Genomic DNA, 288,358 nt, shown 5'->3' with positions numbered 1-288,358 from the left:
AAGCCTGTCCATGGAGCTTCCATTCAAAGAACCTCCGATACACTTCCAAGGAGCCCCATTCCTTGACATGCTGCTTGAAAACTAGCACAACAGACCACCTGCAGCCCTGCCTCTGCTCTCTTTGGGGTCCAAGGCTCACCTTGGTGTCGTCAGCAGTCTCTTCACCGGTATCAGTTTCATCATAAAGGTCAGACTCCTCAGAAGCTATCGGGACATGTATGGTCAGGTTGGGGTTGTTAATGAAGTTCATATGGTCCAGTTCATCAATGAATGCCTCTTTTTTGGCTATACCATCCATGTATTCTGATTTGGAGTCCTGGCCTGTGTCTACATGGTTGAGGACAAAGTTCTCCTTCTTGCTGTCCTCCTGATCCTCAGCTGGTGGCTCTGACTTTGCCTTCAACTCCCTGTGAAGTAGGAGGAGGACATGTTTCTTTACATAGTCAATCCCCCGTGTGATCCTGCCAATCGCAATCTGCAAGTTGTTCATCTCGCCGTCTTCATCAGATCCTGCCAGGCTATCAGCGCTGAAGGAGCTCAGCAGCAAAGCTAAGAACAGGTTGAGGACCTGAGGAGACAAAAGAAAACACCATCTCAAAGGTCAGGATCCTGCTTTTAGCAGCTTCAAAACGACCCCTCTCCCACCAACCCAGAAAGAGAGAAGCCATCAGCTTAGGTTTAAATTCATATGACACACATAGGAAAATACCACCCAATTAGTAGAGATCAATAACAGGCATGATTGCTAATACTGTTGGAGATGGAGTTGCAGTGCATCGACCTTTTTGCACCAACTATCCTAATGACCACTAGGGGCACTGGGAGCAGAGGTAGCTAGTGAGGGTCTCCTTACCTGTCCCTGCTGGCCTCTGCTCTATGATCCCTGCTTTGACTCCTCAGGTACTTCCTGTAGTGAGTCAGTCCTCTTCCTTTCCTCCTAGAGAGAAGATGGAAACATCTCTCTCTCTCCCTACCTATTCATTATGTAGCTGATAGATAGGATAAGTCTTTCCTATCTCAAATGTACTTCAATAAATCTCTAGTTCTTTGCGACCCAATGGCTGGAAATGCGTTCCTTTTTTATATGAAAATGTAAGCTTCTCAGGATGCAGTATTTTACATTCAGTTACAAACTCTGCTTTTTATTTATGCAGAACATGGTGAGAAAACTAGTGTCAGAAGTGTGATGTGGCCAGGAAGGATAGAGGAATTCAGCAAAGATGTTCCAAGGAGTTGGCTGCTGCAGAAAGATGAACACTGAGCTGACCCGTTAGCCATCTAGCCCTCTCCTCAGAGGCATCCTTATCCCTGGACTTCCGGGCCAAAGTCCAGGGCCTCCACACTCCCTGGGAGCTTCCAAATCTGAGTGGGAGAGGGCTGCAAGCAAGCCATGGCCACTATTGTCCCAAAAACTTAGGTGGGTGACACGCAGCAGGCGATCTCCCACAAAAATGAGTGGCAATGCTGCTCCTAATTACCATTACAGCTTACTTATCTGATCATGGGGTGGGGAGTCATTAGAGGTGACTAACTGGTAGCAGCAGCTGCTCCTAGCTGCCATTGCTGGCAAAGGCAATACTAATAACAGCGTATTACAAATAGTAATAATAGGAATTAGGAGGAGCAGAGTTTCCTTCTTGCTAGCTATTGCTCCTGTGCTTTCTTATACAAACATATGTTAACATATGAAAGTGCTGTATTTGGGTCACACCCAGTGTTCCCTGTAAGAGGGACTCCCAGATGTTGTTGACTACAATTCCCAGAATCCCCAGCTGCAATGGCCTTTGGCTAAGGATTATGGGAGTTGTTGTCAACAACACCTGGGAATCCCTGTTAGAGGGAGCACTGGTCACACAAAGGGTCCACCTACACTGACTGGCAGCAGCTTTCCAGGGCTTCAGGCAGGGATCTTTCCCAGACCAATCTCGGCTAGGGTTTGAAACTGGGACCTGCTGCATGCAAAGTATGCAGCTAAGGCCTGTCCCATGGTGGGTGAGCCAGTGCTGGCGGCAACACCCTTCTTGTACGTGCAACCAATGGCAAAAGGGAAAGGGGTGGGAGAGCCCAGCCGTGCCAAGGGGCTCTTTGCCACAGCCACTGTTCAGAGTGGCAGCGGTGGTTGCAGTTGCAGGCAGGGCAGGGGTTGGCAGAAGGCGCTCCTGGGGGCTCCTCAGCCTGCAAAGGCCAAGCCTTGAGGCTGAAGCTCTTTCTCAGCTCTGCAACCTGAGAGGGCAAGGACTGAACGAGGGACCATCTACATGCCAAGTTGGTGCTCTGTTGCTGAGATATGCCTCCATGCCCCCAATTGGCACAGAGTCCTGGTGGATGGTGAGTCCTGATATTTGCTATTCATATTTACTCCAGAAAACTATGAAGCACAATTTTCCCCCAAGGCACTTAAAGTAAAATGTGTTGTCAAGTCGGTGTCGACTCCTGGTGCCCACAGAGCCCTGTGGTTTTCTTTGGTAGAATACAGGAGGGGTTTACCATTGCCATCTCCCACGCAGTATGAGATGATGCCTTTCAGCATCTTCCGATATCGCTGCTGCCCGATATAGGAGTATCTGGGAAACATACCAGTGGGGATTCGAACCGGCAACCTCTGGCTTGCTAGTCAACCCCTTCTCAGAGGGCTTTTGACAGAGCCACACAGACAATGCAGGGATGATCGAAGAAGCCAGCAATCAACATTGAAGAATGGGATAGAGGAGGATCAGGAGGTAGAGGTCTTGGTTTTGACCTTTAAAGCCCAATAAGACATGGGGTCGGGGTATCTGTCAGTCCACATTCACTCATATAAATCTGCCAGGGCCCTTTGTTCAGCATCTTGGGCTCTGCTCACGGCCCCGCTGCTGCTTGAGAGCTAATTGATGGGGACTAGAGGCAGGGCCTTTTGGGTAGTGGCCCCTCAGATTTGGAATGCCCGCTCCCAAGAGGTTTACCATGCTCCCTCCCTCAGGGTTGTTAAAAAGCATCTGAAAATTCATCTTTTTGGAGAGACAGTTTAATGTTTTATCTACAGCTACATCTGGAGATATTTTAACTTTCAACTTTTAAATCTGGTTTTAACTGGTTCCTGCTTGTAGTTATTTTACTTTTATTAGGGCTCTATTATTTTATTATATTAATTGTTTTTATCATGTGCGTTTTAAACATCATTTTTGTGAGCTGCCTCAAGCAATATTGCACTGGAGGGGTGGGACAGAAATATATTAAATAAATAAATAAATAAATAAATAAATAAATAAGGCGCAAGTAGGGGAGACGAGGATAGATCATATATCACAGAACTCAAAACTGAAGAAGGAAAGGGACACAGCCTGATAAAGGAGTGTGGAGAAAAACATGTTGCCATTTCTCAGCAGCACTTGGGGTCACCTAAGGAAATGGATGGCAGACAAAATAAGGCAGACAAAATAAGGCAGACAAAATAAGATATTTCTTCATCCCACAGTGCCTAATTAGCTTACTGAATCTGCTGCCACAAGCTATGGGCTTAAGACAAATTTATGGAGCATAGATCTACTAGTTGCGATTAGCTATGCTGGCGAAGTAGAACCTCCATGTTCAGTTACAGTATATTACTGAATACCAGTTCATAAGAACATAAGAACAGCCCTGCTGGATCAGGCCCAAGGCCTATCAAGTCCAGGATCCTGTTTCACACAGTGGCCCACCAGATGCCTCTGGGAAGACCACAGGCAAGAGGTGGGCAGAGGCAGCAGCAGCGGCAGTAGCAGCAGCAGTAGCAGCAAGGGAGGGCTATTGTATCCGTGCCCTGAAGCATCTGGCTGACCACTGTTGGAAACAGGATGGTGGGCTACATCCTGGACCTTGGTCTCCTCCAATAAGGCGGCCCTTATCAGGTAGGAGAGGCCAAAAGTGGGGTCTGTGTTCAGCCCAAACCAAAGGTCCACCCTTCTTGCCCCCAGCCTGGCCCTCTTCATGGCAGGCACCGGCAGGACTGGCATGTACAGTAACATCAGCAAGAAAGTGGAATGCATTTGCTGTGAAAAGCCGACCTCCTGCCCACTCACAGCTGTTGGTGTTTGTGCCTCTCCCTTGCCAGGAGCACATTTGAGACTTGCTGATATTCAAGGTCATGGCTATTTGCACATGGCTCATGCCTCATGACTTAACAAGGACCTTTATATAAACCCCCTCAGTTTCCTTGCCCCTCTTGGATGCTTCTCCAAAGTGCCCAAAGAGCTGTTGCTGCCATTGCCACTCATAACCCTAAAGATTACTCAAGTCGGTTACTTCCTCCACAAAGTGGCTTCCGTTCTTTTCCTCATAATAACTTGAAACGGAAATGCCCAAAGTGACATTAATAGAAAAAGGGTGGCCTGCTCAGGGGACTCCCAAAATACACCAAGTGCTGAGGCCAGACTGCAAAATTCTAAAACTGTGAGGTGCTGCAGAGGAGATAACAGGGAGGAGCTGAAGCCAGGCTGGAAGTCACATGCATTGACCTAGAAAGCCTTTTGCTTCCTGCCAGATGTGTGCAGCTGTGATTCAGCAGGGATGGGGAGGTATTCTGCTCAGAGGCATTCTTGTTATCTGAGGAATATACTTGTCAGTTTGTTTATTTATTTATAAGAGTTATATGCCTCCATTCTTCATAAATGAATTCATGGCGGCTTACAACAAAATTCATTAAAAAACAGATTCAATGGAATGTGTTGGGGAGGCTGAACTGTAGTGGGGAAGGATGATCCATCCTTACCCCCAGTACAGCTCCTGTACTCAACAGTACAGTTGAGCAGCTCCCAGGGCTGCTCAACTTCGGCCCTCCTGCAGATGTTGGCCTACAATTCCCATAATCCCTGGCAATTGGCCACTGTGGCTGGGGATTATGGGAGTTGTAGTCCAAAAACAGCTCATGGGCCAAAGTTGAGCAGGTCTGTGACACTGTTGTCAGCAGCACTTGAAGGAGGATGAGGCACTGCATCTCTGTGAGCATCACACACACACACACACACACACACACACACACACACACACAGGCCTCCTTATCTGTTGATCATACTCATAATGGCCCTTTCAGTATGCATGCACATCTTAAAGCAGGGTCTCCCATCCTTGGGTTTCCAGATGTTGGACTACAACTCCCATCATCCCAAGCCACAACAGCCTTTCACCCATTGTGGCTGCCAATAATGGGAATTGTTGTTCAATAACATCTGGGGACCAACAGTTGAGAAACTCTATTCTAAAGGATGGGGGGATTCACAGCCCCAGGGAACTGAAGGACCAGAGTGCCAGGAGCTTTGGCACTGGGGCCGAAATCCTGCAGCCAGTCTGCTTATATAGTATTCTGACCCCCCACTCCTAGAACAAAAAGGAGATGGCTTAGTTCAAAGAGTAAGAGAGCTAGCAGGAGGAATTAGAAGTCCCTTCAGTTGCTACTCAAAAAGTAGCCATTCCAGACACCAGGTCTCTCCCAGATTAACCTGCATTAGCCTTCCTCTGTTGTCAACAATATTTGTGAAGCTTCCTTTTTCTGGAGATTTACCTTTCCTGGACATTACAACTAAAGATGGATAACATCTCCCCATCGCTGGCAACTTTTAAAAAGGCACTGAAGACACATTTATTCACACAGGCTTTCAATTCGATTTATGGTTTAAATTTTTTAATGCTGGTTTTAAATGACTTTCATGGTAACGTTTTTAATGTTTAAATGATGGTAATCGTTTAATTTGATTTAGTTTTGATCTTAACTGTTAAATTGATTTTAATTGTTTTTATTTGTTGTAAACCGCCCTGAGCCATTCTGGAGGGATGGTACATAAATCAAATCAAATCAAATCAAATCATCAATCAACAAATCTAGATAGATAGATAGATAGATAGATAGATAAAATAGCACTATAAAATATGTGAAATCTCTGTGCAATTCAGCCCTCCTCATATCTAAACATTTCTTCCCACCACCAAGGCACACAGAGCCCAGCCTGCCCAGGCCAAGACCTGCTGGCACCCGAGAGAGCTTGGTGAGCTGCTGCTCCTCCCACGCTCCAACACCCATCGTATGCAGAGCGCGTCATGGAGGAATCTAACTTCCTTCCACCATTCACATGAACCGTTCTCCTCCTCTCCACAAGAGAAATCCCATTCCTCATGGCATGAGGAATCTCCCTCCCTCCCACCAGGACCCTTTTCCTTCTCCTCCCCCATACAACCCAGATCACATCCCTCCAAACACACAGCCCCTTCCCATAGCGCACAGAGCGCGCCGTGGAAGAATTTCCTGCCTGCTCTGCTTGCACCTTCCCCCACTCCCTGCCCTGTCCTTTCTTTCCCACCCACCCCTTCCCTGTAGCCTCTTCCCCCATTTCCCTCTGGTGGTGGAACTACTGCCACTGCTCCTTTCCCCAGTCCCTGGTTTCCAGCTCTCCTTGCAAGGAACCGAGAACAGGAAGTGTGTGGACTCATGGGGACATTAGCAGCAGCCGAGCAGGGCAAAAGGAGGAAAGGTGGCTGGGATGGTGGCAGGGCATTGCCTTGCCTCATCCAATCTACTGCTTGAGGCCACCACTTCATCAGGCCTCAGTGGTGGGCTGGCCCTAGAACCCACCCTGGAGCCTGGCCTGAACCCTTGAGCTAAGGAGGGTTGGGGGGAACATAGGAAGCTGCCATATACTGAGTAAGACCATTGGTCCATCTAGCTCAGTATTGTCTTCACAGACTGGCAGCGGCTTCTCCAAGGTTGCAGGCAGGAATCTCTCTCAGCCCTATCTTGGAGAAACCAGGGAGGGAACTTGGAACCTAGATGCTCTTCTCAGAGCAGTTCCATCCCCTGAGGGAAATATCTTACAGTGCTCACACTTCTAGTCTCCCTTTCATATGCAACCAGGACAGACCCTGCTTAGCTAAGGGGACAAGTCATGCTTGCTACCACAAGACCAGCTCTCCTCTCCTAAAAAGCTTCAAGGGGGCACCCGGATTTGAACCAGGGACCTCTTGATCTGCAGTCAAATGCTCTACCACTGAGCTATACCCCCTTTTCGGTTATCTAAGTGCAGCCAATGGATTCAGATGCCCTCTCACCACTGCCCATGGGTTCCTGGGATTGCAGGGACAATATTTTCTGCAATAAGAGGTGCTCAGGCAAGAATCACTGGGGAAATTGTGCTTTTTGCCCTGGAAGCACTTTTCCCTAATGCAATGTGCACGGACAGGCTAAGGTTATGCAGTTATGTGAAATAAGCACTCTGTATGCACTCAGAGGTGCTCCCTTATATCCTAACTTCATATAAACTCAGCCTCAGCCCAGGTCACCTCGTTCAATGACCGTGAACAACTCCCCTACACATATCATTTTCCAAGTAGATTCCTAGAAGATTATAAAGGACCCTTGCCAAGCATCCAACCCTCAGAGGCCCCACCACCAGGAATGCAGGCTCCCTTTTAAACTCCCCAATTCTGCTTTAAAAGAGTGGCTGATGGTTGCAGATGAAGGGGCTAGGAAGGGCTCACACTTCCACAAACATAGTCCCCAGCAGAATTTTCTTTTTTTAATGCAGAATGCAGCAGTGGATATTGCAAATCAGCTGAAGAAGGTTCATATTGAGGACTGGAGAAAAGAAGGGCCTTCTAACTCTTTCCATTTCCCTTCTGGGAGGTTTTCTGCTTTAAAAAATCACCCCGCCAGCTCCCCCCCCCCCGTGATGGAGTACTGAAGGAAGGAAATGTGGAACACAAGGTGGGGAAATAAATTTCAGCTGGAAAGAAGAAAACACATCCTTACTGGGTGAGGGGAGGGGGATGCTGGACATCAGAACTAATGGCACTGATTAATTTCTAACGTAAGAGGTATTGGGGTCACATTTGCCTGGGATGCTAGTCATCTTTCCTAGAAGCTCCTTATAACATACATATATACACAGTGTCTCATAAACACAGTGGCGAGAGAGGAGCACTCTAAGAAACATCATCTTTTTTATCATTCCAAACTGGAAACAGATTCCAGAGCGGTGGCTCCAGAGTAACTCTGCAATAAGTTTCCCACTGAAGTTCATTCAACAGGAGCTGCAGCCCTGGCTTTCTGATGAGCATACTTGTATGATACAAGTCTCCAACCAGGGGCGTAACTATAATCGGGCAAGGGGGGACAGTTGTCTGAGGGCATGTCTTTCTCTAGTACCATTAAATGACTTGCATTGTCCACAATTTACAAAACCTTTTTAAAAATAATTTAGGATGTTATTCTATTGTGGCACATAGGTGTATATGTGTGTGTGTGTGTGTGTGTGTGTGTGTGTGTGTGTGTGTGTGTGTGTGTGCGCGCACACACACACACACACACATACACACACACACACAAATATATATGAAATTTTACTATGCTTTTTGTTACCACTACTCAGCCTCATTTAAGATTTCTTTACTTCATGAGCTGAGCTTCAGTGAGGGGGGCCCATTTTACAATCTTGTCTATGGGCCCACTCCAACCTTGCTACGCCCGTCTCCAACACGTGTTTGTCTCATCCATAATTCACACTGCTAGGTATACACCTAAAAGCCACAGTTAGCTGAGCACATCACCCTTGACAAATGCTTACCAGTTTCTTCCTATAGGCTGGTTCACACATTACAAATAAGCTGGTAGCAATTTGTCAAGGGTGGTTCAAAGCATCTTTCACAACTGGGGGGTTATGTGCTCCGAAAACTGTAGGAAGAATGCTGTCTGAGGCCAGAACTACACATTACAGAGAATGTAGCTTCCACCCAAAGCAAAGGCCCCAGGCCTCCTCCTTCCCCTCCCACCTGTAATGTGTGATGAAACCAATCACATTCATCATGCTCCACTTCTCCACATCCCACAAGCGGGTGCCAGTGAAGTGTAACAGGAGTGGTGAAGAAACATCAAACACAACTGCATCATGTCCTCCTCTCCCTTTGACATGCACTACCTGTCAATGGCTGAGGAGGAGACAGTGGGACCACAAGTAATGCCTAGTTTCCACCTTAGAATAAAGAAAAGAAACACAGCTGAAGTGTGGGGGGAAATAAATGATCAGAGAGCAGTGTAGTATAAGCGGCTAGAACATTTGTCCGGAGGTAGGAAATCCAAGTTTGTGTTCTTACTTGGCCAAAATGCTCACTGAAGACTGCATGCCAAGGGGAGGGGAAAGCAGATGAAAAGGATTTAATGCAGCCCCTGCACTAAACAAACAGATTTAATGTAGAATCTCTTTCCAATAGCAGGTCTGAGTCCTGAAATCTATTCAGATTCCATACACACATAAATGTGTGTTTTAATCCACACACATGGATTAAAAGGACTAGGATTCCTGGGCCAATGACATGGCTTCCAGAAAGACTGCAGTTCCAGGAGAATAAATATTCAAAAATTCTCTTGGTGCCGTAACCACTTTGCAAGAGAAGACTAAAGTCAAGAAAAACGCTTAGTCAAGAAAAGGCTGAAGTGACACACAGTCCTGAGCTGTCGATACCAATTGGGTGGCAGGGCCATGATGCAATTGCTTGGAATTGCATCACATCCCTGTGATGCAAGCCTGATTTGCCTGCCACTGGATGTCTCCCCAATGGACATGTTTATTTTGAAACCAGAACTGCCAATTAGAGTACGTTGGAACCAGGACCCCTTTGGCAAGGAGGCCCTTCACATTGTTCCCTCCATATTAGGACAAATAACTCACCACCAGGTTCCCGATGACCATAACCATCATGAAGACAGTGAGGCAGAGGGGCTGTCCGGCCACTTCCATGCAGTCCCACATAGTCTCAATCCACTCCCCACAGAGGATGCGAAAGATGATGAGAAAGGAATGGAAGAAGTCGTGCATGTGCCAGCGTGGCAACTCGCAGTCACTGGAAATCTTGCAGACGCACTCCTTGTAGCTCTTCCCAAACAGCTGCATACCCACCACAGCAAAGATGAAGACAACGATGGCCAGCACTAGGGTGAGGTTGCCCAGAGCACCCACCGAGTTGCCAATGATCTTGATCAGCATGTTGAGGGTTGGCCAGGATTTGGCAAGCTTGAAAACCCTCATCTGAAAGAGGAAGAAGAATTGTGCTTAGTCTGTGGAACTCTTTGCCATTAGCTACAGGATTCAGGTCTGAATGCTTAGGGCATATTTGGCTGGTCAAGATCCAGAGGCTATCACCATGGGTGTTCATCCTGAAAAAATAAACCTACAGTGCCGACAGTGTAACCCTTCTGGAAGAAGAAAGTCCTGGGTGTTTCAACCACAGCCCTTTGCTTGTCTATCCTGGGTTTCTCTATCATCTAAGAGAGATAACCCAGCTAGCTATATAACAGCACATTCCTTTATGAACAAGGGCAGACAAAGTCTAGATATGGCCTGAGATTTCACCAGATATTTCCCATATACTCCTAAGCTTCTCTGTAAAACTACAAGGGCTGGAAACATTTTATTTTTTTTAAGATAGCTGAGATTCCTAGGAGGTCAAAATTGCACAGAAATGCTAGAATATGTCCAGCCCCAGTTGTTGCTATGGGCACCTACTTATCCATCTCCAAAGTGCTAACACTGTATCTGAGTTGTGGTGGCACATGTCAAGGGGCACTCCTCGCAGAAGTCCAGGCTCTCAGGATGCCTATGGCACTGGTTGGTTCACTGTACAAGCTGAGCGTGTATTCTAATCTCCTCTGCAATGCTCCAGGAAGGCCAGGGACACCTTCCTTGTTTACATGGGAATACCCTTACCCCATTCTACCCAAGGGGGGTGGGGACATCTTGACCCACCCCTGGTGCCTTTCTAGGTGCTGAACAAATAAGCTGCTGCAGGAGCCCTTTCCATGAAGGCTTAAAGAATCATGTCACCTACCAGACGGAAGGAACGGAGCACAGATAGACCCTGGACATTGGCAAGGCCAAGCTCAACCAAGCTGAGGGTGACGATGATGCTGTCAAAGATGTTCCATCCCTGCTGGAAGTACTCATAGGGATCTAGAGCAATCAGTTTCAGCACCATTTCAGCTGTGAATATCCCAGTGAAGACCTGCAGAGAAAAGTGCAATGAGCAGCCAGATAAATTACAGCAGTAACAAATGGTGTGTGCCCGTGGAGGGGCAAGATTCTAAAGCAAATGCTCTTCATGTGTCATTTGCTGACAATAATTCTAATGTCTATTCTCTCAGGCCACATTTCTTTACAATATTTATGATTCTGGATACTGTTGGTTTAGTTTTAATTTTAAGAAATACACTCCCTTCCCTTGTGCATAAGGATACCATACATCCTCATTTCCCCTGGACATGTCCGTATTTCCACAAAAAAAGGAAGGGCGGTATGGCCTGCCCCCACAGGAGAGTCACCTGGAAGATCTGGCTTCCTCAAGCCAGGGCTACCAGTTCCCAGAGGCCAAGGCTGCCACTGCAAGATAGAAAGCTGGCAAGTAAACCTGGCCACCTTTGCATGAGTGGCCAGGGCTACCCACTGCAGCAGGAGGCCCTAAGTGGATCTGGCCTCTGTTCTTCAGCAGCCAGGTCTACTGGGTGGGCAGGCCACCTCCCCTCCTGAAATAATGGGTGGACCTGACTGCCCAGCTCTCCGGAGGCCAGGTCTATGGCTGTCACTGGCTCACTCAAGTCAAGAGGTAGAGCAGGCCTCCATCACTCCAGCAGCCAGGTCTTGTCTACTGCCACCACTGTCGCTGCCCCATGCAAGTCCATTGGTAGGCCTGGCCTCTGTACTTAAATCATTTCCCTTTTATCTGCCTGAATTTTTACCACCAAGCCTGCCACACACAGTCCTCTCTTCCACTTCTGCCACCAGCTCCCTCAGTTTGTTTTCTCAATTCCTTCCCACAGTGCAGGTATAGGAAGACTTTTTTCTTTGATGCAAATGCAATGGACTAAGGAAAAGAACTGCCTTAATCTGTAGCTTCAGTTAAAGGTACTTTGCTCACCCAGTTTAACTACTAAAATATGAACTGTCACCAATTCCATTCCTACTTGATCAGAGCTGGTGAAGAAAATCTGATCCACAGGAAAATATAGCAGTATATGGATATTTTTATTATTATCTATACAATTATTTCTCTTAGATGTACCTGTCGCCAATCCCATGCGTGGCAGCACTCGCGGGAGTTCGGAGAGCTGCTGGATAGTGAAGGGGATGATAGTGATGGGGATGGGCAGCCGGCCGGAAGGCCGGTAGTTAACGGCAGTGGAGGGTGGCCTAACGACGGTGCCGGACGGCGGGAGAGCAAGGAGGCGACGGCAGTGGAGGCGGGCAGGGAGGAGGTGGTGGAGGCAGGTGGGGAGTGGGAGGAAACTGCGGCGGAGGTGGGCGGGTGAGGAGGAGGAAAGAAACAGTGCAGGGGGCAGGTGACCAGGCCGGAGAAAGCTGTGATGACGGGTGGAGGGGTGGGAAACGGGTGGGGTGGTGGGAAATGGCCAGGTGGGGAGAAGTAGAGGAGCAGACGTTCTGCACCAGCCCAGCTAGTTGTTGTTGTTATTATTATTAATAATAATATAATACTGCTTAATAATTATAATATAACATTATAAGCACTCATCTCCCCTTCACACTTTAAGGTGTTCACAGCAGTCAACACCTCTACACGAAGCAAATGTATATGCACATAAAGTAGCGATCAGCCTTCAGTTTTCTCTTCTGCAAGCGAAAACTGGAGAATTTTTCAGATTAAAATAAGATTAAAAATTTTCTCAGATTAAACGAGAAAAGATAAAAGTCACTCATGGAAGTAAAGGCATCTTGTTCAGATCATGAATCCTTAAACATCAAAACTCCGAAGAAGCCTTTATATTCTTAACTCCTTAGTCCTCTTCCCTTAAAGAAGTTAAACCTAAGAAGTTAAACCTAAGAATATCATGCATATTCTTGTTCTGTATATCTGTAAACTCCACAGAGAAGGAACCTGCCTTTTGCTTCTGTTACCTCTGAACTAGTGCCATGTACATCAGTGACATTATGTAAATAACAATAACATTACGCCTTTGTGTCTGGATGCTCTTCTATCCCTTCCAGACTTGTTGGCATGTTAATAATTTGACATACTTTCAGGAGCCTGGCAAACACCATCAGGGGCATGTTTGCTTTGGGTCAGATTTCATTCAGGGAATATAAGGAGATTAATAGGACAAAGCCTGTCACCGCATTTCCTAAGCTGTTGGAAATTGGCTGCAGATCCAGCTTTAGAAACATAGTGGATATACTCTAGGTGTGAAGTTTCCCTAAGGAAGTTGTCAAATGTCAATGCAAAACCCTAAGCACAAAGAGTCTGATAAGTTATTAAATGTATTGATTTTTATATTTTTTAAAAAGAGTTTTAGAAGCTAATATAGTCAGTCTAGCATCTAACTAGGATTCATGAAACCTTGGATAGACCCTTATACAAACTGAATTCAAACCAAACCTCCGGTCCGTGAACTGGTTCATTAGAACTGGCGGGGCAGTTCGGTTCATGCACTTGAACTGTGTCGACCCGGTACGGGATGTTTGTGAAGGGAAATTTGGTAAAGATTCCCCTTTACAAGCATCGAAGATCCCTAGGAAGTGCCATGGGGTTGAAAAGGGCAAGCATGTGGTGGGGGGGGGAGGCAGGAGGTCACCTTACCCGTGGGGTGGCTTCACAGTTTTGCTTTTGAGTATATCTCCTGGGGTTTTTTTTTCATTATTGCTGCTTTTAACTTTCAACATTTTAATTTTTCATTTTTTTGTTATGTTATATGATTGCCTTTGAATTTGGTTGTGAGTCACTTTGAGATTTTGTCTGACTGAAAAGTCAGTACATAAAGATTCTTAAATAAAATAAATAATTAGAAATAATCTGCAGGCAAATTATCTTAACTGGTCCACCATCCCTGCATTGTTTTGGGGTCTCTGTTAAATTTAAAAACTACGAGATAATGATCCATAACAAGAGGAGTTATTTTCACATATATAACATATGTGATGTTTTATATGCCATATATTCCCCCATATTCACATTATCATTCTCCTGACTTGAACAAAAAACACTGAAGAAGAGTGTGTACTGCCAAATGTGTAGGGCCAGACATAAACTGCTAGGTCTTTGAATCTACTTGTGAGAAATGTTACTACTTGTGAGCTTCCCAGAGGGATCTGACTGGCCTCAATCTGAGTACAGGGAAGAGGGACTATTTCTTTCTTCCAGCATGGCAACTATTATATTTTTATGGGACCAGCGTTCACCCTTGTTTTTGCAAGCCTCTTATGACCAAACCAAAGAATGAAGAGCAGAGGGCATGCATTGGCCTACCAGGTTGCCCACAGACAATACATGGTTGAATTCCTCGGTCATTGGATAGTGTTCCATGGCCATGAAGACAGTGTTGAGGACAATGCAGATGGTGATCCCCAAATCAACAAAGGGGTCCATGACAATGATCTTGAGAATTTTTTTTAACTTCACCCACAGTGGGCAACAGTTCCATATGAGGACTGCATGGGCAAACTTGTACCACCACGGCGGGCACTTCTGGTGCGCCTCTTCCAATTCTGAAAGCAAAAAATCAAGAAAGATCCATACCATACAAATCACTTTCACTAAAAGGAAGTCAGACATTATTAAGCCTGCCAACTTTTATCAATAAATCAGTGAGATCAATCAACTGAAGCTTTATGTGCCAATTAAAATTTCTCCCCACAATGAAAGGCATCAACCACCATCACTGATGCAGAACATTTGGAAGGCCAGCCATTGTGGGGCTACACAGACACACTAGATTGCTTCTCTCTGTACTAAATTTCATAAAACAGCAATTCAAAAGATGACTTTTCCTTTCAGATTGTATCCAAAGCTAGAAGATATTTGCATCTCAGAGGGAAGCCACTGTGGTTTTCCTTCTCGCAAGAAGGGTCATTGAAGCTGGCAGTGCTCAAGCCAAGGCCAGGACAGTTCTCAGGTTCACATCAATTCATTTTATAGTGACTTAAATTATTAGATATTATTGTGTTCATGCAAGATTATCAGGTGTTAACTGCTTATGAATAGGTTTTTAGATGGACAGCTCCACTGAAACCTGATTCCCTATTACTAGCCCTGCCTCCTCCCACTCTGAGGGTTCAGGAACAGCACTGGATATTGCTACCACTAGTAAAACTTGAGTAATAAGTGTATGTGGGGAGTTGTTTCAACATTCTGCCATTATAAAACCTGAACAGTCTACGGGACATAAAACTGAAGCCCGGGTCTGCCTGCCCACTTGCAGACATGAACTAGATGACAAGAGACACCACTCCTCCAAATCTGGTGTAGATCTGATGTAAAATGGCTGAGATACATTAGTTTAAAAATGATCCCTTAAACTCTAGAAAACTGATTGCTATGCTTTTTTGCCATCAGATAACATATTTTATAATTTGTTTTAATGTCCCTTTAAACATTATTTAAAATTCAGATATATGGAGCTTTTTCAGATGGTGACTTTACCGCGACATTACTTTGGAGGATGGATGTGCGTTCACATATCAGCCAGATTTACCACAAAGTCCGTGAGATATTTCAGAGAGTACTCCACACACGATTTGGGTTTTCCCCTCCATACTGGAAACTAGCCCAATTTATGTCCAGGGTAAAAAAAAAATTATGTTCCAAGCTTGCAGTAAAGCCTCAAAGTAAACCTGGAGTAAAGCCTGCTGACTGAAAAGCCACATGGTAAAGCATAATCCTGTGTTGGTTGGGGGGGCGGGGGGAGATCCAATATTTCCTGAGTTATTAGCTTCTGAAGTCTCCATAATAACAGGAAAAATCAACTAAGGGCACTCTGTCGATTTTGCCCAATGAGGGTTCTGAAGCCAGGGCTGTGAGGGGCAAGTCCTGGCAAGTTGTAGAGAGTGGCTTCCTGGAGCACTCCGGCACGTTTATACCTAAACAAGTGTTCCCTTCCCCTTCCTTTTCCTTGATGGCTCCCCACCCCACCACTGCTGAGATGATGGCAAAGTGGCATTGGGCCTTGAGAGGGCTTGCAGAGTGGGGTGAGGTGGCAAATTGACTTAATATGTATCCCTCCCCAGCCCAATTTCTGCCAGGAGGTATCCCTCCCCATCCCAATCTCGAGCTGAAAAACCGAGACAGAGTGTAGGTGCATGGTGCCTCATTTCTAAAGCAGGATAATATGTGAGACTGCACAAAGTCTTTACAGCTTACATGGCATGGAAGTTGAGATGAGCACCTTAATTTGCCATTCCCCTGCTTCTTAAGGCACGAGAGAAAACTGAAAGCATCTTAACTCTCATCTCAAACTGAAGGTTTTTGGATGATTGAATACACTCCGCACTACGGTTGCCAACTGCCCTGCATTACACGACATGTCCCTATTTCCAGGGGAGAAATGCTCATCCCATTCGGGACTCAATTTCTCCCGCATTTTGACCTTTTTAAAAAAAACAAAACTTTCAATGCTGCCACTGTGCCACAGCGGCACAGCAGGGATGGCGGTGAGAGCTCCACCCGCCTCCTAAACTATGACAGATGAGGGCGGATGGCGGGGGGCGCTGGGGAGGCAGGAGGGAGAGACAGGGGTAAAGCAGCACTTACATAGCACTTACATTTATATACCGCTCTATAGCCGGAGCTCTCTAAGCGGTTTACAATGATTTAGCATATTGCCCCCCAACATTCTGGGTACTCATTTTACCGACCTCGGAAGGATGGAAGGCTGAGTCAACCTTGAGCCCCTGGTCAGGATTGAACTTGTAACCTTCTGGTTACAGGGCGGCAGTTTTACCACTGCGCCACCAGGGGCTCTTTAAAACAGCTACTCACTCACGCCTGCCTTCCTACCAAATGAGGCAGATCGGGCCGATTTCAGGCCTCTGAGCACATGTAAGCAGAAGCTTGAAATCATCCTGATCTGCCTCATTTGGGAGGAAGGTGAGCATGAATGAGGAGTTGTTTTGCCACTATCTCTCCCTCCTGCGTCCAGCGCACCTGCCCAACCTCATCTGTCGTAGTTTGGGAGGTGGGCGGAGCTCTCACCACACCACACCCACCCACTGAGCCGCCGCTGCATAGCACCAGCCACCATGGCACCACAGGTAAGTGCAGCTGGCAGCTGCACCCCTGCCACATGGGGCCAAGTCCCTCCCCTAAGTGCTGTCCCCGACTCTCCCCCTACTTGTGTCCCAAATTTGGCCAATGTAATGATGGCAACCCTACTCCCCATTATCACTTAGTTCAGACCAGTTCACTATAGATGTAGATGTAGATACAGATATATGAATGAGAAACATGATTATCTTTTCAAAAAATCCACCCAAAATCAAATTCCTCCCAAAGTCAAGAGGGAACTTACCTTCCAAGGTGTTGGAGACTATACTGAGTGCACTTTCTGCTCTTTTCTGCATGCCTGTTACATCTTGGTTCCCCACATGCAAGTGATTCTGGTCAGACTTCTCATGCTCCTCCCCTGGATCTGACTACAATAGAAAAACAAGATCCAGGGTTACAGAATCCAGTAATGACAATAATCATTATTATTAGAGGGCAACCAAGACGATCAGGGGCCTGGAGCACCTTCCTTATGAGGCAAGGCTATAGCATATGGGGCTTTTTTGTATTTATTCTTTATTATTTCTTTTTAGAAAAGAGGCAACTATGAGGAGACATGCTAGAGGTTTATAAAATTATGTACGGAGTAGAGAAAGTGGACAGCAAGATATTTTTCTCCCTGTCTCACAACACTAGAACAAGGGGTCATCCCATGAAACAGTTTACCAGAAAATATAGGACCATCAGAAGGAAACACTTTTTCACATAGGGCATAATTAATCTATGGAATTCTGCCACAGGATATAGTAATGGCCACTAGCTTGGATGGCTTTAAAAGGGGCTTAGACAAATTCATGGAGGACAGGTCTATCAATGGCTAATAGTCTGGTGGCTATAAGCCACCTCAAAACTCTACATACCAGTTAAAAAGGAGCAACAGCAGGAGAGAGGGCATGCTCTCATCTCTTGCCTGTGGGCTTCTCAGAGACATCTGGTGGGCTAATGTGGGGGACAGGAAGTTGGACTAGATAAGCATTGGACCTGATCCAGCAGGGCTGTTCTTATGTTCTTTATCACCTAATTATGTTGCTAAAACAGCAAGGCTAATTCCAATCCTTGTAGGTATCAGGACTGAAGCCTATAGTGGGTCTTGAACTGAGGACCTGCTGGAAATCCTTGAATCAGGAAGAGATTCAGCCTGTGCACCACCACACTGTTCTGGAAGGAGCTGCATGGTAATCAGCCACACCAACCAAGAAAGGTTCTTACCACTAATGGGCCATAGCAGGTCAAATGATAATCATTGACCTCTGTAAAAGCTTCTGTGTCAAAGCTTGCTCACTGTTTTGGGCATCTAGGAGATCTGTTCTTGCTGGCTACAGATCCCCTTCCCCAACTGCACAGGAGTAAGGGCAAGGGATCCTTCCCTCCCCTGGTGGCCACATACTGCTCACTCACATGCCCAAGTCTTACTCTACCCTCACCCCCTCTCTGGTTTCCATGAGCAGCAGTGGGGTGCGCGGGAGAACAGAACTCATGCCATGGATGGAGCTCAGTTCAGTGGGCCTCTCAAACATTTGTGGGCTCTGACCATCCGGAGTCAGCTATGTCACTTTATCATACCACTGACCAATGGCATCAAGTTCTAGGCCAAAGTATCAGAAAGCATCTAAGCTCAACCTCCTGTACGAAGACATGTTATAGCCTACAGCAACATAAGGCCAAGCTTATCGTCAAGTGTGCCATGAACTAAACCCACAGAATACAAGACAGTGCTGCTCTAGTGAACACTACAGTACCTATGCAGTCTTGGTGTGGTTTTGTCTCTAGTCTACTGAGCTTAGCTAGATGGCAACAGCCACTAACGTAATATGGGAGAAGCAGGCAGGAGTGGATGGCTGACTGTATGCCATGGTAAGGTCCTCCGGCTCCAGTCCAGGAGTGCTATAGACTCCTGCTGCATGTGTCACTTGTGGAACCAGTGCCACAGGTTGGTGCCTGTGGCTTACAGCTAAGCATCTCCTGTCAAACTTTTTCTAGGACATCTCCTCAAGGCAACTTGCACCAGTACTAAACTGCTCCCTTCTCAGGGAGCGACTGGAAAGACAGATGGTGTGACTGTCATTTTGCTCTTGAACTAGGACCTCCCTAGGAACCACCCTTGAATTATTCCTCCCCCATGAGCAACATACCTCATCCACTGTGGCTGACCGCTCCAGCACCAAGCGCGGGATGACCCGACCATTGCAGTCTTTTGGTGCATCTTGATCACTCTGCACCTCTTGGTCAGACTCCCCTTTCTTCTTCTCCTCCACCATAATACTGTCTACAGAGCTGTAGTTTGCAGCCTGGTCTTGAAGCTGCAGATAAACCAGAGGACTGGGTTGGAAGCACCTCTTTTGACAGTGCCCAACTGAGAAATATCTCTCTCAAGCCAACAGGACTGGTGGACCATCTTATTGTTTTAGATTGAACCAATGTCTGAACTTGCTTCCCTGCCTCTCCTCCACTGCATCTGGAATCGAGGCACATCAAGGGCTGTTTAAATGATCTTGGCATCATTGGCCATGCCTTCCTAGAGTGCAGGAAATGCACCTTCTTTTCACAGTTGTTGAAATGGCAACTTACTCACATTTCTGAGAATCTTGAACTTTTATATCTGGGTGGGGGGCAGTGCGTGTGCACATGAAAAAACTGTTTTTACATACTCACTCACTCACAAACACACCTGTGGTTCCAATCCAGATTGAGTGACCCATATGTGCTGCTTAACAAAGAAAAACAATCACTCTGCTTTAAGCACATTCAATAAAGAGGAGAAAGGGAAATCCCACCGTGACTACAAAACAACATTAGTACCGGTACCCCAAGGGGTACCGGTACTAATGTTGTTTTGGAGGCTGATGAAGCTTTGTGGGCGAAACGGCACATATCCGGAAGAGCCGTTCGACTATGATTCATGAACGACATTGATTCATGAAGTTTGTTTTTCTCCACAAGGACATGCAGTGGGCTTTATCTCTGATCCAGGTCAGCTTATTTATGGAAGCATGCTCAACGGGTTCTTTGCTATCAGCATGTTTGTGATTTTACACCTTCATTTCTGTGCAGATGGTATTCAGCATTTCGCCATTGAGGACGTTCACACCTTTTTTTGAGACCACGTCTGACGCAGTCCTTTTGTCATCTGCCGCTTCCATTTTGATACTTGACTTTGCCTATTTCATCCTGCAGCCCAATTTTTGCCTGGCTCAGTTACACCTCCTTCCTTAACTTTTGACTGGTTTTGCACATGCTATTATCTATGCATTCTGCATTGTGAGAAGGCATTACTGTCATTGCACATGTTATTACTTATGTATTCTGCATTGTGGTTGGTTTGAGTATTACTGCATACATTATTATTTTTTTTTCTTGTGGAATTATTTAGTTTAGACTTATGATTTTTGTTTATTAATGTTATGGATTATTTATTACTGGCTTATTATTTCTGAATATACATTTCCAGTGTTTATCTATATTTTCAGTGTTTGGTCATCATTATCTGCATTTTTTTGTTTTGTAGTCACGGTGGGATTTCCCTTTCTCCTCTTTATTGTTTGTCTCATTCTGTGACTGCCCCTTTCCATTGTTTTAAGCACATTCAAAGCATCTAGTGTGTCAGAGCTAAAATGCGCATTATTTTAAGCATGTGCTTAAAGCAGAGTGTTTCCTTTGTTAAGCAGCACATATGGGTCACCCAATCTGGATTGGAATCACAAAGAGAAAGGGGGCTTGGTCCCTACTGTGGTCCAGATCCAGACTAGCTCCCTGCAGCTGACCAGGAGGAAAGCTCCAATTGACACCAATTGACTTTTCCCTCTGATCAAATAGCAGCCACAAAGGGGCCCATCTGGATTGACATCATGGCAGGGGGAAAGATTAAAAACCCCTCCCACCATGATTCCAGTCTGAATTGGGCCCCTTGAACATTCTGTTTAACAAAGAAAAACCAAGCACACAGCTGCATTGGATATGCATAAAGTAATTATCTTCCTTGATTGTCACATACGGCCATTGTCTCAAACTGAAATGACATGTTGGAAGAAACTTAACATTATTTAGCATTTCTATACCACTTTAGAGTGTTCAAAGAGCTTCACATACCATATTTTGGCCATCCTTAACAACAGCCCTGCTAGGTAGGTCAATACTTTTATTTCTGTTAACTTAATTTTTTTTTTTAAAAAAAGGTTATTTAAAACAGAAACCGTAAAAGAAAATAAAGTAGAAAATCGTGCTCGTGCGCACGCACGCACACAGAGCCATAAATAATGGCTCTGTGTATCCAACACAGAGAGGTAACAGGGCTCAGTAAGATAATACAACCAGCCAATGCCATTTCTAGGCACATCAGTGGAGGGCCACCATCCACAGTGGATAGGAAGTAGTACAATTTAATGTTGAAATGTATTTGGTGGTTTAGCTACTTTCTTTTATCTGAGGCTGTATCTTATTTAGAATGAAAGTGTTGTAGGCCAGCATGGTTTTCTCAGTATTGCAGATAGGAGGCAGGGTACAGCTTGCTCGCCACCTGCCAGTCAGTTTACAGCTTACAGTTTACAGTTTACAAGTTTATGAGACTTGAACAGGGTACAGTCTGGTTCATAGTCCAGTAGAAGCTGCTACATACTCCAAGGCTGCTTAGTGTGTGATAGGGTAGAGGCTAAGCAAATGAGCCCCTCTTTCGAATCTTGCCTCTGCCCTGAATTAAGCAGCCTTAAGCAAACCCTTTTCAGCTTCAGTCCCGCATCTACAATATGAGGATAAATAATACTGACCTACCTTACTTTGATAAGTATATGAAGAAGTGCTTGAAACACTCTAAGCACTTTTGCTAGTCATAGAATGTAATAAAGAATCAATATATAAATGACAACAATGAATATTTATATATCGCTTTTCAACAAAAGGACATATATAAATGTTATGTATTATGGCTGATACAAAACATAAGCCAACTGGAGATGAAACATAGCTGTCAAGAACTGATAAGGCTGCCCCCCACCCCATTATTTGTGTGGTCCCCTATTATTTCTATTTAACATAGCCATAGCTTTCCACTTTTATTAGCTGAGTATTGACACCTTGACAGTGGCACCCCACATTTCAATATCAAGATAAGTGTGAGAAACCTAAATGTAAACATGCACAAAAAATGCATTGCAAGTGTACAAACATGTGAAATGGGATGACACGTATGCATGTAATCATATGCATATCTTGTTAATTCATTCACCTCTAAAAGGCTTAGATTGTAAGCCTGCTGGCAGTGTTAGCTCTTTTTTAGTTCAATCACTGTCAGCGCTGAGTCCTTGAAATGTTTTATGAATTATTATTATCTATATACTCATTTCTCTTAGACGTGCCGTTCCATCGGAAATCACATGCGTGGCGGAACTCTCGCAAGAGTTCTGGACACGAGGGCAGCAAGCAGTTTGGGCGGGCCGTGGAGCCCAGCACAGAGAGGGAGGAGGGGTGGGGGGCCCAAGCAAGGAAGTGTGAGGGGCAAAAGCACTGACTAAGACTAAGCCAAACAGGAATAACAGCATATAACAGCAATAGGGCAGTAGCACCAGGTCATTGGGCCAAGCCTGGAACACAGCGACCTCTGCACTAACTTTGTCCGCCTGCCAGAATAAATCACAAAAGATCCATGATTAATGGGGTGACTGCTCTCTGCTGTGCAGTTATGAGTGCTGAAAAACATCGCAACCACAGCAGGCTGCCAGGTGAGCGCACAGCCAAGCAGCAAGTGGAGCAGGGGGAGGAAAGGCCTAGCAAAGTCTCCCGATGGGAGACCAAAGGCTAAGTGCACTACCTCACAGATGCTCTGTGCGGGGTCAGCGAGTCTGTATTATTAATTCTCCTGGGTGCACCTTAGAATGTGCGTTCCAGCACCCAGCTGATTGGCTGGGCGGTGGAGGCACCTGATTGGCTGTGGCGCACCCAGGAGGATTGGTTGCCACCACCACGGCAGGCCCGGCCGCAGAGGCAAGCGGCGGGCCCAGCTGCAGAGTTGAGGCAGCGGTGGGTCCAGCTGCGGAGTTGAGGCGGTGGGCCCGGCCACGGAGTTGGGCGGGAGAAGGAGGGAGGGCAAGAGAGAGGAGGGAGGGAACATAGGAACATAGGAAGCTGCCATATACTGAGTCAGACCCTTGGTCGATCTAGCTCAGTATTGTCTTCAGACTGGCAGCGGCTTCTCCAAGGTTGCAGGCAGGAATCTCTCTCAGCCCTATCTCGAGAAGCCAGGGAGGGAACTTGAAACCTTCTGCTTCAGGGAGGGCAAGAGAGTGGGGCGGGAGGGAGGGGAGAACAGCTGGCCCCAAAGAGGGCACAGATGCTCTGTGCGGGTTGGCTAGTTAATTATTATTACTGCTGCTACTACTACTACAAAAAGTCCATTAATCACTCTTGATATTTGATTTGAGAATCTCTGCTGCATTTCTCTGTTATGGAGGTAAGGTGGGTAAGGAGGTAATCACCTTGCCTTCCAAATAATTGGAGGTAATCACCAAATAATTGGAGGTAATCACTTTGCCTTCCAAATAATAAAGGCTACCTTGGGTATCCTCAGAAAAGTGTAGTTTGGTGAGCCATGTGCCCAGCTGCAGCAGAGAAAAAGCTATAAGGAGAAACTGAAGTCTCAACAGTTTGCCACTGAATGGGTTGCTCAGGAAATATCTGTGTGGACCAGGAACAAGCTCATTCTTCCACAGGATAAAACACTTTATCAGAACCAGTCCAGAGTCCTGCAAGTCTTGAACCATTTATGGAATTTGCAGCAACCCCCAAGGCCAGAGAAGATATCCACTGTCTAGAAATAGAAAATCCACTTCCGAGTGCTTGGAGATTAGAAGCACAAGGCCACAATATTAAGGCATCAGTCTGCATCTGCCTTTATAATGAGGACACTGCTTGTTTGCCCAGCCCAAAAATTAGATTTGGAAGGGTGGCTCAGGGACAGGAAGCAGAAGCAGCCGGCCAAGCAAGAAGCCCTTACAAACACCAGCATGTATGCCTTCCTCTGTCAAATTTTTTTGAGAACAGGAGGACACTCAAGGTCAGAAGGGAGGTTAGCACAACATGCTGGGTTCAAAAAAGACCAAGGAGATGTAAGTCAGGCCACTGGACATCCATCACTTTGAATCCACCTAAGAGAAATTTTAACAGCAAGGACAGGCACACGACAAAACACTTATTCACACAACCAGCATGTGGCTGCCACAGGTTCCAGCCCATTTGTGGCAAGACAGAGGTTTCTATGAATGAATACCGCATGTATCTGCTTTGACAAGTTACCACAAGATAACTTTCTGGAGGCTATTGGCAAAGAAGGAGAGCAACCATGGCCAGCTCACTGATGAGGCTGGATGAGGCAGTCACCTCAGGTAGTGGAGTTGGCAGAGGCAGCAGATTGCCTGCAAGCTGCTCCATTGGCCTGCTACCTGACTCTGGGCTGTAGCTATAATTGAGCAGATAGGTTCAAAGAACCCGGGGGCCCCCGCTCCAGAGGGCCCTCCAGCTCCACCCCCCAGGGAGAGGGGCAAACACAGGCCCCCTCTCCCTCAGCTATGCCCCTGACCTCACTCAAAGCTTACCTAGCAGCATACCAGCTAGCACCACTATTTTCTTCCTCCTCAGCTCCCGCCTCTGGCATTTTCAAAAGATAAAATGGAAAGGAGTGGAAGAAAGTGTGGCGGAGGAGAGGAGAGTCCCTTCCCAGCCTGGCATTCGACTCCGACTCCTCCACACTTCCTTCCACATTAGCTTTTGAAAATGCCAGAGGTGAGAGCAGGGCGGCGGGGGCCGCAATAGCAATGCAGGTACCACCAGGCCACCGTGTGTGTGGGGGGAAAGGGGAAGTGTAGGTTTGAGAATGGATGAGGGTGGCAGAGAGGAAGAGTGGAGCACAGTCTCTATCGACAGGGAAATGGGGAGGAGAAGAGCCAGATGAGGAGTAGAAGGCTAGAGGGGGGTTGGATTGGCCAGCCACAAGAACAACCACCAAGCCCCCTCCTATTTGGAATTCTAACTGCCATCAAGCAAACTGGGTGGGCCCAACCTCCAGTCCCCATACTATAGGGGTCCCCTATACTGCCTGGCGCAGTGGGGAAATGACTTGACTAGCAAGCCAGAGGTTGCCAGTTCGAATTCCCGCTGGTATGTTTCCCAGACTATGGGAAACACCTATATTGGGCAGCAGCTATATAGGAAGATGCTGAAAGGCATCATCTCATACTCCACGGGGGGAGGCAATGGTAAACCCGTCCTGTATTCTACCAAAGACAACCACGGGGCTCTGTGGGCGCCAGGAGTCGACACCGACTCTACGGCACACTTTTCCTTTAAGTACATGTACAGGAATCGACTGCATGCTCTTCCCATTTATTCCTGCTTCAACTTTCCTGCCTTTGTTGTTTCCTCCTCTGTTCTCTCCCTATTATTAATATTAGATTGTGAGCCCACTGGGGCAGGGAGCCATATCTTCTCATTACTTGCAAAGTGCCATGGACACTGATGGTGCAATATATGTAAATAAATAAGTACAAAAATAAATAAGTAAAAGTAAATAGTAAATAAGTAAAAGTAAAAGTAAATAAATAAGTACAAAAATAGATAAATAATAATTTAGTCTTCTAAATTAAATATTATTTACTTCTCTGAAATAAGTCTTTCCCTTGAAGAATACCCCTCAAAAACTGGAAGCGCATTGAGTTATTCGGTACATTCCTGTTTGCTGGCCTTGTTTTTCCTTGACCTTTTCCTTTACCAGTTGCAGGGGAGCAACAGCAGGAGAGAAAGCATGCCACACACTCCTGCCTGTGGGCTTCTCAGAGGCAACTGGTGGGCCACTGTGTGAAACAGGATGCTGGACTAGATAGGCCTTGGGCCTGATCCAACAGGGCTGCTCTTATGCCCCCTGGACTGGATGTTATCTCCTTGCTAGACTACATCACCACAAGTGCAGCCTTTTGAGCATCTGCAGTGGCATGCCAAAGCCAACTCATGTTGGCTATGATGGAAACACATACACAGCCACTTCACCACGGGCGGATGCAGCTAGAATTCAACACAGGCTGAATGAGAATCACAGCTGCCAAGGTGTTATGGATCAGCTGCTCAAGAGTATATATTCATGCACATGAGAGGGAAGACGGGAAGGAAGGGAAGGGGGAGACAGAGGATTGTAGGCTGGAGACCATTTTTTCAGAGTGTGCAAGGTGGTGTGGAAAAAGGATAGCTGCTTGTGTTAAAATACACTCATTACATCTGATCCAACAGGTTTTACACATTTTAAAAACCTGTAGGACATAACTGGCCAGAGATGATTGACTGCTTCCATTATCTTTGAAACGCAACGAAGTGTGTGTTGGTGGGGGAAGGACAATTTTCAGGGTTGTTGGGAGGAAGGACACTTTCTATATCTGTTCAGTGTAAGCAGCTCCATGTGGCTTGCTTCAGGAAGTGAAAAGAGAGTCTTGCTGACACTGAAGTATATTTCTGCTGTCAGTAAACAAGGCCAGGAGGCTGAGGGGCTGTGTCACAGCTCAGGAATGGAGTAGCAAACTGCTGGCTCACAACTTCATGCTGAAGACTCCAAGGCATCCAGAGTGGAATTTTCCTTATATACATGGACAGCTATCCTATCCTTTGCTGAGGGCATAGAAGAATTTACAACCAAAATTGTAAAACAATCTCAAAACCTACTCCCTTCACCCCCCCCCACTCCTCTTAATTTTTACCATGGTTGTTTTGACTAATTATGCATATATGTTTCCCCCTGCATGCCTAATCGCAACCTCAGAGGGCCAGTTTGGACTGAGGCCACAATGCAGGGGGAAGGGCAGGACTGCCAGGTGCTGTGGCCCCAATCCAGATTGGGTATGTGCGCGTGCGCACACACGCACACACCCCACAATCGCTTTTTCTAAAAGAAAATATATCAGGAGATGCATTCACACATTTCCAACATTATGTTTAGTTTAGGGCTTGTTCACTTATGTTTGATTTTTAAAAAGAAAATAGCACACAAAGTGGCAGCAGTCCAGAGTCCAGACTGGGACTATGGGAAAGGGAAAGGGTTAAAGCCACTCTCCCCCATGCTGTCGTCCTGATTTAGATCAGGCACTTGCATAGTTTGAAAAACAAGCATGGTAGGCTCAGAGTTAAACCACATGTGATATTACATGGGGCTTTCCCAGACAGGCCTTCCAGCTCTTGGAGTATCCGATGAGTGAAGCCACTTCGAAGTACACTCACAGCATTAAGGAAGCAGCTCCTCCCCTCTGCTCTTGGGGCGTTGTTTTTGTGTGTGCGCACATTCCCATTGTTTGCCTCTGTGTTTCCTTCTAGCCAATGGCATTGGCTTCCCAGATATGGATGCCTCCCTTTTTCCAAGCACATATGTGGTGTGCTTTACAGCAGTTTGTTTGTAAAATCTCTTTTTGAACCAGCAAAAACCTTAAGCAATCAGACTAATATTGTTCAAAAACGTTAACTGGAGCATAAGCAGAGGTTTTGTAACTATAAATTTCAAAGAGCTTGCTTAAAATTAGTTTTTCCATTTAGGCAAGGCAGTTTCTATCTGCATTTCTAAAGCGTGCTTTACTCCTGTCATGTTAATGATCAGGGGTGAAGAAATGTTGGCTCAGTTTATCAGCCAGACAAAATATTTTACTCATCAGGCTGTCTTGGTACATTGCTCATCAGGACTTTTTTCACTCATTGGGCATCATTTTTCACTCGTCACAAACTAATAAACTAGTGGATTTCTGCAGCCCTGTTAATGATTATGTAAAGACTCTACATGAGTGCCTCTGCTTGGTGTATTGAGAAAACATGCTGAAAAACAGGATTTTTTAAACCCAGAAAAACATCAGGACAAGCTCGAATTTGGAAAGGAAAGCCTGATTTGTGTGTGGGGTGCTTTCAAAGATCTCGCATGGACTTCAGGATAAATCTGGCTGGTGTGTGAATGCAAATACTCCCTTCTGGCAGAGATTCATGGTAACCTTCCTGTCTGGGATAGCTCATGCATTATCTAGATAAGGTTCCATGGGAAAGGGCGTCTTTCGTCTGTTAAATTAAGACCTCCTCCTAGTCCAGCATGCCCTTTGCAGCAATGCAAGCAAGCTCAGTGTAATCAGCTCAGCTCAGCAGAGTCCTCTACTTGAGACCTTATTGGAGCTATTAGCCAATCCATGAGCAAAGAAAATTTTCTCTCTTCCTTCCAACATGTCGTGGAATTTAGGAAGAACCTAAATTCAGGCACAGCCCTAATGCTCCTGTTGAGCTCTGCTTCCCAGCCAAGACCTACAGAGCACTCCCACATGTTGAGCGCTACTGTAGGTCTCGGCTGGGAAGCAGATGTCAGAAGGAGATGAGGGCTGTGCCTGAATTTAGGTTCTTCCAATTAATCTGAGCTAGGAAAGAGGAATATAAAAAGTTGTACCAAGTCAACTCCTGCAGGAAAACAACATGGGGGGAGAGGAAGAGAGATGATATTATTTCTGCTCACTGGGCTTTGCTGAGCTGATGGAGTTCTATTCTCAATCCCACTCCCTTGCGTCAATGGTCCTCACTAAGGTGCCTGGAAAGCAAAGGCTGAAAAGTAACACCAAATAATCAACCAATGTTGTTTAACATCTACATGAAACCACTGGAAGAGATCATCAGGAGATTTGGTGCAGGGTGTTATCAGTACGCTGATGACACTCAAATCTTTTTCTCCACATCAGCATCATCAGGAGAAAGCATAACTTCCCCAAATGCCTGCCTGGAGGCAGTGATGAGCTGGATGAGAGGTAACAAGCTGAGACTGAATCTAGATAAGATGGAGGTACTTATTGTGCACAGTCAGAACTCGGGAGATGATTTTGATCTGCCAGTTCTGGATGGGGTCATGCTTCCCCAGGAGGAACAGGTACACAGTCTGCGGGTGCTTCTGGACACAAACCTCTCCCTGGTGTCCCAGGTTGAGGCAGTGACCAGAGGTGCCTTTTATCAGCCTCAGCCGATACGCCAGCTGCATCAATTTCTTGAGACAAATGACCTCAGAACAGTAGTACATCTGCTGGTCACCTCCAGACTTGATAACTGTAATACGCTCTATATGGGGCTGCCTTTGTACGTAGTCCAGAAACTGCAGTTAGTCCAGAATGCGGCAGCCAGGTTGGTCTCTGGGTCATCTCGGAGAGACAATATCACTTATATCTTAAAAGATCTACACTGGTTGCTGATATGTTTCCGGGAAAAATACAAGGTTTTGGTTATAAACTATAAAGCCCTAAACAACTTGGGCCCTGGGTATTTAAGAGAATGCCTTCTTCACTATGAACCACACTGCCCATTGAGATCATCTGAAGAGGTTCGTCTGCAGTTGCCACCAGCTGGTCTGGTGGCTTCTCAGGAACGGGCCTTCTCCATTGCTGCCCCAAGGCTTTGGAACACACTTCCTGCTGAAATAAGAGCCTCCCCATCTCTTACAACTTTTAAAAAGGCAGTCAAGATGCATTTGTTCACCCAGGCTTTTAATCAGATATTGTTTTAATTGTGTTTTTAATAGTTCTAATGTTTTAAATTTTAAATTGTTGTTATGTTTTAATGTTTTTATGTGTTTTTATTGTTTTGTTGTAAACCTCCCAGAAACTTGCATTTTGGGCGGTATACAACTATGTTAAATAACAACAACAACAACAACTAGTGACCAGGCAAGACAATGGACAAGAAATTCTCTCTGAGTAATCCTGAATCGTATGGAAACTATGCTATTTCTGTTCCTAGTGTTGGATAGACTTTACTGTGATTTTGTTGTGATGGTCTTTTCTAGGCTGCTTTGAAATATTGTTTTGGCTTTAAAGTGGGAATACATTTTTAAATACATAATATATTTCAGTTTCCTATAGCTGCTTTTACAAAACTGCCTTTGTCATGTAGCTTGGCCCTCATTCTTCCAAACGCATTAACCTATGCTCCAGATTTTTGGCATCTGGGATAAAGCTAGTCATATGCTTGTGTTTTAATACTTCTTATAGTTTCATAAGAATGCTTTATATGATGATTTATATGTGTTTCAACTATATTGCTACAGCCATGTTCTCCTGCTGCACAAGTTTTTCCCTGCACTTGGCGGGGTCCGGTAATTGATGGGCCACTGAAATTCCTTTTGTCCAAGAAGCCAGATAGGAATGTCACATCCACCTGTCTAGTGGGGGTTTGAAAAGTTGGAGTTTGGACTCTGATCTGAGAAAAAGGAATGCCTGCTAAGAAACCTGAAAAGGGGACAGTTTTGAAGGGCAGCAGTGCTTGGAGACAGGCATTCCACTGAAACAATTACTACCTTACCTGTGTGCTTGCCTACATACTGTAACTACCTGCTCAGCATGGACATTTGTAAATAAACAGACTGTAGCAAAGGCACAATAAGTTTCCAATGCACACTCTCTATTATGTGTCCATAAGACACCTAATAGTAATCGTTACCACAACCTTGTGTAACCAGGCTGCCTTGAACCACATCAGGAAGGGGCAGGGGTGTAGCTAGGGATGACCCGGCGGCCCCTTGGAGTGAAGAAGATAATGAAGAAAATGGGGGGTGGGGTGGAGTTGGTGGGCCCTCGAGAGCTGGGGGCCACAGGTTCTTTGAACCCATCTGCTCAACTATAACTGCACCCCTGGGAAGGGGAACTATAGAACAGTATTCATACATCCAGAACTTTGATGTCTTATGTCTTTCCACTAAGTTCTTGGGACAGAAACAATCAGGACATTAGCTTTCAACAACAGGCTTCCTTATTTAGCACAGTTAACCAGGAGCATTTCCAGATGGGCTTTGAGCTCGGAATGGAGGGTGTGTGTTTGCACATTGGCCAGTTTTGCTCCGAAGTCTATGCACTATATTGGGGAGCACTTCACACACGATTTGGGTTTTTCATTGTGCGTTAGAGCCTAGCCTGATTTATGTCCAGGGTAAAAATCCACTTTTTGTGTTGGGTTTTTTGGACAAATTCAAACTTGCAGTAAAGCCTGCTGTCTGGGGAAGCTCCAGGAGAACTCTACACACTCAGTAGACCAAGACAGAAAACCAAGACAAGCTCCAACCACACAGTTCTGAAGAGAACAAAGAAGGGCTGTACACATTCTTAAAGAGACAGTACCCATATGCCACAGAAGCTATCAGAATTGGAAGAAGCAGAATACAAACAACAAGCTACCAACCAGCTTCTGTTGCTCTTCCTGATGCTTTTTCAGTTGCTCCATCATCTGTTGGAATTCCGCTTCCTTCTCCTGCTCCTCCAACATGGTTGCATCATTCTGCTCCGCATAGGCCATCGCTACGACAGCCAGGATCAAGTTGATGAGGTAGAAAGAGCCCAAGAATATGATCAAAATGAAAAAAATCATGTATGTTTTCCCAGCGGCTCGCAGGGTCTGTGGGAAGAAGAAGAATCTCCTATCATCGTTTTGACCTGGAAACGTTGCTCTCCAATCCCCAATAGTGTCTTTGGTTATTCGGTAGTAAGATGGAAGCCCTCTAAGCATGCTCAAGGGCACTGTTGTGTGCTGCTACAACACACATTTCTTGATATATGAAAACATGCTTCTGGAGCGGAGGGCCAGACTAAGGTATTGGAGATCCGTAATTAGATCTTCCACTTATTAAATGTTTTATTAAAAAACAACTAAAGGGTGGGGGAGGGAAAATCAGGAGCATGGCAATGGAGTGGGGCAGATTAACCCTTTCCTTCCTTGCTGTTTTCCCAGTGAAAATTGCTTCCTTGGCAAAGCTGTTATTGGTCCCATTAGGGAACATTTATAACCATATATTTTCCCTAACACGGCAAATTGCAGCTTGTAGGGGAGCAATTTTCAATGGGAAAATGGCATGAGGAAAAGAAATGCATCCCCTTCCCTCACAAAACTACAACCCTGATATGAATTCCTCCTACAGCTGCTTTTTAACAAAGATTTAAAAAGATGAAACATCTATTCAAGGACCTCCAATTTCTCATCTAATTTGGCCCTCTTATCTGTGAGGCAAGTGCAACCTTGCATATGCTCAGAGGCATTTATGATCATGACCAAAAGTCTGGCATTGAAGAACAGGAGGTTTTAGTGGGCATCCACTCTCCAGTTTACCAGGGATGAATACTTCTAACCCACTGGCAATCAAGATACCCGGTACCAGACAGGTCAACTCCCTGGAGCTTTCCTTTGCACTGTGGTTTGGGGAAAGGTAGGGAACAGCAAAACGTATTTTCTGAATTGTGGGAGAGACCTCTCACTGTTTCTTTTCTTCTCCATACCTCAGCACAGAAGGCCCTGTCACTCTTCCAAGTCTTCTGCATATGCCACAAGATATAGAAGAGGAGAGGGTTGCTGGGTCTAGTAAGCCAAGCCAACATTTATAGTGTCCTGGACTGAGGGTTTCTAGAGGTGGGGCCTGGCTTGAATTAAGGCCCAATTTTTCTCCTCTAAAATATAACATTTTGACAAAAGGGCTCTCTGAAGTGAAAATGTTGCTCTCCTGGTGAACAGATTAGAACAGTCACCTTGAAGTTTTTCACACAGGGCTTTCAAAGCCAATTAACTCGCATCCCCTCCGAAATGGAGGGGGTGCCTTCATATTTTTATTATTTATTCATTTATTTAATTTCTATATTGGCCATATTTACATATCAGCCATATTTATATATCGGCCAGAATTACCCTGAAGTCCCTGCGAGTCATCGGGGAGTAGATCGCACACAATTGGGGGATTTTCACTTTGCTTTAGAGCGTAGCCCGATTTATACCCGGGGTAAAAAAGTCCACTATTTGTGTTGGGTTTGGGGGATAACTTTGAGTTCACAGTAAAAAAAAACCAGTAAACTCGTGGCAAAGCCTGCTGTGTGTAAAAGTCCCTGGTGAACAGATTAGCACTTGAACACTACTATAATGGGACTTTTTATCAAACTTTCTACCTGCAGGAACCCATTCTACCCATTGACAGTTCATGTCAGCTAACTCCTACTTACCTATCACAGAATCCCTGCACATTGCAGAGGGTTCTGGGAATAGGGGAGTGTTTTGAGGTGCACACTCAGTTCATGTCAGAATGCTGGCCAGGCTGTTAGATCCATCATTTCACCATGTAAACTAAGAAGGCACCTTAGAACATACCCAGAACTCAGCTGGGGCTGTACAGTGCAGGGACAGAATGATAGTGGAGGTCAAGCTGACTTCCTGAGAAGCTTGACCAGTATTACTCTATTACTGTCTACTGCTCTATTACTCCAGTTAATCAATGGAATCCTCTGCCACAGGATGTGGTGATGGCCACTAGCTTGGATAGCTTTAAAAGGGGCTTAGACAAATTCATGGAGGCCAGGTCTTTCAGTGGCTACTAGTCTGGTGGCTATAGGACACCTCCAGGCTCAGAGGCAAGATGCCTCTAAATACAGGTGGACCCCATTATCTGCCGGAGTTCTGTACCCACAGATTTCCGTGGATAATGCGGCATTGGGGCAATGGGAATTGTGGGGTTAGGTTCCTGCATGGGAGTCCAAAAAACAGAAAAATATTAGAAAGAAAATGCCATACTGTGCTCCGCGGATCTCTATCTGTCCAGCAATGCCCCCCCCCAACAGTCAATTTGTCCAATTTTCCACCAAAAACACAGGGGGAAATCCTGTCCCTCCCCCCAACAAAAGAGCCACAAAATGGCTCCTTTAAGCAAATAGGAACAGTAGATACACAAGTATTAACCCTTTCTGTACCTGTGTGTGCCGAGGTCAGGTGCCTATTTTTGGACTATGGATACGCGGAACCACAAATAGTGGTGCTGCGTATAGTGAGCTGCACCTGTATCTGTTGCAGGAGAGCAATAGCAGGAGAGAGGGCATGCCCTCTCTCTCATCCCTGTGAGCTTCTCAGAGGCATCTGGTGGGCCACTGTGTCAAACAGGGTGCTGGACTAGATAAGCCTTGGGCCTGATCCAGCAGGGCATGTACTTATGTACTGTTCTTTCAAATTACCTATGTTCAGCCTCAAGGAAAAATTATTCTGTAACTGGAAAAGAAGAATGAAAATTAAAATGTTTGTCCATTTTTTTGTTGGTTCTGTGATCATGAGCCTTTTCAGATGGCAATAAACTGCAGGTTGTTCAAAGCTTTCACAAATGTCCCAGGCACAATTTACTCCTAGTATACATGCTGCTGCAAGCTTCTGCCCTATGTTCTAGCCCAATCTTATCCTCTGTACATGTGCTGAGCAGGAATCTCACATGATTTTCACAGCAATGGCTGCTGGCCAGCTCTTGCAATTCAAGAAGAACCCACCTTTTCATTACTGCTATTGTGGCAAGTTCTTCTCAGAAAGTAGGAGCCAGGCAGCAGATGGTGCTGCAAAAATCATGGGAGGTGGTCCCTGCTCGGCATGTGCACAGTGAACAATATTGTGGTGTTTACGGTTAATCCATTCCTTGATCCAGGCCAGCTTCTGAATAAAATAAAAAAGTGGTTTACTTACTTTTATTTGAATAGTGGAGTAGAGGCATGGCCAACAAACAGCCAGCAGCAAGAGCACTAAAAGCAAACTGCACTTGTAAATAATATATATTTCAACAAACCATTAGTATTCCTGATTTTATTCCACTGCCTTGTCCTTGCATGTCACAACTCTTTCCTCAGGATTCTACAAAGATCATGATAGGAAGTTAAATCATTCTTGGAACTTCTGTGAAAACTGTGAACATCCCACAGTTTACTGCCATCTGGAAATGTCCCGTTTCTTAAGCTTGTTCCAGGATCCAGGCTTACTAGGAATGTGGACATTTTTGGGCAAGTACAAGGACAGTGTTCTTCACACTGTCTACCTGCAGGAACTCCCCACCCCACCCTGGCATCAATCCATCTTCCAAGGACTCTCTGAGCATTGGAGATGTTAGTAATGGGGAAGGATATGATGGTGCACACTCTGTTCCTGTGACATATTGATAAGACCTATTGGGTTTCACTGTCATCACCTACCTGGTCCCTAAAACACACCCAACCCGCCCCTGCAACTCTAGAGTGTAGGGGAAGATTGGTGGTGGGCACAGTATCTTTCACAAAAATCTTGTCTGTCATTACTGCTCTTCTCCCTGAGGGCCCTCACAGAATGAGCTTTTAAGGAACTCCAAGGTTCCTCAGAACGTAGGGCTGAAAATGCAAACTCGACCTACCAGTTGGAAGAGGTTTTCCCAGTAGTCCTGAGTCATAAGGCGGAAGAGTGCGAGGAAGGCCCAGCTGAAGGTGTCATAGTTTGTATAGCCATAGTTTGGGTTGCGGCCAGCTTTCATGCAGGTGAACCCTTCTGGGCACTGCCTACCAAGAAGGTCAAGAAGAAAAAGAGGATGTCAGCAATACACCATATGCAAAGCCATAAAGAGTCCCTAAATCTAAGGAAGAGTGCAGGCACTAGGTGTCTAATTCCACACTCCCGCAGGAACATCATGTAGACAAGGAATCATCATCATAGATCTGTCAGTTTTTTCTCTTTTCTTGCGTCGTGGCAATTCAACACACACAACTTTTCCCAGCACAGCATTCTGGTACCCTGTTGCTCCAGATTACATCTGGGTTCTGTTCCAGTTAATTCTGTTCACTGAAGAGAAAAGTTCCTCTTCACCTTACATATGGACAGATTTCAAGTTCATGTAAATATAGAGGGGAAGGGCCACTGGGAGACATATCCCCTCCCCAATCGCAACCCCCTTCCCTCCTCAAAGGAGAGCCCACAGTTGTCGGGACAGACCTCACTCACCCAGCATCAGAACTGTTTCCACAGAGCAAAGCATCAAGGGCGCCATCCAGGAAATAAAAATTGGCTTCACAAACAAGAAAAAGCAAATGTGAGAAAGTCTGTACCTTGGAACAATGGTAAAATTACTTGAAAAGAGCTATTATATGTGTTGAACTGGATATGCTATAGGAGACCTGTCATGATCTCAAGCACAGGAAGGTTAAAGTCAAAACCAGCCATGGGGAGTGGAATTTAATCCTTCTGACCCCTGGTGTTTTCTCAATATAATTTGCCACCCCAACACTATTTATCCATGTCAACTTCATCAGAAAACGCCTAACGTCCCTAAATTCTGGATGATCTCCAATTAGGAATTGACAGAGGGAGTGTGACTCTGTTGATCCTAACTTCCCTAAATGCCTGATTGGAGGCAGTAATGGGCTGGATGAGGGAGAACAAACTGAGGCTGAATCCAGGCAAGATGGAGGTACTCATTGTGGGAGGTTTAGACTGACTGACTGACTGACTGACTTATTTATTTGATATACCGCCTAGTATAAAAATCTCTAGGCAGGTTACAAAATTAAAACATACAATATAACACGTTTAAAATTCTAAGATCTAAACCACTCAGGAAGTGGTTTAGATCTGCCTGTTCTGGACGGGGTTGCACTCTGCCAGCAAGAGCAGGTATGTAGTCTGGGAGTACTTCTGGACCCAAACCTTTCCCTGATTTCTCAAGTTGAAGCAGTGGCCAGGAGTGCTTTCTATCAGCTTCAGCTGATTCGCCAGCTACATCCATTTCTGGAGATAAACAACCTTAAAACAATGGTGCATATGCTTGTAACATCCAGACTTTACTGCAATGCGCTCTATGTTGGGCTGCCTTTGTATGTAGTTGGGAAACTGCAGTTAGTACAGAATGCAGCAGCCAGGTTGGTCTCCGGGCTTGCCCGAAGATATCATATTACACCCATTTTAAAAGAACTATACTGGCTGCCAATAAGTTTCCAGGCAAAATACAAAGTGATGGTCATTACCTATAAAGCCCTTAGTAGCTTGGGTCCAAGGTATTTAAGAGAACGCCTTCTTCTTCATCAACCCTGCTGCCTATTAAGATCATATAAGGAGGTTGAGTTGGTGGCAACTCGAAACCAGGCCTTTTCTAGATTTGCCCCCGGGACTCTGTAACATGCTTCCTAATGAAATTAGAGTTTCCCCTTCTCTGAAGGTTTTTAAGAAGGACCTGAAAACACACTTGTTCAGTCAGGCTTTTAGTTTATAGTTTTAAAGCTCCGGGTATTAGCATTTTTATCTGTATTTGAAAAATGTTTTAATTGTGTCAGTCTTTTAATGGTTTTTTAGATTGTGCAATGCCCAGGGACTTTTTTGTATGGGGCGATATAGAAATGTAAGAAATAATTTAAAAAAAAACACTGGCGTTTGCCTGTAGGAGAAACCATACAGGTACTGTACTATTTGCCTGCTCCCCAAGGGCTTTAATCCCAATTCAATGGGGGTGGAGTGGGGCTGCTTTTAATATTTTTAAAGCTAGAGAGTTTGACAATGGATCTTCTGCATCTTATCTAGCAGTACCAGTTAATGAGAACCAGTGTGATGTACCTGCTAGAGGGTTGGGCTTCAATCAGTGAGACCTGGATTCCAGTCCTTACGCAACCATGAAGCTTCCTGGATAACCTTAGATAAATCACCATCTCTTTGCCTAACCTACCTCACAGATCTGATCAGAGGATTAAATGGGGCAACCACCTATGTATGGCAACTTGAGCAGTACATTAAAAGTGTCAAAATTCTGGTTAGAATAGCATTTGTAAAATTAAAAATACAGAATTTGTAATTGTAATTTTGTATACTTGTAAATCTGCACACCTTATACTCTGAAGCACAATGAAACATCTATTTTTCTACCAACATGTGTTAGGAAGCTGGTATGTGTGTGTGAATCCCTCAAATGAATCTCTATAGGGGAAAACATTCATATCATCTGCTGTTAACTCAAACACAATATTTTTAATGGCGATAGTTCACGTTTAGCTGAGAGACATCAAATGATGAGGGGTGCACATGCATGGATGAACAAGCCATAATTGGGAAGGAACCATAGCCCAATGACAGTGAACAGGCAAACCTCGCTACTCACGAGGGTTCCGTTCCTTGCCTACTACCCACAAGTAACGAAACCACAAGAAATGAGACATTATGCCTATGGAGAAAGGGGAGTTTGGTTCCTGGATTGATTTAAAGGGGGGGGGAACGTCTTTAAAAGGTGGGGAAAAACAAAACTACTGTACAGTGCCCCATGGGGTCTTCTTGTGTCCTCCATGTTCCCAACAATGCCCCCAAACCATGAAATACCCACCAAAACAGTAAAGAGAGGGCAAAAATGGGCAAAAAACCCCAGCAACTGTACCATGCTCTCCAGGGTCTCCTTGTGTCCAGCAATGCCCCCCAAGCAGCGAAATGCCCCCTCCCCCAAAAAAAGACTGCAAAAAGATCGCTGGAAAAAATACCTTTTTTTTAAAAAAATGAGCTCATGCTTACATAGACACGCATACAAAATGGCAGCAGGAAGTGATGTCGGAGTTACTCCAGTGTTCTAGGAACTATGGATACATGGGTTTTAACCCTTTAGTATCCATGGATAATGAAATAGGGTGTCATTTAGACCAGGGATTCTCAACGTTGGGTCCCCAGGTGTTTTTGGACTTCAACTCCCATAATCCCCAACCAAAGACCACTGGGGCTGGGGATTATGGGAGTTGAAGTCCAATAACATCTGGGGACCCAACGTTGAGAATCCCTGATTTAGACACTGTGGATATGCAAAAATGTGGATGGCAAGTCCGTGAATAGCAACGTTTCCCTCTATATGCTTTATATATAGCAGATCTCAGGTTCAATTCCTGGCACCTTAAGCCAAAAGAAATTCAAGGCTGGGAAACATTTCTCCCTGTCTGAGAGAAAAGTAGACAAACTAGGATTGATGGAACAATGACCTTATGCCAGGGGTTCTCAAAATTGGGTCTCCAGATAGTGTTGGACTTCAGGTCCCATAATCCCCAGGCAGAATAGCCCTGTGGCTTAGGATTATGGGAGCTGGTCTAACAACATTTGGAGGCCCAAGTTTGAGAACCTCTGCCTTAAGTAGTATAAGGCAGTTATGTAGTCAAAAAGTGGTAGTGTTATCCTTTGGATCTGAGAAGCTCATTCAACAAATAGCAGCTAGTCAAAGGACATAACAAACATTAGAAATGCTTTTGAAAAATAGTCCTACCTTCATCATTTATGTACTGCTCATAGTCAAAGGTTCCATTGCTATGCAGAGTGGTGTTCCCAAAGGGGATAGTCTCATTGCCATACAGCGTGACATTGTCAAAGAGATCACTATCCAGCCCAAAGGCAGCTCCTTGCAGTGTTTCATTGGCAATCGGCCACCGAACGCACTTTTGCCGCAGGTTACCCATGAAGAGTTGCAGACCAATGAGGGCAAAGACAGCCAAACAGAAGACTGTGAGAATCATGACATCAGAGAGCTTCTTCACTGACTGGATCAATGCACCCACAATTGTTTTCAGTCCTGGTTGAAGGCAGGGAGACAAACAGGCACTAATGTTCATTAGAGAACATAAGATGGGTCTTCTGGCAATTTTTATAACGTACATCAACAGTTCTTAAAGCAGTAGATTCCTGGCTGGTAACATTTTAAATAGGGGCCATATTTTGTACTGAACAAAAAAAGGAATGATCAACATTAGCTCTAGCAGTTGATCCACTCCTCTATCTTTATTTTAGGGAGGTGCACATCAATTCAAATTTGAATTGATTCAACGTGAATCTGGGTGATTCGAGTAATTTGAATTCAAATTGAATTATGCCGATTTTCAGAGTTTGATTCAAATTCCGTTTGAGAGCAATTTGGCACCTTTTAAAAACCATTCAGGCCCCTTGATTAGTTTTTAAAAGGCACCAAAACAGGGCTGAATTGATTTGAATTCAATTCAAATTGAATTTTCAGACCAGATTCTAATTTCATTTTAATCCAAAATGAATTTTTGGAATTTGATTCAAATTAGAAACAAATCAAAAAAATTCCTTTCATGCACATCTCTACTTTGTTTAAGATAATCCTAACCTGCTTCCCACTGCTCAAATTGACATTAATACTGCATGAGCTGGAGGAAAAGGGAAAGGCCTCTTTATCGCCTTTCTCCTCAGTTTGAACAGTGACAGAACCTCTAGACAGCTTTCTCCTTACACAATGCACCTCAGCAGTTTGATATACCGTGTTTCCCCGAAAATAAGACAGTGTCTTATATTAATTTTAGCCCAAAAAAATGCACTAGGGCAATTAGCGGTACATCAGAAATTACTGCTAGGTCTTACTTTCGGGGTAGGTCTTACTTTCGGGGAAACAGGGTACACTCACCAACACAAGCAAAATGGAGCAAGCAGTTGAGGTTTTTATTTTAAGCACTCTTCAGAAAGAAATTCTGAAACCATTAAAAAGGCATTTCAAATCTGGAATTTAAATTCTGAAACTATGGAGCTTGTTCCTTCAAATTTGAATTTGTGCAAATTATGAATTTACAGCTTTGCTGTATGCCATCAGTATCTCTTTTCTCTCTGGAAAACTAGAGATCTAATTTGGTTACACTTTCTGCACTTATCTTGTTAATAATGGCAACTGACAACTTTTTGGCATAACACAAATTAAGGGCTTTGAGGCCTTTCCACATGGCCTGGATGGAGTATCAATTGTAAACCCCAGAAGCCTGACTCTGACTGGTAAGATCAGCCAAACCTGGAGGAAAGTCTCCACTCCCAAACAATACCACCCCCACAACCCACCTGGAATGACCGTGATGGTTTTAAGCGCTCGAAGAACACGGAACGTCCGTAGAGCAGATACATTACCCAAGTCAACAAACTCTGTGACATAACTAGAAAAGTGGGGAAGAGAGAGAGCTGTGAATTAACGCAGGCAATTTACAGAAGCAGAAATTAGGACTGAACATGCCAGAGAGATACAACCCTGGAGATTAAGACAGTACTTGGAATTTAGACTAACAAGATGCTGGGATGTCCAGGGTAACATTTATGTGGTAAATTACCTTTGAGGGGGAAACACATAAAGGCATGTGGTGTCTCTGCAAGTATCTCTTTAATTTACAAATGTACAAGCTGAGCATGTATGAAAGGGGAAGAGCAACAAGCACACAAACTGTACTAGGTTCAGCAGCAATCCAGTCTCCTTAAATGTAAAAACCTAGTCAAATGTATAGTTGGTACTGGTAGTTGCCCATATGGCCTCCACACATCTTCCCAGTATCATTTAATTGAAGGAAAATATGCTGTGATGTCATCACACTCAGGGTATCTCCACCACCTGCAAGTGACAGCCAATAAATCGGAGTGGGGGCAGGAAAAAAACTTAATGTGATCGTGTCACATCATGAGTTTCTTTTATTAGACGTTACCAGGGAGACACACAGAGGATATGAGGGTTTGTCCCTGTAACAGCTAAATTAGGCCTTCAGTCGTCTCTGTATCCACAACACAATAACACCCAAATCAACCTGCCTCAATACAGCTCCCCAAGAGACAGCTCATTGCCTTTCGCCACTTGAGGCAAGTCACATATTGCCCTGTTCCCCCCCCCAGCTCTGCCCCCTGGGCAAGCCCAGCATTGACACCACACCACCCCCTCCATTGGCACTGCCAGGCAGAGGCTGGCACTGACACCATCCCTCTTTCTCCCCTGCTGATCTCACTTTCCGAGGCACGCTCTGTTCTTCAGCCAGTGCCACTGCTTGCCTTTGCAGGCAGTGTACACCCAGCCTTGCCAGTCCATCTGTCTCTCACTACCACTGCTGCGTCACCCCTCCAGCACCAGTCCCTGCTGCCTCTCTCCCCTCCAACACCAAACAGCTTCACTTTGTTCCCTCCCAAAATGGAGGAGACAAAGTAGACAAGTTTGGTGCTGGAAAGACAGTGGAAGAGAGAGAGAGAGATGATCGCTGGTGCAGCAGTAACAGTGAGAGACAGGGGCAGGTGAAGCTGCATCCACGCTGCCTGCTCCAACAAGCATTGGTACCAGCCAGAGAATAGAGAGTACCCCAGCAGGTGAGGTTGGCAAGGAAGAAGAGGGGAAGTGTCAATTCCAGCACAAGGAGCAAGGGTGCAGAAGAGGGAGGTGAGGCCAGCAAGGAGGAACAGAGATGCACAAAGGCGAGGCAGCGGAGAGGAGACAAGACAGGCTCAGCAGGCAAGTGGGGTGGTGCCCATGAAAACTGCCGCTTTGTGACACACTCACCGCCTGAGGCTGTTGCCTCACATGGCCTCATGGGAGAACCACCACTGAGCTCCCCTTACACAGAATCTGCTAGGCCAGACTGATTGCAGTCCCTCCCCTAGCTATGACTCAATATACATTCCAAGACACTTTCTGGCTTTAGGCAAGAGTAGCCAGATTGCTGAATGACCACAAACCTATTGCTCACCAGAGGTACCAGGAGGGGGTCTGCACGTGAATACTTACATTCGTTTACAGGGTGCCAGGTTACAAAACTGACTCAGTGCATATCTATCCAAGCCTAACTTTTCAGAGGGAGGTGGTGGATCAGGAGTGTAGTTTCAGTTAGGGATGTGCATGAACATCCTGTGTTCATGTGCATGAACATCCTTGTGCAGCCATAGGCAGGGTGGGGAGCTGTTCCCTTTAAAAGCAGGTAAGCAGCTCCTTACCTGCTCTGCTGCCAGCCCACTTCTTTTCTGGGTGTGGCGCTCGCTCCACAAAAGGCCGCGTGTGGCTGAGGCGCTGTTCTCTGCAGCCTGCGTGCGGCATCGGCACACACATGGCCGGCCTTTTGTGGAGTGAGCCCTGCACCCAGAAAATCAGTGGGGTGGCAGTGGAACAGGTAAGGAGCTGCTTATCTGCTTTTTAAGTGAACCACTCCCCACCCCGCCAAACCAGTTCAAATGTCGGAACCCAAGCCAGTTCAGCACTTCTCTAAGGAGGCACTGAACCGACTCATGCACACCCCTAGTTTCAGTGCTTGCTATCTCCACAGTGTACATGCATTAAAAAACTCTCTGGTTCCCCATTGTTGGTTTCCCATCCTGCTTCCTTTGTCGATTGCAACATACGCCATGACGATGACACTGAAATCCAGCCAATTCCATGGATCTCGCAGGAATGTAAAGCTATCGATGCAGAATCCTCGAGAGAATATTTTGATCAAAGACTCAAAGGTATATATGCCAGTAAAGGTGTATCTGTGGAAAGGAATGGTTCAGAGGGTAAAGAAAGCCATAATTAATCACAAAATTAAAAGGTTAATGTTAAAAATTAAAGGTCAAGATGCAATATTTTCTATAGAGAATCCACATGAGGTTGTGAAATCATTGCATTCCAATTTATTATAAATTATCCTCCCATGTTACATTAGATCTGATCTGTGATGGGGTTTTTTTTGGCAATAAAACACAATTGTAGTACCAGCCTGTCCCATGAACACAGGCAAAGCACTAGTAAGACTTTTCAGGGCTCTTCTGCACTTAATTCAACACGTCCTGCTTGCTTCTTCAGTTCATTTTATTGCTTCCACTTGAGCAGGGCAGTGGAATTAGTGATATTAATATCCTGTTAATTGACCCATGACTACTCCAATATTAGTATATGTTCCTGCTGGGAGGGCAGTTTTAATTACCAATTTCAATAATTTTTTTCCCTTTTTTAAAGAACATAGCAAAATAGCACTATAAAAAATAAAGCAGAAGAACTAGAGTTGAATGTTGCTGAGGGACTGCTGGAACTGAAATTAAAATGGAGGTCCCGCTCAGCACATAATGAAGTGCTCTATTGACCAAGATCCTCCTAGAATGTCTACTCACAAGTAGATTCAATTTAGCAAAGATCCTTTCCAAAACTAATTGAAAGCTTCTGTTTGCAAGTTCAGCCAGTCTTATTGCTTCCCTGTTCAGCACGATTGGAGAATTTGTGCTTAATTTGCCCCTTAATTAGTCCATTTTTATTCCCACAGGTGTGTGTGTTAAATTAGGAGTTTATTTCCATATGCATATACTTTTCTTTCTATCTATCATAACAAAATAGTGCTATTCCAAATGCTGACTAAATAAGAAGCAGTAAAAAGCATCTCAGCACTAATTCACCCAGACATGCTGAACAGGGAAACAGGACTGGGGAGGGGGTAGAGTGCTTGCTGGGTGCTGCTGTTTGTTTGTCTGTCATCAAACTTGAACCTGCTCCTGCTGTGTTTCTATTCCCCAAATATATCTATTGGGGAGGCTTCTGAGGTAGCACCTTGGTGTGCACCTCGGGGTTGCGCTAAATGTGACACTAAGCATGACATTAAATATTGCACTTAGCATCGCACTTGGAGGCACTGGAGCCAAAGGAGTGATACATCTTAGATCCACCTCATGGAAAACTGAAGCTCCGGGAACAGCTGCAGGAGCAATACAGGAGAGAAGAAACTTCAGTTGCCTGATGCCTTGTAACTTGTGTCCTCCTGATCTGGGAAGGAAGAACCCACAATTTGTCCTAGAGGACTTCCCTTTGTAAGTTTCTGCTTGGGGGATTGAGGGAGTGAAGAGCCAGTTGTGTCCCTTTCTGGAGAAGGCAGATCTGGCCTTGATTACCCATGCTTTAGTCATGTCGCGGCTGGATTACTGTGAAGCACTTTATTTGGGCATACTAGTTCAGCAATTGAGTTTTATAGCAAAATAAACAGTCAAACATCAGGTCTGAAATCACACTGGATAACAGCACAGAAAGGACTGTGACACAATGATTGTAAAACATCATATGGATTCCCCATAAAAAAACAAATTCACTAATTAGCAGGCAATTCATCACTAATCCAATGCCCAGGCAGGAAGCAATATAACGGAACAACTCTGCAATCAACGGATTTTTAATTAATGTTGCAGGGGACCTTTGCTGAATGACTTATGGATAAATGTTATAGGAAGATTTTGACATGGGGAAGGGCACCAGTGTTCCTTCTAAAGTATGTTCATGTGCATGCACTAACATGTTTTTTTAATGTCCGCTTAATTTTAGATCCTGCTCAGGTTGAATCAGGAAGGCCTCACTCTGAATGCATGTAAGCACACCGCACACTGCCTTGATACTGCCACCCAGAACAAAACTCATTCCACACACAGATTAAAAAAATTAGAGGGAGCACTGAAAGGCATTATTTGATAATACTAGTATTTTTAAGCCCGTTATAATAACGGGCGCTAGCCTTTTTACCCCCCTTTATGTGTTCTTCATCTCTTTTTCCTGTCTGTGTGTGTGTGTGTGTGTATTTGTTTGTCTCTCCTGTCCCACCCTCCCTCCTGCCCCACACTCTGGCCTTTCTTCCTCCCCCTCCCACCCCGCTCGCACCCTCCCCTTCCTGTCAGCCTCCTGCCCCAGTCCCTCCTGCCACCCCACTCCCTCTTGCCCTTCCCTTCCCCCTCCCCCTGCCTAACTCCCTCTTGCCCTTTCCCCTCCTCCTGCCCCACTTCCTCTTGCCCTCCCCCCTGCCCCACTCCCTCTTGCCCTCTCCCCTCCCATGCCCCACTCCCTCTTGCCCCTCCACCCTGACCCACTCCCTCTTGGCCCTCCCTCTTCCCCCCTGCCCCACTCCTTCTTGGCCTCCCCCCTCCCCCACTCCCTATTGCCCTCCTCCCTGCCCCATTCCCTCTTGCCCTCCCCCTCCCCCCTGACCCACTCCCTCTTGGCCCACTCCCTCCTGCCCTCCCCCACTCCCTCTTGCCCCTCCACCCTGACCCATCCCCTCTTGGCCCTCCCTCCTCCTCCCTGCCCCACTCCCTCTTGCCCTCCCCACTCCCCCCACCCCCTATTGCCCCCCTCCCTGCCCCAGTCCCTCTTGCCCTCCCCCTCCAACCCTCCCTCTTGCCCTCCCCGCTCCCCCCCTCCCCCACGCCCTCCCCCCTTCCCCCTCTCCCCTACCCAGAAGAGTCTTGCGCTCCACCCCCCACCCGGCAACTTTACTCATTGTTTTGAATGCGAAGGAGAAAGGAGCTCGCAAGCAGAGCTCCTTTCTCGGCCAAGCCTCTTCCCGGACTGTTGCATTGGGTGTAAAGGACGCCTATTGCATCCATAGTGGCAGTCTGGGCAGTGTCTTTGCTGAGAGAGGAGCTCTTTTTGTGAGCTCCTTTTTCCTCGCTTGTCTGGGTTGGTTCTTCTTCGGGTAAGGAGGTCTTGGACAGCTGGGTGGGCGGTTGGCGGTGGCGGAGGCATTTTCCTGGGCCATGTTGGCCCTTGTTCATGTGTGGGGGAGTGGGGAAGGTGGGATTGGGCTCCTGGGAGGGCGGTTGGCGGCAGCTGCCGCAGTGGCATTTTCCTGGGCCATGTTGGCCCTTGTTCATGTGGGGGAGGTGCAGGGAAGTTGGGCTCTAGTGCGGGGAAGTTGGGCCCCAAAGTTCCCCCCCCGCCCGGCGGCGGCGCCAGGCCTCAGCGGCGGCTCTGCCACCACCTCGGCCAGCTTCCCCCGCTGCCTCCTCCCCCCGCCCGGCTTCGGCGGTGCGGCCAGACCGCGGCCATGGCTCCGCCACCGCCTTGGCCGCACCACGTCCTCTGGCCTCGGTCAGTGTCCCCCGCCGCCGCTTACCCGGCTTCTTCAGGGCGGCCGCTTCTGGCCGCCCAGGATGGCCGCTGGGTGCTGGCGGTCGTGTCTCCCTGGCTCTGTTCTGGGCATGCGCTTTGCGCATGCCCAGAACAGGCCAGGCACGGACGGACACCAAGCATTTTATTAGAGAGGATAATGCTACATTAAGGCCCCCAGTGTGGAAGCAACCCAAACAATTTGAAGCAAGAGAATCTATCCTTCTAACTAAATTTATAATTTGCTTGAGACCCACTCCAGGGTCTTAATCAAGTCAAATTTTTGACCTATTGCCTGTGTTTAAGTTGATGAAACTGGGAGATTGAACTCAGAGATCTTCTCCATACAAGCTGTAGGCTTTCTTGCAAAAAGGAAAGGTTTCAGGTTACTGAACTGAGTGTGAACCTATGTAGGGGGCATCTAAGGGAGAAGACAGATACAACATGCATAGCAGGACAGGGGCCAATAAAAGCCCCCTCGCTCTATTCGGTCCAAAAGTACTCTTTCTTCTCCAGGGGCCAAAAAACAGGTTTGTAAGTTTGCCGTATATATGCCCACTGTGCATGGTGCTGATTTGCTGGTGCCTCATGCTGTCAGAGACAGACTCCTCCCCCATCCCCAGAGCAGTTTTGCACTAGATTCTTATTTTTTAACCAATGTGATGAGTAAACAGATAAATTTATTCATCACATAATTATCTTATGTGTTTTTGATGGAAACATAACTATGGAGTATTTTTTAAGTTTAAAGAGAGATGGAGAGCCCACCTGAAGCATGGGGGGGGTGACTGTAATGACTGAACCACGGTGGGTTCCGTTCACTGGTATGCACACACAGCTCTCATTTCTGTTGCAAAGCTAAGCTCAGCCCACAACTGAGGGATACACTGTGAGCTCTCTTTCATATTATATCTGTCTTCACCTGAGAAGCATTTGCAGAGCACCTCAAGGGAAGATTCAGGAAAGACTTTAAGCCCTGGAACAAAAACCCTGCACTCCCATCTTCTTCTCATGCTAGCTGAGTCACAACACTCTTTCATGGGGAGTTTGTAATCACATCAAGAGCAGATGTTTTGATAAAGGGCAAAGTGATTATTGTTGCTGCAAGCTTTTAGATCACACAGGTTTCCTTATCGGGGCATCCATCCATCCATTTGAACTAAGACTGCCTGCCCTTGCTCCCCTGCGATTCCTTTCCTCCCTGAACCTCAACCTATAAGGATCAAGCTGAGAATCAGCAGAGGGGATGGGAAAGGAAGTTAAAAACAACACTTACTCTACATCCTTGGCCCACACTGGAGGGTCACTCATGGTCATGAAGAAACAGTTGGCTAAGATTGTTATCATGATGAACATGCTGAATAATTTGAAACAAAGTCAAGGAAATACATCAGGCCTCCTTCAAAATTCTCAAGACAAACCCATTTGGGTAAACCCAGGACAACATCAACCCTGCTCGTGGCTGGCACCATGGCCAGGTTCCAAAGGACTACAACACAACTAGTTAAGCAAAGCCCATGGAGACTCTGCATTGTGTTTGTTGAAAAGTGTGAAGGGTTGAGATTAGGTCCTCCATTTTGTGTTCGGTTGTATGTTTTCAAATGGCAGCTTGAGGTCAAAAGGCTAGGAAATTCATTACATCCAGAGGTGAAAAGGTTAGCCCAGCAGGGCCGGATTAAGCTAGTGCAGGGCCTGTAGCATATGTTATAAAGGGGCCCTAAAGTAAGCATGACAAGAAATTTCCAAAGCCAATGGACAGGCTATTTCCTTCGGGCTGCTGCAAGCCCCGGCTTTTTGCCATTTGGAGCACTGCCTGGGCAGAAAAGCGAACTTTCCCTTCAACAGGAATGAGTGAAGCTGTGAGGACTGGGTGACCAGTGAGCACTAAGACCGCAACGGCTCTTTTCCTGCCTAGGGTGGATTGCAGAAGCAGAGAGGAGGAGAGATCTCCAGACAGGAGAGGAGGTTATAGGAATAGGAGAAAAGCTTGCAAACATTTAGTGTGGGGCCCTCAAAAATGCGGGGCCCGTAGCAAATGCTACATTTGCTACTAGGTTAATCCGGCTCTGCCCAGGAAACAGAAACCAAGAATGCAAAATCTGCCCTCATGACTGGCTACTTTAGGAGGGGGAGTAGTTTTAGAGTATAAGGCACAGTTTAGAAAAGGGTTTTGATAGAAAGGAGAAAGCCAGAGGAAGAAGAATCAGAAGTAATGCAGTAAGAAGAAAATTGCTGTAGGCTTGAGAGATTGGTGAGACTGGCTGTTTTAGAGACACAGTTTTTGAAAGATTAGGTGGATGAGTTTATCTAGCTTTGCTTATTATCCTTTGCTCATATGTCCCCCTTCCCCAATAAAATATTCAGGGGGGGGGATTGTTCCCCAGCCCAACCGTACAACTTTACACTTATATTGGGAGGAGAGCTGGTCTTGTGGTAGCAAGCATGAATTGTCCCCTTTGCTAAGCAGGGTCCACCTTGGTTACATATGAATGGGAGACTATATGTGTGAGCACTAAGGTATTCCTTAGGGAATGGAACTAGGGATGTGCGAACCGGTTCGGATCCGAACCGGTTCGGGTCCGAACCGGTTCGGGTCTGAACCGGTTCCGGTTCGGAGGTTCGGATCGAACTGAACCACCCCTGGTTCGGTTCGAATCCGAACCGAACTGGGGGTGGTTCGTTTCGAACCGGTTCGGACCGGTTTGGATCGGTTCGGAAAGCTGAAAATTGGTCAGATGGTAGCTGGCACCCAGGGGTACCTGTCACCCAAACCCCAAAGCAATCGGACATTCGTACGATTTTTTATGAATTTTTGAAAAATATTTTTATTTTTCTCTCATAGGATATAATGGGACCCGAACCAGGCCATTATTTCTTATTGTGGAGCACTCATGGGTGCCAACAACCATGCAAACCCTGAAGCAATCAGACACCCCTATGATTTTTTATGAATATTTGAAATATTTTTAATTATTTTTCTCATTGAGTATAATGGGACCCGAACCAGTCCATATCCCCTGTTGTGGAGGACCTAGGAGCACAAAAGCAGGGTGGGTGGTAGACAGGCATGGGTGCCTACCACCCAAAAAATCTCAAGGCAATTGGACACTCCTCTGATTATTGGTGAATTGTTAAGTGTTTTTGAATTCCTCATAGAGAATAATTAGGATTGCAGCAAATGTATAGCTTCACGTCGGGGGGGAAGGGGTATCGTAGAGTGCAGTGTGGTGGGTGGTAGTTCCTAGGGTGGGCAAGGAAGCTATCAGAATTATTTGAAAGGAATTGGGCAAAGAGGTGATTTTTAAGTGATTTTTGAAGTTTACGCGTCTTTAAGGTTTTTCCTCATAATAAGTTATAATGGAGCTTTCAGCAGCCCTATAAGTGCACATGGGGGTGCTGGGGTGGCCCAGAGCAAGTGGTGGTGTAGTGCACATAGGGTGCCAACCACCCCCATGGGTTTCTAACCCATGGGGTACAGGGATCTCTGGTAGGGGCACCCCCATGGGTACAGGGTTCTCTTGTTTCTGAGGTATTGAGTGTGGATTCTATGATAGCAAATGAGATTTTCAATGAGACACCATCAATCCACTCTAATATGCTATCATAGAATCCACACTCCGCCTCCTGCTTCTTCTCTGTGTGTGTGCTTAGTAGGGGTGTGCAATTTGGGATTTCGGGTGATTTGGCTCGGACCCGAACCGAATCACCCCTGTTCTGTTTTGTGCCCGAATCTGGGTCACCCGAATCACCCTTGATTTGGTTCGGATTCGGATTTAATCCGAATCCGAATCCGAATCGATTCGGGGGGGTAAAAAGGGGCCCAGGGGCAAAATTTTGGGGTGGGGTGGTAGTGCCCAATGGGTAGAGTCTACCACCCCAATTTCAGGGGGATTGGGCAAAGGGCTGATTTTTGGTGAATTTTTAAAGTTTTAGTGACTTTGGGGCAGTTCGGGGGCATAGCATGGGATCTGGGCAAAAGGAGTGGGGTGGGGTGGGGTGGTAGTGCCTAATGGGTGCAGGCTACCACCCCAATTTCAGGGGGATTGGGCAGAGGGCTGATTTTTTGAGAATTTTTGAAGTCTGGGTGTCTTTGGGGCAGATTGGGGGCAGAAAGTGGATCTGCCCCAAAGGAGTGGGGTGGGCTGGTAGATAGTGCCTAATGGGTGGAGGCTACCACCCATCCCCAATTTAAGAGTGATTGGGCAGAGGGGTGAATTATGGTGAATTTATTTGTATGAGGTTTGTCTTCATAAGGTGAAGTGTGCTAAATTGATTACTTCCTCATATTATTCATAGTAAAGGAAAGTGTGAAAAAGTGAAAGTGGGGTCATGAGAGTTGTTTAATTGAAAAATATCTCATTTGCTATGATAGAATGAGAATTCACACCTTTTCTATTCACCATAATTCACCCCTCTGCCCAATCACTCTTAAATTGGGGATGGGTGGTAGCCTCCACCCATTAGGCACTATCTACCAGCCCACCCCACTCCTTTGGGGCAGATCCACTTTCTGCCCCCAATCTGCCCCAAAGACAGCCAAACTTCAAAAATTCTCAAAAAATCAGCCCTCTGCCCAATCCCCCTGAAATTGGGGTGGTAGCCTCCACCCATTAGGCACTACCATCCCACCCCACTATTTTGGGGCAGATCCACTTTCTGCCCCCAAACTGCCCCAAAGTCACTAAAACTTCAAAAATTCTCAAAAAATCAGCCCTTTGTCCAAACCCCCTGAAATTGGGGTGGTAGCCTCCACCCATTAGGCACTACCACCACACCCCACTATTCTGCCCTAGCCCCCACTTTCTGCCCCAATATGCCCCAATCTGCTTCAAAGACATGAAATTTTCAGAAATTTACCAAAAATCAGCCCTTTGCCCAATCCCCCTAAAATTGGGGTGGTAGCCTGCACCCATTAGGCACTACCACCCCACCCCACTCCTTTTGCCCAGATCCCATGCTATGCCCCCGAACTGCCCCAAAGTCACTAAAACTTCAAAAAATCGCCAAAAATCAGAGGAAGGTCCAATCGACTTGAAATTTGGGTGGCAGGTAGAACACAAGGTCCCCTTTCAAACCAGCTATTTTTTGAGATCCGAACCGGTTAGGTTCGGATCCGAACCGGTTCGGATCCGAACCGAACCGGGGGGTGGTTCGGCAAAACCAAAACCGAACCACCCTGGTCCGGTTTGGACCCGGTTCGGATCCGAACCGAACCGGGAGAACCGGTTTTATGCACATCCCTAAATGGAACTGCTCTGGGAAGAGCATCTGAGGTTCCAAGTTCCCTCCCTGGCATTTCCAAGATAGGGCTGAGAGAGACTCCTGACTGCATCCTTGGAGAAGGTGCTGCCTAATACTGAACTAGATGGACCTATGGTCTGACTCAGTATATGGCAGCTTCCTATGTTCCAATGTACTTGCCATCCTATTCTACCTTTGCTGTTGGTGGAGACTGAAAGATTGTGGGCAGTTGGGTGGAATAAAAATTTCCAAAGAATAGAGACTGCCACTTTGTGATAGTCTTAGAAAGAACTTGGCTCCTTTGCAAGTTGTTAAACCAGGGCTGGTAGAGAACTCAGTCCTTAGCTCCTTTGCCAGCAAGTTCAATCTAAACTAGAGTTTACATACACAGTACATAAATCTTTAACTCTGCTGTTCAGACTCATAACATTACAACATGAAACATTTTGACACTGTTCTCTCTTTTATGATACATTTAGGGATATGCCCTCAATGAAGGGGCAGGGATTTGAAGGGAGGGGAAGGAACTTAACCCAAATTGTTATGGATTTTTAAAAAATTGACAAATGTTGGCAGTTATGTTTCTTCATTTGCACTTCATTCACCAAAAGGTACACAGAGACAACTCTAAGTGACATTTTTTGCACAACCTGAAACAGAATTGCTGAGTCAGCAGCTCCCCCTATCTTGTCCTCCAGAAATATACCCACACAAAAAAAACACCTGCCCCACTAAGCAGAAACAAAACATGTCTAGCTCAAGCAGCAGGAAGGATATGAATGTATAAGCACTTTAATGGCGCAATTCCGGAGAGGATGGAAAGGTCCCAACATATAGAGTGCAGGAGTGGCACTGAACCGGAAAATGGTCTTTCCTTTGTTGAGGATGATGTAAGTCTGAGGAAAGGAAGGAAGGAAGGAAGATGTAAAACCATGGTAAATTTAAAATTATAATCTACATCACACTGGAAGCCAATTATGATAGGTTCCTAGGCTCCCACAAGCCTTGCAATTTTGTTAGGGAGCTGAGAATCCTCTATTTGCAACTGGCAACCGGGCTTAATGGACAATTGGTCTGGCTGAGAAAAATACAGTTCTTTCTGTCTATACAAAAAGATAGTTGGGCCAAACCAAACATGTTGGGGGAGGTTCATCATTGGATCCAGGCATCACTTGTGCAGAAGTGGAGGCTTTGAGAGAAAGGAATTTAACCCTTCCACTTAACACTATCTCCGCAGTCTATATATCTTACCACCACGAAAGACCTGCTAATATCTCCTTGGAGGGGGGAGGTGCTGATCTGTGAGTTAAACCCCCCTGACCCTGAAGCTCCTTTTAAATTTAATTGGGAGATCCAGTCACAGATCTCCAATGGCTAGGGTTGCCAACCCTCCAGGCTTGTCTTTCCCTCCAGGAAAAGGCATCAGTCTCCAGGTGACTGTTGAAAGCAATCCTGGGGATTTTAATAGCTTAATGATGTGAAAAATACTGGGAAAATATTGTGGGGAGGGGGGATTTTGAAGGAATAGCTTCAGGCAGAATTGGCAAACCTACTCATGACATGTCTGATTTGGCTCTTGCTCATTGAATGTTTGATTAAATGCTGTCAAGTCTGTGTCGACTCTTAGCGACCACATAGATAGATTCTCTCCAGGGTGATCTGTCTTCAACTTAGCCTTTAAGGTCTCTCAGTGGTGCATTCATTGCTGTCATAGTCGAGTCCATCTGCCTTGCAGCTGGTCGTCCTCTTCTTCTCTTTGCTTCAACTTTCCCAGCATTATGGACTTCTCAAGGGATCTGGGTTTTTGCATAGTGTGTCCAAAGTATGAGCCTGGTCATTTGTGCCTTGAGTGAGAATTCTGGATTGATTTGTTCTATGATCCATTTGTTTGTTTTCCTGGCTGTCCATGGTACCTTTAAAAGTCTTCTCCTGCACCAAAGTTCAAAAGTGTCAATACTTGATGCTTTCAATACTTGAGTTATGGGGATATCAAAATAAAGGCACTTCCACAAACAGAAAACTGAAACTTTGTATCTGAGTGGTCCGACATAGCCTGTTTAGTACAGGTCTGACAAATTATACTGGTTTTTCATTGTGCATTGGAGCTTAGCCTGATTTATGTCTGGAGTAAAAAAATTCCACTTTTTGCATCGTTTTTTTGGGTTGGCTAATAGTTTCACTCTAAGATACTCCTCTCCTGCTTTTAAGCCTGCTGTTTGGGAATGCTCCTGTCACAGAGTGGTGGCTTGTGAGAGTTCCATTCTGCCTTCACACATTTGATGAACTTGATGTTTGAGGGGGCAGGAGGACAATTCTCACATCTGCAAACGGGACAAGCCCTACTAGCTTGAGATTTCCCTTCTCATATGCTTCAACAGTCCAAGCTGGACTGGGGAACGGTGTGTTTGCCATGAATGCCTGACTCGTATCTATGCTTACAGAATTCCAAGTATATTTACTATTATATAAGATAGTCAAAACACCTTCTGGTTTAAGACCAGAGTTAAGACTATCTCATTTTAGCTCAAGCCCCACAAAGCCTGGAAATTGGAATCTAAAGCTGATGCCTTAACATACATGCCACATGATCAGTAATAATGTACGTCACAAATTGTGCTTGCTTAAAACTTGCCTTCAATGGGCAAGCTGGGGAACCTTTGCTGGTATCAAGCATTCCATTCTACCCATGTTCAGCTGGGCCTCAAAGATCAAGGGAAAGCGTGGGTGCATAGAGGGTAATTTGTAAGCGAGCACAATTTGTGACATTGCACATGGTTACTGATCATGTGGCATGTCTGTTCAGGCATCTTTAGGTTCCAATTTCCTGGCTTTGTGGCGCTTGAGCCCAAATATGACAACGATGAATATTTAAAATGTTTACAATAAGATAGGCTTAACTCTCGTCTTAAACCAGCAAGTTTTTTTTAAAAACTATCTGATATTTCATAGATTTCTAAAACGGTTGTAGTATGTTCTGCAATATAGTATAGTCTTCCAGTCATCATTGTGATATACTACAGTAGCCCTCTTCCGGCATTACAAACAAAGCAGCGTTTAAAACAGGGCTGGAAGTCCCACCTGGCCCCAACACTCACCCACTCTCAGGTGCTGGTTACAGAAACACCAGTGCTCATCTGAAGAGACGAACAATGTATCAGTGAATGCGGTCATTTCGATTATCAGGAGGCTAGCATGCCTCAGGTTTAATGAATATGGCATTCATTTCTTCAGACAAGCACTGGTATCTGTGACCGGTGCCCTAGATAAGGGATGTGCATGAACCGATGCTTGGCCGGTTTGGCAGTGGGGAGGGGGTTACCTTTAAGGAGCAGCGAGGGTGCTTATCCTGCTGCATTTCCCCCACCGGCGCTGTCTGCAAAACTGCTGGTGCGGGGCAGCATACCTCCTTGCATTTGCAATAGAATCCACTAGGTGGCTCTCTCTGCCAATGTCAGAGGACTGGCAAACGTATTCCGGCTTCATTGTCAAACCAGCCATGTTCTGTATAACTTTGCTAGGTGCTTTCTCATACAGGGGCTTTACTCCGAATCTCCTGTGGAAGGGAGGCTGTGTGTTCTCACTACAGCCAGATTCCCGCTGAGGTCAGTTCAATGTCCTTGGAAGCACCCCACACACTAATCAGGCGTTTCCTACTGGATTTAACCTCATCCCGGTTTATATCCAAGTTTTTAAAATGCTGGTTTTCAGCAAAGTTTCCTGGAAAATCTGATGCAAAGCGCTGGCATCAGTCTTACCATTTACATGATAAGATCAAGTCATGCCTATGGAATCCAAATATAAAGAGCTGAAAACCCAGTTCTCAAGCTTTTTGCTCTTTGAAAGTTTTTGGAGGGGGGAGATCTGGGAGGAGGATTTGCAGTCTTTTGCAGAAATGTGCATTTCCTTGCATGCCAACCAAGCTGGGATGAGGCTGCAAAAGCAGAGGCGATGCTGTAAGAGGGCTGACACATGCTGGGTACTTCCACGTAGGGCTCTAATCTGCGTTGGATGATCCTGAGCATTATTTTGCAAACATGTGAAATTAAGGATATTGTGTGATGGTTTGCACAATCTGTTAAGTCTCCTTTCTTTGGTATGGGTATGTAGACGGACCTCTTCCCATCCTTTGGCCACTATGTTGTTCTCCAAATTTGCTGGCATAGTTTGGTTAGAGCTTTGACTGATTCTTCTTCTGTTGCCTGCCATATTTCTGTAGCTATTCCATTGATTCTTGTAGCCTTCCGACTTGGTAATGACCGGAGGGCTAACCTAACTTCATCTTCCCATACTAGAGATTTTTGCAAGTAGGGAATATCTTCTAGAGCAGGGATTCCCAGCTCCAGTGGCCTTTGGTTGGGGATTATGGAAGTTGAAGTCCAATAACATCTGGGGACTCAACATTGAGAATCCCTGTTCTAGAGTATCTTGTATGTTGACGTCTCTGCTGTACAGATTTTTAGTATACTCCTTCCATCTCTGTTTGATCTTCTCTGAATCACTTACTATCTGTGTTTTGTCATCCCTTAACATACCAATTCAAGGTTGGGACCTCCTTCTGAGTTGAGAGATCTTTTGGAAAACTTGCCTTGTTTTTCCGTGTCTATTTCAATCCTCAAGGTCTTTACAGATTTCATTGTAGTACTGCTCCTCGTCTCTTCTAACAGCTTTCTGAAATTCCCTATTAAGTTCCTTCATGAGGTCTTTATCTTTCTTGACTTTGGCTTCTCTCCTCTTCTTGGCAATTTCCACCATCTGTTCTGACATCCATTTTGCTTTCTTCCATTTCTTGGTCTTTGGCAGTCCTTTTTCACATTTGTCCTTAACAACATCTTTGATTTCATTCCACAGTTCCTCTGGTTCCCTATCAATGAGGTTCAGAACTTCAAAGTGGTTCCAGATGTTCTCCTTGAAAATTGTGGGTACATTCTCAAGATCATATCATTGAAGCTGGATAGCTTTGTTTTCCTGCTTTATCTTGACTTGGAACTTGCACATCAGCAGTTCGTGATCTGTTCCACAATCAGCCCCCAGCCACGTCTTTGCTGTTATAACTGAGCTCTTCCACCTCCTTGCACCAATAATGTAATCAGTTTGATTTCTATGTACTCCATCTGGTGATGTCCATGTGTATAGGCGCCGCTTTGGTTGTTTAAAGAATGTGTTAGAATGTGTTAGCAATGAAGAGATCATTGGCTTGGCATAAACTAAAAGTCATTCTCCTGCTACATTTCTGTTTCCTACGTCATGCAGTCCGACTGTGTTTTGCTCCTTACATTTTCCAACTTTGGCATTCCAGTCTCCACCCACCAGCATCACATTTTGCTTGCATGTTCTGTCAATTTCAGACTGAACTTGAGCATAAAACTCATCAACTTCCTCTTCTTCTGCATCAGTCATTGGGGCATAAACTTGAAGAACTGTTATGTTAAAGGGTTGTCCAGGAAATCTAATTGATATTAGTTGGTCACTTACCACACTGTACCCAAGTACTGTCATTGCTATATCCTTCCTGACTATGAAAGCAACACCGTTCCTTCTTTGGTTTTTGTGTCCCGAGTAGTAAATGGTATGGTTTTCTGACTGAAAGTGTCCAATTCCAGTCCATTTTAATTCACTGATGCCCAAGATGTCAATCTGTAGTTGATTCATTTCATCTTTCACTATGTCAAGCTTTCCCATATTCATGCTTCTTACATTCCCCGTTCCCATTGCAATTCTGTCTTTGCAGCTTTGGATTTTCTTTTCCTGCATAGCAACATCAGCGGCTAGACATCAAAAAGGCTTTAGTCTAACCTCATCATAAACACCATCGGTACTCTGAGAGATCCTCAGTAGCATGTTGAGTAACATCCAACCTGAGGGGCCCATCATCCGGCACTGCACCAGCAATCATCCATTTTGTCTATCCATGTGGTTTTCTTGGTAAAATACAGGAATGGTTTACCATTGCCTTCTCCCACACAGTATGAAATGATGCCTTTGTCGTTGTCACTGAAGTGATTGTCCGCCTCCAGCACCTTCCTATAACTCTGCTGCCCAATATAGGTGCCTGCTTGCTTTAGTGGGCAGCTGGGATGACCTTCACGCTTTGGGTGACCTTACTGGGAGTATACCTCCCAGCGTACTTCACTCATCCCTCCCAGGAACACGCCCCACCACCACCACCACAATGAGGCAGCATAGCAGGAGTTGGGGCGGGGGTAGGAAGACTTTAATGGCTTTAATAGACTTAATGGGGTAGGGAGAGTTTAATAGCTTTTGAACCACTGCTTCAGACTTCATTAAACCAAAAGATTGCCTTCCTGGACAAGCTTGAACACATTATATCAGTCATCTTCAACAACGTTTGAAAGAAGGATATGATATGCTTGGATAGCATTTGGGCAAAAAAGGGCCAAAGAGCCGATTTTCAGCACATTTTAACTTGCTGTAGCTGCAGCAAATATCAGATCTCTTTGAAATTAGGCATATTTGTGGCATAATCAAGTAGATTATGCATACCAAAATTATTAGCTCAAGAGTTGCCATATTTATAAGCCATAGAATTCTAAGGTTTATAATGGTAGAACTTTTTTTCTCCCCTACTTGCCTTAACCAAATAGGGACTTTCATGCCCCTTTACTTTCAAACACTAGAGGAAAGCCTTGCACCAAACACACTTGAAGCTGCCTCATAGTGACTCAGAATATGTTTCTGATTGCCCAGTTTTGTCTTCTCTGACTGGCAGTGGTTCTCCACTGTCTTGGAGAAGGGGCTTTTCCCAGCTCTACTGTCAGAGATCCTTTTATCTAGAGATCCGAGGATTTGAACCTGAAGCCTTCTATACACTAGACAGAGCTCCTTGTCCCATGTATAATGGCACTGCTAAGTGTCCTTTACTCATAAGAACTGCCCTGCTGGATCAGGCCCAAAGCCTATCTAGTCCAGCATCCTGTTTAAAGCAGTTGCCCTCCAGATGCCTCTGGGGAGCCCACTGGCAAGAAGTGAGAGCATGCCCTCTATCTTCCTATCCCTCCCCTGCAACTGGTATTGAGAGGCATCGTGCCTCTGAGGCTGCAGGTGACCCATAGCTACCAGACTAGTAGTCATTGATAGACCTGCCCTCCATGAATTTGTCTAAGCCCCTTTTAAAGTCACCCTTGCTAGTGGCCATCATCACATGCCATGGCAAATAATTCCATAGATTAATTATGTGCTGTGTGAAAAAGTATTTGTTTTTGTTGGTCCTAAATATCCTGACCTTCAGTTTTATGGGATGACCCCTGGTTCTAGTGTGATGAGAGAGGAAGCAAAATTTATCTCTGTCCACTCTCTCCACTCCATGCATAAATGTATACATGACAGTCTCCCTTTAGTCGCCTCTTTTCCAAACTACAGAGCCCCTGGTGTTATAGTCCCTTTGCCTCATAAGGAAGGTGCTCCAGGATCATCTTGGTTACCCTCTTCTGCATCTTTTCCAGTTCTACAATATCCTTCTTAAGATACAGTGACCAGAACTGTACACAGTACTTCAGATGTGGCCACACCATAGATTTGTATAAGGGCATTATAATGTGTATACCGTATTCCATACCCTATGCTGCTCAACTTGAGCCCTATTCAGATATTATGTTGTATGAGTGCATAAATGTCTTTCTGTAAATGACTTTTTAACATGTATCCATGTTAAAAGTGAACCTGGGTACAGGCCTCTCAAATGCATGGGGCAGATATGCTGCTTTATCTGTGTATGCTGCTTTACCTGTGTGCACATAACATGTGGCTACCTGTACGTATGTACAGATCTGAAGCTGTGTATACAGTACACTCCTTGTACAAGTGCTGAACATAGTGTGTGAATAGGGCATTATGAACCTTGATCTGATGAACCTGGAAACTGCCTACAGTTCAGCCTGAGGAACTCATTTGAGAAACAGTCTGGTATACATGCCGAAGTGCTTTGGAGACATAATGCTTAACTAGACTGGCCCAGTGAGTCTAGATTGTCTTAGGTATGCTACCAATGGAGCATACACCAATGTCTTACATATGCTACCAATGGAGCTCTTCATATGCTACCAGTTGAGCTCTTTGGATCATGGCCTTTCATTTTAAGCCTGTCTTGCTTCAGTTTCCTGAGTGGTTCTCTAAGGTACCAGGGGGTAGAGATGTGCACGGAACTGGTTCAGAGACCCTTTATGGGACTCTGAACCCGTCCGAAGAACCAGCAGTTCTGCCAGTTCGATGGTGGAGGGTGTCTAGCTTTAAGAGTGGGGGAGGGTTAGGGTTAAAGACTTCCGGTCATATCCGGTCATATCATATCGCATCAGATACTTCCAGTCATATCCGGAAAACGGGGGCAATGGGGCGGCAGGGAGGTACACTGCCGCCCTGATGGACATTTTTAAAAATGCATGCTGGCAGGGGGAAAGTGGCGGGAGGGGTAAGTGCACCCTCCCCCGCTCTTAAAGCAGCACCCCCGTCGCCTTCAAGCCTCCCTGCCACCGTTCCATGCACATCCCTACCAGGGGGTGCCTTCAGTTCTGGCAGTGGGACTCCCAGGTACCTTCTTCTCTGCATCATTGTGGCCTACCCTCTCCTTTGCCTCAGTGCTATCACTGCTGATGGCCAAAGAGTGGCACTGCCATTCTTTGGCAATTCCCTGTTGATCCCACTTCAACAGAGATCCGATGACCCAGGGAGAGGGCCCAATCATGTTCCACCGGGTCCTAACCAATCCGGACTCTGGCTTGGCTCATCAGTCTGAGCGGTGTTACTTGGCTAAACTGGGAGATGCTCTCAGACTTTCCACCCCACGGAACCTGCTTCTCCACTTTACTATCTGCTTTTCTCCAGGCTGCCAGTCCTGATAGGTTGATTATTTCTAGCCATGCTAACAAGACAATGAAGTGTTTTGTTGCCCTAATGGCACCATTTTCTATGTATATATTTACCAAGTAAAAAGTCCATCTTTGTTTTCTGTTAGTGGTTGTTTGTTTTTAAAGAGAGAATGAGCCAATTAGTTTTTAAGGGGCAACCTGGCTCAAAATTACTAATAAAAGAAAAAGTACATCACACTTAATTGGATTCAGTAAATAGAAATTATCCAAAGTTATTTGGGGCATTCAGCTTGATCCCAAGTGACCTTAACTGGTCAAGAAAACCAAGCCAGCCCTGAGGAACGGGTCGTCTATGGTACAAGAACACCTCATGCTGTGGCTGGGTTCTTCTCTTTCTTCTTCCTACCCTACTCTTCCCACTTACTTTCTGATCACGGTAGAAGGGGTCCAAGTCTTCCAGTGGCACCCCGATGTGTTCTGGAAGAGGGTCCCCATAGATAAGGGGGAGGCCTTTCCCTTGTTCCAGGTCACTGCGGGGCTTGGGCGCATGTTCTTCATCAACAACTTCCTCATGTTCGTGCTTCAACTTCCTGGCCTCCTTCTCAGCCTCCTTCTCTGCAATCCGTTTCTCTATCTCTGCCAGAGACTCACGGGTGAATTGGCGCAGGCAGTCTGGACCAGGTATGTATGGCGGGGCTGCCATCTTTGCATTCTGCTCCTGGACCACTTCTGCCTCGCCTTACTTTGATGAAAAGGCTGCAAGAACAAGGAGAAAAGATGGTTTCGTTTTGTACCAGACTGGCCATGCTCCACTATAAGCCTAATTATGTGATGACTTTGAGTGGATTCAGACAACCATGCCATTTAAAAGCATACCACATGAGAGGTACCAGACAGGGCGGCTCCCCTATGCACTGTGGGGCAGTGGCTACAAGCTCCTCGCTGTGGGTCTCACCCCACCTGTCAGCTGCTGCCACTCCACCCCATCCACTGCTGCCCTCCCGAGATTTTTCCTCTCTTTCCCCTCACCAATCCCATCACCTGGGCCAGAGGCGGGTGCTGATGCTGACCCTCTTCCCCCTTATCAGCCTCACTTTCTGGGCCACACTCTGTTCTCCAGCCCATGCCACTGCTTGCTGTTTCCAGCTTCCAGATGCTTCTAGGCAGCTGCATCCAGCTTCACTCATTAGCTTGCCTGTTTCTCCTCACCACTGCCACTGCTTCAACGTCTCTCTCCCCATGCCACCCCACCCACATCAGGCTTGCCTGTTTTGCCCCCTTCACAGATGGCGGGGGGCAAAGCTGGAGGCAGCTGATTGGTTGTTTCAGTGCCGTCAAGTCAGTGTCGATTCTAATAGCAAGTAGCAGCACAATCCAGAGGAAAGAACTTGCCCTGCAAGATGAGGCCAGCAAGGAGAAGCGTGGGCGGTGTCACTGTCAGGCTCCGGCCTGCGGGTTGAGGTTTGCTTAAAACAACAACAACAAGCACTGAGCCAGCACTGTACCAAGAACTACATGGAAAGTTGGTCATGCCCTACTTGTAGGAATCCAGGAAGGATCTGGTTGGCCATTGTGGGAAACAGAAAGCTGGACTAGATGGACTTTTGGTCCATTGATGCCACTTCCTTAACTCCAGGCCAATCTCCAGGAGACTATTGAAAGCAATTCTGGAAATTTTAATGGCTTGATAATGTGAAAAATTGTGTGTGTGTGTGTGTGTGTGTGTGTGTGTGTGTGTGTGTGTGTGTGTGTGTGTGTGAGAAAAACCATATCTAGGGATAGCTCAGTCAGTGTTAGCAACCCTAGATCCAGCAGGGCTATTTATTTATGACAGATTTATTATTATTATTATTATTATTACATTTATATCCCACTCTTCCTCCAAGGAGCCCAGAGTGGTGTACTACATACTTGAGTTTCTCTTTCACAACAACCCTGTGAAGTAGGCTAGGCTGAGAGAGAAGTGACTGGCCCAGAGTCACCCAGCTAGTTTCATGACTGAATGGGGATTTGAATTCGGGTCTCCCAGGTCCTAGTCCAGCACTCTAACCACTACACCACGCTGGCTCTCATTATATCCTGCTCTTCATTCAAACTCAGAGTGGCTTACAAATAAAACATAAAAGCACAATCAAAACCTTCTTATGGTGTTGGTGGGGAGTGGGGAAGAGAAGGGAACATCTCGGTCTTGCCAAAGTAACAGGGCCAATGGTTCCTGTGCTTTCAGGCAATAGAACTGTCAGCAGTACAGCATCACAAGACAAGAAGTGCTGGCCAGTTGCCTCAGTAACGGGTGCCTTCCCTCTCCCCTCCCCCTCCATTCAGAGGCACTCTTATTCCTGCACTTCCGGGCTGTCGTCCAGGGCCTCCACACACCCTGGAGGCCCCCAAATCCTCTTTAGTCTGTCCCAGGTGGTGTGGTCACTGCGCTGCCAGCCCATGCTGTGCCAGGCAGCCAAGCATGACTGTGACCTGTGCTGGATGGCCAAGAGTGACCTCTGCTTTAGAGATAGAGGGGGGAGTGGGGAAAGAAATATGTGGGATGGGAATATGTTGAGTTGCATGTTGAAATGTTTCTGCTAATGCATATTTGCATAAATATACCTGTTGTAAATTCGTACATTCAATTGCTGTTTGTGCCCTCAAGAACCCACGTGTTAACAGGCGCGGAGCCAGCCGAACAGTGGCCTGTGTCTGGCCCCACCTGGCAACCCCTCTATTGATGCCCTGTGCATGTGATGTCACATACACAAGGGCATGGTTGGGGTTCCGGAGAGCCCCGAGCAAGCTCTTCCTGCATCCATTTCAGGCAGCGCTTGCTGCCTGACCACATTTATTTCTATTTCTGACAGCATTTATTTCTCGCTGGAGGGAGAGAAAGGGAAATAAAGGCTGTCAGGCAGCAAACGCTGCATGAAATGGATGGGTGAAGCGCTCACTTGGGCTCTCTGGAGCCCGAGTGTCGGGTGGGAGAGAGCTTGCTTGGAGCTCTCTGGAGCCTGAGCCACGCCCCTGTGCATATGATGTTATGTTCATGGGGGCTTTCAGTGGCCTTTTTCATTGGTGGCCCAGGTTCTTTGAACCCATTCGCACAATGGTGGCTCCGCCCTTCCATGTTAAAAATACTGCATGTCATGGGGTGTGGGGGGTGTAGGGGAATGATGCTTAACTTGCAGTGGTAGGGGGAGGGCTCCAAAGGCCTTTAAGTCCACACTCCAGAATGACCTAGGTTCATCTCTGCTTCCATTCAGGAGGACAATGAGCATACTTCCTATGCCTTCCAGTGTCACCAAAGCTGAGGGTACAGAAAAGCCCCTCACTAACAGTTTGAATGGAGGCAGGGGAGGGACACATCTCTTTTGCCTGGATGTGTTCTCTCTGCCACCCGACATCCATCTCCACTCAATGGGCAAACACATTCACCCCCTGTTGAGCCTGTGGGGAGGGGAGTGTCCAAAAGTGGGTGGCCACTCTTTGTGGGAAGATAAAATGTCTGTGAAAAGTCCCCCTCCTTCCATTTTGGCTCAGCTCTTGATTAATATATTATAGAAATTGAATAAATAAATAAATATTTGGGGCTTTTTAAGTTAGGGGGGAAAGACAACTGAGAAGGGACATTGTAGGAGTTTATAAATGTATGCATGGTACAAAGAAAGTAAATAGAGAAGAATTTTTCTCCCTCTCTCATAACTTGAGGTCATCCAATGAAATGGATAGGCAAGGCAGAGGTTCAGACATACAAAAGAAAGTGGCCAACATGATGTGCAACACAACACTCACATTGCCCATTGTTTGGCACTGCTACACACACGCAGGCCTGGCAGAGCTGTGCAAGCAAGCAACAGCATAACTACTTAAAATTGCATATCCACAGTTGTGCAGTACTACTTCCATGGGGAATAATAGAAGTAGCTCTGTGCAGCTGCAAGTGTGTCAATTTAAGTAGGTGCGCAACTGCCCACTTGGGGCAACATCGGCATTGTGTTGTGCATCATATCAACCAATATTTCCTCACACAGTGTAGACACTTGCTGGAGAGAAAAAGGTTTGACCAATAATATGGCATCCTACCCATCTATGCACAAAATATATTATACAAGCCGACCCCGCACAGAGCATCTGTGTGCTCTTTGGGGCCAGCTACCTCTCTCTCTACACCCCCCCGTCTCCGGCGGGGCCGAGTGCGGCGGCGGCTGCCAGTGGGCCAAGTCCCATGGCTGCCCCGCTAGCGGGCCGAGTCCTGCCGCCGCCACCGTGCTGCCGGGCCAGGCCACCCCCGCCGCTGCTGCACCACCACCACCACACTGTTGGGCCGCCTCACATCTGCGACCGGGCTGGGGCCCACCGCCGCGGCCTGGCCCGCTACCCCCACCTCACATCTGCGGCCTGGCCCGCCGCAGCGGCAATCAGCTGGGCTGCCGGGACTCACGTTCGAAAGGCACACCCAGGAGAATTATATATCTAGATGTAAATATACGATATGTACAAAATGTATATATGGAAGCTGTTAAAAATTAAAACCGTGATCTCTCCAGTAGGAACTATACATAGAAATGTATAGGAACTATACATAGAAATAAAAATATTTCTATACATAGAAATATATGGAAATATCCATAGCTTCCCAATAATTTTTTGGGGGGGTAGGGTGGGATTCATCACATATTTGTACAGCATCTAGCAATTTTAGGAGTTTATTATTATAAATTAATAATAAAATGGTACATGGGAGGAAGTGGGGGGTGGGTTGAGCTAATTGCCACTAATCACATCAGCCAATAAATTACTGAGAGTTAGTGCTGCCACCGTCCTTACAAAAAATGACAAATCAAAATAACATTTACATCAGGCAGGATGGAGAGCAGACCCCAAAAAATTCTCATGTAAAAAATACTAGTGTCTAGAAATTGATGTCCCTGCCTCAGGAGTGAGGAATGAAATTAGCCCTTTTCAGGCATTATCCTAAGAATCACTGTAGGTGCATACAGCAGCGTGCAAATGGGTCAGAGGTCCCGCCCCTGACCTGTCAGTCACTCTTGCACCCCACCACCCCCACTTAGAGCAGGGTTTGTGTGAGATGGGAAGTGCCCTAACCGTGATGGTGGAGGCTTCTGTGACTGTGAAGCTGGGGCAATCCAGCCTCACAGTCACAGAAGGACCATTACAGATAGGGCACTTCAACATTTTGGAGGCAGAACTTGCACCGCTATACATGGCTACAGCGTCAGCAGCACTTTAAGAGAACATCTGAAGAGGGCTGTAATATTAACGTGCAGCATGTATATGGTATGTTTCAAAAGTTCAACACAAGTATCTCAGTATCCTTCCAAACAGTCCTCTAAAACAGGCCTATGGTGAATGTATTATTATAATGCTGTATTATAATGGTGAATATGCTGTATTATTATGGTGACAGCCAACAGCCTGGATGGCTTTAAGAGGGGTTTGGATGACTTCATGGAGGAGAGGTCTCTTCATGGAGTGCTATAGGCCACCTCCAGCCTCAAAGGCAGGATGCGTCTGAGTACGGGTTGCAGGAGAGTAACAGCAGGAGAGAGGGCATGCCCTCAACTCCTGCCTGAAGGCTTCCAGCGGCATCTGGTGGGTCACTGTGTGAAACAGGATGCTGGACTAGATGGGCCTTGGGCCTGATCCAGCGGGGCTGTTCTTATGTTCTCATATTTGCAGATGTGAGACTGAGGTAGGATAAACAGTGGTTTTCCTAAGACAACCTATGGAGTTTATAGCTGAGCTTAGAACCAGGGACCTCACAGCTCACATGCTTAGCTACTATGCTACCCCAGTTCTCATGCAGACTGTGCACAGGAATAAGTAACTGCTTTTCTTTTGTGCAATAAAACATCATTCACGAAGGGATCTCAGCCTCAGTCCCCTATTAATAAAATGAAAATAACAGTGACCTACTTCACAGGGATGGTGGAAAGGTGAACTCAGTAAAGGCCATAAATATCTTTGAATACGTAAAAGCCATATATTCATTTCTTTAAATTTTTTATCAATCATCTTTCTACTTTCTCAAGCACCCAAGCAATCTAGAAAGCACAAAGAGTCTAGAATACGTTGTAGCAAGGGTTGGAAGCAACAGTGTAAGGGACCTAATTGTCCCTCCTTTGGATTTGCCAAAGTTGGCCACTATCACAGCAACTCCCAACGGGATCCAGTCTCCCACGTGCAGCCTTCAGTGCAGTTTTCAGCTTGACTGTTTCTTCAGCTGCCGTGGGCCATCACAGAAGGAGTTGGATTTCAGCAACAAGATGACTCAGGCCATTCCTCTCAAGGAAGAGGAGGGAGGGACGGAGGGAGGAAGAAGCACTTATGATGGAAGCCAGGCTGAGGCCCACCGTCACGCCCCTGCTTGCCACATCTGCCACACACACAGCACAGGCCTCTCCTTTGCTCACATTCCATCCAACATCCTTCCCCATGCAGGTGCTCACTGACCTCTACTCTGTGGACTGAAATCCACTGGGCCAATTACAAATTAATCTCTCCTCCTGGCTAGATTAGCTGCTAATTAAATTGATTCCACCACGATCAGAAACCTCCTGGGCTCAGACAGTGCCCCATCCACAACTGGCCTCCATTTCTAGCCTTTAGATATACAGGAGTCACCTTGTTCAATCCCACACCCATCAGCAAACAGGATCAAGCACAGAGAGCTGCATATACAGACACTGAGAAAAATGAAATCCATAAGAGCATATGACTGGGGAGAGGAGCAGAGAGGGAGGCTGTTCTTCATATTTGGATTCTTCAGGATTCTAGAAGGTGTCCTGGTTCCTCCTTCCCCCACTAGGTCCAGATGATAACACCTCGGGGGGGAAATACCAGCCATATCCTGTGGGAAAGCTCACTCACTTGTGTCTCCAGGGGCATACATTTGTCTGCTTATGGCATACTGTGGTCTGGATTAGATAGGGCTGGGGAGTGGATGGTGATCACTTGTAGAAGGAAGCTGGACTAAAACTGTTCTTTTAAAAAAAATCCTAACTTTACATATACTCTGATGCGGTCTGCTCTAGCAGTGACTAATTAAGAAAGAGAGGTTGGTCAAATGAAACATTCAACTCAGTATGCAGCAGCTGTTGAAAAAGGAGAGCTATGTTAGGGATTTATATGGAAAGGGCTGAAAATAAAACTGATAGTATTGGAATGCCCTTATACAAAATGATCGAGCAGCCACACTTAGAAAACTATGTACAGTTCTAATGGCAACATCTCGAACAAGTTGTTCTGGTAAGAACTAATCTGCCTACTTTCCTTTCACTATAATCCTAATTGATAATTACCATTCTCACAAGTTAGCCCATTTCAGCCTTCATCGTTCACATGTCTGCCATATTGAATTGGGGTGGATGAGATGATTACAAGCTACACCATTGAGGTGTCCCTATGTGTCACTTACTACAACTGTACCAAATTTGGTTCAAATTGGTTAGGCGATCCACAAGTTAGCCCACTTGTGCCCCAACTGCTCACACATCCACCATCTTGAATCAGGGTAGATGACATAATCACAAACCATGCCCTTGAGCCGTCCCTATGTGTTCCTACAGCAGTATCAAATTTTGTTCAGATTGGTTCAGCGGATCACAAGTTGGCCCACTTGCACTTCAAACATTCATGCATCCACCATCTTGAACATCATTACAAAATATGCCATTAAGGTGTCCCTATGTGTCACTCACTACAACTGTACCAAATTTGGTTAATTCATTTAGTGGGTCCACAAATTAGCCCATTTGCACCTCAAATGTCGATGTGTCAGCAATCTTGAATTGGGGTGAATGACATCATCACAAATGACATTGTTGAGGTGTCCCTGTGTGTCCCTAAGACATATTGGTCCCAGCATTGTGAAGGTGATAGGGGGAGGGGACACACACACGGACTCACACAATGCCAGGTGATCTCATAAGCTTACTTTCCTTAAGGAAAGTAGGCTAAAAAGGCAACCACAGGGAGATCATAGAGGTTTATAAAACCATGCACAGTATGGAGGAAGTTTTTCTCCCTTCTTGTAACACCTCAAGAGATTGAAGTATCTCCATATAGATACCTTTAAAAAATGAGATAACTAAACTGATAGGAAGGAGGTTCCGCATAGACAAGGGAAAGTATTTATTCACATAACACATAACTCATTTTGCTACATGGACTGTGGTGATGGCTGCTCACTTAGATGGATTTAAAAGAGGCCTAAAAACAAATCCATGGAGGAGAGTCCATCACTATTACCTATCATTGCACTGAAGAACCTCCATGTTCAAAAGCAGTATAACCCTGAATACTAGTTGCTGTGGAGAGCAACAGCAGGGAAGCTATTGTTTTCATCACCTATTTGTGGACTTCCCAGTGGTTGGCCACTGTGAGAAATTGCATACTAGACTTGATGGACCTTTGGAGCACTTCTGTTCTAGCTCTATGTTTTTATAGAATTCCCATTCAGACTGTTTCAAGCATGTCTGTCCAACCATTTCTTGAAAACTACCAACTGGTCAATTCTCATCTCTGTTTACTTGAGGAATTTTTGGACATTTCTTTTGATCAGCATGGGTGATAAGATTCATGCTGAACGGACTTCTGAAAGATTGTGTGTGACTGTTTCCCCAGAGGGGTTCTTACCTATGGGCCTGTTCCAATGAACAAAACCCTCTACAATAGGGATGTGTGCCTGAATCATTTCGGCTCCCTGCAGCCAAAACGTTTTGGTATGGGGCAAAGGGGTTCCCTTAAGAGGAGGCAGGCAGGTCCTACCTGCGAGCCTCCATCACCCCATTGCGGCGCTGTACTCTATAAAGGTTTGCCATGAAAGCAGCAGCCTGTGCTGATGTCTCCTTTAAGGCTCCCGCCGCAGCGACAGGATACTGCTCCCAGCATCCCTTGCATGGCATCGGCAGGCAAATGGCATCGACACATGCATCAACACCATTGCGATGGGGCACAGAGGCTTGCAGGAGAGGCAGGTAGGACCTGCCTGCCTCCTCTTTAGGGAACCCCTCCCCACCCTCTAGGATGTCCCCAAAGTATTTTGTGCACATCCCTGCTCTACAATGGATAATGTAGTACGTGTAACAGGGCAATTCCGATGAACACCCCTCACATGCAATTAGAGGATGTGCCAGAAATGCATCAGCGCATCCTTTAGCGACATTGGGATAGGCATGTTCTCACCGTGGCCCTGACATTATTGCATGTAGGGGTCCATGTGCATCTGAACTAGCCCTATACCATTTTTAAAGCAATATTTTGATTGTTATCTTTTTAAAGGAATATATATATATATATATATATATATATATATATATATATATATATATATATATACACACACACACACACACACACACACACCAAACAGCACACACACCTCCGACTGGATGTAATGGACATGAAATCAGTAGAAGCATCACCATTCAAAAGTCAGTTCTCTAGATCAAACTTAACGTGCCGGAATTTGGGCAGAATGGATCCATGCTATGCTGAGTCTGATGGGTCTCTAGGGTCTTCAAATTCATAACATAACACATGTACTCATCTACTGCCTGCCTGCTTTGGAATATAAGGGGACAGGAAAGGTTAAAATGCGACTTGGGCATGCTGTGAGACAGCCATAGAGAAGCTAGGGGAATCAATGGGATCAGAAAGTCAGAACCAGTGTTCCCTCTAACAAGGATTCCCAGATTGTTGTGGACTACAACTCCCATAATACCAAGCATAAGAACATAAGAAAAGCCCTGCTGGTTCAGGCTCAAGGCCCATCTAGTCAAGCAATCTGTTTCACACAGCGACCCACCAGATGCCGCTGGAAGCCTATGGGCAGGAGTTGATGGCTTGCCCTCCCTCCTGCTGTTACTCCCCTGAAACTGGTACTCAGAGGCATCCTGCCTTTGAGGCTGGAGGTGGCCTACAGCCCTCCAACTAGTAGCCAATGATAGACATCTCCTCCATGAAGTTATCCAAACCCCTCTTAAAGCCATCCAGGCTGTTGGCTGTCACCACATCTTGTGGCAGAGAATTCCACAAGTTGATTATGCGTTTTGTGAAAAAGTACTTCCATTTGTTGGTCCTAAATTTCCTGGCAATCAATTTCATGGGATGAGCCCTGGTTCTAATGTTATGTGAGAGGGAGAAGAATTTTTCTCTATCCATTTTCTCCACACCATGCATGATTTTATAGACCTCTATCATATCTCCCCGCAGTCGGTTTTTTTCTAAACTAAATAGCCCCCAGTGTTGTAGCCTTGCCTCATAAGAAAGGTGCTCTAGGCCCCTGATCATCTTGGTTGCCCTCTTCTGCACCCTTTCCAGTTCTACAATGTCCTTTTTTAGATGTCGTGACCAGAAATGTACGCAGTACTCCAGGTGTGGCCACACCAAAGTTTTGTATAAGGGCATTATAATATTAGCAGTTTTATTTTCAGTCCCCTTCCTAATGATCCCAGCATGGAATTGGCCTTTTTCACAACTGCCACACATTGAGTCGACACTTTCAATGAGCTGTCCCAAAATCCCTCTCATGGTCAGTCACCGACAGCTCAGATCCCATCAACGTATACTAGAAGTTGGGGGTTTTCGTCCCAATGTGCATCACTTTACACTTGCCAACACTGGACCCCATTTGCCATTTTGTCACCCACTCATCCAGTCTGGAGAGATCCTTCTGGAGCTCTTCACAATTGGTTTTGGAATTCACTATCCAAAAGAGTTTGGTATCGTCTGCAAATTTGGCCACCTCACTGCTTACCCCTTCTTCTAGATCATTTATGAAGAAATTAAAAAGCACTGGTCCCAGTACAGATCCCTGAGGGACCACACTTCTTACTTCCCTCCATTGTGAAAAGCCATTGCAGCTGGGGATTCTGGGAGTTGTAGTCAACAACATCTGGGAATCCCTGTTAGAGGGAACACTGGTCAGAACAAAAAAGCAGTCTGCTGAAATGGCAATAAGAAGGGGGGGCCCTGAGAAAGTCCCTCTCCTGGGAGGTCAGGTAGCCCAAGGGTACAGAGGGGAAAGATTAAAGAGCAACCCCTCTCTTACATTTCTTTGGGGGGGGGAGACACTCTTTGGGATAATGATATGGGTTATTAGGTTTGGAAGATCGAATTGAATTGTTTATTTCGATCGTTGATCAGAATTCCCAATAAAGAAAAGCAAAAGAAAAATATCACTGTAAATCCATAATTCAGTTAAAGATTTAACTAATAGTAATATCACAATTAAAACTATACATTAAACTGATACGAGCTTCCGGTGGACTTTCCAAGCTTTTAAACAAAACATGGCAACATTTAAAGAAATTTTATCAGATATATCAGTTAAAAGCAAATTAAGATATAAATTATCTGAATGGCCTGGAAATTCTTTTATGAGGGGTAACGAATAGAAATCTCGAATGTCCCTATAAAAATTACAATATAGAAGTTTAGTTTGGAAGATCAGTAAAGTGAGGGGGGACTCCTCAAATGCTTAGGAGGAATCTGCACCCCTGCAGTCCATCTTCATTGGCATTTCTGCAGATTGTTAACAGCCTTTTGTTCTGCCATGCTTTTGATTTGGTTGGATTTGCTCCCTTTATGGTTTTCTGCCTTGTGGTTTAGGATTCTTGGCTGCTAACTCTTGGTTCATTGTTTTTGTTTCTTTTAAAGATGTTTTGATTTGGTGATTTCTTGATCAACTGTATGTTGTTTTAACTGATTTTGCCATGAGGTGTCTTGGGGGCTTGTTAGGGCCTCAAGGCAGGATACAAATATATGTAGTAAATTAATCAATCAGCAGGCCCAACCCCTGCCCGAAACACAGGATATCCTATTTCATAACTGCTTTCAACGTTCCATGGTTGACCCTTTCAACATTGCGTGACTAACATTGAAGGATAGAAGCCAGCAGGCAGCAGCCTTCTTTGAACCTATTTTAAATACATACTGGAAAGATTGTTCTGATAAGAGTCATTGTGGCTAAAGTGGGTTTTTCAAGGCAAATACATAAATAAATGAAGTTAGACACAGCCCACAAACACTTCTAGGTTGTGCGGCAATGGCCATGTTCGTATTCTCTCTCAGATAGCTGAACTGTTGGCTTTCAGTCTTGTCAATTGTTTCGACCTGAGTCATTCTGCTCTTCCTTCAGCTTTTGCTATTTACAGTCAGGTCTTGGAAGCCTCTCTGTTCCATGCAGCTCCTTAGCTGAAGTTGGGATATACTTATTTACCTCCAAATATTGGCTAGCTAGAGTCTTGTGGCAACTCGCCCCACTCTCTCCATCTCAGCCAGGTTTTCCTGGCCTTAATTGGATCCAGACTTCAAGCTGCTCCCTTTCAGAGACAGGGATCACCTCTGGAAAACCACATCAATAGCCTTAAGATGTTTCCCAATGCCAACATAACAACAGATTTAAATTCTTATCATTAGCATTAATGGTTATAATTGACTGTGAATGATCTAGCTTCTTTTCTCAGGCGGGGCCTTTAATTACATGTCCCCTCTCAATATTTTGTTTCTTTATTACAAAATAATGCAGGGTTTTTTTGCAATTAAAAGGTAAGGACACAAAATACTGAAAGAAAGCCAGAAATTCACACACACACTCACTCACTCACTCATAGGAACTGACTAATCAAGGGGCAATTCCTCAGTATTGCTGCACTGAACAGGAAACACTTTGAGGCAGCGACAGCTCCTTCATGAGGGAAAGTGAGGAAACTGCCTCGGGTGGCACCTCCACAAGGGGTGGTGAGTACAGGAATCCAGCCCTGCCCCCCATCTCCCCAGGCGTCAGCTCATCGGTCTGCTGTCCCACTGCCTTTCTCCATCACTGCTGTGATGTGTTTTAAGCTTCAGGTTGGGCAGCAAGTTCTCTTTTAACCATCCAACCTGAAGCTCAAAATGTGTCCTAGCAGAGATGAGGAACAGCGGGGGTGGGGGGTGCATGAGAGGGTAGTGCTGCCCTTTGGATCTCCCATGGGGATGTGCTATAAGCTTCAGTTTGGGTGGTGAAAAAAGAGGCTACCAAATGAAGCTTAATACAGTTAAGAAGTGGGGAAGGGTGGGTATATGTGCGAGAGGTCAGCCCTGCCCTCTCATGCACTCCTGACCATTCCCATCCCGGCAGAGATGCATTTTTTAAGCTTCAAATTGGGTGGTGAACTCTCTCTTCGCCACCCAAGCTGAAGCTTAAACCATGTCCCCACCAGTGTGAAACCACTGGGAGAGATCATCAGGAGATTTGGTGCAGGGTGTTATCAGTATGCTGGTGACACCCAAATCTTTTTCTCTATGTCAACATCATCAAGAGAAGACATAACCTTCATAAATGCCTGCCTGGAGGTGGTGATTAGGGGTGTGCATAAAACCAGCTGGCCGGGTTCGGTTCGAGTCTGGACCAGACTCAAACCTGACCGGACCAGTTCGATCCGGCACCCCTTCGAATCCCCCCCCCACGGTCCGGTTCAGTCCGGGGGCTGTTCGTGAATTTTTAAAATTATTATTGTTAATTACCTTCAGCCCCTTCGAGGGGCTTCCTATAGGCCACGGGGGGGGGGGGGTGTCCACGAAGGTTCCCCTCCCCCCACCAGCCTCTCACATCACCACCACGGGCCATTCGGAGCCTCCATAGATTGGTGCAGCGGCCATATTGGAGGCTGCTGCGCATGCACAAATGGCCTCTGTGAGGCCTGGCATGGCCCAGGGCCTCACAGAGACCATTTGCACATGCGCGGCGGCCATTTTTGGGCCACCGCACATGCACCAATGGTTTCTGTGAGGCCCTGGGCCATTCCAGGCCTCACTGAAGCCATTTGCGAATACACGGCAGCCTCCAAAATGGCCACCGCACAGATCTACAGAGGCCCGAATGGGCCAGAAAAGAGACTCTGGATGGGCCATGAGAGGCTGGGGGCAGGAGGGGGAAACCTCACAGACACACACACCCTTGGCCTACAGGAAGCCCCCCAAAGGGGCTGAAGTTAAAGAAATTTTTTTTAAAAATTAAAAATTGCAGACTTGCACAGAGGTTGGTACCAGTCCGGACAGAACCGGGAGGGGTTCAGTTCGACCCCAAACCACCGAACCGAACCACCGAACCCCCTAGTTCTGCACATCCCTAGTGGTGATCGGCTGGATGAGGGATAACAAGCTGAGACTGAATCCAGATAAGACGGAGGTACTTATTGTGCAGGGTTGGAACTCGGGAGATGATTTTGATCTGCCAGTTCTGGATGGGGTCACACTTCCCCAGAAGCAACAGGTACGTAGTCTGGGGGTGCTTCTGGATGCAAACTTCTCCCTGGTATCCCAGGCTGAGGCAGTGGCCAGAAGTGCCTTCTATCAGCTTTGTTTGATACACCAGCTGCGTTAATTTCATGAGATAAATGACCTCAGAACAGTAGTACATCTGCTGGTCACCTCCAGACTTGACTACTGCAATGCGCTCTGTGTGAGGCTTCCTTTGTACATAGTCTGGCAACTGCAGTTGGTCCAGAATGCGGCAGCCAGGTTGGTATCTGGGTCATCTCGGAGAGACCATATCACTTCTATCTTAAAAGATCTACACTGGCTGCCGATAGGTTTCTGGGCAAAATACAAGGTCTTGGTTATAATCTATAAAACCCTAAACAACTTAGGCCAAGGGTATTTAAGAGAATGACTTCTTCACTATGAGCCCCACCACCCATTGAGATAATCAGGAGAGGTTCGTCTGCCGAGGTTTGGCTTCTTTGGTGGCTATTCAGGGATGGGCCTTCTCCGTTGCTGCCCCAAGGCTTTGCAACACGATCCTTGCTGAAATAAGAGCTCCCCATCTCTTACAACTTTTTAAAAGGTGGTCACGACACATTTGTTCACCCAGGCTTTTAATTAGATACTGTTTTAATAGTTTGATGGTTTTTAATAGTTGTAATGTTATCTTAAATCTTAAATTATTGTAATGTTTTAACCTTTTTACTTGTTGTATTGTTTTGTTGTAAACTGCCCAGAGACTTGCATTTTCGGTGGTATACAAATATGTTAAATACATAAATAAAATATGTGGGGAAGGTAAGATGCTCTAGATTTCCCCACTGCCCACCCGCAAGCCCACTCATGGGGTCGTGAGAAAGGGATCATGGTCTGCTTTGCTCAACTAGGTCTGAAACATGACTTGCTATTCTCACTATGGGTAGTGTGGCTTTTCCTCGTCACTGTATAACTACAACCAGGCAGGTCCTGGTTGCCTAGTTATCCAGGGTAAAGCTGGTCGAAATGTGAATGCACACCCTGCATTCTGGAGGAGATGTGAACTAAGAGCTGGGTGTGAAAAACACCCAGGCATAACTCATGTTAAACACTGGCTTCAGTTGAAGCTTGGAAACACAGATTTCACCCACCCCTAAAATTGTCCCTGTAAGTAACCCAATGCCACTTGGCTGAATCAATTTCCTTTTGTGGTTTTGATGGCAGACATTATTCCTTCAAACTTCCTGTTCTGTAACCTGCACAGAGAACTTCCCTCCGCTTTCTGGGATTAAGTGACGCCACGAAGGAAGCCGGCTTTGCTGCTTAGCTGCTGAGAATTTTATCCTGAAGGTGAAACAAGAGCCTGTATTAAAATGCTCATCCGGAACACTAGTTTTAAAAGCAACAGTGGGGTATAACCCAGCTGGTCTTGATGTCTCCTGCTTTTAGAACAAATTGTACTCAGATGTGTACATGACAGAAGAAAATTAAGACTGCAATCCTTAAAATGCTTACTTGGGAAGTAAACTGTACTGATACCCATGAGACTTACTTCTGAGTAAGTGGGCATAGAACTTGACAAAGACAGATTTCTTCCCATCCTTTTCACCCCAATTTCTCACACCTAGCAAATCTCAGTTATTAAATCTGAAACCAAATGCAAACTATGACAAACTGTCCTTTCTGAAAATTACTAGGAATCTGGGGGCAAACCAATGTTATACAACAACACACACACACACACACACACACACACCACTGATAATCTGTTGTGATGGCTGTCAGATAGAACACAACCATTAGTGAAATGCTTGTCATTATATGTTGTGAGCAGAGGTGCTCTTACCCCTGGACTTTCAGGCTGAAGTCCAGGGCCTCCACAGCCCATGGGGGCCCCTAAATCCTCTTTAGTCTGTCCCAGGTGGTGTGGTCACCCAGATGAACTTTATTTATTTATTTGATTGATTGATTGATTGATTTCTAATTATTTATGATGCTTAATTTGCAGGAGAGGAGGCAGGCATGGAGAGTGGCTGGTAGTGGCCCGTGTCCAGCTACCACAGCCCCCTGGCCCCAACCCCCACATCTGACATCAGATGCAGGGGCATGGTCTCCCTTGCGGCCCCGTTTGGAAGGGAGATCAGCCTCACTGCATGGGCAGAAAGGCCAGGGGTGGCTCTCCCTGCCTTTAAAAAGCAGGGAGATTCACTCCGGCCATTAGGCGTGTGTCCGAACCGGTCCGGCGGCCATTCTATAGAATGGCCGAACTGCCGGACCGGTTCTGCCCTGGTTGGTCCGGTCCGGGTGGGGGGGTATTGCTTTAAGGGCGGGGAGGGCTTGTTTACCCCTCCCGCGCCTCTTTGCCCCCGCCAGTGGCCGTAATTTACTGTAAAATTGGGGCGCTGGAAACCAGCCGCCCCAGCCGCCGCCGCTTCCGCCGCCCCCCCCCGCGAGCAAATTAGAGGGGAAAAAGGCTACTGCCTACAAGGAAGGGCTACTGCCGCCCTGCCGCCGCCACCCGCCACCCCCCCACGAGTGCTCACCAAGTTAGAAGACTTTAGAGAGGAGCTCGCGAACAGAGCTCCTCTCTTATCGAAGCCTCCGGCCCAACTGGGGCCTTGGGCGCGTGCGCACGCGCGCTAGAGCTCTTCTTCCACTAGAGCTTTTGCCGGAGGCCCGGTCTACCCGCCGGGAGGAAGCTGGGTAGACCGGGCCTCCGGCAAAAGCTCTAGTGGAAGAAGAGCTCTAGCGCACGTGCGCACGCGCCCAAGGCCCCAGTTGGGCCGGAGGCTTCGATAAGAGAGGAGCTCTGTTCGCGAGCTCCTCTCTAAAGTCTTCTAACTTGGTGAGCACTCGTGGGGGGGGTGGCGGGTGGCGGCGGCAGGGCGGCAGTAGCCCTTCCTTGTAGGCAGTAGCCTTTTTCCCCTCTAATTTGCTCGCGGGGGGGGGCGGCGGAAGCGGCGGCGGCTGGGGCGGCTGGTTTCCAGCGCCCCAATTTTACAGTAAATTACGGCCACTGGCGGGGGCAAAGAGGCGCGGGAGGGGTAAACAAGCCCTCCCCGCCCTAAAAGATAGGCTCCCCTTTGGTGCTGGTCCGGACTGCTCCGGACCATGCACATCACTACCGGCCATGCTGCCAACTCAGCCAAGGCCAATTTTGGTCCCAAACAGGGCTGCGGGGCCCTGTTTGGGAGCAAAATAATGTCCTCCACGTCTGATGTTGGGGCGTGTGGGGCCGTGAGGCACAGCACCTGGGGGCGGTGGCCCAGGTTCTTTGAACCCGTTCACCCAATGGTGGCTCCACCCCTGGAGGGGGACATCCAAAGGCCTTTAGGTCCAGGCTGGATACAGGCCCCATCAAATGCAGGAAACTTTTAGGAAGTGTACTACTGTACGTTATTGAACACAGTGTCAACAGCAAGTATATACTGTATACAGACTGTGAGGCTATTCGCAAAATGGGAAGAAATCTGATTAGCAGAGGCTAGCCTGATTTCCTCCCATCGTGAGAACCACCAGGCTCGTAGCCGAGCCCGGTGGTTCTTAAGTGGGTCACCCGCTTAAATAGCCCAGCAGTAAAACCAGGTTTGCAGAGCGAGCACTCCGCAAACCCAGTTTTTCTGATCGTGAGTTGCTGTGGCGTAGCTCCATGCCACAGCTACTCATGAGGAGACACACACACACACACACCCCGCCAGGAGGCTGAAAAGCACCCTCCCGGCTCGCAGGTCTCTCCAGCATGCCCTGCACGCTCGCGCAGGGCATGCTGGAGCTTCTGGGGGCCACACGGCCCCCAAACTCCCCAGCCCAGTCGTGTGGGCGGCCACTGCAGCTGCCCAGAGCAGAGTGTCTGCTTGTGTGCGGGGAGAGCAGGCTAAGCCGTAATTACGGTTTAATTTTCCCAATAGGATGGGCCTATAACTTCCACTCCTGCCATTGGTGGCTCCAGTAATATCAGGGAAGAGCTCTCCCACCCCCTTCCCCTTCTCAATTATAACCCAGGATGCAGCCATCAGCACTTACCGGTAGCTCCGCCCTGCAAGTTGAACCCAGATAATGGTCTGAAAGTCGTATGACACTGTTAGAGCTTCAACTTTTTATATCCCTGCTCCTGTGCCTTTTCACTGCAGCTTGATCTGCAGCAAGTGATAAATGCCTACGATACGTCACAAAAAGCTTCAGCTGCTGTTTTTTGTAGATCAAGCTGCTGTCGGCGCACTAGCAATCCATAGTTGGCAACCAGACTTTAGGCCATTCTGCAGGTTCTGTCACATTCTATGTTAACATATTTGCATGTGTTTTTTTTTTTTTTTTTAACCGTCTAAGAAACTATCTGAGAATAGATAGAGAGCTACGTTGCTTCCAGAGCAGGAAGGGAGAGAAGAGAGAAGCACTGAGGCAATGAACGGCTGCACAGACACTGGTGTCCCTAAAGAGAGTTCATTCAATAGGGTTGCCACCTTTTCTACTAGCTTCAGTCATGTGCCTCTAACAGTAGTTTGATGTGTAGGCATTATCACTTGATAATGTTTATCTCCATGTTGTGAAAAGCTTCATCTTCTGATACCTGCATATCAAGTTGTTGGTAAAAGCACAGGAGCAGGCCAGGCCAGGCATTTCTTCTTCTTCTGTCCGATTGGCCCATGCATCACTACCCCTATTTAGATTATGTTTGCCCTTTCTCACGATCGCGTTGGAGGGCTGGCTAGCAGGGAAGGCTGCGCAAGCCTGCCTTCCCTGCAGACGATCTCTGAGCACCGTCTGGGAGCACGGATCGCATGCCCAGATGGCCTGCCACTGCTCCAGGCAGCGCAGAGGCACGGGGTCTGGGACACATCATTCCAGCCCCTGGAAATCCCACAATGCACCACAGAAATGGTCAGTGCATTGTGAGGATCTCCCCAGCGACAGGCAGGAGCCCGTCAGTGCTTCAGCCAGTGCTAACACACGGTCAGGTAAATGGAGTTAAAGGAGCACTCACTCCCTTAACCTCCTTTAAGAGCCCAGCTTCTTAGCCCGGTTTGCTGCCAAGGAGCTGCAGGGAACCGGTTGGCTCACGGTGGTTCCCATAGGCAGCCAAGCTCGGGCTTCGCTGCCCTAGCCCAGTCCTGGCTGCTCGTGAGAACAGCCTCATTCTGTTGTTTGAGTCTACAGATGCCTATACTACTACTATGAATATTTATATACCGCTCTTCAACCAAAGTTCACAAAGAGGTTTACAAAGAAAAATACATAAATAAAATGGTCCCCTGTCCCCAAAGGGCTCAAAATCTCAAAAGAAACATAAGGCAGATACCAGCAACAGAAACTAGAGGGATGCTGTGCTGGGGCTGGATGGGACCAGTTTCTCTCCACCTGCTAAATATAAGAGAATCGCCACTTTAAAAGGTGTCCCTTTGCTCAGTTAGCAGTCGTACATGTTGTACACATGTACTATATACTTGTACATGTTTTTCTGTGAATGAGTATTATTTATTGTTATTATTTATTATTTAACATATTTTTATACTGCCCACAATGTACGTCTCTGGGCGGTTTACAACAAAACAAAAAGTAAAACATTAGTTAAAACTAAAACAAAAAGTTTAAAACATTACAACAATTTTAAATTTTTAAAACATTATTTAAAAACAGTATTAAAACCATTAAAAGAATATTAGTTAAAAGCCTGGGTGAACAGATGTGTCTTTAAAGACTTTTAAAAAGCTATCAGAGATGGGGAGGCTCTTATTTCACTAGGGAGTGCATTCCAAAGCCTCAGGGCAGCAACAGAGAAGGCCCGTCCCTGAGTGGCCACCAGATGATCCGGTGGCAAATGCAGACGGGCCTCTCCAGATGATCTCAGTGGGCGATGGGGTTCATGACAAAGAAGACGTTCTCTTAAATACCCAGGGACCAAGCTGTTTAGGGCTTTGTAGGTTATAACCAACACCTTGTATTTTGCCCGGAAACATATCGGGCAAATATGTTTGCCTGATAATAAGATTGAACTTGTGTTCATTTAAAAAGTAGACCTGGATACAGGTTCCTCAAGTGCATGATACAAATAGGAAGAGTACTGCTGTATGGTGTTCAACATAACATGCCAATCAGAACATGTATACACTGTACACTCATACAAGACTTCAACATTATGTCTGAATAGGACTAGTGCATGTGCTGTGGTGGTTCAATCAGATTAGGACCAGTGAGACCAGAGTTCAAATCCCCAGTCAACATTGAAGCTTACTGGGTGATCTTGGGTCAACCATTCTCTCTTAGCCTAACCTACCTCACAAAGTTATCATGGGGATAAAATGCGGGGGACCATATACTCCGAATTCCTTGGAGGAAGAATGGGATAAGAATGCAATAATAAGGTTTGGCACACTAGAATCCCTATGTGATAAGGCAGGATGTTTCAACCTCTTTCAGCAAGTGTACCCCTTCTGTCTGAAACCTTCAGATCAGGTAACTCATAGAGATTTTCATTTAGATTTGACAAATGTAAATGTTACAGTTAAGAGACAGGTTATTACAGTCATTGGCTGGCTTACCTCCAAACTAAACTACTTATGGGTACTCCCATTGAATAGGAAAAGCAAACTTGTCCCATTAATTTCCATAGCAAGAAAATGCCCATCTCCTCTCCCAGAGCATACAGAAGCCAAGACAAATCCCCTGATCAGGAGGCAATTAGCTGCATCTGAATCAGTAGTCAGTGAGTTGAAGGAATGGGAGGAGTCCACTGACTCAGGAGGTGGCGTTGAGTGGTGGGGAGCAGATATGCACTTGTGTTCCGCCATTTTAAAGGTGCAGGAGATGTGTTAAAAATCACCCTTCAAATCGCAATTCATGCACATCCCTAGGATCTTTACAACTCATCTGGATACCTAATATTTTCTTTTTAGCAGCAGTGGGATAAAAAGAAAGAAACAATGGACTGTAACAGCCTAGGATATCATTAGACAACTACTGGTAATTTTCAACAGCAGCCACCACCAAGGCTGAAGGTACTGAGGCCAGATCGGGGCCCCAGTTTGGACAGTTGCCTTTCCCTATTCTAGGGCCACCAGCAAAAACTCCTTCTGTACCTCATTTCCTTGCCTCTTCCTCTGATTTTGTAGGCTTACCGCAGTGGCTTCTAATACTAAACCAAGAATACATTATCCTTTGTACATTACACAGGAATGTGGGCTTCTCAGAAGCATCTGGTGGGCCACTGTATGAAACAGGATGATCCTACAGGGCTGTACTTCTGAAGCATGGTTGCACACAAGGGAGGGTCCCCGTGGAGGTGGTGTTATGCTTTGTTATAACCACCTGTCCTGTTGTGCACAGTGAAGAGATTACCATCTCATCTCACTGGGCTTTCATATAATGTTATAGTTAACAATCTTTGCTTAATGTACATTAGCCTGATTCAGACATTATGCTGTACGAGTGTATAGATGTCTGTACACTTGTACATGTGTTTGTGTGAATGACTGTACCTGTATTCATTTCACCAGTGAACTGGGAAACAAGCCCTTCAAATACATGGTACAAATCGGAAGTGTACTGCTGTACTTAAGTTCAACATAACATGACTGTACCTGTGTACAGATTTGTACCTGTGTACACTGTACATTCGTATGAGTGTTGAACATAATGTGTGAATGGGCTATTGATGACCAGCTGTTGTTCTCAGAACCTGGAGTGTAAGTCACACGCTCCTCTCAGGGCAGAAACTAAGGGTCAATCTACATATTACTCTGACAAGTATTTATATACTGCTTTTCATCAAACGTGTTTAAAGCAGTTTACATAGAAAAATAATAATAAATACATAAGATAGTTTCCGTTCCCAAAATGGCTCACAATCTGTGCTGGGGTAAGTTGCTCTCCCCCTGCTAAATATAAGGTAATCCCACTTTAAATGATGCCTTTTTGCACAGTTAGTAGGGGTAAGCAATTTCTTTACCCTAAATAAATTGCTTTCCATAATTAGTTTCTAATTTCTGAGTTACATGGCTACCAATTAAAAATATTTCCCTGGTTGTCTGACAGGAAGAGCAATCTAAAGAAAAGTCAGAAGCAAGTCAGGAAGTAGGGGCCCTCAAGGAGGAATCAAGACACCACCCCAAGGTCTTTTTTCTTCTCTGTCTTTCCAGAAACTATTAGGAGATGTGGGATGGACTGGTTTGTTATTCGAGTGGAATCTGAAACCGAGATATCTAATCCAGCATCAAAGCCAATCCTTATTTCTTATGAAACAAAAATATGCCAGTCATTTAAGTCCTGGTGTTGTTCATAATGAATATTCTGTTAACTCGACTTTTAATACATGCCTGTTACATAAGTTAATGTACTCTCAGCATGGAGGAGGAACGAGGGGTAAGGTCGCTGCCTCTCCCTTCCCCCTCATATCCTTTTACCGCAGTGAGCGAGTGGGGGGGGGGCGGAATTGGCCTGCACTGCGATGAAAATGAGAAAGACACACCTAAAAATGTGGCTGCTCCACCTAAAAGGGAAGGCTATGCTAGCTACACCACCAGCATCAATTGGCCCTAAAGTAGTACCTGAAATTTGCTAGGTGCTGCACAAAACATACTAAATGATGCAGTCCTTGCCTAGAGGGCTTCTAAACTACAGTAGAAGGACAGGTCAAGGGATGCAAGGTGGGGAGATGCCAGGGAGTTGAGCAAAGGGCAGGGACATAGGGACATAGGAAGCTGCCATATACCAAGTCAGACCATTGATCCATCTAGCTCAGTATTGTCTACACCAAGGCTGCTCAGCTTTGACCTTCCTGAAGACGTTGGGCTACAACTCCCATAATGCTTGACTATAGGCCACTGTGGCTGGGGATTATGGGAGTTGTAGTCCAAAAACAGCTTGTAGGCCAAGGTCGAGCAGCCCTTGTCTACACAGACTGGCAGCGGCTTCTCCAAGGTTGCAGGCAGGAGTCTCTCTCAGCCCTATCTTGGAGATGCTGCCAGGGAGGAAACTTGGAACCTTCTGCTCTTCCCAGAGCGGCTCCATTCCCTGAGGGGAATATCTTACAGTGCTCACGCATGTAATCTCTCATTCAAATGCAAACCAGGGCAAACCCTGCTTAACAAAGGAGACCATTCATGCTTGCTACCACAAGACCAGCTCTCCAGCATTGCCCCGTGTTTAAAAGTCTGTATTTGATGGAGGCTCGTGCCTTTTAAGAGCTGCATGACAGGCAGAAACGCCGATCCTGAAGTACATCTTTTCCCCTCCCCTGCACTGCATTGCCAAGCTGAGGGAAAGCTGTGGCTGTCGGTTTTTGCCCGTCATGCAGCTCTTAAAAGCTCAGGGCCTCTGTCCATAAAAATGTGTCAGCCCTAAATCCAGATAAAGCTTGGGCCTAAGAAGTGGATCTTGAAATGAGGGCTGAAGGAGGAGAGGAGGCACTGGGGAAATAAGACCCCTAATTATAATCCTAGCCTGCTTTCTTTGAAAGCAGCTGTCTGTCAAGCTGAAGTATCAGAGGGCAAACAAGTACTCAGCAAAAGCTCTTTGCAATGCATCTTCAATTGCATAAGGTGCCAAGAGGAAATTCCCTTCCAAGGCAAACAGCAGCCCCAGCCCCCCGCCCCACCCCGCCCCGCCCCCCTCCAACTGGATTGTTCTTTGCAGGGACAAGATCCCCCTCTTCTGATGCAAGTCCGGTCTCAATGAGGACCCTGCATAATTGCTATTTACTTTTTTTTTTTTAACCAAGTGCACAGGCCCCAGTCACACAGTCATCATATTGCCTAGATCCCTATTCAGACATTATGTTCAACACTCCTACAATCTGTGTACAGTGTATACAGGTACAAATAACCTTATTCACACATTATGCTGAATGCAGGTCCAGCAGTACACCTATCTGTAGCCTGCATTTCAGGGGGCCTGTACCCAGATTTATTGATTGATTGATCAGCTCAGGTACAGTACAATCATTCACACAAAAACTTGAACAAGCATAAAAACATCTGAATGCTGGTACAACATAATGTCTGAACAGGGTTGAAGTTGGCCCTCAGGCTCGGGCCGAAAAAGTAGATCTTGAAATGTGGCTTCAAGAAGGAGAAGAGGCAGCAGGGATATAACACCCCCATGATAATCTTAGCCTTCTTTCTTTGAAGGCAGCTTGTCAAGCAGAAGGATCAGAGGGCAAATGAGCATTTAGAACAAGCCATTTACAGTGTAGCTTCAGCTGTATAATTATTTATCTTGCAAATAAGAACTAACTAGCTCCTTCCTGGTTTCCTAGTTTATACGATCAGAAGAACCCTTCATCAGCCCCAGTTTTACATTCCACATTCAGCACACAAACTGTGTCTTTTCACTCATCACCATTAAATCTGTCTCTGCATTTCCTACATGTGCAACTCAAGGTAAAATTGACATTAACTAGAATATATATTTGGAAGCAGCCGTTTCCCACTTTGGATCAGGCAGTAACAACTCCCACAAGGCTGAGAAAGGGGTGGGGAGGGTAGATCTGGACTGTTTAATAGTGAAATCCCCAACATCCAGAACTGTGCATTATATCCAGAAGGTTATAATGCTTTCTAAACTATAGAAACAATATCTCATGGATGAATCTATACCAGGCCTGCTCAAATGTAGCCTCCCAGCTGTTTTTGGACTATAACTCCCATAATCCCTAGCCACAATGTCCAGTAGCCAGAGGTTATGGGAGTTGTAGGCCAACATCTGCAGGAGGGCCGCAGTTGAACAGCCCTGATCTATACTATAGATTTAAACTTGTTTAATGGTCATTAGCTCTCCCCTAAGAAACCTTGGGAACTTTAGTCCTGTCTGGTGATCTCTAACAGAGAGAATTCTCAGCACCTCACCCAACCACCATACCCAGGATTATTTGAGGGAAGCCATGACAGCTATAGTAGTTGGGATGGCCCTTTCATGAGGCGAGGTGAGGCAGATGTCTCAGGCAGTGGATTATTGGGATGCCGGCAGAGTGGCAAGATGCTGCTGACAATGGGGCAACTCTTCAGGACCCCTCTGACCAGCTTTGCCAGGAGCACAGGCAGTAGAGAGAAGGTTGCTCTCCTGTCCTTCCACCCCTTGCAATATTTGCACGAAGTATGAGCACCACTTTCAGAGCTCGCAAGCGTCAGTTCTAGAAGTGGACTGTCCCCAACCAGGGACATGGGACAAGGCATTTGGCACCTTGCCTCAGGTGCCTCAATACCTTGGGCTGCCCACTGGTATAAATGTGGGCTTGTTTGGACAATATGTCCAACCCACTCTGCCTCATTTTGTGATTGGGGACATGGTGTGCATATTCTGCCCATCTTCCTGGTACCTTTCATAATCGTGTGTGTGTGTGTGAGCCTGAACCACCCCCTCACACACAACTTAAATATTAAATTAAGGTAATATTTAGACAAACCACATTCCCATGTGACTATGCAAAGTGGAACTGCATGCTGGGAAGCAGTCACATGTACTCATGTTCCTAATCACGTAGTGGGTGGAGCTGGTCAAATGTATTGTCCTGTCCAACCCCTGTAATATTGCTATAGCCACTCTTCTTGGACATAAAGCACAAGGCATTTGAGTGGGACATAATAAGAAACATAGCTCGCCAGCCTTAGAACCCATTTCCTGTGCCCTAAAATGTACTTAGTAATAACAGAGTGCTTCTGACCACATGCAGAGTAAGAGAGTGCCTCTGATCATATACAGAGTACCATTTCTTCCCACTGACAACCATGATGAGGCTCCAGGTATGCCTGATTAAAATAACACAAGGATGAGAGGGTTTGATTTTCACATGAGCTCCAGGCCCAGCACCTCTGATTTCAGGAAGTAAAGACTGCAGCTGGTATTTTTTCTAGCTCGGAAGGATCTTGTGTAGACCAAATTATTTTTCATCATGGAGACCCACAGGACACAAAGGGAACTCCCTGCCTGAAGCCAACCAGCACACCCTAATTTCTAACAAGACAGCCAAATGTTTTTTACAAAGATCTCTATTGCTGCTCTGTGGCAACCCACCTCATCCCAAACACAGCAAGCTAGCAGTAGAAAACCTAGTTGGTCAAAGAACATAATAAATTATTGATGGGTTGAAGTAGAAAACCTGTATGCTGCAGAACAAGTGGATCCAAAGAAAATATATCTAGATGACTCAAGCCAGCCAGCCAAGCAACAAGAAAGAAGCAGGAAAGTACAATCACTATCTAGTTTAACCTGGGAAACATTCCTTCTGAATCCCATATGTATCGATAAAGTAGATCCTGGTGATCAACACAGCACATCCACTGGTGTGTATTGGGGTACACTTCCCCAGTAACGATGTCTCTAGCTGTAGCAATCCCTGAATGGAGGATGCCATTGCCAGGTAAACATTAGCAGGTAACCTTTCAGTCATGCTAAGCTTCTTGTGTGAACCACAAGACTGAAACAAATAAAAATAATTAGCTTCTTTCATCATCCCCTGGACATTTGCCACATTGCAGGTAGCTCATTCCTCCCTATCATGCACAGATCCAACCTGTCTTCTCTTTTCTCCCCCCCCCCCGCCCCCTTGGTTCAGTCCCGGGGAAGCTTGCATTAGAGGCTCCACTTCAAGTGTAGCATGTCCTTGCATGGCATATCATGGACACTGAGCTCTTGTGCAACACATCGAAACTATATCGCTCCTCTAACAGCCAGCCAAGGGGGAGGGTTCAGACATGTCATATGCTCCACCATCGGACAGTAGAAAATAAGCTCACCAATTCTACTTTAAGTACGTTTGGCGTTCCCAATATGATTAGGAGCCAATACAAAAGTGGTTTAGGTGGTCAGGTTCGCCGATCAATTTCCAAGATATCAGTGGGACCAGAAGAAGAACCAGCATTGCCTTACAAGTCAGAAAACACACTTTTATATCTTGAGAACATCCATTTGCACTTCTCTTTTAAGGGCTTCCAGCTGATCTTTGTCCCTGTACCAGAATCTATTTCTGCTGCTAGGCTTCAACCCTTCAAAATGTGAAGGAAACAACAAACAGGAAAGTGTCTCTGAGCATGGGCAGAGTACCTTTCCCTCAACATAATTGCAGTAACCACTGCTGGGCAAAAACTTTATCTGGGCTTAGTGGAGCAGTGCTTTCAGGTCAAGAGTGTGCTATGTCCAAAAAGGACTAAACTTCAGTACCTCTCCTTTTAGTAACTGTGCGTTGCCACAGATGGATTCCAACTTTCAGAGGACATTTCCCACTCCCCAGAAGTTCCCCAGCAGTTCAGAGTCCTTTCATGTAACCCCCTGTGTGGCCAGGCCTGGGTTTATATTTAGAGTGATAGACGAAAGTGGAGAGAGCTGGGCTGCTGGGGGGCATTTCTGGTTTTAAAGCCAAGATTCTAGTCGTCCTCTGGAGCACGGAGAAGACAGACTCTCGGCCCATCTCACCTTACAGCCGTGCCCCTCTTGTAAGTCTTTCGCAGACTCTTTGCAGCTCCCATCCTAGCTGTGTCACACAACTCTCAGTCACACAGTCCCTCCTGTCGTTTATGGCCCCGTGTACAAAACCCCACCACTACACACACACACACACACACACACAATTGTCCCTCAACACTGTCCCCCTCACTCACCCTCCTCTATCCTTGCATGTTTTCTTAACAGGACCAACAGGGACCTGAAGGAAGCTGGAGGGGAGGGAAGCATACAACCAAACACTCGTTTCGTCAAAGATGTCAGCATAACAGGAGCACCAGCACATAACTCTCCACAGGTCCGTCAAAGCAAGACAGGAATAACCAGCAATGCGAGAGAATTTGGGATGTTAATTCACTGGCCCTACCCTAGTGAGGGGGAAAGAGCAAAGACATTTCTGAGGCAAAATGGTTTTGCCAGGCAGCAGCTGGGAGTTTCATCGCCTACTTACTGTTTGATGGAGAGAGCAATATCCCAAAGAAAGGCCCTTTTTAGGGTCCAAATTTTCACTCCCCTCAGACCTCCCGAGTGTGGGAGCCTCAGGCCGGGCTGCTGCCTGTTGGCAGAACAGCTGCTGCTGCCGTCAGATGGTCAGGCTGAAACCTGAGGACCGAGGGTTCTTCAGGTAGCATCATCCTCTCTCAGCTTTGGCACTCACCCTTCTGGGCAGCTGGTCAAGTGTCAGACGGTTCCTGCAACCCTGCAGCTCCATCTCGTAGTGCAGGGTGGATGGTACAACCATCTGAGAATGCACAGAAAAAGGAATATCCACATGTTCTGTGCTCGGCCCCATAGCAGTGGGGTCCTTACAAACACTTGGGCATTCTGGAGTTTTGACCCTCACCAAATATAATATACAGCCTCCAGTCTCCATCTCTACCCTTGAGTCCATCTGTTATATGAGGTCACTGGGCAAGATTATTCCACACTAGGGCTCTTTAGCACCACTGAGGCTTTGGTATTCTGCAATCAGGTGGAATTAAAATTGTGGTTCCACATGGTACTTGATAGGTACATAGGAAACTGCCATATACTGAGTCAGACCATTGGTCTATCTAGCTCAGTATTGTCTTCACAGACTGGGAGCAGCTTCTCCAAGGTTGCAGGCAGGAATCTCTCTCAGCTCTATCTTGGAAAAGCCAGGGAGGGAACTTGGAACCTTCTGCTCTTCCCAGAGCGGCTCCATCCCCTGAAGGGAATATCTTGCCGTGCTCACACATCGAGTCTCCCATTCAGATGCAACCAGGGCAGACCCTGTTTGGGGACAAGTCATGCTTGCTACCACAAGACCAGCTGTCCTCTCTATATAGTGCTCTGTTCCTCATAACAAGCCTGCAATGCCCACCTCCCATCAGCAAGATCCTAATATATGTTTACTCAAAAGTAAGTCCCATTCAACAAAGGTCCCATTTCTCCCAGTTACTACGAATACAAATACAGATATGATTAATATTTATATGCTACTAGCCCATTAATGAGTAGTCTACTCTTTTTGCCCCTCTCTTTTAAAGCAACTTCTGCTCCTTGGCTACTGGCCCTTTAATTAATTGTTGCCTTTAATCATGGCCAAAGCATCCCTGAAATGGCCCATTAATTGGTTCACACATTCCCTGCCAACAGGCCTTTTAATTTCTCATTTTGTCTTTGCTACCAGAGCAGTTGTTGATGATAATGACAATGGTGATGATGATCACCACCACCGTTGAGTGAGTAGCCTGGAAGCAGAAACTATCTTAAAATAAACGGGCAAGGAAGAAATTACTAATTAAAGATGCCAGAAGAGACTTCACTAATGTTTTGCCAGTCTACAGTATTGGGAGTAAAATGTAACTGGCTCTTGTGAGCTAATGGTAGGTACTAGGTAGGTCAGGGGTGTAGCAAGGTTGGAGTGGCCCCAGAGATAAGATTTTAAAATGCCTTCCCCCCACTGAAGTTCAGCTCATGAAGTAAAGAAATCTTAAATGAGGCTGAATAGTGGTAACAAAAAGCAGAGTAAAATTTAAAATTTATATAAAACCTATGTGCCACAATAGAAGTCAGTCATCCTTTATTGCGGTCATAGACCAGTACTTAGTAAAACATACATACTTACAAAAAACTCAGCATAATAAATCAAACAGATCCACAATAGAACATCATCCTAAATTATTTTTTTTAAGGTTTTGTAAATTGTGGACGATGCAAGTCATTTAATAGTACTAGAGAAAGACATGCTGTTCTGGTAGCTCCAGGTCTTAACACTCACATCAATTTTGGAGGATGAATACAAATGAAGAAAGCCCAGGCGGATGCATGGCTGGGGGAGTCAGTCATGTGACTTGCCTCTGGGGGCCCCCCCAAGGCAGTGGGCCCCCAGACAACTGTCTCCTCTTGCGCTATTATAGTTACGCCACTGAGGTAGGTACTGCCTAGTCCTGGAGCCTCGAGCTGAAAATGTCCTGCAACCTTCTCATTTCCTCTTACAGCTCAATCCCAACTGAGCATCTGGAACCTATCCTTCTAGGCCACTCCATGGCAAATCTCTACCCAGCTAGTTTGTCCTGTTTCTCCCTATTGCCAGACTAGATATGAAGGACGTTTCCATGTCCAAACTGGCAAACAAATTTCACAGGAAGGAAGAATTAACTGGGGAAAGCCTAGCGCAACTGAGCGGTGCAAAACTGGGTATGATATGAACTTCTGGCCTATTCAATTTTATTGGGAGCCCTAAGGTTCCCCTGAGCATCACAGTAATTGAGTAGCATTATCCCTGTCTTACAAGGTGGAGTGGGGAAGCTGAGGCTGAGAAACGGTGACTTGCTTAAAGACACCTAAAGACATCTGCTGAAGGTGAAAATTGAACTGAGAACAGTGATGCTCTGACATCCGGACTTTGGGGCTGAAATCCAGGGCCTCCACACCCTCTGGGGCTCCCCAAATCCTCTTTAGTCTCTCCTGGGTGGTGTGGTTGCCAGTGGCCTGTACTGTGCCAGGCAGTCGTGAGCGATGATGACCTGTCCTGGGTGCTGTAGTGGGGAGTGGGGACAGAGAGGGGAGTGGGGAAAGAAATATGTGGGATGGGAAGGGGGATGATGATGCTTAACTTGTGGTGGGGAGGCGGCTCCAAAGGCCTTTAGGTCCAGGCTCCAAAATTACTGAAGTGCCTCTCTGACTGAGAACTGCCTCGCTCACATTCTCTTAACCACTATGATACCCTACCTCGGATCTTCCAAGGATGAGGATATAAAACTGGACAAACGTTGACTGGCCAAACATGAAGTCAATAAAACATTGTTGGGGTTAACTCACATGGCCCCTTTGGTCCTGCTGTGATATACCAGACTGTTTTGAGATTGAAAAGAAAAGAAAAGAAAAGAAACCCAAGCCTGGAGGTTTTTCACACATGGCTCTGTGCCTGGTATCTGAAGAGCGAATCTGCTTCACAGCAGATTTGTGGCATTTTAATTTGAGGGATTAGATAGACCATTCGCATAGCCATCAGCACCTCCATCTATACCTTTGGAGAAAGCAGAAGCCCCAGAGTTTGGTTTTTTTTCCAAAAGTTGCTGGAAATAGAGGATTTTTTTACCCGGACATAACTTGGGCTAAGCCAGAATTCGCAGCCTCCCTTCGGAGAAAAACAAAGCCCTGTCTGCCTGGTCCCTGATAACCCACAGGGAGGTGGGGTTAAATCCAGCAAATATGTGGACTGGCACACTCCAATCAGGAGTGGATTCGGTGGGAAAGCCCTGTCTGTAAAACTTCCAGGAGTTTCAAGCAGCAGACTACTATGCCTATCTGCAAGCTTATCTACTCAGAAGTAAGCACCCAGGGCTGGCATTAGGGGTCAGTATAACTGAGCAGCTGCTGAGAGTCCCGAGCCCTGAAGCTCCATCTTGTGGTGCAAAGTGGATAGTACAACCACCCAAGAACGCACTAAACAGGCATATTCACAAGGTCTGCATCTGTGCTTAGTCCAATAGCAAGTGGAAGCTGCCACCTCCGGCCCCCACCCACCCCTACCCCGTGGCCTTTGTCTCATGGCTTGAACGAGGATTCTGCACATCCCTCATACAACAAAAATGAACTTTCCCATTCAACTTTGTTCCGATGCTCCAGAAATGCCAATTACACATAGTAAATACATAGTATATGTCTTGTCCTGTGAATTCTCCATTAACTTTAAAGTAAAGTAAAGTGTGCCATTGAGTTGATGTCGACTCCTGATGACCACAGAGCCCTGTGGTTGTCTTTGGTAGAATACAGGGGGGGTTCCCATTGCCATCTCCTGCGCAGAATGAGATGATACCTTTCAGCATCTTCCTATATCGCTGCTGCCCGATATAGGTGTTACATACTAGCAGGGATTCAAACTGGCAACCTCTGGCTTGCTAGTCAAGTCATTTCCCCAGTTAATGACCCTGCAGCTCTTAATAACTGGCATGAAACACACCAGCCAGGACTAGCAGGCCAAGATATGTTTTCAGTTCTGTTAGTTGGATTTGCTTCCATTTGAATATAGGAAGCTGCTGTCCATCTACAGCAGTGTTGTCTGTTCTGATTGGCAGTGGCTCTCCAGGACTTGAGGCAACATTCTGATTCCTCCCTCAGTTCATGATGGTTCCTGCCCCTCTCTCTCAAGGTCACCGATTGCAAGGGAGGGAGTTGCTTCACTCAGTACCTCCTCCTGCCAGACTAAACTCTTGCTCTGGCCTCTCACTGGTGGACCCAGAACCCACCTTAGTACCATCCACTTCATCACTGATCTGGGCATCCCTAAATACCTCTATTTCCCCACACATCCCTTCAAAGGCCTTCCACTTCCTCCTCCGTTTCCTATCTCCATTCCGGGCCTTCCCGGATGAACCTCCCTGCCCACCCTCCTTTTGCTGTTTCCCAAGCCTAGCTGCTCATATCCCAGGACCATCTCAGGAGTAAGGAGCCCCGCCTCATCACCATTGTGCACGTGAGCTACTACAGCTTCCTCCCATCACTTGACCATCACCATTCTCTCCAGCCAGTCCGTGCAGCATGTCAGGACATCGCACCTTTCCAACATCTCCCAATGTTGCTTCCCCTTTCTGGGTGAGTAAGGCCCAGGGTGCAGTGTGAGGGACTGACAGTGTTTCTGATTGTTCCACACACTATCCCTGTGTGCTCACACATGATATATGCATTGAGTCAGTGATAAACTGGCTTTAGAGCACATTTTGCCACTTCTGTTTGTCATGTAACCCATTATCTCGGTACCTTCATGTTGGAGATGAACTTCCAGTGCATCGACCTTTTGCACCAACTGTCCTAATGACCACTAGGGGCATTGGGAGTAGAGACAGTGAGTCAGGGTCTCCCTATCTGTCCCTACTCTATGACCCCTGAACTGACTCGGCAGCGCTTCCTGTGCTGAGTCACAATCCTTCCTTTCCTCCTAGAGAGCAGATGGAAACATCTCTCTCTCTCCTTACCTATCCACTATGTAGTCCTTTAGATTAGAGATAGGTCTTTCCTATCTAAGTGTATTTAACCAATAAATATTTAGTGTTTAGTCATACAAGGATCTCCATGTGTTTTCTCTAAACAGCTACAATATCCAAACCATTCTCTGCTACCCACTCTGTAACTGTAGTGTGTGCTCATTCCTTAGTGCTCTGCTGTTTTACCTATTGTGGGTAAAAATCAACAACCTCTAACACTTCACTGGCAGGCGAGTGAGGTTCAGCAGACTGCTCAGTGCCACACACCCCACCTCTCCATCTTCTTGCTATCTCCACCTGGAATCAAGCTCCAATCCCCTCCTTCTGTGCTGTATCCCATTAAGAGAAAGAGGAAAGGACCAGAGATGTACTGTGGGTGGTACTGTGGATGAACTGAAGCTGACATTTTGTAGTTGCTGCTGTTGTGATCCCGTTGGCTTTATTCTGCTGGCTAAAACCCCCTCTTCTGTGCAATGTAGTCAGATGTTTCTGAATGATTTACTTGTTCCGAATATTAAATTTGGCATGGCGGATTTCATCTTGCCAAACTCTGCAGTCCCTCAGGCTATGAGCCCTTTCTCACGATGAGTGAGAAAGGGCTCAAGGAAGAGCAGGGAAGAAGGCTGCTAGCACTTACCTCCCCACAGATGATCCCTCTGTCTTTGCTGGGCAGGCAGATCGCCTGCCTAAATAATTGCCAGTTGCACCCAACAGCACAGAAGGTCAGGAGCTGGGAAGCATCACCCCATCCCCGAAACACCCATAAGGCACCATGCATTGTGGGAATTCCCCCGATGCCGGCCAGTAGCCCCACAGTCTCCCAGCCCCAGTGCTGGCAGACGAGCAGGAAAATGGGGTTACAGGAGTGCTTGCTCTCTTAACCTTGTTTTGGAGGCAAGCTCCAGAGGTGGGTTTGCTGCTGCCGGGAGCCAAGTGGCTCCTGGTGGTTCTCATGTGCTGGCAAAATCGGGCTGGGCTTCCTTAGCCAGGTTTTGCCTGTGCATGAGAGCAGCCTCTCTGTTTCAGACACTATCATCTTACAAGGTCAACTGAGCTTGCAAGGGAAAGCAAATCTGAAGTTTCTAAAGAGAAACATTCCAAATAGCTCTCATTCCAAATAGCTTAAAATGGCCATGGGATAGAAACCACCTCACCATAGAAAGCCCATCCATTTCTGGGTGGCTTTCTCCCAACTGACTTACAATGGGAATGGAAGAGATTCCACCCCACCATAGAAAGCCCATTAATTTCCAGAGTGGTTTTCCTCCCAATTGATTTACAAAGGGAATGGGAGAGATTCCCCTCCACCATAGAAAGGCATACCCGTGGCTAATCCCATGCGTGGCAGCTCTTGCAAAAGTTTGGAGAACTGCTGGATAGGATATCGATGGGGAGAGGCAGGGGGAAGAAAATGGTGGTGGCAGCCAGCCAGCTGGCACGGGCCCAGGAGTTAGAGACTGCGGCTGGCCAGGAAAACGACAGCGCTGCAGCCGGGCAGAGAAGGCAGGGGCAGGCAGGCGGGCAGGGGGAGGAAGGAGGGAAGGAAACAGCGGCAGAGGTGGGCAACCAGGCGGGGAAACGGCGGTGCTAGTGTTTACCGGCAGGCGGGAGGGGGGAGAAGGCAGGGGCGGGCAGGTGGGCAAAAACGGCTGCAACGGCTGGGAGGGTGGAGGAAGGAAATGGCAGCGGGGGCAGGCGGCTGGGCGGGGAGAACTAGAGGCACAGATGCTCTGCGCCCAGCCCAGCTCGTTTTTATTAATATCATAAATATCATAATTGGTGAGGGGTCCTACCCGTGGATATATCATGTACCAGAGTGCAAGTGAGAGTTTGACAACAAGAGCATAGCTGGGACTGCAGTGGTTTGCTTGTTTCCGCACCTGGGCTGGGAATCTACTCCAAAATCTGAATGAGGGTTAAAGATTCATTTATTCACGCAGGGTTTTTTTAAAACTAGAATTGTGGTTTTAAGTTGTTTTAATGTTTTAATTTCTGTTTTAATTTGTTTCATGTTGTTGTGAATGCCCAGAGATGTACATTTGGGGCAGTGTACAAATATAATAAATATATAAATAATATAATAATATAAATAATATAATAAATAAATAAATATGCTAAATCATTGTAAACCGCTTAGAGAGCTCCGGCTATAGAGCGGTATATAAATGTAAGTGCTATTGCTGTTGCTATTGCTATTGCTATAAATAGACTGCTCATTCCTATGATGCTGACCCAGACCACCCTGGACTGGTCTAGGCTGCCCATATCTATGGCTCATACTGAGAGCACTGGCCTACTCCACCCATGTTTAGGGTTCTGGCTGGTATTAGCCTCGGCTGCCCATGCTTTGGCCTAAGCTGCTGATATCTATGACTCTGACCTAGGTTGCCCATACCTAAGCCAGAGCCTTAGATATGGGTGGACAAAGCTAGACCCCTAGGCCAGCATTCTAGGTGTTAGTTCATTCTTCTCTGATGGCCTAGGCCAGTGTCCTAAGGATGGATGGCCTAAGCCTGCTGTTTATACCCTGTTTGGCCATACAAATGGCCTCTTAAGCCCTCTTCAGACATTATGAGCTTCAGACATTATGAGCTGGTTAGATCCAGGTTGCAGCTCACGGATTGGCCGCAAATCCCACGATCATGCTTACGGTGCCGCCGCCCCTCAGACTAACAGCACCATATGCCTGATCATTGGTGCAAGGGGATGACTGACAGCAGGGCAGTGGGACTTCCTCCCCACTTTTGTCTGCTGTAACTGTGAGCGCCCAGGGCACTCATAACTTCTAAAGAGGGCTTTAGTGTCCCCAAAGGAAAGATGGCATTTACTGCTGGCCCAGAATGGCAAGGATAACTCATCAGCCTGTCCCTTAAACACAAGCCCACAGTTCCTTGCTTCTAACTTTGCATGTTGACAGTTTCCTGTCAGATCACATGAAAACACGTGTAACAATCCCCCAATAGCATTTTTTCCCTTTAAGGGAAAGCAGCTTTGAGATATTATATTTGGCCTGCAGATTGACAAGTGGTAGAAGCTAACACATGACCCTCTGCCCTTTTTTATAGCAAAATTATGTTAATGATACATTTTTAGTCATTTTTAATTATTACTTTCTTTATTTGAGTTATTTTACAACTACTACACAAAATAAGAAAAAGCAAACAGAACTATTACAATCAATCGTGTTCGTTAACTATACTCCTCTGCCCCCTCTCCCCTGTTAGGTTTTAATCAGGAATGCTGCCAGCCTGGGATTTAAAGAAAAGAATGTATATATTAATTCATTCAACAAAACCGAAAAAGAAAAGATGGCCATCATACATTTCTTAGCACTTCCTCTTTCCCAGTTTAATGTTTCTAGGAACACTGGGAACTAACTGGAAAACCAGCAGTTAATTCCAAAATAAGAGATCCTGAGGCTGAAGCCTCTCTGGAAAACCACACCCTCTGTCCTAGAAGCCCCAGTCCTTAGTCCCAGGTGAAAATGGGCTGGTTATGCTACCCCACTACTGATTTTTTAAAAAAAAAAGACGCTCCCTTCTTTCATCCGTTACAGAGCTCTGCCCCTCCCCTCTTATTCAGAGTTTTCAGAATCAAACCCTGGTAAAATCTAGATCACATTATAAATTTAGCTCCTAAAGATAATAAAAATGCTTTAAGTCTTTTTAATTGGACTTTGGTTATATAGCTGACATGTGCTTTTTCATCTTTGCCTACTGTAAGCTTGCAAAGTAGCTTGAGCTGTGCTGCAAATTAATGATGTTAGTTTTGCAAACTTGCAGAGGAACTGAGCTGATTGCCAAGTATTTGACACTGATCTAGCCAGCTGAGCTCTTGGGAGCTTTCCAGATTACATGCTGCAACATACTCGCAACGCGTCCGCAAAGGGACCGTCCATATTGCCCGTGTCTCCACATCAGTGTCGCTGCGTTGTCAGAAGGGTGCTGTCCGCATTGGAAAGCTTATTTTAAAGTTGACAGTATTGTTTAGGAAACCTGTGTGATCATTACAGCACAGAGTGAAGTACTAGTTACAATACAATACTGAGCAGAGGTGCTCTTACCTCTGGACTTTGGAGCTGAAGTCCAGGGCCTCCACACCCCCTGAGGGCCCCCAAATAGACTTTAATCTGTCCTGGGTGGTGTGGTTTGTGCCCTCAAGAACCAACATGTGAAAAATGATGCTTAACTTGCTACGGGAGGAGGGGACCTCCAAAGGCGTTTAGGTCCAGGCTCTAAAATTATCTATGTGCACCTCAGGTACTGAGTGATACAGAGTAGAGGTGCTTAAATCATCCACTCACATTTGTGAATTGGGGAGACAGGCTACCAAGTCAAGAAGCATGATATCCAAGGCTGAGCCCCAGCTCTCCTTGTTTTAGGAATTAATTACTGGAAGAGGAAAAGACTGAACCTTATGCTAAAGGAGTCATTTGGCTTGGCTCCAGTTCCCTTTGCACAGGGTGTATATCCAGTAGGAATGCGATATTTTCCCACCAACCATCAACCACTGAATAACAGGTGAAATTCAGCAGGGGCCATTTCCTCATCCCTTCACACACTTACTTGGGAGTAAACCCCATTGAACACAGTGGGAGTTACTTCTGAGAAAATATGCACAGGCTTGAGCTGCACAATAAGCAAAATAAGCTTTGTCAGAAAGAAACTGCAAGACTAAACCCAAGTCCTTCAAAGAGCTAACCTCCCTTAAAAGAGACAATGATAATACAAATCAAAGCAGAACCCATTGCAAGGGCTCTTCACTTCTTCAAATGGATTAGGTTAAGCAAAACACTTAGTTCAAATTGCTATTTCAAGCTAGATGTCCTTGGAACACCTCAGTTCCCCTGCAAGTTAATTGGGACTAACAAACTTTGCAAGAGCTCAGGCACAAGTCAACAACAATTAGAGTTGAGCAACAACAACAAAACTGCTTTTCAGTTGTAAAATATGGCAGCTGGATGCATCGCAGTGTTTTTCCTTGTTGTATACGTTAGGATTAACAGAATTCTATAGGAATTCAATCTTAAAATATTGGCCCTTGATGGCTGGGGTTTCTGGGGTCAACAGAAGTGTTTGAGGTGTGTGTTTCAAACACACGTCAAACACAGTCTCTTCTACACGCAGCAAATATTGACAGCTATCAGTCTCTTCTACAGGCAGCAAATATTGGCAGTTATGTGCGCAGCGTAGCAGGGAACACAAAACAAGAAGGCCTGGCAGCCAGTGGATGGCCCAGAATTGTCCCTTCGATTGACTGGAACCCTGCTTGCCCAGCCTTCAACATTCAGCATGTGCAATGAAGGTACGACGTGTATCTACAAGAATGCCCTGAAGGGGCATCTGAGTTTGTCTTTGGGCACATCACAATATACAGATGCTGCTCCCTGCCCAGAGATATGTACATACAACCCCATGCACAACAGAAATCACAGTTCTAGGTGCCCACAGGCTGGAGAGTGCTGGGAGATGACAAGGGTCCGAGGCAAGCGCAGTGCAAAGTGGGCTCCCTCCAGGGTTGTGCTCTTCGTTGTGGTGCAGCCTTCGCTCCTCCTCTTCCTCACTGCTCTGCCTTGAAGCTCTTAGGAGCCTTGATCCTTGCTACTGTGCGAATGTTAAAAAAGGGTTCAAGTTGCCCATTGCACCAAGATCAACAGCTTGTTTGTACACGCATTCATGCTAACTTCAAACACACACACACACACATGAACACACATCCTACACTTACAAAGGCCCATGTGCACATACACGCTTTGCACACCATTCGTGATTCAGCGGGCAGCCTACCTCCAAACTGTCAGCCCAAATAACTTCACAACAGATATATCCAAATAATTCCCAGGTTCAGAATCTTTCAGCCCAACAAAACCTTGTGTGTAACCTGAAAGCTTGTCTGTTCCTAATGTGAACAAACATTGGTCCCATAAGAAAATTCACCTTACCTGTTTTGTATTTCAGTTTGCCAACAGCCAGTCCTCAATGGGGACAAAAGGAAGAAGAAATCCCTGTGCCATTCCTCATGTAACCTCATGGGCAGTGAGGGAAAGAGTGGCAGCAAAGTTAAGGGGCAAGAAGGAATTCATTGGGGTCAGTTTGGTCCTTTAAGATTTGCTTTGCTGCCCACTGCCCAAATTGCTGGGTTTATAGTTTTTTAATCTGTGGTGCTCAAGTGGGAAAGCAAGGGCGTAGCTAGGGAAAAGTGGCCTGCATAGAGAGTGGTGGAGCTGGAGGGCCCTCAGCAGCCGGGGGCCCAGCTTCTTTGAACACTTTTGCTCAATTAAAACTACACCCCTTTGGGAAAGGAAGTGGGGGGAGGAAGATAAGGGGGTGTACAGGGAGATGGGGTAAACATGGAGTTCATGAAATGCTTTTGTCTGAAAACATATCTGACAGGATTCCCTCACCACTGTCAGCTTCTGCAACCTGAGCAAAATTACAGTATGGAAAACCCTGAGTTGGCAAGAAATCTGCACCCAAGTCCAGAGCTGAACTAGAGACCAGTTTTTCCTCCACACACACCTAACTAACAAATCTGTTGTGAACCGCCCTGAGCCATTTTTGGAAGGGTGGTATATAAATTAATTAATTAATTAATTAATTAATTAATTAAAATAAAATAACTGGTCTAGAGGTGACCAAACAATGCATTTGGCCACCTTATAGTTTCAATCAAAATCCTTTTTCCTTGGATGGGTAAAATGGCTAAATTCGGATTTAAATTGTAATCGTCCAGGAGAGTAAATCTCCCATTTGGCTGATGACCAGGTTGGGCTTGTCTGTATCAGTCCTCAACCAGTTTATCTAGCTTAGCTAAAGTCATAGTAATTGGGAGACTAATCTGCATAGCTCTGAGAGGGCCAATTTCAGTGCCAGACAATTGCTACAGTTATTATTTGATATTTTTAAAAGCAACAAATGGTCTTTTAAAAATACATCTCTTTTTAGCAATTTAACCTTGAGCATTCGAGAGCAGGGATTTGGACCCATTACAAAATACCTCCCACACCATACAGAAATCTGAAAAGATACCACTTGGGAAAGTTGGTAGGTGGATGCTCCTGCGTTTGAGCAGGAAGTGGAATTACCTTCTGGGCAAAAGACTGACTTGTCTCAGGACCAAAACAGATGAAATGCTGGGAGATCTGTGATCAGAACTCCTGCAATTTTTTTTTAAGCAGGTGTCCTCCTGAATCAGATTGAGAAGGTAGCATTGGGGGAAGGAGACTTAGACCCTTTCCCTCTGCATAATTTTCCCAATATAAATTGCCCATAGCCTGAAAAGGCTCTTTTGTACTATGTGGGAAAACATACAGGTACCTGTATAGTGCCTGTATGTTTTCATATACAGAGCAAATAACAGCTTTGGAGGTAGAGGTGATTTTGATCAGGAAAATGGTGCAGGTCAAAGGGGTAAAAACCCTTTCTCTCAGTGACACATCCCTTATCCAATTCACTCCCTCCAACTTAAAAAAAAAAAGTGGGTGATCCAATCATGGACCTCCCAGCATCTAATTTATTATAGCCCTCCTATGTAGTTCTCTCACAGAGGTGGTAAAGCTATGTCTTGGCCCTACCGCTTGGGACTGCACCTGACTGAATCTTCCTTCATGCAAACATGTTTTCTGTTAAGAGAAACTAGCATGGGGAGGATACCAGCATGGGGAGGATAGCCTTCTCCCTCACTTGCTAGTTTCTGGTGTGCAAAGGTGTGCTTGTGTGTGGGGGGGGGCATTCAGTCATATGAACTTCACATGCAGTATGAAGTGGTACAGACCAGACACAGTGTTACCACCTCAGTGAGGACCAGGTCTTAGATCCTTCCAGCTCTATAAGTCTATTCCTTGTTGTCGCCAGTTGATTAGCAGCCTTGTCTGAAGGTGTGAGAACTCTTTGTAAGAAAAAATTTAAGTAACTTATAGTACCTACCTTAAGTTGCTATTTTATTCCTTTAAAAATTATTTATATTAATTTTGGGCTAAATTTGTATCCGAAAGAGTTAGATTTACTGCCCTCTCTGTTTATCACAATAAATGGGGATGAATCTGAGAAGTCAGATGCTACACAGTTGCAGTAGAAGGTTGCTTTAGGATAATCAGAGGTTTCCAACCCTGGGTCCCCAGATATTGTCAGAATACAACTCCCATCATACTTTGGCCATTGTGGCTGAGAATGATGGAAGTTCGAGTCCAAAAACGTCTGGAGACCCACACTTGGGAGCCCCAGGGATAGGTTATTGTTTCCCAACCTTCTGAAAGGTGAGGCATACTTTTTTTCTGAATTAAAATGAGAGCATACTTCTCTCCTACACCTAAACATATTTACTTTCAGATTGTGGAAAATTCCAGCCAGCAAAGGAAACCCCCGCCACCCACACTTCCATGTTTCTGTGTGAATCACTGATCAGAATGTTCATCTTCACTGGAATAAGGCTAAAGCTATAACTCTCAAACCGAGAGTCACGAGATAATTGCTAATACGCTGCATGAAATAAACAAATTAAATAAGGACAAAATGTCTTGGGCTGAGGTTGTTCTCAGACTTACTATTTGAGGGTTGAAGCAGACATGATGTATTTCTTGACTTTGAAAAACAAAACTTAAAACAAATGGGGTCTGACTTGGGTCGTTGGTTTTGATTGGAGCAGTGGCACTGGAGAAGTGTGTGTGTAACTCTTCCCCTGTAGTGTTTGCCTTAACTAAACTGCTATTTAGGTCAGGCACCCCACCTCAGAAGCTGCTATTTATTCTGCTGGGGGCGGGCGGGATACAGCTAATTGTATCATGGCTGTATTCCCCCCAACCCTGGCGGGGCTAATGGCAACGCCTGAGAGAAGATTTATATCAGGAAAACAGCACTGGGGAGAAAGGTCCACCACCTCTTCCCCAGTGCCAGTCAAAACTGAAGCTTCCCTGTGGCTATCTTAGCTTTTTATTATTATTATCTTGTCAGAAAATCCAACCATATCTCTCATGCAACATGTCTATTTTGGCCCTGAGCCCCTTTAACTGGCAATACCAAAGACTGAGCCAGAAACCTTCTGTATTCAAAGCATATGGTCTATCACTGAACTGTAGCCCTTCCCATCAAACAACCAGTTTTCCTCACTACTGGAAAGATTGGACTCTTATTGAAAGATATCCACCAAGTCCTGTTCAATGCTTAATTTAGGGAGAGAAAGAGAGAGGATGGGCCAAACTTCATGTGACACAGAAGACCACACGTAGTTTGATTGGATCTTCTAGTGGCTTGTATAGACCTAAAAGCAAGTGTGGGGTGAATTGGATTGGGGCTGCAGAATGAAGGGTGGTGGGGGATGCACTTTCCCCACACCATTTCCTTGACTTAACTGTCTCCTTAAAAGCAGCCGCTAGTGGCAAAAGGGGGTTAAGACGGGTACAATATCAGGGGTGGTGTCAGGAGTCAATCATGTCAGGCCCTGCACAGTGGCCAACTTGGTTGAGAACCTGGGTGACGGGCAGCAGCAGTTGGAAGCATTTAATGGAGGCCATGTTGGCTCCGCCCATCTTAGGCCTAGAAATGGGCACACTGAAGTGCCGTTTTTAAAAAAAGGCTCGCTTGAAGCACTCCATACTGCTGCTGCCCAAGTTAATCTCCCTCAGACCCCTGTGGGAGCTTACCTGGGTGGAAAGGTACTCACAGGGGTCCACAGCACTGCTGCCCTGCCACTCTATCATTGGGGCAGGAGCCCCATATGTCCCCAGAGGGCCCATTGCAAGGCTATGCCCCAGGGGCCCTCACAACCTGATACTGCGTTTGGCCCTGAGACAGAGCGAGAGAAACGCCTGCCTAGAAGCCACCGTCTTGTCTATGGAAATCCCTTAATCTCAAATGACTGAAGGGTGGGGATAGGATTACTTACTGCTGAAGTCATGAATCTGCACAGGTTCAGAGACAACCTCTGCTCCAAACAACTTGCACGTGCAAAGAAAATCGTTTCCAAGAGAACCTGGTTTGAGTCTCAGATTATTATGATGTCCTCTATGAAAATGCATGTTCTTGTACGAGCAAGTCTATATAAGGTGACATAGCTATGAGTATGTATAGTTTGTTCCTGCTACCTGCATTAGGATTAAGTAGTCAGAGTAACTGCTTTTCGTACATGAGTATGAATCACTACAAAGAAGAAGAAAAGTAATGTCAGACATGTCTGCAGATTACCTTTTGAATAGGAATCCATGGGTCATCGATTTGTTTTTGCATTTGTATTTGTTTTTGCATTTTCTAGGCAGGATTCCTCATAAATTCTTGGGGCTTAGAATATGCATTATGTCAGTAAAGCCATGCGATAAGAAGCTATTTCTAGCCTCTAAAATCTCAGCTGTCTTGAAGGATTAAAGTCATCCAGCCCTGTTCTGATATTGGGAATTATATCACATGGGCCTTTTCCAAGATTAGCCTGTGAATTTTTATCCTGATGTACAAATACTTATAATGTATAGGAAGGGGAAACTTCTATAAAACCTTATGCTCGGAAGACTGGGACAGGGAAAGGATGTGCAGCATGGTCCCACGCCTCTTTGTGCTCATTTGAAGCTTTAAATTGGGCCTGTTTACAACACTGCCTCTCAACATCTGTAGCTGCCATCAGTAACTACCTTTTGTGCCCACTCCCCAAACCTAGGATGGTGAACTCATGTATTTAGGGCTGTGGGCAGCACAGTGAAAATTTGAATCTATCTCGATTGGACAGGGTTTGGGGGCAGGGCCAGACTGGGGGCACTGAGAGGGCAGTGGAATGTATGTGGGGAGGGTGCCGGGTTTTGAGCAGAATGGGTACTTAAGGGTGGGAGTCGTTAATTAAGGGTGGGCACAGGGGCACCCTGTGGGTGGGGTGCACTGGGAATATGCCCTGTCACTCTGTGGGCCAGTCCAAGCCTGTTTGGGGGACTGGTGTGAAAAGGAAGGGTATAAACTGGCTAATACTCGTCATTTCTTCACTCCCAACAACTTTGCAAGCAGTGGCCAGAAATCTGCAATTTCTTGTCTCACAGGTGTGGCTAGGTTTGTAGATATTTTAAAAAACACAAAAACAAAACTATACCTCACACACCCAGGAGCAGTTTTGTGCTGCTGCAGTATGCAGCTCTTCAGGAAAAGAAAGGATGGAGACTATCAGTGCGCCTGGTGCACATGAAAAACCATAGAAGATAACATGGCCCAGTGGAGTCCTCCCCCTCCCCCCCCCACCCCATAATAGACTCCGATGCTCCATCTCCTCCAAGGGGATGTGGCAAGTTTGTCTTCCAGGCACAGAAGCTGAGGAGAGGAGCATTTCTATGCCCCCGTGTTGTGTGGCTTTTTGGTGGATCCAACATGGTACATTCCTTGGTGGGATTAGCAAAGTGAGGCACATATGTAGACCTGTGAGAGTGAAAGTAGCATCCCTTTTCCAGTCTTTTCCCCCAGGAAAGGTTGCAAGGAGACGGCACGGTGCACATGGCAAGGTACAAAAAGGCTTGTGGCCATCCATGGGGATCTGTTCCCACAGTGCGAGGCAGTGCAGCGCCAGTTGCCCCCCAAAGGAGGGTATCTCTCCTGCTCACGTCCATCCAGGAGACAATGGAAGACTTGGTGGCTTGGGTTGTTGGTTATTTGCTGAGCAGGAAGAGGAAAGGAGGGCACATTTACCTTCCTCCCCACCCAATGGCAGGAATACAGACTCAGCAGCACAAAAGGTCAGGGCTATGAGTTGGGGCTAAGCCCCTCCCGACCTGTAACACAGAAGCAAGGGGGCAGTTTAGTGGCAGTGCATAGCGATAAAGGGATGCAAGATGGAAGGTGGTTGTGATTATACCCTGGCATGCTTAAAAGAGCCACATCTGCCCCTTCCCACATCTGTTGGTATGTTGTTTGACTCATCTGCAGCTCTTTGTTCTCCAGAACTACCTTTCTGCTTGCTGCACACTGGAATCTGCATTGTCATAATCATTTGTTTGGTGTAAAGGATGATGGAATGGAACAGTTAGACTTGCTGGCCTTGCTAAGTGCACCACCACACCATTCAGCACCTTGTACCCTTGGGCATTGTCATGTTGGACACCAAAGAGTCAGTGCTGTGGGCCTCTTCTATGTGACTTGGGTGCCTGTGAAAATGTTGTTAATGTGTGACAGAAGACTGAAGTGAACCTTATTTGACTTGAATGCCCATTCAGGTCCATGTAGGATTTACATTTGGGTTACAGATACAGGAAACCAAAAAATAGTTATAATTATAGGTATATTTATTATAAATATTAAATATATTATTTAGGAAAAATATGAAAACCCAGGGTTTAAACTAAGTAAGAGAAACTTAATGGATGATGCAGAGTAGGAGTGGGGACTTGCCGAGACTGTATGACAAGATTAGCCATTCTTGGCCCCCAATGCTCATTGATGTGGGACACTTCAAATGATTAATGCATGCAAGGAACCCTCAGGGTTTTCCTTGATCTGAAAGTGGTGGGAAATGCAAGCAGACAATCCTCTCTTGCTGCCTCTTGCCTGCTGTGGAAAATAGTAATGGTGATACTATAGGGGACACTGAGTTCTTTGCTGGTCTTAGGGCCCTGGCCCAACCAGTGCCCAACCAGTCTTGCCAGTCACCCATCCCCAGTCAGGGCAAGGGGACTGTCAGGTGGTTGTTCTACCATGAGCAATAGTTGCCATTTTATATATCCAAGCCAATGTTCCCATTGGTGGTGGAAAGAGGGAGAAATTGTAAGCTGTAAAAAAAGGGCCCTGTAGTTTGTTGAAACAACTGCAATTTATTTGCTCCTACTACCGGTCCAATGTGGCATTTCTAGGAGAGGCAAGGAACTATTCTAAAATTATCTGTACAGGGTTGCTATAGCTAGTCTATATTAAACAGAATAAAAACTTCTCCAGGAAATTCTTCATGATTCATATTTCCTTCCAAAATGCAAATTTATTTCTCCTAATTTATTTATGTTTCCTTTGGAAATATTAGCAGTTATAGTTGGATTTAGAAAAATAGGATACAATGTGCTGGATTTAAGACTGTCACCTTTCTCCCTTACTTTGTTCCATACAAATTAAATAATGAACTATGTATGATAGTTAAATGTGCCATCATTATCCTGACTTTGAAAAAACACAGCAGCGGTGCAGTGTGTGAGTGTGTATGTCTTGGTCATCTTTATTTATGTATTATTTATTTGTCTATGTAAACTGCTTTGAGAACTTTGGTTGAAGAGCGGTATATAAATATCCGTAGTAGTGCTGGTGGTGCAGGGGGAGGAAGGTTTAACTCTGCCCCTTGTATCACTGCAAAGTCAGCCCCCCCACTAAAGCTGCTATTGGTGCCAATAGCAGTTTCCCTCCCAGGACAAATAACAGTTTGGGGGTGATGTTTGTTGGGCAAACAGCATGGTGAGAAAGGTTCCCTCTCTGCACCACAGTCCCAATCTGGATTGGGCCTCCCTGCAGTGGCTATTTTTACTTTTGAAGGTGGAACTACAATGGTGCATTTAACAAACCGGGTAGTTCCAGGGATGGCCCAAGGTATTGCTGTGCCTGAGGCAAGGAGCCAACTGCTGCCTTGCCCAATCGCCTGAGGTGTGGGGAGGGCTAGGAGCAGCCTCCTTTCAAAACTGGCCCTTGCAAGTTTTGATACATGGGTGGTGAGGAGACAAGAGTCTCCTTGCAAATCTTGAAAGAGTCAGATGGGTCCCAGAGAGCTGCTGTGATGACAGTGGCAGGGGGCCTTTTGCCTCCCGGCTGGGGCCCCAATAACCTGCCACCTGAGGCAACTGCCTGACCTTGCCTCATGAAAGGACTACTTCTGGGAGTTTGGCCCAAACTAAGTGGTGCTTTTTCTGCCTGCCTAATGTGTGTGTGTGCCATATTGCTGCTGTTTTGATATTTTTGAATGTCATCAGATTCATCTTTAAAAGCACCCTGTAAAAAACTGAATTTCAGATACAGTTTAGGCCAATCTTAGTTTCAGACCACACACAGATTTTTGTATCTGTGCATTTTCGCTGTGCAGCTGGCACAAAGCTCCTACTTGGGAACCTCACTTCTGTGCTGGTCTACGCTGAGTTTTAAAACTGTTGAAAATGTTAGTAGTTTTAGCAGAGAGATATTGTGCAGCAAGACAAAAACACAACTGTAACTCAAAAGTGTGACAGTGCACTTAGGGAGTGCAGGAAATTATGTATTGAAGAATCCTTGTTCATATAATCAAAAAGTGGTGAAGGGTACAATCTGATTTCCAGTTTCCTTTCTCACACACAAGGGGATGAAAATGCAGATTATATTGGAATCCCTAAATGGCCAGAGACCCTGGTACCTCAGGGAATGGCCACCTTCCATAAATTCCTTTCCACCTGCTCTGATCAGGATTTGTCATAAGGTCACCTCCCTTTTTTCTTCCTGACAGGGCTTCACCAGCAGGCAGAAATTCAGCAAGTGCAGGTTCTCCTCTCCACATTTCTAATTTTTGCCTGACATAGGAGCCCTGAAAGGAGGGGGAGACCCTCCTCCTGGCAGGTGGCAGCACCTATCCAATACCCATATGAGAAAAATGGTCTACTGAAAATGCAAACAAGGCACCACACTGTGATTTAGGTCCCTAAAAAACAGACATGGAAGCTCACAATTTCCCGGGAAAGATATCCTCTGAACTAGAAGCCCTGCCCTCTAATGTAATATGTAGGGAGCACTTTTTATATTGTGAGGGAAATTTATTTATTGTATTGTTAAGACTTATATACCGCCTTCCATAAAATTATCCCAAGGCGGTTTCAGTGAACTCTGTATGTGCTCAGAGGCACTTTTTAAACTGTTTTTATACATTTCAAGGCTGAAGTCTAGCAATGGAAACAATAATATTATCACAACTTAGAAAAGGATGTGTTTTTTAAGGTTTTCTTTTTCAGAACATGCTAACTTGCAGTTGTATCATGAGATGGTTTAAAAAACAACACCCTGGATTATGTGAATTCCTTGTTTTACCTAAAAGAGATTTGTGTGAATCAACTCTAACAGGGTCCCCAACTGCAGAGGACAATTCCTACCCTCACCCAACACTTGGCTCTTTTGAACTTCCAAGGAACAGCGAAGCCATGAAATGGGAGGAATGCTGAGGAGGTGGTCAGGTTGCAAAATATGCACTAGACAAATAGCAGCAGGTAAGCATGATGGGGAATGGAATAGCATACACTGGGACAGAGCTCCTTTCCCCAGTTCAGCATGGTATCATGTTTAAAGCAATGCTCGTCTTCAGTAAAGGGGATCCTGAGTGACTTGTTCACATAGTAGAAATAATATGCCGATTCCAAAGATGGCCTTTAGGACTTAGGAACATAGGAAACTGCCATAAACTGAGTCAGACCATTGGTCTATCAAGCTCAGTATTGTCTTCACAGACTGGCAGCGGCTTCTCCAAGGTTGCAGGCAGGAATCTCTCTCATCAGCCCTATCTTGGAGATGCTGCCAGGGAGGGAACTTGGAACCTTCTGCTCTTCCCAGAGCGGCTTCATCCCCTGAGGGGAATATCTTACAGTGCTCACATATCAAGTCTCCCATTCATATACAACCAGGGCAGACCCTGCTTAGCTATGGGGACAAGTCATGCTTGCTACCACAAGACCAGCTCTCTCAGTTTGCCCACTGTTTTGGTGGTATTTTAAAATGGTTTTTAAAAGTGCCTTATAGACCTGGTAGAAAATGTTTGTGGCTGTCACCACCAAATGTGGTAATACATTGATATTACTTAAGGCCTAGTTCAGACAAGTTGCAAACTCTACAAATGGATCCTCACATCATCAAATGCTCCTCCACAGCCAAAAAAACCCTTCTATGCATGTGGTCCTGCACAACGTGAAGGATTCTAGTGCAGGGATTTTAAAAAGAAGAAGAGCTCTCAATCACGAGTCCCCACTAGGGATGTGCACGGAGCCAGCAACCGCCAGTTTGCAGGTGGGGGGGATAGCTTTATTATTTATTTATTTATTAACATTTCTATCCCGCTCTTCCTCCAAGGAGCCCAGAGCGGTGTACTACATAGTTAAGTTTTTCCTCACAACAACCCTGTGAAGTAGGTTAGGCTGAGAGAGAAGTGACTGGCCCAGAGTCACCCAGCTAGCATCATGGCTGAATGGGGATTTGAACTCAGGTCTCCCCGGTCCTAGTCCAGCACTCTAACCACTACGCCACGCTGGCTCTTAAAGAACTGGGGAGGATGCTCCCCCACTCCTTTCACCCACCGGTGCTGTGCTTTAAAACAGCCATGCGGGGCGGCAGCTTACCTCCTTGCCGCCCTGGTGTGTGGCAGACTGGAAGTACCCAGAAGTGCCTGGTGCGCATGCGTGCACGTGACATGTGCGAGTGCAACATGCACACACGCACCAATCAGTTCGGTTCTGCCACACACCAGGACAGCAAGGAGGTACGCTGCTACCCTGCGGGACCATTTTAAAGCACAGCACCTGTGGGGAATATGCAGCAGGCGTGGGGAGAACACCCTTCCCGGTCCTTAAAACTATTCTCCCCGCCCCCACCTTCGAACCAGCCAAACCTCCAGACTTTCAAACCAGTTCGGAGGTCCATGAAAGAGCCTCTGAACCGGTCCGTGCACATCTCTAGTCCCCACTTGCTGTCTAAAGTGGTAAAACAGACTTACCACTTCGTCTGTGTGTGAGAACTTGGGTTATTTCAGTCTCATTCCAACTTCAGCACTAATTCTGGTGGGAGATGTAGAGTCTCATCCACAGGACATTCAAGGATGCAAGTTCTTAGCGCCATCTACTGACTATCCATTAAAAAGCCATGAAGTTTTTCACATCTGGCTTTTAGTTTGCATCTCCTCTGGAATGGAGGGTGTGCATTCACATATCGGCCAAATTCACCCTGAAGTCCCTGTTAGCTATCAGGAGCAGTTCACACACAATTTGGGTTTTTTATTGGACATTAAGAGTGTAGACTGATCTATATCCGTGGTAAAAAAAAATCCACTTTTTGCATCAGTTTTGGGGGGCAACTTCAGACTTCCAGCAAAGCCTCGCAGAAAACCCACAGTAAAGCCTGCTGACTTGGAAAGCACCAAGTTTTTTTCAATTTAAAATAAAACTGGCATTGAAAAACACAAAACTTTTTCAGAGATTGTCACAGATCCCTCCAGTGGCTGTTGCTGGTGTTTATCTTAAGTTACGTTTTAGATTGCGAGCCCTTTGGGGACAGGAGGCAATCTTTATTTATTTATTCTTATTTCTCTATGTAAACCACTTGGGAACTTTTGTTGAAAAGCAATTTATACATGTCCATAGTAGTAGTTTGTCAGCAGATGGCACTACGAATTGACATGATATCCTAATTACATCTCCCGTCAGAATTTGTGCTGAAGTTGGAATGTCACTGCCTGTATCCTTGTGTTTAGGTACTACTCACCAAGTAATAATACTGATGGGCTAATGTGATGAAAGCCCTCGTGGCTGGGCCTGAAGGGACATTTCTTTGTGCTGGGTGGGTGTATGAGTAATTTCTAGCAGCAAACAAGTGAGGCTGTTTAGACCCTTTCCTTATGACCATGTGTTCAGGCTGGGGGAACCAAGAAGCCTCCTTCACTGGTAATATGGTGACTGACTTATGTGTAATGTTAGCCCTATTCACATGTTATGCTCAACACATGTACAGTGATACATTTCCTATCTGTATCCTGCATTCAAGGGGGACTTTGCCCAAGTCCACTTTTTAAATGAACACAAGCATAGTCATTCATACAAATCCACCTGTATGCATGTCTGAAGTGGGCCTTGGAGGGGCAGAAGGCTCCACAAGCTCGTGTGAATGTGCTCTCACTTAGTGAAAGCTGATCATTTCTTTGTGAAGTTGAGCACACTTCACTGTAAAGACTGGCTCTTGCCCTGAGAAGACATTCAAAACAAAACAGTCTCACAGTGAAACGTTATGCAGTAAAATCCTCTTACGTGGACTTTACTGTGTCGATAATTGAGCCTCAGACTGGGGGAAATGAACGAGAGCAGGCTTGATGCCATACTGGATGGTCAAAACCTTAGAATTCCAGGAGGAGACCCTCTCCTGCCGTTTGCTTATTTCCCAAACACCCCCTCCCCCAATCGCCACAGCCAAGGCCTGAAGAAATGGAGAACCAAGCGCTGCTGATGTTGGCATTGATGGATGCCTGGGAAGAAGCGAAGGCATAGATGAGATCCCCCTTGCTGGAGGGTGGCGGGTGCGCAGCGGGGGGCCATCCACAGGAGCAGGATCCAGCCCTGCTGCCACAAGATCATTGCAAGCAGAGCGGGCAGGGTGAAGGCGATGAGGAGGGTGGAATGGAGGTGGTGGGTGACTGGGGGGTGGGGAGGATGGGGGAGGATGCTACACCCTCTGCTGAGCTGGGTCGTACCTTCCTCTGCGAATGTTCCTTTGCAAGCCGAGGAGAGAGAAGGAAAGAGAGAGGGGGAGGGGAGTTAGCAGGTGACACCGGCCGGGTACCTCTTGCCGTAACTGCCTCCAGTCTTCGTGCCACATGCCATGGTCGGCAATGCAAAACCCAGCCACGCATGCAACATCTCCTTACCATCCAGGACAGCGTTTCTGCAGAGAGGTCCTACCACCACCATCCTTGGGCAGGGTTAGATCACATCACTCCTGCTAGGACTTTGAAAGGATGCCAGGAGGGTGCCTAGGAGGAGGAGCATTTTCACCTAGGCCTCCTCTCCTTCATGCTCTCCATGGAACAGGGGCCTCAAGTGCTTAGTCTACATATGGCCTGGATCTCTAGAGGGAACATCAGGTCAGAGTTTTCATTTAAATAAAACAGTTTCTGGTCCAAGCAGTTTATGAACAGCCGAAACTTGTAGAAACTAGAGGAAACTTGATGAAAGCTGCCAATAGTTTGGTGGGAGGGGATCTTCCACCCAGTAAAGGTTTCGTGTTTTCCTGATGGCCCTGTTTGTGTTCCTGGGCCTCTGCCACTTTGCACCTATTGCTTTCTCCCCACTCCACCCACCCTCATCCTAGCAGTTTCTGGCTAACCTTCTGCAACAGATGGCAAAAACAAATTGGAAAGGAAATAATCCAATGTCGCAACCAGCCCTCCCCCTTAAAGTGCAGTTTGATAATCTCATGGCAGTATTAGCAATTTGTAAAGCCTCCAAAACAACAGAATTCCAAATGCCTGTTACTTAAGTAATGGGGGTGGAGGTGAGATTTGAAGATGTTTGTCATTTCCAAGAAGAACATCGCAGGCAGCTGTCTTTGGTAGACATCTTAGAGCCTAGAGCACCTTCTCCCCCCTTCTATTCCCAAAGTCTCTGCCTCCTATCAGCGTCCAGGACAGCAGTGTGGCTGGGTCGGATGGGTCGTACTTTCCAGTGCAGTAGTGTCGACAGGCACATACAATACTAGCAATGAATTCTGTGGGAGGGGGAGCTTCCTGTATTTCATGTCATGCCTTCAGGATTTGCCGAGAGGATGGCACCTGCTACGTATTTCATGACTGTATTGCCCCCCACCCCTCCCCACCCCCATGCCAAGATTCCCCATTGCCCACCCTCCCCTTAGAGGCAGGTTTTGATTCATGCGGCTGTCATTTCACACGCTCCCTCTCCATCCATGCAAGTGTCAGTCCATGCAGAACATCACAAGAAGGGTCCAGTAAGGGACAGAGAGAAATAATGCGCCTCCTCCAAGCCCTCCGGAACCCTGCTTTTGCCTCCCTCCAAACAACAACACCTATAGATAAGCCCATCTTTATATAAACCGGTATCAAAAAGCCCCTCGATCCCAAGTGGAACCCACAGCCTGCTGAACTCCCACACCTTCACCCCTGTAATGGGAAGCCAGGACACCTGAGGTGGAAGCCCACTTCATTGAGTGAGAGAGATACTGACAATGGGGGAAAGGGGGACAAAGCCCCCAACTCAAAGCAATGCAGGTTGCAGTTAGAAACATGGCATGGGCGGAGGGGGTCTTGCTTGAACTCGAATATGCCAGCGGAACAGATTCCTAGAAAGCAGGGGGGGTGTTGTCATGACTTTGCTTTCAAACAGAGGCCGAGGCTTGGATTCAGAAGGGGGACGCTCTGCAAGTCCTGGACAGCCCCAGGGGCTGGTGGTATGGGCTGCAGAGGGGCCAGGCACAGACCCTGACACCAGGCCAGTCAGCCAGAGCCCCTCTCAGATAAATCCCTTTGAGCCAGAATCCCCTGGGAAAGCATCTCTGGGCTTCACATTCCAAAGGAGCCACTTCTTTTGCCCACCCACCCCCCAAGAAGACCTTCCAACCTTCTCCACCCCCTATCTGATGAAGTGCAGTGATGGAGTACAAAACTCCAGACACAAAGACTGCCCCGTTAAAATCTTGATCCACCTCAGAATGAGTGGAGACCAGGAGAGATCGCTGGGTTAATAGTGGCTCAGCTGGGTTGAAGAACTTCTTGGAGCAAGTTGTCTGCCTGCAGCTGTCCAAGGTCCTGGTGCTCTAGAGCAGGGATTCTCAATGTTGGGTCCTCAGATGTTCTTGGACTTCAACTCCCATAATTCCCAAGCAAAAGCCACTGGGGCTGGGGATTATGGAAGCTGAAGTCCAATAACATCTGGGGACCCAACGTTGAGAATCCTTGCTCTAGAGCAGGGGTTCCCAACCTGCGGTACTCCAGATGATGATGGGAGTTGTAGTTCAGCAACATCTGGAGTACCACAGGTTGGCAACCCCTCCTCTAGACCAGGGGTTCTCAATGTTGGGTCCCCAGTTGTTATTGAACTTCAGCTCCCATAATCCCCAACCAAAGGCCACTGACAATAACATCTGAGGACCCAACGTTGAGAATCCCTGCTCTTGACCAATTCTACCTGCTACCTTGCCTGGTTGCCCATGGCTTTTCTTGCTCTGTGGGCTTCCACTTATGGTCAGGATAGGCCAGTAATAAGTACCCTCCCAACCGCTACCTCTCAATCACGTACAAACCATACATTCAGGGGCAAGGTGAGGGGGCAACACATGGAGAGCCTGTTCCAGTTACTTACAAGCCAGCAGAAATGGCACAGGAAGGCAAACGACCTGTACGCCAAAGTTGCAATAGTACCAACAAACCTCTGCAGCAGTGAGTACCTGTCAATGAGGTACTTACTGCTGAGCTTCCTGGTTTCCTGCCATTGTTGCTAATCCCATTTGAAAGTGCCCTAAGGCCCAATATATGTACTATTTCTCCACATGGCATCACCACAAGGCAATTTTAATACATCATTAATACATGGTGAACTTCCTGTTCTGGTGTACTCACATGTGGCAAGAGCTGGAATTTACCACAACAGAACAAAACTTGAGTTTCCCACATTCCCTGAGTCATGGTAAATATGGGCTCTCATCACCAGAGGGTGCCTGTAGTCTGCATAGCATGCACCATGCAAAATTGCTGGGGGGTTGAGTAAATCAGACAAGTGAGCTTAAAAGCAGACTTGTGGCGAGCCCCAAAGTGTTGACTGCAGTGGCCATACCTGGGCAGGTGGTAGCAGAGCCGGGACCAAAATGCCTCCAAATACCGAATCCTTCAAAGGCTTGGTGCCTTCCACCACCTTTCCTAAACTCTCAGCCCATTTTTCAACTGCAGCCAACCCCTATCCATCTGAGGGTGGATACAGACTACCAACTGGTGCCCCATTTGCATCAAAGCAAATACATCGAGTGCCAACTTACCTTTGCCAACCCTGCTGACCCCGGTGGTTATTTCCTGTGACTATTGAGAAGGTCCAGGCCCTTTGGGGGGGAAAGTCCTAGCTAGGCTTGCCGTTAATCCCCAATTCTCCCTTTCCTGCTAAAGGTTCTGTAGAGAACTGGTGACAGAGCCTCAAACCATCAAATATCTCTCAGCCTCTGATCCAGGCACAACGCTTGGCCATCCCAGAGAGGCCTCAAGAATCCCTTCCCTCTGCGACCATAGAAACAATCTAGGAAGTGGCCTGTTACATGACAACTTCAATAGTCACCAGAAAACCATGGTTGTATGAATCCACCCTGAGCGGGGGCGGGGGAACCCTACAGAAGCTGGCATTGGGAGTGAGTGGGCCATGCCCCGGCTCCACCCCCTCTTCCCCAGAAGTGCAGGTGCCCAAGTGGCTGACTGCAAAGGGGGGGCTGGTGCAGAGCATGCGAGAGAGCCTCCAGGCAGCACAGCGGAAGGGCATGGCAATTTGGGAGGCACAGCATGCGTGTGTCGACGCTGCTTACTTAAATCCCCATCCGGTGCCACCGAGGACGATAGCAGCCACCAGGATGGCTCCAGCGATGGAGCCGATAATGATGTTGGTGCCACTGGGACCTGCAGAGGAAGGGTGGACAGAGACATGTAAGGGGTGGCCCAACCGCAAGAGAGCTCGATTGACAGTGCAATGGGTGGAGCCGATCTGAGAATGAGAGATAAGCCCAGCCTGTTTTGTGTGTGTGTGTGTGTGTGTGTGTGTGTGTGTGTGTGTGTGTAAGAGAGAGTCTTATTCCGACAATAACACAATGGATTTGTGAACTCAGAGCTTCAAAGTGCTTGTTAAGACTGGCAATCAGAAGAATGGATTGCATTTAAACAGTCTCCCAGAAATAGGAAGAAGGGAACCTTTCTGTGTTCAAAACAGGATGTGATCACCTGATGGAAGTCATCCTGTGAGATGTACTCAGGTTTCCCCAATGCCATAAGACAGTGATCTTATTTTTCAGGCAGGGGCCACTTTTTTAAAAGTTTTAAAGGGGGGGAGAAACCACACACCTTCAGTGTGAGAGCCATTTCCCATTACTCTGACCTCCGCTTTTCCCAGTTCCAGGGAGCCTTTTAAGAGAGATTGGACCCTGTTAAGCCCCAGCAATGTCTATGAAGGCATGCCCCGAGCACTGGTAAATGGAATATTGTTCAGTGCCCAAACAGATCTATGGGGAAAGCACTGGGGAAGGCTGCACTTCCTAGCACTCTGTGCGTGCCTTCTAAGATGGCACTGGGGCTCAAGAGGACTCCCATTCCCTTAAAGGAGCTCCAGGGTGCTGGCAAAACGGAGCACGGCATGGTGGGGATAGCTGCCTCCGTGCGGTGCCAGGTGGGCTGCATGGAGTATTCCGCTTCAGCCAAAGCTTCACACCAGCCTAAACACACCGGCCTAAGGGTTGCTGCCCGCTTGACAAGGTCATCTGAGGGGGCTCTGCTCCAGGTGCCTACAATGAAGGAGGCCCGTCTGTCATGCACTCGGGACAGGGCCTTCTCTGTTGTTGCCCCCAGACTTTGGAATGCTCTCCCAGTGGCCATTCACTCCTCAGACTCCATCACAGTTTCTAGAAAGCGTCTTAAATCTTGGCTTTTCACCCAGGCTTTTACATGACCATTTCTATGCTGCTTCTATGTGTTTTTATTCTTGTGTCTATGTGTTTTTATGCTTGTATTTTATAGTTTTTAAATGAGATTTGTTTTATATTTTTAGCTTAATATTTTAATTGTCATTTTTATTGTATGTTTTTTAACTTTTGTAAACCGCCTTGGGGTTGTTTTTAATGAAAGGCGGTATAGAAATTCAACAATAAACAAATAAAATAAAATTAAAATAAAATAATCAACAATTGGCCAAGGAGCCACAGTTAGGATTGACAGGAGCCCCCAATGACCTCTGGGCCTTGCAATGAAGAACACTGAGACTGCTATGAGGCTTTGGTTCTCCTTCCTGAGGAAGAACAGGGACTGTCATAACTGAGACAGGGCATTGAGGAGCTGGCAACAGGCTGGAGAAAGGACTGGAGGATCTTTTTTTTATTTCTATCCTGCTCTTCCTCCAAGGAGCCCAGAGCTGTGCACTACATACTCACCACAACCCTGTGAAGTAGGTTGGCTGAGAGAGAAGTGACTGGCCCAGAGTCTTCACTGACCAAGGGTCTCTTCTGGACCCAATAAGAACCACTATGTGGCTGGTGGGGGGACCCCAAAGATCAATTCTGGGAATCTGGATTTCCTGCTGCAGAATCTGCTTTGTAATTATTATTATTATTATTTTACATTTTATATCCCGCTCTTCCTCCAAGGAGCCCAGAGCAGTGTACTACATACTTGAGTTTCTCTTTCACAACAACCCTGTGAAGTAGGTTAGGCTGAGAGAGAAGTGACTGGCCCAGAGTCACCCAGCTGGTCTCATGGCTGAATGGGGATTTGAACTCAGGTCTCCCCGGTACTAGTCCAGCACTCTAACCACTACACCCCGCCCGTAATGCAGTGAAATGAGGACCAGGCTAGCATCAAGAGCCTCTCATCCTGCCAACTTACCCTTGTACTTCTCTGGCTCCCCTGTGGGCTTAGATTCTGGGATAGGATCGTAGACGCTGCAGTCTTTGCCCGTCCAGTCAGGATAGCAGATGCACTGGCCCTCGTTGCTGCAGACCTGGAACCAACAAAGAGTCTGCATGTGGTAGTCCCTGCAGGCACTCCTAGCATGACTTTTCAGAATCCCCCAAGTGGCCACTTTTTTCTAGCCTTTTCTTTTCCGGAGAGTCGTAGTATATTTCCATCATGATTCACACCTGCCAACTTCAGGAAATCCAAAAGAAGGCTCCTTTGTTACCCCCCAAATCTCCAACCCTGGTCCCTAAGGCGTAGCCAATGAGGGAAACAAGCCAAGAAAGCAAGACTAGATGGCTCAACATTTGCATTCATGCAGATCTTATTCCCAAACATATGCTAAAAGCAAAAGGCTCAACTGAAACACAAGGCAGGAAACAAATCCATTTGGAAGTTTACCCCATGGTCAAAGCAGATCTGGCCACCCCAGCTGCCGGGGCAAGTACTGAAGTTAAAGGCAGACACAGGAAGGCATTTGTGATCAAGACACAGCATGTTGGGCCCACAGGGTGTCCCATCTTCCACGTAGCTCAGATCTGTGCCATCCACAAGCTGTACATGGCCACCTCTGTGAGAGAGAGAAAGAGATCCATATGAAATTGCCCAAATGCATAGACAAGAAAAGGCTCCTTCATTATGTCAAAAGGGGAAAAGACCAAGTGGCGAGGAGCCCCCCATCACTTTTTCTGGCAATTCCCTAAGCCACATCTCATTATATGCTTTAAAAAACATTTTGTTGAAAAGCAGCATGTAAATATTTGTCGTATCCATAATGTAGGGGTTCACAATCATTTTAAATCAAGTATACCCCTTCCATTGCAAACCTTCAGTTCAGGTATCCCATAGAGATTGTGTGTGTGTGTGCGCGCACACACACACACACACACACACTTTAAATGTTACAGTTATGACTGTAACTGGACATGTTAGCTTCTGGTTGGTGAACCTCAGATGGGGAACAAATAGCGTGGGGAGCAGGAGTGCTCTGAGTACCCTTTGGGAGCCCTTTAAGTACCTCTGGGGTACTAGTACCCCCTGTTGGGAAACCCTACTTTAAGGGACACCCAGCACCCACACAAAACCTGTGGTGATGTGCCTGCAGGACTGTGCCAACCAAACTAGCCTAAGGATAGGAAAGGGGCAGCTGAGGCTCAGGCCAAATGTTATGTTGGGACATGCATGACTGATCTTTTCTTTAATGGAAATGCAGTCATAGGGGGCTGTCAATTTGCTCACAGCTATAAATAGCTAATTGGAGGAATGCTCTTTTAGCCATCAGAAGCAAGCATCAGTCAGCCAAGTTTAGAAATGAATAATTACCATACAGCATAAATCTGAATCTCAGAAACATTGGTGATAGTAAGTTGATACAAAGAAGTTGAAATTCTAAAGATTTAGAATTGCTCCTTCCCTTTTGTAAGCACATTAATTAAAATTAAACTGTTCCTTCCCTTTTGTAAGCACATTAATTAACATTCTATTACATATATTTAATTGCTTGAACTTACCTATCTGTGTAATCTATGCAAAATGACTTTGCCCGTTCAATAACAGGCTTCCCCCGCTTGTTTGTTTGTTAATTAATGAATTATACATTGCGGGAGGAGGAATATCTTTAGGAGAGACCAAGATCTGACTTAACTGTAGCAGGGAGAATCTGCAGGCCTGTTTAGTAATGCTTCTCCATTACCCACAAACCTCTCAGGGCCAAACTAATTAGACACAGAGGTTGTACACTTGACCCCTGTTCTCGGAGCCACTCCTGGCTTCCCCTACATGATTGGGGCTGCACCCACAGACAAGCGCCACTGTGCTGAGCAGTGAGGCAGCATGGAGGCCGTGGGGGGGGACACCCAGCCTGCAGGAACCCCCTTAACCCTGGCTAAAGGCCGGAGTAAAAAGTTGGGTTGGGCGGGCAGGCAGGCAGCACCAGGGTTGGGCTCGATCCTGGCGCTGCACACAAGCAGCCCAATCCAACTGGGTTAGGCAAAGACCCTGTAAAATAGCTTCAGAGGGGCCCGGTCTGAATCAGAACCAGAGTCCGGAGGCAGGGGATATTTGTTGCTTTTTCTCCATGCCATTTTTCTGTCAAAAATCTCCCCACCACCACCACCACCACCACCCACCAGACCTGCTGCTCTGGGCCTCCTGGATGTCTGGTTTGGCTCTCAAGTTCTTCAGCAAGTTGGCATGAGCTGGAGTCGAGACCTAGAGCGCAAGGCCCCACCTACCTGCAGTCCACGTAACGCTTTTGGTGGTAGAAGGTCATGGTGGTGATTTCACCAAGAAGTTCACCAACGCTTGGAGAACCTGTCACATTGGCGCAGAGGAGGTATCCGCACAACACATCCCTGTATGGAGTGGGAAAAGAGAGAGGAGAGATTATAGGCCAGTTCACTCTGGCCACTTGCCTCTGTAGTGCCATGCAGTACAATGTAGGAAGGAAAGGCAGTGCATTATGGGAACGGGAGAAATCTCATATTACTCACTGCTTGATGCATGGCACCCAGCGGTTCCCCTCACGTCCACAGTTCCCTCGCTCAGTGCCTTCAACATTCAGCTTCTCATAGCAAAACCTTTCAGCTGAAGCTTGGTTCCAACGAGGAAAGAGAGGGAATAAGGGCATGTCCAAATGACATAATATACACAGATTCCACGCACACCTTGAGACCAGCAAGCATTAAATTCCCTGATGAGCTATGAATTTATTCAAACAGCTGCTTATAATGATCTCTGGTGAGCAGGAAGACAAACAGAGATCTTGCCTGGTTGGGCTTCCCTGAGACCAAGGGTCTTTCCAGATGGTGGTTTATTCCAACATGACTGCTGAGTCTTATGGGTGCTTTTGTGGGTGGTCCAGATTACTTTTGTACATCCCATACCTCGGTTGTACATCTCCAACCTTGGTTGCACAATCTGCCTGCCAATCCATGAAACACACATATGTTTTCTTCACTCCATTTATCCTACCTTGATAATGGAAGAGAAAAAACTTCCACAAGGAGGGAAAGGTATAGCCGGACTACAGAGTACAGAGGAGTGGTTTCCTACATACTGTAGGTGGTGGTGCATGGGAGGATTAGCTCCCAAGGGTATCTCCCTGCATGCCCCCTCATTTCTGAGTGTATTTTTCTTTTGTACACTCTCACTTTTTCAGTGAGTGAATGAGTGATTTTCAGCCAAGGCCAATTTGATCATTATTATGATGTTTTGGGGCCCATTTATTTATTTTATCCCCCCCCCCTTTTCTTTCTTTCTTTTCTTTTTTCTTTTCTTTTCTCTTTCTTCCTTTTTTGGCAACTGTGTTCTTCCTGGTGTGTGAGCTTTGTTTGGGGTTTTTTGTTTGTTTGTTTGTTTGTTTGTTTGGTATCCTTTAGGAAAGAAGGCTTCTCCTCCTGTCCCTCCCCAGCCACCTCTCTCTTTTTCCATTTCCCTCCAAATGATTGCTGCTGCACTTGATTAAAAGTTGCAACCAGGAGACACTCGAATCCACACCAAAGGGGCATTAACAACTGTTTCAGTGTTCACAGCAGTACCAGCCATAGCCACAGTCTCTGTCTCAACAACAGAATATCGATGCATGTTTACTTGGAAGTCAGTCCCATTAAGTGAAATAGGACCTACTCTCAGGAAAGTGTATAGAATTTCAGCCAAATTATTTCAGACAATTGGGCAGGAGGGAAGGGGAACAATTTAGTGTAATTTCAGAAAGTGATTTATTAAACAGGATTTTCAGGAAATGATTAAAAGAACAAGGAGATCCTGAGAACCACATTCAAGCACGGCTCTACCATCCCAAATTCCAGAGCAGTCTTGACAGAAGTGGCAGAGATGGCAGGCAGAGGAAAAGCTAGAGAAGTTTGGTAAACTGGAAGTGCACAACAAATGTTAAATTAAAAAAAAAAACTTCAGCGGGAGGGGCCCCAATCCACTATGTCCCCCAAAGTTTTGCCCTGGTGCATACAGAAAATAATGTGATGAGCTACTGTAAAAACTGCTAGGTATGGACACCTTGCTATTAACTCCCCATGCAGTTCATTGAACAAGCCCACACACGCTCATGCAAAAAACTCTCCATCTGCAAATACTCCAAACATTCCCCTCAAAGAACCTGCTCCCCCCAAAAAACCCCTCTGCAATGAGGGGTGTCATTCTACCATTAGACAGCAGGTGGTGCTAGTTCCCTGGAATATTTGGGAAGAAGACCCATTCAATTTCTTTATTATGGTGACACTGGAAAGCCCTCGGTTGACCCAGCTTTTTGGAAGATGAATTTTACTTTTTTTCAAAGCCCAACACAGGTGAATATACAGACAACCACAGGTGTTTTGTTTTTTTTAAACCTTTTATATTCCTTATCCAAATAAATAACTTCTGCACTAAAAAAAGAAAAAAGTGTTCAAAATATTGCCATCAAAATATCACAGTGCAACAATATCACAACAAAGCATTTGCAAGCAGGTTGAGGAGGGTTAGATTTACATCTAGGAACTTGGGAGCCAAAATTTCAGAACTGAGTGATCTAGATTAATGAAGGATTGACTATGATGCTCTATTTTGGTGCCTTTGTTGTGGCCAACTGAAGCCAGCAGGATACTTTTCATACCCACTCCCTCCCAACTTCCAAGGGAAGGGGCGGCAGAATCTGCCACTGCTACAGGCAAGAGGCTGGGTTGCATGGAGATATGCCCCAATGAAATGTTCCATTGAGATGACTGATCACTCCATTTGAGCCAGAAGGCAAATGTATCCAAGTAGGCTTATCTAGTGACCCCAGGTATTGAGGACTTTTTGTTTGTATCTTGTCTGTTGACATTTGAAGGGTTTTCTTTTGTGTTTCACTCATAAGCACATGGCTTACCTCAACAGCTTGATTAATTCAGAGCTTACGTGTCATTGGGTGATGTACTTGCTTTTTGCTTGTTGCAAGCTGTAGTCTGGACTGCAAATGTCAAACTAGGCAAGAGTGGCCTATGCTGGTAAATGCTCTGCACTAAGCAGGGAGCTGGATTAGGTTCTTCCCACCACACGATTCTGTTGGAATCCTCTCTACAAAGCTATATTTCAAGGCAGGGCCAATTGTAGTGAGCATCCAACTTGAACAACTGAAACTATTAATTGCAGATTAAGCCAATGGGAATGGCATTTAGCTGTGATGGAGGCAGGGACTACATTATTTATTAACTAGTATTTGTAAGCCCATTTTAATAACGGGCTCTAGTGGGCAGTGGGTGCCCTCCCATCCCTCTCTCACCCTCCCCTCCCTGTCAGTCTCCTGCCCCACTCCCTCTTGCCCTTTCCCCTCCCCCCTGCCCACTCTTGCCCTTCCCCCTCCCCCTCCTCACATCACATCCACTCACTTGGTCCCCGAGTCCGCTGCTCAGACGCAGGTTCCTTCCTTTCTCCTCCTGCTCCCTCAGTCTCTGGCGGGGCTCCTGCTTTGTTTTTGCGGCCAGCCACCATCCAGGCAGAGGGGCAGGAGCAACCAAAATCTAGTATCTGGTAGCCTTCCCGCCCCGTGAGAGTCCGACTGCAATGGGGCGATCCGATTCCGAGGTCTCTCTCTGTCCCTCGTGCCCGCCCCCCCCACCTGGCCATGCCATTCAGCCACCACCTTCTCACTCATGAAACCCTCCTAAAAAAAAGTGCACCCCCGAGAAGGTTTAAGCCGGCTTGGCGGCTTCCTCCGTGTGGTGACGTGGGCCGGGGCTGTGGAGGTCTTGTGTGGGTAAGGAGGTCTCGGCAGCTGGGAGGGCGGGCGGGCAGGCGGTCGGCAGCGGCAGCCGCGGGGGCAATTACATGGGCCGATTTGGCCCTTAATCATGGGGGGGTTCATAAAGGAGGACTCAGGGAACTGGGAGGGCGGGCGGGCGGGCGGGCGGCGGCAATTACATGGGCCGATTTGGCCCTTATTCTTGGGCAACATGGCCACCCGTGTCTGGGCGGCCGTATCTTTTTCAGCCGATCTGGGCATGCGCTCCGTGCATGCCCAGAACAGCCCAAAAAGACACGGGCAGCACGGCCGCACACTGAAGGCTTTTATGGTATAGGATAACAATCATCATCATCATCTTTGAAATTTTGCAGAGTCCTTTCCTCCCTGTTCTCAGCTTGTAGATGGAGAAATCAGAAACAAACACACATTCAGAGAGAGGTTAGCTGGGCATCACTGAGCGATAGGCCTATGGAAGATGAGCTTTGAAGACAATCCACCTTTGAAAGGGGAAAAGGCTGATAAAAGCACTGCTGTCCCCTTATTGGTGATTTGTTGGTGTTGAACCCTCATTAATTTTTCTGCCTTCGGCATGGCCACAGGATCATGAAGCACAGGTCTAGAGCCTTCAGGTCAATGGTCAAACAATCCATGCCCTCCTCCTTCCTACACCCTCCACACCACCGCCTTCTCTCCCACCTGCTGTAGCAAATAGGAATCTAGCTGCACCCAACTGCAGGTGAGAGAGCAATATGCCAAGTGCCTGCATATCAAGATGAGCTGCAACCCTGCTGCTAACATTCTCCCTGCCTAGCAGCTTCTGAAGCGACAGACAGAGCTTCCAGGTCTGGAACTAGCAACCCCATCTCCAGCTCAGAGGTGGAGACACCATTGCGCAGTAGGGTTCAAAGAACCTGGGCTGCCAATCAAAGGGGCCGTGGCCCTGGCTCTGGAGAAGCCATGCAAACTCTCCAGAGCTCATTTCCAGCCAGCATTTGTTGGTTGGCTGCATTTATTTCCCTTATAAATGCACCCATCCAGCAAACGCTGGCTAGAAATGAGATCTGGAGGGCTGGGACAGGCCCTCTAGCTATCAGGCCACACCCCTTTTACATGTGACATCACGCGCACAGGCATCACTGGCACTCACAGCAGGGCCACCAGTGGGAGGAACATGGGCTGCAATTCTGCTGGCTACACCACCGCTCCTGGTGCCACCATGTCCTATCGATGGATGTTTATGGAAACGTGGTATCATATTTTCTAAAGCCTCATTATAATATTCCCAGTACATCCAAGGGTGAATTATTCTTAATTATGATTATTATCAACATTTATGTCCTGCTTTTCCTCCAAGGAGCCCATGGTTATGTTAATTCTCACAGCAACCCTGTGTGGTAGGCTAGGCTGAGAGATATGTGACTGGTCCAGAGTCACCCAGTGTGTTTCATGGCTGAATGGGGATTTGAACTCAGGTCTCCCTGGTCCTAGTCCAACACTCTAACCATTACACCACACCCACTACTTACCACGGTCCCACAATGCTTTGCACTGGCGGTCCCTGGTTTTACAGTGGCCTCCATAACACCGGCCCTGCAGAGCAGAAAGTGAGAGTTATTAGAAGATCTTAAGACCCTGACTAATTGTATGTGTTTATGGAAAAACAGAAAACCCAAATGTATGGGAGTCTGGTGGTCCATGTTCCCTCTTACAGGGATTCCCAGATGTTGTTGACTACAACTCCCAGAATCCACAGCTGCCATGGCTTTTGCTTAGGGATTATGGGAGCTGTAGTCAACAACATCTGGAAATCCCTGTTAGAGGGAACACTGCTGGGGGTACAGGCTTAGTGCTCCTGATCTCTGCAGTATTAGGACTGCATTAAGTACTCTACAGAGCAGGGGCCTGGTTAAATTGGGAGCCTGGTAGCAGCTTGATTAAATTGGAATTTTCTCAAGATTTTCCTTGCTATCTAATACTAATAAACTAGGAAAGAATCAACTTATTGCCCTTTGGTCTCCTTCCCTTGTTATTATTGGATAGGCACTGCTTGAGCTGGTGGGGAAACTGAGTCAGGAAACTCCGTACCTCTGGTCTTTCACCTGAGCAATCCTCTTTGTGCGCTTGGTCAGGGCCAAAGATACGAAGGATCTGGGATACTAAGTTTCAGAAACACCTTTCAAAGACAAGTAGGTCATTCCATCTGCTCAGTGGTGGGATGAGAACTCGCCCAGCAGATTATCTATTCCTCCTTACTTTCCCTAAACATAGATGGGCCTTCTCATGGGCCTGTATGAATGCCCTCCCTTCGGAACTTTTGGCTGGTAGATATAGTAGAATTCCAACTGAGCAGAGATATCGCCCCTGTAACTCTGATGAGATTGAGTCAGTTGCACATATGCTCCTCCAGTGTGTCTTTTATAATAGATCATGGGCGTAGGTTAATTGACCCTCTTTTACATAATCTGCCAGGTTGATCGGACGAATTCTGCATCAGATATTTGCTAATAGATGCGAATTCATCTATCACACACACAGTTGCAAAATTCTGTTGTTCTGCAATACGTTTTTGTTGCTCTCTGCTAGCAAATGAGCCTTTCTGGAAGGGCGGTATAAAAATTGAATAAATAAATAAATAAAACAAATAATGGTTAGATCCCATGTAGAGTTATGTTATTAATATATCTATGTTTAAAATTGTATAGTCTTTTAGTTGTTGTGATATTGGTCAAAGACAATAATAAAGACTGACTGACAGCAAGGTGCCGTTCACATTTCTGATGCCTTATTTTGGATTTTATCTTTGCGTTATAGTGCTACTATGTTGCATGTGCAACATTTGATGCCACCACCACCCCTTTGAGATTCTGGGGGTTGTTTTCAATACGATACTGCCAAGCCGAAGCATTTTACTGTTGTTGTAGCATGTAATTTGGAAAGCGCCCAGAAGGGCTTGGGCCAGACCTGTCTATAGGAGTTGCTTAGATGATAAGATTTTATCAAGGATGGCTTTTCCTAGTGCTGAAGTGACAGGAAAAGTTGCCTGGGTGCTTACCAGATTACATGCTACAACCGCAGTAAAATGCTTCAGCTTGGCAGGATTGTATTGAAAACGATCCCCAGAATCTCAAACTCCTACAATGGGGAAAGGTGTTACAACACAGGAAATATGGAAGCACACTTAGCAGATCCGTGGTGACACTGTTGTAGGGTTTAATCTGGAAAGCACCCTGGAGGAATTCCCACCTGCTATGCAACACTTAAAGGTGCAGGGGCCTTCTCCAAGTATAGACTTGGCACAAAACTGTGCCTTTTTGTTGATCTATATATAGTGGGTGGGATGTCCCCCGTTGCTTTTTACTGTATTGATGCTGGATCCTACCTGGATCCTGCTGCAGTGCTCAGGAACTCTTGAGTATGTTCCCTGTTTACCAGATTATAGGATCAGAACTGAAGACAAAATAACCGTGTGTGCACGTATATACTTGTTGCTGGTGTGACCATGCAGGAGACTGAATATGAAGCTGAGACATCAACACTTACCTGCTCATTGTCACAAAAGTAGCCATCCTGCTTGTGCACATTGGGTGGACACTAGAAGGAGAAGCACACACACACACACAGGATTGCACAAGAGAAAGGGAAGGAAATGTTATATTAGACAGGACAAGCTCCCCCCACAGCTCTGATAAAGAACCGCAGCCAGCTTTCCACTCACCTAGGATTAGGGGTTGAGACATCCAGGTCAGAGAGAGGGTCTTCCAGTTAGACTTTGGCTCAGGCAATTCTCATTTTAAAAATTAAAGCCCTGGATATGCACATCTGCCGAACCCCAACCTATCTGCCATAGGACACAGGAGCCACCAACATGATCTAGCTCAGACCACCGCAACAGATGCAATGTGGGGCAGCCTTTGAAGATTTCTTGGAAACCTTCAGCGACTACAAAATGTAGCTGCTACGCTACTAACTAGGGCTGGCTATAAAAAAGGTGCTTAGCATTCTTTATAGAATGTGCTTAAACAACTATGCTGGTTGTCAGTCTGTTTCCAGGCACAATTCAAAGTGATGGACACCTTTATAGCCCTAAATGGCTTTGGGTCAAGTACTCCAAGGGCCACCTTCCACCACATTAGTCTGGCCAAACCTCATATTCATTTTCAGAGGCTCCTCCTCTGAGTCCTCCTGCTCTCTGAAGTTAGGTGGGCTTTATTTCTGTGTTTATTTCTGTGAACCACCTAGAGCCTTTGGAGTCAGGCAGAATTAATAATTGACAATAAAATTCAGCCATCCCAGGTCCTTGGGAAGGACTCGATGTCTGGATAAAACAAACCAGTCAATAACACCTGTCTGACTGTGTAAACAAGAAATAATAAATATAGCCCTCTGCAGAGAAGTGCTCTTGGCACCAATTTTGATTTCCTTTGGGAATCAGGTGAATACTTTTTTTCTGTTTGCCCAGGATTTCCAGCACATTGTGAAGCTGGTCTAAACAGTTTGTTTCTTTGTTCTGCTGGGTTCTATCATTCTATTGTACTTCCTTGCTTTTGTAGTTTTAACAGTAAAACATTTGCATTTGTACTTAACAGAAGGGCGCAGCATACAACTTTGGAGTGTTTCTCCCCATAACCAGGTATCTGATTGACAGCTCTCCCATCTTACCTGACTGGAGTCACCAGTGCAGGTTTCTGGAATGTCACATTCATTCACAGCATCCCGGCAGGCCACGCCCCGCGGCTCGTACTGCAGGATGGGACATGGGAGAGAATACAGGGGCAGGTTAATATTGGCTGATGAAGGAAGGGGCTGGGTAGAATGAATCCTCTTTCTGCTGCTCCCTCTCCATGTGCTAATGTTGATTGTGAGGAGCAACCAGGGGCCTCAGTCTAGTCCCACTTTCCCTCCTTCACCACTTCAATGTAGACAGCAATAAGAAGAAGAGAAATACTCCATTGTATTGGCGACAGCATGGCTTGCTGCCATCTGTGTTCCTGGCCCTGGCTTGCTTTCCTCCTTTTTAAAATTTTTAATTCTGCAAGAAGATAAGTTTATAGAAGGCATACAGTGGCAATTCTATGGAACTCTATGGAACCTAGTGGCTGGGAAAAGAGCTAGGCAGCTTCAGACAGGTGCCCATTGAATGCTTCCTCCCTAGAACCCATGAACATATCTAGAACGGGATCTGTTCCACACTATGTCACATGTTGGGGCTCATTCCCAGAAGAGTTAATACATTATTGTATTTGGGCGATGGTGATACAGAGCCTGGATAACACAGTGCTCTAGTGAAGATATCAAAGAAAAATGTACACCCCTTGAATGGTCTGTGAGCATCTCATGCTGCCAAGTTCCTGAAGCAAACCAGGTGTGGACATCATAAGGGACCAGCGTTCCCTGTAACAGGGATTCCCAGATGTTGTTGACGACAACTCCCATAATCCCCAGCAAAGGCCATTACAGGTGGGATACTAGGAGTTGTAGTCAACAACATCTGGGAAATTTGTTACAGGGCACACTGTCAGGGATCCCCATGTAAGAGTAGGATTGAAGTATATTATTTTATTTATATATATATATATATATATATATATATATATATATATATATATATATATACACATACATATACATACACATACACACACACACACACACACACACACACACACACACACACACGTAGCTGACTGCTACCCCCTTCTACTGCTGGGTGCTCACCACTCACTTGGACACAGGCACAAAGGGTTAAGGGTTGCAATCTCGTGCTTTCCCAGCAAAGGCTGGCAGCCGGCTAGTGAGCTAAGAAGGAGGCAGGGGAGTGAGTGAATGGCAGTAGGGCTGCCTTCAACCTCGCTATGTTTTCTGGTCTTGAACCTCGCTATGTGCCTGTGGTGGGCATTGATCATGTGATGCAAAAACATGGGCATCGAATGGTCAATGCCCATTGTGCTTTGGCCTATCTGCGGTTTAGTTTCTAGAGGCAGCAGGGCATATGCACAGCTGACTGTCCTCACTGCATGGCAGGCAGCAAAGATAATTCATGTAAAATTGGTGCCAAATGCTTGGAGTGGGGCCAATGCCAATGGAGGATACCCAATTCCCGATCCTAGACTGGTCCCGCCTATTTACCTTGCACCCTCGACAGCACAACCCATCACTGCACATGGCGTCATGAGTAAGTGTGCATTTCTTGCAGCAGTTTCCACCACCTTTGGAGCATTCCTTCAAGAGGGTGAAGCAGAGAGAAGAAGGGAGAAAGAGAGAACAAGCAGGTGAAATTTTGCAGAGCTGGAAGAAATTCAACAACCAGAGGTAGCACTGAGCTATGGCTCCATTCTCCTAATATAATCCAACATTTCTCCCACTCTCCCTGTTGTATGGTCTTGCTTTTGAAAATGGATCCTGAAGTACTCCTGCTTGCCAATACACTATGACACATCCTTAGGCATGCATGAAGCAGAACCCAATATTGGGTGACAGTGCAACGTCATTCCCAGGTCTCTACCAACCCCATGTCAAGCCACTGTGGCTGTTTCAGCCTTGCTTATTGCTTACCGCCAAGGATCCACAGTCACATTCTTCTCCTGCCTCCACAAATCCGTTGCCACATTCAGGGGGGTCAAGGAGCTGTGAAAATTGTGGGGCAAGCGGAAGATTGTAAGAACATCAGGGGTTCCAAGCCATTTGTTCACTTTTCAGCATATGGAAGTACAGCTTTAAACTTTAACCCACCCCAGTTTAAAAGTAACTCAACTCACAGATTCCCCCAGTTGGTTGGTTTTAAAGTTCGTTTGCCAGGAAAGGAGACCAGAGATTTGCAGACGACTGCCACCTGCACTTACAAAAGGGTATAATATCTCCAGATGGGAAGGCTGTGCGTAGTGAGTTAATCAGAGCTGCCTCTTTGTTTATTTGCAGTATTTTAGAAACTGCCAGGTGTGCAGATGAATGGAGACTGGTCTCCAGCTTCAGGATAGATGCCAATGGATAGTACCCTAGCGTCTCAGGGCACTGGTGCTGAAGCTCTTTTGCAGTCCTGATTACAAAAGTACGTGAATCTCTGAAACAGAAGAGGATAGTGGGACCTTGCTCTGTTCCTGGTGCCAAGGCGATGAAGACTACCCAGGTGGAGTCACAGACCTAATTCTCACTGAGGTGGGAATCCTGTGTTTGGGCTGTGGGGAACGAACATGAGCTAATGTTTTTCTATATACAAACATTCTTTGCACAGAGAAAGCAAGCAGATCAAGGAGAAGCCTAGCTTAGAGGATTCTAAGCTAGGCCTCTCCTTGACTTGCTTGCTATCTATGTCTAGAAAGTCCTCTGTATGCAGGGAATTTTTTGTTACCTCCATGAGAAGCATTCTACCATATAGATCTCCACCTGCAGTCTGAAACGGTACAGGTTAGACAACAGTTTGCCAGCCACAGTAAGAACTAGGCCTACTAAGCTGAGATTCTTCTTGAGGTCAGCACAATGGAAAGCACCTCCTCAAGAATCACTAGCACCTTTCAGTCATTGCAAAGTAGCTAGTTACCCGCCAGGAAGTCACATAAAACACTCTGGGTGCAAGTATCAGAAAGGACCTTGAGCCAGAAGATCTTGTTGCACTGGAAGTTTCCATGCCAGCCACAACAACATAGTGATCAAGTGACAAATTTACAAATCAGGTCTTCCCAGGCCAGTGAGATGCCACCAGTAGCAACTGCACCCACCAGTAGCAACTGCACCCAACTTGTCCTTGAACTTATGAACCACTCTAGTGATCAAAGGGAAGAACGAAAAGACATAACTAGTCTTAGCCAAGCACATGACAAAACATCTCTTCCCATGGCTTCCTGTCATCTCCGTCAGGCATAGGATTACTCTACTTGATGGCTGGAGGACAAGGCAGAAAGGTTCCACTTCTCAGTGTTTGAGGTGTCTGGTTATCTGCTGGAACTCAAGTGGATTTAACAGTCACTTTGTCTCATTCAGAGTCTGACGACTCAGCCAGTCCAAAATGATGCTTCCTGTGCTACACTTGAAGAGATTCCCGATTCCCCTCTGCCCAAAAGAGCATCTTGCTGACGTCTTTGTGGAGCTCTGTGGAGCACATCCCCTGCCTCCCTGTTTACGAAGGGTGGTTTCAGAGTTTGGATGGAACCTCAGTTGAAGCCGGGTTCTAAACCTGGAAGAAGTCAATCTCTCTCGTAGTGCATTTTATTGATTGATTGTTCAATTTCTATACCGCCTTTCATAAGGTATCCCAAGGTGTTTTACAAGAGTTAAAATACAATAAAACTCCACAAAAATCAACGTAAAATCAGTTAGACAGTAAAAACCATAAAACTCTAAAAAGCAACCACCACTAAAAAGACAAGCAGAAGCAGGAGAGCTGAGAGACGTGGCAGCCCCTAAGGGGTAGAAACTTGAACAAATAAAAAGGCCTTTAGTTTTTGTTTTTGTTTAAAGTAGCCACAGATGTCAAAGCGCAGACATTCACTGGGAGAGCGTTCCAGAGCCTGGGGGCAACAACAGAGACGTCTCTGTCCTGCAGGCACAACAATTTAGCCTCTCTCAACGTCAGCACACAGAGCAAAGGCCCCTCTGACAAACTTGTTGGGAGGGCAGAAACCCTTGGGAGCAGATGGTCCTTCAGGTATCCAGGACCCAAACCATTAAGGGCTTTAAAGGTAATAACCAGCACCTTGAATTGGATCCAGAAACAAATTGGCAGCCAGTGCAGCTCTTTCAAAATAGGTATAATATGCTCCAAGCAAGCAGTTCTAGGGAGAACCCTGGCAGCTGCCTTCTGCACCAACTGAAGTTTCCAAATATTCTTCAAGGGCAGCCCCACGTAGAGCACACTGCAGTAATCCAGCCATGATGTGACTAAGGCATGGGTAACCATGGCCAGATCTGCCTTCTCAAGAAAGGGACGCAGCTGACACACTAGACAAAGTTGTACAAAGGCATCCCTGGCCATCGCCTCCACCTGAGAATCCAAGAGCAGAGCCCAGCCCATCAACACCCCCAAGCAGTGCACCTGCTCTTTCAAGAGGAGTGCGACCCCATCCAGAGTTAGTTGAATCACCCTATCCCGATTGGCTTTTCTACTGACCAGCAGCACCTCTGTCTCATTTGGATTTAACCTCAGTTTAATCCTGCAGGCTTCCATCCCTGTGCAAGTGGCTACTTCCTTTGTAGGTTAAGATATATCAAGATTGGTGTGTTTGGACATTGCGACCACTCTTGATTTATTTCAGTCTATTTGCTTCAGAGAACCAAGAACTGAACCTCACTTCAACCCTTGGGTTCAGATCTCAGGTTAGGACAAGCTGAGATTGGTTTGTTTGGACATTAAGAACATAAGAACATAAGAACAGCCCTGCTGGATCAGGCCCAAGGCCCATCTAGTCCAGCATCCTGTTTCACACAGTGGCCCACCAGATGCCGCTGGAAGCCTACAGCAGGAGCTGAGGGCATGCCCTCTCTCCTGCCATTTCTCCCCCACAACTGGTACTCAGAAGCATCCTGCCTTTTAGGCTGGAGGAGACCTATAGCCCTCCGACTAGTAGCCGATGATAGACCTCTCCTCCATGAAGTTATCCAAACCCCTCTTAAAGCCACCTAGGTTGTTGGCTGTCACCACATCTTGGGCAGAGAATTCCACAAGTTGATTATGGGTTGTGTGAAAAAGTACTTCCGTTTGTTGGTCCAAGATTTCCTGGCAATCAATTTCATGGGATGAGCCCTGGTTCTAGTGTTATCTGAGAGGGAGAAGAATTTCTCTCTATCCACTTTCTCCACTCCATGCATGATTTTATAGACCTCTATCATGTCTCTCCACAGTTATCTTTTTTCTAAACTAAATAGCCCCAGGTGTTGTAGCCTTGCCTCATAAGAAAGGTGCTCTAGGCCCCTGATCATCTTGGTTGCCCTCTTCTGCACCTTTTCCAGTTCTACAATGTCCTTTTTTAGATGTCGTGACCAGAACTGTATGCAGTACTCCAGGTGTGGCCGCACCATCGCATTGTATAAGGGCATTAAAATATTTTCAATCCCCTTCCCAATGATTCCTAGCATGGAATTGGCCTTTTTCACAGCTGCTGCATATTGAGTAAACACTTTCAATGAGGTGTCCACCACGACCCCAAGATCCCTCTCTTGGTCAGTCACCGACAGCTCAGATCCCATCAGTGTATACTTGAAGTTGAGGGGTTTTATCCCATTGTTCATCACTTTACACTTGCCAGCACTGAACCATATTTGCCATTTTGTCACCCACTCACCCAGTTTGGAGAGATCCTTTTAGAGCTCCTCACAAACTGGATCACCTTGATCCACACACTTGTTGACACTCTCAAAGAACTCGAAAAGGTTTGTGAGGCAAGATATACCTTTGCAGAAGCCATGCTGGTTCTCCCCCAGCAGGGCCTATTGTTCTATGTGCTTTACAATTTTATCCTTGAGGATGCTTTCCATCAATTTGCCTGGAACAGATGTTAAGCTAACCAGCATTGTGATCCATCTCAGCATATCCTAGCCTAGAAAGTAAGTAGGCACTTGAGTGGTGATGGGAGTGGGGAGCGTGTGCTTCCAAGACTGAGGGAGGTCATGTGGAGCTCGGCTTCAACCAAGGTTCCGCATGACATCTGAACCCACCCTGTAGACTTTATTGTCCATGTATTCATGATGTGTTGATCCCTGATATGTTAAACAACAAGAGCAGTTTAATGGCCTTCAGTTCTAGTCACTTGATGCTCTTGAGACATTGCTTTATTGAACAGGTCTTCTGAAGACCTGCTCCTCACCCAAACGGACTTCCATCTATTGTGATGAAAACCCTCTTGGAGGGGAATGGGGGGCAGGATTCCTGGAAGGCTTTCCTTCCTGGAACTACTGAATTGCTAGCATGGCATAATGGGGAAATGCAAGGAGCCTGTGCCAAGACTTTGCCACATCCTTTAGGAAAGGACAGAGATATCTTTGTAGCAGCCAGGCACTGAACCGAAACCACTGTGCCACTTCCTGGCAGAACATCATCATGCCCAGCAACTGATCTTCTGTCATTAGATCCATATGTTCCTGCTGAACTATTTTTGGAAAGAGCTGGAAAACCCTGGCTTATCTCCCAGGGGGCAGAAACATTTTGTACAAACTCATGTTCAGAATGACTCCTAGATATTCCATTCCAACCTCTGAGCTGGCAAGAGCATACTCTTGTCCCAGCTTACTTCAGATATGTGGTTCTCCAGGCACTGCAGCATCTGGTTCACTGTGGCTATATCCTGACTATTTCCATAATGTTCCTTGTTCTGAAGCAAGATGCCAGGATCTTCATGAAGGTTCCATAGGCTGAGGAAAGTCCAAACAGCAAAGCCTGGTACTGATAAGGTTTGTGGTTGTCAACAAATTTGGGGAACTGCTAGCGGTTTGACCAAACTGGAACATGGAGGTACACCTGTTTCGAAAAGAATGATTTCATTTCCCCCTTCTAAATGGCTGCAGCAACGAAGCAAAGGGTTTCCACTTGTGGCTGGGAAGAGGGGCAATTGCAGTGAACAGACTGCCCTATGGTCACCAGGGAAGAAGGACAAAATAATTGACTTTTGGAAAGCTTCCCTATCTGGTTGTAGGGAATAAGCATTGCCTCTAGGCAGACAACCAAGTGAATGGCTTCTGGGCTTACCTTCAAGGGCTTGTTAAAGAGACAGCTTCCCCCACCTTTGGCCAGGAACCGACTGTACTCATCAGTGCTGCAGCGCGAGAACTTCCGTGGCAGGTAATATCTGTGGGGCAGAGAAGAGAGCCATGGAAGAACTCTCCATTTTAAAGGCCAATGGCATGCTAGGGAAGGATTCCAGGGTGGGCGGGAAGGAGAAGAGTGTGCAGTGTCAAGATCTTAGTGGATCAGTGGGGACATCCTTCCAAATGGCATTAGGCATGAGGACCTTGAATTTGGCATTGGTTTTCAAATGATGGATCAGAGCTCACAATTGGAGTGTACACTGACCCAAGGTGGGTTCCACTAATGGCACTCCTGCATTTTTTTTTCTTTTTAAGTTGTTTGTTTAAGAGACAGAGGTGGTGAGGGGAAAACATTAACAGAGAGAGAGAGGGTGACCAGATGCAAAAGAGGGTAGCTGGGCTTCTGTACTTTTGTGTAGAAGAGAGAATCTAAGCAGGAGCAACTTTTCTCACCAATTGCATGATATGTGGCAGTTGCCAAAGTTTCCTATAATTATATGCAATCATTAAAGGTGCAGGAGACCTGTCCTTCTCTGACTCCACCCATACATGACTAAGGAGAAGAAAGATGGAGAGATGGCAATAAAGCATGAGAAGAGGGTCCCATCTTGCAAGTGTGGACTACATGCTACTCCTAAGTAATGAAAGCCTGAGGAGACTACTTTAGAAAGTATTCCCAACTTGAAAATGCAGAAAGGAGTCCTTTTAGCCCTGCCCCCTACTCGCCATCTCTCTGTGTCCTTCACTCACCCAGTGTCCTCCATGATACAGCCCAGCCAAGAGTCAGGACAGCGGCAATCCCCTGCAGAGAGACAGGTAGGTGGAAGGAAGATGGAAATGCTTTGTGAAGGAACTGGGGTCTGCGGTTGTGTTTTCTGTGACCCTCTATCCCCACTTTGCACTCTGGGCCGCCAAACTCTGTAATCATTCACGCAAAGTAAACCTCAGAATAATAGAATCCTAGAACTGTATTCCCAGAAGTCATCTCTATACAATCCTCTTTCCTAAGACAATTTATCCCATACCTAACTTAAGTTAGGAATCTCTAGCAAGGTCTTCCTGCATTTACTTTAGCCAAGATTATCTTTTGTTAGCCTGCAAAGAAGCTGAGCTGTACTACAAGTGAAAACCGATTTGTCTGCCTAACAGGCAAGCCATCAGTACTTTTCTATGATCTAACAAGCTCATCTCTTGGACAGCTCACCATAATAGCCAAGGCAAAAATCAAGAGATCAGATCTGCTCTGCTTTAAAACAGTGTGTCTCCAAGGTCGATTCCACACTAGAGTTCTTTAGTATTGCTGAGACACTGCTTTTCTGCCCTCAGCTAGAACGGCAATTGAAACAGAGGCTCCACACAGGGCTTAAAAGCCCTTTTGCCATTACAAATCCACAATGTCTGTCCATTTGGGTAAGAGCCTAATATATGCTTACTCAGGTGTAAGCTGCTTTCAGAAAAGATCCCACATCTTGGCTACCACCACTTTACCAGTCAGCACCCTCCCTTCTGAGGTAGAGAAATGCTAGATTGGGGGTGTCATTATTTATTACAGAGGGGTGGAGAAAGAAGAAGGCAGCTAAGGCTGCTGTTGTAGACAGTAAGAACCAAATGTGATTTGAGAGCTCTCTTCTCTTTCCTGAGTGTTGCACCGACCACCACCCCTCCCATTTGCCATGTATAATTCCTCCCACCACCGCCATTTTTTTCACCTGGAGAGCCAGAGTGAAGCAGTCACTTCCCACTTCAACTACTGACCCCTTCCCATCCTGTTGTCCCCTCCCGCCGCCGGCCTCAGACATCACTGCCGTGGCCTATTTGGCCACTTTTTTCGGCCCGTTTGGGCCTCCGTATGTTGGCACAGTGGCCATTTTGTCCGCTGCCACGCATGCGCATGCACAGTGGCCATTTTTTATGTCCAACACACATGTGCAAATGGCCTCTGCGGGGCCCTGGGCCAACATACAAAGGCCCAAACAGACTGAAAAAAGCAGCTGAATAGGCCACGGCAGTGATGAACCTTCACATGCACACACACACACACACACACACACACACACACACACACACACACGGCCTATTGGAAGCCCCCCCCCCGCCGCCCCAAAAGGGGCTAAAAGTTTTTTTAAAACTAATTTTTAAAAAATGTTCATGAAACCCACCCCACCCCCCACAGTCGGTAGGGTTCGGTTCAAGGCCGGACTGAACAGGGGGTGGTTCGGTCCGACCCCGAGCCTTAGAACTGAACCGGTTCGATGTCTAACGTTTGGACATCGAACCGGTTCTCCACATCCCTAGTGCAAAACTCTACAATGAGAAAATACAGCTATTTATTTGCGCCACACATGCAACGTTATAGGACTGTAACGCAGCAATAAAATCCAAAATAAGGCATCGGAAATGTGAACAGCACCTTGCTGACTGTGCAGAGACTGTGATGTCAAAACACAGGTAGTTCAGAAGAACACTTAATGAACACATAGTGACACTATTGTGGTGTCCAATCTGGAAAGTGACCTGGAGACATGTGCAAAATCCTGAGAAGTCTTGCTTCTGAGAAGCTCTGCAGAAAGATTTCCCCTTGCCCCTCCCACTTCTCCAGGCTCTGCTGCAGGAAAAGTCAGAGGAAACCTGGCACGTGCTGAGCCACGGAGAAGCAGCAGCTCAGTGTTGTAAGGACAAGCTCATTCCTCCCCTCGCCCAAACAAGTGCAATGAACAAGAACCGAAAATTAAGGTTTATTGCCACAGATGCAACTTGCCACAATAACTGATTAATGAAAAATTAAAATACTTTTTAAAAGCACATTTTAAGTATAACATAGGAAAACAGTACAATTCAAATACTAGCACTTTGTCAGTCTGCACTGGAAAGGTGAGCACTTCCATTCCAGTAATACACAGAAAAGTTGGTATAAATCAGATCTTGAAAAAGATGAGAGTCCAACTTGAAAAACAATAATATGTGACAGGTTGGCCACGGAAATGAAGGAGAGCAATTCTAGAGTCAGCAGGGACTTTGAAACACAGCAGGCTTTACCGCAAGTAAATTTACTGGGAGGCTTTACTGCAAACTCGAAGTTGTCCCAAAAACCCGACACAATTTGTGAATTTTCTTACCCCAGATATAAATCGGGCTGAACTCTAATGTTCAGTGAAAAACCCAAATTGTGTGTGAACTCCTCCCCGATAACTCGTAGGGACTTTGGGGTAAATCTGGCCGATATGTGAATGCACCCCCTCCATTCCGGAGATGCAAGTTAAAGGGCTTTAAAAGCCCCATGTGAAAAACTTCCAGGTAATGAAAAACCACCCAGTTCAGAAATAGCAACATAGGAAGCTGCCTTATACCAAGTCAGACCACTGGTCCATCTAGCTTAGTATTGGCTTCTCCAAGGTTGCAGGCAGGAGTCTCTCTCAGCCCTATCTTGGAGATGCCAGAGAGGGAACTTTGAACTTTCTGCATGCAAGCAGGCAGGTGCTCTTCCCAGAGCAGCCCCATCCCCTAAGGGGAATATCTTACAGTGCTCACATATGTAGTCCCCCATTCAAATGCAAACCAGGGTAGACCCTGCTTAGCAAAGGGGACAATTCACAGTTGCTACCGCGGCTGCCAGTTCGAATCCCCGCTGGTACTATATTGGGCAGCAGGGATATAGGAAGATGCTGAAAGGCATCATCTCATACTGCGTGGGAGGAGGCAATGGTAAACCCCTCCTGTATTCTACCAAGGAAAACCACAGGGATCTGTGGGCACCAGGAGTCAAAATCGACTTGATGGCACACTTTACCTTACCACAAGACCAGCAAACCTCCCCAAGACCAGCTGACCTCCACTCTCCAAATGAGAGAGTGGACATTCATGTGCATATCCAGCAATTCCATCCTCCTCCTCTGAGCTGCTGGTGACCCCCATTTCAGAGGCTACTGCTGTCCCCCTCTTCCATGTGGCTCAACATGCAGTTACTCACCTGCCGAGGCACGGTGCTTGTTCCACATCATGCCGATGTTCTGCCCCAGAGTCTGTGCCAATGTTACTGCCATCGCTCCCACATTGCCATACTTTGGGAAGGAGGAAAGAGGACATCATGTTAGTGAGTGTATGAGTGTGTAGAGCCATATCTAGCAAGCTAAACTCATGTGGGGACTCCTCTTGTGGGGCAGTGCTTTGAACAGGCTTATAATTGTCCATATTGTTCTCGGTTTCAAACTCACAGGCTTCAGGTGACCAACCTCTTCCTGCCCTACTATGCCCCCACAACCCTCTAAGTAGCCCCCTGTGCCTAGTGGCCTTCTTGACTGTAATGATTATTTTAATACAGTGCCATTAGTATACATTGTGCTTTAGAGACTAACTTAAGCAAACAGAACAGGTCTCTGTGCTGAGAAATATAGAGTCTAGATTTAGACTGGGGTTGGGAAGGGAAGACAAAAAAATGGAGAAGAAAAGGTAAGAAGGGCTGAATATGAAGAAAGGCAGTTATAAAAACACAGCCTTTATTTCAGAGGGGGTGAAGACTGAAAAGCAAAACATGGCACAGAAATGGGGTTTCAAGGAGGGCATCGGTGGATCTGTGATTGAGCCAAGGCCTGCAGTGCACATCTATTAATCTTGTTTGCCCCCTCCCCACCTCTGGAGCTGAACAGGGGTGTAGCTATATTTGAGCAGGTGGGCTCAAAAAACCCAGGCCCCTCAGCTCCAACTCTCCCTATTTTCTTCATTATCTCCCTCACTCAGAGGGGCCACCAGAAAGAGGGGTGAACACAGACCCCCCCTCCCCTAGCTAGCACGAAGGGGGCAGCTCCAAAACCAGGATTTTCCCACACTGTGTGTGTGCTCACGCTTGCTTCCTCTGCTTTCCCAATCAGCCCTCCGAGTCCCACTGACATTCCCTACGTCTCCGCCAATCAGGGAGGCGGATTTTTCGTGCTGGCTTTTGACTGGGGGAGGAGGCGAAGACCTGGGGAATGTTGGTAGGACTTGGAGGGCGGGCTGGCTGGGAAGTGAGTGGAGGACGCAGGGCGCAGAGAGTCGCAGCACTAGAGGATGGGGGAATGTACCCTACCAGTGAGTGTGGAGCGAGCAGGTCACTGCTGGGTAGATCTCCAGGGGAGGAGAGGGGTGGCTGCGCAGTGCGCTTGGACACAGCAATCCCAGCCCCTGTGCAAGTCAGAAGCGGAGCTCTGCTTCTGCTCTGCTCCCAACACTCCTCCGACATGCAATGCTCTGTCCTGCCTGTTCTTTCCTTCCATCCCCTACCTCAAGCCCTGATTCCTCTGCAGGGGCGTAGCAAGGTTGGAGTGGGCCCACAGATGAGATTTTTAAATGCCCCCTCCCCACTGCTTTCCTCTCCTTCTCCTGGCCTGATGTCTCTGCTAACTATCCCAACTAGTTACAAGGTGTAAATAACAGCAGAACCAATTAATACAAGGATTTAAGTCTGATATTTCAAAATAAGTATGCTGCCTGGAAATACATTTCACTGAATACACACACGCACACTTCACAATATATAGTGATATACATTTAATACTATATATTTGTGCTACTTTTAATGCCTAGAATACACTAGAAACACTAGAAGTAAGAGTATTTGTGCAGCTTATCTAGATAGATGCTAAGATATCATGAGCTACTGTAGATAGATGGGGAGCCGGGACGATGATCATGTGACGCCTCTGGGGAGCCCCTCAAGGCAGAGGGCCCCGAGACAAATGTTTCCCCTTGCCCAATTGTAGTTACGCCCCTGCTCATCTGTAGGGTGTTTCATAATTTATTTGTTTCCTTTGCTGTCCCCGGCCAGAGTTTCCCCTTGCTGATTAACCCTGACTGGCCCCAGTGGGTGTGAAGTTGCTGCTCTGGAGTGGGAGGGACGAGCAAGGAGGAGGAAAAGCCCATCGTGGGCTGCCTCTGCTTGGGGTTGGAGACTGTGATGGTTATTGCAGTGGGGTGGGAGCTGAGCAAGGAAGAGAGAGAAAACCAAGCTGCTTCTGCTTGGGGTGTGATGAAGGGAGACACACCCATTGAGGAAGGATCTATGAGGATGCAATTAATTACATCCTTGGTTGGGTCGGGGGTTTTTTGTGGGGGCAAGGGTTGTGGGGAGGAAGCTGAAATCTCTTTAAGAAAAGAAAAAAATGGTGAGCAACCCAGCTTTGATGCTGCAGGTTTTTCCTTTCCAATAGGAGCATGAACATCTTACCCATGTCTACTTGGAAGTAAGCCCATTATACTCGATGGGATTTACTCCAAGGTAAGTGAGTATAGGATTCTAGCCTCAATTAACAAGACATTGAAATGAACAAGATTAGACTCAGAGATCATGGACCTCTGGAAATGCTACAGCTAAAATGGGGATCTGAATTTCCTTTCTTTTCTACAGTAAGTGCCCCCATGCAACCAGGGGCAAAGCCACCATTGAGAGAACAGGTTCAAAGAACCAGGGCCACCATGTCTCGTGCCCTAGATATGCCCCTCGCGTCTGATGTCAGACGCAGGCCCGTTTGGGAGATAAACCGTGTTCCCCGCCACACGTCTGACATCAGACCCGGGAGCATGGCTAACCACTCCCTGCATCTGAGGTCAGATGCTGATGCAGGGTGCATCTGAACACTTGAGAGGTAGTATAGTGTTGTGGTTAGAGTGTCGGGCTAGGATTGAGAATGCCTGGGTTCAGGTCCTTCTCTGACGCGGCCATAAAGCTTACTGGGTAGCCTTAGGCTAGATACTTTCTCTCATCCTAACCTGCCTCACAGAATTGTTGTCAGAATAAAATGGTGGGGGGAGAATCATATACCCTGCCCTTAGCTCCTTAAAGGAAGGGCAGAATATAAATACCCATATATGTGCATATTTAGGACATCTTTAGACTTTGTGGATCTGCATAAGTTGACAAACAGCATTTGGAAATTGTGGGAGAAGGTGGACTTCTGCCTGACTGCCTTGATTACCCCTGAACATGGAGGCTCTGGATATGTTACTGAAGAACAACAGTGGGGAGAAGCCTCTTGCCTTCATGCCATACAAGCGTCTGGAAGCATCTGGCTGCCTGTTGTTGGAAAGGGGATGCTAGATCAGGTAAACATATGGAGTCTGACTCTCTGCAAAACTAGCCTTTGTCCATCTAGCCTTGCATTTTCTACACTGACTGACAGCATCTCTCCAAGGTTTCAGTCAGGAGTCTTTCCCAGTCTTACTTGGAGATGCTGCCAGGCCAGGGATTGAACCTGGGACCTTCTGCTTGTATGCAGATACGCCACCACTAAGTGTGGTAGACACCCAGACAATCCATGTTCTTTTAACTAGTTCCAGTTTTACTTCTGACGTTGCCTTCTGCATCAGTCAGTGCTTCTGCCCGAATATCTCAAGCAGATGCCTACTGCCTGCTGTCCCTGGAGCAGGAGGGGGTTGGAGAAACAACAACACCCTGCCAAAAGGGGGCTCCAAAAATCGGGGGCGGGGAGGTTTTGCACACAGTCCCATCCAGGCCTTGTTACGCCACTGGAGGAGGGATTTAAGGGGATGAGAGAAGTGGCATTAGGTAGGTGCCATGATGCCAAGCAGAATAGTTGGAAGTTAGCAGGAGCTGTTGCTACAGCTCTTATAGCATATATGTTCAGTTTGCAATTCCCCACCTTCAAAGTCCCAGCAAGGAGGCTCACTTTCATGCTCCACTCACCTCATTCACACCTCCGCCTCGGGCAACAGAGCAGATCCCCCCAACGTAAGCTGTACCACTGCGGCTGCTTCTGAAAGTGTGACCACTGGAAGGAGTAAGGAAAGGAAGAGAATACACTAAGCAAAAAGGTAGGCTTGACCAACCAAGACTCCTGAATTCCATTCCCCTCTCAACCACTTACTAGTGTTTCTCTCTTCAGGAGCCCCTGACAGCAAGAGAGGCTGCCAGGAGAATGGCAGCAGCACTCACACAGGGTTAGGGTGAGGAAGAGACCTTCCGTCACTTTTTTGCAGTCTCCCCTCCCCATAAAACAAATGTGGCACAATTATCTCACTGCAGGAGAAAGGAGGCACAGACAATTTTCATAGTAGTCAGTGAGCCGGGTCTCACGATCAGTGAGACCCGGTTTGGGAAGGGAAGCAGGGAGGATGGGCTAAGCCCACTGCACACAAGCAGGGAGGGAGCCCTGGGTGGCCGAATCTGCCGCCCACATGATTGCTGGCTATGTGACGGAGCCGGCGGGGGCTGGGGAGAAGTTCGGGGGCCGTGCAGCCCCCGGAAGCTCCAGTATGCCCTGCGCAAACGCGCAGGGCATGCTGGAAAGACCCCCGGAGCCAGGAGGAGACTTTTCACCTCCCCTCCGGGAGTCTACTCGTGAGTAGCCGCGGCACAGAGCCGCGCTGCAGCTACTCACGATCAGAAAAACCGGGTTTGCGGAGCGCTCACTCCACAAACCCTGTTTAAGGGGAGCGGTACTTAGGTGGTTTAACTGCCGGGAGGCAACCAGGCTCGGCTGTGAGCCCAGTGGCTCCCACGATCATCCGAAACCGGGCTAGGCTCCCCTAGCCCGATTTCGGCTGATTGTGGGAACAGCCTCAGTGTGTGAGCACTTTTATCACCACCTTGAACTAGAAATCCCTACCCTGTCATGTTTAGCACCCCAAATCCCAAGTCTTCCCCAAGACTTCATATATATGCTTTATATGTAAATGTAATTTAAAAGGAGAGATGTTTCGATCTATTTTAGATGGAAAAGACTGAAATACAAACTTGTTAATTTTTGTTTCGTTTCGTTATGGTCTATCTGTAGGTTTTAATCTTTACCTACTACTAGCTGCCATCTTGCCAATAAAAGCTGCTAAAAAAAAGCAGTTCTGGTTATATTCTCAATTGATTTAGCAGGTCATCTCTTTCAAAGCTTATCCTAATTAAATTACAGAGGTTGTAAGCTCTTGCAAGATGTTCTCGTTCGATGGGTTAGTTATTCCACTTCACCTACAAAGAACAGTTCTATCTTATCCTAAATTGGAAATATCTGGACAGAAGGATAATCTACAATACTTGTAGATGAAAGTGGCCACAACCGTGGAGATAGTTGTGGGAGGTTGATTTGCCCCATTACTAGGAGATTCACTAGCAGGTTCCCATTCAAAACTCACGAGAAGAGATGTACAGCATCGCTATGCTCAGGAAGAGCATCCTGGCGGTACTTCATGAACTCACTCAGCGACTCCAGGGAATCTTCATCTACCTGGATCTTGTCTCCCGATGCCCATGTCTCCATGGCGACCAACACAATGCGTGTGTTCAACTGCTCCTTATAGATCTGGCACCAAGAATAGAAAACCGGGGGTGCAAATTCAAGGAGGGCACCACCACCACAATACCTGTGGCATCCTCCCCATTCCCCAGAGCCTCCTATATGAGCTGTACAAACAGAACTCTAGCCTGAAGCAAATATTTGGTATCAAATGCTGGGGACCTATAGAGACCGCATGATATTTGGGTTGCGGAGTTAATCCAATCATATTCAGTACTTGGGGAGGTCTCATAGAATGCTGGGCCCCAAACAAGCTCTTCCCATGGGGCAAAGAATTATTTGCCTCAACAAATTCTCCTCCTTTGGGAATGGGTCAGCTCTCATTGAACTGCATTTCTGGAATGACTTGCAAGATGTTCCATACTCACCACATCAGCAAGGTTCACCACTGACTTTGCAAAGTTACTTGTAAGGACAACGGAGCGCCGCAGCTGCTCAAACTAGAACAGAACAGACACCGAGAAGGATGTTAGAGGAGGGACATTAGCCTTTTCCAGAAGAACCCGAACCCAGAGCAGCCAATCGGGGGTCCCCTTCCTTCACCCCATCTGCTACTCTCTTGCTTTTGGCAGCACCGCTACTGGTCCTGGGGAGGGAGGGGAACATTCTCCAAGGTGAAAAAGAAGCAAAGTCCAAGGTTCGTTCCTCATTAGAACCCCCTAGTTCTGCTGGGGCATTGCTTTTCTGCAATCAACTGGAAGCGGAATTAAAACAGTGATTCCACTTGACTCTTAATAGGACACTCTGTTATCTGACAATACCTACCCTCATGACCAATATCCTTCTAAAATGTTTACTCACAAGTAAGTCCCATTCTTAAGTAAGTTACCCCTGCTAACTTGGCAAAGAGGCACCTTTTACCATGGTGATCCTCTTTATTTAGCAGGGGGAGAGTAACTGGCCCTATCCACCCCCAGCGCAATACCTCCAGTGACTGTTGCTTTAAGATTGTGAGCCCTTTGTAAACCGCCTTGAGCCATTTTTGGAAGGGCGGTATAGAAATCAAATAAATAAATAAATCAACAACAGTTTCCTCCAATGTTAATTAGCAGTTTCCTCCTTGCAGCAACTGCCCGCTTTATCACTCCCTGTTCAGAGCGGCTGAGGGATTATTTATTTAAAAATATTTTTCATCTCAGTTCATCGAAAACACTCCTCAGTGGTTCACAACTAAAGACAAAAGCACAACAATCACCAAGGTACTAAAACAGCAACAACAGAACCTAAAAAACAATTAAACAATAAAGCATTGCAAAATAGTGCCATTTTGCAATAAAAAAATTAGGGGGGAAAGTAATTTGGGGAAATCAGTAACTGACACAGTTTTGCAATATAATAATTGCGGGGAGGGGGGAAGTAATAAGGGGAAATCAGTAACTGAAGCATTCCACCATGGGGAACAGGAATGACTAATTAAGGAACAATTAAGAAGTTATTCATTGGTAACCTTCCTGCTGCTCTGAACAGGAAGCAGTAACAGTCAGGAGGAGGAATCTGTTAATTAGAGACACAGTAGCCCTTATTTGTGTATTTATTTGTCATATTTTTATACCGCCTGATATGTGCTTTGTCAGCCTACACTGAGCGGGCTGGCATGACACTTGTTTCTTAAATGGCAGGGGTGGGGATTACAAATCAGGACGGGCGGTGGGGGGAATGGGAGGACAATACAAGGGCAGGGGACACGTTGGCAGTTATGTTGTCTGGATTCTCTGAAAAAGTGAGTGAACAAAGAATGACAATTCCATATTAAACTGCTAGTGTAGAAGCAAACCTAGAGGCCTCAGCTCAAGCTAATGTGGACTTCGTTATGTTATCTTCCAGCTCAAAAAAAACACAACCCCAACACAGATAAATTTTAGCTTTTCTCTCCTCTATCCTTGAAATCTTTGCCCGTCTGCTACTGCTAACTGATCCCAGATAAAAGGAATGTTATATATATTTTTCAGATCATGTTTCTTCAGATAGTATTTCTATGTGCATGCTAACACATTGTGAGTTAAATATGATATTGGTATATTGCTTGTAAATTATAATCCAGACATCTCATGGTTAGCTTGCAGGATGTCTGCTTGCAAGATCATAGAGCTGAGATAAATAGCAGTTCAGGTTCAAGAAAAGGTTTATTTATTTATTTCTACATTTTTATCCCACTTTTCCTCCAAGGAGCCCAGAGCGGCGTACTACATGCTTAAGTTTCAGCAACCCTGTGAAGTAGGTTAGGCTGAGAGAGAAGTGACTGGCCCAGAGTCACCCAGCTAGTTTCATGGCTGAATGGGGATTTGAACTCAGGTATCCCCAGTCCTAGTCCAGCACTCTAACCACTACACCATACAGGCCCTTTTGTTGTTGTATTTTGCTCTGTGAGTGAAGGTAAGAGTAGATGTACATTTCAACAGTTGCAGAGATGATTTTATAGTGCAACTGCTGTCCCCAAAACACATGAACATTTTTTATCCGGAGGCAAAATCTGAAAATGCTTCTGCAGGTTTTGGGGTAGTTCACTTTAAAGTAGCTTAGGTCCTGAGTACTTAAGAGATCACCTTCTTTGTCATGAACCCTGCTGCCTATTAAGATCATCAGGGAAGGTCCAGCTATGGTTGCCACTGGCTCATCTGGTCCCGACTCAGGCAGGGCCAGGCCTTATCTGTGGTGGCCCCAGGGCTTTGGAATGCACCCCCTATCAAAATAAGAGCTTCTCTGATTGCTTTTTAAAAGACCCTTAAGACACACCTGTTTTCTCAGGCTTTTAATTAAAATTAATTTTAAACTGTTTTATTCTGTGAAATTGTTTTAATTGTTTTACTCTGAGAACCGCTTTTAATTGTTTTAGTCTGTGAAAGTGTTTTGTTTTATTTTTATATTGTAACTTTATTTTTGTACACTGCCTAGAGATGTATCTATCAGGTGGTCTATAAATATGAAAAACAAACAAACCAGGGGAAAGGTGGCTTTGGGCACTTACTGGCTAGCATTTGTGACCAAACATATTTTTTCTTACCAGTCCCAAATCACTTCTGCAATAATAATTAAAATGCTTGTAAATTATGTTGTCATGTTAAAGTGAAGGATACGTATACAAACACATATTAGGGATATGCACAGAACCAGTTCTATGCACTCCTGGGAGGGTGGGGAGGGTCCTTTAAGAGGCAAGGAGGGTGCCTCTTACCTGCCCATCCCTGCCCCACCTCCTTTCCCCCACCAGCGCTCTGCTAAAAAGTGTAGGTGTGCGGCTGCAGCATTCTTCCTTGTAGCCCCATTCAGCCCCACACAGCACACACACACACGTTGGTCATTTGCGTGGTGACACTGAATGGGGCTACAAGGAGGAACGCTGCAGCAACGCACCCAATGGCAGATTACCAAATAGGCAGTATAGGCTGCCGCCTACAGCAGCAAATCTTGGGGGGAAACTTGATTCTCCCCCTCCCTCTTTTTTCAATCTTTAAAAATGTCACTGTGTAGCAGCGGAGGCTCCGCCTGCCTCCTAAACCATCACAGGAGGTGAGGTTTGGCACTGGAGGATGCAGTGGGGAAATGACTCGACTAGCAAGCCAGAGGTTGCTGGTTCGAATCCAGCTGGTATGTTTCCCAGACTATGGGAAACACCTATATCGGGCAGCAGCGACATAGGAAGATGCTGAAAGGCATCATCTCATACTACGTGGGAGATGGCAATGATAAAACCCTCCCGTATTCTACCAAAGACAACCACAGGGCTCTGTGGTCACCAGGAGTCAACATCACCGACTCTACGGCACAACTTTACCTTTGCAAATGCTTGTTTATGCAACTGGTAAAGCCAGGTTCACATTGTCGGTGAAGAACTAACTGCAACCCCTGTTAGAAAGCTACATCTATCTTCAGCCTTAATTAAGGTCTTGTATGGATTTGACCTAGCTACCCGGAGTTGACAAGAATCGTTTTAGTCAGCTTGCCAAGAAGCTGAGATCTGTTTTGCGCAGCTTATGTTAATGATCTTACAAACAAGCTAAGATCTTAAATGGAGTTCTGGTTTGACATAACCACATATGTTTTGCAAGATTAATTTTAATTAGCTTGCAAGTCACTGAGGTAATGTATGAAACAGTACTAATCCATCAAACTCAACTGATAAGACAGTTTGCCTGAATTGTCAGTAACATTTTATAGGAAACCTCAAGAGAGGGCAAGCTGATCATTAACAATACAAAATGTCAGGTCAGTTTGGGACTGGAACAGAGATCAGCCTCCTGCTCTAAGAAACAGAGTTGATAGGTTGACCTATGGTGACAGTAAAATTTACCTACTCTTTTGCTCGCCTCCCTGTAGGCCATTTAAAATGGTTTCACACACCCACCTCCACCTCTCTTCCTAAGTCTAGATCACCAGCACTCACCAGCTGATGATCATTAACCACAATGAGTTCGATGAATTTCGTCTCACTATAGACAGTTCGGTGACCTCGATGAACCTGGGATGGGGAGAAGAGGGCAAAATTATGCAGGTACCACATGGGGTTCTTAGAACTGCCTCCTGTCACCCACAACAGTCACAAATTTTATATACAGGCCTGTGTATATTTTGCTTCCCTCCATCCTCCCACAGTTCTGCACTTTGGAAACTCAATCAGAATACATTATCCAAAGGAAAGAGCAACTTTGGCAAGACTACCCAAATCTTCAGGCCTTTGTTGTATCCTATCCAGTTAACTTTTGCAATTTGGACATTTTCCCCAAGGGAAATCCTGTAGAGAGTGTGAGGGAGGAGTCAGAAAGGAAAAGGGAGGGAAGGAGAAGGAGAAAATGGAGTTGCTGCTGAATAAACCTTTTTTTAAAAAATCCGCATAAGATTTCCTTCTATGTATGAAGGAAGCAGTTATAAAACAGCCTTCTCCCTGGCTCCTGTAGTTAAAAGAGTCAGGCCTATGACAAGCTTAATGTAGCATCTGTTGTGTGAATACTTCTGCAAACCCTTTTTCTATGACAACAATGCCATATTCTATATTAAGCTAAGACAGAGAAGGGAAAATTGCTGCAGATCTGCCATGCTGCTCTTTGCCCTTTTAAAAGAAGCTTTGACTGGAGTAGCACTCTAGTGCAGAGAAGGTGTTGGTGCAACAGCCTCAAAAGAATTGTTTCAAGAAAAGCTGAACATGTGAGAGCCCACAGTGTACAGTATCTCCAGTTCTAAAAGGAGTGCTCCTTATTCAGGGCTGCCCACAGTCAGACTGGTAGAAGAGCCTTACAACTCTCTTTGGAGCTCACAGAGGACACCTTTTTTTTCCCTTTCTCACTCTCCAGCTAACATTTCTCCCTGCTCTTCTGTATAGTGCAAAATAGCTCAGAATTGGACTGTCTACCTAAATGTTAACCTGAGTGCTTGCTTGCTCTGTGTGTGTGTGTGTGTGTGTGTGTGTGTGTGTGTGTGTAGGTAGGTAGGGGGGCTACACAGCATGCGGAGGAGAACTTTATAATCCCATGGAGCACACCCCACAACCCTAATGCTCACCTCCAAGAAACAACTAGCTGGTAGAGTTCAAGCAGGTGTAATATAACCGTATGCTGAACATGGTTACAATGCCCTGCCCTCTGCATCAATGCCCCTCCACATATACAGCAATTGACTGCAGTGACAAATGTCATACCCAGAGAAAGATCATCCTCCCCCTTATTAAGAATGTTGGGCTCCTAGCACCCACAGTGTCTGAAGAGGCTACTGTCCCCCTCCAAGTTCATTTCTTATAAACTGATACCTTTGACATTCCATTGCTCAACTACTCTCAGCCATAGATCTAACTGACTGACTCATACAGTCTGCCCCACTTCTGGTTCCGTGCCATTACTCCTTTTTGTCTTTTTCCTCTGGGCAGCTGCCCACAGGGAACAGAAATCCAGGATTTTAACGTAGCTCTGATTGGGAAGCAGCATGTTTCCCATAGAACCTGCCTGCAAGTTCCTGTATTCAGTATTTTATTTTATTTATTTATTACATTTATATCCCACTCTTCCTCCAAGGAGCTCAGAGGAGTACATGGTTATTTTTATCCTCACAACAACCCTGTGAGGTAGGTTAGGCGGAGAGATGCATGACTGGCCCAGAGTCACCCAGTGAGTTTCATGGTTGACTGGGGATTCAAACTTGGGTCTTCCCTAGTCCTAGTCCAACACTCTAACCACTACGCTATGCTGGCTCTGTGTAAACCCAGAGGTTCACTCTCCAGACAATGAGAAGTGTTAACCTACCCTTTTCTTATCTCCAGTCTCAAAATATTCTGTTTAGGTCCTGGGAGCTCAGAAAATCATTTTAGGATTTTAAATTTTAATGGTATTCTGTAGTCTACAAATGTCTATCCTTCTGCACACCTAGGAAGTCCCTCAAATATATTTAAACCACTACCTTATTGGGGGGTGACATCTCTTTGCTTCAGCAAGCACTCAACCAACCAGATTTAGTATTGGGGGAATTATAATGATCACTCTCTAATAAATAATTCACAAAATGGTAGGCTATGATTGAGGCAGGAAGAGAAAGGACAGTAACCTTGCCAGGGTTGGCCACTTAACATCTATCTATATATTTAATTCTCTTAAACGTACCCATCGCTAATCCCATGTGTGGCAGCTCTTGCGAGAGTTCTCGAGCAAGCTGCCGATTATTATTATTATTATTATTATTATTATTACATTTTATATCCTGCTCTTCCTCCAAGGAGCCCAGAGGTGTGTACTACATACTTAGGTTTCTCCTCACAACAACCCTGTGAAATAGGCTAGGCTGAGAGAGAAGTGACTGGCCCAGAGTCACCCAGCTAGTATCATGGCTGAATGGGGATTTGAACTTGGGTCTCCCCGGTCCTAGTCCAGCACTCTAACCACTACACCACGCTGATTAACAATGGGGAAAGGAGGAGAAGTGGTGTGCCAGGCCTGCTGGCCGCACAGGGGAAGTGGCCGCTGCCAGGCCGGCCGTGCAGGGGAAGCGGTTGCCACCAAGCCAGCAGGCAGCCGCCAAGGAAAAGCAGCCTGGCCACCGAGGGAGAATGGGCTGGGGTGGGGGGAGAACGAAATGGGGCTGGTGGGGGAGAAAGGGGGCTGAAGGAGGGGGGAAAGAAAGAAAGAAAGAAAGAAAGAAAGAAAGAAAGAAAGAAAGAAAGAAAGAAAGAAAGAAAGAAAGAAAGATGGGGGAGGAGAACTAGGGATGCAGATGCTCTGCACCAGATCAGCTAGTTATAGTTAATGCTCCTGTGCTGGAATTGTACAGCATAGGAGTGTGAAATCTCCAGAGTTTACAAAATGGTGTGTGGGCTTGTTGAGCAGGGACTGTGTCACTCATCATTAATCACATCCCAGACAAAACCCAAGAAGGGTTTGTGACACTCACACCACAACATTCCACGCAGCATTTTTCCAGGTATCCTATGCTGCAGTTTGAGCACTGGGGGAAACATGACACTCCTGCAACACAAGCCCATCCTGGGTGGGATGAGTGAAGAAGGCACACACACAAATCACGTGCAACTGAGGAAAAACCAATGAAGAGATTCTATTGCTCCACAAACTGCTTGTGAGGGGAAACTCTTGGATTCCCTGCACCTTGCGAGAGGCAGGGACACACGGCCCGCTGGGGTCGCAAGGCGTTGGCTGTCTGAGCAATCAACCTACCTGCCTTCGACGCCGCAGTTTAGGCAGCCCAGAAGGAATGTTGTAGTTCAGTGCAGCAAATAAGCACCCTGGGTGGGGGGCAAGAAGGGGGCACACATCAGATATGGGGGGAGGGAAAAGAGGGCAGGACTGGAGAAAAAGGGAAACAGGTGCTTAATTCATAGGAAACAGGGTGTTGGGCCTCAAGCCTGCCTGGTGGAAATCAATCCTGTCCTGAGCCAGAAGCACAATGGACTCAGGCATGAGGTCTCAGGAAATTATAAATATGTGCACTACAAGCTTACATCCATTTTATACTACTGTAACTATCATGGCTTCCCCCAAAGAATCTTGGGAATTATTGTTTGGTGAGGTGCTGAGAATTCCGTATCAGAGACCCACAGACTCCCTCACCCACTCATGGAACTACATTTCCTAAAAGAAATGGCTATTAAGCCAGTTTTAAGTCTGTAGTGTACATTTGTCCTCAAAGGCAGGGGGTTCCAGCTATGAACATATCCCATATTATTATGTTAGTGTACTTCTTCCTCCAGGGGATATTGGGTGTTAGGAAACAGAAATCTGGAGATTATCAACATGCAGAATTTGATAGCTCAAATATAACTTCTTAAAAATTAGTCTCTAGAGGCAGGAGGGAAGTTTACCTGGTTGTGTGCAGTCCTGGGCAGTGTGAGATATGGGTGTCCGGTAGATCAGGTGAGGGAGTGGTCCCTGCAGCAGAGAGCAAAAGAAGAGGGTATTTATAACTGTCCAGGCATCTATCCTTTTAAAGAGGAATATGGTATTCCTAATCTTCAGCTACATTCAGACAGTTACTTCTGTTCCATAGCACCTTAAATATGCCCCCCACCCCTCCATCTTGTTCTCACTGAAGGAACAGAAACCAGAAGCACAGACGATGAATCCCCTAAACCAGGAATGCACAACTCAAATCACTCTGAAGGCTACTTTTACAGAGACTTTTCAGCTCTCTAGTCGGGACATAATGAACATGTATTGTGGGCGTGAGGGGAGCAAAATTGTGGTAACAGGGTTTGACTTCTGACCAACATGCACTTGTCTGAAGAAAGCCTCCATGGCATGTATACCAGTGTACATACACAGAGACTTTTTCATGCAATTGGGAATCCTCCCAAAAGCAGGTTCCTGGTTACACAAAGAGGCTTCTACATGTATAGTTTCTCTTCAGACCTTCAAGTGAATGTGTGTAGGTGGGAGAGCAGAGTCTGCCACTGCAATCATGCTCGCTGCATACACACATTCCTACCATCTCATATTAACTGATTGTGCACCCCAGGACATTTCCCAGAATCCTACACTACATGCAGGGAGTTCCTTGGAAGGCAGGCAGGTGTATAAAAGGTTCCCTGATGGTAGGAAATTTGAAAACCACTGGCCCAACTGACAAAACTGAAACTGACTCAAGCAAATGTGAATAGGCAGAACTGTAGACTCCCTTGGTCTAGACTAGATTATCTTACAATGGTCATGGTGGTGTTAACATTATCGTTTTCCATGTTTAGTAGTAAAATGCAACCAACTCACAGCACAATGGGAATGGAAGAGGGGATTCTAGGTCAGAGAGGGTATGACATTCAGGCAGACTGGAGGCCTGATACCTCTCAGTTTATAAAACTAAAGACTCCTGGCATATGCAGCCTGGAAAGAAATGAGGAATGGGGAAAGAAAAAGAGACTGTAACTGTAGAGCAAGAGAGTCCTTCTGGATCCCTCCCCACCCCATCTGTCTGAACAGAAGAGAGCCTAAGGGGTTACAGAAAAGGGAAGCCATATGGAATGAGATATGAGCAACTGACCTTCTCAGCTCAAGAGCTGCTAGGCACTTTCCAGATTACACCCTGCAACGGGGTCACGGCATATCTCTGAAGTGTGCTTCCACACTCCCTGTCTTGTGACACCGTAGTCCCTATGCGGACAGCAGGGTGCCATTCACATTTCCAATGCCTTGTTTCGAATTTAATCGCTGAAATATAGTGCTATAACGTAGTATATCGGGTGTAAAAAAGTTGCTGTTTTATTGGGTTGTTAGTTTTTGAGAGACTGCTCCCCCTACTGGGTGATTTGCTCTTTACGTTTTGAATGTGATTTGCCTGAATGGAAGCATTTTGCCACTGCTGAGCGGCTAATCTGGAAAGCGCCCTTGTCAATCTATGTAACGAGATAGCTTGGGCTCAAGCTTGCTCAAAGTTGTACAGTCATCCCTTGCCAACCGTGGTTTTCCCAATCGTGGTTTTGAGTATCCTGAACTGGGAAATTTTGACTGGTCTTGCCAACTGCGACCTGAGTATTCGTGGTTTGGCAAGATTTTTTAGTGATTTGGGGAGGTTTTCTGCAACCTCTAAGGAGGGGGTTCAGAGGTTCGATCCACTCATTCCACTTTCTGACCTGCCAACTCTTCATGATTTAAAGTGACTTTGAGTGGTTTGGGGGGCGGTTCAAAAGTGCCTTTGAGCTATTTTGTGGAGTTCAAAATTCTCCAGAGGTTCAATTTGCTCACTCCTCTTGCTTATTCTTGGGCGCTTTCCAGATTAACCCTTACCACAGTGTCACCACGGATCTGCTAAGTGTGCTTCCATACTTCTTGTATTGTGACACCGCAGTCCCTGCGCTGACAGCAAGGCGCTGTTCACATTTCCGATGCCTTACTTTGGATTTTATCTTTGAAATTTAGTGCTGCAAGGTTGCAAGTCCATTGCAGAAAAATAGCTGTATTTTCCCGTTGTAGGAGTTTGAGATTCTGGCAATCATTTTTAATTCGATCCTGCCAAGCCAAAGCATTTTACTGCTGTTCTAGGGTGTGATCTGGAAAGGGCCTTGGTGATTTTAAGAAATTCCGGGTGATTTTTGGCAAATCTTTTGGTATTTTTTCTTTAATTTTTCAGTCTTTTCACAACTGCGGTTCCCCTAACCCCATGTTTCCCATTGATTTCAATTGCTCGCCAACTGCAAATTTGCCAAGGACAAAGTTTTGCCGGAATGGAACCCTCACGGTTGACAAGGGATGACTATACCTCATGACTAGTCCTTTTCCAATCAACTCCAATCCCAGATGTGTCAAAACTTTATCCCTTTAGTTGAAATTTTTATTTATTTTATTTTATTTTATTTTTTTCAGGCAGGGCTTACCAGCAGAGCTGAGATGTGCAACTGGTTTTTAATACCAGGGTGCTGAGCTTTCTAATGTGGGAAATTGAAACAGTGATTCTGAACACAAGCAGATTGTTCCTCAGTATTTAAAAACCACAAATGCCTTGTGTAGACAAATTCTAGAAATGCTTATGTGATATGCGCCTGCACATAGAGTTGCTATATTCTGGCTTTCCAAATCCGGGTGCCTAATTTGCATATTATGTTAATTGGCTTGAAAATAATTTTTGAGCAGAATAGTGATGGAACGTTTTGCTCCATAACTCCGCTTCTACAAGGGCTAGAGCTTAGCTTTTTTTTTAAAAAAAAAGAAAGAAATCTGAAATCTGGGCGAATCTGGGTGGGCTAAGCAATCTGAGTGAGATGCTTAAAATTTGGGTGAAACCTGGAATTCCAGGGGGCATGGCAACTCTACCAGCAGAGAGCTTCTGTAGTTATTCAGTACTGAGGGAACAGTCTGTTTATACTGAGTCACTTTCTCCTCCTCAGTCACTACTACTGACATTATAAAGCTCAGCACCTTGGTAATGAAAACCAGCTCTAGACTTCAGCTCTGTTAGTAAGTCCCAGCTCAAATGCTTATTTTTTAAAACTATCACTATGTGTTTTCCTCCAAGCCTTTGCTAAAATACAGCCTTAATGCTATTTTGTCAGACACCACTCCTTTCCCCCAACTTTCCCACCTACCCACATAAGTCCCCGAAATGGCACACAGAGGTAGAGAGGGCTGAATACACGTGTTGCAGTGGATAAGGGGTGAACGTGTGGAGGCTGTGGGCTCTCTAAGGAGGGAAAAGAAAAATGCTATTTGGATCTCCTTCCATTTGCTACCATAGCAACAAGGGTGAAAGAAGGCACCCTGGGAAACTCTTGAACATTGTTCATGCAAAAGGCTGTTTGGAAATGTGCTAGGCCCTGTGGGGAAAAAGAAGATGGTTCAGAGGATGCCTAGGCACCATCCCCTAATCACATATAAAACATCTATAGAAATAATTCTATAGGAACAGATTTCAGATGTGTGTTGATTTGTATTGGACCACTGAAGCTCTGGAGATTTTCAGACAGCTGTTTTCCTCCGTTTGTAGGCATGACTTCATCAGAGAGGCCCACCATATACAGTTGTTGCCTTCTGAAGGAGAGATGTGCTCAACTGAAAGCTATGAAATAACTCACATGAATGTAAATGTTAAAATCAATTTTGTGTGTGTGTGTGTGTGTGTGTGTGTGTGTGTGTGCTGAGAAAGACAAACAAGAATAAAAACTTTTTTTCAGGAAGGGATTTTTTTAAAATTTATTTTTCCCCTGAGAAAATTTACCATATGCCCCTATCCCTATGGGGATTAAACTGGCATCCTTCTCACAGCACTGCCAAGCCAAGAAAGCAGAAATAAAATGCATTTATTATATTTATTTTTCACTCTTCCTCCAAGGACTTCAGGGCAGCAGCATACACTGGGCAATCCCATTTTTTCCTCAGAACAATCCTGTCAGGTAGGTTAAGCTGAAAGAGAATAACTGGCCCAAAGTCACCCAGTAAATTTCATGGCAGAGGAGGGTTGAACCTAGGTTTCTGTACCCTAAATCCACCTATCTGCCTGAGATATCATACTGACCCTCACCATGGAACTAAAACACTTGGACCCCTTACTTGGAACTAAAACAAGTTCCAAGACTCGAGGGGTTTACGGATGAGGAGGATAAACAAAAGGCAAACTAATCCATGCACTATTTCCCTTGGCCTTCCCTTCACCTCTGGGAACGAAACCCAAGCAAGGCGTCTCCGTGGCACTGATGGAATTACAGCCCAGCCCTTACCTCTCGGCGCTTGGGTGAATTGTGAGGTTCCAGAAGGTACGTAGCCTTTCCATCTGAGAAAACACCACTGGGGACAGGTGCAGAAAAACATTGACAGGTTAATTAGTCAGCCATAACTGCCAGACAGACATCCAAGCACCCACCACAAGCTCCTGAAGGACTGGGTTCCTTTGCACGAGTTTGCAAAAGCAGGTTTTATGTCAGGTCAAAGTCTGGGAGGCTCCTATACAAACATATCCTTAGAAATTGCTGGAAAAGTAACATTCCCACATCCTAAGCTGAGCTCCAATTTGGCAGTACACAGCTCAGCCCCAACAATGGCATCCAAATACCCATGGAGTGCAACTTCCCAGACTGACAGTACTAACTTAGCATCCCTGGTTCCGTCATGTGCTTTAGTTCCCTTCCCAACTTTGCTACTCACTGCAGGCCATGGCAGCTGGACAGAGCTGCAAAAGAGTCTGCCTCTCCACGGAGACCGCCCTGATAGTAACAGTGCTCGCCAGCTCCCTGAAACAGAGCATAAATGGAACATGGAGACCATGACGTTTTGCCATACTTTTAAGAGTCCCCTCCTCCTGTCAAGCTCATGTAGTGCAGATTAATTTTTGATGTAACACAAAGACTCTTAAAGGCAGGAATCAGCAACTAGAGGCCCCAAGGCCAAATCCAGCTGCCAAAAAGGCATAATAATCTGGCCACCTGATTGCCAACCCAGAAGCAGAAGAGGTACATGGTGGGAGGGAGTATTTACTGTGGCCAGGATTCTTTGGTAGTCAGATTTGGGAGTGGATAGGAATGGGGTCCCATTCCTTCTCAAAGTGGCCCTCCCTTAAAACTAATTCCTGACTAAGGCCTTAGGGTACGAAGATGCTGGCTAGTTTAAAAAATGGCAGGGGCAGGAGTTTAAACCTGCCTGGATGATGCATTCTGGGAACTTGATCCCTAACTCTAGATGTACAGGCGTGCCGCCCTGCAGTCACTTGGTATGTGAAGGGCACTCTGCACACACTCAGAAGCATTCTCTTTATGATTACTTCACAAATTGTCATGCTTCTCCATGGCACTGGAGACAGGTTCCAGGGCTTAGTTCTGGGAGACTAAACCCTGTAAATAGCATCGAAATGATTATATTGTGTTCTCTACGGCTGGGGTTTTCCACTCTGGTTCTAATGCAGGTTTTGGCTTATGAAGCCTCAAAGGAAGTAGAGGGCACCGTTTCCCCAAAGTAAAGCTAGGAAGCTGCCTCATACGGAGTCAGACCATCAGTCCATCGAGCCCAGGACAATCAGCTCTGACTGGCAGTGGCTCTCCAAGGCCACGGACAGAGGTCCTTCACGGCACATGCAGGATGAGATTCTTTTTAACTGGAGATGACACTATTATGGCCCCTTCTAATATCCCATCACAATCCTTCAGACTTGATGATTCTATTAAGCTGAAGTGGCCTTGTAGGCAATGGAGTCCAACGCCCTGCTTGATGCAAGACATCCAAAGCTAGAACATTCCCAACAGATGGCTAGATGTGATGGGACCACTGTGCGTGTATCTGCTCTGTTCACATGCAAAGTGGGGGTAGATCGACCCAAAAAGGAACACATGGGGGAGGGAAGCAAAACCCATCCCTTCCCCTACTTTACTTCTCTGTCCTTTGCTACTAAGCTGTAGTGGTTTATCTCCGCCCCGGGTTGGCTCCAACAGATGTGAGCAGAGCTCAGTAAGACAAGGTAGAAGAGGAGAACAATCTGCTTTTCATGTAAAGACAGAGTAGACCCCATCTCCATCCCTGCTTTATATGCAAAATGAATCAACATATATGCATAAAATGCATATATAGCTACCACATCTACCTGGGCCCTAAGTTTCAAAAGTGGAGGGGATAATGAAGGAAAGGCTAAGGCAAGAGTAATAGGAAGATTATAAGCACATGCAGTTTACACAGCATTGGTCTCTGACTGTGGACAAAGGGGAGAAGTCTTCACAGATTCTGAGGCTGGGTTTGAAGGGCCAGAGAGAGGACGGAGGGAGTGACACCACAGAGGTCTACTGGGGAGGGAATTTTAGGGACAATGGGCAGCTAGCCAGCAAGAGTGGCCTGAAAGAGTATTTGAGAGAGCACATGATCTTTGGGTGGCAGAAGAGGTGGAGGTGCAAAGGAAATGGATGGGGCATGTCAGAATAGAAGGGGGGAAAGACAGGACCGAGCACCACAATGGAGAGTTTTGAAGGTCAGTTCACTCATTCAAGAACGGGGCACTCTGCACCCTGGTACTGGGGGAAGTAGAAATCACTGGCTAGCCATTCCCCCAGCACCATGACCATGGTCCTCCTCAGCACCTCCGAGTACATCTGTCTGAGGAGGACAGCACTGAACCCCAGGACACTTCAGTCATGTGGTTTAAAATCCTGGGCAGCCAGGGTTCTCAATTATGTGGAAGAAATGTCCCTCAGTTGAGCACTGCCCTCTTTAGCAGACCCCGAACCTGGGGCTGCTGAAGGGTGTGGCTATGGAGCACCTCAAGGATGGAGGGGTGGGGTTAGCAGCACAGTCCTGTCTGCCCCCACCCCCACCCCCCACCCCCAGATTCTAGGTACAGTTGCTGAATTAGTAAATAAAAGGGGCTGGATGACATGACAAGTGAATGATTTGACCACTGAGTCCCGGGAGAGGTGAGAGGGCGGAGGTGTACAGCAACAGAAACGCCAGAAAGAAGAAGTGGCGGCAGCCAAAGGGTGAGCCGGAGTGTGAACCAGAGTTTTAGCTGAGGGGGCTGAGAGGAAGGGGCAGATCTGCATAATGTTCTACTGGAAGAAGTGGCATGACTTGGTGACAGATTGAATGTGGGGATTAAAAGAGATAAATGAATCAAAAAATAAAGCCAAGACTGGATGGTGATGTTGTCAAGGGATACAGATAGCAGTTAAGAACGGGGGATGACACCTTAAATGGAATGTGGGGTGCTGCCAGTTCAACCATGAACTGCATTCAGATGCACATCTTCCAGGATACATATATTGGAGACACATAATTATGAACCAGCACACAGGCTCACGGCTGGGCACTCCTGTTCAAGGGGAGGCATGCCAGCCTGCTCGCTGGCATCTCTCTTCCCTTCCCCGGCTGCGTCTTTCCATGCACCAGTTCACGTGTGTGCCCACCACCACCCTCCTCTGCACAGGCGGGTGTTCAAGGTTGCTGCAGTGCGATAGGCGGGCAGGCAGCAAGCCCCCTCCCTCTCCCTCTCATGTCTATTTATAGAAGACAGCGTGGTTCAGGTTAGCTCAAGCAGGGATGGGGGAAGCCAGAGCTCATTGCAAAGGAGGGGGGGGGAGAAGGGAGGGGGGAGAAGGGGGGGCTCAAAGGATCTGGCTGCAACTGCTTGTGTGTGTGTGTGAGTGTGCGTGACCAACCACTTAGCAAGCACTTAGCATTATTGATGCTCTACTTGTGAGGCTGCCTTTTGCACCAATTCCTGGCTTGCAAGCGGGCTATTTCTGGAGTGCCCATTCATTCTTTTTCAGACTCAGCGTCTGCAATCCGTGGCTTTGCTTTAGCAGCTGCAGACAACAAGAGGCCCTCCTTCCCTCCACAACCTTCCCACCACCCTATCCTGGCAGCCCCTTTCATGCTTCAGGTCATTTTAGAAGAGAGAAATAGCCTGGAGGGACTGCAAACAATGTAAACCAGGGTTTCATGAGCAGTCTGGCCAGCCAAAATAGGTTTAATTTAAAGAGAGGGGGAAGGGGAGTCGTGAGGCTATGGCCTGCCTGGAACTTCTTTGACCTAAAAGCCCAGCTCCACTCCGAACTTAGATTTTAGGAGTTAATTGTGGCTCTCCGTGCATGCTCAGAAAGAGGACAGGGCAAAGCCCTCAAATGCTACACAATATAGCCCATCTCCCCTTACCGTGGTGTGGCTGGCATTTCCGTCCTGTCCAAAATGGCGCTCCACATAATGCGAGGACAGCAGGTGGCTGATGAGAGATGGAGAGGAGGGAAGATGCATGAAGACCACCACTGATGTGTGAGATCACATTCCCACCCTCCCTTTTTTTGTACTGTACTCCTTTCTGACAGAATCATACAGATGAAGGACAAAGAGATTTTCCAGCATGGATTATTGACTGAAGCCTGTGCCACTTCCCTTGTATTCTTCCACTTATTGTCGTCTCCATTCTCTTTTGCTCAGGATGGCTGTTAGTTTTCCTTTCCTAGCTGGCATGTTTGTTGTGTGCATGTGCAACATCATAAGGAAGGACAGAGGCCTAGTTGGGTTCCAGGTGTGTGTGTGCATGTACCTGTCACATTTTCCTTTCTCTAGGTGCCCATCAGACCTCTGACATCCAATGTGCCACCAATGTGCTAGTTCCTATCTAGGCTTCTCTGGCCTGGCCTTTGAACACACATGTCCTTTTAAGGTTCAAGCATGGAGGTTCCTTGGTGAATTGGGGAGGAATTAATCTAACCAATGACCCAAGATTACCTCCTTGGCAACTCTGATTTGGGGCAATAACCAAAAAAACACAACAACCCTCCTCATTCCAGAGGTATGAAAGCTGGTTGGAATTTCTTGCTTGTGATGGAAAGGCCCACAGCAACCCCCTAAAAGCATTGTCTTTGTTATGATTTGGCATGTTCCAGGGTTAAGTCCCAGTACTGAAAATGGGGTTTTCTGGGGCTAAACTCTGTCTCTAATTAATCCCCTAAGCATTGGGACTGCTGGTCTCTGAGGTGAAAGCGGGCACAGGCAAGGGGCGAAATTCAATCACCTGACACTCGGATTAATCACACAATCTCTGGTTACAGCCCAAGACTCATCAGCCACCTCGTCTTACGGGTAACCAGGTTTTAATCTTAATTTACTTGCAGGATGGAGGAGGGAGGACAGAAATGGCTCTGGATGCCCTATTAAATATTCAAGGGCACTCACCTAATAGCAATTTTCAGAGGCACTGCTGTATCAGAGCTGAGAGATGGAAACCATCATCTCCCACAGATACATATATTCAAGCACAGTTGATGACTACTATGAAAAAAGCCAAATATGTGCACAATACTATATGAATCATACAATAAATCAGTGCACATAATCCCAGATGTTCTCACTGTACTGCCATAGAGCAGTTAACATATTTAACAACACAAACGCAGAAAATTAATACACACAGATGTTCATGTAATACACACACAGCCACATGGTATGCTTCTGAGCACATTCTCATACACACAATCTCACCAGCATTCATTCACATTTTGTGTACATGCACATACACACAAACATAGGCTTATATTCCATCATCGTGCATAATCAAATACAATCACATGCATGAACTCCCCATTAACATCAAAAATGCAATCATGCATAGTATTACAATCAGAGTCACTAGCTTTCTTGCATTATTTTACACACACACACACACACCCACAATGACACAATCTCATACTTGTATGTTAGATATTTGTATAATAAAGCCAGCTAGTTTATGTGGTGTGAGGCATAATTTTAAGCAATTTAGCCCTCCAGAATCTGTTTTCATTGACAGAACCCAACTCTGAAATGTGTGATGTCATAAGACTAGCGTGCCTCTGAGCATGTGCAATTACTTTTCCTCACCATTGAGCAGCTACAACCTGCCTGAACTCTTCAGAGATTAAGTGTCAAGGCAGGCCAGTGAAAAGGTACAGGTTCCAGGCAGACTTGATTGTCAGCATCTTTCACTTTAGAAAGCACTGTCTTTTCTTATGTATCTTCTTGCTGCTTCCATTAACATCCAGAATCAATAATACGGTGGTGAGAGAGCGAAATAAAACTACATCGTAATCCACTTCCATTTTTACAACTTTGTAGCTACACAGAGAATACAACCCCAGTCACTTTACTCTAAAATAGCCTCATAAAAATAAATGGGACAGCACTAGTATAAATCTTCAGTGCCCCTTGCCCACTTAATCTCACAATCAGAACCCATGCCCTGTTGCAGAAATATATGCACTCTCCCGTGCACATACAAGACAATCACACCCACATCTTCCTGCACATACCTTGTCATGCTGAATGTAAAATCAGCACATAGATACACATTAACTGCACTTCCCACCTCATCACACTCAGCTGCAGTCATGTAATGAGCACATATGTATATGAATATGTGTGCACACTTATGGCCTTGCACACTCCCACATGAATACTCCCAGTATGCACAACCTCACATGTCCACACATGGCAGGAGGTGAATAGCCCATGAGACTTCTGCATGTCCACACATGGCAGGAGGTGAATAGCCCATGAGACTTCTGCATGTCCACACATGGCAGGAGGTGAGTAACCCATGAGACTTCTGCTGCAGAGACGAGTGGGTGTCCTGGATAATTTGAGTCTGGACTGCTGTTTATTTCATCTCCAGTTTTTAAAAACAAGGTGTTCAGGAAGAAGCCTCCCGGGGATTCACATCCAAAGCTACAGAAATTTAATTAATATACATATATATTTTAAGTCTCCCGTATCCATTCCCTTTGCAACTTCAGATGCAACTTTGCCAGCTCTACAGCTTTCACTCACAAAGTTTCACTGATATTTAAAGAGGCCAATTTCCAAACAGCGGGGTAAAAAGGTTCAGAGTTTGCCTTGGAGCCCAGTGATCTGACCTGAAGGTCCCATCCATAACTTCAAGTATATGGGATTCAGCTGCAGTTACTCAGTGGAAAGAAGCAGGCTTTCTGTACATGATCAGGAGTACTCTTGCCTATATTATTCACATCCAAAAACTCAGACTTGAACATCTCTCTCTCTCTCTCTCTCTCTCTCTCTCTCCATCTATCTAAGCAAGCAAGCAAGCTGCTTGGACCTCACTGACTGACATAAAACTCCCAGACCAAACCACAAAATATAGAAATATGCCATTTTCACAGGTAGGTCCCAAGATTTGCCCAGACTACCAGAAAAATTGAAAATCTGGGGAAAGTTCTTAATTTACTGGAAAATACAGAAAAGCTTTTCCAATTGAAATTATTTATTTATTTATTTGATTTATATACCGCCCTTCCAAAATGGCTCAGGGTGGTTTACAATTAAAACAGAAAACATTAAAAACAATTAAAACAGAGATACAAATATAAATACCAATTTAAAACAACTTAAAAAACAATTAAACTATCAAAACAATTAAAACCCTGAAAACCAGGTATTAAAACAATTAAAACTGATTAAAAACCCTGAAAGGCCAGGCCAAACAGATAGGTTTTAAGGGCTCTCTTGAAGGACAGCAAAGAATCAAGATTACGAATTTCCGCTGGGAGTGCATTCCACAGCCCAGGAGCAGCTACAGAGAAGGCCCGCCTCTGAGTCGTCACCAAACGAACCGGTGACAACTGGAGACGGACCTCCCCAGATGACCTTAACGTGCGGTGGGGATCATGTAAAAGAAGGCGCTCTCTAAGATATCTTGGACCCAAGCCGTTCAGGGATGAGAAATGGATGGTTCAGGGATGGTTCAATGGATGAGAAATGATACCTTCCAACAAACTTTGGCAGTTTTCTCCAGGTACTTTTTGCAGGCCTGATCAACTTTGGCCCCCAGCTGTTTTTGGACTACAGCTCCCATAATCCCTAGTCATAGTACCAATTAGCCAGGGATTATGAGAGTTGTAGGCCAACATCTGCAGGAGGGCCGAAGTTGAGCAGCGCTGTTTTAGAGACAGATAGTCTGGACTTTCATAGAATTATGAAGAAACAAGCAAGCTATATTTTTTCAGTTTTCTACATTTCAATACGGGTCTGATTTCCACAAAAATTGCCTAAGAAACCAAAAAACACCAAAAATATTGCAACACTATTACATCCTCAAAACGAAGCACTTCTACTCATCAGCTAGCAAGGAGTGAAGGGAGAGCATATAGTCATTTTGTGATACAGGAGGAATGCTTGCAAGATGGGGTAGACAATGGGATCCTGTAGTTTTCCCATTGTTATCGATGGACCACTTCCTGGTTAAGGCTGGTCTCACAGTCACATCTGACTCATGCAGGGGTGGTGGCAGGGGCGTAGCAAGGTTGGAGTGGGCCCAGAGACAAGATTTTAAAATCCACCCCACCCCACCACTGAAGCTCAGCTCATGAAGTAAAGAAATCTTAAATAAGGCTGAACAGTGGTAACAAAAAGCATATATATATACACACACACACCACAATAGAACATCATCCTACATTATTTTTTAAAAAGGTTTTGTAAATTGTGGATGATGCAAGTCATTTAATGGTACTAGAGAAAGACATGCTGTTCTGGTAGCTCCAGGTTTTAACACACACATCAGTTTTGGAGGATGAATACAACTGAAGGAAGCCTGGGTGGGTGCACAGCTGGGGGAGTCCATCGTGTGACTTGTCTCTGGGGGGGGGGCCCAAGGCAGTGGGCCCCCAGACAACTGTCTCCCCTTGCCCTATTATAGTTACGCCCCTGGGTGGTGGACCTATTAGAATGGTCCACCCAAGAAGGCTGTTAGATCCAGTAAGATACCAAAGCGCCTTGGAGGGTTTTGGAGTTGGTTCTGCCAGTGATTCTCTCGATGCCCTGATGGATACCTGGAACAGGGAACTTACCAGGGCAGTAGACACGATCTCTCCTATGCATTCTCTCTGACCTGCTTCAAAATTAGCTCCATGGTATGTGGCAGAGCTATGGGAGCTGCGGCAAGGTAGATGTATGGAACGCAAATGGAGGAGGACTCATCTTGAATTTGATAAGACACAGTATAGAGCCTATTTGAAGTCCTATGTCGTGGCAATATGTGCAGCAAAGAAGCAATTTTATTTTGCACGTATTGCATCTGCAAGTTCTTGTCCAGCAAAGCTGTTCTAGATTGTTGGGGTTTAACGCAAACCCATTCTGTCTCAAATCTGTTTCCGAAAACAATGTCTCACTGTGACACATTCAATGAGTTCTTTGCAGATAAAATATCTTGCATTAGGGCTGATCTGGATTCCAATATTTCTGCAGAGCCAGTTAGGAAGGTGTCCAGCAATTCCTCTTGTAAGATTAGATTGGGTCAGTTTCAGTTTGTGATTCCTGAGGATGTGAACAAGCTGCTTGAAGTGGTACGACCTAACACCTGTTCTTTGGATCCTTGCCCAGCATGGCTGATTTCATCTTGCAGGGAGGTTGTTGGAACTAGCCTAGTTGATATCATTAATACCTCACTGAGGGAGGGCAGGATGGCAGGATGCCACCTTGTTTGAAGAAGGCAATGGTTAGATCTCTTCTTAAGAATCCCACTCTGCATCCCCTGGTGATGGATAATTATAGGCCAGTCACCTATCTCCCATGGTTGGATAAGATGATTGAGGTGGATGATCAGCTCCAAGCAGCCTTGGAGGAAACTGATTATCTAGACCCATTGCAAACTGGCTTTAGGGCAGGCTATGGGGTTGAGACGGCCACAGCCTGATAGATGACCTTCACCAAGGACCTGAGAGAGGGAGTGTGACTTTGCTCATTCTTTTGATATCTCAGCAGCTTTCGATACCATCAACCATAGTATCCTTCTGGATCGCCTGAAGAATTTGGAGATAGAAGGCGCTGTTTTACAGTGGTTCCACTCCTATGTCTCAGAGAGATTTCAGATGGTGGCACTTGGAGACAGTTGCTCTTCAGAATGGGAGCTGCTATATGGAGTCCCTCAGGACTCCATTCTGTCACCAATGTTTTTTAACATCTACATGAAACCGCTGGGTGAGGTCATCAGGGGATTTGGTGTTGGGTGTTATCAATATGCTGATGACACCCAAATCTATTTATCCTTGTCATCTATATATCTATATCTATATCTATATCTATATCTATATCTATATCTATATCTATATCTCCTAGGTGTGCCATGGAATGTGCGTCCTGGCAAGCCAACTGATTGGCTGGGGCGCAAGCCAATGGCGGCGGTGGGCCGTCCTGCTGGACCTGGGACTGGCTGGCACTGGAGGAGGCAAGCGGCAGCTGTGGAGGCCAGCGGCAGGCCGCCAAACCAGTACTCAGCCCCGGCTGGCGGGCCCAGCCCAGCAACAGTGGCCGCAAGCCCGGCGGCTGCGGTGAGGCTGCGGTGGGCCTGGCCACGGCTGCGGGCCCGGATACTGGGGCAGAAGGTGGGGAGAGGTGGCCGGCCCCGGGGGAGGGGAGAGAGGAAAAAGGAATGGGGCCAGGGGGGAGTGGGAGGGCAAGAGAGAGTGAGGCAGGAGGGAGGGCAAGAGAGAGTGGGGCAGAGGGGGGAGGGGGAGGGAGGGTGGGAGAGGGGGAGGGCAGGAGAGAAGAGCAGGGGGAGGGGAGGGAGGGCAGGAGAGAGTGGGGCAGGAGGGTGAGAGAGAGCGGTGGTAGGGGGAGGGAGGGCAAGAGAGAGTGGGGAGGGAGGGGAGGGGGCAAGAGTGTGGGGTGGGAGAGAGGGGAAGAGGGGCAAGAGTGTGGGGCAGAAGGGAGGGAGGGGGAGGGGGGCAGGAGTGAGAGGGAAACAGCCAGCCCCAAAGAGTGCACAGATGTTCTGTGCAGGTTGGCTAGTATCAGGAAATTGCATTAGGCCCTTAAATGCCTGCCTACAGGCAGTAATAGGCTGGATGAAGCATAATAAACTGAATCTAAGAAATGGGCTGGATGACGGATAGTAAACTAAATCTAAGCAAAACGGAGGTGCTCATTATTGGGGGTCGTAAACTGCAAGACAGAATAAAACTTCCTCTTCTCGATGAGCTTACACTCCCCCAGAAAGAACAGGTGTGTAGCAAGTGCTCTTGGACCTGAATCTCACCCTGGACTGGTCCCTCATTCTGAGGCTGTGGCTAGAAGCACTTTTTACCAGCTGCGATTGATTCAACAATTCCACCTCTTCCTTGAGAACAATGACCTGAAAACAGTAGTGCACCAGCTGATAACCTCCAGGTTGGATTACTGCAATGTACTCTATGTAGGACTGCCTTTGTACATACAGTAGTTCAGAAACTTCAGTTAGTCCAAAATGCGGCAACCAGGTTGGTCTCTGGGGTATTCCAGAGAGACCACATTATGCCTGTTCTTAAACAGTTGCCCTGGCTGCCGATAAGTTTCCTAGCAAAGTACAAAGTGCTGGTTATCACCTGTAAAGTACTGAATGGCTTGCGTCTGGGGTTACCTGAGAGCGCACAGTTCTCTACAAGATTCCCACTGCTCTCTAAGATCATCAGGAGGGTTCCATCTTCAGGTGCCACTAGTTCATCTGGGGACCACCTGGGATTGGGCCTTCTCAGCTGTCTCTGCTAGGTTGTAGAACATGCTCCCCATGGATATAAGAGGATTATCTTCCTTGGAGTCCTTCAGGAGAGCCTTAGACACCATCTTTTTAGCCTAGCTTTTAATGATATTTGTTTTAATTCAAATGAGATTTAATCTGGTTTTATTTATTTTTTTATTTTTTTGTTTTTGTTTCATTATTTAGGAAGGGTGTATATAAACTTAATTAATTAATTAATTAATTAATTAATTAAAATAAGATGCAAGCCCTTTTACTAGTAACCTAATAATCACTTTGCAGATTCAGATCAAATTCCAACTAGGCCAGCATTCTGCTTCCAGATTTGGGGACAGCTACCCAGATACCTCTGAAAGCACACAAGCAGGTCATAATGGACACGGCTATCCCTTGCTGTTTGCCTCAGCATCCTCTAAGAGGTCAAGCAGCTGTGAACATGGTAGTTCAATTTCACTATCCTGATTAATAAGCTATTGATAGAGCTATCCATCATGGATATTTCTAGCCTAAAAAGGCTAGACATCTAGGCTAGTGGCAGCCGCCACCATTCCTTTCGGCACCATACCTTTTCTATAAGTGAATTATAGATTTTGTGAAGAAATACTCCTTTTTGTCTGTTCGGAACCTGTCAACTTCACTGCATGTCCCTGAGATGTAATATTCTGCTTAAAAACGTTATCTATTTACAGGTTTCACCAATAGCCCTTGATAATTTTAATTCCTCTGTTTTGTTCCTTTTCTATCTATATGATAATCATGTTTGGGACAGGACAGCTAAAACTGAATACAGTATTCTCAGTGTGGCCACACCATAGCTTTATATAATGGGGTTATTATGCTCCCTATTTACATTTTCAATCCCGTTCCTAATACTTCCTGACATTCAGCTTGCCTTTTGCTTGGCTGCCACACTGAGTTGATGTTTACAGCGATCTTTCCACTAGATGGTCCCAATGTCTCTTTCTTGGGTGGAGAGGAGAGCTGGTCTTGTGATAGCATGCATGACTTGTCCCCTCAGCTAAGGAGGGTACACTCTGGTTGCATATGAATGGGAGACTAGAAGTGTGAGCACTATAAGATATTCCCCTTAGGGGACGGAGCCACTCTGGAAAGAGCAGAAGGTCCCATGTTCTCTCCCTGGCATCTCCAAGATAGGGCTGAGAGAGGTTCTTGCCTGCAACCTTGGAGAAGCCGCTGCCAGTCTGTGTAGACAATACTGAGCTAGATGGAGCTACGGTCTGACTCAGTATATGGCAGCTTCCTATGGGTAGGAAGCTGGGGTAGCCAGAGCCAATTTAGGAAATAAATATTGGGGTCATCATGGCACTGGAAAGGGGCTCTTGGGCTAAGCACCAAGCTACAGGATTAGCAAGATCGCATGATCCAGCTCCTGCTGGACTTTCCCACTTCACACTGCAGGTGCAGGGAATCATATATGAACTTCTAATACTAAGCAACTGCATTGGTCTGCCTAACTCAGCACTATCAACTCTGACTGGCTAGCAGAGATCCTTTTAAATTGCTGCAGGCTGAACCTGATACCTTGTACATATAAGCATATGCTCAATGTTCTATCTCAGGTGTCTGCACTGAGCAGGGGGCTGGACAAGATGGCCTACAAGGGCCTCCTTCAGTTCAGTGATCCTATCATTTTGAATGTTTCCCCTCATTAGAACAAAAGCAAAAAGAGAACCTTGCACATGGCAAACCAGCATATCAGGGAGAAGAGTTCTAACGTAGCCTTCTCTGTGACAAGACATACTGATTTTCTGGAGAAGTGAGGTCCCCCACCCCCCACCACCACCTGCCGCCTGTGAGTAGGAACATTGCCATCCCTCATGCATACATTTTAAAGTGATACAAGCCGTATTCAGACACTATGTTATATGAGTTTATAGATTTCTGTTCACAGGTACAGAATGTGAATGCTTATACCTGTGTTCATTTTAAAAGTGTGTCTCGATACAGGCCCTCCAAATGCATGCTACAGATGGGTAGCGTACTGCTTTTCACATGTTATATTGAACACACATGCAGCTCCCACATCCAAACCTGAATGAAAATTACCCCCACAGATAATACTTACTGGTTCAGCTCAAGGTCCAAGATGAAGTCTGAGCCAAAGGCATGGATGAGAAAACTCACCTGGGCCAGGTGCATAACCTATAGGTGATATAAAACAGAAACAGACTGGATTAGAAGGGCACATTCCAATGTCCTTCTTTGGCATTTTCTTTATTTTAAATGTATTGGAGAAATAGTTTTTATATGTGTTATGTGAATTTTGAACGATATGTATTCTTTTCTAAAACATTGTTTACAATGTATAACTGCACTCGATTACATTCATGCCTGGTTACCCTTGCCTTTCCCAGTTATTTCCCCCATTCTTGAAATTTAGATTGTAAGCTCCTTAGGGCATGTATTCTTCCAAGGGCTATGTACCATTGATAGCACTGTAAAAATTAATTTTGTCTCCCCACAACTCACATGACCCTTTCACAGCCTCCTTTATAGTCTGCTTTAATTAACCGAAAACAACCACCATCTCTTACACCTGGAGTGTAAGTAGATAATAGACACAGCACACTCATAATGAAACATGCTTCTTCACAGGGCACTGATCAGGACCGGCCCTAGAATAAATAGTGTGCTGGGCTATTTATTGAGAGCCTTCATTACATTCCCTCCCCCCAGTTAGTTTATCAGGATTGATCAGCTTTGTCAAGTTGTGTGACTTGTGCAGGACTGCAAAAGCTGGTTGTGCAACAATCTACTGTCAGGCCTTCCTAGCAATGCCATGTGTGACTTAGCAATAACCTAGCAATGCCATGTGTGACCTAGCAATAACCATGTGTGACCTCTCAATCATTTCCTTCTTTGCTGCCAGTGCTCCCTTGGGCATTTTTCACACAGCAGGCTTTACCACGAGTTTACTGCGAGGCTTTATTGCGAGTTCGAAGTTGCCCCCCAAAAAACAATGCAAAAAGTGGATGTTTTTTTAACCCTGGATATAAATTGGACTACACTCTAACACACAATGAAAAACCTGAATCATGTGTGACGTGCTCCCCGACAGCTCACAGGGACTTCAGGGTAAATCTGCCCAATATGTGAACGCACACCCTCCATTCTGGAAGAGATGCAAGCAAAAAGCCCTGTGTGAAAAATGTCCTACTCCAGTTCTGAGATTCCACTGAAGTCTCACAGGCCTTCTGCAGCTGCTTCTTTAATCTGTTCCCATCTCCAAGTCTTTCCCTCCATCCTTTTCCCAACCTTGCCCTCTATTTTTTAATTCTAGCTACTAAGCACACCCCACCTGCTTGAGTTGGAGATAAGCAATTTGGTAGCTGAGATGTAGTTAGCAAAGAAGTCAGACATCAGAGTTTTTGCAGCTGTGTTTTATACTTGCCAGGGGCGTATCTAGGGTAGGGCAGGCAGGGCACGTGCCCCAGGTGCCACTTGAAGGGTGGTGCCATTTTTTAAAATTAATTTTTTTAAAAAAATGATCACTGAAATGCCATGCCAGACCTCACAGAGGCCATTTGAGCATGCATGGTGGCCATTTTGTTTTCAGCGGCCATTTTTTAAAAAAACTTATTTTTAAAAATGGCCACCGCACATGCTCAAATGGTCCCTGTGAGGCCCTAGAGGCCAGCGAGGGGAGGAGGAACCTTTGAAGACCCCCCACAGCCTTTAGGAAGCCTCCTGAAGGGGCTACAGGTAATTTTTAAAAATATATATATTATATAAGTCACTGTACACATATTCAGATTGGCACTATGTACAGAGAATCAGGGCTTGTGAATACTGAACTGTAGCTTATGAGCTAAGATTGTATTCATTTGCTCTTAGTTTGCTTCTTGTGTTAAGTGAGTTAAATGTGATGTCTTAATGATATGGCTATTAATGGTGAGTTTGTCTTTGAATCAGTGTGAGATCCTTTGGATTAAGGCCCACTGGGAGTTTCTTGCTCTCCTTCTCTCATTTTAACTCTCTTTCTGAAATACTTGAATATATTCCAAGCAGTGACACAGTTTACTCTGCATATCTTTTAATTATTTTCAGAGTATCTGGGAAAAGTCAAATTCTCCATTTATTTTTAAAACTTATGTAATAGTGATGCTACAATGCATAGTAGAGAATTAGATAGGCACTTCTGTTTAGTTTTCCAAGTACACCTCTACATAGTATTTGTGTATTTCATGAGCCCCAGCATACTGAAATTTGTAGTTTTCCAGCATTTTTTGGTCTGGCTACGTCCACTGCTAAATAGTTTTTGAAATATTAAAAGATTAATGTGGTTGACTTGTATTTTTGAGCTGATATTATTTTAAAGTTATCTGAAAGATGGGTGTCAGATGTATGGACAGGGGGCGCAATTTCAGTACTTGCCCTAGGCGCTATTTTCCCTAGATACGCCTCTGATCCCCAGAGACCTCCTCACCCAAGCCTTGCTCCTGCTCCTCCCCACAGGAGCAGGAGCGGTTGACTGGGCCCTCCCTCACTGGTGACGGGGATGGAGTAAAGGGATGGAGGAGTGACCAAGAGGGGTGAGGGCGGTGGAGGAGGAGGAGCAGGAGTGCGGCTCAGGTGAGGGTGGAGAGATCTCTGAGGTGAGGGGAGCAATCAAGTACTAGTGTGCAGATGCTCTGTGCGGGTTAAGCTGGTATTATATTATTTCATAATATAATATATAATGTATTAGTAACTACCATGTTACTAATAATAACTACAACCTGTAGATTAGAAAATGTAAGTCCCACCATCAACAGGACTGATCAGTTGTTTAAAGAGGCTGCAGGCTTTTATATTCCACTGCCTCTTTCACCAGGGGAAAATAATGAAGGTTCACATTAGAACACAGCCTTTCCTTCTCCTTAGGCCATATATGAAAGTAAACTGATATTCTGACCCCCCTAGAGAATCTGTAGCATTTGTCTGGTGTCTGGATATTTCTCCCCTCAATGGTTGGGATGCGTGCGGACATTCTATGGCAGCAAAGCAGCTAGCTTGGCCAATAGGAGGGTTGAAGGAGGCGCTTGCAGACGGACAGCCAGACAAATGACAGTGGCTGGCATATCCACTAACGGTGCAGAAGCGCTGCATGCAGAATGCCTCTGCAGTGCTTAATCATCCAGAATGCTTCTGTGAGGGCAGAGTGGTGGGTGGGTGGGATAGTCACCAATCTCTCCTTCTTCCAGAAGCACTCTTTATCACATAAAAACATGTCCCTAAGGGTTGCACAACCCACAGGGACATATTTAGGAGAGACTGGTTAATATTGTGCGCACGCACGCTCACACACACACACACACACACACACCTCAGCCAAATTCTGGATTACTAAATGCTGCAGAGGTGTTCTGCACTGCATGCAGTGCCTTCACACCATTAGTGGAGATGTCAGCCATTGTTATCTATACACAGAAAGTTTCCTAACTGTTGAGCATCCTTGAAAGGGATAGCCAAGTGTTCTTACAAGGCAGGGTTTGGCTTCAGAAACTGTTTTAATAGTTCCAGAGATCAGAATGGTGGAGGGGCAGAAGCAGGAAAGGGCTATTGCCCTCTTGCCCTGCTTGTGGGCTTCCCAAAGGCATCCGATTGGCAACTGTGGGAAACAGAATGCTGGACTCAGTGGACCTTTGGTCTGATCCAGCAGGGCTCTTCTTATATGAAATAATACTATTGTGGGTGCCCCCAGAGCGTGTGTGAAGTGCATGATCTGTTAACTAAAAACAACTCACCTCCTCCACTCAGCTCTCAGATTATGGGCTTCCATGTTGGATCATGGCTTGAACCTGCCTGCCCTCCTTAGAGAAAATAAACTGTGGGAGATGATCAACACACACACACACATTCATATCACATCTCATCAGAACTTAAAATTGCTTGGCTTGATGAAACCAAAGGTCCATCTTCAGCATTCTGTTTCCAGACAGCCAGCTGCCTCTGAGGGACCAAAAAATGGCCATGAAGGCTTATTATTTGTCTCCAGGATCTTCCATGTTCAGAGGTATACTGCCTCTGAACATGGAAGGTCTAATTTGGCCATCACAACTAAGAATTGCTTGTAGATCTATCCTCTACAAATCTGACCAATCTCTTTTAAAGCCTTTCACATCTTGTAACAGCAACGTTCATAAGTCAATGTTGCGTTTTCTGAAGTGTTTCCTTCTGTTAGTCCAGAACTTGCTGCCAACACATTTCCTGCATAGGTTTTAAGGCCAAGTCCCAGCACTGAAAGCAGGGTGCCTTCTGTGTGGGAAACATAAGGTTGTTTGGGGCCCAAGGTCAAACAGAGTTGTGTGCTATTGGCAATAAGGCTGGCTACTGGAAGCTGAGTGGGAAGATTAGAGGGTGTGGGAAGAAGGTAGGCAGAAAGCTAACAGCTTCTGGAACCGAGCTCTGGCTCAGAGTAAGCCCTGTTCAGATGCTACAGCAGCAAATTGGGCTAATGCAGTTCTTGGCTGTATAACTGGAGGGGGCAGTTGGGGGAGGAGTGACTGAGGTTTAGCATAAAGGTTATTTGAGCATTAGGTCCGGTTCTGGTTTATCGAGGGTTCTCTTTCTCCTTTCTTTAAGGTTGGGATGGAGAGAGAATTGCAGGGTGGAGTTACAAGAACATTTGAAGGACTGAAAAAGAATATTTCCAGGGAGAGACACAAAGAGCGCGACATATTTAGCTGCAATGTAAAAAAAGACGACTAAAGGGTACGCTTCACAAGGAGAAAATGCACAAGACTTTGGGGAGGATGTAAGACACACTGCCTGGCAGCTGAGACTGAACACAGTCCAATCAAAGGAGCATATTTTAACTCTTTCTTTGGATTGGTTCATGCAGCTGCTATAGTCTCAGATAAGAACATTGTTTCATGCTGAAATTTGTTTACATATTAAAGGCAGGGGCCTGAAATAAGGAAGTGAAGGAACCTTAGCAAAGCCAATAAGCACAACTCTCACCTCATTTTAATCATCTCAGGAGATGCAGTCATGTAAAGAAATAGAAGGGTTTGGATATCTGATGGGCAGAGCAAGGTGGGATGCAGGGCTTCCCACAAACAAACAGTGGCTAGCAAACGGGTCAAGAAAATCAGCAAGGGACATGTGACTGCTTTCCCCACAGAGCTCCTAAGAGAGGGGTCCATCTCTCTTAAAGGGCTCTCCCAGCACTGAGAAATGTGCAGTACTGTGCGGAGTTCAGCACAGTGGGAAATGCCTCTCAAATTGAAGTTTGTTTTGCCAAAGTGGGCCCCTCTAAGTGAAGATCACTGATCTGCACAGTCCCTAAATGCATATACATGCCTAGGCCTTAGGTTGTACGTGCAGTTGGGAACCTGCAAAAAGCAATGTCCTCATTTGTGCAGACAAGCCTATGCATGTACACTTTGTGAGGAGTATGTACTACTTCAGTGAGGAGATCCAGGGATTTCTAACATAAAGTTAGTTAGCACGCTCACTCATAAAACAATTGCTAAAATGGATTTTTGGGATACCAGTGTCAGTTAAAATCGTATAAAACTGATAAAGGTTTTGTTGTGATAGGAAGGATTTGAGGGAGGACTAGGCCTAACTTAGAGGTGAGCAACTGCTGGGAGAGTGGGCCTTTCCTAATAAGGGGGGGAAAGCGCAGGAAAATCAAAACAGAAGGACCAATCCAGAGAATGGGCGGGAACTATACTTACAGACACTGCTGAGGCAGAAACTCAGGTTTGCGCTGGTCAAGAAATGGTTAATAGGGTCTATAAACTGCCTTGTTGTTAATTGCAAATTGTTACTTGCTAGAAGTCATAAATCTCACTGGCCGGAATGCAGAGTGAGAGGCCCTGTTTGGGATCTGGAGATAGCTGGGCGCTAACTATGACACCTTCAAGGACACAGAATCTGGCTAAGGAAAGGAGTGAGATAGTTTGCTTATCAACATGTAGAGAAGAAATGCTCCATTGTACTAGAGGAATGTAGTCTAATTGCAATAATTGTAATAATTGTAATATGACAGTTAAGTGATGCTAACCAATGAAGATTGTATTTACTGAATGTAATTGAGATGGATATAAAAAGCTGGAATCACGATGTAATCTTTATCTCAGGTTGGGAGCGATTCCACTGAGATCAATTGCCTGGCAATTAAATCTGTTTTCTCTCAATTCGCTGGTGTCAATTCTCGCATTCTGAACCCGGGCTAAGGAATTCTGCTACACTGCCACCAGCAGCAAAGGGGAGAAAGCTTTGTTCTGTTTGTTCTGCCCCAAGAGTGCCCTGAGGAAGCAGCTGGCTAAGAAGCTGCTGGGGAAATGGGAGGCCACAGCCTGGAGGCTGTAGACAGCAGGAAGAGCTCTACTTGTGAGTAATAAGATAAGGGACCAGTTCAGTTAGATCCGTGAGGGTAGTTATTTTCCTTTATTGCATTGCTTGAATCTGAATTAGCTGTCATGTGGTAGCAAGCATGAATTGTCCCCATTGCTAAGCAGGGTCCACCCTGGTTTGCATTTGATTGAATGACTACATGTGTGAGCACTGTAAGATATTCCCTTCAGGGGATGAGGCCACTCTGGATAGAGCACCTACCTGCTTGCATGCAGAAGGTTCCAAGTCCCCACCCCCCGCCCGGCATCTCCAAGATAGGACTGAGAGAGACTCCTACTTGCAACCTTGGAGAAGCTGCTGCCAGCCTGTGTAGACCAGGGTTTCTTAACCTTGTGCCCCCAGATGTTGTTGAACTACAACTCCCAGAATCCCCAGTCATGGCCTTTGTGGCTGGGGATTCTGGGAGTTGTAGTCCAACAACATCTGGGGGCACAAGGTTAAGAAACCCTGGTGTGTAGACAATACTGAGCTAGATGGACCAATGGTCTGACTCGGTATAAGGCACCTTCCTATGTTCCAACAATACTGAGCTAGATGGACCAATGGTCTGACTCGGTATAAGGCAGCTTCCTATGTTCCTAATGAACACTCTCTGTCTTACAATCTGTTTTATGAAGAGGCAGTTGTTCTTATTGCATACTCCCCCCCCCCTTTTAATATGATAATAAACCCTTGTTGGTGAAGTGTGCTACTCTTCATTTTGGGTTTGCCTTGGTCTCACACCTCTGGAGGCCTAGGAATGCTCAGTCCCTACTAGGGAGGGTTTCGCCACTTTACCAACGAATCTTATATGGAAAGAATGGTTTGTCCCACATTAAAATAAAGTGGATGAGGCAGCCTACTGTGAATCCCTTACAGACAAGGATTCACCCCCTCCTCCTCTGGTTCTGGTAAGAGCAATGACAGGTTTGTAGTGTAAATTTGCTCAGAAAGAGAATGCCTTTTTATTTTATTTTTTAAATTGTTTTTTGTGCTTTTAGCACAGTCAAGATTCAGAGGTTCTTCTCCCTCTATGATGATGTAGGATTGAACTCTGGCAGCTTCAGCTTGTCATGCTGTGACATTCCCTCTTCTATAGAATTATTAAAAGAGAAAGAAGCCTGCCCTCATTTGTGTCTGACAGATTTAAAACCAAAATCTCCATCAGCTCATTTTTCACCTTCTCCCAACAAATCAGATTGTTGTAAGTGAGTTCATGGGTTGTGAGACTAGGATGGTTGATTCTGCAAACTACTCCTCTGTGTGTGTTTATGTTCTTCCCAAGGCTCTTTGCCTGCTGAGAGTCCATGTACAAATATGATACCCAAAAGATGGATTCTTAGGCCTCTAAATTAAACTTTCCTCTTAAAACCAAAATTAAGGGCCCGGCCCTCATGGCTTTCAAGTGGCCCAAGACTTCAGCATGCCTGAGGGAAGGCACCAAATGATGCCTCCGCTGCCTGCCGTACACTTTCCTCCACCTCTTCCTCCGTGTCTGTGCTGGCAGCAAAAGATGCTGGGTTTGGCCTTGTGGTGGGGGGACACACACACACACCCTCTGCTGTGCCACTGCTTGGCAAAGAATGCTCCAATTCTGCCATGCTATTGGTGTGACAATAATCTGCCGCTTGAGGCAACTGCCTCATATCACCACATGAAAGGCCCAACCCAGCTTAAAAGTATATGGACACTTATTTGAAATGGGGCAGGGCACAGAAAAACTGTTCAGGGCACAGAAAAGTTGAAGTGGACCCTGGGACAAAATTTGAAGATGACTCCCTACTCCTCCCCTTAGCCACCTTCTTTTTCAGAGAGATAGGAAGGGGCGGACAAAGAGCAAACAATTGGGTGTTGGCCAGCCAGAAGCCCCACCCTCAGAGGACCAGGGACATCCCCTCCCCCCCTCCATCTTGTTAAATTATAGTTACACCCCTGGGGCTATTAATCTTTTACAGAATTAGGGACCCCCTTGAAGATCTCAGCTTTCAGAATGAAACAAAAAAGAAATAAACTCCTAGCCCTCATTATGGCACACATAGTGGTAGAATATTTATTTATTTGTTTGTTTGTTTTTATTTTTATTTATTTTACATTTTATATCCCGCTCTTCCTCCAAGGAGCCCAGAGCGGTGTACTACATACTTAGTTTTCTCTTCACAACTAACCCTGTGAAGTAGGTTAGGCTGAGAGAGAAGTGACTGGCCCAGAGTCACCCAGCAAGTATCATGGCTGAATGGGGATTTGAACTCGGGTCTCCCCGGTCCTAGTCCAGCACTCTAACCACTACACCACGAATATGCAGGCAGTGTCAGTCAGAGGCTTTTGTGCAGGGGCGTCTGCACTCAGCATCTATGCTGCTCCTCATGGCCTTGCAGACCCATTCTCCTCATTCTGAATTTCCATTCTCTCTCTTTTACCCTGTGCCACGGAAAAAACAAAAATGAAATAAAGCTACAAACTCTCCAACAGCTGACTTGGTGTAAATTGTAGGGATGTGCATGGAACCGGTCCGGTGCTCCTTTTCTGGAGTGCCGAACCGGTTCCGTAGAGCAGTGTCCGAACCGGATCGAAAGTGCGCATGGGGGGGCAACTTTAAGAGGCAGGGAAGGCACTGCCTACCTGCCAGCCCCCACCCCACAGCTTTTCCACAATGAGCTGGAAGCGGAATTAAGCGTGGTTCTACAAAGCACTTAGTATAGTGCTATATTCTAGCAATGCCAGTCTCCAAGATGCTTTTATAATGTTTACTCAGAAGTCAGTCCCACTTAACAAAGCTCCCCTTCACCATTAATTGGTAGCTTCCCCCTGGCAGCTTCTGCCCCCTCTAATGTTTCTTTTTCAGTGCAGCTGGGAGATTCATGGAGGTCTACCAATGACTACTAGTTTCGATAGCTATAGGCTGTCTCCAGGTCCAGAGGCAGGATGCCTCTGCATACCAGTAGGCCTGTAACCCACCTCAAAATTTGGGCAGTGGGGGTGGAGGATTGCAGAAGTCAGGGGAGGCAGGTTATAAAATGTTCATTGAAAACACAAGTAGATTTTTAAAAACAAAAACAGCACAATTTTAAATAATATCCTGCAATACAGAGTAGGGAATAGTGATAGCAGGTCAACAGATCCTTGTCAACAATTAGTAAAGGCAGTCTTGACTAAAAGCTTCTCTTAAGCACTTTCAGAAAAATAACAGGGAACAGACTGTGTGGATCTCTCTCATAAAAGAGTTCTAGAGCATTGGGGCTAGTATCAAGAAGGCCCTGCTCTTAAGTGAGACCTTAAGAGCAGTCTAGTCTCCAGTAAGAATTAACACAGAGCAAGACTTAATCAGAAAATCTTAAGAACTGGGGAGGCCTATGATGGAAGATGCGATGAACTGCCACTTAGTTAATTAGCTTCTCCCACCCACACACACCCACAGGGTGTGTGTGCATGTTAAATTCCTAGTTTCCTTTCTTTTGGCTTCGCTTCCTTTTTCAACAAAAATGAATGGAAACCAGTTATTAAAGCCACCCCTACCTTCTGTGTTAAGGGGTAAGAAGGCTTAATGGCACCTTAAAGCTTTAGCCGTGCTTTCCAGTCCACACTGGACTGGCTGGCTTTGCAATTGCACTTTACTGCAACACACACAAATGCCAAATTCAGTGGTGGTGGGTGGGGGGGGTTAACAGGACAACAATTCAGAAGACACTGAAAAGCAGTAATTTGGCAACTGTGATTGTATGTGAAAGTGAGTGAATAAAGGATGGCTAAATGGATAATGTGAAAGCAACCTTGGTACATGCTCAGAGGTATTTCCATTTTTATTATTGCTTCATATTTTAAAGGACGGAGATCTGGCCTATAAAATTTTAAGCCCCGTATGTTCTCAAAGGCCGCAGTTGTAAGACGTACAATTTTTTAAAATTGTGCATAGTTATGGCTACCATGCGCTATGCATAGTTAAAGATTTTAACAGAACTCTGCAATTTCCAATCTGACCTCTCTCCCCAGTTGCTTATCTAGCCAATGCAATGATTTAGTTCTGGAGTGAGCAACTGCTGGGAGATGCGTGGGGAGGGAATGAAAATCACAAAGGAGAACCTGTGGTTTTAACCACCTACCTGGTGCAGGCGGCTGTGCCTCACACTCGCTCACACACATTGCACTGCCTACCCTCCTCCCCCCGCCAGCAGCAGCAATTCTACCTTTGCTCCATCGTGGCTGAGTGATTATCTTATTCATTATGGATGAGATCTTCTGCACGCCTCCCATTTAATCTAGCTTAACACTCACATACACCTACAGCATAGAGATTTTAATGGAATCCATTAAAGAGGTTTTGAAGGAGAGGGAGAGGGAAAGGAGTGTGGTTTGCAGGCATTTAGAGATAGATCCTTCTGGACGGGAGACAATGCAGGGAGAGGGTTAACAGCACCTTGCTAAAGTTGCACCACAGGCAGAGGTAATCTCTTGTGCTTCAGTTCCGATGCCAAATTTTGCACAAAAGATGCTTATAAAGACTACATTTGGTGTCATTTTTGAAGACTCTTGAGGATACCATGGACAGCCAGGAAAACAAACAAATGGATCATAAAGCAAATCAATCCAGAATTTTCACTCGAGGCACAAATGACCAGGCTCAAACTATCATATTTCAGACACATTAGGTGAAAACTCAGCTCCCTTGAGAAGTCCATAATGTTGGGAAAAGCTGAAGGAAAGAGAAGAAGAGGACGACCAGCAGCAAGGTGGATGGACTCAGTTACAACAGCAATGAATGCACCACTGAGAGACCTTAAAGGCCAAGCTGAAGACAGATCATCCTGGAAAGAATCTATCTATATGGTCACTAAGAGTTGACACCAACTTAACAGCACTTAATCAATCAATCAATCAATCAATCTTTTTAAAGAATGACTAACATGGCCCTGCCATTGCAGGAAGTGAAGGGTGGAAAAGGAGGCATGACCCACAATGACAAAGGAAGGCATTCCTTTTTCAGGAAAAGGCAGAATGAACCAGGGGACAGATGGCTAGAGCAGAGGGTGGGTGATTGGAATTAAAATTCCAACACAGCTTTGGGTGGCTTTAAACATGCGTGTGCCATTGAGCATCAATGCCCATCTGCTGAAAAATGGGAATAAATATTTTGTATCAAAACCTGCTGGAATTTGAATGAAAAATTATCTGCACGATTGATTTTGCTTCTGCTACTCTCTGGGGAAACACAAGGAGCTAAACAGAGCACTGAAGACCCCAGCCTGGTTAGCCCCACTCTCTGGCTTTGGAGATTTCAGCAGGCATTGCTCACACATCTTTTTAGAGTTCCTCTGAAGGACTAGAAACTTCATTTTTAATGGTGCTTCTTACAAGATTATTTGTATTTACATTTAATCGCACAGATGCTTAAGTGCAAAGCAGACACAGATAATGAAAAGTATGCAGGGAAGTAACCTAGAGAGCAGGAGGCTATTGGTTCGAATCCCAGCTGGTGTGTTTCCCAGACTAAATAGGAAGGTGGTGAAAGGCATCAGCTGCAGGAGGAGGTAATGGTAAAACCCTCCTGTATTCTACCAAGAAAACCACATGGCTTTGTGGTCACCGGGAGTCAACACCGACTCAATGGCACAACTTTCCTTTCTCCCCCTATGTGTGTATATACATAATAGCTTTTCTCTTTAAAATATGCAGGAGTGGCAACTCAGGAAGGATGCACAAAGGGATACAGACAAACAGGGCCAGCCCTACTATTAGGCAAGAGGAAGCAGCCGTCCTAGAATTTTAAAGTTGGAAGAAATCCTGGAGCTCTCAGGGCAGGAAATTGCTGCAGCATCCCTGACAAAGTGAGTCTCCCACTCACTGCATGAGGCAGGCTGTTCCGCTGTCAAGCAGCTCTTACAAGAGGGACAGTCTTCCTAATGTCTAGCTCATCTGCTTCCTTGTAATTTCAACCAATTGATTCTGGCCCTGCCCTCAGGAGCAACAAAGAATAAAGTCAGCTCCATCTTCTATGTGACAGCCCTTCAGATATTTGAAGACAGCTCTTACAGTTACAGAAATCTTCCTTACATCTAGGCTGAATCAACCTCCTTGTGATTTCAACCCATTGGTTCTGGTCCTACCTTCAGAAGCACCAGAGGATCATAGGAAGCTGCCATATACCGAGTCAGACCATTGGTCCATCTCGCTCACTATCGTCTACTCAAATTGGCAGCAGCTTCTCCAAGGTTGCAGGCAGGAAACTCTCTCAGCAGTCCTATCTTGGAGACGCCAGGGAGGGAACTCGGCACCTTCTCTTTCCAGAGCAGCCTCAACCCCTAAGGGGAATATCTTACAATGCTCAGACATGTGGTCTCCCATTCATATGCAACCAGGGCACCCTGCTTAGCAAAGGGGACAAGTCAGGCTTGCTACCACAAGATCAGCTCTCCTCAGAGAACTTCTTCTTCTATGTGACAGCACGTCATATATTTGAAGACGGCAATAGTATCCCCTCTTCATTTTTTTCTTCTCCCAGGTAAAGGTAAAGATACCCAGTTCTTTCCACCGTTCCTCATAGGACTTGGTTTCCAGACCTCTCACCATCTTTGTTGCCCTCCTCTGAACCCATTCCAGTTTTTCTTGCTTAAAATGTGGGGCCCAAAACTGGACACAATAGTCCAAGTGAGATCTGACCAGTGCAGAACAGAATGGAGTGTTTACTTCTCATGCTACCCCTGCTAACTTGGCAAAGAGACACCTTTTAACATGGTGATTCTCTTTATTTAGCAGGAGGAGAGTAATTGGCCCTATCCACCCCCAGTACAGTACCTCCAGTGACCATTGCTGGTGTCTGTCTTATGTTTCTTTTTAGATTGCGAGCCCTTTGGGGACAGGGATCCATCTTATTTATTTGTTATTTCTCTGTGTAAACCACCCTGAGCCATTTTTGGAAGGGCAGAAATCGAATAAATTTTAAAAAATGATCTGGACCAGGGGCGTAACTACTATTAGGCAAGGGGAGGCGGCTGCCTGGGGGCCCCCACGCCACGAGGGGCCCCCCAGAGGCAAGTCACATGACTATATTGTGAAGTGTGTGTATCAGCGAGGGGCCCATCTTAAAATTTTTGTCTCTGGGCCCACTCCAGGCTTGTTACGCCCCTGATCTTCTGTTAATGCAGCCTCCTCAGTCAGCAAATTTTGGTGTACCATTCAAAGACAGCAGCAAACTGCCCTTTAATTAGTTACTTAGAGAATTTTTAGCATCAGTTGTTGGAGACACAATTTAGATTTTCTGCCTCAGACCATTCTTCACACAGACCTGATAAATTACGTACCTCACAGGATTGACTTTAGGAGAAAAAAGAAACTGCTTGTATCTGACCTGAGCCAGACAGACTAATCTATGTACACAGCTCGTAATTGCACATTATTTCTGCGAAATTCAGAGAAATCCCACAGCCTTTAATGTCTGTTGTCTCATACTGACCAAAAATGAACAATGGTTGGAAGGTCCAACTCAGGATGTGGCATTTGGAAAAGCTGTGGTCATTAAAAGTCAGAGTGGGGGTGGATTTGGTCTATAATAGTGCACTTCCTGCCCATGAAAATCTGTTGTAGCTACAACCGCATTTGTAATGATGAAGGGCCAAACTAGACATATGAGATCTGTAATCTGATCTCCCAACAGTTCTGTTTCTAATTAAATATAGTGGCTGACATCCAGACTAATGAAGGGTTTGCGCAACCAATGAAGTTGTGCAAGGAAACTGCACAGCTGCTCAAAATCCCAAAGGTGTACACAACCGATCCCAGTAGTGTGAATGGACAAAGGAAGAGGTTTCTCAGCAGGAAGTATACCACAGGTTGAGCAAGCACAAAGATGTTTGCAGTAACACAACACTAGTTTGGAATGCAAGCTTTGGACGTAGTGCAGTTAGCTAGCACAACAGCCTTGCACTAGTGCAACACATATGCACAAGCACTTTGTTAGTGTGGATGGTGACTGGTAATTAGAGATGTGTGAATCGATTTGGGTACAAATCAATTTGTACCCAAATCTAGCTGATTCGGGAGATTTGGAGACAGAACAAATCACCCCTGTGGTCCATTGGCTAGATTCGGGTCCAAATCGAATCATGCCAGATTCAATCCGAATATATTCGATTTGGATTCCTCCTGATAATTCTCCCAGATCCCCAGCTTTCGTTTAAATAAAACAACAACAACTAAGCTCTAGCCCTTGTAGAAGTGGAGTTATGGAGCAAAATGTGTGGTCATTATTTTTCAAGTGTTTAGATTCTTTGGTGTATAATACCTTTTCCTCAATGAATTCCTATGAGGATTTATTACACACCTTCATTTCTTCTATTCATGTTGACTGTCTTTGGGCAGCGCCAACTGTCAACTGCCATGTGCCAATTACACCCCCTTCCCACCCACAAGGCAGTGGGGTACTACTCAGTTTATGTTCTAGGAATTTTTCTAAGTGTTTAGACATTTTGGTGTCTAAAAAACCTTTCCTCATAATGAATCCCTATGAGGATTCATTACACACCAAAGAGTTTAAACACCTCAAAAATTCCTAAAATATAAACTGAGTACTCTGTGGGTTGGGGGGTAGTTGGCACATGGGATGCCACTAATTTCCCACTCCCACCCTCAAAACAGTGGGGTCAAAATGAACAGAAGAAATTAAGGTGTGTAATGAAGACACCAAATAATCTAAACACTTCAATATTCCTAAAGAATAAACTGAGTACCCCAGTTTGTGTGTGTGTGTGCGGGGGGTGTAGTTGGCACATGGCAGTTGACAGCTGGCACAGTCCAATGACAGTCAAAATGAACAGAAGAAATGAACGTGTGCAATTGATTCTCATAGGGATTCATCATGAGGAAAAGTTATTATACACCAGAGAATCCAAACACTTGAAAAATAGTGACTGCACGTTTTGCTCCATAACTCCACTTCTACAAGGGCTAGAGCTTAGGTGTTGTTTTTTAAATGAAAGCTGGATATCCATGTTAGGATTAGGATAGGGCGACCTTAAATCCCCATTATTTCCTATGGCGGAAATATACAAAATCATTAAAAACTAACAAAAATCATTAAAAGCCTTGAAATTTGGGTGGTAAGTGGCACCCATGGGGACCTACCCATCACCAAAATCTGGTGGTCCTAGGACGTTTATAAGTGATCCGAATCAAATCAAATCCAAATAGAATCTGGAGTGATTCAGGGAGACAGATTTGGACACAAAACAAATCAGGGGTGATTTAATTCAGGTACAAATTGAATCAAAAAATTGATTCGTGCACATCCCTACTGGTAATAGGGATTTCCAAACTGGGCCAGTGTGGCAGTAGAAGGGAGGGGAGGTTTACCTCTGCTCTCTCCATGCCATTTCCCTGATCTAAGTGGCTCCCTGAAGTTACTATTTGGCCTGCTAGGAAAAGCATAGAGATAACATTTTTGTTTTCCACAGAGGGGCTGACAGCAGCTTTAGCAGAAGGGATGGTGGGTGGATTCAGATCAGGGAAATGGTGGGAGAAAGTGTTTTCTCCTCCAGCAGCACTTTCCCTAATCCAATTCAGATTGCACAGCAGCTAATTAAAAAAAGTGGGGGGGAGTCACTGATCTCCTGCATGTTCCATAGTGTTTCCCAAACTGCTGGTTTGCAATGAGAAATTACTGGATTTAAAGCTCTTGTGAGTTCAAAGCATGCAAGGAGGCTCTCCTCTGCGTCTCTGCATGATGGACTGCTTTGACCTTGCCTTCTTTCAATTAGCCCTCTTCGGCGGTGCCTAGTTACCTAGTGCAGGATATCACCTTAGTAATGCATTGGATCAAAATGGTTGTGGGAGAAAGATGTGAGGTGCAAAAACCTCCTGGCAGGGGGACCTCAACTGTGCAAGAAACAGCAGGAGAGCCAGCAGATTGCCAAGGCAACCCAGTGGCTTTCTTCTTCCTGCATTGTGTCCTAGCAGCTCACAGGCACAGTGCAGGTAGTCTTCCTGCACTGTGCTGTGTAAAACTGCACAGCATTGGCGGGGAGAGAGGGAATGGGGCAACTCTCCTCCCCCCACCCCGCCCCTGCTGCTGGGCTAGAAGTTGCAGCACAGAACGGCAAAGCACAGGCTGAAAGAAAGGAGCCACCCAGTTCCCCATCTCCTCCATCCTCTGTTGTACTAGGAATAGTAGGCCCAGCACTGCAGTGGGTTTCCCCCCTTGCTTCATCTCAGCCCTGGGAGGAAAGTTTCCACAAGCACCAATGGGAGCTTCCTTCCTGGGCAGGGCCAGAGAATGGCATGCTGAGGCCTTAACAACGTCAGGCTTAGAAGGCCCATAGCATTTCTAGGAAAAGGGTCAGAAGTCCCACCCTGGCACATCACTCGCCCCACCCCTCCGCCACACGGCTCATCATGGTTACACAGCAGCGTTCATCTGAAGAGGTGAGTGCTATCTGTAATCATGATGGCCACCATTGGTCTAAACTGGGCCATCCTATATAATAAAGTCCCTGGCGTGTCCGTCCGTGTCGCCAAGGCTGGTGTCTGCGTCCGTGTCTCCCTTGGCTGTTCTAGGCATGCGCGGAGCGCACGCCCAGAACACGCCGAGGGAGACACGACCGCAGGCACCAGGCGGCCATGTTGGCCGGTTGGTCGCCCGGCTGCGGGGAGGCCGGAGGTGGCGCCCGTGGGACCGGCCGGGCTGCGGGGAGGGCAGAGGCGGTGGCGGCGGGACCGGCCCTGCCGCGGGGAAAGCCGAGGCAGCGGTGGCGGGTCTGGACCAGCCACGGGGAGGGGAGAAACGGCGGCGGTGGGTCCGGCCCGACCGCAGGAAAGGGAAAGGCGATGGCGGCGGGATCGGACCGGCCGCGGGGAGGGGAACGGCGGCAGTGGCGGGTCCAGCCCGGGCGCAGGAAAGGGAGAGGCGGCGGGTCCGGCCCAGCCGCAGGAAAGGAAGAGACGGCGGCGACGGGACCGGACCCAACCCGGAAGGGAGAGAAACGGCGGCAGCAGGACCGGCCTACTAGCGCCTGTTATTTTAACGGGCTTAAAACTACTAGTGGTGTAATAAAACATCAATATGACAGAGTTATTTCTGCGCACAGATTTATAAACTCAATATGGTAAGTAATTGTGCAGCCATTTAAGTATACTTTTAGCTTATCAGAACGATAATGTCTGCTAAGAGTCTTTTTTCCTCTTTTTTATTCTTCAACCAATTATATAAAACTTGAAATTTAGTCTTTTCTTTTCTTTATATATTCAGAGGCCTTTCATACTGTGAGGCCCCGAAGGTGTAGCTTGCTTAGCCTGTGCCTGAATCCAGCACTGTTCCTGGGGGAAACGGTAGTAGCTAGGTGTGTGTCTGTGTGTGATCTGGATTGAGACCATGGTAGAGGCAAAGAGTTAAAGACAAAACAAAACTTCAGTAGGAACATAGACAGCTGCCTTATAACAAGTCAGACATTTGGTCCATCTAGCTCAGTATTGTCTACACTGACTGACAGCAGGTTCTCCAAGGTTCTCCAATCCATTATGCTCCGAACTCTCAGTGAAGCTTCATGGTAAACCTACGGTAAAGCCAGCTGTCTGAAAAGCCTCCATGCAAAGCAGAAGCTCTTCCACTGAGCTTCAGCCCCTTCCCCTAAGGCAAATATCTTACAACAGACAGCACTCCCTTGTAGGAACATAAGAAGCTGCCATATACTGAGTCAGACCATAGGTCCATCTAGCTCAGTATTGTCTACACAGACTGGCAGCGGCTTCTCCAAGGTTGCAGGCAGAAGTCTCTCTCTCAGCCCTATCTTGGAGGAGACAGGGAGGGAACTTGAAACCTGCTGTTCTCAGAGCAGCTCCATCCCCTGAGAGGGAATATCTTATAGTGCTCACACATTGAGTCTCCCATTCATATGCAACCAGGGTGGACCCTGCTTAGCTACGGGGACAAGCCATGCTTGCTACCACAAGACCAGTTCTCCTCTGTAGAGAACTCTGCATTTGGATGTAGTCACCGATCCAAATGAAAACCATGGCCAACCCAGGCCCTGCATAGCAAAGGGGAGAATTCAAGCTCACTACCACAAGACCGTCTGAACCAGGTCCTCGCTGCTATTGAGAAGAGATAAGTGAAGTACTGGTATGTCAGGGCAAAGCATGTTATTACCTTGTACTTTGGCCCCTACTTTACACATTCTAAGAGTGTAAGAAAGAAGGTTTTTGAGTGTCAGAGTGAAGTGTGCCACCGGTTTTAATTTTTCAAAAGTGGGCCTCAGCTATGAGAAGTGTGGGAAATGTTGAGCTGAGCTCTGTCTGCAGAGTGGGAAGGACTCTCTCCTATGGAAAGGCAAGCTTTTTGGACTGCACCAGGCTTTGCCAGAGGGCCACTTTGCACAGGGAAGGGAGCCAAGGCTCTAAACTCTGTTGCCGGCCTGCCAGCAAGTTCCACGATGGCGGCTGCAGAACCCTTTGCACCCTTCTTTCCCCACCCCATCCCAGGGGGCTGGGCTGCGGGACCTCCAGGTTGCCAGCTGCCAATTCTGAATACAGTTGTTCCAGGTGAGATGATCCCACTTGTTACCAGGAAGCATTCAAATTCAGCAAAGCCAGGCGCTCTTGTTTACCTGACTGTAGATCTCTAGTGCTTTTTCCTCCTCACTACTCAAGGAAGGCCGAGCAAAACACATTTCAGAGAGCAAAAATACTCCAAAACTCATTCTGTAGTCCAGAAACTTGGCTGCCTCATACAACAACAGATTGAGAAAGAGTTTTTTTGAACAGGTTCCATTGAAGGAAGGAGACACTGACAACATCAAGAGACCCAAAGGCAGAGTGGAAACACTGTTCTGCATACATTTTAAATTGGGCGAGCATCCAGAAAGTGAAATATGGATTTTGAGATATAGATTGGTCACAAGCAAACTTGAAATTTGAGAATTTGAGTGAGAATTCCTCTCCCATGCTTCAGCTTTAAGTTCTAGATGGGATATTGATATATCTGACAAACTACAATAAATATAAATCCATTAATGTATCTCCATTCTTTATGAGACAGAAGGATTTGTATTGCTCAAGTGCATTTCCTGGAGTATTTGTTGCAGAGAAATGTTCTGCCTATAACAATCTACCTCTAAAAGCCATGGGGAGTTATGGGATATGCAAAGTTTGCTGGCTTCAAACCAAAAGAGCCTAAGAATGTAAGAAATGCTTTGATGAATCAGATCAAAGACCCATCTAAAGCATTGTGTTTCAAACAATGACCATGTAGATCTCAGTAGGTATGGTGGTTACTGTTCAGAACATAGGAAGCTGCCGTATATTGAGTCAGACCATTGGTCCATCTAGCTCACTATTGTCTACACAGACTGGCAGTGGCTTCTCCAAGGCTGCAGGCAGGAATCTCTCAGCCCTATCTTGAAGAAGCCAGAGAGGGAACTCAAAACTATCTTGTTTCACCAGCATTTGACCATCAGAGACAGACTGTCTCTGAACATGGGGGGTCCTTTAGCCACCATAACTATTTACTAGCTGACCCTGCAAAGAGCATCTGTGTGGTCGTGTACTGAGCCTGTGGCATTCCCCCCCCCAACTCTTGCTCGCTCGCTCGCTCCCCTCCCCAACCCCCTCGCTCGCTCTCCCCCCCCACAACCCTCTTGCTCGGTCTCCCCTCCACAACCCTCTCGCTCGCTCTCCCCCTCACAACACGCTCGCTCGCTCTCTCCCCCCCCACAATCCTCTCACTCACTCTCTCTCCCACACACAACCCTCTCGCTCACTCGCTCTCCTTCTCGCTCGCTCTCTCCCCCACAACCCTCTCGCTCGCTCTCTCTCCCCCACACAACCCTCTCGCTTGCTCTCTCTCCCCCCACAACCCTCTCTCTCTCTCTCCCCACACACAACCCTCTCGCTCGCTCTCTCCCCCTCACAACCCTCTCGCTCGCTCTCTGCCCCCCACAACCGTTACTCGCTCGCTCCCCCCACAACCCTCATTCGCTCTCTCTCCCCCACACAACCCACTCGCTTGCTCTCTCCCCCACAACCCTCTCGCTCGCGCTCTCCCCCCCTCCCATACACACACACCTCTCACTCTCCTGTGTCAGCCTGTCATTGTCCAACTGTCCTTCAGTCTCCATTTCTCCGCCGGCAGGTGTGGCGGGCTGGCAATAGCAATGGCCTCCCTGTCGCCCTCATTTCCTCAAGCTGGCTGCCGTGTTCTGAGGTGGCCAACCACCAACCACCCCCTTCTGCCAAACTCGCTGGTGCTTGTTGATGTCCCCAGTCCCCGAACTCCCTGCTTCATGACCCCAGCCAGCAAGCTCCCTCCCTACGATGGATGTGGTGGGCAGGCAGTAACAAACGGCCTCCCTGCCACCCAACCACTTTCCGCAGTGCACTCAAGCTCCGTGGCGGGTTTTGAGGCGGCCTCAAGCTCCCAGGCATGTTTGGAGGTGGCAAACCGCCAACCGCCCCCTTCTGCCGAATTCTCTGGAACTCTATGTTGCAGCCTTCCACAAAGTCCGTCCCCAGTCCCCAAACTTCCTGCTTCACAACCCCAGCTGGAAAACTCTCTGGCTTTCCGAAGCGGCTGCCTGCACTCCTCTCTGGCTGCTGCCTTCTCGCTTTCTGAACTCTTGCACGCTGTCAGCCAATTGCATCCCCCCCTCTGACAGCCAATCACCTCCTTTCCTCCTCCCCCCTGTCAGCCAATCACCTCCATTCTGCCACGTCCCCACACATGGCCCATCTTAGAGAAATAAGTATATAGATTTATTTGGCACATTTCTGTACTGCCCCATATACAAATCTCCAGGCAGTTTACAATTTAATAGCTATCAATAGATCTGTCCCCCACCATGGGAATTGATCTCTCCTGTGGGTTTTTTTAAAGTCATCTAGGGTGCATGGCATGTGGGAAGGCATATTTAACCCATTCACACCATGCTGCAGTCCCAACAAAAACTGAGCCCCTAAAGCTACTATTAACCCAGGGATGGAAGTTTGTCTTCCAGGGCTAATTGTAGCTTTATTTATTTTTTATTTATTTTTAAATTTATATCCTGCTTTTTCTTCTAAGGAGCCCAGAATTGTGTACATGTTTATGTTTATCATCATAAACCCTGTGAGGTAAGTTAGGCTGAGAGATAATCAACTGGTCCAGAGTCACCCAGTGAGTTTCATGGCGGAATGGGGTTTTGAACTCCTAGTCCAACATTCTAACCACTACACCACACTGGCTTTGGGGGCATAGTTTCTATTTGGACTGCTGCACAGTGTTTCCTCTAACAGGAATTCCCAGATGTTGTTGACTACAACTCCCATAATCCCCAGCCTGCAGCTGGGAATTCTGGAAATTATGGTCAACAACATCTAGGAATCCCTGTTAGAGGGAACACTTTTGTTGAATGGCAGGAAAGGATTAAACACCACCTGCCACAGTCTTAATCTTGACTTCCCTTCTCACAGCTACTGTTTAAATTACAGAGACCAAACATGCTAGGCCAACTATAGGCAGCATCTAGACTAAGCCCCATTGAAATTAATGGGATTTAAGTTAGTCATGACTAACTTGATTCACTTATTTTGGTGGTGCCTAGTCATGACTAACTAATCTCGATGTTGTCCAGTGCATTTAATGTGATATGTAGTTTGGCCCTAAAATAGCAGCCATCATCACAACTTGTGGCAGTAAATTATGTTAAATTATCTGTGTTAATGATGCATTGTCTGAAGTTCAGGCCATAAGGAGGGCCTTGTTGGGTCAGACTGAAGTCCAGCATCCCATTCCCAAAAGTGGTTATCTGGATGCTTCTGGGAAGCCCACAGCAGGACAATCTCTTCCCTCCACCTGCTGCTGGGCAAAATATCTTCCCTCTACCTGCTGCCCACCCGCCCGCACAACTAATGTTCAGGACTGGTTCACACAATAGTTTAAATCTAGGTTTAATTTTTATTTTATTCATTATTTTTATATGTTATATCCCGCTCTTCCTCCAAGGAGTCCAGAGCGATGTACTACATACTTAAGTTTTTCCTCACAACAACCCTGTGAAGTAGGTTAGGCTGAGAGAAAAGTGACTGGCCCAGAGTCACCCAGCAAGTCTCATGGCTGAATGGGGATTTGAACTCGGGTCTCCCAAGTCCTAGTCCAGCACTCTAACCACTACACCACGCTAGCTAATGTAATGTACTGAAATTAGCATGATTGTGTGAACCCATACCAAGGTGATTTATGACCCGAGATGAATGAGATTCCTGCCTTGGTGTGAATTCACACAATTATGCTAGTGAATCAAGAAAAGAAAAAATCATGCAGTCAAGTCAGTGTCGACTCCTGGCAACCACAGAGCCATGTGGTTTTCATGGTATAATACAGGAGGGGTTTACCACTGCCTCCTCCTGTGCAATATAGGACGACGGCTTTCAGCACTTTTCCTATATCACTGCTGCACGATATAGGTGGTTGGGGAACATACCAGCGAGGATTCAAATGAACAACCTCTTGCTCCCTAGGCAAGTCTCTTCCCCACTGCGCCATTAGGTGGCTAGTGTCAGTAAGCCACATTAAACCTAGATTTAATTTATAGATTTATTGTGTGAGCCAGGCCTCAGAAAAATACCACCTCTGGACCTGGAGGGTGTTTGCTTGCTTGTTTTTGGTTTAGACAACTTTTATACAAGCTTTTGCAAGTAATTTCAAAGTGTACTACATTAAGAATTATGAGGATCTATTTAGCTATCATAGCTAATACCCACAGATAGACCTGTCTTCCATATGCAAGTTAGAAAACAGACCCTAAGGGCAAGAAGCAATAGAGACAGGTAAGAACACAGATGATTAAAAGAAAGCTAACAGGGAATAGGTACCTACCCAGGAGGCAACGGAATTGGCATTCAAATATGCAATTGTTAGGCTAAAGTACAGTTTAACCTCCACAAGTGTGAATGAAATCTGACCTAATTCTCTCTAATATATTAATGGAACATCAGCATTCTCCTATCCCCAACAGGGTTCAATCAGTCCATTCCTATAACATGCCATTATTTTAAAATGGAACATTCAAGGTATGCATACCTGCCAACATTCCCCTATTTCCCCATTCACCTGAATGAGAAAATAGGGACATGTTTGCAAGAATGGGTATGCCATGCGAAAAGAACCTAAAGAAGCTATGCGTGCCATAGACAGTTAACCAGGGGAACTCACTGCTATAGGATGTTGCAGAAATCTACAGTATAAGCAGAATGTCTATAATGCTAAGACAACAAGCATTACTTAGTTCTCTTAGCATTACAAGTATCTGTAATGTCTGTAATGCTAAGACAACAACACACACATCTCTGCAACCAATCTCCAATACCAAATTCTGCCCCAAAATCTTACAAACTGAGAGCGAGGAAGTCTAGATTAGATGTCTCATACTTATGGAGCAGCAGCTGTGCATCCTCTAGAACTGATATTTGCCTATGGCCCCCAGTTCTCCCTCTGCACCACTGATGTTTGTTTGGAGGGCAGCAACCTTCATGTGGGTTATGATCTCATCTAAGCTCCCACACACACACCAGCATTGTCACAAGCATTTTTTGAGAGAGAAAGCAGAGGGAAAGAAAATATGGTCATAGAAAGAAGATTGAGGCAGGAAGGGAGAAGGACAGATCTAGACAGACAGAGAGGGTAATGGTAAAAACAATATGCATCCTATTTCAATGACTGTGGTTAAAGGTAGGTCTTGAAACTGGATTGGCTGAAGCCCACTGCCATAGCCAGTTAACTTACCGACCCCCTACTTCTAACTATTCACCCTTCCCTTGTTCTGTGACACAGAAAACCAGGGTAGATATTCTGACGTTAGCATAAATTCAGATTATATTTCCAAATGTATGCTAAGCCAGAAAGCATAACAATCCGGTGTTTCATGTTGCCATGTTTTAAGCCTGAACTGTAGACATACATCTTTGTTATTCTAGTCTGTTTATACATTCTGATCTAGGTCTTGCTTGCTTATCATGCAGGGGGGAAACTAGGGTCTTGCAAGGCCTGCTTAGACAACTATAAAATCAAGCTACATTTTATCTTCATTAAAAAGGAGTACATATGGCAAGGATAAAAAGAGTCTTGCAATTGAGGAGTCTCATTTTGATCTAACCGCTTCCGTTTTCCACAGTTTAATTCCATGTATCTTGCAAAAAACTTGTGAAGTTTGATCTCGTGACCTCAACTCATGCAAAGCTTACCTTAAATTGCCAATAATGGCAAAAGTGAAACTGGCCCAAAACAAATTTCAGAACAATGGCTATTGGAGTGGAAAGAGAGAGCGCTGCCTCAAAGGTTGGTATTCCCCACTCCAAGTAGTGGGGCTGCCAGAGCTGCAACATCCACCCTCTTTCTTGAATACCATTCCATTGTCTCGGCGTGATTTGGAAGTTCACTCTCCTTTTCTTGGGACCCTCGTTAACTGGATCCCCAAAACTGGGATCCCGGCTTTGACCCTCCGTTGAGACCAACAATCCCAAGTGGCCACCCCGATCTCCCTCTTACTTTTGGGCAGGGCAGAGGTGTCCTTTGGGGATGGCCCATGGGGTTCAAGCCCCCCGTGAATGGCTCAGAGCCCCAAATCTCATCAGCCACCTCCTTCTCACCTCTGTCTCCTCCCTAAAAGATGCTGCGTTCTCCATTTCCCACTTCCTCCATTTCCCCTTTCAGTGTAATGATCAAAACTGGGGCTGTAGGTCCGGGATCTTTAAAGTACCCACCGCTGCTTTGGGGGGGACTAGCTGTATCCAGCACCACCATACCCGTTCAGAATGGCTAAATATACGCAGTCAAGTGCATGCAGGTGGGGGGTGCAGAAATTACCAAGCAGCTTCAGGAGATGGTGCCCTAACCACAGCCGACCCCCGGTTGGGGCAAGGGCATCCTCGGTTTGCTAGGCAACTGCAACATGGTCCCTCTTCACTCTCCCTATAGCCAGATGGCAAGGGCAACCGGAGAGCGGGGGGGGGGGGCATGCCAATAAGGGTGCAACGGAGCAGCCTTTCATAGAAGTTACTTCTTGTAGAACTTCCTGGACAAATGCCTGAACTAACAGGCAGGCCAGCTCTGCTGTTTCACTGAACAGCAGCATCCTATTAAAAAGTTGGAAGTAGTCCTTGCCATGCAGCCATTATCAGTGTGTGCATACCATCTGGCTCAACAGAACAGCTTGGAGTCTGCTCTCCCCCTACTTGAATGCTAAGAGCTTTGGCACAATGCCCTGGAAAGAAAAAGGGGGGAAGTGGGGGGGGGACCAAGAGAGCAAGGGTGAAATGGGGGAACAGGTTCCCAAGGTTCACTTACAGGGCTTCCTCCTTTTCCGCCGCCTCCGCCATTGCCAGGTTCTTTTCTCACCCTCGTGTCCAGCTGATGGTTCTGGATTTCTCCCCCGGAACTCTGGTCCACTAGCCTGGTGGGGTAGGTGATTTCTGAAGCACCCCATCTTTTGTGCCAGCTGGCATTCGGGATCCGCCTCCGCAAATCACCAGGTTGCGTGTCTGCCTTAACAAAACCTGCTCCAAGCGGTGGGCGGGAGGGAATAGTGTAATCAGTAATCACAGCACCATACAGGGAAGGAGCCAGGAGTTGAGGAGCAGCAGCACTTATTTTCTGAGAGGAGAAACTGAAGGTATCTCCCTAGAAGCCACACTTTCTGTGCCGGGGGAACCAGGTGGCTGGTTGTGGCCATTCAGTGGTGAAGGGAAACTATTCTGAACATGCTCAGGGGCCCTCTTTTCTGGTGTTTCAGGGTAAGAGCACCAATACTCAAAACAAGTTTGAAGACGACGATACGAATTTGACCATCATTTATATACTGCTTTTCAACAAAAGTTCCCAAAGCGGTTTACATAGATATAAAAAATAAAATGGCTCCCTGTCCCCAAAGGACTCACAATCTCAAAGAGAAACATAAGATAAACACCAGCAACAGCCACTGGAGGGATGATGTGCTGGGGATAGATCGGGCCAGTTGTTCTCCCCCTGCCCTGCTCAGTGAAGAGATTCACCACTTGTTAAAAGGTGCCTCTTTGCTCAGTTAGCAGGGGACAAATTCTGGCTAATTTGAGGGCTAGATTCTGGCGTGTCCTGGCTCAAATCAAGTCCCCGAGGTTACAAGAAGAATTTAACAGGCCTGGCACAAATGCCAGCATGCAGAAGGAATAAAGGAAACACTACCAACAGAGGGGATCAAGGAGTTCCACCGAAGTCTCCTGCGGTGCTACATGTCTCTTATTCTCAGCATCCTCTTACATGCTCCTTCTCATTTCCCAGGGCTTTCTTAGGCCCACCTAGCTTTCCTCTGGGCACGCTCTCTCTGGAGGCTTCTCTAGATCAGTGGTTCAGTTCATTTCTAATTAAGGAGAGGCGCTGGGGCACAATGCAGGTTCACATGCCATGAACCCGAAGCCCTGTCCCACAAGCCTGGATATGCTGGGGTCTGCTATGGTTGCTCAGTGGTGACAGAAGTGCTCTCTGCACATGCCCAGGGACTCTCTCTTGTTTGGCTATCTCACTTGTTTCTAGGCTCAGCCGTGGCATACAAGACATCCTAGGCTGAGTGCTGGTTTATTCCCAAGCATTTTAGTCACGGGATTCTCAGCCTTCTCACCCAGCTCACCCACAGTTCATTCACGCTCCTCTCCCTACCTAGATCCCCTAAAACCATAGACACGTTTGCTGCCCTGAAGCCTGGGAATCGCCAGTCCCTCAACTAGTCACCCCACAGGACCTGGGCCGCCGTTCCCAAGCAAAACTGACAGGGCATTTCCAGCCCTCCACCCCAGCTGTTGCTCCAGCATCTTCACCTTCGGGCTGGGAGGAACTGCAGGAAAATGTGTCTATGCAGCAGAAAAGACTGCAGTCACAGCACTGGTCGAGCTGGTCGGGGGTACTGAAAGCCTGGGAAGGGGGGTGGATTTCTGAAGCAGAGACTTGTGTCTCCAAGGAGCAGATGGCAGCCCACTCACTCGTCCCCACCCAAGAGCGACATTCAGAAAGGCCATGTGGAGGAACTATGCATGCCCTGGAGCAAGGGGCTAGTGGTGGGAAAGGGTGCTTTCAGTCAGCTCCAGGGATGCTCAGGCATTGGAACTCCCCTTCCTTGGCCAGCTCCCTGCTGCCTGTGCCCAGGCTTCCCACTCCATCTGATGTGTGTCCCCCCCCCCACCGCCAAACACACACAACGTGATGCAAGAAGAGCGTGGGGGGGAAAGAAGCAAAGTTGGGGGGGGTCCCAAAGGAATGAGAGGCTCCCTCACCTGAATGACAAAGCAGCAGAGAGAGGAAAGCTGTCAACACCCAATTCTGCAGCGGACAGCTCATAATGCCTTCATAATCGGACCCAGGGTAGGCACCAGCTGGTACGGCATGCACGGAAGACAGCTCTCGGTGCCCTTTCTTCTTTTCCTTTTGCTTTGCATTGAAAGTCTGGGATCCTCACGGGTCCGGTCCTCTCTTTCTCCTGCTCCTTGTTGTTCTTCTTGCCTTCCCTCTTTGGACTGTTGCTGAGGGAGAGGAGGAGGAGGAGGAGGAGAGAAACCAATAAATGAGAGAGGAGAAAAAGAGTGTCTGCTGCAAAGCCAAAATCAAAACCAGGGGTGAGTTGGGCAGGGGCAGGAGAGAGAAGGCAATGTCCCCATCCTGGTTCTACAGTGATGGATATAAAAGCCCAACATGATGGGAGGGAGGGAGATGTGGAGAGTTGCGGTGGGGGGGGGGCGCAAAGGAGAAAAAGAACACGTGAGCTGCAAAGATCCCTCCTCCTGCCTTTTTAGCATGGAAGAGCTCTGTCTCTCTCACTTGTAGGCTCTCCCTCTCTCTCTCTCCCTCCCTCCCTCACACACACCCTGTTTTTCTGTATGGACAGAGATCAGAGCAGGCAGTAGGAAGCAGCAAAGCGGGAAACAACAGGATATGCGTTGCTCAAGCATCTTCTCTGCACATGCACACAGACAAATAAACCAGACCCCCTTTAAACTGGATGCATCATGCCAGAACAAATGTGCTATTCACCATGAAAATATTCCTCATTTATATAATAAGAAACGACTGCCCTGGAAGATTGGACCAAGGGTTGGGTTTGATCTACGTCTGCTGTTTGAATGCCAGAGATTCAGCCCTAGGGCATGCAGGAGAGCAAGAATGTCTCTGAGTACATACAGAGTGACATCATCACTACTGGATAACAATGGTTTGTGCTCCAATCCACCATCTTCACTCAGCACATGCATACATGTGGGTTCAGGGAGCAGGACTGACCCCCACTTAAAAAACATTAGGTTATGTATGGTAAACAGGGAGTCCAAATCCGCTAATCAGGTGTGATCATGTGTGGAGACCATTCCTATAGAGACTAGGACTGGTTAGCAAGCTTGGTAGTATTATCTTATTTATTAACTCATTCATTCATTCATTCAATTTATATAGCACCCTTCCTAAAGTGGTTTAGGGTGTTTTAAATTAAAATTAAAAACACATAATAAAACAGTTAAAATAAAATAAAAATTTAAACCAGATTAAAACTCATTAAAATTAAAACTAGATATCCTTAAAAGCCAGGCTAAAAACATTGGTCTTTAAGGTTCTCCTGAAGGCCTCCAAGGAAGATCATCCTCCTAAATCTGCAGGGAGCACATTCGTATCTGTGTAGCTTCTTCTACAGCATGCAGCATGGCTCATTTACATGAGTCATCAGAAGCAGTAAGTCCTGCAAGTAATTTTTCTGCAAGATACCTGTGTGTGGTATGCTATGGTCAGGATTGTGTGAGCTGATTGGGGGTGCTTGTTGTAAATATATTATTCTGCCTTGCAGCACAGTGTGGGGAAATAGACTTAATGGCCTCTATGACTTTCTGATAAAATATGTGGATTAAATCCACCACCATGCGATATCAGGTCCGGAAGTCTGGCAGTGGAGCGAAGGAGGCGAATGCCATAAACTGAATACAGGTGACTAGGTCCCTCCCTGGTTTGTCCTTTGGTAGTGCCTAATATCTAAAATGCAAGGTGGCCCAGTTTGCACTTTCTGGCAAGTACAGCCTCCACATTCCAGCTGTCTGCAGGACAGGTTACTCAGTGACAAAAGTAAATACACCTTACTCATGCTCAAAGACATTCTTTATAAGTGCAGAATTGAGCTATTGGAGGCAATCTGTATTTTAGGGACCTATCCAGTTCTATTCAGTGAATGGATCTTCCTTCTTAAAGCACCCACTCCAAAGTCTCTGCACTACTACCCACTTCAGGACTTTGAAAAACACAAAACAGGGTTGCAGGCTGAACACTCAAACCCCCTAGGTGCAGTTGGTTATTTACATCCTAAACAAGGGCAAGTATTTTGTTTATGATCACCATGTGTCTTGTGAGGGAAGCAATGCTTTGCCCTTGAAACTGCTGCAAAGGATCCAGAGTTGAGACCAGACCCGCATAACTGGGGCCCACCAAGCCAAATGTAGCTATGCCCTGGCTGCCTGAAACCACAAGAGATTGTCCATCATGTAGCATAGCACACTTGACAAGGTAGATGGTGGGCAGGATGGTGGGTTACAAGTTGCCCAGGCCTGATTTAGAGAGGACAGAACATTTTAAGACCAAAGTCTATTCTTCATATAAGGCAAATCACACTAAACATACAATTGGCCTAGACACATTCATTCACTCATTCATTCATCATATTTTTATACCACCTGATATGTACATCTCTAGTACAAATTTTATGTATGTTTACTTTTTATTTACAAAATGGCAGCCAGCCACATATATGCATGATCTGGATCAGGACTGCAGGACAGGGTGGGGGACATTCTTCTCACCCTGCCCCAGTTGGAACATAGGAAGCTGCCATATACTGAGCCGGACCACTGTCTATCTAACTCAGTATTGTCTTCACAGAGTGGCGGCAGCTTCTCCAAGGTTGCAGGTGGGAATCTCTCTCAGCCCTATCTTGGAGACGAAAAACCCCAACTTCAAGTATATGCTGATGGGATCCGAGCTGTCGGTGACAGACCAAGAGAGGGATCTTGGGGTCGTGGTAGACAGCTCGTTGAAAGTGTCGACTCAATGTGCGGCAGCTGTGAAAAAGGCAAATTCCATGCTAGGGATCATTAGAAAGGGGATTGAAAATAAAACGGCTAACATTATAATGCCCTTATATAAAACTATGGTGCGACCACACTTGGAGTACTGCATACAATTCTGGTCACCACATCTTAAAAAGGACATTGTTGAACTGGAGAAGGTGCAGAAGATGGCAACCAAGATGATCAGGGGCATGGAGCACCTTTCTTATGAGGCAAGACTACAACACCTGGGGCTTTTTAGTTTAGAAAAAAGACGACTGTGGGGAGACATGATAGAGGTCTATAACATCATGCATGGTGTGGAGAAAGTGGAGAGAAATTCTTTTCCCTCTCACACAACACTAGAACCAGGGGTCACTCCATGAAATTGATTGCCAGGAGGTCTAGGACCAACAAACAGAAGTACTTTTTCACACAACGCGTGATCCACTTGTGGAACTCTCTGCCACAGGATGTGGTGACAGCCAACAACCTGGATGGCTTTAAGAGGGGTTTGGATGACTTCATGGAGGAGAGGTCTATCAATGGCTACTAGTCAGAGGGCTGTGGGCCACCTCCAGCATCAAGGGCAGGGTGCCTCTGAGTACCAGTTGCAGGGGAGTAATGGCAGGAGAGAGGTCACGCCCTCAACTCCTGTCTGTAGCTTCCAGCGGCATCTGGTGGGCCACTGTGCGAAACAGGATGCCAGACTAGATGGGCCTTGGGCCTGATCCAGCAGGGCTGTTCTTATGTTCTTATGGGAGGGAATTTGGAGCCTAGATGCTCTTCCCAGAGCGGCAGCTCCACCCCCTGAAGGGAATATCTTCCAGTACTCATACTTCTAGTTTCCCATTTGTATGTAACCAGGGTGGACTCTGCTTAGCTAAGGAGACAAGTCATGCTTGCTCCCACAAGACCAGCTCTCCTCTCCTAAAGCAAGCTGCCTTGCTCTCATGTTAATCCAGGCCATGCAGGCTGGTCATTCATTGGGTTGGGAAACTGGGCAAATGACTGGTCTGCGTGCCTGTGGTTAATGCAGCTGCAGGGTGGGTCAAGGCAAGAGAGAGTGAGGCAGCCAGGGTGGGTTGAGAGGCTGGGAACAATCTGCATCTGGGGCTTGTTTTCCACCCCCTGCCCCACCTGGATAGGCTGCCACTGGCTGGGGAACATGTGAAAAGAGTACCCTTGCCCATGGGTTGTGTATCTTTCCTTCACTGCTACATAAAATCATGCTAGTTATTTAGTGTGAAATTGTCGTGCTTTGTTCTTTAGTTGTTGTTTTTAAACAAAAACTCCACACCATCATTACCAAACCATTTAAGTGTTTTCTGTGTGGTCTTTAAGTTATTTTCCCCACCACTTAAAAATGCAATTGCATTTTTGCATTTGTTCAGAATGGACTGGCAAAGTCCTACTGAGTGTATTCAGCACTACTGTGCCTTTCATTAGAAGTTTCCTCCTTGCAGCTTCTACTCTTGTAATTGTTTCCTGTTCAGCAAAAATACAGCTTTACTGAATTGCCTCTTAACCAATAAGTCCCTTCTCCCTGCAGCAGTGGGGAGGCTTCAGTTACTGGGCTCCTTTATTAAATAGTTTCTAGTTTATTGAGATGTTATGGCCATTATTGTGTGTGTGTATGTGTGTATGCGTATGCGTGTGTGTGTATGCGTGTATGCATGTGCGTGCGTATGTGTGCGTGTAATTAAAACTTTTATATGTGTGTGCGTATAATTAAAACTTTTATACTGCCCTTCCAAAAGGCTCAGGGCTGTTTAAATTAAAACACTATTAAAATCAGTTAATAATTAAAACAAAAATTATAAAAGCATAAAACAATGATTAACAATTAAAAACATAAAAACAACAATTAAATAGAACAATTTAAAAACAAGGTTTAAAAAGGTGAGAAAGCCTGGTTGAAGAGATGTGTTTTCAGAAGTTGTTTAAAAATTGCCAGAGATGGAGAGGCTCGTATCCCAGCAAGGAGTGCATTCCACAATCTCGGGGCAGCAGCCGAGAAGGCCCGTCTCTGTGTAGCCACCAAACGAGTTGGCGGCAACTGGAGACAGACCTCCTCAAGTGACCTCAATGGGCGGTGGGGCTCATAGCGAAGAAGACGCTCTCTTAAATACCCAGGGCCTAAGCCGTTTAGGTGCTATAACTAGCACTTCCACCGTTTAAGTGCTATAACTAGCACTTTGTATTTTGCCCAGAAACCTATTGGCAGCCAGTGTAGCTCCATCAACAGAGGAGCTACATAAAAGGAACTAAATAAAAGTATCATTTGCACTGTATCACTTATCCCCCCCACCCAAGCTATTGAAAGAGCTAAAAAGCAACAATATAACATTTAAAACAGACACACCCCAGAAGGAATTTTTGGTTGCAACAATAGAATAGATGCATGCTTGGGACTTACTCTGGGGAAGTGCTAAACGGATTGTAGCCAAGACATTTTGGATGAAAGAGGGACAATTCAGCATGATTTCAGGAAGTGTTTTGTTAAAGTGGAATTAAAAGAACAAGAAGAAACTGAAAACCACACTCAAACATGGTTTCTCCCATTCCAAGTTCTACAGAAATGCTAGCAGTAGTGTAAATGGAGAGGGGGGAAAATGCTGCAGAAATTCAGTACGCTACGCTGGAAGCCCCACTGGCTGAACAGGTCAGAGCAGGGAGGGTGCAAACTACAGGTGCAACTTGTTATATCTTGCTTGCTACCACAAGACCGGCTCTCCTCATTGTCACCTTGACGGGTTTAGTTTTGATTTGATAACTAGCAGCTATGGCGTGGTGGTTTGTCCAGAGGAAGACTGCAGCATGAGAGAGGGAGAGGGAGACTTTAAATGTTTGCCCCCACCATAGTTCACACTCCCCTCACCCGCTTCTTGCCCTGCCCAGCTAGCTCCCTTCCTCTTGCCTTGCCCCACCACCACGGCTGTAACCTCAGGCATGTGGGCAGCACATTTGCCTGGTTCCCCAACCAGGCAAATATGCAGCGTGCAGGCCTGGAGTTAAAGCCAGGGAGGGGTAGGGTGTTTGGCTGGCAGCCAACCCACTGCGGCAAGAAGTGGGTGAGGGTAGTGCCAACAAGCCACACCTGCAACTCACTTTCTCCCCCCCACCCTGGCTGACACTGCTAGAAGGCTGCAACCACAAAAACAAAGATCCATCTCCTCACTAATAAAGCTTCCCTACTCTATCCATACACAACACAAAGGACAGTAGCAAAGATCACACTGAAGTTGTGCCATCAAGTCAGGGTCGATTCCTGGCACCCAGATTGCCCCATGGCTGTCTTTGGTAGACTATAGGAGGGGTTTACCATTGCCTCCTCCCGCAAAGTATGTGATGATGCCTTTCAGCATCTTCCTATATCGCTGCTGCCCAATATAGGAGTTTCCCATAGTCTGGGAAACATAGCAGTGGGGATTCAAATGGGCAACCTCTAGCTTGCTAGTCAAGGCCATTTCCTTGCTGCGCCATTAGGTGGCTATACAGGTATTGTGGCCTAAATGGCTGGGAGGGCAGGGCAGGGCAGATGCTGGCTCTGCTTCCAGGTTCATATAAACCACACCTTCTAAAGCAGAAAAATCTGGTCCCTGCCCAGTGCGGGGTGGGGGCGCATTTTCACCTCCTGCACATTTTCACAACCTACCCCCACAGGCAAAGACAATCCGTGCAAAATAATCTCTTACCACTGCAACCTCTCATAAAACTATGAACAACGTGCAAAGAGATGTTTTCTCTTTGTTCTCTTAGGATTAATTACACCTGGTATGTGGTGTCAGATATGGTCACCAGTGTTACATTTTAAAGAGGGGCATGGAGACAGGGCAATGGCATCTAGCTAATCAATCAATTAATGGGTCAAACAAACTTTAAAACATTTTTAATATCAGTGCTTACAAATAAATCAGAAGGTAGGAAGTGCCATCTTAATTGACACACTCCCTTTTCTGAAATGTATGCTCCTTTTCTGGACAGTATGGGAGTGAAGACACTGGACAGTTTTGTGTAATTTGCAGAACCGATAAGTATCCCTTCTACTCTCTCCTCCAAATCATGTATGAAAATGTTGCACAGGGCCCAGGACAGAGGCCTGTGGCACTCCACTTGGTTTCAGGTGGAGTGCTGATGTGGAACCAGGAACTGTCATTCCTGATGAGTTATTCCTGATGAGTAATGAGAACCATTCCCCTTCCAGCAGATGTGGAATCAGTAATGAGCGCCATTGGGTACAGCTGTGAATCCACCAAACAGTAGCATCACATAACCCACCTTTTAACAACTGGTCATCAAGAATATAATAGGAGACTTTGTCAAATGCTCTTCTGAAATCAATCTACACTTATCCACAGCATTCCCATGATCTACTAAACTACTTACCCTGTCAAAAATGACAAAGATGAGATTAGTTTGGCATGACTAATTATCATATTATTTTCTAAGTGTTCACTGACACACTGTTTAATAATCTGTTGCAAGATCTTGCCAGGTATCGATCACAGGTTTGTAGATCCCCAGCTCTTATTTTTCTCCCCATAAGGACATTTTATCCTTCCCAGTCTACCAACAAACACTTCACCCTTATAAATTTCCCATGAGTTCTCGAAGATTACAGACACTGGTTCCAAGATCACACCTGCAGGTTCCTTCAGTACCCAGGGATGTAAATCACCTGGACCTGGAGGCTTAAACTCATTGAAGGTAGCTCGGTTTTCTCTTGCCACTTCTTTACCTGGCTATTTTAAGATACATTTGCCTCCTCTTTTCTTTAGTTGTGCACCTTTTACCCAGCAGGGCCACATCTGCCTCTTGGGAGAAGACAGAAGCAAAATAGGCATGAAGTAGCTCTACTTTCTGTCACCCATTACCATTTAACCATCTTCTCGAAGCAGCAGATTCCAACCACTTCTTTGATCTTCCTCTTGCAACAGACATATCTATATAAAGCCCTTTTTGGTGGTTGTTATAGCCCTCACAAGCCTCAACTCATTCTGTCTCTTAGCTTACCTAACACCAGCCCTACAGATTTGAGCCATTCTTCTGTGTAACAGAAGGGTTATATGTCCCTCCTCCCATTTCTTATACATGTCATTTTTGCATCTCAGTTGTCCAGAGAGCTCTCTGTGCATCCAACACCGATTTCTTTGTAGGTTCCATTTTTATTAAAATAGTTTTTTTAAAAAATTTAAACAAGGAAAAAGAAACAAATATGACATCTCACAGTTATCGAATACAGCAACTTGAATTCCACTTCCCCACCATGTCCCCTCTTATTATTTAACTAGTATTTTTAAGCCCGTTAAAATAACGGGCGCTAGTAGGGTTGTTCTCCCTCGCCCGGGCCGGACCCGCCCTCGCTGTCTCTCCCCTCCCTATGGGCAGGCCGGACCTCCCTGTAGACCTCTCCTAGATGTAGGGTTAGCTTCACTCCTGCGCATTTTCACAACCTACCCCCACAGGCAAAGAGCTCCCAGACCGACAATCCGTGCAAAAAATACGCTGGGGCTTCACCTGTTGGACGCCTGCCTGACATACATGCATGCATGCATGCATACTCCCGTTCAAAGTACAGCGCAGCTCTGCCAGGACGAATAAAGGCCCCATTTCGAAAGGGCTGAGCCCCCCCAGCCCCCGCCACCCGGGAAGCCGGTTCCCACCGCGTACCTGAGAGGGCCCGCACCGTACGGCAGAGCCAGGGCCCGCAGCGGAAGCGCCGGGGTGCCCGCCAGAGTGCTGCCATGTTGTACGGCAAAGGCGACGGAGGCCGCCGAGCTGGGCGGGAGGACCCCTACCACACGGCTGCCAGGGCTGCCTGAGCCAGTGCCTGATGGCTGACGCCTGCTCCGCAGCCCCTCGCGAGGGTCGCGTGGAGGTGCCCCCGGTAAATGGGTGAGTGAGAGAGGGAAGAGCCCTGGCGGAGACTGCCACGGGGAGGGGGGGGCAGCCCCATGGGTGGGGCCGGTGGGGGGAGCAAGGGCAGGCTGGCCTCCAACAGGTGCAGCTTGAGTCTATCTGTTCTAGCTCAGGTCTGGTCCCGTCGCCGCTGCCTCTCCTTTCCCTGCGGCCAGGCCGGACCCGCTGCTGCTGCTGTTTTGTACCCGCCGCCGCCTCTTCCCCCCGCCCAGCTTCGGCAGCGCGGCCAGGCCTCGGCCCCGCCACCGCCTCGGCCAGCTTCCCCCGCCGCCTCTTCCCCCTGCCTGGCTTCGCGGCGGCCGCTTCTCCTCAGCCGCCGCTTCTCCTCCTCCTCCTCTAACATGGCCGCCGTGTCTCTGTGGCCGTATCTTTCTCGGACGTTCTGGGCATGCGCTATGCGCATGCCCAGAACGGCCGAGAAAGACATGTGCGCAGAGACACGGGATCACACCTAAGCTTTTTATTATAGAGGATTCTAGTCCAATGACAGTTGAAGGAACATATCTACATAATTAATCAAACATAAAAATTGAAAATATAAAACTTGTGGCCTTGTTACAGAGAAAATACAAATCTCAGATGTGGAGTTAAACCATGTACCAAATTATAGTGTATAAACAGTTCCCACATTAAAACAAATTTGTCTTCTGATTTGTTCTTTATGTATGATGTAATCTTTGCCATTGATGCATATTCCCAAAGCTTAAGTTGCCACTCATCTAATGACGGAATTGAGTTAACTTTCCAATACAAAGCATAAAGAATCCTAGCTGAAGTCATCCATTTTGACTCCATGCAAGAACTATTTACTATTAGTAGTATTTGCTGCCCCAACAGCCACAGTGAGGGTGGGGTGGCAAGGAGGAAGTCCCCCCCTTTTTCCTTCTACAAGCTGCCACACCGGTCAGGGAGGGCTGTGGTGGGGGGGGGAGGGAAAAGTCTCCCCTTTTACTTTAGAATGCCACTGTGTGACTGACTGGGGCAGCAGTGGGGAGGGTGGTGGGGTATGGGGAAAGTTCTCCCTTTTACCTTAAAGCAGCACCACTGTGCAGTAGGGATGCACACAGAACAGAGCGGGGTCCAGTTCAAGGGGGAGATAACATTAAGGGCAGGGGAGGGGGCACTTACACCCCCTGCCGCTCTCTGTAAAACCAGTCTGGCAGGGCGACAGCATACCTCCCTGCTGCCCCGTCTTCTCCTCAGACCGGAAGTGGTCCGAGGACAGACTGGCAGGGAGGTACACTGTCGCCCCACCGGACCAGTTTGACAGAGTGCCGGTGGGAGGAACACAGCAGGGGGGCCAGAGCACCCTCCCCCACCCTTAACGTTATCCCTGCCCCACCTTGAAACCTGGCGAACCATCGGGTGTTTGAACCTGTTCGGAGGCCCGTAAAAAGGGCCGACAAATAGGTTCACACACATCCCTGCTTTGCGGCGGTGAGGGAGAGCTCCTTCCCGCTCCCCTCCTCCCTCCCAAATGAGTGCACACACCCCATCTGTAGTCCATTATAGGCCTTTTTCAGCATGAGAAAAATCTGCCACTCCTCAAATTGTGCTGCTGTAGGCAAGTTTTACTTTGCCTCTTCTTAAATCCAGCAGTGCCGCCAAGTTTCAGTGACACTGAGGTATTTGCATGTCCTGCATTAGGTTCGAGATCCTGTTTGGGGTTTCTATGTGGTTTAAGCTTGTCACAATAGCATATGCATGTATCTCACTGCAGAGTGAGGTACTGTAATTAGTCCAAAGGTTAATCAGGTTGCTTGCCTGTAACGGGTGATCTGAGAGTGGTTCCATACATTCATAAGGACTGGGTTCTGCGCCTGCGCAGACCATACTTTGGATAGAATTCTCTAGCTCCTCGCGACGCCCAACCACCGGCAGCGTGTGGCTGCGGTACTCTTAAACGGTGGTTAGGCGTCCCCTTTCCTCAGTTTCTTGGTGATAAGCCATTCAGTGTGACTGAGGACGACTGGCACTAAGATGTTGAGTAGAGGTAGATATAATGATATAACTCAAAGGCAAGCACCGTAGCTTATTCTTCTCCTTCACCCAAATATGCAGCGGGGATGGACAGGCGGGTCTTATGAATGTAAAATTCCGTGCCAGTCGTAGCTCTCTATTTAGTAATCTCTCTGAGAAGCAAAAGTTTCCCGAAGGCGGTCAACAAGAAACTGAGGAAAGGGGATGCCTAACCGCTGTTTAAGAGTACCGCAGCCACGCGCTGCCGGCGGTTGGGCGTCGCGAGGAGCTAGAGAATTCTATCCGAAGTATGGTCTGCACAGGCGCAGAACCCAGTCCTTAAGGATGTTGGAACCACTATCCAGATCATATGCGCACATATAAGAGTGAGAGAAAGGAAATTGCTCAGATCCCCACAGTCACAGAACGGAAACACACCTTTAAGCAACATGTTCAGAAATAAATTTATTTTCAAAAAGGGGGTAGTAAAATGCTACTAAAAACAAAAAACTCACAAAACACACACCAGGTTCATATGGAGAAATAAGTGCTTACAGAAAGATCAGGAGTATATTGGGAGAAAAATCCAAGTCATTCACTGGCAGATCTTCTACCCCCTCTGTTACAAGGTGCAGAATGTAGATGTGAGAGGAGCTGCTATAGACAAACACTCTCCTTTATCCGGGATTGCAAAGTAACAAAAGTTCAAAGGCAGTTCAAAGAGCCCACCTGGCCATTTCTTTATTGCTGCCCAAGAGCTCTATGCTCGTCTGACCATTCCCCCACTTCCTGGAGGAAGAAGCAGGTGGGGGAAGGATATTGGAAGTGTTAGTGCAGCAAGTGCTTCTTTCTACAACACAAGACTCTTCTCGCTGCTTCTGCCAAGAGGAGATCCATCAGAGAGCAAAGCAAAGTGAAACAGTGGTGGTGGAGGCTGGCAGGCTGAGGGAAGTTTAGAGAAGAGTCTAGCTTGCCCAATTTTCCAGGCAGGCCCCAACTGCAGAAAAGGGAGGCCTCTCCATCTCTGTGCGGCTGTTCCAGCAATCTGGGTTCTCCTTGTGGGCCCAGTTGGGCTCTGGCGTTTGCCAGAGCACAGAGCAGAGGTGGGAGTCATAGCTACTGTCTTGCATGCTGACACTGGCCCCTAGCAGGGCAGCATCAACTGGACACTGGAACTGGAGACGGGAGGCATCTGCCAGCACACACAGAAGTGGCCCATCCCATTCCGATTCTGAGGAAGAGCTCTTTGCTTCAGTAGGAGGATTGGTTCTAGGACAGCGAGGGCGAGGCAGGCCAGGGCTTGGGCCTAGGCCTGGTTGCTGTAGCAACACATCTTGTGTGAGCTCGGAGATGTTCATGCAAGGGGAGCACCGCTGGTCCATAGAGCCTGGCAACTTGGGGGTTAGGTGCTTGTCCACAGGTAAGCCAGACATTTCTCTCAACTCAGTATTAGGACTAAGGAAGTTGCAAGGAGAATGTGTGTCCTGTTTTTCACAGGGGCATACAGCAAACACTTCACTCTGGTCTAGATGCTGCACTGGGATTTGGGAACTACTAATGCCTACAGCAACAAGCTTAGAAGGGCGACAGGGAAGGCCCTCCTCAGGTAGTTGTGGGAAGGCACATGGAGGGCTGGGGGTGCAGAATGGAACTGTGGGCAGGCCAAGATGTCCAGGAACTGTCTGCTTATCACTTAGAGGAGGAAAAGGGCATCCTGCTGCTGTGCCAACATCCTGGCCACCAGGGAGCAAGTTCTTGTCTACCAGCCTCTCATCTGGGGGCTCTTCAAGTAATATTTTCCTCCTTTTGGCCTGCCCATATGAAGCAGAGAGCTTGCGCTTGCGAGGCAGCACAGAGGGCTGTGCTAAGAGCCTCTTCTGCTGGGTGGCAGCACCATGTTCCTCTCCAGTGGATGCCATGGCCTCTGGGCTAGCATTTGCAGCCTCTCTTCCTCCTTTGTCGGGCTCGCGGTTGTCATTAGCGGTTGTCTGGTCAGAGGGCAACTCCAGGGAGTGCAACACAAGTGGCATAGGGGGCTTCAGCATCTTCAGAGGGGGCTTTGTGAGCTGGCCTTGGTCCTCGAGCAAGTGGGTTAAACCCTCCGGGCTGACAGGCTGCTCTACCTCAGCAAACACACAGCACTCCTCTGCTTGACCGGAGGGAGAGACTGTTGCTCCCTCAGCATCCGCCACTTGAAATCCAAAAGGGTCACCATCGTAAGTATCCAGAGATGCCCTGAGAGGAAGGAGGAGGAGGAGATATAAGGCACTTTCAGATGTTCTACATAATATACACTTGATTCTGTTGTAACGTCTACCCTGTAAACACCTCTCATCACAGATTTATTTATTTATTATTTAAAATGTTATGCTGCCCTTCCAAAAGGCTCAAGGCGGTTTACATTAAAACACCACTAAAATCAATTAACAAAACAAAAACTATAAACTACATAAAATAATAATTAATAAAAACATCATAAAACACCAATTAAATAGCCAAAACAAGTTTTAAAAAGCTGAGAAAGCTTGGTTAAAGAAATGCGTTTTCAGTAGTTTCTTGAAAATTGCCAGAGATGGGGAGGATCGTATCTCAGCAGGGAGCGCATTCCACAAACTTGGGGCAGCGACTGAGAAGGCCCATCTCTGTGAGTTGGCAGCAGCTGGAGACAGACCTCCTCAGATGACCTCAATGGGCGGTGGGTCTTGTACTGAAGAAGACGTTCTCTTAAATACCCAGGGCCTAAGCCATTTGTAAGTTATAACTAGCACTTTGTATTTTGCCCGGAAACCTATTGGCAGCCAATGTAGCTCCATCAACAGAGAAGTAACATGGTCTCTCCGAGATGACCCAGAGACCAACCTGGCTGCCGCATTCAGAACCAACTGAAGTTTCCGGACTACGTACAAAGGCAGCCCCACGTAGAGCGCATTACAAAAGTCCAGTCTGGAGGTTACCAACAAATGTACCACTGTTTTGAGGTCATTGATCTCGAGAAACGGGCGCAGCTGGCATATCAGCCAAAGCTGATAGAAAGCCCCTCTGGCCACCGCCTCAAACTGAGAAACCAGGGAGAGGTGTGAATCCAGAAGTACTCCCAGACTGCGAAGCTGTTCCTTTTGGGAAAGCGTGACCCCATCTAGAACAGGCAGATCAAAATCGTCTCTAGAGTTCTGACCCCGCACAATAAGTGTGGGGTCAGATAAGAGGGAGTGGTTTGCCTAAAGCCACCCAATGAGTTTGTGACAGACACAAGTGGGGTGGAACATTTTCCATGTCTAAAGTTTCATTGACTGGCATCTGGACTAGCATTGTGCACATGTAGCAGGGAGAATTCCAGACTATTGCTGTGCTGTCACTTGAGTGAGAGAAGGGGCAACTTTTGCCAGTCTTCCCATCCTTCTCAAGCCCTTTGTGTATCATCAAAATATGTCCTTGAGGGTCATGTAAGGAGGAGGGAGATATGGTGATGGGAGTCCATATGCCCCAGGTGAGGGGGGAAGGAACCAACAATTAATGCCTGCTACTTCTTGCACTCATCTCAACCTGGAGCCCCATGACTGCCACACTAGCTGCCTGTTGGATCTTAAGTGTGTTGCCAGTTAATGACTGGTCAGTTAAAGGGAAATAGTTATTCATGGTTTTGTCTTGAATTTACATGTCAACCTGGCATCACTGAGATGTGGGGGGAGGGCTCCGTCTGCCTTAAGTCCACCAGGTTGCCCAGTGATGCATCAGCCTAGATTCAATGGGCGATGTTGGAGTGGGGACCACAGTCTACTGCACCACCAGCTCCCTTTCCAGGGACTGTCCAGCAAATACCATTAATCCTACAAGAGCTGGTTGTACAATTATTATTGGAAAAGCCTCTTTACATAGGAGGCTGCCTTATCCAGGGTCAGACTATTGATTAATCTAGCTCAGTATTAGGGGCACTGACTGGCAGTGACTCTCCAAGATTTCAGGCTGGAGTCTCCCTCAGCCCTACATGAAGAAGCCAGGGAGTGAACCTGGGACCTTCTGCATAAAAGCATGCCGATGTTTTTCCACCAAGCTATGGCCCCATGCTCCAAGGGGATGCTCCAAGGGAATACAGTACTTCACGGCATTCATATGTAGTCACCCATTCAAATAAGAACCAAGATGGACCCTGCTTAGCCAAGGGGACAATTCATGCTCACTACCACAAGGCCAGCTCTCCTGCCTGATCTGAATAAGTATCACCTTGTCAAATATTACATTTTTGGGCAAGGCATTTGAGCATGTGGTTGTGTCCCAGCTCCAAGTCCTTCTGGATGACACAGATTATGTGGCTCCATTTCATTCTGGCTTTCAATGCGGTTTTGGGACTGAAATTGCCTTGGATACTGTAATGAATGACTTGCACTAGGAAATGGATGGGGAGCATGGCCCTGTTGATTCTCTTGGACTGCCAAGTGGCTTTTGATACCATTGACCATGCCATCTTTCTAAGCCATCTGGCAGGGGAATGGGATAGGAGTGGTGGCCACCATATATAGGCAGCTCCACACATTCCTAGAAGACAGAACCCAAAAGGTGGTATTGTGGGGTTTGTGCTCTGCCCAGGGGCGTAACCACCATTAGGCAAGGGGAGACAGTCATCTTGGGACCCCACTGCCTCGAGGGGTCCCCCAGAGGCACATCACATGACTCCCCACCCGTCCCTGTTGCACCCCCTATGAATTATGTTGAGTCTCTTGGAGATCGTCAGTAGCAGAGAGTAAAAAAACTAGATTCAATGTGAACTAGATATTCAGTGTATTCATAATGGGGGTGTGAGTGCACTATATATTGTGAAGTGTGTTTGTGTATATCAGCGAGTGGCCCATTTTAAAATCTTGTCTCTGGGCCCACTCCAACCTTGCTATGCCCCTGGCTCTGCCTCTTAGTGCTTGGTCTCTGTGCGGGGGAAGATTACTACAAGGTTCCATCTTGCCCCCCTGTTTTTAATATCTACACCAGGCTTCCCCAACCTGAAGCACTCCAGATGTTGCTGAACTACAACCCCCAGCATACCCAGCCACAATAAGTTGTGGCTCGGGGTGCTGGGAGTTGTAGCTCAGCAACATCTGGAGGGTCGCAGGTTGGGGGAAAGCTGATATACACAAAGTACTGGATGGTCCGGAGATTAAGGCTGATGATTCATCTGTATGCTGACAACATCCAACCCTCTCTCATTATCTCCTTATGAGCTTGCTTGCTCTTGGGTAGGCCGTGGAAATGCTGACTGAATGTTTGACATTCATGTTTGTATAGAACAAGCTGAAACCTAATCCAAATAAGACAGAAGTGGTGTATGCTGGAGAGGGGGCGGGTTGAACTGATCTGGAAAGCAGTGGTCAACCTGTACTGGACAGGGGAGGAGAACTGGTCTTGTGACAGTGAGCATGAATTGTCCCCTTTGCTAAGCAGGGTCTGCCTCAGTTTGCATTTTGATAGATGACTACATGAGAGCACTGTAAGATATTTCCTTTGGAGATGGGGCCATAGCTCAGTGGAAGAGCATCTGCATGCAGAAGGTCCCAGGTTCCCTCCCTGGCATCTCCAGGTAGAGCAGGGAGAGACACCTGCCTGAAACTTTAGAAAGCCACTGCCAGTCAGTGTAGACAATATTGAGCTAGATGGACAATGGCAGCTTCCTATGTTCTTCCTAAAATGTCAGGCTTGAAGTTGGGGGTGGCAGTACTACTACATCCATGGCTATATTTAATTTTTTTTTATTGGTGGGGGTGGGGGGGAGAGACCCAGGTAACTGCCTTTTACCAGCTATGGCTGACACACCTACTGTGGCCTTTCTTTGGTCTGACCTATCCACACTTTGGTCACATCCAGATTGGACTACTGACTGCATTCTGCGTGGGGCTGCCCTTGAAGAGCATTCTGAAGCTCCAGTGGGTTAGAATGCTGCAACTTTCAAGGATATTGTGCCAATATTATTTGGTCTGCATTGGATGCCTATTCCCAGGCTCAATTGGTGCTTACCTTTAAAGCCCTAAATGGCTAGCAACCTGAAAGACCATCTTGTCCCATAGGCACCAATCATCATTCGAGGCCCTGCTCCAAATGGCTTTGCTGTCTGAACTGTGAAGGGCAGCTACTAGGAGCAGGACCTTTTCGGTACTAGTAGCACCAGTTATGGAATCCGCTCCCATTGAACATCTGCGTGCACCCGACGCTCTATTCCTTCAGACACTAATTTAGAGGCAAGTTACACATTATATCAAGTGTGTAATTTGCACTTGCATGCTTGGTTCCTCCCCGCACCCCCTTTTGTTTATGCTTTTGCCTGTGCACTGTGTTTTGCTTTGTTTGTTTTGAGTTTTTGTCTTCTGCCTTATTTTTGCAAGCTGCCTTGGTAGACTTTAAAAGGCAGGGTAATCAGGTTTAAACACAAAACACAAAACAGACAAATCACTAACCAAAGCCATCAAATAACTCAAGCAGTGCATAGTATCCTGCTTCTGAACATGCAGTTCCAGACCCATGTTGCTGATCTCCCTCAAAATCCTTTGTTTGAGGCAGTATACAAATCTGATAAATAAAAGAAACATTTTACTTCCCCACCCCAATAGCAGTGAATGGGGAAATAGTGGTGACCCCATTATCTTGAGCAATGTTCCCCAAACAACAATCTACTTTGTCACACAAGGGTCAATAGGCCAGTTCAGACCACATGTGCACCAGTCCCCTCCAAATCACATGGGAGAGGAACATGCACACTCACATCTTCTCTCCACCACACCATTACAGGGAGCGAGGAGGCAGTGCAAATAAACTAGCCCTCACTATGCAATCTAGTCAAGGTACACAGCACAAGGTAGCTTGGATGAACCATCACTCCCCCTTGTGCAATTATGCTGTAGAATGACGGTGTCAGCAGGGGGGAGAAGAGAGGTGAGCACATGTGCTCCTCTCCTTTTGATTTGGGGGACGCACCCTGCAGTGCGGCCCGTGGACGCTGGCAAGTTGCATCCCCCAGAGCAGCCCGTGGAGGCCAACAAGTCTACCTCTGCATAGCTCCACCTTAGGTTCCGTTCCTTAGTCGTGTTCATCGCACAGGAATAAACCCAGCAACACAGTGGACAGCAGCCAGAATCCAGTGATCCTCCATTTCTTTTAAAATGTCAACTAAACCGCCACTGCAATACTTACGAGGGCAGTTCACATGATCACAGTTAGGGTAGGAGAAGCCTCCTACCTTAATTCAGGAGCTGGTGTGCATGCTCCTGTTTGCCAGTGGCCAGTTACCCAAGGTTGGAGGTGCCATCCGGGATCATGTGGGAAACAGCAGCTGGGTCAGAGGTGTCCCTCCCACCCAGCAAACAGGAGCACCCACAGCTCCCGGATTAGGGTAGGGGGCTTCTCCTACCCTAATTCTGATTGTGCGAATTGCCCTAATGCAACAATGACATTAATTAACCACCATCTGACAAAACACTCCTTTCACCCATCCAGAGCCTGCTGCCGTATCTGCTGCTACAACTGTGGCCTTACCACATATCAGCTTCCCGAAAGACCATCAGTCAGGTCTGCCACAATTCCTCTCATCTCACTGCTTGGAACACAAAGTTGGATACTTTAAATTCCTCTCTTTCTCCCTTCAAAACCCACTTGAGTTTTACCTCTGTGGCGAAGAGCAGGAGAATACTTCAAAATCATTGGTCAGCTGGGAGATGATGTGATCCACAAGAGCATAGTGGGACGGATCCAGCGCAAATTCCTTATGCTGCGAGTCTTGAAGGTGCTGTGAAGGCAAGGTGGCTAGGTCAGAGAGCACTAGGCAGTGGGGCGGGGCGGGTTGGGGTGGGGTGAGGAGGCAGAGAGGCTGAGCCTGCAAATGCCACTTACTCTCTTGTGGCTTAGTCTGGAACCCAGACAAAAGGAGAGCAAGTCATCCTGTCCAGGAGCTGGGAAGTCTGCTTTGGTGAGGAGACTGAAGTGGGGCCAGGACTGCCTGCAAACCAGGGAATCTTAAGGATTCACATTAAGAGAGCTACCCAACTGAATCTGGTCATACCAGGGCACAAGCACTGTCAGGTTTCAAACTGCCACCACGAGATTTAGCAACTTGCTCTGTTTGGACAACAAAAGACTGAAGGATTCCAAGGAAGCTACCCGATTCTAGTCTGCAGAGGGGTTAATGTAACCATGAGGAGCTCTCTCTCCCCCTGCCCCTGCATTGATGCAGCACTGGATGCAGCTGCACCTCCGAGGCTCCTGCCCGACAGGACCGAGGATATATTGGTACCTAGGACTGTCTTGATCAGTGCTGTGGGTAATGGCTGCTGGCGCTTCAGAAGACAGAGAGGTGGCTGAAGACAGGGCTTTGGGGCCCAACCCAACACCAACCAGCAAGACCAGAATTAAGCAAAATGGGAGGCATGCATGCAAATATGCACAATGTATACAAAATTGAACTTTTTTTTGGTGCTGAATTTCATGGTTTTTATGGAAAGAAACATCCATGGAGGAAAGCCTGGATCCTCCAAGGCCAGAATGGCCAGGTCCGACTTACCTTTAGCACACGCAACTTAGGATCCATGTTGGCAGCCAAGGAACAGGCGGAGAGTGCCTGAAAATGGGCTTGCTCTCTCAGGGAACGGCACTTACAGGGCAACCTGGCCAGGTTGCCCTTCTTACCGTGTGCAAGTCGATGAAGGCTTCTTTACAACATTCACAGTAGCCTTTCTGCGTTTTGGGCCTGACGCAGCAGAGAGAGTGAGGGCTCAGTTCACTGGGGGACTGTTGGCCTTTAGATGCTCTGCAGAAAGTGGAGCAGGGGAGAAGAAGAGCATGAATTCACAACATTGCATTCCATCCCTTGAGCAAATCCAGCCAGAATACTACTTTGTTATCTGGTCAGTACAAAAGACGAGATTCACTGTTCCACCATGTCCCCCAGCTGGACTCAGAAGGTGGCTGACCTAGTTCCTATCCTGGGTCTCTAAGCAGTGAGCTACCAGTGTTTGCCTGCATGCAATTGGTGTTCCCCTTCTTGCTTGTCCCAGTTCATCTGCTGGCAAAAAGGTGCTTCCTTGCAGGTGGGTGTTGCTCCCCCAGGGAGACTTCCCTTGCTATAGAGTGTGTGTTTTATATATATGCAGAGGGGTGGGGGGGAGCCTTCTCCTTTATGTTATGTGGTCCAAAATTATTAATAGTGAGCATATGTGAGAGACACAGAGTTGTATAAGGAGATATGAAGCCCACCTTGCCGGGTCCCTGCCAGCACTGCTGATGGCCTCTTGCTACCTGCATCACAGTAGCCCATGCCATAGACCAGTGGTTCCCAACCAGGGTTCTTCCATATGTTAGGAACATAGGAAGCTGTCATATACTGAGTCAGACCATTGGTCTATCTAGCTCAGTATCATCTTCACAGACTGGCAGCGGCTTCTCCAAGGTTGCAGGCAGGAATCTCTCTCAGCCCTATCTGGGAGAAGCCAAGGAGGGAACTTGGAACCTTCTGCTCTTCCCAGAGCGGCTTCATCCCCTGAGGGGAATATCTTGCAGTGCTCACACATCAAGTCTCTTGTTCAGTGTTGCTGAACTACAACTCCCAGCATCCTCAGGCACAATATATTGTAGCTGGGGATGCTGGGAGTTGTCGTTCCCAACCAGGGTTCCTCCAGATGTTGCTGAACCACTGCTGCAGAAGGTGCTCTGGCATCCTTGGGCAGGGCAGCCTGTACGTTATGGCGTGGCAATGCCATGGGACAGTTTCCACACTGCTGCTGGTGCTCTGGCTCCTTCTATGCCTGGCCCACATGGGGCATCGTCAGCATATCCCCCCCACCCATGAGTGATGCATGTGGGCAACATGTCAGAGACACACAGGTGGTGGTGATGGTGTCGCTGGCCGGGTCGCATTTTTCCGACCTCCTTTGTGTGTGTGTGTTCCTGTTCTCTCCTTTCATCTTGTGCTGGACTAGTACAGAATCCCATCGATGTTTTGCCAACATCTCCACAACCAAAATGCAGGCACAGAGAGAGCCTAGGATTGCTCAGTTCTTGGCAGAGCTGCTTTCGCCTCCGAGTTCTCCTGCACACTGTGAACAACCCTTACCTCCACTTTTTGCTGGAGGCGGCGGCTTGCGGGGCTTCGAATGGGCTGTGCCTTCTCTGTGACCGGAAACAGAGTTCTGGAAAGCTCTCAAACTGTTGAAGGAAGGGACGGTGTTGCCTAGATAGAGCAAGAAATCTGGATCAGTCCTGGGGAGAAAGACACAGAAGGCAGCATATGCACGTATTCTGCCGGCAGGGCTTCCAGCAAGGAAGGCAGAGAACTAGGAAGGATTTAATCACAGAATCCGGGAACTTGTTTCCATTGCCAAGGCTCAGCCTTGTAGTTCAAGTTCTTTAATGTTAGAGCCACAAGCCCAAACAGAAGAGAAATATTACCGTTATATAACAATAAATTGATTGTATAGAATTAAAACCTGAACTTGAATTTGAACTTGAGCTCAGCCTTGTAATGTACAAAGCAATAACGAGAGAGATCAAGGCCTCCTCAATGAAATATGGAGTGCCTTGCTTTTGCTGCAGAGTAACCTTAATCTCACCCTATACAGCTAGGAACAAAGGAACAGCTTCTAGAGCAGGAGATGGGGCATTAGCCCCCAGCGGCTCTTCTTAAAACAAGAGCACAAAACCCAAGAGATGGGAAATAGCATGGTATGGTTCTTACCGACTCTCATCTTCAATTTTCAGGAACGGTGGTTTTAGCCTTACCACTAAAGAGTGGAAAAAACAAATAGTGATTGGTAGCTCTCGGTTATCAAGAGATGAAAGCAAAAGAAAATATAGCAACCAACACACCCACCCATTTTGGATTAGTGGGGAGGCCGGAAGGAGAGTTGGGGAGCCTGAACCAGGAAAAGTCCTGGTTCTGCCTGGGAGGCCTGTAAAGGTAGTTTGGACTGAGAGAGGGGTGGGGCTGCAGATAATAAGCAGGACAAGAAGTAGCACATTTTGTAGATTGGGAAGGAAGTCCTACCAAGGTCCCTTCCCATTGCAGTAAAGCAAGATGACGCAGAAAGGGTTACGTATTTCCAATCTTTGCTCTTAGCAGTGAGGGTTAGGAAGTTGCATTATGTTGTGCTAATTTATGTTTGCATTGGAAATTTTTAGTATGTGTATGCTACAAACGTGCACCGATTCAACAGTCATACTTGCCTCGGTTCATGTTGATGAAGGAGTTGCTTCACCCACACACCTATATGGTAAAAGCCCTGTTTTCTTGGCATTGGTCACCACCCAAATGACCGTGTTCAAGCTGGAAATGGGATATCCCAACCAAACCATCTCAGGATGGGGATCCCCGATACTTATGTTCAGATTTATGGCTATTAATAACCTGTGTCTGCTTATTTATCTATCTGTACCTCTCCCCCAATCCAGTGTTCATCCCAATTTCTACATGGTTATGTGTGTCTGTGTAGGTAGACAAGTAATTTTTCTTAAAATTACACAGAGGCGGGGAAATTGCTGTTAGGCAGCCAGCTCTGAAAGAAATGGCTGAGCAAGCAGTTGCAGGTGACTGTTGCTTAAACAGTGTGCAACAAGGCGATGATTCTATTAAAACAACAGCCCGCCTCATGGGCAGGCACGATGCCAGCATGGTGCCAGCGCGGCATTGTTAGCAAGTGGGATGCAGTCCAGAGCTGGCAGCTGCAACAGCACATCTCCAGGGAACAGGAGACGGGACTGACCCTCGTCAGCCACACAAAGAGAGGCTGTCCGCAGTTTCAAATGCCAAGGGAACGTTTAGGATTTCCCTGGAATGGGGAGGAGGGCAGAAGGGGTACGGAGAAAATCCCAGGCATGACAAAGCCTATGAGAAATGGCCATCAGAGTTCCATGCCACCAGAACGAAGGAGACAGTCAGTGAAGAGGGCTAGGACTGAACTCCGCCAGATCTTATTGCCCCATCCATCAAGGGATACGCAGAATGGGCAGAAGCAGATTCTATATGAGGATTTCCTTTCTGGGCAGGGGACTGCAGGCAGATAAGAATAGAAGAACAGCCCTCCTGGATCAGCCCCATGGTCTATCAAGTCCAGTATCCTGTTTCACACTGTGGCCCACCAGATGCCTCTGGGAAGCTCACAAGCGGAGGATGAAGGCACGCCCTCTCTCCTGCTGTTGCTCCCCTGTAACTGGTATTCAGAGGCATCCAGCCTCTGAGCCCAGAAGTCGCTTATAGCCATCAGGACTAGTGGCTATTGAAAGACCTGTCCTCCATGTAAGTGTCTAAATGCACTTGAATGGGACGCATCAAATGCAATCTCCAGTTATAGTACATGGTGTGGATGGAAGTGTGCCTTTCAACAGGCGAGGTTATATATCCCAAACTGTAGCCCAAACCCCTACACATACATAACCATGTAGAAACTAGGATGGACACTTTGATATGGGGGAGAGGAACCAGATACGGAAGCAGATACAGGAGAACCTCGTTACTCGCGCGGGTTCCGTTTCTTGCCTACTGTCGAGAGTAACGGAACCGTGAGTAATGATGCATTAGGGCTATGGGGAAAGGGAGGTTAGGTTGCAGGCTGAAGGGGAGGATATTTAAGTGCCTAAACAGTTCTAAAATGGTCCAGAACTTATTGTGACATGCTTTGCGGCCTCCTAATGTGTCGAGGAATGCCCTCCAAATGGCAAAATGCCCCACAAAACCACACACCAAAAAAAAAATCACAGGAAAAAGTCTGGGTTGTTTATTAATGAGCCACAAAATGCCTCCTCCTGTCTTTTCCTGGGCTCTAAGACACATAATGGCAGCAGGAAGTTACCTCCACAATCACCTTCAGCCCTCTAGGAACTGTGGATACATGGGTTTTAACCCCTTCATATCCACGAATACTGAAAAAGGGTGTCTATGAGACACCCTGCAGATACGCAGAACCATGAACAGATGTTTCATAAATAACAAGGTTCTCCTGTACATATTCATTTCTTAATAGCCATAAAGCTGAATACTAAGTATCAGGGATCCCATCCTGAGACTCTTTGGTTGGGATATCCCATTTCCAGCTTCACACGGTCATTTGGGTGGTGACCAATGCCAAGAAAATAGGGGTTTAGGAAACATAGGAAACCATTGGTCTATCTAGCTCAGTATTGTCTTCACAGACTGGCAGCGGGTTCTCCAAGGTTGCAGGCGGGAATCTCTCTCAGCTTTATCTTGGAGAAGCCAGGGAGGGAACTTGAAACCTTCTGCTCTTCCCAGAGCGGTTTCACCATATAGGTGTATATGGTTTCACCATATATGGTTGTATATATATGGTTTCACCATATAGGTGTGTGGGTGAAGGAACTCCCATCAACATGAACTAAGACAAGTATGACTGTTGAATCAGTGCAAGTATGTAGCATACACATCCTAAAAATTTCCAATGAAAAAATAATTAGCACAACATAATGCAAGTTCCTAAACCTCATTGCTAAGAGCAAAGATTGGAAATACGTAACCCTTTCTGCATCATCTTGCTTTACTGCAATGGGAAGGGTCCTTGGCAGGACTTCCTTTCCATTCTACAAAATGTGCTACTTCTTGTCCTGCTTATTATCTGCAGCCCCCTTGTCCAGACTGATCCCCTTTCTCGGCCCAAACTATCTTATAGATCTCCCAGGCAGAACCAGGACTTTTCAGGTCCACACTGGCAAAACTAGAGACCAAAAATAAAAAAAAAGACATTTTGCAATGGAATGCAGTAGAAGGTTGGCGTCTGTACCTCTCTCCTCGGCTTGATACTGATAACAGAAGGGCTGATCATATCTTTGAATAAATACTTGGGAATACCTCAAAGAAAACTAACTGCAACTAGAAATGGTATGCATATGGTAACACACTCTTGGTCAGTTAAATGTAATCAGAGAAACTGCCCCTCAGCCAGAGTAGTTTCCCCTTCCCAACCATGAAGATTTCCTATTTTTGATTGCATATACTAGAGCCTCAACCCCTGAGGACTAGAATCCAGGGATAAAATCACATCCTTAATACAATAGATGTAAAAGGGACATCCCAGATTAACCGAGGTGCAAGACTCTGCATTGCCCTTAGCAAAGTTGATCTCACCAGCCTGAGCCCCTCTCTGTATGCGAAGCAAAGTGAAAACTGTTCAATTCTTTGAGGTGAACCACTCCATTTTGAGGTATAACCCCTCCCCCCAGCTCAGAACTAATGCTTCATTCAGCTTCATACAGTTCACCACCTACGCATCTATCTGTCATTCACAAAACTGTTCCCAGGAATCAAGACTGTGCTGATTCTCTTTACTTTGACCCTTAACCCCAATGCAAAGCCTAGATGGAGTGCGTGTTCCATGGATGAATCCCAGAGATTACCAATTCCGAAAATTTTTGGTCTAAAGAGCCAATTTCACTATTTTTAAGCTGTTGAACATTTTGGGTCTCTCAACACCTCACAAGCCACTAACCTACCTGCCAAGCGAATCTCTAAGTTTGTCATTCCAGCCCAGGAAGGCTAGAGGACAGGTAGATATAGTCCCTGCAATCACCTACTTTAGGATAGGGATTCTTTTTTCTCTCCTTCCATCACTTTTCTGTCTTTTATCAGTGAAGTCAAAGTCCCAAGCCAGGGACCCCTTAATTAGTAAGCTAAGGAGGCACTAAGCCCAGGAGAACTGCCCTCTCACATTCATCTTCTCTTTAACCCTAACCTCCCCCACTCTCTTGAACCAGTGCTAAAACCACGGCAGATGTATCTGGCCAACCTAGATCACAGCTGCAGTGCAATAACTTGCTTTGCCTATGCCCTCTTTTTCCAATCACTTGGTTTCCCCAATTCACTATTCGTCTTGTCAGTTAACGCCCTGCCTGTCTCAGAAGCGATCCCCTCAAAGTCTTGCAAAGCTAGCAATAGCGTTAACCTCGTGGATTTGCTAGGAGTCAGGCACTCCATAACTCTATGGTTACCCCATGCGTTCCAATGTTTATCATTGAATGCATTGCTTTTCTGTATTAATACTCTTGCAAGCGAGTTTAGTTTATCAAATTCCCCGTGTTAATTATTTGGTTTGCTAGTATCACGACCAGAGATTTTACTAATTCCCAATGAGATTGTATACTTTGATTGTTTAATAAATGAATATTTTGCATTAGAAGCTTGTCACCCCTGTTTGCATCGCTCCCACATCTACGCACAGGTTAGCCCTAGCTGCCAAGATCCCATAATAAACATGAATCTTGCCCCCACCATTGTCCCCTCTAAGATGTGTGTGTACAGTCACACTTTTTTTTTATGTCCACTCACTTAATTTTAGATCCCGCTCAGGTTAAATCAGGAAGGTGCCACTCTGAATGCACATGAGCACACACTGCTTTGATATTGACACCCAGAACAAAACTCATTCCGCACACAGAAGAAAAAAAATTAGAGAGAACAATGACCCCCACATGTTGTAAACCACCCAGAGACATAAGTTTGGGTGGTATAAAAATGTTAAATAAACAAATAAAATGTTGTAATGCCCTCCTGCCAGGTTCTTTGAAAAGTTCAGCACTGGAAGTTTTTCTAAGGTCAGAGTCTGTTTCCTTGAGGCAAGAAGCAACTCTCTGGCTTTCTCTCTTTTTAGAAGTAAAGACAAAGCACACACCATCAGGGTATGTAACCAAGTCACAAGCTGGAGTTGGAATACACACAGGACAATGAGAGTCTGCTTGTGACAGTACAGATCTGGAGTCTTCAGGGCGCTTTCCAGACTAGCTGCTCAACAGTAACAAAATGCCTCCTTTCAGGAAAGTCACATTTGAAATGTAAATAGCAGAAGGAGCAGTCTCGCAGAAACCACCCCAAAAACCAGCAACTTTTTAACGCCAGATATACGATGTCCTAGCTCTATATCGCAGCAACTAAATTCTAAACAAGGCACTGGAAATTTGAACAGCACCCTGCTGTCCATGTAGGGACTGTGACGTGTCCCAACTCAGGAAGTATGGAAGCACACTTCCGAGATACGATATGACCCCGTTGCAGGGTCTAGTCTGGAAAGCGCCCAGGACTACTAGTCAAACAGGACATCCACACTCACCTTTTAGAGACTGTAACCCAGAAGCAAGCAACTTCACCTAAACAAAGAACAAACAGTAAAAAAGGGCAAGACATTGAATCTGCAGCATACATGAAGAAAACTGGAAGACATACTCAAGAATGTACACTCGTGTAGCATATCTAAGATTCATGCTGGCTGAGCCTGGGGCACAGACAGTCTGCACAAACAATAGATGATGGCCCAGTGTTGCTGGTCAAGGAATGGACTTGCCGAGAAGGCAATGTGTGGAACCCTGAAATATGGAAGCCATTAACACATTCATGTCCTAGAACTAGAGAGGCCCAAGCCCATGGAAAAGCTGAGCTTTGGACTTTGATCTCTCCAAATTTGATCTGCTTGTCTATTGTTTGTCCTACAGTTATATTGTTCACCAGAAACATCTGCTTGTCAATAGGTAGTAGATAACTCAACACTGTGCAATCAAACAGCTGGAAAGAGCCTCAGGTGTCTCCTAGAGAAACCCCTGGTCTAGAGCAGGATAAAAAAACTGCTCTCAGTTGTGAGCGCTGGGCCTATCAGTGGGAGGCAAACAGAGACATCATTTTAACTATATACAGGTGCTAACCTTTCCTGACAAATTCTGTCGATCAGCCACAAGGAAGAAGCTGTTCATCTGAGAGGGTCAATCAATCCTGAGGATATACCGCCACTCCCCACCCCTTGTGGTAAGACAGGATTCCTTCTATCTAAGTTATGGTACTTCCCCCCATCCTCAGCCCTGCTTTATGAATTCTGCTGGGACCATAAGATTATGAGAGCCACACGGCAGAGCGTCTCCTGCCACTGCCAGCCGCTACCTTGGAAAAATGCTTCTTGGACTCCAACCGTCGTATGCAGGACAGCATGTCTGAGAAGGGAGGGGCACTAAGGATCCAACACTGCATTTTGTCTTCTAGAACAAGGTAGAAGATCAAGAAAAGAAGCACATTCCTACCAAGCAAATCCTCCTTCTATGTACACATGGCAAGAGAGGGGAAGAAGTGGAAAATAAACCAGGTTGCACAGTTACTTCCATTTAATTTAACAAACTCATTGTGAATCCCTATTAGATTTGCCAATGTTTCAAACAGGCACTGTAGCCATGCCCAGCTTGATCTGCAAACATTAGTGGATGACCATGCTCATCTCCCATTGCTGTGAAAAGCTAGAGCTTCACCTGTCAATTTCTGTAGATCAAGCACAGCAACAGAATAGGCTGAAGTTTTTCTGGTCAGTTGGCAATTCTAGTCCAACACATTTCACTCAATACTCATACTGCTTAAACTGGCAAAGGGGTTAAAGTGAGGTCCAAAGAAGTGTATGGACTCAGAGACGGGACTGACACAGAGACGGGACCTTCATTTCAGCATGGTTGATGCCTAACATTTTAGAGGCAAGACTTGCATGCTGTCTCTCCCTGCCCTCAGCTTCTCAGATACTTCTGTCCACCACAGAGATTATGGCTACTGCTACTGAAGGACACGGATGCAAGGGGAGGGAAACTCTGCAAGGAGATCTTCCCTGAGCAGTATATACTCCTGTTATTAATATTGTGTGTATCTCACTCAAAGTTCATCTAGAAGTAGCACACCTCTATGCATATCTATCACAGAAGTACCTAATTGCATCTACTTGTGTTCAATTGGCGGCAGCTTTTGTGGCAAGGAAGAACATCGTTTTTGAACTCTTGCCTCCTGGCTCAGTTAAGGCTAAGATTATCAACTGACCAGGACAAGTGGCTTGCCTCAACACATTGATTTCAATAGTGGCTCCATCTGCAAAAATCAGTTGCTTTTCATAGCCAGGAGTTAAGCATTAACAGCAGCTAATGTCTACAGATCACACTGCTGTTAAAGGCACAGGAGCAAGGCGGCGGCCCCAGCAACTCCAGATATATGAGTGCATGCCATTAAGATGTCCCCTCTTACAAAACTAAATAAATATCTGTATGCCTCTGTGCATGGAGACATGGAACCTGGCTTGGATATACTTAAGGACAAATGGAACCTGGAACTCACACACAAACTGTCACCAGCGCAATGGCAAGATATTTTACGTAGTGTTAAATGTAGCTCAGTGGATCTTAAATTGTGCCTTGTCCAACAGAAGATTATTTTCAAGGCCTACTGGACCCCTCTACACCTTAAGCGATTAAAAAGGGCCTCAAAGAGTAATGGCTGGAGATGCAATAACCACCATGCCAACTTAACACATATGTTCTGGGACTGTCCCATAGTGTGAGGATTCTGGAGGGAGGTTATTACACGTATGAATTTAGTGTTGGATTCATCCCTTGCACTGAAGGATCTGAACGCAGTGCTGGGGTATATCCCAACCGAGTGCGAACTAAAATCAGGGCCTAAACAATGGTTATGGAGAAGCTTACTGGTAGCCAAGAGATTAATACTGCGGCAACGGAAATCTCACACTCTTCCTAGGAGTGAGGAATGGGTGCATGATTTGCTCGAGTTAGCAGCACATGAAAAATGGGCCCTCATAAAGTAAACAGGAGCATAAATGGTCAGAAATCTGCGACAACTTTATTGAACTATTCTGCAATGGTGCATATCTCCTTCTCTCTTCCCAAAAATCTATCCCTTCTTTTCTCACCTCCTCCCAGCCAGCGCAGCGCACAAAAGGCTGGCTAGGGGAGGGAAGGGATGGACAGCAACAGGGAAAGAGGTATGTATAATACAAAATGTCAAAAAACATTAAATTTTTAAAAAGAAAGAAAAGAAATGTGGCAATGCTAATTAAGACCCACAAAGGGGTGTGAGGAAGGAGCTTTCTCCCCCACCCCCAGCAACCCTGCGTACTGATGAAAGCCTTTAGTTTGTTGCTCTGGCCTGCCACCTTCTGGCAAGGTAGAAGCATTGTACTCCTTTACTACAGAGAAGAGAGATTTTGTCCATTTTCTCAGGAGTACTTCCAGGTGCTTATAGCCTATATACACCCCTCCCCCGTGTGCTTCAAAATCGAACTCACACACTCTTGTTCGCACATCTCGGGGGTGAAAACACACAAACTGCAAGTTCTTACAATTCTGACAACAGAACAATCTCAAAAAATCCTTGCTATGAATTTAAGTAAAGCTAAAATCCAAATTTGTTTCAAACTAGCTGGTATGTTATTGCTTCCCTTCTGGGAATCTTATGAACTGTAGTCCTAGGAGGCATACCATGAGTTCTACTGGAGTTGTACTCCCACATGCACCGTTTAGTTCAAGATGAACAATGTGTAAGCAAAGGCACAAGATGAAGCCACAGAAATTAGTTGTCTCACAAGAGGGAATGGTGGGAGGGCAGAGTGAGGCAGAACCTCTGGCAGAGTCGTGCTTCCACTGTCTGGCCAAAGTGCTGCTTTACTCAGGCAGGATCAACCATGCAAACCCATCTGCCCCTGCTCTCATCAGAAAAAGGATACCATCTGTGTGCATAATCTGTACCCCCCACGATCGTGCATTAGCAAGGATGCTGTTGCCACAGGTGCTACCCTGGAGTGGGAGGAAAGCAGAGAACATTCAGGAGGATTGCAGACCACAGCCACTGGAACAGCTCACATGGGGGTGGGGGGAGAAGATGAAGATAATACTATTCAGAAAACAGTTGAGGGAACAAGGGAACATGATTAGTTATCTTGCGATTTCAATCCCACTATCTCAGAAAGGGATCTCCTTCCACCCATCTCTCCCTGGAGTGTCAGAGAGCATCACTTCTAAAGATATAGGGCCTTGGCTAGTGTACAGGTTACCCAGATCACCTTTTGATTAAATGCTTCAAGTTTTCTGCTTCCCCTGCAGCACACTGGCATGGCTGGCTTGCTGAAGTTACCTAGGGAATATCAGACAACTTTCTGCAGTGCACCTACATCCTGGACTGCTTGGGATGCGAGAGGCCTGCCTTCTAAATGAGGGGGTTGGATTAGATGGCCTTTGGACCACATTCCAACCCTATTTTAGTATCCGTACCAATGCTCCATCACACACCAACTAGTATACTGGCTCACCTGACTCCCAATAGCTTTTCGCAAGAACTCCTTCCCACGACTTATCAGGACCTATAAAAGTTGGAGGACAAAGCAAGAGACAGTGTTAGATGGAGAATCTGGTTTTACTGATCCCAGCAATGGAGCTGCAGTGCATCCCACCCCTTCACCACAAGCACCAGCCCCTATCCAGATTCCCTTTCATTTACTTCCTGCCACCATATAAAGCAAACTCCTTCCCACTGCCCCCAAATTAAAGCAGCAGGTTCTGGGCAATTTATGTCCATGTTTAATCAGTTTCAAGTATTTCATTGTAGGTTATTTGGTGCAATTATTTTAAATTAACAGTTTAATTCAAATTTGTCCATGTTATAACAAAGTTATTACGACAAAAAGATGAGGATATAAGACAAAAACAGAAACAAGGAGGATGAAGGGGTTAAGATAATTATTGCTCGGAAATAAACTTGGATTATTAAAACAAACAATTATTGAACTGGAAATAAACTACTTGGGTCACATTTAAGTCATCTTAAGACAGCATAAGAAGAGGAAGGAGGATAGACATTCCTCCTTGCTCCTCTGCCATTTCCACCTGGCAGCTTCTTCAAGGTCCCCTTAAGTATGACCCTTTGTTTTGCTTAAAAGTCAGACATATTGGCTGTGTCACCATAGAGATAGGTCTGAGGCATGATCAAAAGGAGAGCAGGGAACAAACAAAAGAAGAGCCATAGTGAGGTGAACACAGAAGTAGGCGAGAGGCTGGATTGGTCGCCAGGCCCCAAAATTCTCCACTTACTGGTGACCTTAAGAACAGCCTTGCTGGATCAGGCATAAGGCCCATTTACTCCAGGATCCTGTTTCACACAGTGGCCCACCAGATGCCCCTGGGAAGCCCACAAGCAAGAGCTGAGGGCATGCCCTCTCTCCTGTTGTTATTACCTTGCAACTGTTATTGAGAGGCATCCTACCTCTGAGGCTGGAGGTGGCCATTGATAGACCTCACCCATCCTTCATGAATTTATCCAACCCCCTCTTAAAGCCATCCAGGTTGATGGCTGTCACCACACCTTGTGTGAGAGATATGGATGCATGGCATCCATTACTAGATTAATTAAGGCAACAATTTCTTGAGGAGGAGAGAGAAAAGAGCCAGAGTAGTTAAATAAGTTTGCACTAATTACCTATGTGCACTGTTCACATTAGCAAATGTCTTTGTATCAAACTTGGATATTTTTAAAAACAACAACCAGAAGTTGCAGAGAATAGTTGGGACTTGACAAATGGATCTGCAAGTTCAAGGAACAGGATGCTATGAAGAGGGATGGAGAAGTTTTACATCTAGCAAGGGGAACTCCCATCCAGATGGCATCCTCTTAGTAAACATGCAGCAGTAGTAGTGAGGATTAGAAATGTGTAGGCTTGGATTGTTGGTTTAAAGTTAGACAACTGGTTTTTACCATAGCTTGTGGTCAGATCTGGAAGAGAATATGGCTGTGACCTACCTGTATGTTCCACCAAAATGTTATTGTGTAGTGGAAACATTTGCACCCAAGCTGAAGGCAAATGAGAGGCTTTTCTCTCCCGCAGTAGATGATATCCTCCTAGCCAGTCCAAAGATAGGAAGAAATGTTCATCCATCCGATTAAACCTCTACAGCTAATGAGGTTGTATTTCTTGTGTGTGCGCGCGCCTTGTTTATTTTCCTAGGCAATTAAACTGTATCTGGCAAGTCTTCACAAGAGAACAGGAACCTGCCTGCTGCTGGGTGAAGCTGCTGTGGGACAAAGACGGCAGCCATCTTCTGCATGTCTCATTATCCAGCCTCCACTGGGACAAGATGCAGTGAACCCCTACCCTCCTATTCATTCTTGGACTTCAGCCAGTAGTCTTTCCCAGCCTTGCCTGAAAATCATTGTTAATATTGATATGTTGCTTGGGGAGGGGGGAGTTAAAGGCAATTTTAAAAGGTGTGAGAAAATGGTTCTCAGTCGCAAAAGGGCTCAGAATCTTTAAAAAGAAAAACCACAAACACGCACGAAGAAGACACCAGCAACAGCCACTGGAGCGATGCTATGTCGGGCTGAATAGGGATAGTTGCTCTCCTCTCACTAAATATAGGAAAGACACTGCTTTAAAAGTGCTTGCTTGCCTGCCTAAAGTGCCATCAAGTTGGTGTCAACTCTTAGCGACCACATAGATAAATTCTCTCCAGGATGATCCGTCTTCAACTTGGCCTTTAAGGTCTCTCAGTGGTACATTCATTGTTGTCATAATCAAGTCCATCCACCTTGCAGCTGGTCGTCCTCTTCTCTTTCCTTCAACTTTCCCCAGCACTATGGACTTCTCAAGGGAGCTGGGTCTTCTCATAATGTGTCCAAAGTATGATAGTTTGAGCCTGGTCATTTGTGCCTAAAGTGAAAATTCTGGATTGATTTGTTCTATGATCCATTTGTTTGTTTTCCTGGCTGTCCATGGTATCCTCAAGAGTCTTCTCCAGCACCAAAGTTCAAAAGCATCAATACTTTTTCTACCTTGCTTCTTCAAAGTCCAGCTTTCGCATCCATAGAGTATCACAGGAAAAACCATTGTCTGAATGATTATAATCTTTATAGATGTAGATACATCACAGCATCTAAATATCCTTTCCAAGGCCTTCATTGCAACCCTACCAAGTGCTAGTCTGCGGCGTATTTGACTGCTGGATCCTTTATTGTTGATGGTCAATCTTAAGAGGCAGAAGCTATTCACCACTTCAATGTCTTCATTGTCAATTTTGAGGCTGGTTGCTGTACCCGTTGTCATTGGTTTAGTCTTCTTTACATTTAGCCATAGTCCCATTTTTTCCACTGTGTTCCTTGACTTTCATTACTAGAGCTTGCATATCATCCATATTCTCAGCTAATGGAGTGGTGTCATCAGTGTAGCGCAGGTTATTGATGTTTCTTCCTCCAGCTTTAAAACCACGCTCATCTTCTTCCAATCCAGCTTCTCTCAGTATATGTTCAGCATATATATTGAATAAATAAGGAGAAAGTATACAGCCTTGTCTTACTCCTTTGCCGATCTGGAACCAATCTGTTTCACCATGTTCCGCCTGGACTGTGGTTCCTGTCCTGTGTATAGGTTTCTCATGAGAACAATGAGATGTTCTAGGATGCCCATTTCCCCAAGGATAAGCCACAACTTGACATGGTCAATGCAATCGAAGCCTTTTCTGTAGTCAATAAAGCACATATTGACTACTTTTTGATATTCTTTGGCTTTCTCAGTTATCCAGCGTGCATCAGCAAGGATGTCTCTTGTTCCTTGGCCTTTTCTGAAACCAGCTTGAACATTTCCCTTTCCATGTACGTCTCTAATCTGTGTTGGATGATCCTGAGCATTATTTTGCTAGCATGTGAAATTAAGGATATTGTGTGATGGTTTGAGCATTCTGTTAAGTCTCCTTTCTTTGGAATGGGTATGTAGACTGACCTCTTCCAATCTGTTGGCCACCGTGGTGTTCTCTAAATTTGCTGGCATAGTTTGGTTAGAGCTTTGACTAGTTCTTCTTTTGTTGCCTGCCATATTTCTGTAGCTATCCCATCAATTCCTGCAGCCTTCTGACTTGGTAATGACCGGAGTGCTGATCTAACTTCATCTTCCCATATTAGAGGTTCTTCCAAGCAGGGAATATCTTCTAGAGTACCTTGGATGTTGACGTCCCTGCTGTACAGGTTTTCAGTATACTCCTTTCATTTCTGTTTGATCTTCCCTGAATCAGTTACTATCTGCCCTTTGGCATCCCTTAACATACCAATTCAAGGTTGGAACTTCCTTCTGAGTTCAGAGATCTTTTGGAAAACTTGCCTTGTTTTTCCATGTCTATTTCCATCCGCAAGGTCTTTACAGATGTCATTGTAGTACTGCTCCTCGTCTCTTCTAACAGCTTTCTCAGATTCCCTATTAAGTTCCTTCCTGAGGTCTTTCTCTTTCTTGACTTTGGCTTCTCTCCTCTTCTTGGCAACTTCCACCATCTGTTCTGACATCCATTTTGGTTTATTCTGTTTCTTGGTCTTTGGCAGTCTCTTTTTGCATTTGTCCTTAACAACTTCTTAGATTTCATTCCACAGTTCCCCTATCAATGAGGTTCAGAACTTAAAAGCAGTTTCTGATGTTCTCCTTGAAAATGGTGGGTACATTCTCAATATCATATCGTGGAAACTGGATAGCTTTGTTTTTCCGCTTTAGCTTGACTTGGAACTTGCACATAAGCAGTTTGTGATCTGTTCCACAATCAGTCCCTGGCCACATTTTTGCTGTTATAACTGAGCTCTTCCACCTCCCTGCACCAATAATGTAATCAATTTGATTTCTTTATACTCCATCTGAGGATGTCCATTGCTGCTGTCCAACATAGGTGCCTGCTTGCTTTGGCTGGGCAGCTGGGATGACCTTCATGCCTTGGGTGACCCTACTGGGTCCATCTGCCTCCAGCACCTTCCTGTGTCGCTGCTGTCCAATATAGGTGCCTGCTTGCTTTGGCTGGGCAGCTGGGATAACCTTTGCAGCCAAGACCAGATGGCATCTACCCAAGAGTTCTGAAGGAATTCAAACGTGAAATTGCTGATCTCCTAGCAAAAACAAGTAATTTGTCCCTGCAACCAGGCTCTGTACCAGAGGACTGGAAAGTAGCTAATGAAACGCCCATTTCTAAAAATAGATCCAGGGAGAAACTGCAGGCTGATTAGCTTAACTTCTGTGCCGGGTAAATGGATGGAAAGTATACTTAAGGACTAAATTATTAAACATATAGATGAATAGGCCTTGCTGAAGAAGAACCAGAATGGCTTCTGCAAAGGCAAATCTTGCCTCACTAATCTTTTGGAGTTCTCCAAGAGTGTCAACAGGTATGTGGATAAAGGTGATCCGATTGACATAGCATACTTGGACTTCCAAAAAGCTTTTGACAAAGTTCCCCACCAAAGGCTCTTGAGTAAACTTAGCAGTCATGGGATAAGGGGACAGGTTCATGAGTGGATTGGTAACTGGTCAGGAAATGGAAGGTAGGAATAAATGGAAGGTTTTCACAATGGAGGGAAGTAAGAAGTGGAATCCCTCAGAGATCAGTACGGACCAGTGCTCTTTAACTTGTTCGTAAATGATCTAGAAATTGGGGTAACCACTGAAGTGGCCAAATTTGCAGATGACACAACTATTTAGGACGGTACAATCCTCAACAGATTTGGAACAATTCCATAAGGATCTCTGGTAGAGTTGGCAACAAAATGGCAAATGTGGTTCATTGTAAGCAAGTATAAAGTGATGCATATTGGGGCAAAACACCCCAACTTCACATATACACTGATGGGGTCCGAGCTGTCAGTGACTGACCAAGAGAGCGATTTGGGGGTCATGGTGGACAGCTCATTGAAAGTGTCGACTCAATGTGTGGCAGCTATGCTAGGGATCATTAGGAAGGGGATTGAAAATAAAAATGCTAATATTTTACAAATCTATGGTGCAACCACATTTGGAGTACTGCATACAGTTCTGGTCACCATATCTTAAGAAGGACATTGTAGAACTGGAAAAGGTGCAGAAGAGGGCAACCAGGATGATCAGGGGCCTCAAGCACCTTCCTTATGAGACAAGGCTACAGCATCTGGGGCATTTTAGTTTGGAAATGAGGCAAAAAGAATTTGGGAAAAGAGGGAGACATAATAGAGGTGTATAAAATAATGCATGGAGTAGAGAGAGTGGACAGAGAGAAATTTTTCTCCCTCTCTCACAACACTAGAACCAGGGGTCATCCCATGAAACTGAAGGCCGGGAAATTTAGGACCGACAAAAAGAAATATATTTTAATACAGTGCATAATTAATCTATGGAATTATCTGCCAAGGGATGTGGTGATGGCCACTAGCTTGGATGGTTTTTAAAGGCGCTTAGACATGGAGGATAGGACTACCAATGGAGTCAATACTGGTCTGGTGGCTGTGGGCTACCTCCAGCCTCAGAGGCAAGATGTCTCTAAATATTAGTTGCAGGGGAGCAACAGCAGGAGAGAGGGCATGCCCTCACCTCTAGCCTGTGGGCTTCTCAGAGGCATCTGGTGGGCCACTGTGTGAAACAGGATGCTGGACTAGATGGGCCTTGGACCTGATCCAGCAGGGATTCTTCGGTTAATACAGTTGACCTCATTTAGCAGAGCTATCAACCAGTGCTCCCTCTACCAGCAATTCCCAGATGTTGTTGACTACAACTCCCATAATCCCCAAGCAAAAGCCATTGCAGCTAGGGATTCTGGGAGCTGTAGTCAACATCTGGGAATCCCTGTTAGAGGGAACACTGCTATCAATTAATTTTGAAAGCACATAAGACAGTCATTGAATTAGCTGTAGTACAGCAGTAGAATACTCTTTACACTAAAATTATTATGTACTATTTTTAAGAACTTGTCCATCACAAAAAGGGGAATATGGACTTTCCCTTATGTGAGACTTCCAATTCTGATCCAAGACCTTGGAATCTTACAGTATCTGTTGATCTGCGTTCGGGACCTCTGCAACCACTTCCAGGTCCTGCAGAGGGCCATGTTCCAACCTGGGTATCCCTCGATACAGCACTGTTTTGCTTCTCTGCCCACTTTTTCTGTTTGGCCTCTTGGCTACTGGAGACAACATAGGTCACTTCTTTACTCAGAAAACTTTCAACAACCTAGAGAAAGAAACAAAGGAAGCAAAGATTGTTTAATGTCTGTTTGCTGAGAATGGGGATACCAATGACTTTTAAATAAACACTTAAGACCCATTTATTTAAGCTGGCTTTTAACTGAACACTTGACTGTGGAAATGTTTCTGCTAGTTTCATTGTGTTTTATTGAGCTGCTTTTGACTGTCATCTTGGTTCCTCTGCACATGCACACACACTGCCAACATGATTGTATTTTTTGCTTTTATGTTATATTTTAATGTCCACTGCTTTGTGTAAAATATTTTAGAATGGCAGGATTCAAATATTTTAGAACAAGTTTATGTAATTGAGGTGTCCCAATGTGTGCCCCTTCACCCATAGCAAATTTGATTCAAATTGGTTAGGTGGTGCACACGTTAGCCCACTTGCACCTCAAATGTTCATATGTCTGCCAACTTGAATCGGGGTGGTTGACATCATCCTAAACTACACTGTTGAGGTGTCCCTACAACTGTACCCAATTTGGTTCACATTGGTCCAGGCATTTGCGAAGCTGATAGTAAGACACACACAGAATGCAGGGTGATCTCATAAGCTTACTTTCCTTAAGGAAAGTAGGCTAAAAAGGAGGAAGAAGATACAACAGCAAATACAAGACTGTTCAAGAGCAAGACATTCCACCCCTTGCTGTCCATGGTTAAAGTGCTTGTATGCAGAAATAAACACTATACTTATCAACATATTCTTCCTGTGATCAGAATTCTGGGGCACCCGAGAGTTTTGTATTATGGTAGGTAATCTTTATTACGGTCTTTGAGCAGCCAAGTAAACAGAGAAACAATTCAAGCATATATCTACAAACTTGCTTAAGATTACTTAGTATAAGAAGTGCTAAAAGTTAATACTACAATAATAGAACTATAAGCTGAAATATAATAAAACTAAAAGAAAAACATTATTTTTTATTATTATTATTATTATTATTATTATTATTATTATTTTGATTTCTATACCGCCCTTCCAAATACGGCTCAGGGCGGTTTACACAGAGAAATAATAAATAAATAAGATGGCTCCCTGTCCCCGAAGGGCTCACAATCTAAAAAGAAACATAAGATAGACACCAGCAACAGTCACTGGTGGTACTGTGCTGGGGGTGGACAGGGCCAGTTACTCTCCCCCTGCTAAATAAAGAGAATCACCACATTAAAAGGTGCCTCTTTGCCCAGTTAGCAGGGGATTATAATTATAATTATAAAGTGAGCAAAGCAAAAAGAAATTGAATAACTAATGCAATGATGGACCTCATAGAATATTAGTTCTTGTTAAGCTCTGAATGCCCAGAGATGAAAGTTTGGGAGATATATAAGTTAAATAAATAAAATAAAATGGGAGTTTCCCCTATTTAGCCAGAGAATCAATCCTACCATACTCACCCCACCAAGTTGTTTCACACTCTCTGCCAGAAACCTCAAATTCTTGTTACTGGGAGGGAGGTCCAAGTAGAAAGATTTCCCAGCCAAAGGACGGCTCCTGACTGAACTTGCAGCTTTCCATTGCTCCCGAGTTGGTTTGAGTTGACTGTTCAGGTCTTGGCAATCCACTCTAGCTACAAGAGGTATGATATGAAAGTAAGGAAGTCATCTCTTTCAGTGTTACTCTGCAACTATCACGTTCTGCCATGTCTTCACAATTATCCGTGCTGGTGAATTTATACACCCACTTCCACATATTTCATCCTCCAATACTACATCAAGGGACTCAAATGTAATAGGCTGTTGGCTAAGCAATAGCCTCTGTTTGCTCACTAGCATGTTCCTCCCCAAATACACTTCCTGTTGGACAAATGTGAAGTTCCAGAATATTCATGAACAAGGCAGAATCTCTTTTAAAAATATGTAAGTTTCTTGTGTCATTCGAGCATGCCTGTCATGGAGCATTAGCATGCTCTGGTGGTGGGTGAGGACAGGCAGTTTAGGAATTACTGCCAAGGGGCCTTATGGAAGAAAGCAACAGAGAGGAATCTATGAATGATGTTTCATTTTAGAACAAGCTATCAATTCCACCTGCATAGGGAATTCTGTCTTGCCTAGAGATCATGGGTGCATACACTCACTCACCTAGACTTTGCCACTGGCAAAGTTCCCAATCAGCCATGTTGGCAGGGCAAGTTGGGCCAGGTCAACAGAGTCTTCAGCTGAAAATGTCACTTCAAAAAGGCTACAATACAAGCAGAAATAGCAGGATGGAGGCTGCATACTACTGGCAAGTACATTTTATTTATTTATTTGATTTATATATATACCACCTTTCCTAAAATGGCTCAGGGTGGCTTACACTAAAATAAAACACAAAAAACAATTAAAAGCAGATTGAAGTTACAATTAAAACTAGATAACTTTAAAAGCCAGGCTAAAAAGATCAGTCTTTAAGGCTCTCCTGAAGGCCTCCAAGGAAGACAATCCTCTTATACCCACAGGGAACATGTTCCGCAACCCAGGGGCAACATCAGAAAAGGCCCTATCTCTGGTCACCAACACAGCTTCCTAACTGGAGCCAACGTGATGTAGTGGTTAGAGTGCTGGACTAGGGTTAGGGAGACCAGAGTTCAAATCCTCATTCAGCCATAAAACTAGCTGGGTGACTCTAGGCCAGTCACTTCTCTCTCAGCCTAACCTACTTCACAGGGTTGTTATGAAAGAGAAACTTAAGTATGTAGTATACCGCTCTGGGCTCCTTGGAGGAATAGCGGGATATAAATGTAAAATAATAATAATAATAATAGCCACCATTTTCCTCTCAGTCTAGAGGCAAGTTGTTCCAGGGATTTTAAAAACAACAACAGATAATTATTATTCTTGAGACACAGATGAAATAAAGTTTTGTTATAACCAAACCCACAGGATGTTCTCTCATTTATGGTGGGAACAAAAAACAAAAACGCTCCTAACCACAGCTGTGGGGCGGGGGGGGGGGGCGGAGAGAAAGGAGCTGCGATACCTTGAAGAGTACTATATACATATTTCGACATAGACTTTTGAGATACACCCCCGTCTCTTGATCATGTGCACTCAGCAAATATTCAAAGTACTCCCGATTTGCTCAAGTGGAGAGAAACTTCAGGGTTTCTCGGAGAAACCTACAGGGCTTGATTTCGTTTTGAATAGCCGAGAGCTCTAGAACCTTACCACAGCTCCGTAACTCCTGCTTTGTTTTCAAATAAGCAAGCCCAGCCATCGGAAGCAAGTAGACTCCCTAAACAGGCAAGATATCCCTGCATTAAAAGCCTAAAGGGAGCAACTACCTCCCAAGAATGATTCAGCCAACTCTGAATCATGTGTTGTCTTTTCTACACATTCCAACTGCAAAAACTGCCCCTTTCTCACACATCTACAGAGCCTTAGCATCGCAGCCTCCACGCTCTTGGGCAAAGTTGCTGATTAAGGAAAAACATACAATACATAACAGCTAAGAACCGCCAACTCCTTCTACCAAGTCCCCAGCTCTCTTCAGGCAACACTTTAGGCAAAATCACATCAATGAATCGGGTTGCCACCTTTAACGGAAACTATTCCTTCCCCATTCGGATCTCCATGATTACTTCCAATAGTTACCTGGAGATTAATACTGATTCCTGCAGACCAGTCCTGGAGAATTAGCATAGCAATCCTATCCTCGTTTAGGTGATCCAAAGAGCCTAAACTCATAACAATCCACACACGGGAATCTGGGGGCAGGGGAACCGTTTTGCAAGGCGAGACAACTCCTCCACACAACACAACAGAGATACTGGGCAGAAACAAATCTAGTTTACTCAGATCCAGTCCCGGAGAATGCAAGCAACTGCAATTCACCATGCCTTGAGAAATCAAGAGCCTTATTACTCCTCGTACCTTCCTCCTGGCGCCAATTCCGAGCTTAATCTTGCTTCCCTGAAATCGACCCAGAATCAAATTTTACTTTTCTGGTTCCGCTCCCGCGGCGCAGTTTGTAAACTACGGCATCCCGGAAGGTGCAAACTAAGTGAAAAGGGGAAAGGCTTGGGTGGTGGGAAGTTTGCAAAGAAAGTGCAAGGTCTTGGAATGAAAGACATCAAAACTCCTCCTCCACACTCACCAAATGAAGTTAAAGCAATGCTTCGAATCTCCGGAACGCAGACCCGTAACCTCCTTCCCGTGCCAGAGTGGCCACTTGGCAGGGATACTGTGACAGGCAGAAATTCAACAGGTGAAAGTCGTCAGTCTCCCAATCAACGTGCCTTTCATTTCTTTTTCATTAGGGCCACTTCACACAATCCTTTTAGGGCTAAGCTTTGGTGCTGAAAACAGGTTCCCATATTGCAGAACAGTACCCTTCTGCAACTGGGTTGTTACGCAGACATCCATCAGAAACTATAGGCTCATGTGGTGCAAGGGAGAAGTAGTGCACATGCACTGCATGCAGATGGTCCCAGGTTTCGAAGTGGTCCAATACATTTCATTTATTTATTTATTTATTCGATTTTTATACCGCCCTTCCGAAATGGCTCAGGGCGGTTTACAATTAAAACAGAAAACATTAAAACCAATAACAATTAAAACAGAGATATAAATATTAACACCTCATCTCAGATTTATATTTGAGATGAAGGACAATCACACTCACACACACACCCCAGCAGCACATGTTCAGCATATGTTCAGAATTCTCAAGCCTATGCTGCTGAGGCAGCAGTGGAGATCTCCAAGCTCTCAGACAATGTCATCAGAGCAGCCACTGGTGGCATGGGCATTCCTAACTCTTTGGGTGGCATGGGGGAAGTGGGCAAGGCGGGGGAAAGAACAGTGTGCACACCAGCAGGATGAGGAAGGGTGGCATCAGTGGACGGCAGGCTGTTGCCCGTGCTGATGGGGTCTGCCACTTGCTGCCCCCAAACCCATCCCTGTGCCTGCACCTGACTGCCTTTCCTGCCTCATGAAAGGCACACTCCTGCCTGGGATCTCAAAGTAACAGGATTAATTTGAGAAAGACTTCTCTGCCTGAGGCCTTGGGGAGCCAATGTAAGGGGAAAAAGTTCCAATCATATTAGGTAAGGTAGACCAATGTTCTCAGTATAAAGTGGCTTCATGCATACATTCATGTCCTGCCTCCCTCACATTCTCCTTGGCTTCTTTCGCCAACGTGTCACCCTGTCTCCAGAGTTAGGGTTGCCAGTTTTTCAGCCAGCTGCTATGGCTGTGCCTTGAACAGCAGCATAATGTGCATACATTTTGCAGAGAGGGAAACATGCTTAGTTTCATGCAATGAAAAGCATCACCTGCTGATTTATACACATCAGATTGCTGTTAAAGGCCCATTAGTAGGTCAGGCTCATTTTTTCCTGGTCAGGAAGTAGGTGAGGCAGAGCTTCTATGCCTTGTATAAAGGTACGGCAGAAAGAAATTTAATGGATGACGCTTTCCCCATTGCCACAACTCTATGCTTGAAAAATCTGAAGCTGCTGGATTTCTGCCTGTCATGCAGCTATGAAAAGGCAGGAGAGAAGCTTTGCTAGCAATTTAAAAACTAAAGGCAGATGAGAACGTAGGAAGCTGCCATCATAGGTCCATTTAGTTCAGTATTGTCTACAGAGACTGGCAGCGGTTTCTCCAAGTTTGCAGGCAGGAATCTCTCTCAGCCCTATCTTGGAGAACAATTTATGGAGAGATTCTAGAAGTGGGTTTCTTAAAACCTGAAAAACGCTACAAACACCGCACTTCACAGTACTTGTTGCAACCCGGTCACCCTATTGCTCTCTTTAAAGAGAAAAAAGTCCCTTTCCATTTATGGGAAACAAGGTGGCGCTTATACCATCAAGTACTACCACTTAATGCGGCTAAGCCATGGCTCCCAGAGGACCAGCAAGAGTGCCCTAAAATCACCTGCAAACAGAAAGCTAGCGAGCTAGGCAAAACATTCAGGGAAACCCACTCACATTTCTTAAAAGAGTGTGTGGTAGCCAAAAGAGTGTGGCAGGGAGTAAGCAAGCTGTTAGAGTGGCCGGATTTGGAAAAACAGACTTGGGAAGAACTAACCTCGGGTTTGAGCAATAGAACCTCCTTTCAAGGTCCCAGAAAGAAACCTTCAAGGAAACGGGACGGAACAGGTGCCCCCATACTAGGGAATTGGAACGTTCCTCTTCACGTAATCAGGTTAGTAAACTTGTATGTCATTTATGCAATGCTCGTGCATAGGAATAGGGAGGGAAGACGCGACCAAGAGGTTCACGCAGATGAGACAGTAAATCTCTTCTGGAAAAGTTTGTATGGTTATGTGCAAAAAGACAAGAGTATCTCTTCTAAACAGCAATGGGACAAATTGTGGAAATGGACGTCGGACGTAAACACCCCCCCCCCGATTACCTGATGTGCCTTGTAATCCCCCACCCACGAGTTACAGTACTACCTGCATATACTTCATAACTTGTGTGTTTCCAAATCCTTGTGTGTAAATCTTTGTAGATATATCATGTACAAACAACCACTTTGTATATAATTGTGCTTTGGCAACGTACTGTATGCTTTGGTAGTTTGTTGGTTCAATAAAAAAATCTTGTCCTATTTTTTTTTTTAAAATATTGTCCTATCTTGGAGATGCCAGGGAGGGAACTTGGAACCTTCTGCTCTTCCCATAGCGGCTCCATCCCCTGAAGGGAATATCTTACAGTGCTCACACATCAAGTCTCCCATTCATATGCAACCTGGACAGACCCTGCTTAGCTAAGGAGACAAGTCATGCTTGCTACCACAAGATCAGATCTCTTCTCCAAATGTCTGAGGTTAAGGGTAAGTAATCTGTGCTAAGTGATCTGGAGTTTATGCTTTCTAAAGTAGTAATCTGAGTAGAGCCATTTGACTCAGCATAGCTCTGGACAGGCCTGTTTCTCCCCTTTCCTCCTGCATTTCTGAATAATTCAGAATGGATGGAGAAGTGTCAACATTGCAAGGGTTAATGACAGCTCACTTTTAATCTTATTTGTCCATTAATGTCCATCTTATTTTGTCCATCAGGTCAGCTTTGAAAAGCAAGTAGGTTTGTGCTTCCACTCAGGACTACAATTGCAACCTGTACTAGAAACCCTGAAGCAGCCATTAAAAAAAAAAAAATGTGGGGTGAGGGGGATAGGAAGGAACTCTGCAATTCTGTGAAAGGATGTGCTCTAATCTAAACAACTCTTATTCAGGTTTTCTTTCTGCAAATTCTTAGTGGTCTGATCTTTTGCATTTCTACACAGAAGGAAGTCCAGCTGAGCTTACTAAAGTCACAGGGTAGAAAACACAATCATAATGTGCACCAGGAAATTAGGAAAGAAACAATATTGATCATAAGAACACAAAGAGAGCTTTGCAGGATCAGTCTAATTCAGCAGCATCTTGTTTCTAGCAGTCTCCAAAGATTTCTGGGAAGCATATGATATTCAGGTGTTCACTGCCTTTGAATATGGAGGCTCAATTTAGCTATCAGGATTAATAGTTGTGATTAGACTTCTCCTTCAATTTGTATTGTGTTTTATTTAAAGCAATCCAAGTCAATCACCTCCCTTCCATTTCATGTTATAGTGAAATACCATGTTAATTATTCATTGTGGTACTTAATTTTGGTTTTGTTATTTTGTCATTGTTGTTATTTCTATCAGTGTATGCAAATTTTAAAAATGTCAATATATCTTTGGAAAAAGAAGAAGAAACTAGCAGTGGTAGACTGGGTGAAAGTGTATAAAACTAAACTTAATCCAGGTTAAATGCAGTTGATAATGATTTGGGATTCTGGGTCAAACAAAACATGTATGCCAGTGCATGCTATAGAGGTATGCTTCCAACTGGAAATGCCTCTTCTTTGCAAACAAATAGTACAGGGGATAGGTGGGTGACCTCAGTCCCAGTTAGGATGGGAGTGTGCAGAAAAGGCAGGTTTGTTCTTTCCTCTTTTGCCATAGTCCCATCAGAGATCACCTACTGAAGCAGCAGTAGTGAAGTAGCAGAGGAAATTGCCACTTCAGGGACAAATTGTTATTGGGGATGGGATTTTCATTCAGGGGGGAAATGACTGGATCCCGATTATCTCTGGAAATTTCTTCTCCTGTATGAGCCCCATGGCACTTAAGATCTGATAAGGCACTGCTTTGATTTTTCACCTCTATACAAAGGCTGACTTTACTGCACTAGGAGCAGAACCTTCTTTGTTGCAGCCCCATTGTTGTGGAAGTTCCTAGCAAGAGAAATCCATGCAGCCCTGTCCCTGCTAGCTTTCCAAAAACTAGAAACAATGCTTTGCTTTGGTTAGTCTCTGAAGGTTAACTACTTTCTCTTTCTTGCCCCTCGATGGCTTTTGTTGCTCTGCTGGTTTCTTCTTGTTTCCTTCTTGTTGGTTAGTTTCTTTAAAGGAATGTGCTGTTTTATTGTTTTACTGTTTTTTTTAAAAAATTATGTATTTTTGAAATTAATGTAAGGCAGTATATAAATGCCATTAAATAAATATCTTTGTTGAAGAGAAGAGTTGGATTTAAAAATCACTTGAATTGTTGCAGCCTGCCATTAGAATGCAGGGGAGACCAAGATGCAAGGACTTTCTGGGGATTAGTTGATGGAAGGCTGCTGAGTTTTATATATTTATGCGGCCCAATCCTATGAATGCTTACTTGGAAGTTTGTTTATTTATTTAAAACGTGTATAGGCCGTCTTTCCATAAGTTCAAGAAAGCTAGCATTAAATCTCACTAAATTTTACTGTCAGTATATGTACCCTGAGCTCTTGTCTTTGCTGCTACGGTACCTTTTGGGGGATACGAAAGAGCTCAGTGTCAATCACATTATAGAAAAATCCTGGGTTTGTTTTGTGCGCGAGGCGTCACTTCCGCCGAGGGGGCACAACAGCTTTCAAAATGTGTGTCTGGAAGCTCGGCACTATGTCTGAGTTTGTATATAAGTCTATATTCTCACTCGCTCCCCCCCTGCCCCCCGGCAACCTTGCCTTTTTGAGCATGCGCTGCATTGCATTACGCCTTTGGTAAAGGCGAAGTATTTGTTTCCTTTCATACTTTTGTTTCTATGGTTTCCTTTCGCTCCTGCAAATCCTTTGCAATACGCGTGAGCACTCTTCCATATCACGTAGCCGTAGACAAAGAGATAAGGGGAAAGAACAAAACCAAACCAGGACGGCTTATCTGCATTGCCTCTCTGTAGTTAATTTCTGGGTTTATATTGGAAAAGCCATTTTTCACTTTTTCCGGGGGCAGAAGTTGGAGTTACCCATAAAAATCAATGGAGAAACTCAGGGATTTGAACGTAGCTGTAATTTAGCAGAAGCGTGTCTACTGTCTCCCAGGGGTGGGGGAAGTAGTAGCGAAAAGAGAAGAGTCCATGCTCTTTCTAACTTAGGTCTTCTTTCGTGTGAAAAACTTTGTTTCAGATTTTAAACATTTAAAAAAACAAACCCCGCCAATCTCTATACATCAATTATCCCCATATTGACAGTGTACGGTGTGTGTGTAACTAGGCTGCGATTACTGGTTTATGACAGCCAGTGTAGCTGTAATTGATATTGCAGCTTAGAGGTAGGACTGAAGTTTAGTTGGATTTCCAATCAAAAATTCACTTTAAAAATTAACCTCAGGGGGTCAAGCAAAGCAGTAATAGTCCATGTTCTTAGATTGCCCTTCAGACAACTTCCCAGCCCAAATCGAGTGCTGAAATGCATGGCATGAGGAGGTGTTGACCTTTTTAATGCTCCCCCACCACACTTTTCATCAGAAATAAAGCCTGAGCAAAAGAAGGAATTCCTGTGCTTGCTGCTATCATTTAAGGAGAGATGCACGCTGTTACCAGTCACAGCTGTGGTCAAATCCTGGATTTCTCCATTGACATTTATGGTCAGATCTTAGTACCCCCGAGAGGGAAAACAAGGTATTTTAAAACCTGAACTTTAGAACCTGAACATGTGTCTGTCAGTCTAATCTATTCCTATCTCTATGGCACAGGCTTAATTTTATTCGCGCTCTCACTGCGTATGCGCGTCTGGTCCGGCGCTCAATGACTACGCATGCGTGTGCGGAGCATTCGGTGTTATTTGGGACTGGTGACGACCAACATGGCGACGTCCTGCGCGTTTGAGCCGTGGCTGGAGGGGCAGCTGGAGGCGCTGGGTTTAGACTGGGACGTGTACGGCGCCTATGTACGAGGCCTGTTGCGGGAGGCGGAGAACGACGCAGAACGGCTCGAAGGACTAGCGGAGGCGCTGGCGGTGGGGGAACAGGTGAGAGTGACAACCTATTGAAAATTGGCCGCGGTCGGCACTCGTACAAATCTCTCCCGCCCCTTTGCGTTGCAGCACGAGGGGATTGAGTCGCCCTTCTAGGGCTAAGGCTGGAAACTGTTTTCTCCCCCCATATTTGGAGTGATTTTGCTCGTACTGGTTTTATTAAGTGTACTGTCACAATACTAAATCGAAGAGATAATAGCTGTGTCCATCTATTGCACTGCCGCCAGGGCTGTCGTTGGCTTGAATATTTTTTTTAAAATTTTCCATCCCCACCAATAGAAAAACTGTAAGGGCGTAGTGATGTGACAACGAGGACGTTCCTGATTCAAATCTCGCTTCTTCTACGAACTCATTAGGGAGCCTTAGACAAGCTATTGTCTTTCAGCCCACCCTTCTTCTCACATCCTGAATATGGGGTTAAAGATACCTAATTTAGAAGGTAATTGTCAGATTTGCAACAATGTGTATGGATCCTCTAGAGAACACACTAAAACACAATATAAATACCCAGTATTACTGTGCTTGTGACTGACACATGCATTGTGTTGGCAAGAGTTCATTTTTATTAGATGCATGAAACAAACTATCACTTATGAACACTCGCACTACTCTTCATGTGTTGGACTTTAAGGTAGCACAAGATGCTTTATAACTCATCTAGCCTTGGGGTGGGGAAAGCAACAGTCAACCAGTTAATATCCAGGCAGTGGAGTTCAACCCTCTTGCTTGCGCAGTCTTTTTGGATCTCATCTTGAAGCCAGTTTAATGCCACAGTCTTAAGCACAGCTATTTGGAGGTCCCACTAAATTTAGTGGGTTTTACCTCTTAGTAAAATTGTTTGATTGTAGACTAAAAGTGGTGGTTTGTGTGTGTTTTACAGCCTGTTTTCAAAGGCACTTGTGCTAATGATTGTATGTGGCTTAAATTGCACACCTACCTAAGCATGCGGTTATGCTGCTGTAAACAAGACAGTGCCCACTTGAGGTCAGAGTGTCTGGTTGCCCTGAAATTTTGGCTGAAGGTTTATATCCTCAGGACAGCTGTTGAATTATTGTTCCATCTCTCTGCTGATGGCTCTGCCCAGAGAACTTGCCATATTGGGTTGGCACTTGCTCTCCTCCTTCAGTTGGAATATAATTATGCGGTAGCTCTAATAAAGCAAAAACTTTTGAATATATCCTTTCAAGATCTTTCTGCCTTTGCTTGCACATCCTGTTCACCAGATAGCAATAGCACTTAGCAATAGCACTTACATTTATATACCACTGTATAGCCGGAGCTCTCTAAGCGGTTTACAATGATTTAGCATATTGCCCCCAACATTCTGGGTACTCATTTTACCGACCTTGGAAGGATGGAAGGCTGAGTCATCCTTGAGCCCCTGGTCAGGATCGAACTTGTAACCTTCTGGTTACAGGGCAGCAGTTTTTACCACTGCGCCACCAGGGTTTGATCACTTTGACATTCCATATGAAAATGCGTTTCAGCCCGCTGCTTACTAGGGATGTGCACAAACCGGTTTGGCACCTCCTTTAGTAAGCGCCGAACCTGCTTGGGCGCCCCCAGCCAAACCAGTTTGGTGGGGTTGTGGAACTACCTTAGGAAATTGCCATATACTGAGTCAGACCGTTGGTCTATCTAGCTCACTATTGACTTCACAGACTGGCAGCGGCTTCTCCAAGGTTGCAGGCAGGAATCTCTCTCAACCCTATCTTGGAGAAGCCAGGGAGGGAACTTAGAACCTTCTGCTCTTCCCAGAGCGGCTTCATCCCCTGAGGGGAATATCTTGCAGTGCTCACACATCAAGTCTCCCATTCATATGCAACCAGGGCAAGACCCTGCTTAGCTATGGGGACAAGTCATGCTTGCTACCACAAGACCAGCTCTCCTCTCCTGTACCTTAAATACCTTAAACCCTTAAAATGCAGGTCCTCACCTGCTCTGTTGTTGCCCTACTGCTTTTCCGGGCATGTCACTTGTTCTGCCAAAGGCCACATGTGGCTGCAGTGCTGTTCCCTGCAGCCTGTGCACGGCGGTCATATGTGTGCTGATGCCACGTGCAGGGAACAGTGCCAGAGCCACACGCAGCCTTTGGTATTGCAAGCACCACACCTGGAAAAGGACCTTACCTACTTTTTAAGGAAACAATTCCCCGCCCGCACCTGCACACGCCATTTGTGCACATCTCTACTACTTACTTTAGCAGCATCTATGTAGTGAAGTGTCGAAGTGCCTTTACTTGGGTAAGATTGAATGTACTCCCCTCACAGGTTCTGCAGGGAAAATATGATAGGATGGATCCCCCTGTCTTTGAGGGTTTGTCCATGTAATGGACAATGTAATCAGTGTTCTCTCATTTTTTCCATCTGTGTGCAGAATGAATTTTCTGGGTGGCAGTATCAAGGCAGTGTCTGAACACATGCATTTAGAATAGAGCCTTCCTGATTCAACCTGAGCAGGATCTAAAATTAACTGAGCGGACATCAAAAACCGTGTGAGCACGCGCACACAAGCACGCCTTAGAGAGAACACTGAATGTAATCTGTGTAATGGTCAGGAAGTGGAGTTGGTGGAGCATGTTTTGCTGTTCTGCACCTTCTGTACTGAAGCCTGCCCATAATCGATTTATCCTATAGTGACAGCTCTGCCAGGCCGATTTTCTCAATGTTATATTAAATATCTATTAGATAAAGTTCCCAGGATGACTCTAGCTGTTGCTGTAAGAAAGATGAAGCAAGTTGTGAATTAATGCAGATGGCAGAACTATTTTGTGAGTAGGGGTTATTTTGAGACATTTGTTTTGTATTTATGAATTTCATTGTTGGAATGTTCATTTCCATATTTTGTGTTGCGCACATGATTGTTGCTTATCTCCACTTCTGGTCTATTGACAGCAATGAACTGAATTGAACTTACCTAAGCTCAATTGATCACAGTGGGACTTACTTCTGAGTAAACATGCATAGAATTGGGCTATTAGATTCTGAATGCCAGTATTTGTATTTTTAAAAAAGAATGCTTTCTTTTTACAGAATATTCTGTCCATGATACAAATTTAATTCTTTGTCTAGAACAAGGATGACCAATTTTTGTATTGTTCCAGGCCACTCTATTTTCAGGCAGTTTGTGATTTGAGGTGTAATTTGCAGCATAATCTAATCTCCTTGCTGAGCTATCAGGCTCCATAATAAAGCTGGCACCAACTAACATTAAGGGTTATCAGGGATGGCCAACTGGAGGCCAGAAGGACAAATCAGTCTCTTTGCTCAGGCATAACTTTATAAGCAAGTATGTTGCATACTTAAAGTTGCCAAATGTTGTGCTATGGCCTGCAGTATTAGAGGACAGATGGTTAAATTGTACAGTTAATCCTAGGGACACTGTAGGCTATTCACACTTGAAGAGCTGCTGAATATTATGTTTGTGCTTTATTATATATGCTTGAGCTGAATATTGCTTTTTCTTTTCTTTTCTGTACTTTGTTTATAAGCTAGTTGTGGACAGTAATAAATTTGATTTGATGTTGCATACAAAATAAAAAAGAGTAATGTAGCATTATTAAATATGGAATGTTTTAATTTTTAAGTAACTTTAAAAACGTTTCTTACAGGTGAAGCTGTAAGCAAGATGCTGGTGTTATCGGGAGTCCCCCCCTCCTTTCCTACACCTTAAGTGGCGCAGCGGGGAAATGCTTGACTAACAAGCAGAAGGTTGCCGGTTTGAATCCCCACTGGTACTGTATCAGGCAGCAGCGATATAGGAAGATGCTGAAAGGCATCCTCTCATACTGCGCAGGAGGAGGCAATGGTAAATCCCTCCTGTATTCTACCAAAGAAAACCACAGGGCTCAGTGGGCGCCAGGAGTCGAAATTGACTTGATGGCACACTTTACCTTACACCTTGGATAAATTTTGGTAGGGCTACCTGGAGCCAGAAAAATCTTTACTTGGTCTGCGGGGATTGGATTGGCCCTAGGCCTCCTGTTAAAGTAAAGTAAAGTTGAGTTGGTGTTGACTTCTGGCGCCCACAGAGCCCTGTGGTTGTCTTTGGTAGAATACAGGAGAGGTTTACCATTGCCTCCTCCCACGTAGTATGAGATGATGCCTTTCAGCACCTTCCTATATTGCTGCTGCCTGATATAGGTGTTTCCCATCGTCTGGGAAACATACCAGCAGGGAGTCAAACCAGCAGCCCCTGGCTTGCTAGGCATGTTACTTCCCCGCAGCGCCTTAGGTGTGAGCCATCTCTGATTCCAGGGCAGGCCCTGCACAACATAAGGCTTGTGGGCCAGATCCAGCCTGCGGGGACTTTTTTGCTGGCCTCCGGGCAGTGTTCCCTCTAACACGGATTCTCAGATGTTGTTGATTGCAACTCCCAGAATCCCCCGCCAAAGGCCACTGCAGCTGGGAATGCTGGGAGTTGTCATCAACATCTGGGAATCCCTGTTAGAGGGAACAGTGCCCCCAGATAGGAATATCTGGCAGCCACAGCAGGAGCCACCAAAAGCTCTTGGCTTGTCTCATTGACAAGCAGCAGCAGCTCAATGCTGCTGGGCCCTTGAGACCAGATGAGATGCATGTGGCAGTGATGGACGGACAAGAGCAGGCCAGTTGCTGCTGCTTCAGCAACAGCAGTGGGTGGAGTGGGCTGGAACTGTAGTAGTAGCAGCAGCAGCAGCATCAGGTAGGCACTGACAGAGCGCCCCTCAGAAAGGCAGAGAGCCGCTCTTTTGGTCAGTTCCTCCTTCTCTGTGCGGGGCATCCTCTCTCTGCTCCAGATACTGCCTGGCACACTGTTCTATGTATGTTTACTTGGAAAGATCAGCAAGTAGCTAATCACTGCTTTAATTAATATTGTTAATTAATTTTGATCCTGTGCTGGAAAATGGCCTTCCTCCCCCACAGCAGACCATGGTTAGTTCTGGCCCACTGGGGCATTTCATGTGTGCACCCTTGTTCCAGAGTGTCCCCATAAGAGTGCTTAGAACTGTGTGTCTTCATGATGGACAAGCCTTTCTCTTTTCAACTGAAAATCTTTCTCCTCTTAATTAGGATGAAGATGTGCTACAAGATGTTTGCCGGGAAATAGTTGAAAGGTGGTCAGAGGCCCAAAATGTTGGTGCCAAAGAGAAAAAAGAAGGTATGCCTCATTGCTCCTCCTGATATCACTGGAGTTGGCTGCCACTTGCTTTCTGTGTTTAAAGTCTTTTCTTCTCTTACTGTATCTCCGCTTGCCCTGCCCCTCTCTCTATTTGCACTTCTGCTCTTGGTTTCCCCTTCTCCTCCTGACATCTGTGTTCTGGTACACCTCCCCCCACTGTTTATCAAGCTCCCTGAGCTCTCCATCAGATTCCTCCTGGGAGCCATTCCAAAATGATGATATCAGGTTCTCTTTCACACCATTTGCTATCAGTTAGCTCTCCTGCTCCCTATTCTTGCAGATTCTGTGTCTGCCCTTGCCCTCTGCCATTGTTGTCCTGCCCTAATTTATCGGAAGTTTTTTTGGACTGGAACTTGTGTGTTTTATTTTCTTTACATACAGTAAGTCCCACACATTTAGGCACTGGACACTTTGCTAATCTGTGTTGTTGAACTGCATTTTTGGAATGACTTGCAATATGTTCCATACTCAGCATATCAGCTGAGGGTTCCATCTTATTTGTTTAGAGCCCCTGGTGGCGCAGTGGTAAAACTGCCGCCCTGTAACCAGCAGGTTACAAGTTCGATCCTGACTAAGGGGCTCAAGGTTGACTCAGCCTTCCATCCTTCCGAGGTCGGTAAAATGAGTACCCAGAATGTTGGGGGGCAGTATGCTAAATCATTGTAAACTGCTTAGAGAGCTTCCAGCTATAGAGCAGTATATAAATGTAAGTGCTATTGCTATTGCTATTGCTATTGTTAGTTATTTCTCTGTGTAAACCGCCCTGAGCCATTTTTGGGAGGGCAGTATAGAAATCTAATTAATAATAATAATTATAATACTAATCTTAGTGGCTGATATGAGGATGAAAATTACTGAAAGAAGTCCCATTGAGTAATTTTCCTAATATTGGCCACTGCCTAACTTGTCCTTTTGATTCCAATGAGATTACTTTAAGTAATTTTCCTCATGTCAGCCTATGTTTTTAGGTTAATAGAAGTAAGTGGAATTTTAGAAACTATTTCCCCCGCCCCCAACTTCTAGTAACTTTAATTTTTAAAAAAATTGAGCAAGGGAGTGTGTGTATATATACATGGTTACTTTCTGGTAAAGGCTGAGACAGTATCCTTCATTGTAAGGCCTGAGGACGAGTGATGGTCCCTATAAACCCTAATTGCAGCCCCCTGAGTAATTGTTTATTGGGCCTGTGTGAAGATTTGGCCAAAGCCCTTGTCACCGTGCAGAGACAACCATTCTCACTGTGTAGTGCTGTGCTTTGCCCAGTGCTGGAAAGGGAGGTTCCTTTAACGAAAATGGCCATCTTGGGCCTCTGCACCAACTTGGAAGGTACACACAGAGTGCTGGGAAGTGTAGTCCACCCCAGAGCTTTCCCCATAGAGCTCTTGAGAGGGTCTGCTTCTCTTAAAGGGTCCTCAGCTCTGAGGGAAAAACAGTTCAGTGCAGAGATCAACACAGTGAGAAATGACTTTCGCACTGAAGTTTTTTTGGGTTTTCCCCCCCCAAAGTATCCCCTACTTGAAAAATAGTGAAGATCACTGGGTTAAGACATCCCAGATGGTCTCTATAGAACTTTAGTGTCCAGGACAGGAGATCACCACTGAGCATGGCTCCCTGTTGCTCAAAATAATCTCTAACCTCTTTGCCTATTTTAATTTTAAAATTAAAATAGGTAAAGTCCATAGTTCTTTGTCCAGGCACTATAAGATTTATGGTATTACCCAGTCCTCTAAACTAGCCTTGGGTCCCCAGATGTTGGACCGTAGCAAAGATACGGACATGGTGAGCTGTGAAAGTGAGAATGAGGAGTGTTTGCTGTATTTGGGAGCAGACAGAAATCTAAGGTTAGGAATTAAAGGAGGGGTTTTGTGGTCCATTAAGGGGTTGCAAAGAGAGAGGTGAATAATTTGGGCTGCCAAGTTCTGGATAAGATTGAGAGAGCCAAGGTGCAATGACAAAAAGCAAGAGGTAAGAAGGTTACAGAAGTCAAAGTGAGACATGACCAGAGTGTGAACCTGAATCTTCAGCTAGAGAATACACAATAAGATATAAACTGTTTGTTGTGTCTCTTCCCACTAACACATGCAAACTCGTCTAACCCCTTCTCCTCTTCAGAAGTGATATCATTTTGGCTACACTGCAGATACAGAATATAACAACTTCAGAGAATGAGACTTGAATAAAATGTGGATCATGTTATGGAGTGTTGGATGGCGATATCTCTTGTGGCTTCTCGTTCATGAACTTTGCCTCCTTTTATTTACGTTTGCTTTTGCTTCTTCTCTCCCCAGATGAGATGCAAGCCATTGCCACCCTCATTGAGAAGCAGGCCCAGATTGTAGTAAAGCCCAAGGAAACCTCAAAGGAAGAGACACTACAGAAAGCTGCCCTTCTGGCCCAATACGCTGAGGTGACTGATGAAGAAGAATATCCTTTCTGTGTTGTGGTTTTTGATATTCTGCTGGATCTACTCAGTGGCTGGCTGACCCTTCCTGTGATAAGTGCTATATTCTTGCCTCATTTCAGGGTGTGTTTTTGGTTTTTGTTTTGTTTTTTTAAGTAATAGGAATAGTCTAATTATGGAGTACATGGATTCTCTGTTTGCTTAGAGCTCACTCCATTCTCTTTATTTGTAATTGTAATGGTAATTTTATTTACGGTCATTAGAGTGTGTGTGTGTGTGTGTGTGTACACACACACACACACACACACACACACACACACACACACACACACACACACTTGTTTACTAGTTTTTATTCTCTGTTTGGTATAATGACCGTAAATAAAATTACAATTACAGTTAGTTCACTGCATCCCATGGGCTCAGAGCAGATTACAATAGACATGCATTTTGTAAAATAGAGTTGTCCCTATCCCTGGAGGACTTCCAGCCACTGAGTGTAATAACTGCTGTTCTGGGTAAGACCAAAGGGCTGTAAGTGTAATCAGTTTATGAGAGATAATTAGAGTGTTTATCTATCTATCTATCTATCTATCTATCTATCTATCTATCTATCACATTTCTATACTTATAGAAATGTAATTTAAGGGACAGGTTCAGAAAGGATTATTGCCATGCAAGTCCATCATTGCTAAATAATCTGTTCTGTCATATGTGTTTACTTGCTCAGTGAGGACAGGTGAGGCAAAATAATGGAAGGAGAAATAACTTGAGAAACAAATTGCTGTAAGATTTGTTGATGGTGCTGGCTTTTAAAAGCAAAAAACTAAATACATTCATGGAGGACAGGTTTATCCTTCCCTATTAGCTGTGATAGCTAGGAATGGAACCTTCCATGTTTAACAGTAGCATGCAACTCATTACCATTTACTGGCAACAAGCAGAGTCCTTCTTCTTCTCCTGCTGATGACAGCAAATGTCTTCAGAACATTTCAGTCGTCAGGATAATAAAACTTGAGTGTCCATCTTCAGGGTCTGTAGTCATCATGTCTGTCATCCATAGCATCCTTCCCACTACAGTACTGCTTAGCCAGAATTGGCTACCAAATCCCCCTTAACTCATCACACTGAAGCAGATGTACAAGATGGTCCCGGAGCAGCAGCAGTGACCATCCCCTCTGAACAATGTATCCTTTCAAGGACATTCTTTTGATCAATAGCAGGAGGAAAGAAATGTTGACATTTGAGAGCAAGAGAGGTACAATAATGGGGAGGACTATTGCATTGTGTGTGTGTTTGTAGGACAGCATTTATTTAATACATTTATATCCTGCCTTTCTTTCATGCTGGAACTCAAGGTGACATACATGGAGCTACCAGGCAGCTGGGCATTGACCAGCCCCACCTGCTTAACTCCAGCCAGTTTGCTGCCCCATACACTCTCAAACCTGATCTTGGGTAGAATCTTAGTATAGTATGGCATCTCTAGAGGGCTGTCTATCTGCAGCTGTGCACTGGCGTTTCAGGTCATGTGCCAGCTTTGCTTCACATCTTTCTTATGAACTGGATGTGTAGCTGCACATCATATCACGACTACTTCTGCAATAATTTATACAGTGCTTTCTAATTTGCAAACTGCTCTATAGGCTTTGTTGTTTTCTCTTCAAAGTAAGCTTGGTAGATTGAGAAAAGGCCACTGCTCTCATTGTACCAATGAGGAAAACAAGGCTGTAGTGATGTGCCCGGACCAGTTCGGAGGCCATTCTACAGGCCTCCGAACTGGTCCTGACACGGGGCGGTCCGGTTCGGAAGGATTGGGGTGGGGGGTTCCATTAAGGGCGGGGGAGGGTTTACTTACCCCTCCCACGCTTCCCCCACTCCGGCGCCGTATTTCCTTTACAAATCGGGCGGCAGGATACCTCCCTGCTGCCCCTTTCCCCGCTGGCTCCTTGTTCTTTCCAAAATCGGGCAGCAGGATACCTCCCTGCCGCCCCTTTCCCTGCTTGGCTGCAAAAGGCTTTAAGAAGCCTTTTGCAGCCAAGCAGGGAAAGGGGCGGCAGGGAGGTATCCTGCTGCCCGATTTTGGAAAGAACAAGGAGCCAGCGGGGAAAGGGGCAGCAGGGAGGTATCCTGCCGCCCGATTTGTAAAGTAAATACGGGGCCGGAGTGGGGAAAGCGCGGGAGGGGTAAGTAAATCCTCCCCCGCCCTTAATGGAATCCCCACCCCAGTGCCGGACCGCAGCTCCGCGGTTCCGTGCACACCCCTACAAGGCTGCACTGAGATTTGAATGCTGGACTTACTGTTGGTTGATTGATTGATTGATTTCGATACTGCCCTTCCAAAAGTGGTCGGTTTACACAGAGAAATAATAAATAGATAAGATTAATCCCTGTCCCCAAAGGGCTCACGATCTAAAAAGAAAAATAAGATAGACACCAGCAACAGTCACTGGAGATACTGTGCTGGGTGTGGATAGGGCCAGTTACTCTCCCCTTGCTAAATAAAAGAGAATCACCATGTTAAAAGGTGCCTCTTTGCCAAGTTGGACTTGGGTCCAAATCTCTTTCTGATGAGCAACATTGGATCCTTGTCCTTGAAGCTTTCCAGCCCTGGTTAGGTGTCTTTGGGCTGCTGTTGTGAAAAGAGAGATGTTGTTAGATGAATTCTGCATTTACTATTCCCAGAGAGGGTCTTCTGGTGTGTGTTGAATTCCTTGTTCTCCTCAGCTCCCCTGTTGTCAGCTTTGTTCAGAAACACAAATCTGGAAGCTGTTGTGAATGCCCGAAAGCTGGAGAGGGACCACCTGCGGGATGAGTCACAGCGGAAGAAGGAGCAAGACAAACTTCAGCGGGAGAAGGACAAGTTGGCCAAGCAAGAACGGAAGGAGAAAGAGAAGAAGAGGACACAGAAAGGCGAGAGGAAGCGGTAGCCAGCAACACTGGGCAGTTCTCCTTTCCTCCCAGTCATCTAATGTATGGCACAGAGTTTGGCCTGGGTGCCACTGCACCATAAACTGCCTCCCTACCTACACACACATCGCCCAGCTCTGCAGAAGGAACTCATTTGCACATTTGGGTCCATGTCTTCAATGCATCAACTAATGTCATAAGCAAAGATTTGGGTGGGGTGGTTCTCCCTCTCACTTGAAGCACTGAAAGAGAACTCTCTGTGTGTACACATTTTTGCTGTCCAAACATTGGACTGAATGGTTGTGGCCATCATCTATAACCAAAGAACTATGTGATGGCTACCTTTTTCTTCTCCATGTCACTCCCTACTTGTATTAACCATTTATGGGGAATCTGTAAAGTTGAGGGGAAGACCTAGAGATCCATCTGCATATTTGCTGTGGCCAAATGTTGCTTTTGGTTGGCAGAACTGTGAGCAAAGATCACGTTTCCCACTTAAGTAAACCAGAGAGTAACACTCATTGACAAGCTGATGAAGCTGAATTAACAGCCTGATGCACCTCAGTCTTCTACAGCCAAATGTGACCCAGACTTCTTTCTTTTGGTAGGGACTGGGCTGGTAAATATCTGTAACTTCTACAAGACTGGATTGCTGCCATTGGAGTAAAGTTCTATGAATTTAATTTTTAAGTGGCATGCGTGAAACCCTGTTCCATGGAGCTCTTCATCTATAATGGCCTGCGCTTGTGGTGGTGAAGCGTCTGATGCTGCCTAAGCTGCCATGGAGGAACAGAACATTCAGACTACTCAAGGACCAAAGTTGTCTACTACAGAATGCTCACAGTCCAAATTCTGTGAGAAGGGCTGGCTTGAAACCTCATTCAGGCTTGATGGAGGGCAAGTTACAAGGCCTGGAAAGAGACTGGGAGGAGTTTATTGGAAGAGAGTGAGCCCAAGGGGTAGATTGTCTAAAGGTCGGGGGACTGAAGAAAAATGGCACAGCAAGCAGGAGACAGAGGGAAGGGCAAGTGGGACAGACAGGTCTGAGGGCCGTTGGGGGGGGCTGTGGACAAGGGAGGGACCTAACCAGCCAATTGGTTTGCTTGTCATTGCACCTTGGCTCTCTCAATCTTATCCAGAATTTGGCAGCCCAAATTATTCACCTCTCTCTTTGCAACCCCTTAATGGACCACAAAACCCCTCCTTTAATTCCTAACCTTAGATTTCTGTCTGCTCCCAAATACAGCAAACACTCCTCATTCTCACTTTCACAGCTCACCATGTCCGTATCTTTGCTACGGTTCTTAGTCCTCTGAACACAAGTGCTCAGAGCCCATTTCAAGCTCCTAAAAATTATTTTGGGTGCTTCATGGCCATTGTGTACTTGCACTAGTGGGTTTTGTACCTGTGTAGAGCTGGCTTTGGAAAAATCTATAGAGGATTAGCCAGCAAGCTTTAGATTGTCGTCTGCTGCCTTCTCCTAAATTAGGAAGCACTATTTATATGCATGCTTTCAAGAGTGGAATGAGGACCTGCCCACTCAGTTCTCCCCTAACTGCCGCACTTGCAGTGGCTAAGGAAAACACACTCTTCCACTGCAGCTTTAGTTGGGCTTACTTTCTTTCCTGTTTCCTCCCTCCCTCCTCCTCCTTCTACAAAATGCTCACAGTCCCAATTCTGCGAGAAGGGCTGGCTTGGCTAGATTGAAACCTCATTCAGGTTTGGTGGGGGGCAAGTTACAAAGACTGGAAACAGACTGGGAGGAGGTTCTTGGAAGAGAGTGAACCCAAGGGGTAGAGTGTGGTTTTTGGAACATAACTTCCATCCTTCTTGTTTTTCATTGCTCCTTTTTTTTTTTTTTTGGTAAGATGAGTGTGTCTTAAAGATGCAATTCCTGTGGGGGCAAGCTTGCTATCTCTTAATGCCACAACCTAGGTGAGAAGCACAAGGTGGACTTCTATGCTTGCTATTTAAAAGTCATCTGAACAGTTGAGGTACAACATATACACGAGTCCATGTAATTCTTTGCGAGAAAGGGTCTTGGTTGGCTACTATTGTGGAGCAGCTCATGGCATCAGCCCTGACCTCTATTTTGAAATCATCTTTCCCTGGTTGGAGTTCTGCTTTCTGACCCTTGCACCGAATCAGCTTCCATGGCTTTGATATCAAAGCAGACACTGAAATCTCTCTTCAGATAGAGAAATATCTCGGGTTCCAAGGGTAGTGAGTGTTGTTTGGCTCCCTCACTGTAGGGATGTGCACGAACCTGTTAGGAGGCTCTTTTACAGGCCTCCGGACAGGTTCAAACACCGGGCAGTTTGAAGTGTTTGGCAGTTGGGGGGGGGGGAACTTTAAGGGCAGGGGAGGGTGCACTCACCACATACACCCCCGCTGCATTTCCCCTGCCGGCGCTTGCTGAAAAACCAGTCTGGTGGGGTGGCAGTGTGCCGCCCCATCCGCTCCTCCGACCAGAAATGACCGGAAGTAGAGTGTGCACGCACATGTCACACCCACACGCACGCGCTACTTCCTTTCAGTTCCGGTCCGATGAGTGGACAGGGTGGCAGGGAAGTATGCTGCCACCCCTCCGTACCGGTTTTTCAACAAGTGCTGGTGGGGGAAACGTGGCGGGGGGTGGGGAATGCACCCTCCCCTGACCTTAAAGTTATACCCCACCACTGTCGAACTAGCCCCCACCGGTTCCGTGCACATCCCTACCTCACTGGAGCCATGCAAAGAAGCAGCCGCATCAGGGTGACTCTAAACCTCTTTGGATGTGCAAGTGGTGATTGAGACACCGGTGGTGACATCAGCTTCTTCCCCAATGACCATCATGGCTTTGTTTGGTTCCCGATCAGTGGCCTCACCAGATCTGTTACCCTTTATCCACCCCCTGCTGAGTTCAGGGTTCCTAGTGGAGCAAGTCCTGGAGATATTTTAAAGACTATTTCCCAGAATTCCTTCATCTGGTTTTAGTATTTTCTCAGGTTCCCACTCTCCTCCCCAAAGGGGAGACAGAAGCTACCGTTCCCCCTCGGAGATCTGCCTCATTGGAATTTCTCTGTTCACCAGCTTGCCATCTCCTGTCATGCCCCTGCACAGGCCTGACAGCTGGGTTATTAGGGTGCCTACCTCTCCAGTTAGGATTGAAATTGGAGCACTGGCCTGGATGGACCCATCTTATTTCCCTTGTCATTGTTTGCTTCCCTGTTAACAGGAAGCTTCTCTGTGTGCTGACCGTCTTCATCTGACTGACTACGATAGGGAAATTGCATCATGATCTCTACTGATGGGGCTCCTTTTATCGGCCACACTATATTGCCTGTGCTGTTCTTACTCCAGTGGCTACTGCTCAGCCTTGCTGCCAGTGGCCCTATGCTTTCTCCACCTCCATCCTGATATCCTTAGCACCAAGAAACCTAACTGTTCAGGTTCTCAGATGAACAGCATGAGCCTCTATCCTATGTTATCTGCAATTCAGCCTACCTCAAATATTCCAGTGGCAACCATGATGCCTTTCACTAAACCTGCCTTGGCAACTTCATTACACCAGCTCTTCCTTGGTATTTACTACAATGTCCATTTTGGCTCTTCTTTTCATAAGCAGTTTGACCATCCCAATCGTGACATCAGCTGCCTTAGGATCCCTTCCCATCCACCAGTGAGGCTAAGGTCTGTAAGATTGCTTGGACTGCGTCCACACCTTCAGTTGCAATTTACCCTGTGGGCATGTCCAAGTCTCTGTCTCAGCCCTCAGGTTCAGAAAGTCTCTGAAGCTGCCTTTTCTGGTATTGCAGGCTTGGACGGGGCCTCGGAGCCCTCCCTGTGTCAACCGTAAGGCACATTTTAGCTAATGTCTGTAAACCTGACCTAAGAAAGACCTGTGCTCAGGGCTGCACAACTTCAGCCCTCCATCTGTTTTTGGACTAACTCCCATCATTCCCAGGCACAGTGGTCAATTGTCAAGTATGATGGGAATTGTAGTCCAACATTTGCAGACAGGCCAACGTCTACCAGAGGTAAACTGGTCTTTTTCTTTAGTTAGTTTTTTCACTGCAACATCTTCATAGTCAACAATCTGATCTGACTTTGTAGTCCCTCAGGCTCATATAGCTATAGTACTAGCATTTCACTTACATGTGGAAAACGAATTTCTCTTCTCACCCCACCCCTGTGACCTTGTGAAACAGTTTCACATGCTCCATCTGGTGCTTCAGATGGTGCTCCATCTGATCTTTATCATCCAGTTTGATCTGTTGTGGGGTATTTCTTTGGTGCTTACACAAATATTTGAGCCTATGACCACCTGTGGTGTCAATCTTCTGGCCTTTAAGATGACCTCCTTAGTGGCTGTGCCTTCAGTGCAATGGGCCAGTGGACTCTGTGCTTTAAAACACGGCCCTGGTTTCACCAGAATAAGGCAGTCTTGTGACATTACCTTCCTCTTTAAAGGCATTTCTACTTTTCAGCTCACTCGGGACATTGTTTGGGTTTGTACCAGGTTTCTCTTCACATGAAGAGCAGGAGCATGCCTTATGTACTCTGGATGTCTGAAAACCACTAGCCTTCTCTCTTTAGTGTATAATTTCATTCCATAAAGAGCAAATATGGTGCTTGTACTATGGTGCTTCACACAAGTGTAAGAGGTTTTATCTATGTTGCTGGTTGGTTGTATCTGCAGTCTTGTTATGACCTAGCCAAGCTAGCTCCTCCCTTGGGAGATTTAGGGCTCATTCTGCCAGGGGCTGGCCCCATCTATGGCCTTCACATGAGATGTAGCACTTGGGGAACTCTTCAAGACAACTGCATATTCTGCCTTTTACATTTATGAAATGTTATGCCTTAGGTGTTTGTTCCTGGACAGATTACCTTTTGGGCAGATCTGTCCTTCAGAGAACCCCTTTGCTTGAAGACACAACCCCATCCTTCCAGCTTGCTGATATTCTAGTGGCTGCTCACCTCTCCTGTTACTCTTCTCCAGGGAGTCATTTGTGCAGCTGCACAACCCACCTTTCCTGCTGCTACCTTGGTCCTGGCGAGAGTGAGAAGAAACTGAGCCAGAATGCACTCATCCTGCCCTTGACAGCATGTACATAAATAGGACCTCATCTTTCCTGGACAGAAGGGTTAAGCACTAGCTCACTGGCTAAAAGTTCAAGAATGTTCCGAAGCTAGCTCTGTAGGTGCAGAATCCATGCATGTGGTTCAGAGTTGGGATACGACAAAAAAAGTGTTGGTGTGCTCATTGCTACTAAGCAAATATAATCATGCATACAACCTTATTATAAGATTATAGGGAGAATGTTCATCCTCTTTTGGCAGTAAAGCCTCATCACACTTGGTCCTAGGGAGTGAGGTGCAGTCCTTTGGTTAGCTAGTACGGGTAGGAGAAAAAAGTGTGCCATTTCAAAATTTTCCCATCTCAGTAGTGCTGCTTCCCTCCCCAGGCCACAGATAAAAAAAGCCAGGGTCTTCCTCAGGCAAATGGAATCCTAATAGGATTGTCTTCCTGTTTCTCTGAAGCCTGGATTTTATTTTGGGAAGAAGCGGGGAATGAAACTGGAATGGAGATGATCAGTGGAGTAGAAGGAAGGACTCTAGCTTCCATTTTAATATTGACAATTAACAGCCTGATGGAGGAAGTGGGCAAAGGACAGCATTCTGTGTCCTGCAGCACACCTTCCCCATGCTATACCTTCTCTAGAAGGCAGGAGTTTTGAAATCATCTTATCTCTCAAGCCTTTGCCCAAAGGGTCAGCATATATTGTTTAAAACAAGTTAAGCCTCATCTTTGGTGACAAAGCCTGCAGTGTCCCAAGTAGTGGAGCACAGGCATGTTAATGTTTGTTTGTTTGTTCATGTTTACATCCTTCCCTTTATCCAAGATGGTCAGGGCAGCTCACAGTACAATAGCCACTTGCCTGGTAGCCTGTAGAAAGAATTGCCATCAGATGTTCTGGTAACAAAGTGTTTATAAAATAGAAAAGAACTGCTTTCAATAAAAACAATCAGCCCAGGAATGTGCCACAAATGACAAACAAAAGATATTTGTAGATAAGTAGAATTGTAACTTTTATGCCCTTGGTGTCAGATTGCTATAGCAACTTCCTGCGGTCTCCCTAAGGCAAATTGCTCCATCAGAGCAGAATTTGGCAGCATGGGGTGGGTGGTGCAGGAGTGAGCAAGATCATGGGTTCTTAAAATGCAAGCCCTTAATGTTCATCATATCTAACAGGGAAATGACTTAAGAAGTGTCTTGCTGGGTAAGGCTAAGGTCTGTCTTCAGCATTCTGTTTTTAATAATGAATGGATCAAAGAACCTTCACTTTAGGATAAGAGTTGAGTTAAGGCACTTACCATCATGCACCAGAAAGCACAGAAATCTTAAATCAAGGTGCCTGTATTGATTTCTGTGTTATTTAAGCAATAAGCACATTCTGTATAGCCTGTGCTCACTTAACACTAGCCTCCATACACCCATACTTTCAGCCCTCCTATTCAGGCTGGAGTAACATTGAAGTTGTGGTCACTGTTACATCAGACTTTAATAAAATACTAGCTGACCTGGCACAGAGCATCTGAGCCCCTAGTTCTCCCTGTCTCCCCCACCCCCTGCCAGCTCGTTTGCCCTCCACCGGCCTCCTCCTTCCTGCCGCCGGCCAGCCTCAACCGCCACCCCACCCCCGGCCGGCACCACCACCATTTTCTCCCCTGTCCTTGTGGCTAATTGGCAGCTGCTTGCAAACTCTCGCGAGAGCTGCCACACATAGTTAGCCACAGGTACGTTTTAGAGAAATAAATATATAGATTGCCTTTTAAAATTCTTAATTCTGATAACCAGTTTCCAGCATGATTTGTCTTGTGCATGTTAAACCAGAAGTAAACTCAGCAAAATAATCAAAGCTGATCAGAATCAGATATTCTCTGTTCTGCTTGTACATTTTAAAGTGGCTTTGTTGCAAAGACCAATCCTATACATGTTTTAGTCATGAACGCAGATTTTGCCTTTTCCTTTCTCTTTACTGACTCATGATAAAATAGTCAGTGCCCCAATGTCCATCTGTCCCATCTTGTGTTCTCTGTATCCTTTGTGGATCAACCTTGTTGTCCACTCACCCAAATGCAGGCCATCACCTGTAGCAAATTAAATTCTCTCTAACCCAGGACTGCACAACTTTGGCCCTCCAGCTAATTTTGAACTACAACTCCCTTCATCCCCAACTGCAGTGGCTACTATTCAAAGGGAATTGTAGTCCAACTTCTGCAGAAGGGCCAAAGCCCTTCTCTAACCCTAATGAAAACATATAGGTAAGCAGAATGTCAGTGTGCCACTATCCCTACAGCATCCTCAGCGTTCATGGTCTGCTAACTTGCAGAGGAAAATGAGTAGGCCTAAAAGAGCCTATAGAATGTGTTTATTGCTTACATAGCACAGAAACTAAGGCAGGTGTCTTAACACTTCCATGTGTAAGTGACTTAACTCTTAAACCAAAGGTTTATTTGAAACAGAAATCTGCTGAATTACATGAGAGCAGGGGACCCAGAATTTAATTTCATTATGGTTCTTGGCATTTATACTGTGCTTTAAGGTGCTGAACAAACTTCCCACATCATCTCCATAGCCTTTACACCAGCCAGGCATTTTCACTACTCTCTGCTTATTCTTGTTTTATCTTCATAGTTTGTTAAATATTTCAATTGTGTACTAGGCATACAGCGTAATCCATTATTTACCTTGAGGGAAGGGGAGACTAAAGCTGAGACCGAATGGCTGATGACAACCCTTTAGTTCACCGTTATCAATTATTACAAATTGAGTGAATAAAGATGTACAGCAGATCAAGAGGAAATGAGCCAAGTCAGAGATTGCAAATCAAGTGAAGTAATGGCAGCCTCCTCTGTCTTTCTCGCACATACCTCCACCACTGTGTGCTGCATGTAGCAACACCACAGAGAAACTCACACTCCAGTATGTCACCAGCAAATGCATACAGCAATAGATGCTGATCAGTAGTGTGTTCACACATCACAGACCCTCAACAAAAGTTACTTTAGAACAATCCGAGATGGGGAGATTCTGGTTTCATTTGTGGGGGTGTTCCAGAGTCACAGGTCAAGCCTAGAGAAGGTCCAGTTTTGGGTCACCACCAAGTGAGCTGGTGCCAACCGCAACTGGACCTCCTCCAATGATCTTACCAGGTGGTGGGTTTTGTGAAGAAGATGCTCTCTTAAATATGCTGGGCCCAAGCCAAAAAGACATTTTCTCTCAAAACCTTTAGAGCAGGGTTTTTCAGCATCTGGGTCCCCAGATATTGGACTCCAACCCCCATAATCCCCAGCCTCAGTGGCCTTTGGTTGGGAATTATGGGAGTTGAAGTCCAATTACATCTGGGGACCCACACGTTGAGAATCCCTGCTTTAGAGTACAATATAGCACTCTGGATAGGACTGGCTGTGCATTCAGTGCCAAACCTGACTGGAGAGGGTCAATCAGAGTGTGCACATGCAAAATTGGGACTGCATGCCTCATGGGGTGCATCCTCTGACCCTAATTTAACCCCTCTCCTGTTCCAAGATTAAAAGCCCCTTAAAAGCTATCTCCTTTGCAGTTCAACCAATCCTTGTGAGGGATTAATTAGGAACAAAAGGAGGACATTTCCTCATAGTGTCCTATACTGTATGCAGCGGGAGTATTAAGAGTGAGGAATCATCCTAAAACCCCCATGTTGCTACTGACCTGCTGGGAAGGGTAGCAGTGGGTCAGAGAAGACTGATTCACGGGCCAGTTCCCACACCCGTCTCATCTGCCCTCATTCTATGCTTCCTGGGGGGCACTGAGCATGTACAGCCTTTACTGGACTTTTTCCTTTTGAGATTAATTTACACATTAATATTTCTGCATACCACAGCTAGGTATGTAGAACCCACCTTCCTTCTATGGCTGCTTCTTATTTTGCTGCCATACTGCTTAGCTTCAGACCAAGCAAGAGAATTGGGACCGGGGGGAGGGGTGCTTTAGAGTGAAAAATAGTAGCTAGTCTGAGGCACTATTCCTCTTCCAGACTAGTTTCACAACCCACTACAGTGGATGGCACAGGATATTTTAACTGAGCACTTTGAAAGCTCATTTCATCACAGTATTAATTTTATTACACACTTTACTGGAATGTAAATGCTTATTTCGATGTTCCAACATAAACTGCAACCAAACTTTATTGGATTGGACCAAAACCAGCCTGGAGCAATGAGTAACAACTGAAGCATTTAATGCTTGACTTTCTCCCTACTGAGAATAGTTTGGCAGGTACCTTAAAGAGACTTGGAAGGGATGAAAGATCACAGCTGGTACTCCAGTTACTACTGTTAACACATTCTACAGCAAGATCCTGTGTGGGCAAAGTAAGCTTGTTTGCGAGAATGTAGAGGAGTCTGTTTTGTATAGCCTTGCCTATTGAAGCAAATGGGAAGTAAATGCTCGCCTCCACTATAGGAAAACCAAGCATGTGGGCCTTTGTATGAATTGATGACTGTAAGCTGTTGGCTAGGAAATCCAGCAATGATAGGACAAGCATGAAGGCAGGACTGGACCAACGATAAATAGCACCCTGGGTGATGACAAGTGCTTTCAGCACTCTCCCATGGTTAGTTTATTTGCAAAACTTAAGTTGTGCCCTACTTCTTCCCAGGCTCCTCCAGCAATGCCCATGGAAAGATCCCAGAACTATCAATAAATCTCCTCCTTTGCTACCAGTACTCCCCTGCCGTAGTTCTGGGATCCCCCTGAAATCTCTCAGGCTTTCTGCAGCTTAACAATACACACAGTGAATAAGCTTAGCTCAATGCTCCCTTCAGGTAAGCACCCTGGGTGACTCCAGCCCTGCTTGAAGGCAACATTTTAAAGCGTACAACTAACTGAACAGTTGCCCCATCCCTCCCACCTCCTCTCCCTGTGACTGGCTGGCTAGGTGGTTCAGGCTCAGGCCACCCCTTCTTCAGCTTGACTGACAGGCTCAGCAATGCGAGAACTCTGGCTGATGCTAAGCAACAGCATATTCCTTGCTGCTGAGCCTGTCAGGCCGAGGGAGGGAGAGATGCTGCCTGACATTCCTCCCTCTTCTGGCAAGGACTTCTTGTCTTAGCTTGGGGGCGGGGCAGGAGTATGCTGTGGAACCTGGCCACAGTCTTCCAGAGTGTACCGGAGGAGGAAGGCAGGCATAGGGTAGAGGGTTTTTGTTTGTTTGTTTTTTGGGGGGGTTGTTTCTTGCCTAATTCCAGGCCAAATTGACTTGGCTTGTATTTTATTTCCCACCAACGTTGGCAAGATTTACTTCAGAGTCACCATTTTTGGTTGCATGCGTATTATAAATTTATAAATTTAATTTTATTATAAATTTATTTTTATTTTTATTCCCATCAACTTTGGCTGCAGCTTTGAGACTGAAAATTGAAAGCCACTGATAGACAATATACCCAATATTAAAACATATACCCTAAGCCTGATATAAAATATTACTATTGTTCTAGGAAGCAGTTGTCAAGGGAAGCTGCTTCTAGTGCAGAGATAAAGTGTGAACAAGGATTGAAAGAAACAATGAGAAAACCCACCCAGCACAAGAGGATTCTGGGCTGTTGTCCCACATTATTTTGGCAAAGTAACATCTCTTTTCAAGTAAAGGTGGAGCAGGTATAATAAAAGGCCCTGAACCCCCATAAAAGTTCATGCCTTGACAAACATATCATGGATGATTTATTTTCAGGAAGTGTTATGCCTTGGAATTGCTGTAAGATCCTTTCCAACATTATTTGCAAGTTTTATTTTTAAATTAAATTTCTAAACCAAACAAACTGTTTTCTTAGGAGCTTGGCAGCTTTGCCGATGCCATACTTTAGGTTGATTAGATTTCTAGGCCAGCATTTCCCAACCAGTGGGCTGTAGGATACTGGTCAGTGTGCTGCACAGTCTTGCTCTTAGTCAACTCCAACAGGTCAAGCTCCTTTTAAAGTTAGCTTTAAAAGCAGGGAGTTTAAAAACCCTCTCTTTTGGAGTTGACTCACTCTCTTAGAGATATTTGTAGCAGCAACAGCATGCTGCTGGCCTGGAGGAAGGATGTGAAAACAAATAACCATGGAGTGGGCACTGTGTGCCCAAAATAGTTTTGTTTTTTATGCAAGGGTCCTTTGGGATAAGAAAGGTTGGGAAACACTGTTGTAAGCTATGGCCAGCCTCATTTCAAAGGGTTAGGAAAAATAAAATATTAAACATATCACAAGCTTCTGCCAGCTTATGAAGCTTTACAGAAACGTCTTCCACTGCTTCCAGAGGTTGCTCAGATCAGACTTAAGGGAGGGAGTTCCACAGCTGTGGGTCTATTCGCAAAGGACACTATTAAAAGAATGTCCTTTCATGTCCTCATAATTCAACCTGGAGATAGTGATACAATCTCATTCTCAGGTATGTAAATTTAAAGACATTCAGAGCTTTATTCAATACCTTGAATTGTTTCCAGAGAAAAACAGGAATGCAAACATGTAGGAAATCATAACATGCTTTTCAACAAAAGCCAGTTTATTAGAAGACTAAAATTAGTACAATATTTATTTTCATAACATGTAACACATCTTAATGTCAAACTCAACCCATCTTTGTGCAGTGGCTGCTATGGTATGGTGGTATGCTGCCATATGTAGTTTATTTTGGCAGCATGGAAAGTCACATCAATGATCAAAATGGTTCCCTACAGTTTTTCCTGTAATCTCAATCAGTTCCTTACATCATCTAAAGGCAATTTATGTGGTTTGATTACACTGTTCAGCATACCAGGATTTCTAAAAGCTGGAAGAACACAGATATTTAAAATATCAGTGTACCTAGCCAAGGGTAGGTCAGTAAATTTTATCCAGACATTATATAGTTTATCTTCATGCTAGACTGTTAAAACCCAAGATCTCCTGAGCCACATAATAACATATTAATTGAATAAATTACTCACATTCAATAAAAAGATAGTAATAGATATTAAGGGAAAAAACAAGCTTTCAACAGTGCTAAAGAATGCAGAAGCAAACTAAGATAACAAAATATACATCAAACAATCTCAAACCAAACTGGCTAAAGAGTAACTTTAAAGAAAGTGCACTTCAGAACTTCTTGATACCCTCTTTAAAAGTAGTAAACCAAGGGAGTTGCAGAGCAACTGCTAAAGAGATAATATAAATGTAATTTTGATTACATTTAAATACTTTGAAACATACAATATTTTATTGATATTATTTAAAAGAATAGGCACAAATGATTTCAGAAGGTTTTTAAAGTTCCCTAACTTGCATGGTTGGATAAATGGCATTATGATAACATCACTAATTTAAGAAAATCTGGTCAATTTTAAGTTTAGATTAAGATTTCAAATTCATAAATAAGTCAATTTTAAATATTTTTATTTGTTAAACATTCATACTGGGTGTGTTTATCTCTGTTTCCTTCCTGTTTCCAGGTACTCATTGTCTGAAGAAAAAAATATTTTTTTAATCACAATCAAAACTTGTCTTTACCAGACTGCAGCCAGTAGTGTGTTACAGTAATTCAAATTCATTATTTGAAAACAGATTTACTAATGAAACCTAAAAGAATATGCCATTCCCATTGGCATATGCCTGCATCGCGGAATGGATTTTAGTTCTATTTTGGCAGTTTAAAATATTCTGATTTATTTAACCTAACATATTAGATCTGCCTCATCAATATATTGATTCTGCTAACACAAACAAAGAAATGTGTGACATTAACAGCTACTAATCAGTTAGCTGCTGGATTTAGGGTAGGCAAACTACTGTTCATCTATCTCTTTACTTTTAATTTGAAAGAAAAGCTTTAAAAAGTTCATTTACAACCTTTAGTACAGTGTTATTGTACACTCATATCTGATTTACTTTTCCTCAATGTTTTTTTGTTTCTCCCCTCTGGATCACAGGGATGTTGCTATTAATCTGTTCATAGGGCTTATCTTCAGGCTGAACTAGCTCCTGTAATGTCTTCTCTGTCTTCATTGGTCCAGCTGTAGGGGTTGTTTTTGGCAAAGTCATCTGAAGAGCACACCACAGGATAGTACGTGCTTTGCGTGTTGCTATACACATCTCTTTGATAGCCAGTGCAAGAGCAAAGACATCTGTGGGGTGGGGGGGAAAGGCATCTTATGTTATGTTAGTCTTACTCTTAAAGTAGTGTTCAAAATCACTAACACTTAGGACACAAAAGTGCATCACTGTTTCCTACTAATTTCACTGGACTTTTTGCAAGAGCAATTCCTGGCAGACTGAACTCAATGGCAGAGCTGCAAGGTATATCAATCATGAATTTCAAATATAGTAATATCAACCATCACCATTGCCAAAATGGAGCATAATCCACGAAGAACTTCTTCTAATGTAATGAAAAAATCACTAAACTTTTATTATTGAAGTTAAGTCATGTACAAGAGAATTCTAGATCTATACTTTAGAGTTCTCTGGAGCTAGTCACTACAGGCTAATGTCCAAACCTATGCCACGCAAAGCACAACAGAATTTTGTATCACTCAAGGGAGGGAGACAGTTTTCAGCAATTACCCCATTTCCCCCAAAGCCCTCTGTGCCTCCAAAAATATGCTGTGTGAGCCCCCAACCCCAAGAAAAACAGGTTGCTTACCTGTAACAGATGATCCTTGAGTGATCCAAGGTATTCACACCACTGGGATACGTGCCTGTGCAAGAGCCCATTCAGGGCTAAATCAAATGTGAAACTATAGAAAAACAAGATTGATTTTTTGACCCTGCCATCCTTCTCCATGCACAGGAATCTGCAAGCACAGAAATCCTATGTATAATAATGAAGTTTTGGGAATATAATATAATACAATTCATTTATTGTATTATTTAGAAAAGGTGTGGGAATATTAACAATAATACAGGGACCTATTTACAGAAACCCAAGAGGTCTAGGCCTCATTCCTCCACACACCCCAACAGTTCCAGTACATTTATGTTGAGTTGCTTCTGAGTGCCGGTCCAAGACCCATTCACTTAGTAAGTTAGGCAATGGGCTCCTCATCCCTCGTTGGAAGCATCTGAAGTCACAATCATCTGAGGAAAATGTGGTTGGAAGGGAATCCTGGTGTTCAGGTTTTCCCAAAAGGATAACCATAAGAGAAAGTTTTGAACGGCTTATGGTATGCGCATAAGGTGCTTCAGGGAGCCATAAAGGAGACTGAAATTTCTCAAAAACCAAAGTCGTAGAGGGTGCATGCATAGTTTTGCATGGACAACCACACTGGTACAAGAGGCATGAGGCCCAGTAAAATTTGGACCTGGTCCGCAGTCTTCATAGGGGTTGAAAGGGCCAAGTTTATGTGATGCAGCAGCTTGAGCATCCATTCCTCTGGAAATAAAACCTTCCATTTGGTCACATCCAACAAGGATCCTATAAATAGCATGGACCTTGCAGGAGTCATCTTTGACACGTTTCCCGACATTGACTTGATCAATATCAGTACTTCCTTTGGTTGCGAAGGTGTCGATGTCAACAGTGCGGGTTTCAGATGCTTGGACTTCTAAGATTTCCCTGGTGCCAACTGTTTTGATGTCAAGGATTTTCCCGACATCGAGGGGTTCGATGTCGAATCCAACTTTGTTTTCTTGGGAGGGGTAGACATCGAAGCAGCAAATGAAGAATCAGCATGCAGTTTCAGATCAATTTAGCCTTTCCCAGTTTGACTTCTTTCGAAGTTGAAGAAGAGAGCTTTGGCACTTTCTCCTTCAGCGCCAGCATCAGACTCCAAGGGCGACATGGATCTGGGACTCGGGATATCCCGAGTAGGGGTAGGAGTTGACTTTGTCTTATCCTTGGAGGCAGACAGAGTCAGTACCTTCAACGTTGAAGGAGCGGTTGATTTCAACACCGGCATGGACATCAACAGCAAGAGTTGAGGTTTTAGTGCCAAATTATAAAGGGTGTCCTTGAACCTCAAAAGTCTAATTTTACAAGTTTGTTTAGAAAACTCTTGACAGATCTTACAATTCTCTGAGTTTTGTTCCCCTAGACAGAAAAGACACAAAGAGTGCCAATCTGAAGAGGGGAAAGCAGTGTTACATTTCCCACACCTCTTAAATGTATTTTTCTTTCTTTCTGTCATGAAAACTTTCCGACAGAGAAAGCAATGATATTCTCTCACAAGAAAAATATTTAGAAAAAACTTTCTCTCACTTATCCGAATGGCTGAGGTGGCAAACCCCAGCCAAAGTAGAACCACCTTGCAGGGCACCCATACTGGTTAGTGGTTGAAAAGGAACTGAGGAGAGTGGCGCTCTGCCCACCCTTTGACAGATGCATGCGTGCCATGGGCAGAGTCAGGAGTGCCATGAAAAGCTTTGGAATCTTCCCAAACAGGCTCCTGCACATGCGCGTATCACAATCGTTTGAATACACTGGAATCACGTCAAGGATCATATATTTTTTTATACGAAGAGAGCTTTGGGGAAAGTGGTATTTTGGGGTGGGTTTTTGTTTTTGCCAAAAACCACCACGTGACAGAAAACTGTGTTGCACTGGAATGGCATTAGACTAGATTTTGGCCACTGTGTCTACTAGAAGCATAATATGACCAAGCCAAGATTCCCTAAAAAACATATAACAAAAATGAATAAATAGTAGTTGCCTTATACAGGATAAGCATCTGTCAGGAATGGTCAGGAAATCCTACTGACTGGATTAAATCAATGCTTGGACCAAATGCTCCATGGAGACCCTTGTAAAGTGCTGAAGATATCTATGAAAACAAGTCTTCTGACCCCAAGTTTGGGAGTAACCTCATTATTATCATCCTAACTAACTAGTGAATTTGTATATCACTAACCCAATACAGTCTGTGACTGCTTTCAAATGATGGGTCAGAAAGGAGTGGAAGACAGCCACAAAAGAGATACTATTGTTTTACATTTGTAAATGTACATGTTACAATGTCATATTTTCATTCTTTCATTTGGGAATAATTATTTCAGTCACAAGAAATCATGACTGAAATAATTATGACAATTTAATAAGACTTGTGAGTTAAGTATCACAAAATTGCTGTGGATATCAATACTGGGGATGTACTACCGCCCTTCCCCCGCCCCCCACCAAACCAAAATGCTCAAGGTGATTTTGAATTGGAGAATGAAATAAGAAAAGCATCCAAGAGAAAAAGGGTTATAATAATTAGTGACTTCAATTACCCTCACATAGACTGGCCAAATACATGTTCTAGACAGGACAAAATAAGCAAAGTTTCAATATATCCTAAATGACGGTGCCCTAGAACAATACGTCATGGAATCAACCTCAGGGGACACCACCCTGGACTTAATCCTAAGTGGTGCCCAGGTTCTGGTACAAAATGTGTCATTGAACTGATTGGAAACAGGTACTGTGCTGGGGGTGGATAGGGCCAGTTTCTCTCCCTCTGCTAAATAAAGAGAATCACCACGTCAAAAGGTGTCTCTTTGCCAAGTTAGCAGGGATTCCTTCCTTTTCAGGAAGGAATCTGAAGAACTGAGGCAAATAGAGGTGACAAGAGATGAAGTTTTAGGTCTTTGACAAAGTCTCCAGGTCCAGATTATATCCACCTGAGAGTTCTTAAAGAACTCAAAGGTAAAACTGCAGATCTCTTAACAAAAATATGCAACTTGTCCCTACAATCAGCCTCTATACTGGAGGAGTGGAAAAATGACAAACTTCATTTTTTTAAAAAGGATCCAGAGGGGAACTGGGGAACTATCAGTCTGTTGCAGGTAAGTTTATAGAAAGCATTACAGGTGGACCTCGTCACACACGGTCCCAATACCTGCGGTTTTGCATATCCACAGTCGGGCAACGGAGACCCCAACCTCAGTATATGTGGGTGCAAAAAGTATTAAAATCCATATATCTATGGTTCCTAGGTGGTCGGAAATGTCCTCTGAGGTTATTTCCAGCCACCATTTTGCTCAAATAAGCCAAAATTCAGAGTTTGGGGGACATTGCTGGACAGGACACCTGTAGAGCATAACACGGCACTTTATTTCACTTATTTTTGCTTTTTATTGCACGTTTTGCCCACCAGGAACCCAACCTCTCAATTGCCACTGACTTAAGGTCTTGTTATCTGCGGTTTTCATTGTCCCCGGAAATTGGTGGGAATGGATCCACCGCAGATAAAAAGGTCCACATGTATTATAGAGAAACTGATCATGCATATAGAAGAGCAAGCTTTGTTGAGGAAGAATTAATATGGCTTCTGCAAGGGTACGTCTCATCTCACTCACATCCTAGATTTTTTTAAAAAATCTTAAGCATATAGACAGTAATGATCTAGCAGATAATGTATAGTTGGACTTTCAAAAAATCTTTTGACAAAATCCCTCACCGTAGGCTCCTAAGCAAACTTAGCAGTCATGGGATAAGATAATTGGTCCTCTTATGGATTGGCAACTGCTTAAAGAACAGAAAGCAGAGAGTAGGAATAAATAGAGAATTTTCTTACTAGAGAGATATTCAAAGCAGGGTCCCCCAAGAATCTGTACTGGGACCAGTACTTTCTAACTTGTTCATTAATGATCTCGAATTAGGGGTGAGAACTGAAGTGGCTGAGTTTGCTGATGACACCAAATTATTCAGGGTGGTAAACACAAAAATGGATTGTGAAGAAGTCCAAGAGGGTCTCTCCTGCCCAAGTGAATGGGCTTTAAAATGCAGTTCAGTGTAAGTAAGTGTAAAGTGATGCATATTGGGGCAAAAATAAACAACCACCTAACTTCATATATTTGCTGATGGGGACTGAGCTACTAGTGACCAACCAGTAAAACCATCTTGGGGTCATGATGAACAGCTCACTAAAAATGTCAATTCAGTGTGCAGCAACTGTAAAAGTGGCTAGGGAACAACAGGAAAGGGATTGCAAATAAAGCTGGCAATATAGTAATGCCCCTGAAAAATCTATGCTGCAGCCTCAGTTGGAACACTGTGTACATTTCTGGTCACCATCTTAAAAGGCTATTGCAGAGTTAGACAAGTTGTTCTAGTAAGAACTAATTTGCTTACTTTCCTTTCACTATCCCTGCGACTGGAATAAATTTGGTCCAAATCTGTTAAGGCATAAGTTAGCCCAGTTGCGTCTCAAATGTTCATGCATCTGCCCATCTTGAATTAGGGTGGATGACATCACACACTGTGTTTGAGGTGTCTCTACAACTGTACCAAGTTTGGTCCAAATTGGTTCCCACTTGCACCGCAAACTTTCACGTATCCGCCATCTTCAAACGTCCCATCTTCAAACATTCACCTCAAAGTTCATGTGTCCATCCCCACCCCCATTTTTTTCCTTGCACCATCACTGCAGATTAGCACTGCACTAGTGGACAGTTCAGTCAATTGTCGTGCCACTGTGCAAGCAGGAGGAGTGATATTTCAGTTATCTTATCTTCCCTCTGAAGTCCACTGTGTGTCACAGAAATGTGTCCCCAAGGATGGTAAAAAGTCACCCCTTCCCCACTCGCACAATGGCACAACGGTGGTCTGGATCTCAGCACTGCTGCATAAGCACAATCCTAGTTTGGATGTCAGTCTATATTTAGTAGGAATATGAAAAATATCTTCACATAGCAACTGTAACACTTGCTGCAAACAGAAGGAGAAGTGAGGCAGCGCGTTCCACTGAAATCGGCTTAGCTAGGGCCATCTTGTTGTAAACTGCCCAGAGACGTAAGTTTTGGGTGGTGTAAAAATATGATAGATAGATAGATTGATTAAACTGCCATTTGACTAATTCTCTCCCAGAACTACCTCCTCAGTAGTAATTCCACCTGGTGATTACGTAACTTCACAGTTTTGTTTGCTGAATTTGCTTGTTCTCTTTCCTTGGTATCATTTTGTAATTTGTAAACTGCCATGAGACATTTGTATGAAGTGGTATATAAATGTAATAAATAATAAATAAATCTTGAATCAGGGTGGATGGCATCATTACAAACTACGCCCTTGAGGTATCCCTATACCCATACCAAATTTGATCCAAATCAGTTAGGCGGTACACTAGTTAGCCCAATTGCACCTCAAATGTTCATGTGTCCACCGTCTTGGATTGTGGTGGATGACATCATTAGAAATTACACCGAGGTCTCCCTGTGTGTCACTCACTATAACTGCATCAAATTCGGTTCAAACCAATTAGATGATCCACAAATTAGCTCAATTGTGCCTCAAATGTTCATGTGTCCGCCATCTTGAATTGGGGTGGATGATATCATCTCAAACCATGCTGTTGAGGTATCCCTGTGTGTCACTCACTTCAACTGTACCCAATTTTGTACAGATTGGTTAGGTGGTCCACAAATTAGCCCACTTGCAGCTCAAATGTTTACGCATCCACTGTCTTGAATTGGAGTGGATGACATCACCACAAACTATGAAGTCGAGAGGTCCCTACAACTGTACCCGATTGGCTTCATATTGGTCCAGGAATTGCGAGGTTGATGGGGGCAGGGGAGTACACAGACACACAGAGAATGCCAGGTGATTTCATAAGCCTACTGGGAAGTAGGCTAAAAATTTGCAGAGAAGGGCAACCAAGATGATCAGGGACTGCCCTACAAGGAAAGACATAAATGTTTGGGTTTGTTTAGTTTAGAAAAAGGCAAGTAAGCCTGGGCGGTGGAGGGGCATGATAGAAGTGTATAATATTATGCACAGTGTGGATCAAATGGATATAGAGAAGTTTTTCTGCTTCTCTTATAATGTGAGAACCCGGACTCGTGCATTGAAGCTAAATGCTGGGAGATTCAGGACAGTCAAAAAGAAGTACTACTTTACACAATGTGTAGTTAAACTAAGGAATTTGCTGCCGTCAGATGTAATGAGGGCCACAAATCTAGATGGTTCATGAGAATAGGCCTATCAATGGCAACTAGCCTTGATAGCTGTATATTTCCATCAGGATCAGAGGGGGCATGTCACTGAACATCAGGTGCTAGAGCACAACAATGGAAAGGGACAGTTGTTCTCTTCTCCCCTCTTGCAGGCTTCCCAGATGTATTTGTTTGGTCAATGTGTGAAGTAAAATGCTGGAGTAGATGGGTCTTTGGCCTGATCCAACGCGGCTTTTCTTATGTTCTATATATTCTTATGTTATCTAGTAGCCCAACTATGAAGCCAGCACCAAGGTTCAGCAGTGTTATAAACCCCTGGAAATGTCAGCACAGCCTTATGATTTGTGATGTGTTGGTTTAACAGTCAGTCTCTACACCCTATCCAAAACATTTATTTGCTGGCACAGCAAGATTTAGTGTTGGAATTCGGTACGCATATCAACTGCTCTAAAGAAGTCTTGAAGAAATCCTGCTGATTTGAACACTAGTTTGAAAATCTATTCCCTAATAGACAAAACATTTATTCTGTACTAGATGATTCTGCTCTAAGTTGTGTTTTCTCTTTCAGAATGAACCTGCCCTCACCCTCACTCCTAATTGACTAAGCATGAAGGAAAGATCATCAACATAATTGCTAGGAAACTAATTTGGAACAGCTGGAGCCAGGGGAGAGGAGAAAGTGTACCTCTGTCATCTTGACACCGTGGGGCTCCTTGTCTCTGCCGATGTGAAGCATTGACGATTTCATCCTTTCTACGGGACTGCACAATGTGAATTGCTTCCAGGTGTTTATCAAGAGCAGTAGAGATATTAGCATGAAGGGGAGAACTTCGAAGACGTTCCATCTTTCCCAGCAAAGTCACAACCTATTAATATTAAAGGACAGCAGTTCTCAAACTGTCGCAGTTATCCTTCTCCTGTGAACACAAAAGGATAGCTTTTCCCAAAGACAGCTGTGAACACTGAAGACCATGAGGTAAATCTGCAACAAGAAAACTCTAATTTAAATAATCTAAACAGAAAAGAGACCTGAGAAGATCTTGATTGTCACTTGAAGCATCTGGGGTCAGAAAGCTCATGCTCACGTGGAGAAACAAGTGCATGTTTATGTCAGTTTGGGAAGCAGAAGAATTGCTTGGGACTTGGACCTATAACAGCTGTCAAAATATATTAAGTAACTCACTCTGGCTTGTTCTCGTAACTGATCCACAATTAAACGATCAACTCTGGATGGGTTAGATGTCAGTCTTGGAATTGGAGTATTATTAGTGCTTGACACCTTCTTCCCTGGGTAATTCTTGGCAAGAGCTGACTCAGTCTGAAAAAGTTGTTTATAATTTTAAAAATGATTAAACTCTTGTTTTAAAATACAATTAATTTGTTGTGTTATGATGGTAAATTATTTATTTACCATGGTAAGAAAGTGCATTATCTCTCTTCTGAGATGCAAACTATGATATCAATACCAAATACAGCCATTAGTCAGTCCCTAAAAAACCCAACCTCCTGAAATTAACATCCAAAATACAAAAATTAACCTCCTGATTTATTTTTTTTTAAACTCTTGGTCTTACAGCACAAGTCTACAACATTCAACATCCCATTTCTAGTTGTGACAATTTCAGATGATCCAAAGGGTGATGGAGTGAGATGGGAATAATCCAAGACCCTTAGGAGAGATAAAAAAATTCTTGAGTTGAATGTGCTGCAATTAAAATATCAAATTGAAAATAAGTAACAGTAAACGATTAATAATAATGTTAAACATGTAACTGCATTCTTTATATTGTTCTTACTGTGTTGCCCCCCGATAATAAAAAATAGCAAACAAGTAAGGTGATATCCATTGGTGTAGGAGGACGACATTTGGATTTTGCAGAAATGGCAATGACCATCAAATTGAGATTTCCCTGCTGACCTTAATTGATCAAGAATTGCACTCAGATTCTTCAAAACACTGTCTGACAACAGAAGTGCACCTAGGTAATTTTGGAGCTTGGACCTAAAGGTCTTTTGCTCTGCCCCGCTCCCCACCACAAGATAAGCTGCAATGCACTGCTTTCCACACCAGAATATGCTCAGGAAAAGGTTGAAGCTTTCTTTTCCTTTTTTAAAGTAAATTCTGAATAAGATGTTTCCTACTGACCTTCAGATTTTGCATGGACAATCCTGCCACTTAAATTAGCTGAATGTATTACTTTTCTCACACCACAATATGCTCAAGGACAGGCTGAAACATTTTTGGGGGGATATTTTTAGAAGACATTCTGAATCAGACACTTCCCACTTGTCCGATTGACTTCAAATGTGCTTAGTAAGCCAGCGCAGTTGAGAGAGTATCAGATGCTCCGAAATACATCCCCACCACCACCACACAGAGGCAGACACCCCCAGTACAGTCAGCACCCGGTAGTACTTGCCGGGTCCAGCACAGGGGATTCCTTTTACTGGAACCAGTATCTGCACTGCAGAGGCTAGGAACATTCAGGGATGCTGGGAGGGAACATGGGGGAGGCCAGGAGGGCTCACAGGGAAGCCTGGGGACTGTAGTTCCTTTACTTTAATGTCCATAATTTTGTTTTTCAGACACCAATTCCAGTGGTAATGATGTTAAAGCTGAAACACATCAAAGCAATTTAGAAATAAACCCTCCTTGTATCCTGAGGATTGCAACAACTATTAGCCAGTTGCAAATACCCGCTCCCCTTTGGGTCAAGGTATTTGAGGTGCTGGTTACTATGCAGATTGTGGAATGTGCTCCCTGTTGAGATACGATCTTCCCCATCTCTGGCAATTTTAAAAAAACACCTGAAAACCCTTTTTTTTTGCCCAAGCTTTCTCAGCTTCCTAAATTTTTTAGGTTTTAATCTCTGGTTTATTTTTAAATTGTTAAATTGTTTTAAGTTTTTTGTATATGTTTTTAACTTGTTTTATGCTATTGTTAACCGCCCAGAGACTAAACTTTGGGGCAGTGTACAAATTTGATAAATAAATAAATAAATCCAGTTATTCTTGGAAGAGATTAATTATCTGGATCCATTTCAGTCTGGCATCAGGCCTAGTTCTGGCACTGGAATAACCTTGGTCTTCCTGATGGATGACCAATACCAGAAGGCAGCCAAGAGGGCCAATGACCTTGTTAATTCTCCCAATATCTCAGTTGCTTTCAGTACCATCAACTATGGTATCCTTCTGTATGGGTTGTATGGGTTACAGGTTGAGGGCACCACCCTTCAGTGATTTCACGGCTACCTGGATGGCCAATTTCAGAAGGTGGTGCTAGAAGCCTACTGCTTAGCCTGGTCCTACAAGGCTCCATCTTGTCTCCTATGCAATTTAATATCTAACTGAAACCACTGAGTAAGGTCATCTCACATTTTGGGAGTTGGTGCCATCAATATGTTGATGAATCCAGCTTTGTTTGTCCCTCTGATTCAGGTGAGACAGCAAAAGGCTGAACTGGTGTCTGGGATCAGTGAAGGCCAATAAACTGAAGCTCAGTCCTGATAAAACTGAATTACTGTTGGTGCATGGTTTGTCCATCTGACCAGAGACATGTTCGATCTGTTCTAACACAGTTGCACACTCTCTACAGGATTAGGTTCCTGAGCTGGAGGTGCAAACAGATCTAGTTCTATCACTAGAGGTCCAAGTGGCATCTGTGGCACAAGGCAACTTTCATCAGCCACGACTGGTGCATTAAATGCAACCCTTCCTGGATAGATATAGCTTGACTACATTTAGCTATGTTCTGGTAGCCTCCATTCTATAATACTGTAATGTATTAAACATGGTTGCCTTTAAGACTTCTCAGAAACTTTTGTTAGTTCAAAAAAACAGCTGCTACGTTGCTAATTAGGACCAGCCAAAGAGATCACATTTTGCCCATTCTTACACAACTATATTAACTTCTGGTCTATTTCAAGGCATAATTCAAAGTGCCTTTAAAGTCATAAATGTCCTGGAACCTGGATACTTTAAAAAGCCACCTTTTCCGACATAAACCTTCCAAAATACTAAGATTATCATCAGACATCCTTCTCTAAATTCTCTCATCTCATCAGGTAGTGACTAGAGAGAGACTTTTAACCCAGGATTTCCAGCATGCCAGCTATGCTGGTTTTAAACTGAGTATTTTAAAGGTACTGCTGGTTTTTATCACTGTGTTGGGGTTTTACTGCTCTGTTTTATATTGGTTTTACTCTATTTTGTAAGCACAAACAGACTCAAATTCAGTGACAGCTGGGCGTTCAGTCTTTACAAAGGGAAAAGATGTAATTTCCTTCCTCCTGGAAGCTCCCTGTGTAGACTGCACAGAAAGGTTTTTTAAACCTCATATTAAATCTGCCCAACTCTAATCCTACTCTCTAGGTTATTATAAACTGTTAAGAACGCAAGCCAGCCAATTCCCCTTCTCTCTATCCCTTTGCTTCATGTATTTTAACACCCTCAACATTCTGTAGGTCCTGGAAGCTACTGTGAACAGTTCTTTGTCAGGCCATTTATTTTTCTTTTCTTTTCTTATGAACAAATACAATTCTTCATACCCAGGGAGTACCCAGACCATGAGGACAGCGGCAAGCATGATTTCACTCTTTCCCCACACATTTCCACAGACATCTATAGTCTTAGGAAATGTGAATTGATGTTCTGTCCATGTGGAGTAGGGTCATAGCATGATTTTCTCAGTGCCGATCACTGGCCAGCTCTTGCATTCTGTGAAGAACCACCATTCACCATAAAAGTAGTATTCAGTTCTTCATAGGATGCAAGAGCTGGCTAGCAGGCTGATCGCACAAGGATTATTTTCCTGTTTTTTTAATCCTGTTGTATATCTTTTATTTGCAAAACCGCTCAAGTTCAAAAATTAAAAAATAATATTTTAACTCAAGTTAAATACTGTATCCACCATATAGTTACACTGCAAGCAAAAGAGCTCAATATCATTCTGCATAAAATGTAGCTAAGTTGGTTCAAAGGTCAGAACCAGTTACTGAACCACTTTCTAAAGTTAGTGTCTGAACCAAAACTGAACCATAGAGTTACAAGATGATACTGAACCTGAATGGAACTGAAATTTTTAATAGTTCATCCTCCTCAATATAATATAGAATATAACTCCCTTCTAATATGCCTATCTTGCCTCTTACCTTTTTCCGTTCTTTTTCCAATGCTCTCCATTGTTCATAACATTCTTCCAGTCTAATATGAAGCTCACTGGCTGATCCACTCCGAGTTTTCATTGGTCTTTGAAACCCAAATGTTGGCATGAAGCCTGTGAAAGAACTGTCTCCATACATCATATCATTAAAATAAGGATACAAATGGCTTAAATCGTCATAGGAGAACAAATCATAGGAATCCATCAGGGGAATGACAGAGTGTCCAAATGGATGGGTGGATTTTAAAGGAAATCTGCTTGAACCAAGTTGTGAGACACTTGGACTGTGCCTCAAATCACCCATCATGAAATTGTTTGAAAAGCAAGATGCCTGAGTACGATTCACACGGTTATTGACAATATTATTGTCTCCACTTCCTTGCCTGTGGCTACTGAAGTGACCCTGAGAGTCCAATAAATCTTGATAAGTGTTTTGTGACAGTCCGTCTAGATGCTTTTGTCCTTCTTCAGCATCATAATGCCCATTCTGTGGCTTAATTTGAAAATTGTGCTTGTTCACATTTTCTATTATCCCATATTGCTGTGAATAATTATCACAAAAACCATTCGATGGCTTAATTTTTTTGTCTATAATTGACTCAAAGAGACTCTCTTCTCCTACTTTAGTCAGTCCTTCTGTATGACTCACAGACTGAACCCGGTCTGGAGTATTGCCATCATTGAAATCAAAACTGGAAAACACTGTGGGGGTTTCTTGGCAATATTTCTGAAGCAACAAATTACTGTTTAAAGTTACATTGGTCGATGGCAACTGAGAAAAATCGTAAGAATGATTGGAACCTTTTGAACCAGCAGATAAATGATTATTCAACTTTATCATGGTGCCTTGATTCCGAATAGGGACAGAGGAACTGTTTTTGGTCTGGATGCTGATCCATGTTGGCCTTACATTTGTGCTTGATGAAGAAGTAGTTACTGAGTTTGTTGATAAGATATTCAGTGATTTGAAATATTCAGAATTTTCTGCAGCATTTGCAAAATCACTACTCCCTGGGACAGCTGTGTGAGACTTTAAAGCAAAGTCTGATTTTAAACCAAAGTCAGGGGTAAATGAAGTTTCATTCACAAATTGCTTTTCTGACATGAGTCCTGTGGTCTTCTGGAATGCAAAATTCTGCTGTTCTGAAGAGGCATCTTCCATTTTCTTCTGGACAGCTGATTTATTTTGAAAAAGTTTACTATAATTATCTGTATCTAAGGCTGGTAACTCAGGTGTTCCACTTGGCAATTTTTTACTCTCTTGAACACCATAATTTGCATTTTTATTATGTTTTGCTTTATTGGGATGAGAGTAATCAAGGTATCTACAATAATCAGCACTGTCACTGTACCTATTAAATTGTGAAAGAAACATCTCAGCTCTTTTTTGGTGCACCTGTGCATCATGCCCTTTAGGCCCCACCTTATCCCTTCCATAAGCATAAGTATCTGATCCCGATTCTTTTATCACTTCCGAAAGACTGGTTTGTGGGGTAAAACATGTTTTCACATACGAATAGTCCTGAAACTGTGATGCCTTTGCATTCTCATTGGTCTGAATATTATAGCAGCTGACATGATCATTCCTGGAAGGGTACAACCATTGCTCATCAAGATCTATATTAGTGAGCCCATGGTAAAGATCATCCATTTTCTGTTGCAAGGTTATGTTACCCGCGTGCAGATATTGTTTGTCAGACACTGGTAAAGTTTCTCCACCATAAAAAGCTTGTTGAGGAATGGCTCCATCTACCGGCCTCTTTGTTTCAGACAGCAAGTCAGGGTGGTCTGTAAATCGGGTTGTGCTCACAGGCCATACTGATTTTAAACCAGAGGCACATGCCCTACAAGAATGAAACACAAAAAGATGTGCAATTCCTTACTTGGTTTTTATACCATGACATTATTCTTTATTTTAATATATCCCCAACTCAATATGCATTCAGAACTATTATTGCCATTTCAAATGAAGACTGTAAAACCAGAGTCATATGTTAGTTAGCTCAGTAAATAGTAGGGATGTGCCCGAACTGGTTCGGCGATTCTTTTCTGGATGGTCCAGCAGCAGAAGGGGTGGATATATATGTAATAAATAATTACAAACTAGCTACTTTGGCTTGCAGCCTACAGGAGGATTCTTGGGATGTTACTAAACATGGGGCAGGGTGCGCAAAACGTTCTGAAGGCTGCTTATAGTTTCCATATTTGTTAACACAGGCCTTGACAAACTTCTTTGGTTCTAGGAGCCTACTCAAAAATTTAAAAGCCAGACAATGGACACTTGACAAAATTACTAGATTTAAGTGATGGACATTGTGGAGGGGGAAGGTAAATGGGCTTCTCTTAATCTTCTTTACAAGTTGCAAACTTGGAGCAGAAACAGGGCTGCCTAAGACAAACAATGATATTATCAAATAACTCTAACTTAAATATCCTAGTCTATGCACCACAGATAAGCTTCTAGGTACCATGGCTCCCTGGTGCCTGGGATTTGTCAAGCCCTGAGTTACCCTGATGTAATGTCTATATTATTAATTATCCAAGATGGGTCATGCATGGGGATGTGGCAGAAAGGAGGCGATTGGCTGACAGAGGGGAGGAGAGGAAAGTAGGCAATTGGCTGACAGAGTGGGGGTAGGCAATTGGCTGTCAGCACGCAAGAGTTGGGAAGGCAGCAGCCAGAGAGGAGTGTGAAAGCCAGGGAGTTCACTGGCTGGGGTTGTGAAGCAGGGAGTTTAGGAACTGGGGACAGAGTTTGCGGAGGGCTGAAACATAAAGCGCCAGGGAATTTGGCAGAAGGGGGTGGGTGGTGGTTCGCCGCCTCAAAACGTGCCAAGAAGCTTGAGGTCGGAATGTCACACCCACTGTCGGGAGGGAGTTTGCTGGCTGGGGTCGGCTGTCGGTTGGAGCGGAGGGAGTTTGCATTGGGTAACATTAGCAAGCATCATCGAGTTCAGCAGAAGAGGGCAGCTGGTGGTTGGCCGCCTCAGAATGTGTTGCTATTTCCCGCCCGCCACATCTGCTGGCAGGGAAATGAAGACTGAAGGACAGCTGGACAATGACAGGTCGGAGAGAGCGAGCGAGAGAGTTTGGGGTGGAGAGAGCGAGCGAGAGAGCTGGTGGGGATGCCACAGGCTCATTGCATCACCTCACAGATGCTCTGTGCAGGGTCAGCTAGTTATGAATTATTTGTAATATGCTATTTAAGGTACTTGCCAAAAACACATGAAAGTCACTAGGCAAACATTTTATAATTTATATAGATTAGCAAGAACCACTGCCTTCTTGGAAACTGAAGAAAGGAATTATAGGCTTCTACACAAGCAGATACAGGAGAGCTATAAGGGAACAAGAGACATGGAAAAGGCAGATGCAGCACATGTTGGTTTGTTGTGTGTCTGTGCGTGTGTGTGTGTGTGTGTGTGTGTGAGTGAACTTCACACTCTTCACACTGTGAAGAGAAGATCATCATTTAATGTCCAGAATTATACTAACCCCTCAGCAAAATATGGCTGTGATTTATCTTGTTCTTCCAAGATGTTAGATACAAGTCCATATAAATCTGTTTCACTGCCATAGTCATTTATTTCAGTCTGAATCCTAAGAACAAATAAAGTATGGTAAGTAGCTGCTAAGCATTTCAGTCTCTCTATATCAAAGTTTACTCTTCTACTCCTTCTGACTATATCATTTGCACACAAAATGTTATGACATATCCTGAAACAACTTGTTGAGCAGCCTTCAACCCTCATTGTGTTCTGTGAAGATTTACTTCACATACACTCTTACTGTGTTTAAGAGCTAGCGTGATCCAAAGGATTTTTAAAAATTGGTACAGAACTCAGAAACATGGCTGTAGCTGTGAGCAAGCCACAACTCCCCCATCTGTTAAAGGGGAATGAAGAACTGAGAATCTATCTATTGACTGTGCTGGCTCCCTAGCAGCAAAGGACTCCTTCACAACCAGCACCTTGGCTTAAATCCTGACAAATCAATGTTTTGCTTACATTATTTATAATACACCAAGACAACCATATTGCCCCATGATCAAGAATCCCACAAATTAGAACAAATGGGAACTTTCCCCATCTCCTGCTGATTAATAATATCTACAGATGACCAATAATTTAACTTGTTCACCCTACATTAGTCTAACTACATATTGACTTGGGCCCGGTGCATGTGATTTTGCACGCAGATCATAGGAGGGGTTGCTAGAGCTCAACACAGCAATCTATTTGAGATTTACAGACAACTGAAATAAAATGGTATAACTATATTTTAAATAAATAAATTGTAACTCTAAGTATAAGAATATATTTTGGATCAAAAAAAAATTCAAAATGTAGCATATGCCATTACTCTATTAAACATCAATTCCTTAAATTGCATGTTCTGTTATCAAAATGGTTACTACTTCTATTCTTCAATTAACAGTCATTAAGCAGTACACTTGTGCTTTGTTTTGCATTATAGCAGCAAAAAGACTTTTTCTGTCAATATGTTTGCTCCACTAGGCAGGCAAAATGAACAAAACCATACCCACAAGGCATAAAACAGTGAACACACTGAATAAGTAAGTTGTCAAAAAAGCAGAAACTTGATCAAAAGAAGTAACTCATAGATTCAGTGGCCTGGAAGCAATCCCAAGATAATCTAGAGTCACAAACCCCCGCCGCAAGACACATATCACGCAACAATCCCTTTCCTGATATAACCCTTATCATTCAGACAATAGTATGCTACAAATTAATGGCAAGAATAGAACAAAATGCCTTAGACCAGAAAGACACTTGCACAATAGAAGGGACAATTTAGGAAAACCAAAGTGACCACAGCAAAATGTCTCCTCTAAAAAAGCATCATACTAATTTTAGACAAATTTATTTTATTACAACCTACAATACTGTACAGATGAACTACCTAATCAAAACAATTTGTCACATTTCCCCCCTTCCTATTTATTCAACTTTAGATCAAGTACCTGTTCTTTACACTAATCTGAGAACTAGGGAGTTGTTTAATATCATCTGCATATGTAGACCATGGGACATAGAAAAGAGAAGAGTCAGCATGGTTTGAACATTCAGAGGCTGTAGAAAGTGAAGTACTGTAAGTCTGCCGTAAGTCTACATTCTCTTCACTCTGTATTTTAAATGCAAGAAGATGTAATATAAATATCAGCATGTTACTTGTTATATTGCATGTCACATCTAGTTTCCTAAACTGAAAATCAATGGGTTGGGAAGGATCAAAAGGCTATGAAGTTCAGCCTCATAACACAAAACAGTACTGGATACATGACTGGTGTAGATGAGCCAAGTTAAACTACTAGAGAGAGGAATTAGCCAATTTGACCCAGAGGAAAAACACCTTCAAGATCTTAAGGGGTCATAGCAAAGGCACAAGGTATCAGTCACAAATGTATCTCATTACATTTCTAATACTTAACGTTTTGATTTTGTAACAAAATGATTTTAAGAAAATGAGGACATGAACAACAATAGACATTAATCTCACTGGGAGCAGAAAGCTCCCACATTAATCTCACTGGGAGCAGTAAGCAATTACTTCTGATAGCTAAAATACGTTTATTGTTGATGCAAAGCGTAGTTCAGCAGGCTTTTGCAAAGCAGTAGGAAATTTAAACCTGTTGGGCTAAATACAGCACTTTGTTTTATTTTATTCGGATTTCACTTATTAGGAAAATATCTACTGTGTAACCAGCATTTATTATTTTTTATTCACTTTTTCCAAAACTAGAAGTGAGTTATACATTGTGTGATCGTGACCCAGAAGACAAAATCTGCATGCAAACAGGCCATAGTCTGGATGTGTAAAAGTCTGCTACCAGAAAACAATAGACCACATCCAGCAATATGTTGCATGCAAAATGCATGCTTTGCTCCATGCAGAAACTTGTGTATATACGTTTGTAATCAAGGCATTGTTGTGTCTTCATGATTGCTACATCTGAAGTGGCACAGTGGGGAAATGCTTGACTAACAAGCAGAAGGTTGCTGGTTTGAATCCCTGCTGGTACTATATCGAGCAGCAGCGATATAGGAAAAGGCATCATCTCATACTGCCCAGGAGGAGGCAATGCTAAACCCCTCCTGTATTCTACCAAAGAAAACCACAGGTTTCTGTGGGTGCCAGGAGTCAAAATTGACTTGACGGCACGCTTTACCTTTACTATGTAAAACAACCTTCTGCTGCACCTGTGGTTCTCTGGTTTGGCATGCTGTATGTCTACTTTTCAAAAATTAAGCATGTAAGTGCTTTGTGATATATGTCTAAGATCAATCATCTCATATATGCATATCAGTTCTTCTCTTAACTTGGGAATCTGAATTCCTGAGATGACTACATTCACCTTTTGTGCACGCAGGACAGAACTTTCTCAGTTATTGCCCCCAGACTTTGAAATGCTCTCCCGGTAGGCATTCGCTCCCCAGTCTCCATCACTGTTTTTAGTAAGCAAGTAAAACCTTGGCTTTTTAACTGAGCTTTTATATGACAGTTTTGTTGCTGCTTCTTTGTATGTTATGGTTATATTGTACATGTTTTAAAAACTTTTATTTAGATTTGTATTTTTTATATTCAAATGTAATTTTTATTATACAGTTTTATATTGTTTTAAATGTCTTGTAAACCACCTGGATATTATTTTAATGAAAAGTGGTATTAAAATTTAACAATAAAATAAGTAAATAAATAAATAACTTATTCCATTGATGTTCATCCACATATAAAGTTAGTCCCCTGCTAACTGAACAAAGAGACACCTTTTTAAAGTGGTGATTCTCTTTATTTAGCAGGGGGGAGCAACTGGCCCTATCCATCCCCAGCACAGCATCTTTCCAGTGGCTGTTGCTGGTGTCTATCTTATGTTTCTTTTTTAGATTATGAGTCCTTTGGGGACAGGAAGCCATTTTATTTATTTATGTCTATGTAAACCA

General features: G+C 45.5%; 5 protein-coding genes, 1 long non-coding RNA gene and 1 other non-coding gene across 27 annotated transcripts in view; 2 read left to right on the top strand and 5 right to left on the bottom strand.

Moving 5' to 3' along the window:
- The window catches only part of SCN4A (sodium voltage-gated channel alpha subunit 4), a 121,987-nt gene extending 33,235 nt beyond the window's left edge, over positions 1–88,752 (bottom strand). For 2 of the 8 annotated variants that reach the window (XR_008310555.1, XM_053266424.1), the window contains exons 1-17: positions 77,280–77,365; positions 75,993–76,080; positions 60,929–61,260; positions 52,463–52,581; positions 47,721–47,810; positions 42,952–43,080; positions 40,654–40,745; positions 39,080–39,382; positions 35,806–35,869; positions 35,225–35,366; positions 31,240–31,452; positions 19,173–19,340; positions 17,285–17,408; positions 14,248–14,486; positions 10,825–10,998; positions 9,669–10,025; positions 140–568 (exon numbers count right to left, since the gene is read on the bottom strand). Coding sequence is in view for 7 of the 8 variants with exons in the window: in XM_053266424.1 (XP_053122399.1) it covers positions 140–568; positions 9,669–10,025; positions 10,825–10,998; positions 14,248–14,486; positions 17,285–17,408; positions 19,173–19,340; positions 31,240–31,452; positions 35,225–35,366; positions 35,806–35,869; positions 39,080–39,382; positions 40,654–40,745; positions 42,952–43,080; positions 47,721–47,810; positions 52,463–52,581; positions 60,929–61,207 (2,922 nt within the window). In the remaining variant the exon portion in view is untranslated. Of the gene's footprint in view, positions 1–139; positions 569–9,668; positions 10,026–10,824; positions 10,999–14,247; positions 14,487–17,284; positions 17,409–19,172; positions 19,341–31,239; positions 31,453–35,224; positions 35,367–35,805; positions 35,870–38,346; positions 38,360–39,079; positions 39,383–40,653; positions 40,746–42,951; positions 43,081–47,720; positions 47,811–52,462; positions 52,582–60,928; positions 61,261–62,642; positions 62,775–75,992; positions 76,081–77,279; positions 77,366–78,759; positions 78,944–81,272; positions 81,350–88,615 lie in introns of those variants that run through there. The other 6 variants (XM_053266427.1, XM_053266425.1, XM_053266429.1 and 3 more) reach the window with 6 other exon arrangements.
- On the bottom strand, positions 6,936–7,007 carry TRNAC-GCA (transfer RNA cysteine (anticodon GCA)). The gene has a single exon. It is a non-coding gene; the product is annotated as a tRNA-Cys (tRNA).
- Positions 77,486–89,043, top strand: LOC128332112 (uncharacterized). The gene is made up of 2 exons (XR_008310556.1): positions 77,486–77,581; positions 88,354–89,043. It is a non-coding gene; the product is annotated as an uncharacterized LOC128332112 (long non-coding RNA).
- An 8,096-nt stretch (positions 89,044–97,139) lies between these two features.
- ADAM11 (ADAM metallopeptidase domain 11) lies at positions 97,140–198,618 on the bottom strand. Of its 5 annotated transcripts, none has more exons than XM_053266433.1 (28): positions 198,165–198,618; positions 196,210–196,418; positions 170,656–170,732; positions 161,219–161,285; positions 157,736–157,821; positions 157,312–157,378; positions 152,974–153,040; positions 152,330–152,397; positions 149,065–149,139; positions 145,052–145,123; positions 144,523–144,689; positions 143,084–143,168; positions 139,376–139,466; positions 136,159–136,210; positions 135,350–135,449; positions 130,231–130,302; positions 129,805–129,897; positions 128,338–128,418; positions 127,219–127,269; positions 125,205–125,268; positions 120,452–120,551; positions 120,194–120,313; positions 118,362–118,530; positions 117,891–118,005; positions 115,832–115,922; positions 112,008–112,025; positions 104,679–105,348; positions 97,140–99,217 (listed from the first exon to the last, which is right to left on the bottom strand). In XM_053266433.1, the coding sequence occupies exons 1-27, from the start codon at positions 198,226–198,228 to the stop codon at positions 105,333–105,335; spliced, it is 2,337 nt and encodes a 778-aa protein (XP_053122408.1). In that variant the 5' UTR covers positions 198,229–198,618; the 3' UTR covers positions 97,140–99,217; positions 104,679–105,332. The 5 variants fall into 5 exon arrangements, with proteins under 5 accessions (XP_053122408.1, XP_053122409.1, XP_053122410.1 ...); XM_053266434.1 differs by having other exon boundaries at positions 104,679–105,232; XM_053266435.1 differs by lacking the exons at positions 104,679–105,348; positions 112,008–112,025 and having other exon boundaries at positions 97,140–99,220; positions 198,165–198,617.
- Positions 198,619–209,296: 10,678 nt separating this feature from the next.
- On the bottom strand, positions 209,297–239,795 carry DBF4B (DBF4 zinc finger B). Of its 6 annotated transcripts, none has more exons than XM_053259315.1 (13): positions 239,696–239,795; positions 237,700–237,799; positions 237,016–237,188; positions 235,421–235,603; positions 228,923–228,973; positions 228,341–228,410; positions 225,736–225,785; positions 224,918–224,954; positions 219,547–219,592; positions 218,926–219,042; positions 217,503–217,623; positions 216,485–216,606; positions 209,297–211,079 (listed from the first exon to the last, which is right to left on the bottom strand). In XM_053259315.1, exons 2-13 carry the CDS (start codon positions 237,734–237,736, stop codon positions 209,810–209,812), a joined length of 2,277 nt encoding a protein of 758 aa, XP_053115290.1. In that variant the 5' UTR covers positions 237,737–237,799; positions 239,696–239,795; the 3' UTR covers positions 209,297–209,809. The 6 variants fall into 6 exon arrangements, with proteins under 6 accessions (XP_053115290.1, XP_053115289.1, XP_053115291.1 ...); XM_053259314.1 differs by lacking the exon at positions 239,696–239,795 and adding an exon at positions 239,473–239,683; XM_053259316.1 differs by lacking the exon at positions 239,696–239,795 and adding an exon at positions 239,194–239,460.
- A 5,793-nt stretch (positions 239,796–245,588) lies between these two features.
- On the top strand, positions 245,589–264,034 carry CCDC43 (coiled-coil domain containing 43). Its single transcript, XM_053259313.1, has 5 exons — positions 245,589–245,847; positions 250,905–250,992; positions 253,302–253,437; positions 254,543–254,601; positions 256,157–264,034. Exons 1-5 carry the CDS (start codon positions 245,635–245,637, stop codon positions 256,342–256,344), a joined length of 684 nt encoding a protein of 227 aa, XP_053115288.1. The 5' UTR covers positions 245,589–245,634; the 3' UTR covers positions 256,345–264,034.
- A 3,835-nt stretch (positions 264,035–267,869) lies between these two features.
- The window catches only part of MEIOC (meiosis specific with coiled-coil domain), a 23,631-nt gene continuing 3,142 nt past the window's right edge, over positions 267,870–288,358 (bottom strand). For all 5 annotated transcript variants that reach the window (XM_053259312.1, XM_053259308.1, XM_053259307.1 and 2 more), the window contains exons 3-8: positions 286,381–286,541; positions 284,892–284,996; positions 281,386–283,240; positions 277,419–277,553; positions 276,921–277,101; positions 267,870–269,487 (exon numbers count right to left, since the gene is read on the bottom strand). In XM_053259312.1, coding sequence (XP_053115287.1) covers positions 269,258–269,487; positions 276,921–277,101; positions 277,419–277,553; positions 281,386–283,240; positions 284,892–284,996; positions 286,381–286,541 — 2,667 coding nt within the window. In that variant the 3' untranslated portion in view covers positions 267,870–269,257. The remainder of the gene's footprint in view (positions 269,488–276,920; positions 277,102–277,418; positions 277,554–281,385; positions 283,241–284,891; positions 284,997–286,380; positions 286,542–288,358) is intronic.

This window comes from Hemicordylus capensis, chromosome 6, assembly GCF_027244095.1.
Source record: "Hemicordylus capensis ecotype Gifberg chromosome 6, rHemCap1.1.pri, whole genome shotgun sequence".
Classification (NCBI taxonomy): domain Eukaryota; kingdom Metazoa; phylum Chordata; class Lepidosauria; order Squamata; family Cordylidae; genus Hemicordylus; species Hemicordylus capensis.
This window is presented reverse-complemented; position numbering and strand designations above follow the sequence as displayed.

Bases quoted from the DNA above. Each gene is read 5' to 3' on its own strand.
- ADAM11 (XM_053266432.1), bottom strand. From the start codon at position 198,228: ATGAGCTGTCCGCTGCAGAATTGGGTGTTGACAGCTTTCCTCTCTCTG. The intron at 157,822-161,218 runs GTAAGGGGAGAT...GCTCTGTTTCAG, and splicing joins GAAATGCCAGCCACACCACG to GGAGCTGGCGAGCACTGTTA. The intron at 129,898-130,230 runs GTAAGCAATAAG...ACCCTCTTGAAG, and splicing joins GTGACTGTGGATCCTTGGCG to GAATGCTCCAAAGGTGGTGG.
- DBF4B (XM_053259315.1), bottom strand. From the start codon at position 237,736: ATGGCTGATTGGGAACTTTGCCAGTGGCAAAGTCTAG. The intron at 228,974-235,420 runs GTAAGATTCCAA...CAACTTTTATAG, and splicing joins AACGCAGATCAACAGATACT to GTCCTGATAAGTCGTGGGAA. The intron at 216,607-217,502 runs GTAAGAAGGGCA...TTGCCTTCACAG, and splicing joins CCTTCATCGACTTGCACACG to CACCTTCAAGACTCGCAGCA.
- CCDC43 (XM_053259313.1), top strand. From the start codon at position 245,635: ATGCGTGTGCGGAGCATTCGGTGTTATTTGGGACTGGTGACGACCAAC. The intron at 245,848-250,904 runs GTGAGAGTGACA...CCTCTTAATTAG, and splicing joins CGCTGGCGGTGGGGGAACAG to GATGAAGATGTGCTACAAGA. The intron at 250,993-253,301 runs GTATGCCTCATT...TTCTCTCCCCAG, and splicing joins TGCCAAAGAGAAAAAAGAAG to ATGAGATGCAAGCCATTGCC.